This window comes from Urocitellus parryii, chromosome 1 (assembly GCF_045843805.1).
Source record: "Urocitellus parryii isolate mUroPar1 chromosome 1, mUroPar1.hap1, whole genome shotgun sequence".
Taxonomy (NCBI): domain Eukaryota; kingdom Metazoa; phylum Chordata; class Mammalia; order Rodentia; family Sciuridae; genus Urocitellus; species Urocitellus parryii.
The window spans coordinates 108,086,682-108,341,496 of NC_135531.1; the positions used below are offsets into that span (position 1 = coordinate 108,086,682).

Consider the following 254,815-nt stretch of genomic DNA (forward strand, 5'->3'; position numbering starts at 1 on the left):
TTATGGGTGTTGATTTTGTATCCTGCTACTTTGATGAATTCATTTACTAGTTCTAGAAGTTTTCTGGTGGAATATTTTGGGTCTTCTAGGTATAGAATCATATTGTTGGCAAATAGTGCTAATTTGAGTTTTTCTTTTCCTAAGTGTATCCCTTTAATTCCTTTCATTTGTCTAATTGTTCTGGCCAGTGTTTCAAGAACTATGTTAAGTAGAAGTGGTGAAAGAGGTCATCCCTGTTTTGTTCCAGTTTTTAGAGGAAACACTTTCAATTTGTCTCCATTTAGAATGATGTTGGCCTGGGGCTTAGCGTAGATAGCTTTTCCAATGTTGAGATATGTTCCTGTTATCCCTAGTTTTTCTATTGTTTTGAACATGAAGGGGTGCTATATTTTGATGATGCTTTTTCTGCATCTATTGAGATGATTATATGGTTCTTATCTTTAAGCCTATTGATGTGATGAATTACATTTCTTGATTTCCATATGTTGAACCAACTTTGTATCCCTGGGATGAACTACACTTGACTGTGGTGCACGATCTTTTGGATATATTTTTGTATTTGATTCGTCAGAAATTTATTGAGAATTTTTGCATTTATGTTCATTAGAGATATTGGTCTGAAGTTTTTTTTTTTCTTTGATGTGTCTTTGCCTGGTTTTGGAATGAGGGTGACACTGGCCTCATAGAATGAGTTTGGAAGTGCTCCCTCTTTTTCTATTTCCTGAAATAAATTAAAGAGTATTGGTATTATTTCTTTCTTAAAGGTCTTCTAGAACTTGGTTGTGCATTCATTTGGTCCTGGGCTTTTCTTGGTTGGTAGGTTTCTGATAGCATCTTCTATTTCATTGCTTGAAACTGATCTGTTAAATTGTGTATATCATTCTGATTCAATTTGAGCAAATCATATGACTCTAGAAATTTGTTCAATGCCTTCAATATTTTCTATTTTATTGGAGTACTAGTTTTCAAAATAATTTCTAATTATCTTCTGTACTTCTATAGTATCTGTTGTTGTAATATTTTCTTTTTCATCATGTATGTTAGTAATTTGAGTTTTTTTTCTTCTTCTCTTCATTAGCATGGTTAAGGGTTTTTCAATTTTATTTATTTTTCTAAAAAACCAACTTTTTGTTTTGTCAATTTTTTTTCAATTGTTTCTTTTGTTTCAATTTTATTGATTTCAGCTCTGATTTTAATTATTTCCTGTGTTCTACTGCTTTGGAGTTTTTTTTGTTGTTGTTGTTCCTTTTTTTTCTAGAGCTTTGAGATGTAATGTTAGTTCACTTATTTGTTGACTTTTTCTTATTTTATTTTCTTATTTATTTATTTTTTTAGTTCTACATGGGCATAATATCTTTATTTTGTTTATTTATTTTTATGTGGTGCTGAGGATCGAACCCAGGGTCTCACACTTGCGAGGCGAGCGCTCTACCACTGAGCCACAACCCCAGCCCCGACTTTTTCTTCTTTTAAAGAATGAATTCAAGCAATGAACTTTCCTCTTAGTACTGCCTTAATAGTGTCCCAGATTTTTGGATACATTATGTCAGTGTTCTCATTTACCTCTAAGAATCTTTAATCTCCTCCTTGATGTCTTTTCCAACTCACTATTATTTAGTCTCTAAGTGTTGGAGTAGTTTTCATTTTTTATTTTGTCATTGATTTTTCATTTCATTTCATTACGATATGATAAAATGCAGGGCAGTATCTCTACTTTTTTGTGTTTGCTAAGAGTTGCTCTGTGGCATAATATATGATCTATTTTAGAGAGGGATCCATTCGCTGCTGAGAAGGAAGTGTATTCACTCATTGATGGATGAAATAATCTATCTATGCCAGTTAAGTCTAACTTATTGATTGTATTATTTAGTTCTATAGTTTCTTTTTTCAGCATTTGTTTGGATGTTCTATCCAGTGGTGAAAGAGGTGTTTTAAGTCACCCAAAATTATTGTGTTGTGGTCAATTTGACTCTTGAACTTGAGAGGAATTTGATGAATACAGATGCTCCATTGTTTGGGGCATATGTATTTTTAATTGTTATGTCTTGTTGCTGTATGGTTCCCTCTAGCACTATGAAATATCCTTTTTTATCCCTTTTGATTAACTTTGGCTTGAAGTCTACTTCATTTGATATGAGAATGGAAACTCCTACTTGTTTCCTCAGTTCATGTGAGTGGTATGATTTTTCCCAACCTTCAGTTTGTGGATGTCTATGAGTCTCCTAGAGGCAGCATATTGTTGGGTCTTTTTAAAATTTTTTTTTAATTTTTTATCCAATCTGCTAGCCTATGTCTTTTGATTGGTGAGTTTAGGCCATTAACAGTCAAAGTTATTATTGAGACATGATTTGTATTCCCAGCCAGTTTTGTTTATTTTTTTGGTGCTTAACTGGATTGGGGTTTTTCTTTGATTAGTTTTTTCTTTAGTGTAATACTTTCCTCGGCAGACTTTCATTATTGTTTTTTAATTCCTCTTTTTGGAGTATTTTGCCAAGGATGTTCTGTAGTGCAGGCTTTCAAGTTGTAAAATCTTTTAACTTTTATCATGGAAGGTTTTTATTTCATCATCAAATCTAAAGCTTAATTTTTCAGGATATAAGATTCTTGGTTGGCATCATTTTCTTTCAGAGCTTGATATCTGTTGTTCTAGGATCTTCTAGCTTTCAGGGTCTGGTTTGAAAAATCTGCACATATTCTAATTGGTTTACCCCTACATGTAATCTGATTCCTTTTTCTCGTGGCTTTTAATATTCTCTTCTTATTCTATATGTTATGCATTTTCATTGTAATGTTCTTGGTGTGGCTCTGTTGTGATTTTGTGCATTTGGCATTTTGTAAGCCTCTTGAATTTGGTTTTCCAAATCATTCTTCATGCTTGGAAAATTTGTTGACATTATTTTATTGAATTGATTGTTCATTCCTTTGGTTTGGACCTCTGTGCCTTTCTCTATCTCAATAACTCTTAAATTTGGTCTTTTTATGCTATCCCATGTTTCTTGAATGCTCTGCTCATGGCTTTTTACCATTTTCTCTGTGTGGTCTACATTCTTTTCAAGATAATATATTTTGTCTTCATTGTCTGAGGTCTTGTCTTCCAAATGCTCTGATCTCTTGGTAATGCTTTCAATTGACCTTTTAATTTGGTTCATTGTTTTTTTTTTTATTTCAAGGATTTTCATTTGTATGTTTTTTTTAGAACCACTATCTTCCTATTGAAGTAATTTTTTGTTTCCTGTATTTGTTTGTGTAGCTCTTTGTCAAAATGATCTTTTGCTGCCTATATTTGCTCTCTTATATCATTCTTTAACTCATAGAACATTTTAATTATGTACATCCTGAACTTCTTCTCTCTAATTTATTCTGCTGTGCTGGCCATGGATTCTAATAATGTGGTATTTTGATTTGTTTGGGGTACTTTCCTCCTTTGTCTTTTCATGTTACCTGTGTGTCTTCCCTTCTAGCACTGTGGATCCAAGGCATTACTGTTTTTATCCTATAGGCTTATAGTGTCCCTGTAGGGTTCCAATACCTCTCCTTTGAGGTGAAGGACAATGTTACCAGATCCCAATATAAAAAAATATTATACAACCTTAAAAACAAGTAGTTGCTATTAAGATGTTTACAGTTTAGTCACAATGTACAGAAATGGTGAATTTGATTATTATCTACAATATAATAAATAGATTTGTAAAAGGGTTTACAGTTTTGACGGTAGACAAAGAACCGGGGGTGAGGTGTAGGAAGATATGCTGAGGAGGTAGGAGGTGAGGATATAGGTTTATTTTATTTTAGGAAGTGTGGAAGAGAAATCTAAAGAAGAAGGTTAGTAGCAGGAGAATAGAGAGGAAGTAATCTTAGGTAGACAAGTAAGTGGGAAGACTGTAGGGTACATAAAACACACACACACACACACACACACACACACACACATATATATATATATATATATATATATATATATATATAGAGAGAGAGAGAGAGAGAGAGAGAGAGAGTAAACATTGGAGTAAAAAATAGCAAAAAAAGAATAATATATAACACAACTGTAATATACTATTCAGACGTCCCAGTCCTCAAAATCCTACTTGGTTTCACATATGTGGGGGATGTGAGGGAGGGAGAATAGTATCTTTTCTGATTCCCTTCTCATCCAGTAGGTGGGGTCATCTGTTATTATTGGTATCTCTGCCCTCAGGATGGTGAAGGTAACCAGGGTGTCAGTATGCTGGGCTAGCAGCTGCTGGGGAAAAGGTGGAGTTAGAAACCAGGTACCTGGCCAGACGAAGTTCCAAACTGAGAGTTGTCCCCAGTTGGTGATGAAGATGACCTAAAATTGAGGTGCTTAATTTCAGCCATGAGGTGTTGAGTCGAATGGGAGGAGCCAGATGATAGTGTTGGACATTTAGAGAGAGCTCTGTGGCATGCAGTGTGTGGTTTTGGCTGTCTTCAGAGCCTATGTGAAGTTCCCAGGTGTAGGCAGGCTACTGTGCTTAGGGTACTATGTCTGCTGCTGCAGAGTCCCAAGATGGGGATGACCAGGGGAGCACCACATTGGTAGATAGGGGTCCACATGGGAGTGGCTGCTGGAGTTCCTTTATATAGGTAGCTGCTGGATGTCCTGTGTGGGAGTGTAATTGGTGATTTCTGCTTGTGTGGGTGGCCGAAAGATCTGTGAGGGTGTTGATGATCTTGCTGGGGCACGTGGCCCTGTGTGGGCGTGTAGTTGGGAGATCTACTCTGATGCTAAGGCCTGGAGCCCTGCATGGGCACGGTGGCCGTGATTCCTGCATGGGAGCAGCAATATCTCTTGCAGAGAAACAGAATTTCACTACCTGAGTACCAGGTCATGGGGCAACACAGAATGCTGCCTCCCTCTGGCCTGCCATCTTGGATCCACTTTCTTTTCTTTTGTATCTGTGTTTTTCTTTTTCTTCATGAAACATGCATGTGATTAAGTATTTTCAAAGAAAGTTTTGTGCCTTAAGGTCTCTATGTTAGTATTATCATTTAAGTCCAGTTGTATGCAGCATGGATGGCCAAAGGCCACCAGCCAAAGCCCTTCGGGTCATGGGAGGGATCGTGTCTCCGGAGCATTGCCAATGTGCACTCTTTGTGAGATGCTTCCCAGGAGTGCTGTGATCATCTCCAGTCCCAATGTACTAATTTCAATGGTTTGCCCTTTTTGCCAGGCTCTTTAAATCTTTAAATCTTTAAGCTATGGGCAAAGGCATACCAAGTTTCCCCAAGTCTCTAGAGATACAAGCTGAGGACAGCTACTGGGATATGTAGGTATCATGGCAGGAGAAGGGTTACATCATTGGTAGGGGTTGGGCCACTGTTAGTAAACAGATGCCAGGATACTCCATGGGAGCCAGGCCAAGATCTGTAGACCCTCTGTGCACATAGAGATAAGCACCACACTTTGTCTCTACTCAGAACCAGATAAGATGAATCACAACTGTAGCAGGAAGCCAGTGTGAGTCTGGCACAGAAATGGACACCTGTTGCAGGGGTGCCATCTGCTTATAGCCCATGATAGCTTATTAGCATTATCAACCTCAGGATAGAGAAGGAACAATTGCCCTGGGTTGAATTCCCAGCACTACCACCACAACCACCACCATACACACAAACACACACACACACACACACAAAAGAAGAAGAAGAAGAAGAAGAAGAAGAAGAAGAGGAGGAGGAGGAGGAGGAGGAGGAGGAGGAGGAGGAGGAGGAGGAGGAGGAGAGTAGTATTAAGAAAAAAAAAATCCTGAAAGCCCTGGAGTATATTGTTTATTTTTTCTGTTAAACTTTGTATTTCAGATAATTGTAGATTCACCTGCAGTTTTAAGAAAATAATGCAGACATATCTTGTATACTTTATTCGGTTTCACCCAAAGGTAACAGCTTGCAAAACTACAGAATACCAGGAGGGAGTTGGGGTTGTGGCTCAGTAGTAGAGCACTTGCCTGGCAGGTGCGAGGCACTGGGTTCGATTCTCAGTACCACATATAAATAAGTGAACAAAATAAAGGCCCACCCAACATCTAAAAAAAATAAAAAATAAAAAAAGAATAACAACCATGATAATGTCAAGGTTCAGAACATTTCCATCACCACAAGGAACTTCATGTTGTCCCTTCATAACCATGCCTTCTGTCTTCCCATCCCTTGTACCTGATAATCATAGATCTGTCCTTCATTTGCATGGTTTTGCTTTTCTGAGAAAGTCTTTATTTCTCACTCACCTTTGAAGAATAACGCTGATATAGATTCTATGTTGGTGCACCTTCATTTGTTTGTTTGACACAGGGTCTTGCTGTGTTGCACGAGGTACCCTCTAACTCCAAACCCTGCCCTACCCTCCTGAGTAGCTATGATTACAGACTTGGTTCCGTGAATTCAACACTTTAAATATTCCCCTTGCATTCTTTCTGGGAAGTCCAATGCAGTTCTTACCCTTGCTTTTCTATAGGTAAGATGTTTTTATCTTCTGGCTTCATTCAAGAATTTCACCTTGTGTCTGCTTTTTAAATTTTTTTTCATTTTGAGTATGATAAATGTAAGCATGTGAGGGTTTTTTTGAATCTTTACTTTTTATTCTTTTTAGTTATACATGAGAGTAGAATGCATTTATGCACTTTTTGATATGTCATACATCAATGGAGTATCATTTCTCATTTTTTTCTGGTTGTACAGGTTATTCACATATAAATAAGTGAACAAAATAAAGTCCCACCCAACATCTAAAAAAATAAAAAAAGAATAACAACCAGGATAATGTCAAAGTTCAGAACATTTCCATCACCACAAGGAACTTCATGTTGTCCCTTCATAACCATACCTTCTGTCATATGTGTACATAAGGTTTTATTCTACTCTTTTCAACCCCCTCCCCTCCATTCACTTCCTTCTACCTAAAGTAACTCTTTTCTTCCCTAGGTAACCCCACCCATCATTGTGAATTAGTTTTTTTTATGGATTCATTTTGGTATTATTCTACTTCATATACTTAGAATTTCCTGGATTTGGTGCTTAATTTTGGAAAGTTGTTATATATTATTAAGTTATTTCCAACTTATTTAGACATTCTAGTTATTTTTCCTTTTAATGTGCATTTTAGAATAATCTTTTCAATATGTTTATCAAAATTTTACTGTGATTTTATAGGAATAGTGTTGAACTTATATATTAACTTGGAAGAGTTGATACCTTTCGGTTGAATCCTCTGATCCATGAAAACAACAAGTTTCTCCATTTATTTCAATCTTCTTTGATTTCTTTTATTAGCATTTTGTAATTTTTTCAGCATACAAAGTCATGTAAATGTTTTGTTAGATTTATACCTAAGCATAATTTTTAAAAAAGTGATGATAATATAATGCATTTTTTAAACTTGATATTTGTAAAACAGACTCATTGCTACTTTACAGAAATATAATTAGCTTTTAAATTTCTATAGTGTCTCCTAAAAACTTGCTGAATTCAATTATTAGTTGTAGGGTATTTTTCTGGTACAGGCTTGGGAAATTCTACAAATTTTCAAATAAGGACAGTTTTATTTTTCTTTTCCAATCTCCACTCCTTTTATTTCCTTTTCTTGCCTTAGTGCACTGGCTTCAACTTCTAGGACTATATTGAATGAGAATAGTGAAACTGAACAACCTTGACTTGTTCTCAATCTTAGGGGAAGGTATCTGGTCTTTTGTCACTGAGTATAATGTTACCTGTAAGTTTTCTTTATGAGTATTAAGGGAATAAGTTTTTTTGTTTGTTTTGTAGTGCTAGGGACTTAACTGAGGACCTCATGAATGCTAGATAAATGCTCAGTAAGTGCTCTACTATTGAGCTCTATCCCCAATCTGAGAACAAGTTCTTCAGAAGAGTATAAGTTGATGAAGTTTCCCTTTATCACAAATTCTCTGAGAGTTTTTAATCATGAAAGGACATTGAATTAGGTCACATATTTATTCTGCATCAATTAATATGGCTATTTGATTTTTCTTCTTTGGCTTATTAATATGGTAGGTTACTTTGAATGAATTTTGACATTTCACTAGTCTTGCATCCCTAGAATAAACCTCAGTTGGCCATGATACATAACTAATCTTCATTATTGCTGAATAATAATGCTAATATTTTTGCTTAGGAATTTTTGAGTTCATGTGGCATATTTGCCTTAGTTTTGCCTGGTTCTGGTATTGGTATAATACTTGCTTCATAAAAGGAGTATTCTCTCCTTGTTATAGTTAATTTTGTATTAAGCCATGTCAACTTGACTAAGCCATGGAACCCAGAATCAAACATTGTAGATGCTTCTTTAAAAGTATTTTCTAGATGAGATTAACATACAAATCAGTAGATAATGAGTAAATCAAATTTAATAATCTGCTTCCATAATTGGGTGGACCTAAACTAATTCCCTTGGAAGAAGAAGAAAATTCTGTCAGCAGCCTTTTTTGAGATATGAACTGTAACTTCAGTTCTTCCCTGGGTATCTAGCCTGCTGTCCTACTTTGCGGATTTTGTACTTGCCAGTTCACATAAGCCAATTCCTTAAAATAAATTCCTCCACCCCTGTATGTAAAATATGCATTTTATATGTATAGTTGGATATGTGCCTGTATATATATATATATATATATATATATATTGTTGTTCTACTTCTCCATCTTCCCTTGTTGGGTGGAGTATTCTATGAATGTTGATTAAATGATCTATATATGTATATACATTTTTTTGTCCTAGTTTTTCTGAAGAACTCTAACATGCTCCTGTGTTTTAAATGATATATATATAGAAATGGTCTCAATTCTTTTTTAAATGTTTTGTAGAATTTGCTGTGAAACTATTGAGCCTGGAGTTTTATTTTTCTGAGATTTAAAATAATTAATTCAGGTTTTTTTAGAGTCATTCAAATGATTTGTTTTATTATTGACTGAGTTATGATAGTTTGTGGTTCTTGAAGAATTGGTCTAATTTCTCTCTAAATTATTAAGTTTAGTTTTATACAGTTGTTCCCAGTATTCTCTTATCATCACTTCATGTCTGCTGATATACCTGATTTGATTTTTAAAAATTTTTTAGATATACATGACAGTAGAGCATATTTTGACATATTTATACAAACAGGAAGTACATCTTTATTCTAATTATGATCCTAGTACATGATGTGGAGATTCACTGTGGTGAATTCATGTATGTCTGTCCATAGTAAAGTTGACTGATATTCCTAATTTATTCCTGATATACTATGATGCATCTTCTTTCATTTTTCCATGTCAGTGTTATGAAAGTTGTCAACCATGCCTTTATTTTTTTAAATTAACTTTTTGTTTTATTTCTCTATTGTTTTTCTGTTCTCAATTTCATTGGTTTAAAATTTTTTTCAATACTATGGATTGAACCCAAGGTTGTTTTACCACTGGGTTACATTTTATTTTGAGAAAGGGTCTCACTAAATTGCTTAAGGCCTCTCTAAATTGCAAACCTCCTGCTGAGGAGGACTGGGATTATAAGCAAGCACTACCACATCCAGCTTCAGCTTCATTGATTTTGTTCTTACCATTGTCATTTCATTCCTGCTTTCAGTTGATTTTGCTCCTCTTTTTCAAAGTTATTCAAATGGAAGTTTAATTATTGATTTAGGACTTTTCCTCTTTTATAATATACATGTTTGATGCTATAAATTTCTCTCTTGGCACTGCTTTAGCAAGGCTCTGCCAGTTTTGAGAGTTAAATTTTTATTTTCATTCAGTTCATTGTATTTGAAAAATTCTCTTGGGACTTTTTAATCCCTTTGCTTACTTAGAAGTGTGATTAATTTCCAAGTGGAGATTTTTCTATTACTATTGAATTTTTAGTTTGATTTCATTGTGCTCAGAGAACACTCTATATGATTTCATTTTTTTTTAAGTTTTTGATATTTGTTTTATGGCCCAGGATATGGTCTGTCTTGGCGTATGTTTCACAGGCACTTATGAAGACAGTGTGTTCTTCCCTTACTGGATGAATAGTTTTATAAGTGTTGATTAGATCTTATTGATAAATGAGTTCTATTGATGAGTTCTATGTCCTTGCTGATTTTCTTTCTAGCTATTCTATGAATGTTGAGAGAAGGTTGTTAAAATTCTTAACTATTTCTCCCTTCAATTATGTCAGGTTTTGCTTAGCATATTTTGCATTTCTATTGTTTGGTGTGTGTACATTCAACATTGCTATGTCTTTTGGTGAATTGATTATTTTATCATATATTATGTCCGTCTCCAGCTCTGGTGATTTCCCTTTGAAGTCTGCTTTATCTGATACTAATGGACATGCTTGCTTTCCTTTGATCAGTGTTTATAAAATGTATCTTTTTACCTTTTTAAATTTTCAACCTGCCTATTTTGTTATATTTGAAATGAATTTCTTTTAGGCAGTATATGTGGTAATAGTTTTAGATGTATTCTGTCTCTTGTATTTACATGTAATTACTGCGATGATAGGATTTAATTCTGCCATTTTATTTCTTATTTTGTTTGTCCTCTCTAGGTTTCCCTAACTTCTCTGTTTTCTTTTTCTTGCCTCTATTTGGGTCTAACATTTTTTAGAATTCAGTTTAGGTTTACCTGTATCACATTTAGTATATTTCTTTATGTGGCTCTTCTAGTGGTTACTGAAGGTATTATATCATATATCATGTATGTGAACGTGTGTGTGAGTGTGTGTGTGTGTGTGTGTGTGTGTATTATCAAAATCTACTGTTGGAAATGAGAAAGTATTGCACATTTTCAAATAGTGAAAGTTAGTGATAGTTCTCTTAATCAAGTATGAGTTACTTTCAAGGTGAAATGTATATTATTACCACTTTATTATCCAACCCACTGCAATTCCGTATAACTCTATTGAAGAAACAGAATGTAGAGCTTTGTAAAGTGCTCTCTGACAGGGAGGAAAATTAAGTTACTTATTTTATAAAGCTCCCATAATACTCCTTTTCTCCAACATGACTTCAATCATCAGAAAAGAAAGAAGAAGGGGTCTGAAAGTGTGGCTCAATGGTAGAGCACTTGCTTTGCCTAGCATGCACAAGGCCCTGGGTTCAGTCCCCATCACTGCTAAAAAGAAGGAGAAGGAGAAGGAGACAGGCAGCATCTATTCTATGAGCATCTGTTGTGCTTTCCTAAATTGCCTCATTTTAGGGAAAATTCTAATCAACCTCATCATTGTGGGGAAAATTCCACCAAACTCATATCAAACCAGTCATTAGTGCTGACTAGAAATAATACTGATGTTTAATTCTCTCTTTTCTTTAACTTAGGTGAAGGACACACACATAAGAGTTCAAATTGGCATTCCCTGCTTAATCTTTGTTATTGTTAATTGTGTCTACTTGACAAATCTGAAAAATACCATAATTTATTCAAACATAGAAGGCTGACTAGGGAAGTACCAAGGGGGAAAAATTTAAGAATTAAAAAAATTGTATCCTTGTTTCCCACATAGTAACATAATATTTCTCATTTCTTACAAAGACTTACTCCTATGGAGAGTTCACTAAAGCAATAGAATGTTTGCTGGAACTTTGATTTACCACATCTTTCCTTGGGTATGTGTGTGAGCGGGGGATCACAAATATTTCAGGCCTTTAGAGTTTAACACTAGTACTAATGAGAACAGATGTTTCTTGGGGTTCATTCTCTGAAAGAGATTTTCCATGTGTTTGATTTGTAATGCAAATATTTTATTTTCTGATTTTAATTACTAAAGAAAGGAAATTTAAGCATAGACACAGCTTTCTTTGTAAATCTAGTTCCTTTTTTTTTTTTTTTTTTTTTTTTTTTTTAGGAAGCATGGAATTCTCCAGTTGTTACTGAAATGGTGGCAGATGGGACTATGCTTTCTCAAATTATACATCACTCCAGAGGCCTATCTGGTTTCAGTGTTTGCATGGGACTAAGGGATTGACAGTGTGGTCTGATGCTTGAGTCAACTCCCTCCATTTCAGGTGCCCCTTGCACAGCCTTAGCCTGACTCATGCACATTCTGACTTTTCAGGAGATAGTGCTGTATATTAAAATTGTGAAGCAAATACCTAAAAGGAAGAAAAAAATTTTTTTTCTCTTCAGGATCTCAATTTATTAAAGGTTGCAATGATAAGTCATCTAGAGAACAACTTTATGAAATAGGTCCAAGTTTCTATGATAAAATAGTAGGATTGAAAAACTCCTAGGGAATAATCAGAATTATTTAAATTCCTTGCATCTTTGTTTATGCTGGGGGTGAGGTGGAGAATAATGGGAGCCACAGTCCCCTTTTCCATCCCTAGACCTTCCTCCAGTCATCTGAATCTCAGCTTCAGGTGGTACATGACCAAGGAAAGTCACCTCCTCCTCCGAATAGCATTAATCCTCTCGAGAATATCCATACCTTGGAGGGCTTAACAAAAATCCTGCAAGCCAATTCCAAATCTATTTATAAAAGGAAAACCTCTCTCTCTCTCTCCTGGTTCTTTTTGCCAGCCATTTTGTAAACCTACTACTTAACAAATGTAAAAATTATAATAGAGATGGAGATGTAGCTTAGCTCAGTGGCAGAATGCTTGCCTGGCATGCCAAGGCCCTGGATTGAGTCTGTAGCACTGGAAAATAATGAAGTTATAATAAACATCTCTGAGGAAATAATAAGAAACTCTATTATTATTATATAGAAATCTGGTCTCAATCTAGACATCTGACATTTTGGATAGAGCATATAATGTGTACAATCTCATATTAAGTACTCAGTAAATATGTGTGAAGTAAATGAGGGTACCATGACTCTGGCTATTAATCTATTTTTTTAAAAAATAGGAAATTTCACCCAAAATGATCCTGCAGCTGGATTTCTAAAGTTATCACTTTAATGCATCTCTGGAGAAATTTTACTTTTTGTAAATCACACAAAAAAATGATCATTTAATGATGGGAATGCAAATACCTACTTCTTAAGAATGAAGTCACCATATATCTGAACATACATGCACAGACTGGGATTAAGTCTGTAAAGCAGTGCATGTAGAGAATATTTGCTCCTAAATAGGGATATTTATAGGGTTGGTTGTTGGTATGCCACAGAAAATGTTATTTAAGACTGAATAACTCAGGTTCCAGGACATATGGTTAGAGTCCATGAGGTCAGACCACACCCTGTGGACAGGATGAAATTTTCTCCAGAAGGAGAATATTGTCACTATTAATCACCCTGGAATTCAACATCAACAGTTTTGGGATGGGGGAAGAGGAGACCTGCTTTGCTTTCTGGGGAAGGAATGTGGTATTTGTAGTGAAAAGCCAAGGGTAGTAGCTGAGCTGGTACTTGTCACATGGAAATCTGCTGAGAACAAAGCAAGAATTTGAAATTTTAAGTATAGATCTGTGAGTAACTTAAACGAACTGTGGGTTTTGTACCCTATCTTGATGATTCCCAAGCATTTAACAAAGTTTTATAAATACCATGGTTGGGGGTGGCTGTGCTTAGGAGAGTTAAAAGGGAGGCTTTTCTTGAGGCCTGAACCTACCAGAGTAGAAGGGTAGAGGTGTTGGGGGAGCAGGTGGGCAGTCACAACATGACAGGAGGTGACAGTCATTCTCTGAGCTGCAGTAGTTCAGGGTGAGAAGGGTGGGCTGGGGTGTTGGCTCACCAACATGGTGGATTTGTAAAATAAAATAAAAATACCTCATTGGATTTCTCTAAATTTGGGGAGGGGAAGAAAACAGGAATAGCATGGGATAAATACAGGGAGAAGACTGTATTAATAATTTGCAAAAGCATTCTGTCATAGAATAATAAAAGATCTCTAAACTTAGTTTTCTAGTCAAAATTTAGTGAGATTTGGGACCTCTGGGCATGTATATTTTCTTATAATTTCATGTCAAATATTAATCTGTATAAAAGGGTCTGTACTTAGATCACAAGGAATATCCAAGATAGAATAAGAATATCTGACTCAAACCTTCTTCTGAAACTTATTAGCTATATGACTTTCATTTCATTGCTATGGACCAGGGGTCAGCAAACTTTTTTTCTTTTTTTTTTTTTTTTTGGTAAAAAGCCAGATAACATTTATGTTTGACTTGTTGGGTGTAGGTTTCTGTCATAACTACTCAAATAACAATAAACAGCCCAGAGATAATACCTAAAAAATTGGTATGACTGTATTCCAGTAAGACTTAGTTTATAGACAATGAATTTTGAATTTCATATAATGTTTGTTTCATCATTACATTATAATTTCAAAGAAATTATTCTTTGAAAAAAAATTTTGTACAACCATTTAAAAACACAAAAAGCATTTTAAGCTCTTAGGCCATGCAGAGGTTAAGTATTAGCCAGATTTGGCCTATAGCTCAAGTTTGTTGAACTCTGTTCTGGTCTCTAATTCTAGAAGTCAGTTTTTCCTCTTGTAAATGGGAAGCACACAAGTCACAGAATTCTAGAATAAACTGTGATAGAATGTTTTACTTTGATTTTTAAATTTAAAACATGATTGATTAATGTACTAAATTAAGAAGACCCGATTGCCTACATTTTCATCTCAATTGATGACAAATTATCTGGAGCTAGAACCAACAATCTTTGTAAGTGCACTTAACTGATCATTTTTGCTTCTCTTCAAAGGGAGGTCTGCAGATAAGTGAGTAGTAGCATTTGATGAGGAAGATTCCTTCCTTCAGAAAATGCCAGATCTGGTAGTGATCACTTACGGCTCATTTGTACTTACAGTGTGGATAAAGTTACATTTTACTATTAGAAGCCTTTCTGCGTGCACTTATTAAAAAAGACTTAGCATCTCTCTTGGACTAACAAGAAAGATGTAGTGGACCCTTGATTAGTGACTTAGTGGGTCTGGGGATATGTGTTAACATTGAATGTGTTGTATATTTTAGCCTATGAATTGATAGCTAAAGACACTGCAATTTGTGGTGATACCTACAACATAGTGTACAATTGTATTTGAAACAGGGACTACAAAGCCATTTACCTATAGGGCAGGGCAAGTAAGATATATGTCTTAAGCAGCCAGAGATTAGGTAATAGAAAATGGAGGTGGCAGCTGTGCAAATTGTAGAGTGCATTTCTACCCTTCTTAAAAACATTTGCTTTAGAAACAAAACAAACTGAAACACAATGAGTAAACAAAAACAAAAATACTATATGACCAGGTTAAACAAGTTGATCAGTAGAATCTGGACAGGTTTTTTCTGACCCATATTGTGAATGGAATTTGAGAAAGAAGGTGCCAGGTATGGTAGTGTACACCTGTAATCCCAGTGGCTCAGGGGGCCAGGCTAAGGCAGGAGGATTACAAGTTCAAAGCCAGCCTCAGAAACTCAGTGAAGTCCTAAGGAATATATATATATATATATATATATATATATATATATATATATATATATAAAATAAAAAGGACTGTAGATGTGGCTCAGTGGTTAAGAAACTCTTGAGTTCAATCCCCAATACCAGAAAGAGAGAAGGGGGGGGGGAGAGAGAGAGAGAGAGAGAGAGAGAGAGAGAGAGAGAGAGAGAGAAGTACCTGTGGAAAACCATTTTCCTATAAATGGGATGGAGGCTGGTTTGAGAAAAGAGATACAGACAATGAAGATCTTTGTTGTACAGCTCACAGGGTGGTGAGTGATGAGCAGGGTACTTGCCTGGTAGCAATAGGCCCTAGTTCTGGTGTTTCCTGGTTAGAAATTTGGGATTTGTGGTATAGCTGAAACCTCTTTTATGAGGATTAAATAAAATGATCAACTTGTAATTGTTTTCATTAAATTTCTATGAAAATATGAGTTACATTTTTATATCCATAGCATATGCTTAGTAAATGCAGGACCCTAAGAAGACAATGGGCATCCCATATAGCTATTTCTTGTTTTCTTCACCATCACCAAACCCAATTCATTTCAATAGCAGTTAGGCAGTAAGACACCCCTTTTTATTCTTAGGCTGAGGATTATATTATAAGCCTCTATCTTTTAACTGTAACTCACTGTTATCAATAACTGTATCACACGTGACATGGGCTAGTTCTTTCCCATTCTGTGATATCAACATTCTATGAAAAAGGTGATAGCAGATAACAAACTGTAGGTGAAATTTATTGTGACATTTCAGGAAAATGGATTCAAGAGTTATTATAGCACATATTATGTGATTTTCCATCCAAGAATAGATGAATTACATACTATTGGAATTGAGCATTAAGGGTCATTATTTGATAGACAAAACAAAAAAAAAAGGAAATTGGTTATTATAGGGATCAAACCTTGCATATGCTAGTCTAGTATCCTGCCACTAAGCTGCATACCCTGCCCTGCAAATATAGCTCTCACAGATGGAAATGGCCAGACAATTGAAGTCATCCTACCACATGTTCATGCTGTTGAAAATGGAAATGACTTCTCTGGGAAGATGGGAATAGAACTGTTTTTATTTTGTTTTACCATAAAAATGCTAATTTCATTAGACGTGGGAAACTTTGTAGCCAACACTGAATTTTGTTATGAACTCTGTCCTTGTGTACTTATTTTTTTTTTCTTAAGGTTATTTCCTGCTAGAATTTGATTCTCTTTTATTATGAGGAATACTGTCCTGCATCAGGGAAATCTTAATTGTAAGACCAGGGAGAAATTATAATAATTATTACTTATTCTTTATAATTTTTCTTTTTTTTGTCTGTCTGTTTTTCTTCCCTCCCTCCCTCCCTCTCTCTCTTTCCCCCTCCCTCCCTTTCTATCTCCCTCTCCCTCCCTCCCTTTCTCTCTCCCCCTCCCTCCCTCCCTCTCTTTCTCTTTCCCCCTCCTTCCCTCTTTTTCTCCCTCTCCCTCTTCTTCTCCCTCTCCCTCTCCCTCTTGGTTCTGAGTATTGAACACAAGGTCTTACCCATGCCAAGCGTGGGTTCAACCACTGAGCTACACTCCCCAGCACTAATGTTTTAAAATTATTAGTGTCAGACTTTTTAAATTTCAAGCTTGTAGTTTTCCAAGTCCTTTTTTTTAAAAATGTCTTCTTATATTGGAATAGTTTTGTCTTTGCAGACCTTATATTTGATAATTGCCAAGTAAATATTATTTCAACTTAGGCCTGCAACATTTATCCACACTTCTCCATTTGTTTAGTTAAATCAAAATTTCTTTACTTCAGCATAGTATAGAAGAAAGTGTTTGGATTTTGGAGTGAGCACAGAGGAGCATAAAATTATAATTTGATAGGATTCATTATTTTGCAGAAATGCATTTAGACAGAGTGTATTATATATTGTTAGTTTTTCTACCTTTACTTAATTGAATCCTGAAGGACTTCATTCACTTTTATGGACCAGTTCCTCCAGTGACTTCATTTTCTGCTGATCTTTAAAGTCTACTGCTGGCCAGGCGAGGTGGTGCATGTCTGTAAAGTTTCAGGAGGCTGAGGCAGGAGAATTTCGAGTTCAAAGTCAGCTTCAGCAACTCAGCAAGACCCTAAGCACTCAGACAGACCCTGTCTCTAAATAAAATACAAAAAGAGCTGGAGATATGGCTCAGTGGTTAAACATACCTAGGTTCAATCCCTGGTACCAAAAAGTAAATAAAATAATAAATAAATAGATAGATAGATAAAGTAAGTCTATTGCTATAATTTTAGCTTGCTGCAAATATATTTGGAAGCATACAAACATATTAATCATTTAAGCATACAGTAATTAAATGATCATTAAATTCAACATTTACTTAAATTGGTGAGACATATCACATATATCTTAACTTTCTCTCTGAAAAAAGTTAATGATTGGTGAAAAAGTGGAATTAAAACTCTGCATATATTTCTATAAAAGTTTTCAGAAAATTAGAGAATGGCTTGAGTTACTCATTCAATATTTTTCCCCAGGATTTCTAGTTATTTTAAAATCAGATGTTTCCTGATGATTTGTTAAATTTTCATTAAGAACCCAGTACATCAGCATGTTAATTGCCTCATGATACTTATGCCAGATATTTTAAAGGTCAGTGGATTCCTTTGCGATTCTAACTTGCTCCTAAGAAAATGAACTTTCAGCTTACAGTGTGTACCATAATCTGATTTTTAGTTTGTTTGAACCAGGTGATTAGGACAATCTGCAGCTTACTACTCAATTTCCTGGAGGAATAGCAGAAAATGGAAATGAACTTTGGGAGCATGCATTAACAAAGATTCAATTGCAAATGTGAATTTTTCTCCTTAGAAATTGCTCAGAGGCCAGTATCTCCTTCTCTGAACACCTAAAGAATTTTTGTTACTGAAATATCACTAGTAGAGATTAGTCTATTTGCTGTTGGACCAAATCTCTTCCTAACTTTGAATTTGGAGATAACTTAGACCTGAATCAAGATCAATTTTTTGTAAAGATGGCTTGGCAGTGTAATGTGACTCTTGATGCCTTCTTCTTTGGTGGCTGGTCTGCCTACATGTACAGGTGACAGGCTTAATTAATTATTAATAGTAGATCTGCTTTGCCTGTTACTTTATCTCCACCATAAGGCAGCTTTCATGGTGAGGACTAGCCAGGGCATTGATCGGGGAAATTATCTAGAAGTTAGTTACCAGGGGCCTATCTGGGATGTGACGGGATTTTCTCTCTTCCTTCCTACCTTCCCTTTTTACCATCTCCAATGTCCTACAGGATTAAGACAGTATTTGATAAAGAAATGGAAACTTGGTTAGCCATAATAACACATCTGAATTGTGAGGAGGTGATAGTTGGCTTAGAAATGTTCCACTCTTAACAAAAGGGAATGATTAATGTTCCTCTCAGAAATACAATGTAAAGAAGTGTCAACCCTAAGCATCATTGTAGTGTCAGGAACTGTGGTCAGGACATGGACATTGAGCTAGGACATCAAGCTGGGGACAGAGAAGATAGTGAATTTTGACCAAGGAGATCATGGGGTTTAGAGAGGTGAGAAGAAAGGACCAGAGAGAAAAGTTTTCTGAAGTGGACTGAGGGGCTGAGGTCAACTCCATAGAAAGGGCATAGAAGTGTTTTGAACTGTTTTCTGGGGTAGGAGCATATTCATGATCAGTGAGGTGTAAGTTAGTTTCATTTCTGATATTGAACTGCATCTGTATGCATTTGCAGCTATTACATGTGAAACTAAGGTTATACACAAATATGGGAAGAGTGTAGCTTAGTATGAAAATAGAAACTACTGGTAACACCCATTTTTTGTTTTGTTTGTTGTACTGAACCTCATAGTCATTATATAGCTCAAATACTTCCTTTTTAAAAAATCAAGTTTGGACTCTGCCTTGCCTTGTAGGTAGGTAGCCAGGATCCACCATCAGATTATATACTAATTAAATGATATAAAAGACTCATCCTGGTTCACAAAGAGCAATTCTCCTTCTGAGCATTGTCCATTAGTCTGGAAGCAAAAGTGTAATAGCTCTGTGTGAGGCCAGCCCCAACCTATTATCTTAAAATGAAGTTCCTGGAACATGCTAACCAGAATACCACCTGTGTTTCTTAAAATACGTATTCCTGAACCATATTCCATAAGCCAGGAGTGTACTCTCTTACTGATCATGCTTGCTTGGTAAATATGAAAACCTCTACTAAAGCAATGCTTACTCACTTTTTAAAATTTCCCATTTCTTATTATAATCATCCTTACATTTAAGGAGACACCCGTGTCTATAAACTTCTGGCTAATAAAAGTTGGGATTCTTGTGTTCCCTCTATTTCTAACATGTATGACTGTTCCTGGAAGACAGAAGAGTTTAGACAAATATTTGTTTAATAGGTAAATTGAAGAAGCAACAGTTCAGTTCTACTTGTGAGAGAGCTATATTTGTTTGCTTGAGTAAGAATGGTAAGAATCAAGTACTAATATCTTTCTCAATGTTAGTGTCTAGCTGCTCCCCTTGGGTGGGAAATAGTTCATTTGAATGGAATGGATGGAAAAGGACTATGATATGATCCCTCTAATCTGTTAATCACAGAGTAGCTTTCCTTTGCCCATGCTCTATTTTTCTTGCTATTATTTTGTGCTGCTCACAACGACGTGGTACAATCATAATAGAAAACTGTATTTTGCTTTGGTCTTAGTCCTTTTTCCTAAGGGAAAAATCAGTGTTGTGTGTTTTTCCAGGGAGATGCTGTCCCAGAATGCTTTTCCCAAAGGACTATGGCTCTGATTCATCTATTTAAAAAAAAAAATGCTTTAGGTTTATTTCATTTGTACTATTTGCTAATGTTAGTAAAATGTATACCATAAAGAAATAAACTTCAGAGGACATAAAGCACACACCTGGGGGCTACCAACTCTGTTAGCAAAGGTTCTGTTCCTCAGCACTCAAACACCTCCAGCTGAAGTTGGCTCTCCATGACAACTTTCTGTTCACAACAGAGCTACACACCAGGACAGGATGGGTGCCACCCTTCCTTGCAGTGTGACAAATATTTGGTAAGAAGATAATGCTAAATTCTTTCACCATTTGTCTAGTTTTGTTACTAGGAATGTCTAAAAGCATAGTATTCTATAGCTCTGTGGATTATGTGACTACTCCTGTCTGCAGAGGAAATATTTAGTGTTTGTTTCTGAATAAACCTTTTTTGTTTTGCTTTTTTCTAATATGAACATTATAGGAACCATGAACTTGAACTTGAATTTGTCACTGAGGAGACTACTTGGGTTCTGGACTTTACCTTGAGGATACTTAATAAACTTTTATTGTTTTTCTTTATCCTAATCAGAGACCATAGGAGGGATGCTATGATTAAAGAAAATTGGGGTTTCTTCTAAACATTCTGAAGAGTTTTCCTCCTTTTGGGAAACATGGGGCTCCCATTTGTCTTCCAGCTGCTGAATTATCCTTTCCTTCTCCTCCAACTCTTCTTCCAACTCAGTGATCTTCTCTGTCTGAAAGGAAAGCTGGGTCGACAGTTCCATGATGAGGCTAATTTTCCTATCACTCTCTTCCATAGGAGGGAGACCACCACAGAACTCTTCTTCTGACAAGTTGTCTTCTAGAGGAAACAAGAAAAGGAAAGTCTGAGCAGTTTTAACTGGAGCTTCTAGAATTCAAAGACAGGAAACATGAAAAAAACTTCATTTCTCACGTTCTCAAAAGAGAACACAGATGTTGTGTCATCTGGCCAGAGAGTTTGAGGATGGAAGGGACCAATTTCGGGTGCTTGTGAAAAAACTTGGAAGCCTCTTGAGAGTAAGGAGGATCATACTTGCAAAGTATTTTTTTTTAATTCATATGCATTTATTTTCAATTAACCATGGGAATGATCCATCCTTGAAAATCCAGTCTCCAAATAATAGACATCCTAAGTTTCATGTTATCCTTTTCCCTAAAAACCTTTCACAAGAGCTACAATCAAGTAGAAATATGCTTCAAATTAAAGTTTTATTCAACTGAAAACAAAACAACTTGCCATTGTCCCTTCTGGGGAAAATGATAATGAGAAAAGACTAGTCTCTCAACCCAAGTCAGCTTCAGAGTTGGCAGGGGTGCAGTTTGAGGTAATCTAGGAAACTCTGTTTGCATGGTAAATCCCACAGATATTCAATTCTTTCATTTCTGAAGGTTTTATGGCATTTAAAATAGAAAATTCCCCTGGACATAAAATCTTACCTGTTATCAATTTCTATCAGCTAACCCCTCAAATAAAGATAAGATCTGATAATACTAAAGATCATAAAGATAAAGATAAAAATAAGAAGTTTAAGAGAGGCTCTAAGAAAGAGATAAAAGATTAGTGATTGTCCGCAGGGTGTTCTTCAAAACAAGTCGCAGTAGCCCTTCCAAAAAATTTGCTCCTTAAAATGAACCCCATCTCATTAGTCCTAAGCAGTACCATTCTCATTATCACTCTTCTTTTGAAATTTATACTATTAAATTCCTTTGGGAAAACATTCAAAGAATGTCAAGAGCTTGGATATCACTTTAGAAGCAATGGAACCCTAGCATATGAATAAACCTGACATAAGACCTTGACACTTGATTGCTATAATTGAAGGTCTAATATTACTCCCGGTCCAGTGAAAACAATTCCCAGAGCTACACTACTCTCAGTCCCAAATACAGATACCTGCTACTGTCATATACCCTTGCACCTGATAAAAATGGGGCATTTTTGCTGGGTGGTGCTTGCTTCCTCAGCAAATAAAACTAATGGGCTGTCATCACTTTCTCAGGGATTCACTAAAAGAAGCTTGAGCATTACATAACACAGTCTGCAGAGTCCTTTTGGTTGCCCAAAAATGATAAGAGGAGACATCAGGCCATTCTCTGCTCTTAGAAATTATTAACAATTTCTAAATTTAAGATGACTTGAGGGAAAATTTTGTTCTGATTATATGAAATTCTAATGCTATATTGAAGGAGATAGTGGATTGAGTAACTTTCTTAAAGAGAAATAAAAAAAAAATCTCAAATGTCAAAGGAGTGTTTACTTCATTGCCTTTGCAATAGGCATGTGCTTTCCAGGGTGGGAGAGGGAGTCTATATGGTGGGGGATTTTCCTTGTCTGCTGATATGCCAGGGCCTCCCTTACCTTTTCTTTCACCTGGCCAGAGCTGTGCTATCACTACAGTAGCCACATTAAGCTACTGAATGTGGCTAGTCTGAATAAAGATGTACTATAAATGTAAAATCCATATTTGATTTAGAAGATCTAGTTTGATAGAAAAGAACTGAGAAGTACCTTTTAAATTTTTTGTGTTGTTCATGTATTAAACTAACAATGTTTTAGATATATTGTGTTAAATGAGATAGATTAATGAAACATATTCACTCACATGTTCTAACTTTTAAAAAATGTGGCTATTAGAAACTTTAAAATATGTGGTTTGCATTTGTAGCACTCATTATATTCCTGTTTGATAGTCCTGGGATAGCATTTGCTTTTTTATTTGGTACCAGGAATTGAACCCAGGGGAGCTTAATCCCTGAGCCACATCCCCACCCCCTTTTAAAAATATATATTTTATTTACAGACAGGGTCTCTCCAAGTTGCAAATTTCCTTCTAGTCTGCTGAGGCTGGCTTTGAACTCATGATCCTCCTGCCTCAGCCTCTCTAGTTGCTGGGATTATAGGAGTGCATCACTGCACCTGGCTGGCATTTCCTTTTGAAAGAACACTCCCCTAACCCAGAGGGACATGTTACTTGTAGACACACAGATCTAGTTAACCTGGAAAGATGTTTATTGGGAGGGAGGGTTGCTGGTTCTCAACCACAGATTGTTTTTCTATGACCCAGAGGAAGGCATGTAAATCTAGGCTTGAGAATATGGGGTTTCATGGACTGAAATAAGATGCATCAGGAGTAGAAATAAAAAATGATAAATGCAGCAAGGTTATGATGGGGAGATGCTGTGGAGAGGAATGGCAGGAGGAGGAAGGCTGGATCTTGGAGCCGTTCAGCAATGGAGAGGGTGTATCAGGAGCCGCTCTCCTTGAATGTGCCTATTTGCCAGCTTTTGTCATTTCTTTGTACTTGCCTTCAAGTTTTTCTTTCTCTAGCTTTTTTTCTCCTTTCAGGACATTGTCATTAACTTATATGTGTAATGACATTTGGCCTTTTTTGCTTTTATTTTTCTTTTAGATAAGGCAAGATAGGTAGAATACTTGGTTCATCTTTTTAAAATTAATTAATTATAATTAAGTATATATAATAACATATATACCACCATCTTTCCTGTCCCCATGCCCCCTCCCCTCCTCCATTTTGCCCAAAGTTACTCCATTTTCCTATGCCCACCCCTCATTATGGATCAGCATCCACTTATCAGGGAGAACATTCAGCCTTTGTTTTTTTGGGATTGGCTTAATTCACTTAGCATGATATTCTCCAACTTCATCCATTTACCTGCAAATACTTTTATTCTCTTTTATTGCTGAGTAATTTCATTGTGTATATATACCACAGTTTCTTTATTCATTCATCTACTGAAAAGCATCTAGGTTGGTTCCACAGTTTAGCTATTGCGAATTGTGCTGCTGTAAACATTGATGTGGCTACATTACCATAATATGCTGTTTTTAAGTCCTTTGGGTATAGACCGAGGAGTAGGATAGCTGGGTCAAATAGTGATTCCATTCCAAGTTTTCTAAGGAATCTCCATACCGCTTTCCAGATTGGTTGAAGCAATTTGCAATCCCACCAGCAATGTATGAGTGTGCCTTTTCCCCACATCCTTGCCAATACTCATTGTTGTTTGTATTCTTGATAACCACAATTCTAACTGTGAGATGAAATCTTACAGTAGATTTGATATTCATCTTTTTTTTTAATGATAAAGGAGCAGAACACAGCAGGGAGATCTTAAGTTTAGACCTTAAGATTAGGTAATATAGGAAAAAAGATAGCTTCTTCAACAAATGGTGCTGGGAAAACTGGAAATCCATATGCAGCCAAATGAAATTAAACCCTTATCTCTCACCATGCACAAAACTCAACTCAAAGTGGATCAAGGATCTAGGAATTAGACCAGAGACCTGTGCCTAACAGAAGAAAAAGTAGGCCAAATCTTCATCATGTCGGATTAGGCCCCCACTTCCTCAATAAGACTCCTAAAGTGAAAGAAATAAAATCAAGAATCAATAAATGGGATGGATTCAAATGGGAAGCTAAAAGGCTTCCTCTCAGCAAAAGAAACAATCAATGAGGTAAAAAGAGAGCCTACATTTTGGGAGCAAATTTTTGTCACACTCACATTAGATAAAGCACTAATCTCCAGGATATATAAAGAACTCAAAAAGCTTCACACACACACAAAACAAAACAAAACAAAAAACACAAACCAACCCAATCAATAAATGGGCTAAGGAGCAGGACAGACCCTTCTCAGAAGAAGATATATGATTGATCAACAAATATATGAAAAATATTCAACATCTCTAGTAATTGGAGAAATGCAAATCAAACTAAGATTCCATCTCCTGTAAGAATGGCAGTTATCAAGAATACAAACAACGATGAGTGTTGGCAAGAATGTGGGGAAAAGACACACTCATATATTGCTGGTGGGATTGCAAATTGCTTCAACCAATCTGGAAAGCAGTATAGAGATTCTTTAGAAAACTTGAAATGGAATCACTATTTGACCCAGCTATCCTACTCCTCGGTCTATACCCAAAGGACTTAAAAACAGCATATTGTGGTAACGTAGCCACATCAATGTTTATAGCAGCACAATTCACAATAGCTAAACTGTGGAACCAACCTAGATGCTTTTCAGTAGATAAATGGATAAAGAAACTGTGGTATATATACACAATGAAATTACTCAGCAATAAAAGAGAATAAAAGTATTTGCAGGTAAATGGATGAAGTTGGAGAATATCATGCTAAGTGAATTAAGCCAAACCCCCAAAACCAAAGGTCGAATGTTCTCCCTGATAAGTGGATGCTGATCCATAATGGGGGGTGGGCATGCGAAAAATGGAATAACTGGGCAAAAGGGAGGGGAGGGGATGGGGCATGAGGTCAGGAAAGGTGGTGGAATGAGACAAACATCATTACCCCAGGTACCTGTATGACTGCACATATGGTGCAGTGCTACATAGTGTACAACCAGAGCAATGAAGAGTTGTGCTGCAATTGTGTACAATGAATCAAAATGCATTCTACTGTCATATATACCTAATTAGAGTAAATAAATAAATAAATTTAAAAATAAAAGATTAGGCAATGTAGACACTAGGTCCACATTCTCTGTTGAAGAGTGGCAGAGGCAGAAGGTAGCAAAAAATGAGAGGAAAGGCAAGGGATATTAATCAGCCTGGGATGCCATAAGAAAATATCACATACTGAGTGGCTCAGACAAGAGACATTTATTAACCACAGTTCTGGAGGCAGAAAGTCCCAGATCAGGCTGTAAGGATGGTTGGGTTCTGGTTCAAACTCTTTGGCTTGTAGACAGCTGCCTTCTCTCCATGTGTTCACATGGCAGAAAGACAAAGAAACTGAAAGCTCAATAGTGTCTTTTCTAGTAAGAACACTAATTACATCATGAAGGCCCTGCCCTCATGACCTTATAAGACCCTTTTGACCTTCCACAGGCCCCATCTCCAAATGCCATCACATATGCTTCAAAATATGCATTTGGGTAAGGCCATAATTCAGTCCATGGCACAGGGAGAAAACAATTGGAAAAGTTGGAAAAAGGAGAGATGGCATGAGGTTTTTGATTCCCACTGTATTAGTTTTCAAGTGTCCAATGAAAATTCTGACTAAGAGATAAGCTAAGGAGTATGTATGCCAGAAAGGAGATTTCTTACCCAAGAACATTTTACTCTAGATGATCTCTTTGCACACTTCTGTTCTATTTCTAATATATTACAAATAACCAAGTGTTTTAAACTCTTTAACGAAGTGGAACACTCCAAGTGTGTCCCATCCTATATGTGTTGGAAATTCTCTCACCCCTAATGAGTTTTTAGAACTCTATCATCAACCGTCACACTGTTCCTCCATCATTGGGTCTCTCTCCTTTGAAATAAGAAGGCACATATGTCCCTAAAGTTCTGACAGCTCACAAGGCCCAAAACTCAAAGGTCTACAGTCTTCCCTGGACTTTTCCTGGCAACTCAGATAGTGTTACCACGTGGTGGCTGCCTGAACATAGAGGTCCTACCATCTGACTAGGTACACTCAGATTTAACCCCATACCAGAGGCTTCAGAAGACCCAGACATAAGAAAGGCCCTTAGACCTGTGAGAGAAATGATTAGCCACAATCAGGATGTGAACTTGTTATACTTACAGAGATTTTTTTATATGCATACATGATTTTTCATTATTTCCCTTCTATCTGCCTGCACATAAACTAGATGTTAAAGCTGAGGATGTAGCTGAGTGGTAAAGCACTTGCCTAGCATGCACAAAGCCCTAGGTTCCCCTACAAGGAGAGAGAGAGAGAGAGAGAGAGAGAGAGAGAGAGAGAGAGAGAGACTGACTTAAAACAGTAGTGAGAATGAGGAGAATAAGAGTTTAGGGTCATAGCAAAGGGGATACAAGAAACAGGTACTAGAAATTGAGGAGGTTTAAAAAATTGAAGAGGACAGACAATAGGACTATTCAGCTTGCAGATATACCAGGCCATGCTCACTTTTCTATAACAGCCTTGAAAGACCAAAGGCCCAGAAGAAATTGCAACATTTGCCTTTGGCCATTTCTAGTTTCCCATTCCCTATAACCTCAAAACCTTTATGTTCGTAGCAAAGTGCCACATGAGAATTAGATAAAAAATTATTACTAACAACTAATAGCAGAGATCATTGTAATAGCAGAGGTAATTGTAGTTTGAGGAGTAGCTTAGCACCTGAGAGTTGGAATGCATTTGGGGACAATCAAGTCTTGCCTGCCATCCAGTACAGGAATTATTTCTACATCTCTATGATGCTTTTCTAATCAAGTTACTCTTAGTCATTGGGATCCCTTGTGCACTTTATATATTGGTTGTCAAGTTGTAGTCAATGGATAAAATCTGCATTTTTGTCATCATTGCAGGGGCCAGCTGTTATAGAGACAACTAACAGGTAGAAAGCTGATAGACAGATGTGAAGGAGAGTAGGGAGCAACCTGTTGCTAATAAGAACAAGAACACATGGTATCACATTTGGTCAAAAGGCCCAGAACACGTGAAAACATTACTTTGTGAGTTGAGGAAGTTAGTAGTTTTCTATAGGCAGCGATATAGTGTTGAAAGGTGACCCAGGGAATGGCAGGAAGGGAAATTTTTAGATTTTCTAAATACTTCTTTGTAAAGATCCCTGTACCACTGCCACCCAAAAGTGTGCACTGAGCAAAGAAATCCTGAAAGCCATTGGTCTAGCTTCTGAATCAAAAACCTCAAGGAATAGGAAAAACACTTGTGCCCTGGTAGTGAGTCTCCTCCGAAGACATCCTTTGGTTCATTCATTCATGCAGTAATTAATGATCAGGCCCCTGGACACAGAGAATAAGCTGCAACATTGGCCCCTGCAGTGGTAAGCTCCACCATGGGGCATGGGAGAGGCTGCCCTAAGTGAGGCCCTAAAGGACATTCACAATTAACCTACACAAACACCTCTGCTGGGTACTCACTCCTGAAAGTTTACTTTTCTTTCTGCCTTTCAAGCCGATGACCAAGGCTGCCAAGTGTTTACTCAATACTAAAGACTCTTACCGGTGAGGTGATTACATACCTCATTCCACCAGAGCCACCCAGGATTACTATTTGGCCTAAGACTCCGTCAGCCTCCTCTGTACAAATGTCCATCACTCTGACTCACTTCATGCTGCTTTTGAAAGCTGTGTATATTATCAACAACCACCAGGAAGTCCAGCTTCATCTCTTGTCACACTTGGGCTTGCAAGTTGGCACATCCTTATAAATACATCCCTCCCTGCTTGAATAACAAATAAAACAACACAAATCTTCCTGGTTTTCTGTCCTTCTCAATGGACCTTTTTTGGCTAAAGGTACTTCTCTGAATTAGATGATTCACTTATTTGTTTTGTATGCTTGTAGTACCCATAATTTGCCTCTTGAAACTCAAACTAGTATTATGTATTGAAGTTTTTATCCATCCTCCCTCTTCAATGTTTTTATTTGTACAATAAGACCAGTCTCTACAGTGCCAAGTGACTGACTTCAACTTCAATTTCCTTTCACTATTGTTGTGAATACTTAGAATACATGAAGTTGGCATGTGTTAATTGGTTTGGGAAAACAACAACAACAACAACAACATACAACACTACAAGAATGGATTTGGTTGATAAATAAGCTTTGTCACTTAAAAAATGTAGTGTGATGTTTGTTAGAAATTTTTGATATCATAGCATAATGACAATCAGTTTTATAACAGGATTATGTTTTAGAGGAATGATGTGAAATGCAGTTGCAAACTAGATAGAATTTATGTTTCTAGCTTTTAAAATATCAAACCTATGAGCTTAAAAATATCTGTCTGTTTTCATAAATATCTTGGAAGGGAACAAATACTTAGTCCATATCATAATAGAAAGGTTACAGCCCTGAGGACATGATGCTTAGAGCTCCTGAAAGCAGCAGATCAGAGAACCTCTAGAATACCCAAGGAAAAGAAAACGCTTAGGAAAAGTCAGGGCAAGAGAGATTGTGTAGGAAGCAGTATTGCTTAACATTCTTCGGGGTCTCAAGCAGATGTAGCATCCACGCGCCTCAGGCTGCTATAACAAAACACTGTAGACTGGGTAATTTATAAACAAAAGAAACTTATTCTCACCACAGAAACTTATTCTCACAGTTCCTGAGTCTGAGAAGTCCAAATAATGGTGCTAGCAGGCTCAGTGTCTGGTGGGGATCCACCCCTCATAGATGGCACCTTCTAGCTGTGCTTATCTGGTGGGAAGGCTAACAGGCTCCCTCAAACCTCTTTTAGAAGGACAATGATCCTATTCAGGAGAGGTCTGTCCTCATGACCTACTCACATCCTAAAGGCGGCACCTCTTAATAGCAACACGTTGTTGATTAGATTTCAGATAAATTTTAGAGGGACATGGGGCTGGGGATGTGGCTCAAGCGGTAGCGCGCTCACCTGGCATGTGTGCGGCCCAGGTTCGATCCTCAGCACCACATACAAACAAAGATGTTGTGTCCGCCAAGAACTAAAAAATAAATATTAAAAATTCTCTCTCTCTCTCTCTCTCTCTCCTCTCTCACTCTCTCTTTAAAAAAAAAATTAGAGGGACATAAACATTCAGAGCACAGCAGGATAATATAGTCTCCAGAACCAGAGTGAGAGGTCTCACTGATGTGTGGACACTTTGAGGACTTGGTTAGTGGTGAGGGACCATGTAGGATGAAAAGCACTCATCTATAACTGCAAGTACCATTTAAGTTCAAGTGGCAATTAGATGGCTTTCCCTGCAAGATGTGCGAGAGCTAAACAGACCAAGGGAACTGCAGAATATTATTATTATTTGGTACTGGGGATTGAACCAGGACACTTTACCACTAAATTAAAAACATCCCTATATATAACTCAGCTGTATCCCCCAGTCCTTATTTTTTGAAACAAGGTTTTGCTAAGTTGCTTAGAACCTCAGCCTCAGCTAAGTTTCGGAGGCTGGCCTTGAACTTGAGATCCTCCTCAACCTCCTGAGTCATACTGGGACTCCAGAGAATGCCCAGTGGGAACTACAGATTTATATCTTCCTTCTTATGCATATTCAGAGGCATGTAATCAACTCAATGTCCATGCTTATCATTTATTGAACACTAATTCCCCATATATAGAATTGAAGTTTTGCAATATCTTCATATCTGTTCATCTTTCCTCTGCTACTTTGGTCTGGTTTCAATTCTTATACAGACAGTTCCCATTATAATATAAGTTAAGCCTTGATACTTTTTCCTAATACCCTTCAATGACTTTTCATCTCAAACAGACTAAAACCCCAAATGCTTACAATGACCTTCAAGACTCTGTTTGGTCTGGTTTCCCCTTTACCTCCCTGACACGTCTCCTATTCCTCCTCTTTAGAGCAAATCTAGCATTTACTTTGCTACATTGCCACCATCTTTGTTACTATTCATAACAAAGCATGTTCCTGACCCAAAGCTTTACATTTGTTATTTTCTCTGCCTGGACAGTTAGTTATACTCCTGTTGCATATATGGTTAGGTGCCTCAATTCCTTCGGGTCATCACTTTCCAAAGCTACCTTCATACAATGAAATCTTCCCTGGCTATCCTACTTACAGTTTCAACCCATCCCCCATGGCTGAACACTTTAAATCCCTGTTTCCTGCTTTAAGTTTACTGAGATACTATATTTGACACCTTTTATATTTTATTTTTGTCTTGTTTGTACTTTTACCCCCATGAAGGCAAAACTACTTGAATGTTTTGTTTGGTACTATATACCCTGTGCCTAAAATAGCACATGGAGGATAATAGTACTGTTATAGTTTGGATGTGAGGTGTCTTCCAAAAGCTCACATGTGAGACAATGCAAGAAGGTTCAGAGGAGAAATGACTGGGTTGTGAGAGTTTTAACCCAATCAGTGAATTAATCCCCTGATAGGGATTAACTGAGTGGTAACTGAAGTGGTAGGATGTGGGTGGAGGAGGTGGGAATTGGGGCATGGCTTTGGGTATATATTTGTATCTGGCTAGTGGAGTCTCTTTCTGCTTTCTGATCACCATGTGAGCTGTTTCACTCTGCTACACTCTTCCACTATCATGTCCTGCATCACTTCAAGGAATGGAGCCAGCTGTCTATGGATCGAGACCTTTCAAACCATGAATTGCTGAATAAACCTTTCCTCCTCTACAGTTATTCTGGTCAGGTCTTTCAGTTGCAGCAGTGAAAGAGCTCACTAAAACAAGTACTTATTTGTCAAGTGAATAAACGTATGAAGATTAAGTGCAAATATAATACAAAATCACCATAGAAAGGGTCAATCAATTGATGTATCACTAGGATGATACCTAGGTTTCCCTCTGAGAATGTTTTTTTCTTCAAACAAAGCTTTTCATTACTGCATTAAAATAATAATAACAATAATAATAATAAACAACTATTGTGATTGTGTAACAATGCATGTAACATCTCTTGAGTTTATGTTTTTTGGATAAAAAATGCAAAAGTTAGAGTAGTTGATGCCCTAGACTTCTTCCAGATCTATGTTCTATAAGCTATAAACATGGTTCTTCAAACCTGGCACCTGGGAGGCTTTGACAATATGGGGAACCCAAGGCCTTGCCTCTGATAAATGTAGAAAAATGCCCAGGAATCCATATATTCATAAAAATTCCTAGATAATTCTTTTGTTGTTGTTGCAGTACTGGGGATTGAATCCAGGACCTCATACATGCTAGGAAAACATTTTATCATTGAACCACATCCCCACCCGATGCCCCCCCTTTTTTTAAACTTTATTTTGAGACAAAGTCCCCCTAACTCACTCAGAATGGCCTCAAACTTGCAACCCTCTGCCTCAGCCTCCTGAATGGCTAGAATTGTACAGGTGTGTGGGGGCATTACCTTACTGGACTTCCCCTAGTAATTCTGATAATCAGCCAACTTTGTACAATTGAATTTCTGCTGACTTACAAGAGGCATTATAAACCAACCTTTGGCTAAATCCTAAAGGGTAGGCCAGAAATCCAGGCACGCCTCTTCTTGACAAGGCTACAGTACCAAGCTGGAGGAGAGAGATCACATCTATTCTACTCTGCAAGCCTCTCTGGCTACTTGACAAGGCTCTGCCTGTAAATGTTAGTAGCTGACTAAACACACCCATGGTCCTCACAGCCACTCCCCTTGTTTAATTAGCTTATATCCCAGAAACATCTTGCCAGTTCTAACTTGGCTAAATTATCTCCAGAACATCCAGAGAAAATGAGTGTTTGAGAGTTTGTTGTTCTTGCTTCCGTTTCTGTTTTAGTGGAGGAATGGATCCATTTCCTTTTAAGCTGGTCTGCAGAGAAGTCTCCTTTTTTTCATGAGAAATGGATGGAAAGAGAGGGTGAATGGAGGGAGAGGACAGGAGCGTCACACCTCAGGTGGAGGCATGGGTACTCTCCAGCATCCACAAAGGTTGAAGAACTACCTCCACCACTTGGGGAATAAGTGAATCCCTTCTGAAGATCTGAAGCTTGGCCCTTCTGCTTAGGGTTTGCTGGATTCAGCTGATATGCTCATGCTCCAGAATACCAATAAAAACACATCAGAAACAAGCATGAATACCTTGGTGCCAGCATAAGGAAGAGTAGTGGGGGGTGCCTGTGTGGAATAGCAAGTGATAATGTCTCAAAATGAGGCCAAAAACTAGAATGGGCTGCTGTGGGACCCCAGAACATGCCCATCAGAAATACGTTTCTCTGGCATATTTCAAGATGGCTGTTCAGAGAAACAGGGTTAACTCAGAAAGGATGTCCTTTTGTAAAAATATTTACATCCATGAAGGAAATATATATTACTGAAGTAAACATCCATTAATGTAAACAGGCTTTTCTCTTTGTTATCCTCATTTCTGCTTAGAGAAGATCTTTCCAGAGGAAGAAGAGATTGGGAGTCGGACACTTGGCCTGGACAGAGACTCCCACAGGTAGCTTTTACCTGGAAGACTTCACCTGCCCTCCTCAGCCTTCATAGCCAGATGCCGCTTCTTTCCCCCCAAAGCCTAAGCCCATATGTATTTGTTTAACTCTATAAAAGCTCCAACACCCTAGCTCTCACTTGAGCCTCATGCTTTGTGTATGGCTCTCATGTTTCTGCACATTAATAAATTTGATATTTTTTTCTGTTAATCTGTTGTCAGTCTATTTCATAGGCTAAAAATGATCAAACCTTCAGAGGGAAAAGAGTAAATTAAAATCATCCCCGTGGGAGGTGGGGAGTGTTCATCAGCTATCTATTATTGGAACAAAATACCTGAGATAATCAAGTTATAACAAGAAAAGTTTTACAGAGCTAACATAATGGTACATGTTTGTAACCTCAGCTGCTTGGGAGGCTGAGGCAGGAGAATTGCTAGTTCAAGGGCAGCCTCAGCAATTTAGCAAGACCTTGTCTCAAAATTTAAATAAATAAATTTTAAAAGGGTCGGTGATGTAGTTCAGTGGTAAAGTTCTCCTTTGTTCAATACCCAATAAGGAAGGAAGGAAGGAAGCGGAAAAGGAAAGGAGAGGAAAGAAGAAGAAGGAAGAAAGAAGAAAGGTTGGGGTCAGAGTTCAGTGGTACAGCATGTACTTAGAATGTGTGAAGCACCAGGGTTTAATACCTACCATCAAAACACAAAAACAAACAACAAACAAAATAAAAACTCCTCAAAGGTTTATTATTTTAGCTCACGGTTTTAGAGGCTCTAGTCCATGATTGGTCAGCCTGCTTCTTCTAGGCCTCTGGTAGAGGGAGGGGGTAGCATGTGGCACAGCAAACTACTCACCTCAAGGCCAGAAAGCAAAAGAGAAAGAATAGGGTCCTGGGCCTCAAAATTCCCTTTGAGCCCCCCCGCCATTACCTAAGGACCTCCCAGTAGACCCCACCTCTTACAGTTTCCACCATTTCCCCATAGCACCAAGCTGGAGACCAAGTCTTTACTATGTGGATCTTGGAGGAACATCTAAGATCCAAACAAGAGCCTTCAGAGAGAAAAGAGTAAATCTAAAATGTCCCTCAGATGGTCCATAGTAGAAGGTTGGAGGACAACCTCATGACCAGACATCACTAGTGGGCAGAGATCAGTGCCGTATTCCATCTTCTATGTGCTCACCAGCAGGGCAAAGGGTTTCCCTAGGGTGAGTGAGGGTAGGACATCACAGGTAGATTGACTTCATCACACACATTTTGGAACAGAGTTCCTTTCCCGCCACTTCAGGATATTTTATAGAAGGGGTTCTTAACAAGATTCAGAGAAAACAAATGCTGTTAGTATAATAACATTCCTGAGTTATGCGAAGAAGTCTATCTAGGTAGAAGAAAAAGTTTCTGGAATCTCTCTTGTTTCTTCCAATGAGAAGGACCTGAAATACCCTCCGATAATATGGCTAGCTGGCTTGCTCAAAGAGAATAAAGGGTAAATTGTACTGACCAACAAGTTGGCCAGAAGTCAAGAGGTAAAAATGGACCCTGGCAGGAGGGTCAGGAAATTCAAGGGAGGGAGAGACCTAGGAGATTGTGTGAAAGGACAAAAGAGAGGAGACAATGGATGAAGGGCTGTTTCTATGCTTATTGAAAAGGCATCAGTAGGGACTCCACGTCAATTGAAGGAATAAAAGTCAAATGAATTTATGTCTTTTGGATTGCACATTGAATTAAAGGATCAAAAGTGAGTCTTTTCCCTGTTTTTCTTCCTGGTGCATGGGAGTTTTATGGGCTACATTATTATGAAATGAGAAGGACTATTTAATTAATGTGTTTGCATTTATTTTCAGAAGATATTATATTTCTGATGATATATAGCTTGGAGAAACAAAATGATGCCATAATAATAAGAGCACTGGTGATGAAGACAGTAGAAAGTAGTTCCCTCAACTCCCCTGAGAATGTTGGGATAAAAAGTATCTAATATATATATTTTTTAAAAATGAGGATTTTGGCCAAGTACTGTGGCTCACATCTATAATCCCAGCATCTCAAGAGGTGCTGAGATGGCATGTTCAAAGCCAGCCTCAGCAATTAGCAAGACCCTAAGCAACTTAGTGAGACCCTCACTCTAAATAAAATATAAAAAAGACTGGGGATGTGGCTCACTGGTTAAGTGCCTCTGGGTTCAATCCATAGTACCAAAAAAGGGGAAAAATCAGGATTTTGCTTCTCTAAACCATGCAGGGAGGAGAAAAGGATTAGGGGAAATACTGGGGAGTGAGGTTGATCAACTTATGATATATGCTTGTATCATAATATATGGAATAATGAATATTGCCATTAGGTATAATTATAATGTGCCAATAATTTTTTTAAAAAAATAAACAAACCGTGCAGGGGTATGGGGTTGTGTAGGAAGGTAAGTCATTTTGATTTAGCAGACTTGACTCCATCAGATGTTCCTGATAATAGGATGAAGCCATCTTTTCTTGCCTAAGTTTGAGTGATGTGTGCAGCTATCCCTAAGAGTATGTGGTTCTTCTCTTCCTTGAATCTCACCTCATCTCCCATGTCTCTTTGTTTGATTAGCCCTGGAAAGATAAGGATGTGCCACTGAACTTTACTAATCCCCTAGATATGGCATGGAATCTGGAGCTAGCACCTCTTGGCTAAGTTTAAAAAAATCTACATAAAACAGAATAAACTGTGAAAACTATTAGAACAGCAGAAGAATCACACAGAATTTATTTGGGTTGTTCACTTATTTTGCCCTGAACACTAAAAATGATGAAATTAACTGCTACTAGTATCAGCCAAGTGGGACCTTCACATAACTCTCAGAACAGATTCTCCAAGTGGTGAATACTCCATCACCCAAGAATGACATTAATGAAATTCATTACTGAGATTTTAATTTATACAAAACATTAAGTAGAGGAAGCTCTGAAGCTGAGAATCCATAATCCTCAGTAAGCTTTTCAGAGTACTTTGTAAGTAGGGAAATATGAATGGAAGAATAATGACCCCCTAAAATGTCAACAAAAATGTCCTAAATGACACCCCCAAAGATGCTCCCCAAACTTGAATATATGTAATCTCAAATGACAAATGCAGATGTAATTATATTAGGGAAGTTGGATTATCCAGAACTCAATGTAAGTAATCACAAGGGTGCTAAGAGGGACATGAGGGATCAGAGTCAGAGAAATGTCTGTAGATGCTTTGAAGATAGAGAAAGGAGCTGTGAGTCAAGAAATTTAAGTGGCTAATAATAGAAGCTGGAAAAAATGCAAGGAAACATTTCTTCCTAGAAATGTTTTAAGAAGTGTAGTGTTGTTGATGCCTTGACTTCAGCCCAGTGGTACTTGTTTTGGAATTTTGATTCCCAGAACTATACACTAATAAACCTGTGCTGTTTTAAGGTACTAAGCTTGCCACAGAGCAATAGGAAATCAATAAAGGGGAAACTAATCAACCCCCGAGTAATGAGAATGCTATCCATTATGGGAGACCCAGAGGGATCATTGAGGTGCAATGCCACTGGTAGACTTGGACTTTAACTAAGGGCAACTGAAGGTTTTTACAGGTCCAGAAGAGTCTGTATTCTAGACCTTCAGCCTCCTCTGGAATCTTAAGCCATTGTTAGTCTTTCTGCTTTGTAAACGTTAACCTTTCTAATGGCTCCAAGCAATTACATGCAAACAGACTCAACAGCTGCTATCTTTAAATAGATGTAGAACCCTTTCACTCTTTAATGCTTCTTCAACTCTATCACCCTTAACCCCTGAGCAGGAAAATCTCTTCTTTGAGTGGTCTATACTCTCTGGCCCCCTTTTCTCAAACTTTGCTCATGTTAACCCACTGCAGTCTAGATTTTGTTTTTAATTACTTCATTAAATTTAGCCTTGCCAGGTTATCAATGACACAAAATCCAAAGGACTTGCTTCAAGTTCATTTTACTTGACCTCTACACTTTTGTGCCTGTTAACAATCTCCTTCAGAACACTCTTCCCTTGACTTCTGCAACATAACTTTGCCCTCTGAATTTTCTGCTACTCCTTGGTCTTATTATGTAGACTTCTTAGAGCAATTACTACATGGACATCCTTACACTTCTGGTCTTTCTTTCTTCTTTCTGTAGGTAATTTCTCTCATGTTTGTGGCCTTGGTTGCAAACTGTTGGTATGAAAGATGCCCAGATTTGCAACTCTAGGTCAGACTTGAGTGCTGGACCCTGGTCCTCTCTATGTTTGGATATCTCATAAACACCTCAGGTACAGTATATCCCAAACTGTGCTTATTATTTAACCTCCACAATTGATCCCCTAGCAATATTCCCCAGCCAAGTAAAACAGCATTGTTATCATCTACTTGCTATAGTCATAAACCTAGGAGTTACTTTAGATTCCTTTTTATTTTTCGGGGAGAGTGTACCAGGATTGAACTCAGGGGCACTTGACCACTGAGCCACATCCCCAGCCCTATTTTGTATTTTATTCAGAGACAGGGTCACTGAGTTGCTTAGCACCTCAGTTTTGCTGAGGCTAGCTTTGAGCTCTCAATCCTCCTGCCCTAGCCTCCGGAACCAATGGGAGTACAGATGTGTGCTACTGTGTCCAGCTAGATTGCTTTTTAAACTTTGCACTTTTCTATGCATATTTATACAAACAAAACAAAACAAAACAAAAACAAAACAAATGTTCTGTGGTACTGGGGATCAAACCCAGGGCCTTGCACATGCTAAATATACATTCTACCCCTGAACTACACTCCCAAACCAATTTTCATTCATCTTATCACTAAGTTCTACTTTTAGAATTTTCTTAACTTTGCCTAAATGTCTCCATCCCAATTAGGTCATGCAATATTCTCCTGCAACTTCCCTCAAGTCCATGACATTATAATTCTTATTCAAAAATTATGTTCTCAGGGGTTGGAGGTAGGGCTCAGTGGTGGAATGCTTGCCTAGCATTTGTAAGATCCTGGTTTGATCACACAAAAAAATAAACAACAAAAAATTATGTTATTAATACTGTTTTATCAAGACATTTCCCAACCTCTATGCTTCCTCTTTTCACCATTTTGTGGAAATATATAGGTAGCATAAGGAACTAACAAGCTGGTGGGGGTCACTTTGATGAATCAAATGGGCTTCATAGTGGCACACCTGAGCACTTGGAGTTGATTCCAAGTGGAATCTACAGGGATCAATTTGGAGGAGATCAGAAGAAAAGTTGTTTTTAGGGAAGGAGTTGTGAAAGTGGTTGAAGCATGTGAGAATAGCAGAGCTGAAGTGGGTAAAGATGTCAGAGTGGAGGATCTTTGCACTCCTGAGAGGAACGACCCACAGAAACAGAAGCCTGCTTATCAATCTCACCAACATACAAGTGATTGTATCTAACATTATATTTATCAACTCTTTTTCCACTTTTATTTGGTGTAAATTGCTGTTAGTTTAAATTTCACCTGATAGGACAATAGTAAGAAAAAGAATCAGGGAGAAGGTGGGGGCCAAGGATGTCCATGCTTATTTAAACTGATAGCATTAAAAATCCCTGTTCTTGAAGATACCCCATCAAACGCAGCTCAAATTTCTCCTCCCTGTGGAATGCCACTCCAGTTTTATCAGATTTATTATATTTTATTTATTTATTTTTTGCAACTTCAGGATGTAATTTCATCTTGAAATTATAAAAGATATTTCCAAAATGATAGAGAAATTCCCCAAGAGGGAACTCAAACAAGTGTTTTTTTCTTTAGGCACATTTCTGGTATTCAGCACAGATGTTAATTTCGTAGATGTTTTTCCTATTAGTTACCTACTTTATCAGGTAAATATATTTCTTGAGAACATTAGCAGAGATAATGGTAAAGGGATTATTTTAAGATTGGGCTCAGCTCCAAGCTACTGTAGAGAAATACAAAATAATTGTGCAAGAAACTGATTAAATACTCAGCAAAATGCTTTGGTCCTGATACTGGAAAGTTTTATTGTATATTTTTTATATACATTGTACATAAATAATACCAGCAATTTATATATACATATATAAGTTATAGATATATCAAAGAATTTCCGTAACTGTGATCTCATTTTTTAAATATTTTTCTACAGCCCCTTTCCCCCACATACTTCTGAGACAGGAGAAAAAGAGAGGGAGAAAGGACAAGTGATGAAAAAGTTAAACATAAGAGCATTTATACTGTGTCATTTTACTAAGAATTTGTTTAAAAAAATCATGTCAAAGTAGAGTAAATATATACATTTTATTTCTACTATTATGATTGATACTCCCAGAATCCTTGTATTGGAGTAGGTCTGGAATATGCAGGCAACTTTACACATCCTCCCACCTCACCTCTACTGTCAGGAGTCCATGTAGGTCCATGTAAACTTTGCCCCATCAGCACCTTTGGCTGATGTGGGGTCACAACATACCATGGGAGTCATTTGCTGAGCACTTCTCAATTGCTTACGGAACATTCCTGACTTTAAAGAATGAAACAATAGGCCAGGTGGCTCACTCTTTTTGTTTCCATCTATTACTAATTTCTGATCTAGCAAATGTTAAGAATCTCAGGAATTGGCAGCAGGGTTACCTCTAAGACTTGCGGGCATTTGTTCTGGCTACTTCCCAAGATGACCCTCCCAATGTCTTCTGATTCTAACCACCTGGATAAACAAAGACTTAGCATACACATTCATTTTCAGCAGGCCAACTTCCCCTTTTGTCTTTGGCTTAAGATATAGGAATTACTTTTAATCTACATTATGAATAATCATTTTAATCAATTCTTGAAGCCACTTAAGCCTTCAGATGACAAAGTATGCCTCAAAATGGGAAAGCCTCTGTTGCTCTTTAGGATGCAGGTTGGCTTTAATCAATCAAGTAAGTTGATTTTTCACTTGGGATTAGCCTCAAAAAAATTGATATTGTTTGTGGATAAATCAGTCAAGGTGATTCAGCTCCACATAACAGGATGCAGGATTCTCAGAAACTTAGACAACGAGAAATTGCACAGAAGGTAAAGTCTGGGGAATTCCAGAGTTAGTTCATTTGTGGCTTCTCTTCTTGTTTCTCCCTCTGATTTGCAAGGTGACTGCATTCTTCATCAGGCATGCATTGTCTAAAAGTTGGAAGAGAAAAAGTCCTTTCTTATCTCCACTCTTCAAGAGTTAGGAAACCTTCCATAATGCTTGCAACAGAATTGACTCTGCATGGTGATATCATACTCCAGAAGCAGTCTTGAATAGGAAATAATAACCACCATGGTCAGTTAAGACTAATGAACATTAGTGTTCTCAGTGGGTGGGGAGGATCCCTGAAACACAATTATTTCCCAAATCATGAATAAAATTAGGATTGTGTTAAAAAGGAAGAAGAATGGTGTCTTTTGTGTAGGTGACTAATAGTGTCTGCCACAGTGAACAGAACTGTTTTTTTATAGCGAATGCCAATAAAAGTATATCATTCAGTGCTATTTTTGTTCAATCTCAAAGCCCAAGTCTAACTGGTTTAAGTAACAAAGAGAAGGCACTGACTCCAGGGATAGAGTTAGCTTCAAGCAATGACCTCAATAATGTAACTGAAGATCTGGCTTCTTTTGGTCTCTTGGTTTTTTTCTTTACCATGTCAACTTCTTCCAAAGCTTGGTATTGTTCTGGGAGCCAAATGGTTGCCACTGTCTTCTAAGGATAATCCTCCTCTTTCAGTCTATCAAAGAGAATCTCTACCTGCATTTACTACAGAAAATTAGACAGCTTATCTTTTCCATAAACTGCAACAAATGTCTCTCACATCTCATTTAGATCATAGGAACATATCTGAATCAATGAATGAACTATTGCAATTGCTGCTTAGGCTTACAACACTGTAATGTGTTGAAGGGATGCAATTCATATTAATAACTTTCTGATAAAAATGAAAGGAAATTGGGAAGACAAGTGGATGAATAAATGAATAAAGATCCTTCTCAATTATTGGGAATCTGATGTTGTAACCACTTTCCCAGTAAGAGTTTCAATGAATAATTTTTGTGAAGAAGATAGCTTAAAATAGGGCAAGTAATGGAAATCAAATTTATAGGAAACAACTAGTGAAAGCCACATCAGTATAAAAATTCTAGCAGAATAAGAGGCAATTTCAAGAAGATAAAGTTGGAACACATATGCAGGAAGAAGAGGTCACTATTTTTGAGACTATGGACAGTCAATGGACATGGCTACTTTTACAAAATCTAAGAATCCATCATAGATCATTGTATTCAAAGCTTGAAAGATTTAAACAATACAAATAAGAAATTTCAAATGTTTTAGTTTTTGAAAAAGATGAAGAAGTTATACATTGTGTCATGTTGATACTTGGAAAATTCAATTAATAATTTTTTGACCAAAGAACTGATACAGGATCCAATGAGTTGAGGTTCAAATTGGGCTTTGATATTCATAATTTGAAGAAATTTAAAAAAATAAAAACATATAAGTAGAAATGTGGTTAGTAACATGTAGTTTTTAGTGCACAATTATGTTTAATTCTAGAATGTCAGCATTTTTAGAATGGATACCATGAACATTATGGTATGAAAAAGTCTAAAGTATATCTTTGGTGTGGGTATGGTGGCACACATCTGTAATCCCAGTGACTCTGGAGGCGGAGGCAGGAAGATTACAAATTTGAGTTCAGCCTCAGCAACTTAGTGAGGACCTAAGCAATTTAGGTATTTAAAAATAAAAAATAAAAAAGGCTAGGGATATGGCTTCATGGTAAAGTGCCCCTGGGTTAAATCCCTGGTACTCCCCTAAAAAAGATATATATATATACACACATAAATACACACACACACAAACCTATACAACACACACACAACACACACATACCCCTTTGGACAAATTAATAGTGTGAAAAGTCAGGAGGGAAATTATATGAACCATCATGGTGATGGAAAAAAGCTAGGGGTGGAGTCATAGTCTACACTCACATGGATGGTCATTACAACAGTTTCCTAAAACTTTGAACAAATCAGACTCTCTGTGTGTCAGCCTCCTTATTTATAAAATAAAAATGTTGAGCTGGGAGTAGAGCACTTATCGAGCATGCATAATATCCTGGCTTTAATCCCCAGCACTTAAAAAAAATCACCAATTCTAGAGTTTCATGATTATTTCAGGAACTTTGAATTTCTGAGCCTATATTTTAAACTATTTGGCACTTAATGTATTGTGTTGATTCATATGTTGACATTTAAGCTCTTTTGTACACACAAATCTATATGTGTATCTATATGGCCCAATAGTGGATATGTGATATGCATGATTCTTGTTGAATATAGGCCAAAAGGATCAAAGGTGGGCAGGAATAATTAAGTTTATACCTTCTTTTAGCATTTTTGGTTTTCTGAAAATTGTGAACTTTATTGATGATAAATCACAAAATTGCATACTTACAAATAAACATGAATCTTTGTAATATTATAATATATACATATTTTATTTTTCTCTACATTCCCTAGCTAATAATTCTCTCTCATATATAGACTGGAGAAATTAGAGTTTCCTTTCTCCAGGCAGGTCACAGAAACTCTAAATCTGCCTAGGAGCCCTGGGGCATAAATAAACTCTTTGACTTCCCTTGTCTGACACTAGATGATAAGACCCCCATTTCAGAAGTGGTCCTACCCTATATCCACAAGGAAGAAATGATGAAGAATCTGACAGGCCTTGCTGGGTTTCCACTCAGATCATACCCTTTTGTCTAATCACATTTTGACACAAATTTCCATGCCTCAATCATGCCCATGTATTGAAGTCTCCATAAAAATTCAAAAGGACAAGGTTCAGAGAACTTTCAGATAGCTGACCCTGGGGAGGTTCCTGGAGGGTAGTGTATCTGGAGAAGGAAGGGAATTTCTGTGCTCCTTCCCCTTTACCTGGCTCTGTGTGTCTCTTCATCTGTCATATCCTTTATAATAAACTACAAATGTAAATGTTTCCCTAAGCTCTGTGAGTTTCTCAAGGAGATCAACTGCACCCGAGGAGGAGATTGTGAGAACCCTGCTTTATAACTTGTCAGTCTGAAGCACAGGTGCTTACCCCTGGCATCTGAAGGAGGGAGGGGCAGTTTTAGGAATTAAGCCTCCACCTATGGAATCTGAATTGAATAGAGTTGAATTAGAGGAAAATCAACTAGTATCTACTGCAGAATTAACTGATTTTTTTGCTTCCTGGTGGGAGGAAACCCCCACACCTTTTTTTAGGGTCCCAGAAATCTCTATTGATGGTTGCAGTGTGAGAGTCAAAGAAAGACACTGTTTTTCATATGCAATCTCTCAAAATCAGAAAACAAGAATATCAGCAAGTAAGAATTTCAATTAAAACTGAAAAAAAATTCTAAAATTGTTTCTGCATTAACAACTAGTGTAAGAAATGTATTAAAAGCAAACAGGACTTTTTTTCACATGTGAAGCAAGCATCAAGCTACATCCCCAGCCCTGTTTTTTTTTTTTTTTTTTTTTTTTTTTTTTTTTTTTTTTTTTTTAATTTGAGACAGTGTCTTGCTAAATTGCTCAGGCTGGCCTGGAGCTTGTGATCCTCTTGCCTGAGCCTCCCCATTGGCTGGGTTACAGGCTTGCAATACCACACTCTGCTGTAAGTAGGATGTCTTACTGTATTTCCTCTCACAATCTTCATACCCTGTTTTTTCAACCTAAAACTTGGTTTTAAACTTTCATTACAATTTTTGCAAGGTATAATTCTGTCCTCACTCTGCTTTAAAGATAAACAGAGCAGCACTGTATTCACCAGTGGCTTATGGATGCACATTTGTCTTCTCAAACTGGGAGCTATGAGCCTAGAATTCTCAGCACAGGCACATTGTCAGTATATTTCTGAAAGCCGATTTGTGTGATTTGTTTAGAGTACTGCAGAACTAGTATTGGCTGTGGACCCAATCAAGAGCTGCAGACACAAGGGGAGCCTGTGAGAAGGCAAAGCTGCCATGAATAAGTCACATGCTGAGACTTGCATTTTCCTGGTAGCTAAACTGTACAGTTCATCTGCCAGCAATACATTAAAGTGGGCAGCATTTCTTTCTGATTATGGGTAAATATACAAACTATTCTTCAAGCTGAAAATGATTATGTTCACTAACAGCCAAGGAAATGGAATTGTGGAAAGAATTTTGAGTTAGTGAAGTTTTTTATTTTTATTTTCTATTGTTTTAAGCTTCACATGATGCACTCCATTTTTTTTTGCAAAAAAAAGAGACATAATTATGTGGTGGAATACAGTATATCTTCAAGTGATCACCTCTCTGCCTTGATAGGAGTACAGATGTGTGTAAATCTCTGCATGTGGTACAAGATTTGTCCAGAGTAGAAGTGTGATAATGTGGACACAGAGGGTAAGTGGCTTCTAGTCAATGGGGGAGTCTTATTTGTATCACTCTGTCATAAATAGTCTGTCTTATCACTTAGTAAAGAACAGACAGAAGTACAGAGGAATAGAGAGAACATAGAGAGGAGAGAGGGAGAGTGAGATCTAATGAGCTGTATAGTAGAGGAAAAAGCCAGAGGAAATGAGCAACCATCTGGTAATTTTGCAGAGGATGCTTTGGGAAAGAGAGATACTCTAAAGTCCCAACACTGTCCTATAGAGCAGCAAAGTTGAATGAGTTATAGATGCTCTGTGAGAAAGACCTTGTGCTTGAGGGAGAAGTTTGAATAATTGCAAATTTGCTTTGAGTACAGAAACCCTGATACAAGAGAACCACCCAACCATCAAGAGAACCACCTAACCATCTTTAGTCTGACCCTGGGAAAGGATAAGATAAAATACAGAACCATGAATCCTGCAGAGCCTTGGCAGTGATGCAAAATATGCACAGGACCAGGGAGGAGTTTTTCCTTAGCCATTAATTACTTAATGAATAAATATAGGAAATTTACATTAGAACTACATAATTTGCTCCAGTTAACTTTTAGAAAGCTCTATCTAGTTTTTCCTGTAGTATGGTTTCAGGCATTATCAATCTTTTCATCTTTACAACATTCTGAGTCAAAGAACCCTTTAGATGTTGTTAGTGATAGGCATGAGAACCAAGTAGAGTCAGGTGCTTCCACCTGACTCTGGCAGTCAAATGTCTAGAGTGGTAAAACTGGATAAGCAGCATCATTTTCCAAGTGCTGCTAGAATAAGGCCTGATACAGTCTGGTTGTGTTACATATTAAATGTGCATAGGTACATTGTACATACATGTACATGGAAACATAACCTGGAGTCAGAAGAGTTCAGCTCAGGTAATACCTTTAATAATGCAAGCCTATGAACCTTCCCTCTCCCCAACAATACTATGGTTTTATGTAAAACCAAACCAACATAAACGTTTTGATTTCATAAATAATTCTAATGGATTAGCACTAAGCAAAAGAAAAATATAAGTACATAAATGAAATCATACAAGTTAGCATTTCCAAATGGGAGTCATTAATTCTGGAAGATTTTGGAGATTTAAACTTATTCATTCAGCCCATATAATGCACATAAGGCACAAACTTCTAAGGTAGGTCTTGGGAATAAAATAATGACTGAAAACCAGACCTTAGTCTCAAAGAAAAATTTAAATGATCAATATTTCCTATAGTGTTCAAAATAAGCTTTTTCTGTGACAATAATCTGTTAACTGGCTCTGTTTCATGATAAAGATTTACAGATATTCTCAGATACAAAAAGACAATCCATGATGAAAGCAAGAGTCCTGAGAAGTATTATAGTAGCTTTATGACATAAAATATATCCCTTAATTTCCTATTGTCAAGAGGACTGTGACTAGATTGATATAAAAGTGCCATTTTTCCTTGTATAGAAATAAAATACAATATTAATATTCAAGGGAGGAATCAATTTGTGTTTGATCTTGGGCCTTTCCAATTACTTGCTGTGTGAGCTTTATAGAGCTACTTAAATTTTCTGTGCTCTGGTTTCTTCATGTTCATAGGTCTATCAATACATTACTACAGTACCTCTTAATGTTGTAAGAGACTTAAAGAGACTAATTCATGTTAAAATCTTAGATAAGTGCCTGGCACATACTAGTTGCTCAAGAAATGTTCAGTATTATCTGTGTTCTACTATAAGCACATTCCCCAATTCATTCGGCAGCAAAGCCTGATCTGAATGATTGGGAGTCATTTATAGCATTTTTCCAACCCATTAAGTGTAAGGATGAATATATTTGACGATGTTGTTGTATGGTTCCAGATCCTGCTTTTTAAAATTTGAAAAATTTCTCATTCTGAGACACATTTGGTCCCTCATATTCAGACAAGAGATTTTTAGACCTATACTAGTCAAGGTAGATGGTGCAGAAATTTCCATCTCTGACTCAGAGGCCAGATATATTAAGCAAGGATGAGAGTCTCTTCAACTATAAACACTCTGAACCAATTGTAGCTCTACATCGAAACCATGTGAAACCTGTTTTCTCCACGACATTTATTATCACTAGATCAATCTTCCCCCTTACTTGTTCTCTCTGCTATAAATTTCCAAGGAACAGTTATTTTGGTTTTGGAACATTTGTCAAGTTGTAATAGTTCTACACCCCCGGCCTCCAGTTCTCTTAACCTCTATGCCTCCTCTCCCTACTCACATTCATACAAGCACACCATAAAGTACAGGTCAAAATGCTCCAATAGTTGGGCCTAGGTACTCTTCAGCCCTACTTTGGAAGCTTTTTCCACCTACCTCCACCTGGGATAAGTCCAGGAATCAATAAGTTTGAGTCTTGCCAAGCATCCTGACTCTATTCTGCCCTCCAGCACACATCTATTCTGTGCAAACTGCTGGTTGAAAGAGCTGTCTACTCTTCAGGCAGTTCATCTGGTTTTATTTCAGGAAGCGGACAGCAGATTCCAATCTAAAAGGCCTGTTCTTGTTAACGATGCTTCAGATCTCCAGAGATGTCTAGGAGAAAATTCTTCTAAGTCTCCTTCCTCTTTATCTTTAGGAAGTCTAAAATCTTTTCATGTGTTTAAAAATTCTCCAAATAGACCTAATCTTGACACCAGATTTAACCACGCTAACTACAGCTGGATTTATAAATCTGATCTTACTTCCATTTCTAATAGAAAGCAGCAGTCTAGGTAGAACTGAATCTGAAAATCTCTTTTCCAGGACACTCAGGGCATTTTCTTTCTCTGTTGTGGTCAGGGAGGCCTCAAGATGTAGAACTACTTAGTTCCCAAGGTGGAGAACAGTGAAGAGGAAAATCTTCTTTTATAACAGATATTAACATGAACGAGTGGAACATTCAAGACTCTGGAAGGTAAAGACCCAGTTTTTAGGGAAATATGATAAAGTGGCATCTGTGTTTGAATTCTCCCCAGACCTTTCACTCATTTGGGTATTCCAGAGCTTCTGTGGGCTTCAGTTTCTTGGTCGACAAAATAGGTATCATAATACCTGCAGAATGACGCCAGGTCACGGGTCAAAATTACTGAGACAGAATTCAGATTCATATGTGTCTGACTCCAAAACTACTGATCTTGTCCTTGAATCATGCTGTCTCTGGAAAATTCATATGTAAAACAGAACAGTCCTCTGCTGGTAAACAACATCAGTTAGCCATTAATATGAAGCTAATACAAGAATAATACAAAAGCATTTGGATAGTTTAACTTTTGATGATGGGACAAAAACAGACTGAATTTGCTGGTGAGGGTATGCTGAAATTAAGAGTGACTTGCTCATATTGAACATGGAGGCTGCAGGGCTGCAACCTCCCCAACCTGACAGGTGTCCAAGAAGCTGAGAGTAGAGACTGCTCCCTTTCCAGGCCCATGCGGCACAGTCTAACTCAATCTACATTATGTACATTTCCTGCCTTTTGTTTCAGTTGCCTGCCCCTTTTTAAAACGCTTTGTTTGCCTTCAGAGATTTTGAAGATGGAATTTTGAAACAATAAATTTCATTTGTCTTCCTTTAAAGCTGACTTTGAATGAAACCTATCTTCCTATTAATTTGACTTTGAATATGTCTGGAATAGGGATCCAAGAGATCATTGTGGCCTAGCCTCTTCTCCTTGGTGGTATTGGTCCCTTCAGATAACAGGACTGGGTGTAGCAGGGCTACACGTGGAATCCAGCTGCAGTGTTAATTCAAGGCAGCACTGTCCTAATTAACATGGTGGAGGGTGAGGCAATGGAGCTGGCTGTGTTTCTTTGATGGTTGGATGTACACCTGGTAATGTGGTCCACACAGCAAACCTTTGAAGTCTCATTAGAAGCATTGTGGGGGCTCATTAAGAGCTGAGCCAGAGAGGAAAAACTATAGCAGAAATATCCAGTTAGTTAAAAACGGAACAAACAAACAAACAAACCTCTAAACAGTGAAGACTTTCCTTTGGAACAATCCCGGATGTCCTGGACATGATAGTTTCCATACCTCCTAATTATCACTGAAAGCAATCCATTCAAGACATGGTTCCTTGTTGAGAGGCTTCCCACCATCAAAGGGCCCCACTGTTCTGTGATTTCTGCAAATGCAAAATGCTTGACTTCCTAGTAGCTACGTTCCAAATCCCTTTGGTATAGACTCTAAACACCACACTTGAAAAAAGAAAAAGTAAAGTACAACTACTTTTTTTTTTTTTTCTAAAGCCAGATCTTGTCCTCCATGGAGATAAGAGAAAAACATGTATTCAAAACATTGTTGTATGCTGTGAATAAGAACCCATAATTTATGTCTTTAAGGAAGACTATGAAAAGAACAGCCTGAAGATACTGTCTCAGCTCAGTGGCTTTCCTTGCTTGATATTGTGTCCTCACAACAATTTTTATTTTGAACAGAGGTGGAGGAGACAAGGAGGATAGGGTTTTAAATAAGTGGGTAAAGAACTCTAGAAAAAACATGGGTAAAAGGTTAAAAATAAGGGGAAAGAGCATTAACTCTTTAATAGTATTAACTCCCTCTCTGAGTTCTGTATGTTGTCATCCCTCTGTGAACTGAAAGGAAAAAATATACTCTATCTCTACATCTACCAATAAATACATAAAAAATATAATGTATTAGCTTGTAGGGCTGGCAGGAATATAACATGTGTTCTTTAAGCTTCCAGTGGTCAATTATTTTGGAGAGGATGTAGGGACAGTCCATTTGAATTACAGGCGAGTGGGAACTTTTGTCATAGGTTATACAGCAGCAACACCACCAGCAGATTTTCTCCCAGCTTCTCTTCAGCCATCAGAACACCCTGGATTATGTCAGTATTTGCTTGTCTTGGTCTTTGTCCCCTCCCGTGGTATGTAAACCCTTGGAGATAGAGACAGTGTGTTCCCTGGCTCCATATCTTTGGGACCTTGAACACTTCCATGGGCCACAGAGGGTGTTCCACCAATGTCTGCAGACATGCACTGATACTGTGGGACTTAACATATGCCTGGGAAATGGAAGAAAGCCATTTCTGTTGCAGGATTGGACTGATTGTGATGGGGGCACTTGGGGAACTATTTTAAAAGTGTTCATATTGGATGATGTTCTATATATAGCTTGAAGGTCATATCTTACATAAAGTAAATATCTTAGTTGACTAATGTAAGTGATTCAGAGCAAGTTTGTTTATATCTAATAAAATTACACAATACACAAAACTACAGGAAACTCGCATTCTGCCTATCTTCTTTTTTCCAGCTAAATTAGGTTCCAAGAGAGGAAATATGCTTCTCTCTCACAGCCAGCCACTTTTAAACAACCTCAAAGGCCTATTCCCTATGGGTTATACTTTGGCAGAACACTGCTGTTAGCCTGTGTACAGGGTCATGTGAAATGCTGTGATCTGAACAGTCAGTGGTCCACCACTTACTAATAGATGCCCCCTTTCTTACGGCTCCTGCATGGGAAAAGAAATTCCCATGGTTATTGCAGAGGGGAAACAATGGGAATATTTGGGGGAACTGTGCCACGTTTCAACTATTACAACTCCTGTATGTTTATTCAGTTCTGAACAATGCCTAGTTTGACACTAGGAGTTTACTGTTGTATGGATTTCCCAATTACACACCCAACCATTGACAAGCACAGCTGGAAGTTTCCTTTCATGTTGCATCACTCCACGTCAATCACTTGCTAAAGAGGGACACATTGACCAGTAAATCTGAGAAAGGCAGAGCATTGATTTCATCTGGGCACAAATTCTGCGTAATTTCCTTAGGAAGTCAGTTTCAAGAGCAACTGCTGGTCCTTGTGTGTAAGCTCTTGCATTTTCTATTAGCCAAGATTCCAAAATCTTCTTGTGATCCACTAAATAGTGATCCAGTTTAAAGGCAGATAAACACATTTAATATTTCACCTTGAAACCCTTAAAATCATATATCATTTTGCAGATGTATAAACAAGACCAGAAAGGTCTAACCTCAACCTTTAGGTTGAAGATGCAGATCTGAGACTCCTTTTAGAAGCTAAGAAAGATCGGTCTTCCTTTGCAACATATTTGATTCTTTCCATCTTCTTATAGACCCTCCCCTGTTTCGTCTGTTTAACATAAGCCTTTTATGTTGAACATAAAGACTTATGTTTAACATAAGTCTTTGGCAAGCACAGGGGAAGTGCCAAATTAAAATGAAATTAAAATGTTTAAATTAAAATGAACACATTTTGAAAATACTAAAATTTGATCCTGCTATTGATTATCTTTCATAGGAGAGGCAGTAAAAGTCAACTTAGAGATAAGTTGAAATTCTGATTTTCCCTAAAATGTAAAAAAATATACACATAAAGCAGTCTGTCAAGTCTATTTTTCTATCTTGACCAGAAACATAAAAAAGGAAGCATTTATCATTACTTCAGTAAACTTCAGTGCACTGTTGTCTTAGCACTTTATACCTAAAACTTTAAAAAATGAAGCAATAAATTCTCTTCATTAGAAGTGAAGACTCGATATCAGAAAATATGAGTGGTTTTCTTGTAGTCAAGGTAATCATGGACATATTATTTAACTTTACAGCTGTTATAGCTGTTGAGCTTGGGACCATCAAACATCCACAAAAGACCACAAACTTGAAAACAAATTTTAAAAGTTGCAAACATGTTAAAAATAGAAACAACTTGTTTTCTTCTTAAATGCAACCCATTTTGAAGATCATGGTTATCCACATCTAGTGTGGTGAACCTCAACCTTTAATTGATTTCTTCTTTTTATTGATTTATTCCCACTTGGTAGGAAACACACTCTTACCCATTCAGGGTAACTCCATGCTCGCAGTTTAGAGCTGTCACTTCTCAGTCTCCACAGGATTAGGTCAGCCAGTTCTGCATGCTCTCACTCACCTTTTCCTATCTTTTGCATGACAAAATCTATAAGAAGTTTATGTACCTTTCTGCAATGGTTTGACAGAAAGATGTCTGCTACTTGTGTGGCCCCTGCTCTGTCAGTCTCATCCAGTGCCCTCCAGTGTCCTTTGCTGGCTGGGTTTCCACAAAGCTATGGCTGATTTCACCTTCTTTTTAAGTGTTGTGTGGAAGGCCATGATTTCTGACATAACCCATTTTATCTTGGTTGCCATCTGTCTCCTTGCCCCATCCTAGGCTTCATTGGGTCTCAGCAATTTTGCCTCTTGCTCCCTACCCTGCTGGTGCTCATGAGAACAGCCATCTCTCCTTGACTATACACATGAGACTGGGGAAACCAGAAGCAGTCTGACTTCTAGCCAGTCGGGGTGCAGGGGATGGGGGGTCGTCTTAAGGGCTTGCTGACTCCTCAGGCTCTGTGTGGTAAAGCTGTGAATCCGCTCCAAACCTAACTGGGTTTTAACCACTGCCCACTGCCTTCTTCTAGGTGTTTGATCTTGTGTTTGATCTTGTGCCTGACTTCATAGACCTTTCTCTCTCTCCTCCCTTGGACTGCTCCTTTTAGCAACAGAAAGGTAAGAATTTTCTCTACATCACATCACATCCCATGACCTCCCTTTCTTCTCTATGGTATGATCCAGGGCCGACTTTCTAAGCTGGGGTTCTTGATATACATTATAAGTTCAACAATAACAGATTTCCACTTTCACAGGTCAAAGATGATCAGATATTAGAAGTTTTAAGACATCTAACCTATGAGATTATGGTTTTGAGAGTCTAAGAAAATTCTTTTTGCTCCTCAAAGCCTGTTTTTCAAAACTGTCACCTGTGGAGCCTAAAACATCTCAATTTGAATGTCAAAGTCACCCAGCTATTCTTTATGCTGCACAGCTTCTATTCTCCTTAACCTGAGAAATAAGCCTCAGCCTCAAGGTCTCGGCTTAATGACAAAAGGAAATTTGGGGTAGGGTGTCAGTGGGTAAAAAATAAAACTAAATGAAAAAGACTGGAAATTGTAGTGGAGGACATTTGAAAACTATTTTCTTTAAAAAATCACTATAAAAAACCCCCCAAAACAACAACAACAACAACAAATCACTATAAAAAATTCAAATCACAAACCAAAGTAATAGTTTTCCTTGAGGATGTGATAGCACTGCCATGACTATATTTTATCAGAAAGAAGTGATGTTAATTTTTTTCATTTCTGATCTAATTTATTTACGTTTTTATTCTGTTTTGGAAAAGTGAAAGGAAAGACAAGAATGACTTGTAATGTCATATTAAGTATAATAGTCCTTCAAGCTACTGGGTCTCAGAACACACCACCTCAAAGGCAACTGACTCTGGGAGGTCAGGACATGCCCCCCCGAAACACACTTTGGCCTATTTCGGGCTGGTTTTTCAGAGAGACTGCAAACACAGGAGTAGCCCTTCTTTTGTTCTTTGGTTAAACTGACATCTATAAAGGCAAGCACACTAGTAAAAGCATCAGGAAGAGTGCTGCTCAGAGACAACCTTTATTACCTGAGAAGTCTCTGTAAAACAAGACAACTTTTATTCACCTTACACTGCTCCACCTCCTCCTTCCCCTCCCACAACTCCCCTTTTCACCTCCCAGAAGCCAGAGCCTCTACTCCTTTCTGTGGCTCCAGAGGCTAGGTAAGCTTCTGTCACCTGACCTGCAAGTCTCACATTTTGTGGGGCTCTGTAATTTGTAAAATAGCTTTTGCCTACCAATTGGTCTTAAATCCATCTAATTTCTAACCAGCTAAAGAACCTAGAAGGAGAGAGGGAAGTCATTTTATTTTCTCCTCTACATACTTCTGTAAAAATTTAGGTTAAAAAAATTTCATGTGATGTTACTTAATTTAGTCCTGAGGAAAAACCTGCAGACCTTTAAGTTCTTAAGGCAGAAACTGATTTGCCTCAAATCAAAGAGCTGTTAATTTATACATCCAGAGGCAATAACCAGGTTTAAACTATGAATGTATTTTCCATCTTTCTCTCTTAAAAATAATCATCTGTGCTGAGAAAGAATCATAGAATTGGGAGTTCCAGGGTTGAACAGACTGTGAAATGGGAATCATCAGTGTGTGTACAAGGTAGGTAGCACATGAGGTGGCTTCTATACAGGTGAGCAGAAGGACTACATCCAACTACTCTGAATTGAAGCTATGTTTTAGAAAGCACCAGCCATGAGTAGACAATAATCTACATTCCTTCACCAAAACTCTCCCTGTTTATTATAACCTGATTACACTAGTTGCAGTTTACACATCATTCCTCTTCTGCCAATATAGGCAGAGTGTTCTGGGCTACTGAATCAAATAGCTGGATTATCAGTTCTAGGAATTCAACTGACTATGAAGTACTAAGATTTCTTACTGGATTTCTTTGTACCCTTTTAGAGATGAGTCCCCAGCAGGCTAAAGATTTTTCACCCAAAATTTTAAATTGGTGCATTATAATTGTAGAGGATTTTTTTAATAACTTAATTTTTGATAAATTTTAAATCTTTTGTGGGTCAAATTGCTTTGACTAGTTTTAGGTGCTGGTAATATACTTAATGAAAATATAAACCCTCTTGAAGTAAAATTGATCTGAAATTTTTGTATTTACTTGTAATAACTAAGATAAAACCACTTCAAAGTAAAAATTTGAAATAAATGCCAGACTTTAGTATCTATCTATATCAGTCTCTCTTTCAAGAAAAAATAATTAAAATATTTGTTGTGTCTAAAAATATTGTAATTGATCCTGATACTGACCTATAATAGCTAAAATGTTATAATATGCTGAAGAAATCTTCAATGTAAATTGCTTGAGAATAAATTTATAGCATAAATCTGAGGTTTTAAGTTGGGAGAGGAGTTCAATTTCTTCTAAAAGAGGAGCATTTGAAAATAAATTGCCCTTATGTAAATGAATTTTTCATTTATTGTGTTACTTTATTTATTTTTTTAAAGGCTACTGCTGTAATGACTGGTTCGATCTGAAGTTCTTTGGAATAAAGGTTGATAGGACAAAGATAAATCTGGAGACATAGACTAAGATTAAAAAAAGAATCAATGAAAAGAGGGCTGAAGAGACTGGCAGACACTTTCTGCCAGTAATGAAAGGCTTGGGTCACATGGATTATTTTTAACTCCTTTTTCTCTTGTATCCTTGGTCAATGATAATTTTTCTTTCTTATTTCTTCACACAGCTTAGCCATGTAAATCCACCACAGAGAGGTGACACAATAATATAGATGAACACAATTGATACAATGATAATGATGATTAATGAATAGCTTGATGTTCTTCATACATATAGCTCGTGAAAGATTTCTGCTGGTAGTTTTGAAAGTGACAGATGAATCCACGAGATTTTCTGTTTTATCTATCAATAATTCCGATCTTTCTCCACGCTGAGCTACTAGATCTATGTTTCTGACCATGATTCCCTTCAGTTCATCCACTAGACTTGAGTCTCCATCACTTTGTCTAGGCCCTTATTCTCAGAATGAAGCTTCAGTTGTGCAGCCAAGACACTTGAGAACTCACTCTTCATGGCATATGGATGTGCTGTCTGTGCCCTTGAGCCATAAGTTGTCTGAAACCTCTTCTTTACCTCATTCAAAAAATTGAAGGCTCGGGAACGTTCAAAGTCATCATCAGTGATACAAAGACATAGAATCCTGTCTTGGCAGATGTAATGAAACAAATAATTACCATGTGAGTGTATTAGTTTGTTATTTTCAGAAGGTATCTTAGCCAGAATCTGCTCTATCACCTCCAGGAAGTTTCTTCCACACCAAGCATGTTTGGCAAGTATAGTGGTTCCCCTGGCAACAATAGCAAAAAGAATGGCCATGGTGTCAATCTTGCAAGGGAGTTCGAGACCAAGAGGATGGGGCCAGGTCTGGGTTGCTGTTTGCCGGTACACCCTATTGTGTTACTTTAAAAGCATTAAAATGAATGTTAGCTTGTGGGTTCCTTGCACTTTGTTCATTGTCATGATTATCTTGTGTCAAGTCAGACATTTCCAGATTCAAGAGATGTGGCACATTAAGAAGAAAAGCAATGGAGGATGCAGTCTATACTAGCATGTATGCTTAGCGTGGCAAGGATCTGAATTCATTGTCCTGCACTAAAAAAGGCAATAATAGAACTTCTCAGCAGAAAAAAAGAGATGTGATTTTTTTTTAAATCAACTTCAGTGAGATAGCAATTCACACCCACAAAATGTAATAAAATACAAAAAGCAAAACCCTGGAAAATACTAAGTGTTGGTAACAATGTGGAGAAATTGGAATCCTTGTTCACTGCTAGTGAAGATGAAAATTACATCTTTCTGTGGAAAACAGTGCAGTGGTTCCTCAAAAAATTAAACAGAATTATCAGATGACCCCAAAATTCCTTTCTAGATGTATACCCCAAATCATTGAAACAGACTTGAACAGATATTTGTGGATTGATATTCATAGCACCACTATTGACAATAGCCAAAGATAGAAATAATCATCTGTTAATAGCCCATTAATGGATGAGGGGCTAAACAAAATGTAATAATATTCACAATGGAAAGTTATTCAGCTTTAAATATTATAATGCTGACATGTATTACAAATGGATAAACCTCTACAACATTAGGCAAACTGAAATAGACACAAAAGGACAAATGTATGATTCTGTTTATAGAATGGTCAAATTCACAGAGATAGAAAGTACAATAGTGGTTACTTACAGGTGGAGAGAGAGAGAGAAAGGAGCTAGTGTTTAACAGGTAGAAGAGAATTTGGGTTTCGATAGAGGAAAAGCAGTGATGATGGCTTCACACCCTTATACTTATTGCATCTGAAGTGACCCTTGAAAATGTGTAACATGGTAAATTATGCATATTTTACCACAACAAGAAAGTTTTTAGAATGTGTGACTTTTGCACATGTACATCTAGCATCCTCTTAACAAAATAATAGTTTCTTACCTGTACTTAGATTTACCCTTTGGAATTATCTTTCTTTCCCTATTGGCAGAAATTACTTCTCTAAATCTCAATTTATCTTCTGTCACATAAAGAAGTGGAATTGGGTAATTTTTGGCTTTTCTTGACCTGTTATTATCACCTTAGATGATTGAATGGAAAATATGAGGCCATTATTCTATTAAAAATAGAAAATTACTCTTTCTGCATTCCAATTGTCTTATGAAAGGGACATGAACTGTAAGTTTACTTTTCCTTGTCAATTGCACCTTTTGATAGTCATAAAATGCTATTTTGGTAAAGTTCATTAAGATCTTGGCAAATGTCTTAAATGTAAAATATTTTGAGAAAAAAAGCAATTTTTTATCATATAAATTGTGAACCTGACATGATAGCATAGTATCTACATTAGCATTACCAGTCAATGACAGAAAAACAAAAATACTTTCTTAAGAAAAGCAAAAACTTCCTTATGTCTTCTAAACTAAAATTCATTATTATATGATATAAATAGCCAAGATAAAGTATTGTACAATATTTAATATTTTTCTAAGTACTATTATATATCTCCCTATTATATGAAATTGAAGCCTGCAAGAAGCAACTTTGTAGGTTAATAAGACTAATATTTATTTATTTACTTATTTACTTATGTCATGATACTGGGGATCAAATCCCGTGTCTGTGCAGGCTAAGCAGATGTTCCACCACTGAGCTCCACCCCCAAAGCTCCACCCCATCCTCAAAAGTGATAGAAGTAGAAATTAGTTTCCATGTTATTTTGTTTTGTAATGAGGATTGAATCCAGAGCCTTCCATCACTGAGTTATATCCCAGCCTTTTAAAACTTTTTTGAGACAGGCTCTCTCTAATTTGCTGAAGCTGGCCTCAAACTTGTGACCCTCCTGTCTCAGCCTTTTGAATTACTGGGATGACAGGTGTGCACCATTGTGCACAGCAGTTTCCATGTTCTTGAGAGGTTGAATCCTTTGTCTCCTGGGATTGCTTTATTCTAAGAAAGGGTACTAGTTAGAATGGACTAGGTTAGTCTATAGAAACAAACCTGGAAACTTTAGTGACTTAAAACTGAATAACTTGTTTTTCACTCATGCAAAATCTCCTGCATGTACAGCAGTCCTCTAGACAGCTCGTTTTTAGCAGAGACTGGGAAGCTAGAATGTTTGCATCCTGTGGAAGCAAGCACCTCAACATGAATCTTCCAATTTGCCCAGGGAAAGAGAGAGCTGGTTTGCATTGGAGGCCTTTCATTTCCTCAGCCTGGGGCACGACATGTTACTGAAGCTTATAATTCATTGGCCAGAGAAAATCGTATGACCCTAGAGAGCTGCCCAGAGGCTGGGAAAGCTGTGTGCCATGTATATTCAGTGAGCATTTAGTCTTTGCCAAAATGAGCTTTAGTCTGAGCAGTTCCAAGTGGTCTGAACTGACCATATTCTTAAAGATTAGGCCATGGGAAATATTAAGGTTCCAGAAAAGGTACTGCATTATTTTTCAATTCTGCTCTAATTAGTTACTATAAATAGAAGCTTAAAGAACAAGCTCATTATATTACAGTTATCTACCATATATACATATAACACACATATTATATATACAAATATATGCCAACATATAATATAAATATATGTCATATTAATATATAAATATGTAATATAAATATATAATTTGTATATATGCACACACACATGTGTGTGTTTGTGTGTTTGTGTGTGTGTGGTATGCTGAGGATTTATCCTAGGTTCTCAAGCATGCTAGGCATGTGCTCTACTATTGAGCTACGTCTCCATACTCTTTTTAAAAATAATTTTATTTTGAGATAACATCTTGCTAGCTTTAAATTTGTGATCCTCTTGTCCCTTCTGAGTAGCTAGTACAGGCATGCACCACTGCACCTGGCTTATTTTACAGTTCACTAAGTCAGAAGTCTAACTTGGATCTCCCTGGGTTAAAATCAAGGTTCTGGCAAGGCTGCACTCATTTTGGAAGGTTACATCCCTGGCTTGTGGCCTCCCGCTCTAACTTCAGAGCCAGTAACATTGCATCTCTATGACCCTTGTTCATAATCACATCTCCCTCAGACCACAGCTAAGAAAGATTCTCTGCTTTTTAAGGACTAATGTGATTACATTGGGCCCCCCTGGATAATCCATTACAATCTCCCTATCTCAAGATTCTTAACCTTAGTCACATCTGCAAAGTCCCTTTGGCCATGTAAATAACATATTTGCAGATTTCAGGGTTTATGATGAGGAAAACTTGGTTTGGGGCTAGGAGAACAGGGTCCATAACAACTACTTTTTGTCATGATGAAATTTACTCTCTTTAAAATTTAATGTTAATAACTGCCAGCCCCAGAACAATACAGCAGGCAGCAATCCTGGTGGATACTTTCTTCAATTAGACTTTATAGTCGAACAAGTTATTGAATGCTTGGCTGAAGAAGAGTCTAACATGAGCTACATCACTGGACTTTCACTGCCAACTTAGATGTATGTCTCATGAATGCATACAGATGGGAGTGATGTTCAAGCAAGGAATGTTTTTGAAAGTAAATTGAAAAGCACTTGATAAACTGTTTGAATTAGGGCAGGAAGTTTTCTCTTTTTTAACAAGCATATTGTGAATGTCAAAACTCAGTCCAAGAATGGAAAAAAAAAAAAACCCACTAAATTGTTTTACAGCTTCCGGCTGTTACGTTCTCTCTAAATTATTTGGTTATTATTGTTAAAAGAAAGATTTGCATTCCTCAACAATTACTCTTTCTTACGTATACAACTTATTCATCATATTTGGGATCTCCACAAACTGAATTTAAAAGATCTTATTAAAATAGCAGCAAACATAGTATTTTGATTATAAAAGGGTGTGCATTTATAAATATGTTTATATGGAGAAAGTGCTAATATGCAAAAACCAACATATTTGTGGGATAATAAGATTAAGGGCAATTTTTTTCTTGTTTAAAATTTTGTTTAATATTGTTTATGAAATACTTGTTAAATACATTTTGGTAAAGATAAGAATAATCAGTTTATATGTAAGAATGTTTTCAAAATATGTTTTGATGATGCAAATATACATTTTTTTCTCTGACCTCTGTTTCCAGAAGGTCAGAATCAACATAGTCCTGAAAAACTGAAGAAACTCTGCCTCTTAGACTCCTTCATGGCTACAGATGAGGTGACATAGAGATATTTTGTATTGATCCGCTTGTTCCAGTCAGACAAAGATAAGGCTCTGGGAATCAGTCCTGCACATCTTGCTGACAGCTCTTTGGTGTACTTAGAAAGGCCATAAAATTTCCCAACTTCCATGAAACTAAAAATAGCTGTTTGCCACATTAGAGTTACTGCATTTCTAACTTAAGTTTTGTTCTAAGCTAAGGTAATTAAGTAGAAGAAGTTTCCAGAAATGTTTGTCAGCAAGTCTAATTTTTCAGAGACCTCTGGTCCGCCCTCACACAGTGTCCTGAAGGTTTTCAACAAGGATTGACAATGCACATTTCTGCACAGCATGAGCCAGTTAAAGGCTTTGTGAGGACCTTGGTTAACTCTGCTGAGCAGACCTTGTCTCAAGGAGACTGCCACGGCAACTCTGGTCTTTTGTCACCACACATGAGAACAGGTCTGCCTGGCTAGATCTTTTGATTTTTCAAAGAAACCAAAAATCAGAATTGCTAATTTTTTTTTCATAAACTTTGATGAACTCATTTCATTGAAACAACAGTCCAAAAACCTTAGCAGGATAGAATCAAACATTGAAATGTCCCAACTGTCTGAAACATTGGTTTTTATACTCCATTTATACACAGGAATCCATTGGAAGCTTGTGAATTCTTGGGGTCCACCTGAGATATTTCAATTCAGCTCCCTCATCCAAGGTGATTTTCATGATGGTCTTAAGATTATGCTTTGAAAAATACTGTCTTAAAAGATAAATTGGACATAAATTTTCTGATTTTCACTAATTTCCAGTATTCATCTGGTGAAGGAGTAAAATGTCAGCTCCTAGCTACCAGGCTTAAACTATTCCAGACTATTCTCTGTGGCATAGCACCTGGCCACCAGCTTCTTAAGCAAGAGTCATGTAGGCAGGGAGCTCAAGGAAGAGTGGTTGGAGAAGACTGGAAAACTGGGGAGTTGGCTTGACAATGTTTACAAATCAGACAATTAGAAAACGATACAAAATCATATGTCATCAAGGGCCCAAATAGGAAGCTCAGATGATCTGCACTATGGTTGGTCAGAAAGGGACCAAGTCAAATAGAACTGGAATGGTTGCAATTGCTTCAGGGTGTTGAGGTTTGAGATGAACCATCAAAAATGTGTTGGAATGGGAAGAGACAGATGAATGGTGAGAAGGCCCAGCTCAGCTGGAGCATGAAGGAAGCTTCTCAGATGCCGGGCTCTTCCCCTTGGCCTTCTCTGCTGCCAGTGCAGAAACAGCCTCCATCTCTTCTCTCACTCCTTCAGGAATTATTTAATCTTGGTTTTATTTTTAATTTAATTGTGTTTGCTTTTCACATCTAAATTAGTGACTCTCATTTTCTCTATTTTCAGGCTTATTTATATTTGTTTATTTTCTAAATCAAGAAATTTGTTTATTTTCTAAATCTAATTTAGAGCAAACTTGAAAATAGTTTTGCAAGGAGCCCATCACCTCACATGTACTTGTTTCATCAAAATTTTTACAAATATTCATAAAAATATGAGTGAGAGAGGAAAGAGAAATTTTCTAATAATCTCCTAAGCCTTCCTTCTTTGGCTACCACCTATCCCAAATAGCTCTTTTGATGATAATTTCTCCCTCTCTCCCTTCCTTTCTCCATTCTTTTTCTTTCCTTCCTTCCTTCCTTCCTTCCTTCCTTCCTTCCTTCCTTCCTTCCTTCCTTCCTTCCTTCCTTTCTTTCTTTCTTTCTTTGACAGAAAAGTGTGTTTCCAAGGCTAACCTAGAACTTGTGACCCTTCTGCCTCAGCCTCTCAGGTAGCAAGGATGATGATTATTCTTTAGGAATGACATTACTTACACCTACCAATGTCATGATTCAATAAAACAGTTTCAAGAAATATGTCAGTGAAGCATGGAATGAATTTTATTACAGGAGCTCCAAGAAAACAAAGAATTTGTCCTTTTTGCTTATCATAAATAGGTGCTCAAATTTATTACATGGAATGAAGTTGATTATAATTTGTCATGGCCTACTGTTTGGCTTAATTTATATTTCTGCTTAAAAATTGACTCATGTAGACTTTAACTTTTTTTAACCAAATTGTGTGGGTTTTTTTTTTTTTTGAGGGGGGGAGTTTTAATAGGAACTCGGCAGTGTTTTTTTCACAATAGTTTTTTTTTTCTTTTCAGAAGAGGGACTATTTAGTAATAAATGAGGCACAGAAAAATATCAACTTTTATATAAAACCTCTTTAATAAAGATGATTTTTAAGAAAACCTAATTATGACTGGGGTTATGGCTCAGTGGTAGAGCACTTGCCTAGCATGTGTGAAGCACTGGGTTTGATCTTCAGAACCACATAAAAATAAATAAAATAAAGGTATTGTGTCTATCTACAACTAAAAAAAAATTTAAAAAGAGAACCCAATACAAGACTTTGCTATATCCCCCTTATTTGTTAGCTAAGCCTATAGGGCACCAACCCATTCTGTCATGAAGAACATGATTGAGAAACTGTGACACTGTCTCTCAATTATAGGTGCATTTGTGATAGGGCTTTACAATGCTTAATGTACTTTCCTAGTTTGACTTTGTGAATACAACATCATTTGCACTAGTCCGTTCTAAGCATTCATCTGCCCAAGGAGAAATGGAATTTATTACAAAGAAAACACAGACAAGCTATACTCAGCTTTTGACCTTCAAAATTGGGTTATGTAGCAAACCATGTGTGGCAGATGGTATATTCCAAACATGGTCACAGCAACACGTCCCATCCCACATGTTCTTCCAAAACATGAGCTTGCCACACCCAATCACAAGATGAAATCTACTCCTTTCCCCTTGAATCTGCACTGGCCTTACTTAATGCTCTTGTGACTAATAGAATAAACACATCTCCATTTTATATATATATATATATATATATATATATATATATGGAATTAAAATTCTCAGCCCTACTTTATAGGTGTAGCATTGCTAAGAGGAGACACCTGTAGGAACACTTGTGGTGCTGGGAGTTTCCATATATTTTCCAATAAAATCTTATATTCCAATCCAAGAGCAATGTAGAAACTGAGGCACAGCCAAAATACTAGGATTAATGGGACTGGGATTCAGATCCTAGTTTTTCTGATTCTTTTCTGTACCTTTTCCCTTGAGAACTAAATATTCACAGTAATTGTTAGAACGACTTTGATAAATGATGGTTAAATCTGCACGTGATGCTTAACTCCTGTGAATGTGGATAAGTTTAGAAGCTGGTTGGGCAGTTTTCTCTGAGGCTCTGAAGCCACTACTTAAGCATCCATGGTATAATAAATTGCCAGTAACCACAGAGGGAACCTGAGGTCCCACACAGAATTTAGACCCTGTGTCTCTCTTTATGCCCATTATCATTCTTAAGAAACATCCACACATTCAGGGTATTGGGAAAATATTAAAAAATAAATGTACAGATTGTTTTAAGGAAAAAACTATATATTTATGTGCACACACACACACACACACACACACACTACAAATTGTGAGTCTGGTCCTTCAAGATCAAGCCTGGCTCTTTAAAATGAGTTTCTGGAAACCCATATGTGAGCTCTGAATCAGAAGATTCTCTGCTGGGCAATTGGGTTTGGATGGGCAGCTGTTTTTCTCATTGGGTCATTTTTATTTTATGATGCTCAGGATAACTTTTTACATTTATGGCTGGCAGTTGTAAGGTAGTGTTTATGTTCTTTAAGTTCAGGAGCAGGCCCTCTGGCTTGTTGACATTGTGGCTTTATAACTAAGTCAGTCTCCTGGTGTCCTAGAGACTATCCCAGCATTTCCTCTCCTGCAAACATTGCTTGCACTGTCTGTGCTGCTGGGAACTTGGTGTGCAGCCTTGGAGCAGGGCTTTTGTTTCTCTCTGGAGAAAGTGCCTTCACCTTTCCACCACTTTTCTTGAATGTGTTTCTTTCTTTAGGAAAATATTTATTTATGAAAGTATAAATTGATTGAACCCAGGAGCGCTTAATTACTGAGCCACATCCCTAGCCCTTTTTATTTTTTATTATGAGACAAGGTCTTGGTAAGTTACTTAGCACTTAGAAAAATAGCTAAAGCTGGTCTCGAACTTCAATCCTCCTGCACTCAGCCTTTCGAGTTGCTGGGATTACAGGCATGTACCCACCACTACACCCATCTGGCATATGTCTGTTTAGAATGATTCCTTTGGTGGTCCTCTTTGGTGACACACGTTGGGCAAAACAGAGAAATAAAGACATAATTCTAATTTTTACTCCAGGGGTTAAAATTAGGAGCATTCTAAAACATTTGAAACTAAATTTCCAAATGTGTGTGTGACTCCCTCAGTGTTCATAAAACTTTTTCTTCTGAACAGCTAGATGGTTCCAAGAAACTCACTCTCTAGCTGTTATAACTGCTTTGACATGCAGAAAAGGCTTCACAAACAAGGAAAAACTGAGGCCAGGGACCCCCATTCACCAAGACATCTGTCCTCAGTAGATATGGCCCATGCTCCTCAAAGTCACAAGGGCTATTTCGGAAAATATAAGTCCATCCTAAGTACAGAATTATTACAGATTTCTCTTGGAACCATTTTATTTAGAATGACCTCTTTCTGCTCATCCTGCCTAGACTCATCACTTTGGACAACCTAAGATTGGACTCCTGGGGTTTGAGTGGGTTCCAGCACTGTTGCTTCTCTATCTCAGTACTTCTTGGAGTCAGGCAACTTCTTGTAGCTGTGCTTTGTTCCTATCTAGCTCCTTCCTTTCTACTTCTCCCTTCCCCCCTCTCTTCTCCATACCTGCAAAACAGGACCACTTGCTGCTGATCAAAGTGGGTAAGATTTCAGCCCCTACTTTTCTTTAATGACTGTATCTCTAAACAAGATTTCTTTCATATAGGGAACTCTGAAACAAGTAACTAAACCAGCCTTTCTACTCTGTTAGCTAATATTTGGACTACATTAGGGTCTCTTTCAGGCCATTAAAGTATACTCTAGCAAGTTTTTAAGATATCCAGTTCCTCCATTTCTGTGTTAATCATAAAGTTGGATTGAACTCTTCGAAGCCTTTACTATTCTACTTCCCAGGACTTTAAGTCTCTCATTTAATACCAGGGAGAAACATTTATTGGATAGAACCTTTTCCATTAATTACTTCTGTAGCAATCAGCTCATATTCTAGTATTATTAAAGTTACTTTTGAAGTAAAATGTATTAGAAGTTGAAAGGTTCTTAAATCTTTTCACAGTTTCAATTTTTTTCAAAAGTAGAATATTTATTCTAATACAAACTTTTGAAATAAAAGAAAGAAATGAGGAAACTCTCCAAAGGTTAATTTCTAAGAGGAAAAATGAAAATACTATATATGCCCCTTTTCTAACACTATTATTCCATACTTTCATATGCCTATTTTCATTGAATAATATTAAAAACCCTCCCCGGCCTTCCCTCTTTTTATGACTAGCCAGCTTAGATATGCCAGCTTTCACATCAAGAATTGCTCTGTTATGAGCACTTTCACCAGCTAGCTTTAACTTTTGCATTCAAAAGGATACTACTGGGTCCAACGTGGTGCTTTGAGGAGACTTCTTTTTCTTTTCTTTCCTTTTCTTCTAATATGGCATTACTTTCTCAGAGTTTCAATATGGATTAATTGTGAACAGAGATTATATCCTTTTTTGGCAACCTCTTTCCTATAAGAAATTTTTTTCTTTTAAAAAAAACAGAATACATAATTTTTCTCTTTAAACTAGCTTTAAGTAGAATAAACTTGAATAGATTCTGATGTACTAGAGCACATGAGATCTAGTTCAACTAGACAGAGTCAAATATGGCCAAATGTGAGGCATCTACTATGTAACAACATTTAAGGTTATAGTAAAAGTCTGTTTTAAAAGCATGAAAGAGAACGTATAAAACTTTTAAGAATATAAGTTTTAGGGGAGAAACTCAAAAAACAAGTTGACCTGAAGTTTCAAGCTAAAGTTGTAAAAACTTCTGGTAGACTTGATTTGTAAGGGAAATAGTTTTCAATTTGAAGAAAAAACTTTTAGAGAAATGTGTGATGTCAATGGAGTAAGTAGGAGCTTCCTAGTCACCATGGTGAAAACATTCTGATTGGGCAATTATATCTAGGACTAATTCCTTGAACTGTACCAGCCATTATATATTTTATTATGTCTCTTTTGGGGTTTTACTTAATAAATCAAAAACACAAAACACAGAAAACAAAGGAAAAGAGTCAGGGACTATAAGTAGGAAACTTTTTGTTCTCTGAATGAAGGGAAACAGAGTACCAGGATTCGGGTCTAGAACTTGAAAACTGAAAAGAAAAAAAAAAAAGTGACTTTGTTCTGTAATGATTAAGTGTAAAGAGTCATCCTCATGAAAAATGCAGATTCCTTGGCTGGGGTTGTGGCTCAGTGGTAGTGCACTTGCCTCGAATGCATGAAGCACTGGGTACAAATAAATTAAATGAAGGTATTGTGTCCATCTACAACTAAAAAAGATTTTTTTTTTTTTTTTAAAAAGCAGTTTCCTGATGGGCATGGTGGCAAAGGCCTGTAATCCCAGGGATTTGGGAGGCTAAGGTAGGGGATTGTAAATTTGAGGTCAGCCTTGGGCAATTTAGTGAGATTCTGTCACAGAATAAAATAAAAAAAGGGCTGGTGATGTAGCTCAATGCAAGGCCCCATTATGAGGGCTGAGTGGCAAGGGGAGGAGGGTTTTTAAAAAATTATATAATACAGGGTTCGGGGTATAGTAGCTCAATGGTAGAGTGCTTGCCTATACCATACCTGTAGCCCTGGGTTCTCAGCTCTGCAAAAAAAGAAAAAGAAAAAAACATCCTATGACCAATCAGTGCTTCTTCAAGAGTATGTCAAGTTAAGTAGCCTCGAATAATCTAACATTTTGATTGAAGTGGCACTTTTGTTGTTGTTTATTTCTGTTACCAGGATTGAATACAGGGGCACTTTACCACTGAGCTACATCCACATTCCTTTTTTACTTTTTATTTTGAGACAGGGTCTCACTAAATTGCCAAGGCTAGCCTTGAACTTACAATCCTCCTGCCTCATCCTCCCAAGTCACTGGGATTACAGACATAAGCCACTCATTACCCCCAGCGGTGGCACTACTTTTTATCCATGTATTTAGTTTCTTATACATCTTGCTCTAGATTATATTTTTGTGCTTACTCATTTCAGGAAGTAAATAACCAATGAATATTCATTAAGGACTTTCTAAAATGGGAAGGCATGATTCAGAGATATCAGAGTTCTAGAGCTAGCCTTAGTCTTGTGATATCTGGGTTTTCTTTCTTCTGTAAAATGTGGTCTTGGACCTGTTCTGGAGCTGTACAGGTAAAGTCAGTGAACAGCTCTGGCTTGCGCACCATCAGGACTGATGAGAGATGGGGCAACCATGGAGAACTCATTTCATTTAAGGGGGTCACTGATCAGCTGTAACCAAAGGTTTCCAGGCAAGAATCTGAGCCTAGGATTGACAGATTGTCCAATTTTGCAAGGGAAACTGGGAATTCTGCTTGCAATGTGAAATTTCTTGATTGTTAAGCATTTGAAATTATTGTAAAATACCTAAAACTTTGTAGAACAGGCTGATACTTGATTTATTTTTTTTCAGGAATGGGGATTGAATCCAGAGGCTCTCTGCCACTGAGTTACATCTTCAGTTCTTTTTTTTTTTTTTTTTGATATTTATTTTTTAGTATTCGGCAGACACAACATCTTTGTTTGTACTTGGTGCTGAGGATCGAACCTGGGCCACACGCATGCCAGGTGAGCATGCTACCGCTTGAGCCACATCTCCAGCCCTCTTTTTTTTTTTTTTTTTTTAATTTTGAGACAATCTTTCACTAAATTGTCCAGACTGGTCTTGAACTTGTGATCCTCCTACCTCAGCCTCCCAAACAGCTGGAATTATAGGCATGTACCACAATACCCTGCTGGATTAATACATTGAAGAGCACTTAAAAGATTTTGGCTGGATGAATTTAACCCACAGACTAATTTTTGGCCTTGTAAAGATCCTTCTATGTCTAAAATCTTATATACCTCTTAACATTTCTCAGCCATTAAGATCCATGACCACACTGGCAACTCTAGTTGAATGAAGAGAAATAGAGTACCAGTACTAACTAGTAGTTACTACTACTCTTGGGAAGTAACCAGGAGATTCTAGTTATCACTGATAGACTTAGTTTTCAAAGGGACCATCCTAAGAAGGTATTCAGTGGAGCAGATGCCTGGTTGTAGAAACTTAAATTATCCATACTTATTTAATATGTCATGGCCAATGACTGCGCTTATATGAGTGAATTAGAATTAGACAGGTCTAAAAGTTTTGAGCAATAAGATTGCCTCTGATTCATAAAATGTATCTTGTTAGTGGTAAGGCCTGTATTTCCATGTCATGCACACACACAATGGAGGTATCTAATTAGGACAAACAAATATTTCAGCTTTGCTTCTCTTTTATAAACCACAACTGCTTAAATAATCCTTACATCTGTGCTGTTATTCATTTGATCTTTGAAGGTTTGAATTTTTTTTAGTCTTAAATGTTTGACAAGTCTAATGCAGTCATGCTGAATTTAAAAAGATAATCCATGGTATAATTTATAAAATCTAATTTCACATACACATATGCAACATTGACACCCTATTCTTCACACGTATTTAAGTTTGAAAGATTCAGTTCAGAAGATTCCTTCAGCTGTATTTGGAAGTGTTTTCTCCAAGTGATTAGATTTCTGCCCCTTATATTGAATGATCTTTTGCTATGTCAATGTTCTGGAAAAATTAGTATGCTTCCTTTGACATTTTATACAATACTGACTCATTTGATATTTCCAGGTTATTAAAGGTCTAAGTATTTATAGAAGAGTATAATAACCCACACCCCCCTTTTTGGAAGTGATTCACTAGCTGGGGATTTCTAAAGATACATTGAGAACAACCTTGGATCGAAGTGTGTGTCCTTGTTCTGTCACTGACCCCAGGACTTTGGACAATCAGACTTAGCATTGGTTGATTTTCTATGTGCCAGATATTTTATATACATTACTCCTGATCTCTCAACTGGCCCACAAGTAGCTATTTTGATCCCTATATTACAGGTGAGGAAATTGAGGCTCAGAGATTGGGTGACTGAGTGGGATCCAAAGCTAATTCTGTACAGTCGCATAGTCCATATTCTGTTCATTACTTCCTGGTGCTTCCCAATGCAGCAGAGTGGAGAGAGAGTTTTCTGGGCCCCAGTTTTCTCATCTGTAAAACATGGGAGTGGGACAAGGTGAACATGAAGTTCTATTTAACTTCTAACATTCTCTACTGGTATAGTATGTCTTTCTGCTACAAAGAATGTGACTCATTCTTAGGAGAAACCCTCTTTGGATGTTTTCAGATACCTCTGATCCTGGCTGATATTTTCAAACAGGATGTTGACAGATATACTTAATATTAATCTTGTCTCCTGTGGTATTTGGATTTCTGCCAATTCTTTGTTACTTGAAACAATGGGCAGCATTATTTTCTCTGTTCTTTGATTTTCACATAACCTACTGTGCTGTTTCTCTTCGTAACCTTGAGTTTTGAGTTTATGTTTAACCAGACTCTTACTTTTTAAAAATACATGAAAACTTTATTTGCACATTTGACCAACTATATTATATATTTTGAGTACTTCATGTTCTTAATTATCTATTTTCTCTTTAGAACCTCATGTAAAATGATGCCATGTCTACATAAAATTGGACGACAAGATCATGATGTCAGAGGACCACTGTCAGTTGCCAATGGAGCTTTTAGAGCTAGTGAAGATAATATTCAAAATTCTCTTTATATCATCTATATATCTAAAATTCATACAATACTTGCAAGCACTTTTATTTTTGGGGCTGGGGATTGAATCCACTGCCTTCTGCATGCTAAAAATAAGCTGTACTGCTGAGCTATACCCTTCAGCCTTACTACTTCTGACTATAATGGGAATACATTCTAAGTCCACGTAGATTGTTTTAAGGCATTTAGATATCTCGTCTACATCTGAACTAATGTCAGCATTTTAGATACTAAATTAATTTTTATATAAATTTAGCAATGATCTCATCTGTATTTTTCTGTCCTGCTAGATCCATTCAAGAATTCATCTTTCTGATATAATAAGAATTACCTGGTAACAAAACAACAAACAACAGCCTTGTAGTTATCACAGGGTTGTCTATTTAGAGACAATATATTTCTATGATGTTCATATCTAATTTGGGGTCTTTCTCTTGCTGCTCCAAAAATGTAATGCCATCATATAATTGTGCAACTTAATTTTTATATAAAGAACTTGAACTTAATATCTTTAATAATTGCTGTGATCAACATTCTTTATAGCCTCTTGACTTGTTCAGCCTTAGTGATTTGCACATCTTTAATTCCTACTCCTGATAAGAATGCTCTGTTGAAAACCCAACATTTGTTGATAGTCTTCTTTATGCAAGGCAATATAGTTCTGGGTACTGTGGGAGGATACACATATGCTAAAGATATAATTCACACCCTGAAAGAGTTTATGGTCCAACATGGACAAAGTGGAAAAAGACAATGAGTGGTAAGATAAATTCAAAGATGATAAATGACATTACAAGAGCATGCATAAGAGCCTCAGGGGATCTGAACAGCTGGCATTTCACCTGGACTTGAATATCAGAGAAATTTTAAACAGGGACACAGGGAATTTGGGGAGAATATTCTAGACAAAAGGAACAAAGCAAAGTTTGACATGACTAGGTCCATTCTTTTTTAATTTTCCTCTGTGTCTAGCTTCTTCCTATACCTATATCTCAATGTGTTTAGCTCATATTCATCATTTAAGAATTATTTAAGAGTTGGGTGCAATGACTCATGCCTGTAATCTGATCACTCAGGAGACTGAGGCAGGAGGATCAAAAATCTGAGGCTTGCATCAACAACTTAGCAAGACCTTGTCTCAAAATAAGAAAATTTAAAAAAAAAATGAACAAGGGTTGGGGATGGATGTACTCAGTAGTAGAGCACTTATCTAGCATGGCTGTGGTTCAATCCCCAGTATTGAAGGAAAAAAAAGTTATTTAGGGGCGACATCTTTCAGAAATTCTCCTCCATTCAGTATGTAATGACATCTACTCCAGTTTGAGATTGTTGATTGGAATTGTTACTTATTTTTACAAGTTAGAAGCTTAAGAATCATCCTGGTTACTTTCATCTCTGTATCCCCACATGTAATACATGACTAAATCTTTCAATATTTTCTGAAATAAAGATGAAATCCATTTAGGTAAGCAAAATATGGTTTGGGAGTGAAAAATTGTTCAGTCATAAAAATGAAATCCTAACACACACACTACAACCTGAAAGGACCTTGAGCAGCTTTTTCATATTATATACACAGGCCTTTTACAAAGGGCCAGGAAATCTTCCCAAAGGGTGGCGGCATTTCCAACTGGGTAGATGCGGCTTGTGACTCTACCGTTTCTCTCTTTGGTAGAACGAACACCAACCGCCCGGGCCGCTAACCGTTCCACCCGTCGCCGTCTTCCGGGGCTTCGCTCACCTTCCAGGACGGTTCCGGTCTTTGTTGGCCGAGACAAGGTGCGGTCTCCAGGAGCCGGCACTGAGCGCTCACGGGGAGTCCTGGTCTGTGCGGCTCAGCTGTCCAATGCGTGGTCGAGCTTTCAGACGTCCATCCTCCTTCTTGGGATCTTTAAGCCCCTGCCGGCCTCCGCGGCGTTCGGGCGGCCGCCATTCTTCTCGCCACATGCCACGCCCGCCGCCACCCAAAGGCGCCACGTCCCGGGTGGCGGCTTCAGCTGGGACGGGCACGATTGAGCCAGGAGACCCGGTAGCCCTCGGGGTCCGGGGCCCGACAGGTCGCTGCCGCCATCAGGTCATCCATCTGGGTGGCAGGCTCACCGGTCCTTCACAGCCAGGGCCAGCCAGTGGGCACTCGCAGCAGGAGCTCCGGGGATCTGCAGGAGAGGCCGCGTCCTGTCCTCGGGCCCCCCAGCGCACCAGCCGGCCTGGGGCCGGGGGCCCCAAAGGGCCCGGGGGAGCAGGCCGCACTCCCCTTTCTCACCACGCTCTCTGCCGGAACTTTTCCTCTCTCTTTTTAAAAACCATTCCTAAGGGATGGACAGAAGGAAAGGAACACTATTTCCTGATAATGGTATAATTCCAAAATTAGTCTTACAAACAAAGGAGGGAGGGGACCTTGACATCACTGAATTCCCACAGCTGCCGGCTGGAAAATACTGGACCCCAACCAAAAATTGCAAAATGGATCTTCTTACCTTTTGTTAATCAGAAAATAAATAGATTTCCAGATCTTTTGTAAAGAAAGGGCCTAGATAGGCAGTATGATAAAACAGTGAATGGGTTTCTACACTTTAATGAGGTTTAAAGAAAGCAGATCACAGGAGACAGGGAGAAGTATAGAAAGCTTTTCCATCTTCTTTTATCTGATCATATGTCCTGACCCTTGACCTCTGGCACGTGGCCCAACTGTGGTCCATGATAAACCCCCCTGCCTTGACCATAGTAATTGATCCAAGGGTAAGAATATGATACAAATAGTGTCAATCAAATTCCTTCTCTGAGATTTGAATATGAAGTATGAAAAAAAAGTTCTGTTCCCCAGGGTTGGGTATGAATTAAAGCTCTTTGTTTGCAAATATTATAAACCCATGCTGACCACATTAAGAGAAAAAAAAAGAATTTATATAAGCTAGCTCTTAGTATTGAAGGAAAATATTAATTAAAGAAGCTTTAGCGATACAGGTGTCCCAGACCAACAGTTTCTTCCAGGGGCCAAACTCCAGGACAAATCAGTCCTAGTCTTTTTTTGCCCTTCTTCGCTCAACTCAGTTCAAGGTTCAAGTTTCTGGCAAAGGACAGATGTGATTGGCTCAGCTAGTCTTAAGCATTCCCCTGAGCTAAGGGGAGGGGGGGGACCAGGCCTTGATTGACAGTCCCAAAAGACTGCAGAAAATGGGAGAGGAGTCTTTTTCCAAAGGAAAATCATGATTCTGTTTTTAATAGAAGACTGAAGTGATTCTGTACAGGCAGAAACAACATATGGTCACTATAGATTGAGAGCCAGGGCACCGTGGGGACACTGTCCTGATCTGTGCCTGTAGTAGACCAGATGGGGCCAAGAGGCAAAGAAGAGCCAAGTCTGGAAACCCCCTGGGGCTCAGCCTCCTTGCCAGCCTTAACTTTATTGCCAGCCTCAGTCACAAATAAATCCCTTCCTATCAAAACTAGTTTCATTTTGATTTCTGTCACTTGCAACCAACAAAGTCCTGATCATTGCCTACCTTTTAGAATGATGCTTTTCAGGCCTAGACTTCTCTGAAATATCTTTTTGAAAAGTAGAACCAGATTAAATTTGTGCACAGGCTACAGTCTCCAGCTGGAAGGAGCAACGGTTTCCTGGGATCTTCTGTGCAACAAATCTCTAAATTTTGCAGGGACTCCTGGAAGAGTTCCTCAGCCTCGAGGGGACTTCTGAAATCAGTGAGAAGACTTTGGTTTGGGATATGCTGGCTCTGTCTCAGGAAAAGACAGTCAGTGGGCAAAGGAAGAGACAACCTGATAGGCAATCTCTGAATGCAACCCAAAGATTAAAATGTTAATTTAGAAAGCACACCTTGAAGTTATCACACCCATGCTCTCATTTTCCCTTGTTGTTAATTGGTAGGGTTTATTGGTCTAAACGTAAATTATTTCACTCTGGAGTAGCTTCTGCATCTGAAGACTCTGTGGTAGTATCAGCTTTTTTTTTTTTTTTTTTTTTAAGTATTTTCTGTAACTGGCAGGATAATGATTCCTCTGGAGAGAGAAATCTTCATCTTTAATTTTCCCAGTCTTATTATTTTTCTGTCAAGGCAATGTCATTTTTGGTAATGGGGAGCACAATTTGCCAGTTTGTGATTTTGATTACACATCATACTGAGTCCTGTGCAATCTGATGACATGGGCAAGTGAACATACTTTTGAGAGGTCCCAGCAATTTAAACAGTGAGTTCCTCAAACTGGTATTGTTACCTTCTTAGAAAACATTAGGTAGACTGGTAAAAGAAGTATCCGTGTTCAGTGGTAAAAGAAGGTTGCATTAGAACTATGGGTCAAGTAATTATTTCCTATTCTGGGGAATAAGAACCTTTTCTGGAACCATGCTGAAAAGACAGGGTGGTATTGTTAAAAACAACAACAACAACAACACAAAAATGGACCACTATTCAAAGCTGCCTTATTCCAATAAATGTAAAAATGAGCCCCTTCTATATGCTTGGAATTCTACCAAGTCAATATTTTATTTAAGCCCAATGTACTTTCTTTAAAATACACTTGACAGAGCTGGGTGTAGTGGCACATGCCTGTAAAACCCAGCAGCTCAGGAGGCTGAGACAGGAGGATCACAAGTTCAAAGCCAGCCTCAGCAACTTAGTGAAGCGCTAAGGAACTTAGTGAGAACCTGTCTCTAAATAAAAAATAAAAGGGCTGGGAATGTGGCTCAGTGGTTGAATGGCTTTGTGTTCAATCCCTGGTACAAAAAAAAAAAAAGCCATTACTTAAAAATAATACACTTCTTAGACATTAAAATATACAAGTGACAGGGTGGTTAGTCATTACATCTTAGAATTTGTTTTAATCACTGTTGGTTTGTTTATAATTGAGATTAAAATTCACATCTCAGAGTTCACAATTTTAATTGTTTAAAAGTGGTTTTCTGTATTAACAATGTTGGGCAACCATTACCATATCTAGTTCCAGGATATTTTCATCACCCCCAAATCTCCATTTCCTTAACACCTAGTTGCAACAGAAGCTTTGGTCTGGAAGAAGTTTGGAGGAGGAGAGGTAGATAGGATACTCAAGGGAGAGAAGGCTTGGGCCAAGTGCCTAAGAGTGAGCATCATGGTAAAAAAATACCCTTTAAAATATTGTTTAGAGTTAGCTCTGGCGTGATGGCAAAAAGATATCACCTGACTTTCTAAAGTATCTAGGAAAGTAATAGATTCTTAAAATTAATGGGGTAAGTTGTCTAGTGTTTAAAAGCACTCTTATGTCACTGAAGATCACTGAAGATCACTATTACAAGCTGCCCCTCTCCCCCAACCCAGAGCATGGTTGGCACTATTTGGACATTGAGTCGTAGGTGCATTTGCCCTGGGACATAACAGGGCTACCTGGGCCGTGTTGCCTTAATGGGAGTAAAACCAAGAGATGACTGAAGAGTTGACATGACTTTTATTAGGACAATGGAAACAGGCAAGTGGGGGCTAGATACTTTATTTGGTATATTAAAATATTATTTGGTCCATATTAAAAGAATTAAAAAATTAAAAGAGAACAAAATCCTGAGGGGTGTATTTCCTTAAATAGTAACTTGAAATCTATATTCTGATCAAAGATAGGAAGGAGATCGCACCAGAACAAGACTACTCATGCATCAACAGCAGGACTAGTAAAGCCTTTTTCTAAGTGACTTTGTTCTGCTAAACAAAAAGAAGCAGAATTAGTCCTGAAACTTAACATTAGTTTCCTGTGTACTGATATATATCAAAAGGTAGACTCCGACTTTAAAAAGAAGTGCAAGCTGGGTGTAGTGGCACATGCCTGTAATCCCAGCAGCTAGGGAGGCTGAGCCAGAAGGATTGCAAGTTCAAAGCCAGTCTCAGCAACTCAAGGAGGCTCTAAGCAACTAGTGAGAACCTGTTGCAAAAAAAAAAAAGCTGTGTGGGTGGGAATGTGGCTCAGTAGTTAAGCGCCCCTGGGTTCAATCCCTGTTAACCCTCTGCAACCCTCCAAAAAGGAGTGCAATAGGTATTTCATTGATTTCTGCTAGTAAATAAAGCTGTAAACACTTCAGGTGCAGACTTTGGAAATGACAGGAGGAATCTCCCTTGAGTTGTGATTATTCACACAAAGTAAAATCAACAAACAACACTCAGGCTGTAAGTTTCCTGTTGCCTTAGTTTTATAATAAAGGTGTTTTTCTTCTCAGCTGAATTTTCCATGGATTTAAATAATTTATTTTCTTGGAAGTAATTTAAGCACATAACTAATTTACTGTGTTTATGTTTTTTAAAAACTGGCTAGCTGGCTCCTTTATCAATTTGAACATGAATATGCTTAAAAATATTCCTGATATTCTGAGACATTCCTCTGATTAGAAGAGCTGAACGGCAACCTATAAACTGTTTAGTAAATGAATCAAATATGGAAAAATTGCACATTTGGGTAAAAGAGGATTCTAATTTATTTGGAAATATTTCATGAATTTGGTTGTTAGAATTGCAAACATCAGATCATAACTATAATAGAGAAGTAACTGTTAATTCAGATTAACATGACATATGAGTTATAATCAATGTTTTTTTTTTTTTTTTCGCCTTCTTGCAATTTGTTATAATAAGCCAGGCCTTCAAAATAGTTGACCATGATATCACTTGAGGGAGGCCAAAAGGGGTCTCTCTTTCCCAAATGGCTCACAGTCTTCTATTTTGGGGTCTAAAATTATACCACTAGAGATTTATTTCTTGGATGCTGAAGGCCTTTTGTTCATTGACAAGAAAACATTAGGTAGACTGGTAAAAGAAGTATCCGTGTTCAGTGGTAAAAGAAGGTTGCATTAGAACTATGGGTCAAGTAATTATTTCCTATTCTGGGGAATAAGAACCTTTTCTGGAACCATGCTGAAAAGACAGGGTGGTATTGTTAAAAACAACAACAACAACAACACAAAAATGGACCACTATTCAAAGCTGCCTTATTCCAATAAATGTAAAAATGAGCCCCTTCTATATGCTTGGAATTCTACCAAGTCAATATTTTATTTAAGCCCAATGTACTTTCTTTAAAATACACTTGACAGAGCTGGGTGTAGTGGCACATGCCTGTAAAACCCAGCAGCTCAGGAGGCTGAGACAGGAGGATCACAAGTTCAAAGCCAGCCTCAGCAACTTAGTGAAGCGCTAAGGAACTTAGTGAGAACCTGTCTCTAAATAAAAAATAAAAGGGCTGGGAATGTGGCTCAGTGGTTGAATGGCTTTGTGTTCAATCCCTGGTACAAAAAAAAAAAAAGCCATTACTTAAAAATAATACACTTCTTAGACATTAAAATATACAAGTGACAGGGTGGTTAGTCATTACATCTTAGAATTTGTTTTAATCACTGTTGGTTTGTTTATAATTGAGATTAAAATTCACATCTCAGAGTTCACAATTTTAATTGTTTAAAAGTGGTTTTCTGTATTAACAATGTTGGGCAACCATTACCATATCTAGTTCCAGGATATTTTCATCACCCCCAAATCTCCATTTCCTTAACACCTAGTTGCAACAGAAGCTTTGGTCTGGAAGAAGTTTGGAGGAGGAGAGGTAGATAGGATACTCAAGGGAGAGAAGGCTTGGGCCAAGTGCCTAAGAGTGAGCATCATGGTAAAAAAATACCCTTTAAAATATTGTTTAGAGTTAGCTCTGGCGTGATGGCAAAAAGATATCACCTGACTTTCTAAAGTATCTAGGAAAGTAATAGATTCTTAAAATTAATGGGGTAAGTTGTCTAGTGTTTAAAAGCACTCTTATGTCACTGAAGATCACTGAAGATCACTATTACAAGCTGCCCCTCTCCCCCAACCCAGAGCATGGTTGGCACTATTTGGACATTGAGTCGTAGGTGCATTTGCCCTGGGACATAACAGGGCTACCTGGGCCGTGTTGCCTTAATGGGAGTAAAACCAAGAGATGACTGAAGAGTTGACATGACTTTTATTAGGACAATGGAAACAGGCAAGTGGGGGCTAGATACTTTATTTGGTATATTAAAATATTATTTGGTCCATATTAAAAGAATTAAAAAATTAAAAGAGAACAAAATCCTGAGGGGTGTATTTCCTTAAATAGTAACTTGAAATCTATATTCTGATCAAAGATAGGAAGGAGATCGCACCAGAACAAGACTACTCATGCATCAACAGCAGGACTAGTAAAGCCTTTTTCTAAGTGACTTTGTTCTGCTAAACAAAAAGAAGCAGAATTAGTCCTGAAACTTAACATTAGTTTCCTGTGTACTGATATATATCAAAAGGTAGACTCCGACTTTAAAAAGAAGTGCAAGCTGGGTGTAGTGGCACATGCCTGTAATCCCAGCAGCTAGGGAGGCTGAGCCAGAAGGATTGCAAGTTCAAAGCCAGTCTCAGCAACTCAAGGAGGCTCTAAGCAACTAGTGAGAACCTGTTGCAAAAAAAAAAAAGCTGTGTGGGTGGGAATGTGGCTCAGTAGTTAAGCGCCCCTGGGTTCAATCCCTGTTAACCCTCTGCAACCCTCCAAAAAGGAGTGCAATAGGTATTTCATTGATTTCTGCTAGTAAATAAAGCTGTAAACACTTCAGGTGCAGACTTTGGAAATGACAGGAGGAATCTCCCTTGAGTTGTGATTATTCACACAAAGTAAAATCAACAAACAACACTCAGGCTGTAAGTTTCCTGTTGCCTTAGTTTTATAATAAAGGTGTTTTTCTTCTCAGCTGAATTTTCCATGGATTTAAATAATTTATTTTCTTGGAAGTAATTTAAGCACATAACTAATTTACTGTGTTTATGTTTTTTAAAAACTGGCTAGCTGGCTCCTTTATCAATTTGAACATGAATATGCTTAAAAATATTCCTGATATTCTGAGACATTCCTCTGATTAGAAGAGCTGAACGGCAACCTATAAACTGTTTAGTAAATGAATCAAATATGGAAAAATTGCACATTTGGGTAAAAGAGGATTCTAATTTATTTGGAAATATTTCATGAATTTGGTTGTTAGAATTGCAAACATCAGATCATAACTATAATAGAGAAGTAACTGTTAATTCAGATTAACATGACATATGAGTTATAATCAATGTTTTTTTTTTTTTTCGCCTTCTTGCAATTTGTTATAATAAGCCAGGCCTTCAAAATAGTTGACCATGATATCACTTGAGGGAGGCCAAAAGGGGTCTCTCTTTCCCAAATGGCTCACAGTCTTCTATTTTGGGGTCTAAAATTATACCACTAGAGATTTATTTCTTGGATGCTGAAGGCCTTTTGTTCATTGACAAGAAAACATTAGGTAGACTGGTAAAAGAAGTATCCGTGTTCAGTGGTAAAAGAAGGTTGCATTAGAACTATGGGTCAAGTAATTATTTCCTATTCTGGGGAATAAGAACCTTTTCTGGAACCATGCTGAAAAGACAGGGTGGTATTGTTAAAAACAACAACAACAACAACACAAAAATGGACCACTATTCAAAGCTGCCTTATTCCAATAAATGTAAAAATGAGCCCCTTCTATATGCTTGGAATTCTACCAAGTCAATATTTTATTTAAGCCCAATGTACTTTCTTTAAAATACACTTGACAGAGCTGGGTGTAGTGGCACATGCCTGTAAAACCCAGCAGCTCAGGAGGCTGAGACAGGAGGATCACAAGTTCAAAGCCAGCCTCAGCAACTTAGTGAAGCGCTAAGGAACTTAGTGAGAACCTGTCTCTAAATAAAAAATAAAAGGGCTGGGAATGTGGCTCAGTGGTTGAATGGCTTTGTGTTCAATCCCTGGTACAAAAAAAAAAAAAGCCATTACTTAAAAATAATACACTTCTTAGACATTAAAATATACAAGTGACAGGGTGGTTAGTCATTACATCTTAGAATTTGTTTTAATCACTGTTGGTTTGTTTATAATTGAGATTAAAATTCACATCTCAGAGTTCACAATTTTAATTGTTTAAAAGTGGTTTTCTGTATTAACAATGTTGGGCAACCATTACCATATCTAGTTCCAGGATATTTTCATCACCCCCAAATCTCCATTTCCTTAACACCTAGTTGCAACAGAAGCTTTGGTCTGGAAGAAGTTTGGAGGAGGAGAGGTAGATAGGATACTCAAGGGAGAGAAGGCTTGGGCCAAGTGCCTAAGAGTGAGCATCATGGTAAAAAAATACCCTTTAAAATATTGTTTAGAGTTAGCTCTGGCGTGATGGCAAAAAGATATCACCTGACTTTCTAAAGTATCTAGGAAAGTAATAGATTCTTAAAATTAATGGGGTAAGTTGTCTAGTGTTTAAAAGCACTCTTATGTCACTGAAGATCACTGAAGATCACTATTACAAGCTGCCCCTCTCCCCCAACCCAGAGCATGGTTGGCACTATTTGGACATTGAGTCGTAGGTGCATTTGCCCTGGGACATAACAGGGCTACCTGGGCCGTGTTGCCTTAATGGGAGTAAAACCAAGAGATGACTGAAGAGTTGACATGACTTTTATTAGGACAATGGAAACAGGCAAGTGGGGGCTAGATACTTTATTTGGTATATTAAAATATTATTTGGTCCATATTAAAAGAATTAAAAAATTAAAAGAGAACAAAATCCTGAGGGGTGTATTTCCTTAAATAGTAACTTGAAATCTATATTCTGATCAAAGATAGGAAGGAGATCGCACCAGAACAAGACTACTCATGCATCAACAGCAGGACTAGTAAAGCCTTTTTCTAAGTGACTTTGTTCTGCTAAACAAAAAGAAGCAGAATTAGTCCTGAAACTTAACATTAGTTTCCTGTGTACTGATATATATCAAAAGGTAGACTCCGACTTTAAAAAGAAGTGCAAGCTGGGTGTAGTGGCACATGCCTGTAATCCCAGCAGCTAGGGAGGCTGAGCCAGAAGGATTGCAAGTTCAAAGCCAGTCTCAGCAACTCAAGGAGGCTCTAAGCAACTAGTGAGAACCTGTTGCAAAAAAAAAAAAAGCTGTGTGGGTGGGAATGTGGCTCAGTAGTTAAGCGCCCCTGGGTTCAATCCCTGTTAACCCTCTGCAACCCTCCAAAAAGGAGTGCAATAGGTATTTCATTGATTTCTGCTAGTAAATAAAGCTGTAAACACTTCAGGTGCAGACTTTGGAAATGACAGGAGGAATCTCCCTTGAGTTGTGATTATTCACACAAAGTAAAATCAACAAACAACACTCAGGCTGTAAGTTTCCTGTTGCCTTAGTTTTATAATAAAGGTGTTTTTCTTCTCAGCTGAATTTTCCATGGATTTAAATAATTTATTTTCTTGGAAGTAATTTAAGCACATAACTAATTTACTGTGTTTATGTTTTTTAAAAACTGGCTAGCTGGCTCCTTTATCAATTTGAACATGAATATGCTTAAAAATATTCCTGATATTCTGAGACATTCCTCTGATTAGAAGAGCTGAACGGCAACCTATAAACTGTTTAGTAAATGAATCAAATATGGAAAAATTGCACATTTGGGTAAAAGAGGATTCTAATTTATTTGGAAATATTTCATGAATTTGGTTGTTAGAATTGCAAACATCAGATCATAACTATAATAGAGAAGTAACTGTTAATTCAGATTAACATGACATATGAGTTATAATCAATGTTTTTTTTTTTTTTTCGCCTTCTTGCAATTTGTTATAATAAGCCAGGCCTTCAAAATAGTTGACCATGATATCACTTGAGGGAGGCCAAAAGGGGTCTCTCTTTCCCAAATGGCTCACAGTCTTCTATTTTGGGGTCTAAAATTATACCACTAGAGATTTATTTCTTGGATGCTGAAGGCCTTTTGTTCATTGACAAGAAATTTACTTTTAAAGTGCTAGTTCCCTTGTGATGGGTGATTCATTACTATTACTTTTAGTTTTAACTTGTTGGTTAGCTGACCATGCATTGGAAACATGGCTTTCGTTTTTCTTCTTCTTGGTTATGGGATTTTTCTTCCTTTAAGGAAGTGGTTTTCTGCCATCCAGTTCTGTGCTTCTGGTGTGAGGGGCCACTCAGAACATTCTCTTTCCCACCCTTCTTTTTCTCTACCCTGCCACCCAGTGCGGGATGCATGACCAAAGCTTGTCCAACAATGTTCCCCATCCCTGATCACAAAATTTGGTTTCTATCCCAGGATGAATACCCAACCCTAGCCAAACAGAGTTCTTTCTTGTACTTTTCTAACTAGAGCTGGTGGGAAAATGTTTTCTTTCTTCTCTGGAAAAGAGGTGATAAGAAAGAAGTGCAGCCCATAGCTTTTTATAGTCATCTTTCTAGTCTCTTCCAACATCTAGCTTAACAGAATTAAGTCTCAGTGTAGAGACATGCAGAGATGAGTGACACACCATGTCCTGATGGTATCTGACACCCTGAATCTGCAGGACTCTGAAGCTAATAGCATGCCCTTTCTTGGTTTGCTTACTTGTGCCTATAAATCATCCTTTCTCCTTAAGCTATTATGACTGGGGCACCTGGCCTTTGCAAACAGAGTCTGAGAACCCAGAACAAACATTTTATAAAAGGACACAAAATAACTAAGGGAGAGATGGTGTTTTAGTTCCAGAAATATTTGTGTGTGGGTGAGCTGGCCTGTATTGTTCTAGGGTAAATAAGGGTTATTTACCTTAAGTGTTAGAGGCTTTATTTTGAAGTGAATTGAGAGGAAGGGCAAGGTGACCAAGGTGTCTGAGATGTCCAATTAATATCACTCTAGGGCCATAATGACCTTGATAATCTCTTGGACTATTGAATTCAAGGTGAGGTTGCACAGGGCTGACAGGAGAGTAAAAATGTGAAAAATATTTGATTTAAGATATTAGTACTCCTTGTCAGTGCAATGACTCAGTTTATCCATCAGTAAGAGAAGCAGCAATAGCTCCAAAAGGAAGGGCACCATTTTGATCCAATGGACCTTAGAATAACTGTTTAGATTTAATTTTATTTATGTCCATTTATAAGTATGTCATAACTACCCCCTTACTAGTAGTTTTGTTTTTAAATAAAAATACGGAGAAAAAAGTGATCTAAGAGATATGGGATTTATTATTTTCTGCCTCCCCCAAACCATTTACATGTTAGTATCATTTAAATTTTGACTTATTCAAATACCTGAGAGACCAAATGGCACTAGACAACGAATGATATTTTTGCCTAAATAAGTGTAATTAGAATTAGATGCCCTGCAATAATATTTTTTGCACCAAGTTTAACATGGAGTTGAGAAGTCAAAAGCTTCTCTCAAATAAGCTGGAGAACTACCTCCAATGTGTTCCATGATTGTCATCAGCTTCTCCCCAAGCAACCAATGGAAAATCTAGCCTGTGGATTCCTTAGATCTTTAAATGGGTAACATTTTCTAGTGGGTTTTTATTTGTTTAGGTTTCATGGTTGTAAAGGCAACATTATAAACTGCTTTTATATTGTTAAAAGAAAAAATTGAAAAGGAAAGAAAGAAAAAAAATTGACCTTTGGCAGGTGTTTCAAGGTGACAGTATTACATGCCATTTGAACCCTGGGAAAGTGCTATTGAAAATTGAAAATACAACAAGTTTGCATGTGAAGTTTCACCATGTGGTCAGGATTCTGGGAGTGTCCCCTTTCTGAAGCCACCACATCGCCTACTTCTTCCTCCTCCACTTGTTTCCAAGTTGCTCCTCTTTTTCCAGAATTATTTATGAGTAATAAAGGAAGCCAGAGTAAGAACAATGACATGTTCCTGGCTTTGCAAGAGTGGCACACTTCAAAGGAAGACATTTATTTTAGGGAACCAAGTCTTTGCAGGAGATCAACAGGCCGAAGCTAAGTTTGTTATTGCTGCTACATAGCAGACAAAACGTCTTCAGCCTATCAAAGCTGGAAACCTCCCCTGGTGTAGGAAAAGTCACTGCTTTGGTGCTGACTACTCAAGTATTGCCTGTCTGGGTCTAACCTGGGCAAGTTAATGAATATATCTGAGCCCCGACTTATTCTGGTGGAATCCATGAGTACACTTACCTCAGAAATTATTCTGAGAATTAAATAGATATTTATAATCTTGCTTAGCAAAATGCCTGGCACATAGTGTGAAATGTTAACTCCTATTATCAGTAATGACAACCTGAGTTTTTTCCCCTAATGTGTATTTATAGCCTCTTAGTAGAAGTAGTATTTTTTTAAAATTGAAACTAATGTTGCTATTCAAAAAAAAAAAAATTTAAACTATCCAGATTTCACCCTAACCAGCCTTCCCTGCTGGTTTTCTGCTTCATTTGTCTGCTGTTAAAAAAGACTCTCCCCCCTTCCTTGTGCTGTCTTAGTGTGCCAGCCTGTGCGCTCAGACAGGCTCCTGGCCCTACTCCAGAGCCCTGTTCCTCAAGGTGTCAGGTCTTCCTTCTTAGGCACTGCCCTTTCCTCACAGTCACCCAGCTCATCCAATGACACTTCACAGATCTATTTCAGGCCAGTTGTTCATTTTCAGAGACTTCCTCTTAATGAGCAGCTTTTTCATTCTCTGCCTCTCTAAAGTGAAAGCAAACCCAGCCCAGAGTTAGTAGCTCACGTGCCATCTCTGTTCATTCCTAACAGAGGTCAGGCCAGGCCAGTATGCTGCTGAGCCAGGACGCTGCCAGGCACAGTGGCCTTGCTTTTTGCTTGGTTGCCAATGAAACCATAGGCATCACCCAAGATGAGGGGCCAGGGTGCAATTGTCACGTGGTAATACTGACCTCTAGGGGCTGGCTTTCCTTCACAGAGCATCTTTATCTTCTCATTGAGTTCCATGATTGTGAAGGCAGCCTCTTGCTTAGCTGTTGCCAAATCAGTTTTTAGTTTTTTCATTTTCTTTTTGTGCTTTAGTTTCTTTAAAAAAAAAAAAAAGAGTTTCCATCACTAGAGACAGATGCATCAAAGGAATCAAAGAAACTAATGGTGTATGAACAAACATTGCCTTTGAAGCCCTGCTTAGATGAAATGCTCCCTGTTTATGTAGATTGAGTACTGCTTGAGGTCTGTGACACAAGGCACATATGCTACTGTCAGAATCTTTGAGTTCCCAGCAATAAAAGTCTACTCTCTACATTATGGGACCTTTCACCCTCTGGAAAGAGTTTTAATCTGGATCTGAGGATAGGTTGCTTATAATAGAGGCAATTAGAGAAGAACTTAAAGTTGCCAGTTAACATTTACCACTGAGGTGCTAATACCTAAAAGTATCAGGTTCCCCCTGCACCCAATCTGTCACAGACTCTTGTGAAATAACCAGAGCCTTGTTCTGAGTCATGTTTTCTGCAACAGTTGAATGTTATTTTTAAATAAACTCTAAAGCATATGGTGCTACTATGCAGTGATGGCGTTTCCTACGTTATCTGTACATGGAACATGGTTAAGGGTAAGAATTGTTTTTAAGCAGTAGAGGATAGGAAAGCCTTGCTCTAAAACTGATTTTTAAGTCCAAACCTTTGGGAGAACTACATTAAGAAGTGGTTATATAACCAAAGGATTCACCTTGAAATTTTATGACTAGAGAGCTCCTTTCATGGATTTCAAAGTAGGTTTAATTTGTCAAAGTTAGATTGATCTGCAACATTGGAGAAGCTGTCTGTTGTGACAAGTGTTGCATTTGTACATTTGTGTTGCTTTTGGGCAGCTGCCTTTTCACTGGGGACCTCACCTTGCCAAGTCTTTGTGGGCTGTTAATTAGCAAGTCCAGAGAATGAACAACGAACATTGCTTGTCAGACATAAATCTTGAGATAGAGAAAATAATGTTTTTCTCACTATAGAAGAGCGCTTCTTTCCTGGCCTCTGAACACAGAGTGCTCAGAAGGCAGATAATCACTCTTATATTAGAGAATAAAGCCAGTAAAATTGATTTGCAAAGGTGGAATTAGATAGACACAGACTTCACATTTTAAGGACAGGTTGTCGAGCTGGGGATGTAGCTGAGTGTCTGGCCTGTGTGAGGCCCTGGGTTCATCTTCAGCACCACACAAACAAGCACACACACAAACCGAAAAACCAAACCAAAACAAAAAGACAGGTTTTCCTCCAGACCCAACACAGGATGGTCAGGACTTCACTAAGTCTTAACTAATGCCATAAACAGGGTTAAAAGAGAATGTGTTCCTCAAAGGAATGGGGCTCAACTGAGGTTTTTGAAGGAAGTTGGAAGGGTAGAAGTTGACAGGGTTCACCCATATAGTCCAGGTTAGAAGTGCACTCACTAGCCATGACCCCAGTGGCAGGTCTTCCCAGAAGTTCTACAGTGATAGTTAGTGTCCCCATCCTCATTTCATCATGAAGCCAGCTGTTGAAACATCAGCTGATGAGGTCTCTTCTTCCAGACCACCAGGACCTTTGGGTTCCCCTCCTCTGAGTCTCTGGTTACTAAAAGCCTTCATAATTGGCCTTCCATGGCCATTAGTTCAAAGAGAGAGTAGGTTGATGAGGAAATATGCCTGGGCATTAATAGCTGTGCTTCGGATAGTAAATTATTAAATTCTCATGCTAATCCCTCTCTGATTAGCCTGTTCCTGAGGTCCTCATCCATCCCATGCCTGCAACTCTAAAAGCTATGAGACTCTGGCTGGTCATCAGTGATCTTCCCCGATGCAATTCTAAGAATATCAGACAATCAAGAATTTTACATCTTTCTTTTGTCTCTTAGATCTTGGGGACAGAAAGTGGGAAGAAGAACACAAAAATGAAAATTGAGGAAAGGGAGGGAATAAAATAAAGTATGGTAAAGGGGATTCAGAAGGGAACATGAACCAAACGTTTCAAAAAAGAATTGATAACAACGTGCATGTTGGTGTGTGAGGATAAAGTATTCTGCTGCAAACAAGTGATATTGAAATGTATAAAAATGTAGGGTGGGTTGATGGACAGACAGAGAAAGGTACAAATTTGAGAGATATTGAAGATAGTGCAATGTTCATTGTAGACTCTACTTGTTGAATATATGGGTGTTTGCTATAAAATCAACATATCTGCCTGCTTAAAGTTTTTCATAATAAGATATGGGATGGAGAGAAGAATTAAATTTACATCATCCCTTCTTTAATTCTTAATAGACGATATTCGTTTTCAAATCTTGTCATAAGTATTTATATGCAGGTAAAGTAGGCATTAATAGTAATTTTTTTTTAAAATGCAACTTTGGTGAGAATTGGTGGGATGTTACCAGGAACTGGCATGATGTCTATAACTAAGAAAAAGTCTTTGTTTCCATTTTGACAGGATGACTTGACAGAATTCAGGAACCCAGAGTACAGATACATTGCTTTACAATACCCATTGAGAATTTCAACTCTTTTTGTTTTATTGTTTTTGTTTTTTGGTGCTAGTGAATGAACTCATAGCCTCATGTATGCAAAACAAGCGTTCTACCACTCAGCTATACCTCCAGTCCTTCAACTTTTTATTTTAGAATTTTAACTTAAAAAAATATCAAATTTTCATGCTAGGCACGGTGGTGCACGCCTGTAATCCTAATTAGGGCTCCTGAGGCTGAGACAGGAGGATCTTGAGTTCAAAGCCAGCCTCAGCAATGGCAAAGCACTAAGCAACTCAGTGAGACCCTGTCACTAAATTAAAAAAAAAATACAAATTAAGATTGGGGATATGGCTCAGTAGTCGAGTACCCCTGAGTTCAATCCAAGGTATCTGCACCCCCCCACCAAAAAAAAAATCAAATTTTCAGACTACCTTTTTGACTTTTTAAAATGATACTTATGTGTTCTGTCTCCTCAAATTATATTTGTATGCTTGCCTTATGATCTAATAGGGAAACAACTTTTGGAGAAAACAGTACACCAGGCAGTCATGACAGTTGACTTCAGTTATCTAAGGGACTATTTAGGAGGAAAGGAAGTTGAGTCAAGCAGTGTTGTTCTAGAGATACCACAGAGAACAATAGGTAGAAAACAGGGGGAGAGAGGATTTTGGCACAACATGAGAACACAGTCTCCAAGAATCAGAGCCACAGCCATAACAAGACAGGATGGATCCTGGCAGAGACCTGCTGCTCTGGAATGGTCAAGCAGAGGACACTAATGTACATCTCAGGCAAGCCCAGAGTAACCTCTGGACCTGGAGTGAAGAGGTGGTTGGAAGTTGGCTCAACCCCAATTCTTCTACTTCTGTCTTCCACGAGGCCCTCAAGGGGCACAGCACACATGTGAATGGAAACTTCTGCCTTCAAAGCCTTGACGGTTGGTACAGTTGTCAGGGATACTTTAAAGATAATTCCGGTATTTATGAGAAATTGGATAAGAAGGCCTGTGGGTCTCTTACTATTCAAGAATAATGTGACTCAGAATACACAGAATTTATTATTTAGCTATAGGAAAAGGAGGGGTCAGAAAATTAAATTTAAATAAAAAATTTAATAAGAGGACCTAGATGTGGTTGCCTAATGTTTGTTTCTGTGAGGACCTTTTGATTGTTCAGATATTTTTTTAAGAAATGGTTTAATATTTTGCTTTTTAAAAAAAATTTCTTTTTCTTCTCTAGACAGAATGCTGTGTGCTATTAATTCATAGTCTTTACCAAGCCCTTTGGGCAGTTCAAAAAATTCAATTTGCCAACATGTTTTTTATTAGTCATAGACATCAAATGATTTCAGCAATGATAATATTTTCCTTTGCTATTTTGGCGTTCACTAGCCAGGCAACCCAAGTGTACTGGAACCTAATGGATTCTGTTATGGTCTCCTTAGTAACTAGGGACTCTCTTCAGTGATTACCAAGAGGATAGGAAGGCATTGTAGCTTGGAGGCAAATTCCTATTATCTTGTTTTTTTTTCCTACTTCTCCTACAGGGTAGAAAGAGGGAGGAAATCATGTATTTATGTAATGTTTTGAAAAGGAAATATTTATCAGTATCATATTGCTGAATGGCTTACATTATACTAAGTCAATGAGAATCAGAAATAATCAGGGAGCTATTTATAGAAGAGTTTCAATGCAGAATTGCCAGCACTGTCTAACATTTCTGGGTATTTCCACACACTTTGACTCATGGCTTTGGATTATGAAGTTGAGCTTTGTCACTTACTGGCCATGAGAAATTGGGTCAGGCTGACATCTCCAGCTTTAGAGTCCATTTCATAGGGTATTTGGGGGCTCAAATGATACAACATATAAATGATAACACCCAGTGCTACGCTTAACGATATAATAAAGTCTTTCTATTTTTGTCATCATTCCTTGAATCACAAAAAAGGAGAACTTCAACCCTTCATCAAAACATGTATATTTCCTGAAGGTGTTTTTATCACACTTTACAGAAAATAGAATTTGTACTTATTGAAAGAAAAACTTTGGTCTTCTTTTTTTTTTTTTTTTTCCAAGATAAGTTTTCTGCATGATTGCGTTGACTGCCTTCCCATTTTGTATGGGAAGACAAAACTTAATGTCCTGAAAACAGACATGCAAATAGCCTTGATCCAATCTTCTGCCAGAGGTGGCCTGATGCCTAGGTGAAGTAGGTGGCTGGCTACAGGGAGAGATGGAGCACTTCAAGGCTCAAGCTCTGTTCCCCATGGCAGCTTTCTTGTGTCTACAAGGTCAGAGTTGTTTTCACACTTTTATGATTTCAAGCCAGAATGTCCCCCCAAAGGTTCATGTGTTCAAAGTATGGTCTCAAAATGCAGCAAGCTTCAATGTGTGAATTTGGTGTTAATATACCTTATATATAATCAGAGATATGATAAATTATTGTATAATGGTGTATTAAGAATTGCAATGCAAAAAACTAATTAATTCATTAATTTAAAAAAATAAAAATTAAAAATAAAACCTAAAAAAATGCAGCGAGCTTCAGAAGTGGGGCTTTTAAGGCATTGGATAATAAAGAATCTGACCTCATCAGTGGATTAACCCATTAATAGCTGAATGAACTACTGGGAGGTGGTACTTAAGTGAAGGAAGTAGGTAGCATGCCCTGGAAGGTTTCATCTTCTCTTACCCTCCAGTCTCTCTGCCTCCTGGCTGCATGAGCTGAGCAGCTTTCCTCTCCCATGATGTTTCTGCCCTGGAAATAGCTGACCATGGGCTGAAATTCTGAAACTATGAGTCGGAATCAATTTTTCTTCTTATAAGTTGGTCTTGTCAGGTATTCTGGTCCCAGTGATGAAAATATATTTAATACAACCACATTATCTGAAATATCACCAGTCTATCCCACTTTCTTTGCTTTGCATATATGATAAAGATAAAAGTTTTCACTCCAGAGGACCACTGATAAAATGTTCCCAACCAGGATGTATGAGAGAATTTGATTTGAATACAGAAGATAAAGTTAGGTTTCTCTTTTCATTCTTCTTCTAACAGTCATCATAATGAAGTTAACAAAGGTACACCATTTGGCTTAAAAATCAATTTCACATCTCCTACTTTTGTCTTTCTTTCTTTCTTTCTTTCTTTCTTTCTTTCTTTCTTTCTTTCTTTCTTTCTTTCTTTCTTTCTTTCTTTCTTTCCTTTCTCCTTCTTCTTCTTCTTCTTCTTTCTTCTTTCTTCTTCTTCCTCATAGTGCCCTCACAGAATGTTTTAAGAGTCCAGGGATGTCAAATATATGCCATTTATGTTCCTTTCCAGTCCCTGCCAGCCTTTGATTTAGGGACTCTTCCACATGGGTATTGCACACCTGGCTTTATAGTCCTTAAACTACATTTCCAGTGGGCACTGCTTGTTGATAAAATCCAACTGTAATTAAAATTGTATTTTTCTATACAGATGAAACAGTTGAGCCACCAAGAGATCTATTGGACCCAATCCTGGTCATGCAGTGTTACTCAAATGGACTTGACCCAAGGTCTTCGCTTACTTTTCTTTTCAACACTCACATGAAGCCTCACTAACCAACAGCACCATTAATTTTCTAAGTTACTGAAAAGTAACCTAGAGAGGCAATAGAGCAGCCTTGGCTATAAAGGTGTAGCTTTGAAGTGCAATTGTGTCACATTTATAGCATGGGTTGCTCTAAAGAGCCTAGGAAATAAAGGAAGACTTGATACACCCAGATAAGAGCAATCTGGGCTAGGTGTTGTTCATTTCCTCAGAAAATCTTAAGTTGATTCTGGCAATTGTTAGCTTCTTTTGAGTCATCTGACATGACAAAGAATGGATCAAATGAGACTTTTCTACAGAATGCCTTGAATGAAAAATGATCACAACTGCAAAATGTAGCTTAAGATTTATCTCATCTGGTACAGTCTTAGGGAACTAGGTTGATGCAAAAAACTCTCAGGGCTCATCAAAACCTTGACTGAGTGCCGGTTCCATATGATCACTGGTAGACAGATGATGATTAATGGATAAGATAATCAGACCTTGGAAATAAAAGCTGAAGTTTTTCAGTTCTTTAGTAGTCTTCCCATGTGAGTATCAACTCACATTAATTTGTGTTAAAAATGCTATAGAAATGCATTTTAATCATATCCCACACTCAAGAGTTTTCTGTTAAGAAGAAAATAAAAGCCCAGTAATTAAACAAACAACTCACTACAAGAAAGAATTTGCCTATAGTCAGAACCAAATCTCAGTTTCTTTCCTCTGTTGTATAAATTATTATTAGAGACAGAAGTGAAATTTCCCAGTCAGTATTCTGGTTTCTAGAATGCTAGTCTAAGTGTTTATTTAAGAAAAAATTACAAATTAACTCAAAATAATGAGATAACATAATATTTGGAGTGAATTTCAATGATAAACAGTTCTAATAATACACTTGTCTTAAAAATAGGATGTTCTGCCCTAAAGACATTAAACTCCACTTCCCTTAATGTGGCATAGAGCCCATTATTGGGAGAGAATAACTCCAGAGAGAAGTTAATATCTATTGACCATTTAAGTCTATGAACTTTATGTGTGTTAGTTCGTTTCAGTTTCATAGCAAACCAATGAATTAGGACCCTTATAATCCCATTTTTAGATGCAAATACTGAGACACAGAAGGATTTGAGTAACTTTTCTAGAGCAAAATGGTGAACCATAGTTCAAATGCATGCAACTTGTCTCCTGATGGTGATGTCCATCACTGTGGATAGATGCCTCAGAATCATACCCAGTGTTCACATTGCAGAAGTTGCATTAAAGGACATTTCAGACTCTACAAAGCCATTTCTAATGCAAGTGCAGTGATGAATAACTTATGACTGTGAAATCTTGAAGCCAAGGACTTGACTGCTCAGAAAGAATTGTTAAATCAGTTGGAATCATCAAATCTTAGATGATACAGAATTGGATGCACTCTTAGAGTCCAAATTGTCCAGACCTGGTATCTTAGAACTGCAGAAGGAAAAGCAGAGAAAAATGATTTGTCACAGCTAATAAAGCTGCAGGAAGCAGGACTCAGAGCCAGGTTTTCTGACTCCTCGTCTCAATGAGAAAAGGGACTGAGAGGTGATTTGATCACTGTGATGGTAAAATGAGGCAAATTATTCATAGTGCTTTCCCCTTGACCCTCTCCAGTTTGATTGGCTTTATCTCCAGGATGAGAGAAATGGAAGAACATCCTCATATTATGTTTCTCTGTGGCCATAACAGCTGAAGGTGAGTAGATGTGATCATTTGTGCATGATATTTTGCATGCACAAATATGCCACGATGAAACCCATTATTCTGTATAATTAAAATACAAAAGAGGTAAAAAAAACTAATGGAATGGTTCTATGACTAAAACCCAGACTACTGTCTAAGATCCCTCAAATCTAAGGCCCCAGGATTAGAATGCAGGACTTTAGGCAGGTAGGCTTCCCTGAAAGCCATCTTTACAGACTAGTAGGATAGGACTCTGTCACTCTCTATAATACATACTAGGGTTACACATGATAAAAGAAAAGTCTTGCTAGCTTGAAAGAAATACACTGGGGACTGGGGATATAACTCATGGTAGAGCACGTGCCTAACATGGGGAAGGATCTGGGTTTGATCCCCAGAACTGGGGGATAAAAGAAAAAAGAAGGAAGAAAAAAAAAAAGAAAATAAGCTGGATCATTGAGCAGCTTTCATAAAACATTATGGTACACACTATATTCTAATGTCAAAACAACCTCAGTTCTGAGATTAAGGAGACTCCCTTTGTATGTTCCTTCCTTTGTGTAACATGCATCTTTCTCACCCAGTAGGCTGACAATTGGGATTTTTGAGAAAGAAAGAAGTTATAGTGCAATAAATATGTTTTTATATTACTGAGTCCAGCAAAGAACAAAACCTAGCGCTCAAGGAGATCATGTGCATACACAACGTAGGCAGTGCCTGCTCAAGCCAAGTCCACTTCTTGGTTTTCCATCTCAAATCACACCCTGAGAACAGAGTTAAGTGTGTTTTCACACCTAACAGAGTCTGATAAAAAGCTGTTTTCCAGTCCAATTCTCCCTGGGGACAGAGAGTGCCCAAAGGGCCAAAGCTGTATAAGAAGCAATTTTAGTTTCTCAGCCCCACCTCTACAGGTGCTGGTATCATTAGCAAACAGCCATAAGAAGGGATGTGGGCGGAAAAGAACAGAAAGGAGAGAGGACAGAATCGACAAGTGGTGAAAAGATTTCCATATCTGCCTTGTGAAAGGGATGCTAAACCCTTGTGATACGATTACAAAAACAATGAAGAACTTTTCTCAGCAGATACTGTTTGGGCAGATATTGTTTTTGCTTGTGCCCAGTGCTCTCTTTGAATTTGAACAAGGCTGCCTTCAAGATGATAATCAGCAACTATCGGCCATCTGTGACTTATCTTGAATCATAAAGCAAAGGCGTGTGTTCAAGACTGGAAAATAGAGATTCTAAGCACCAAGGTGTGCTTAAAATACCTTTAGGCATTTTTTGGTGTAGTAAATACAACCTAATTAAATTAATCTTTCCGAAAAATATTCTTCTCCTTTAGAGACTCTGTTCTGCCTTGAGAATGGTGAAATAACAGGGGGTTTGGGCTCAGTGAATACAAGAGCAGACCTTAAAACTAGTCAGGATGACAAAGAAACCCAAGTAGATAAAGAAAAATTATCATAAAAGGAGAAATGATGCTCATGAAGCATGAAATAGCTTTGTATGTTGTATAAGAGAAATTACAGGAAGCAGCAAAGTGGCAAGTTTTCTGCGATGTGTATTATTTTCCCATGAAATGCAAAGTTTAAAAAAATTGCTTTTTTAAACTGCAGAGTTGAAGCAATTTTAAAGAAGAACTTTTAGGTTTAAAGTAAAATGGACCAGAGCTCATGTGAAAATGAATTTCCTATGTTAAAGATAAGAGTATGTTTGAGTGTTTTAAAAATGGCAGAGTGGCATGATATTAGTAGTGGCATGATAATAGTGGCTATTATTTTAGAATTTAGATTCTTTGTAAGTAGTGCTTTGAGATATTAATTTATTCTTGGCAATGGATAATCTGAGCATCGATATTATTTTATACTAATATCTGTAAGTTGAGTACTATATAGCTGCAATTACATGAGTAGTTAGTTCATCAGTCATTTAATTTTTCAATTGCTTAATCTGGTATATGTCTCAAAACAAAAGTAGTTTCACAGCAGGTAAGAATCTCAAATTAATTAAAAATTAAAGATCTCCCATCAGTTTCATCACAAGCAATGTTTGACATTTAATTTGACTAAGGACATTTTAATGCATATGGAGAAATTATCAGAGATTAAAGCATAAAACTTGGCTCCTAGCTCAAGCTACAGTTTTTCTTTTTGAGTCTTTTAGTTGAAAGGGAGTATTCACTTGAATGGTAAACTAACCAAGTGGTTAGAATAAGTTGGTAAAGCAGGTGTTTTTTCCCTTGGTTAAGTCACAACCATGAAGCATTACTGAGGAGCATAGTCTGCATGTGCTGAGACCAATGGCTTTTATCAAGAAGAACCTCAGATGGTATTCAACAACTTGGTTATGATTGCTACCCTGAGGGTACTCATTTCTTTTCTTTTTTTTTAGAGAGAGAGAGAGAGAGAGAGAGAGAGAGAGAGAGAGAGAGAGAGAGAGAGAATTTTAATATTTAATATTTATTTTTTAGTTTTTGGCGGACACAACATCTTTGTTTGTATGTGGTGCTGAGGATCGAACCTGGGCCTCACGCATACCAGGCGAGCGCACTACCGCTTGAGCCACATCCCCAGCCCTCTCATTTCTTGATTTTACTTTTCTTGGTTCCATTTCACTTGTCCACTGTAAAAAAGGGGACACCAAACTATAAAGAAGACTCAGAGGGAAGAGCAAGTGCCACTAAAGCTCTGTCTTGTCCTTTAGTTAGAGAAACCAAAATTTTCAGAGTGCTGTAGGTACAAAGCAAAGAAAGGAGTTTATTTTCAAATGAATTACACACATATAATGTTGGCAAATACAGATTTAGCCCAATGTTTAAAGCGGACCCACCTTAAAATTCATTTCCCCAAGAGATGCAAGACAAAGTTCCTTTGGGAGTCTCCTCACAAAACATTCCCCCTCCTTAGTTTTACTGATAGTCGTGCTATTTTATGAATGTGTATTGAATGTGAATTATGTGATAAATGACATTTTATCTATTATTGGTGACAGTGTCATCTGTGCTTAGTCAATAAGAAAACCCCCAATGCTGAAACAAAATCACCCCTCGCTTCTGTTAGCTAAAACCTTATAATTGGACAATTATTTACTTAATTTTTACATCCAGTTTTTCTGAGGCTCTTTTCTTGACCACTGGTGCTATCTAGATCCTAAACTTTTAAACGTGATGGAAAAGCTAGTGCAGTGGGCATACTGTCCTCGCTATTCAGAAGACTGAGTAAAGTAGTAGAATTGCTCGAGTCCAGGGGTTCAGGGCCAACTGGGGCAACCTAGTGAGACCCATTCTCTTAAAAAATGAAAAAAGATCTTAAAAAGGTGATGGAAGAAATAGTAGTGGTTTGTCACACCTGAAAACATCTTTTACTGAAATGTTTCTGTCCTGCTTTGTGGACATAGGTTAGCACTGGGAAAAAGGTCTAAACATTAAGCAATATTGGCAACCTAAATTTGTATTCCTCTTATTCAACATTACAGCTGTGACTTTAGTTACATTTGTATTTTTGGCTTTTATCTTTTTCCACTATTCTGAGAAGTTCATTTGTTCATGCCATGAAGCCAAATTTCACAGGTGGAGAGATGAGAATATTGGGATTTATATTTGGCTATGTTTTAATAGTGCTTAGAGCAGAAGTTACTTTCAGCCTCTGATGTTGAATGTGAATGGGTTATATGAATGCCAGGTGGGTTGCAAAGCATAACCCAATAAAAGAAGTATTTGGCACTTGTAAATAGCATGCCGAGAATCAGAGGGGGAGGGAAAGGTGTGGTGGTGGTGTGAACTTTTGCTTTGGAGGTATTAGCAAGTTTCAGGTTGCATATTTTAACAAGTCTTAACAAATATCCTTGTCAGAAAACAAGTCATCAAATACAGATTATTCTTGGATTTGTTGAATTTCAGGGGTCTGCCTCTTCTCTCCCTATGTAAGTGCCTTCTCTAATTATATTACAGATGCAGCACTGAAAAGATAGTACAGGAATCTGAACTACAAACAGGGATCTTCAAGGAGATCTTGAAGTCCTGCCTGGTAGACATCTGTGCCTGTTTACAGCAACACACCCTCTTTTCAGATATGCAAGGATTACAGGGAGGGAGTGGAACATGTGGCCTTGGCTAAAGAACACTTGCCTCATGTCTCACTAGTGACTTGTGTCACAATTTCCCAGACTCTTGAGATTGTAAGATTTAGGGATAAACATATGAGTTGAATTAATAAGAGGCTGAGAATTTCCCAACTTAGACCAATGATGAGCTCCTTATTTTGCTCCTGACCCAGAAAACCCATAGGAGCCATATTTGATCAGTTCTAATTTGGACTTGAACTTCCAGGTCATCCTTTGTAATAGTAGGAGCAACACTAGCCTGACAGAAAACCATCTAGATATGGAAAAGTCCAGTTGCCAAAAATACATCTTGGGACACCCAGGACTAAATCTGATCTTTTCTAGATAAGAGCAAGACTGACCCAGGGCTAACCAAGCTTCTAGGAAGCTAAAGCTCAGCAGATACACAATAAATAAATATTTTGATTTTGTAAGAGAATGCACAAGTTTCCCAGCAACTTAGGAGGCTTAGGCAGGAGGATTGTGAGTTTGAGGTCAGTCTTGGCAATTTAGTGAGACCCTGTCTCAAAGTTAAAAAAAAAAAAAAAAAGGGATGGGGCATAGTTCAATGGTATTGTATTTGCCTAGTATGCTCAAGGCCCTTGATGTCCCCAGTATTGCTAAACAAACAAACAAATACATACATACATACATACATAGATGAAAATATGCCCCCTAATTTTGCTCAAATATTATGTGAGTTCTACTTCTAATTGAATCCTATAGTGCCTTATCTAAACTGGCAATGTCAATTATTCTGAGTCACAAGGTATTTAGTTTTTCAACCTGAAGGCATAACAAAAAATTTACAGTCTTAATTATTTCTAAGTGTATAATTTAGTGGTGCTAAATATAGGTACTTTTGCCATTAATTTCTATAATTCTTTCATCTTGGAAAACGGAGACACTATACCCATGAGATAACAACTTTCCTTTCTTCCCTCCTTTTAGATCCTGGCAACAATTCTACTTTGTGTTTCTATGACGGATTTGACTATTGTAGGTACCTCATGTAAGTGGAATCATATAGTATTTGTCTTTTTGATTGACTTACTTCACTCCGCATAATGAGCTCATCTGTGTTTCAGCATGTGTTAGAATTTCCCTGCCTTTTTAATGATAAATAACATCGTATGATGGGTACAGACTGCATTTTGCTCACACACTTATCCACTATTGGGCATTTGGGTTGTTTCCATTTCTTGACTATTGTGTGGAAGATATTTCTGGTTTGGGTGGTGCTGGGGATTGAACCAATGTCTCATGCACGCTAGGCAAACGCTCACCACTGAGATACACCCGGAATCCCAAAGCTATTTCTTGAAATGGTGATCATGGTAGTACACTAATTACAATATTTTCCCTTTCTAGGGGAAGTGAAACTTTTCATCTTTCAGTTATATATTTTACCCTCATTCCCCCCAAAATTTATTTATTTTTTGTTGTCAACCAGCACAGTGGTCCCAAAATGAGAAGTATTTAGAAGGTATCTCATATCTGATTACATGATTCTGGTAAAATATTTTTGCATTGATATACAACAATTTTACATATCTGTGGAATATGGTATGAAGACTTGATATATGCATAAGGATCAAATCTGGTAATTTGCATTTCCGTATCCTTACTATCACTTCTTGTGTTAGGAACTTTTTTCCCCTGATTTTATCAAATATTCTTTAATTTCATCAACAATATGAAGTATGGTAAAAGAGGCACATAATAGTTTTTTGCAGTACTGTGTTAGGAACTTTTAAATTTCTCTCTTCTAATTCTTTATTAATAACATAATAAGTTGCTGTGAACTAGAGTTAACCTACCATGCTGTAGAACATTAGAAACTATTTCTCCTTCAGTAGTTGGTTACCCATTACCCAGCGTCCCTCTGTCCTCCCTCCCCTTCCTAACCACTAGTGACTTCTGAAATCAATATTTTTAGCTTCCACATAACACTGAGAACATTAGTATTTGTCTTTGTGCCTGGTTTATTTCACTTAATGTCCTCCGGGTTTATGCATGTTGCCACAAATGGCAGGATTCATTCTTTTTAATAGCTGAATAATATTTCATTGTATGTATTTATCACATTTTTTTCACCCTTTCTCCTGTTTGTAGACACTTTGGTTGATTGCATATTTTGGCTATTGTGAATAATCCTGCAATAATCTTGAAAGTACAGATATTACTGATATGATGATTTCATTTCTTTTGGATGTTACCCAACATGTAATTGCTATACCATGGAGTAATTCTATTTCTAGTTTTTTTTTTTTGGGGGGGGAGTGGCCCTCCATACTATTTTCCATAGTGGCTATACTAACTTACATTCCCACCAACGGTATACAAGAGTTCCCTTCCTCTGTTTCCTCACCAGCATTTGTTATATTATTTATCATAGCTATTCTAATTCAGGTGAGATGATATCTTATTGTGATTTTTGATTTGCATTTCCCTGATGATTAGTGACATTGAACATTTTTTATATGCTTTTGGCCATTTGTTTATCTTCTTTGGGAAACATATATTCAGATCATTTGCCTGTTTTTTCAAATAGGATTATTTGTTCTTTTCCTTTGTTTTGTTTTTGCTGTTGAGTTTTGAGTTCTTTGTATGTTCTGACAATCTGACTCAACCAGAATTTAGGGATTTGGTGCATAGGACTTTAATCTGTTTTTAAGCTTTCTGGTTGGACTGTAGAGGTGAGCTAGAGGAGTACCTAGAGACAAGAAGATCCTGGCTACAAAGGCTGAATGAATATTCTTGTGGAAGTGAATGGGTTGTACAGATGATGGCACTTAGGAAGCATGAGGGTATGCTTGGGAAGTAGGGACAACTCCAGAGAGTTGTATGGGGAGGTTTCCATGTGGACTTGGTCCATGTGACATGTCTGCCACTTTTCTGCAGGTGGCCACTTTTCAGCTGTAGAGAGAAAGGGATCATTTGAAACAAATTAATTTCAAATTTTGGAAATCATGAACATAGCAGTGCAGTGAAGAGATTTATGGTGTATATCACCTTCTTAGTGTAAAGATGAAGAGATAACAATTGAACTACCAAACTGCACCCAATCACTCAAAGCTCCAGCATTGCTCAGTCCTTCCTATTCTTATTTCCCACCCACAATTCCCTTGAACACTCCTTGCATGTCAAAACAGCTAAGGAAAATTCCCATGCCTGTTTTCATACTCAATGCATTGTTCAAAGTTAGTTCGATGACTTTTACAAGCTTCAAAGAAATCTAGCAGGAAAATTCTTAGTCTTTTTACTAACTCCATCAAAACAGAGTAATTTGAGGTGAGTGTCTTCACATTTGCTTTTCTTCAGATGCCAAATGAAATTTTTAAAAGTGCCTTAGAGCTGAATGTGGTGGTGCATGCCTGTAATCCCAGGGACTCAGAAAGCTGAGGCAGGAGGATTGCAAATTTGAGACGAGCCTCTATTATTTTTCTCAATAACACTTTACTTTTTATTGCTATTTTCTGATAGACTAAATGAGGAAAAGCCTATAAATTATATAAGGAAAATTCTACTACAAGAGTTATTTAACATGGGAGATCTAACTGGACATTTAACAATAGTTAAAACCTTTCCAAAGAACTGATTCCCTTTTCCAAGCACATAATCTAGTGAAAAACTTTTTAGCCTAAGATTTGCATATTTTTCTCACCCAGTTAAGCTTTCTAAAGCAGATAAAATTTCAAGATAGAATATAGCTCATTGGAAAGAGCTAGATTTCTTGAGATTCTTAATAATTTATTTCGGTTCAACAAATATTTATTGAGTATGTACTATGTGCCAAACTCTAAGTCAGATACTGAGTTTAAAGGAAAAAAAAACTTCCTTTGGAAACTTTTGTCTTATGAGACATAATGTTTTATGACAGGGTCTGTATATGGTATTTGGGGAGGAGAGAGGTGAGGCACTTTGCCCTGCCCGTAGTTCAAGGAAGAACTCCACTTCACTTTGAACACTTAAGGTTCAAAGAATTTTAAAAGCATGAATTAATTCATCCACATGTAAATCCTAATGTGGTTTAAAAAATACCATTTGGCATCTGGAGAAAAGCAAACATGAAGGTACTTACCTCAGATTACTGCTTTGATAGAATAGGAAAAAGACTTAGAATTTCCTTACCAGATTTCTTTGAAGCTTATTAAAGTCATTGAACTAACTTTGAACAATTCGTTGAATGTGAAAACAGGTATGGGACTTTTCCTTAGTTGTTTTGACCTGAAAGGAGTTTCAAGAAATTTGTGGGTGGGACATAAGAAACTCAGAAGGACTGAGGTGTTTTTCTCTAATGTCTCTTAGAGGAGATGTTTCACAAACTGAGTTTGAAACATGAATAAACTCTCAGGTTAGGAAGAATGGGATATGAGGAGAAAGTCATTCTAATATGAGTGAGTTTGTTAAATAGCACTTTGTAAGAAACCACCTGAGGTACAGGCATAGAGATAAAAAGCAAGGGTAAGATGTAAGCTAGGTAATCAATGGTCATGATATAGAGTTCTAAGAAGTCTGAGATTTACCTTGTAGGGAATGGAAAAATGTTGGGCTTAGATAGATGCATGCCATAAATAGATCAATCTTGTGGTATAAGGTGGGTAGAATTTTAAGGGAGAAGGTCTAAGTGCAGGAATTTCATTCAAGAAAACCCTTTAATGATCTAAGTATATTAGATATAGTGGGGGGACTAAAATGTTTAAGAAGGAAAATTCAAATAAAGTAATTGCTTTGCCTAGATAGAGTGATGGATGAGTGTGTGTGTGCGTGGTGGGGGGGTGACTCAAAAATGTAAGTATTGGGGTTGGGGTTGTGGCTCAGTGGTAGAGCTCTTGCCTTGCATGTGTGAGGCACTGGGTTCAAGTCTCAGCACCACATAAAAATAAATGAATAAAATAAGCTCCATCAATAACTAAAATGAATATTTTTTAAAAATATAATTATTAGAATCCATAATTCATATGTGGTTTCCAAACTTTTGTGCACATAAGAATTACCTTGTGCATTTGTTAACAATGTCAATCTAGACTATTGGTTAAGATTCCAGATTGGATTGATTTGGGGAAATACCCTTTTCATTAGCAATCATGTGGGAAAGCAGCAAAATACATTATAAACCTAAAACACACACACAAAAAGCATACTCCAAAGCACAAATATGAAATATCTGGGTAATAAGAATGCAATAGGAACTCAAAGCATGTAGTCTTGAATAAGGTTGGTAAACCAGCATCCTGATGGTCCTTATAACTAGTCATAGACCTTAAGGGTGAAGCTATAATGAGCAGTCAGGAATTGGAGGCAAACCATGTAGACACTGTTCATGGGGAACATGAACATGAAGGGATGGGATAGTAGCTAATACTTATTCAGTGCTTTTCCTGCATATAAACTGGACCTTGGAAGAAGAGCTAATACTCAGTCTATCAATTCAGAGACATTGAAAGAAAGTAAGAAATAGGTGGTATTGTGGATGTGTAACCGACGTGATTCTGCAATCTGCATTTGGGGTAAAATTGGGAGTTCATAACCCACTTCAATCTAATGTATGAAATATGATATGTCAAGAGCTTTGTAATGTTGTGAACAACCAATAAAAAAATAAAAATAAATAAAATTTAAAAAAAAGAAATAGGTGGTAAAGGAGATATCCTGGAGAAATCTGAATGCCAAGTCTATGCTATTTTTTTTGTGTGTGTTTCTGATTCTCATTGATATTGCAATACAGAGCCCATGTATCTCTAAATAAGCATTGATACAGAAAGCAATGGGACATGAAGGGTTCCAGGAGAGGCAAACTTGGAACTGAGTACTGGGAATTCTCATGGAAAATACTTGCTGCTAGAGATAAACTCACAATCTGAAATTACAAAGCACTGAAGTTAACTCACTGCTGGGAGGGGGGGCGATAGAATAGAATAGAATAAATAAACAAATAGAATTCATATTAAAAACCTATGTAATAGAGGAAATTGAAAGGATTTGTTCAAATATATTTCCAAAAGGCATTATGGAAAAAAGAACCAAGTAAAATGTGAAAGTGAAAAACTATGATAATGGAAAAATATACATGTAAAACCACAACCTCTAGCTTTCTTTCACTAGGCCCTACATCCTAAAGGTTCCACCCTCTCCCAACAGCACCACAACCTGGCAACCAATCCTATGGTTAAAATGGGCCTTTGAAGGACATTTAAGATTTAAGATCCAAACCATTACAAAGTAATTGAAATGATTCATGCAAGTGATTAATGTGACCAGATTTGTAATTTAGTACTACTAATGATAACAGATAACATTTATTCCGTGCATACTATATGCTTTAGTTTTGATGCCAGTATTTTATACTTATTAACTCATTTACATGCACAAATGCCTCATGAGATAGATACTCTTTGATATTCTTATATGTAAAAGAAAACAAGCTTAGAACTGTCACCCTGATGGTTAAGTTTAACAGGTCAACTTGGCTGGGCCATGGTGCCTCGTGTTTTGGTAAAACACTGATCTGGATGTTGATGTGAAGGTATTTGTGGGTATGATTAACATTTACTTTTTCTTTTTTTATTATTAGTTGTTCAAAACATTACAAAGCTCTTGACATATCATATTTTCCTCTTGAATCAAATGTATGAAACATGATTAACATTTACAATCACTGACTTTAAGTAAAGTAGATTACCCTCCATAATGTGGGTGGGCCCCAAGCAATCATTTGAAGGCCGTAAGAGCAAACACTGAAGTTTCCTGAAGAGGAAGCAATTCTGCCCTAAGATCACAATACAGAAACCCTGCATGAGTGTTCAGCCTGATGGCCTATCCTGCACATTTAGAAAAACTACAAAAACTACAGCATTAGCTTTTACCTGAATTTCAAGCCTTGATAGCCAGCTTTGCAGATCTACACATTTCAAACTTATTAGCTTCTGCAATCATATGAGCCAACTCTCTTCTCTTTCTCTCTCTCTCTCTCTCGCTCTCGCTCTCGCTCTCTCTTGTGTGTATGCATAGACTTACAACATTGGTTCTGTTTCTCTGGAAATACTGACTAATATGCTCTGGTTTCAGTGACTAGATTCTGGTAAGCCACAAAGGACTCTCATATACCAGGTACCAGGTAGGGAATGAATTCAGTAACTTAGGTATGTTATGATGGAAACAGAATAATGAAGGCAGTAGGTGAAAGAAGAGAATGGATTCTAAAGATATTTAGGAGTTACTATTTATAGGATTTGGTGATAATTTGAATAGGGGAAGTAGAGGTGAAGGAGGTATGAAGGATAAGTCCTAGTTTTTAGCTTAGGTGACTAGGAGGAGTACAGTGATATTCACATGAGTAACACTCTAAGGAGATCAATGATGTAGACTGGGTGAATGTTGTGCTGGGGTAGTGGTGGTGGAGTTAGGGAGATGTAGCTCTAATTTGAAGAGTATTAAATTTATATTTGATGCCTTTGAGATTTCCGTGAGAATATGAGGATAGGAATGTGGCTTTGTGGAAGTTCTCAGTCAAGAATGTCCAGGCTAGATGTATAAATTAGGAAGTGATCTACAGATAGAGGTAAATGATGGCCTTTTGATGAAGAGATTGCCAGTGGATATATCATAGAGTGAAAAGAGGCAACTGAGTAGTATTGAGCTTTGAGGATATCAAGGTTTAATGAAGGACTCAAGGAGGATGAACCTTCTGTGAGAGAATGAATGGAAAGGTGAGAGCATTAGGGGGAGGGAATCCAGAGAGGGTTACAACATAGAATCCAAAGAAGAGAGTGTTTCTAGCTGTATGGGAGCTATGACACTGCATGTTGTGGACTGATGCAATGTAGGCTAAAGTACTTATAGGGTTTAGTACTTATGTGATGTCTTTGGGGAACTGGGGATGAATCAAAAAGGGTTGATTGAAAAGTGGGCATAAGTACATCAGCAGACACTTCTGGAAGTGCACACACCTGGGAATGCTTATGTCTGAGAATGACTGGAAAACTCAGAAAGAAAGTTGGAAGATAGAATTGTCCATATGCTTAAAAAAAAACTTTTATGTTGTAGTTGGTCACGATATATTATTTTATTTATTTCTTTTATGTGGTGCTGAGGATCAAACCCAGTGTGCTTCAGGCATGAGAGGCAGGTGCTCAATCACTGTAAACAATTGACTGAGAATTTAGCAAATGAAGACAGGAAGCATAGACAACTCTTTAAGAATGGTTGATAAAGGCGTATTTGAGAAAGGGAAGAATGTTAACATTTTTCCCATCATTGCATATATGGAAAATAGTCTTTTTTGTGAGATGCTGGGGATTGAATCCAGGGCTTTGTGCATGCTAGGCAAATACTGTACCACTGAACTCCATTCCAACCTTGAAAATTTTATATATAAATATAAATAATATATATATAAATATATATAAAAAATATATATATATAAATACTTGGTATTAGGCATTGAATTCAGGGGTGCTTAGCCACTCAGCCAGTCTTTTGTTATTATTTTTTTTATTTTGAGACAGAGTCTCATGAAGTTGCTTAGGGCCTCCCTAAATTGCTGAGGCTGGCTTTGAACTTGCAATCCTCCTGCCTCAGCCTTCAAAGCTGATGGGATTACAGGTGTGTGCCACTGCACCCAGCAGAAAATAATATTTTTAAGGGATACTGAGGATGCCATTCTATCAGGAGGTGGAACATATATAGTCTGTGGGATTAGGTGGGAGTCTAATTGCTGAAACTTTCCCTGGTGACCAGCAGAATATTCCAGTGGAAGGTCAACACCCACAAAGACGACGGAATCAGTTTGTTGTGGTGAAGACTACAGAAAAATGATGGGAAACTGATGTGGGTAACCAACAATTAAGAGCTAAATGTGAGGACCACCAGCCATCTTTAGTAGTTTACAAAGTGTCTCTCTCTCTCCCCCACAATGTTAGAACAGCCACATCGGGGACCAAAATCAGAATTTCACAATTAGGGTTGCTGAGCATTAAAAACAACTGAAAATTTAGCTGAGGCAGTCACATCTCTGTTGGGACAACCTGAGACCCTAAAACATGGGATGGAGACATCAGGGTGGGTGCCAGAGAAGACTGCGGCTCTGGAGATACTTTGACCCCTGAGAGTGTACAAAAGTGACTGGTCTTCCCTGTTTTACCTGGCATGTGAGAAAAATACCTCAGAGGCTTCTCTTCCACATGGCTGAACAAGTGTCCCTCTTAAGAGCTACTCCCACCTTGTCTCCTATCTGTCATGATAGAAACCAAGGAAATAATCAAACATATTCTACATGTGCAAAGGGAAAAATTGCAAAAAAAAAAATAGAGTAGGTTAAATCAAGTGCAAAAGCAAGTACTATTTTATATGCATCTGCAAGAGGAAGATAAATAAACCTTGATCAAATGAGACCAACTGAAATAATTGGAGGGGAAAAATAAAGGGGAGGAGGCACTCATGTTTGCACTTTGGGGTTGGGTGTTATGCCACATAATTTGAGCACAAAATAATAATTATTGACTTCAGAACTTGGAGCAAGAACTATAAAACCAGTGTTCAAATATAATTTCAACTGTTCAGTCTTGAATGGTTGTAAAACTGGTTTAATTTTTTATTGCCATAAATATTTACAATCCTCAAAATATCACAGCACATCTAGAACCCATTCTTGGAACACCCAGTACACTGGCACACCAGTTGGTAAGCCCTGGGGTAGGACAACAGCTAGACAGATATGTGGGCTCAAGGAAAATAATTTTCCTTAACTGGATGTAATCATGTTGAAATATTGATAGAAATGATCTGGATGAAAGGGAAGTTTAAACACATAAAAAAGTAATGGAGAGTTGATAATCTAAGATTTCTGAAAGGGTGGGAGAGGACTAGATCCTGAGCCAGGTGAATGTTAGCCCAGAACAGGCTAACAGCCCAGACAGTATACCTGTCTTTATGGTGGGAGGGGGATGCATAGTCCTGTCTGATAATATTTCTAGCAAAATGTTCTAAGGGGTCTTAATTGTAAATCACAAAGCCGATTTAACAAAAAGAATTTCCTGCTAAAGAAAGAGATTGAGATTAGAACACAGGGCCTAAGGGTTTACAACCGGTTGTAAACCCTTTGACAGAATTAGTCTTGAATCTCAGCAGCCTGGCTTGTGAAGCCTTCATAGCAGCACCAGGAATGGATGATTCTTCCTGCAGCTCTGCTACCCCTGCCTCTGCTCCTTTGAAGAGTTTAATATGTTGATGCCCCCAAAGAATTCTCCGGGCTCTTTTCTGTGCATTTCAAACTTCCAACTCAGTCTAAGAAATGTGCATCTGACTGGTGTTTTTCTTTTTGCCTTGGCATCAAGGGAAGCTGGCAAGTTATCTGGCCGGCTTGGCTTATAAGGTGGGCTCTGCTTCCACTGAAGACCTACCTAAAAGAGGATTTCCTCATCATAGCTAAGGGGTTCAGAATTCTGAGCAGCTTAAAACATCCATCAAGATTGCTATTGCATCCCATGGACCAATGTTGTGGGAATTGGTAAGAGATGCTTCTTTGACGCATCCTTGTCCATTAACCATGGGAGAATATCTGAGATGTTTAAAAGGCATCTTTTTCCAGTCTAGGGAGATCCTTTCCCAAGTCAAGGTGCTCAGTTAGGCAAGCAGATTGTAGCTGGATGTTAGTCCCCACTTGCCCTTCAGCTGGGTGTCCTTGTCCAACTCAATACAACATTCCTTATAACTCTACACCTGCCAGAAATAAAAGGATTAAATGTGATCATGAAACCACACGTGAAGAAATGGCAGATTCAGGCGGCAGCTCTGATCCCAAACTCTACAGTCCCAAAGGCCTTTATTTTACAACCAGCCTTAAAGCCATAAACTATTGCTTTACAGTCAATTGACAGATGTTATCAGCAAAGGCAGCAAAACCCTCTTTACTCTTTTGTTGGTGTCATTCTCTAGATAAGAATCCAAGTAAGTGAAATCTGGCAAGTGTGATCCATGCAGGTGATACTCTTTTCACTCAAGACTTGAAAAGTCTGTGGGGTTTTTGAGTATTATCTTGAGAGATTCTTCCTCAGGAAGAGTTTTTCTTAGCTGGAAAGTCCCGAGCTATTAGTCTTGAGTCAGCCTAGGACACAGAGCTGGCTTTAGGAAGGGGCCCCTGAGAGTTGCCCATTTGTTTCCACACTTCAATTTATCTCCCCCCCCCCACCTCTTCCTGGACTTCTAACCTCAGTCACATACAACTTACTGAGTTGGCAACATTTTTATTTTGATAAGCTGGAGGGACCTAAGGCCAAGAGAATAAATCTAATTATGGTATTTAGGTACTTGTAGGCAGCTCAGGAAATTTCTCTCTGGGTGAATAAAATCATTCTCATCCTAGGAGAATCAACTCTTTCTATATGCTGTAATTCCTAAGGCTCTCTTCCAGAAAACCTCTTGAACAGAAGTGAGCCATTCTGGCCAGTCCTCTTGAGACCATCTTAGATGAGAGTGGTCAGATGCAGTCAGCATGTACCCCTGGGAGCCATGGATTGAAGTTGCAGCTAAGAAGTGCTGTAGGGATGGAATAGGTGGGAATCCTGGCTATAGAACTGGGGCAGAATAAACAATCTACATTTAACTCATTTCAACTAAACTCAAGGTAAGTCGTAGATGATAATTTTTAATATTTACATTAAAGATTTTATCTCAGAATAGGAAGTGAACCATGTAAAATTTACAGAACTACAGTTATTCTAATGTACTTCCCTTTCTTTGAAGAACTAACTGCTCATTTCTGAAATAATTAGAACTTTCTGTATGCAGATATTGTTCTCAGCACTTTACACACATGAATTCATGAAGAAATCATAACTTCTGGGTAACAGAGATTCTTATCAATATCCTTATTTTGTAGTTGAGGAATCCAGTGCACAGAAGATTGGCCCTGAGGGTTTCAGAGTTTAGGTAAGAGGTCATTACTTAGAAAGGGGTAGAGATGGATATTGAACCCCAGAAGGCTGGCTCCAGGTCTGATGCTGTGCTGGACTGGCTTCAGAGAGAAAAGCAAACCAGGGTCTCCAGGCAGAAATGATGAAAGCTAGAAGTGAGGTCCGGAGTTGGATAGCAAAAGGATGTGAGGTAAATGTAGATGAAGTCAAGGCAAGTACAGAAGTGGAAACAGACCCAGGGAAGTAGGCAGTTCAGAGTTCATTCTCGAGTTGAGCAATGGCTAAACTCCTATGTATTCCATCTGTTGTGAAGTAATTTTTATGACCCTCAGGAAAAAAAAAAAAAAAACAATTGAGAATGTGTGACCAAGTTAAAGGTTTACTACAGTTCCAACTCTGGGAGGATGTGGAAATGTTTCCTAGACTGAAAACACAGAAAGAACCAGGATTATACTTAGGAGCAGCAAATAAAAGAAAATGGTAGCAGCTCAACAGTTTGCCCATCAACATAAAGAAAAAGATCAGCTTAAAATGGAAAACAGTAAAAGAAATTTGTTCCTTGATGGTGCAGTTATTAAAGGAAAGTCAGTTATACTAGATATTTATATTCCTTCTAAGAAAAAATTGGCAGTTATAAATGAAACACAACCAAATGGGTCAGACCTTTCTTTTTGCTATTGCCTATGATTTGATCCCTGGGTGATGCTGTTAGAATGTCAAGTTCAGGGCTTAATGAGCATTAGTAATGGCTCCAGAATTTCCAGACAAGAGACTTTTGGAGTGCAAATGGTCCAGATGGAAGAGTGCAGCAGGGCATGAGTCCAGGGCTGTGTTTGCATAGGAAGTACACTGTTTGAATTAAGTTAGATGGTGTTTTTATTGGAGGTAGTTTTGGGGATGAGGGAATTTCACTCTCCAAGGTACCCTTTGGTGCTACCACTGATTAACATACTGCAAAAGGAATGCCTTCAGCTTCCCAACCACTTCCTCCAAATCTCAAAGATGGGTAGCACATATGTATCAGGGCATATTTCCTAAAGACAACACATGCTGGCCACATTCCCTCAAATTCTCTGGCTGTGCATAATTTGTTCACTTCAACCCTTAATGGGTCTTTTTTTTTTTTTTTTTCAGGAACACAAGCCACATTGTCCAGAAGAAACAAATTCATGGCCCACAACCAAAGTGGACAAGATTTATTTGCTGAAGCACATATCCATTCCCATTTGGATCCCACTCCTGTCTGAATCTCAATTTCTAATAAGACAGAAGAAGGCGGGGTGGGGGGCCGAGGAGTCAGAAACAAACAGGCCCACAGAAGAAACAATTTTATAATCACTAATTATGCATCTAAAAGTTTGATGGATGTTAATTAATTTCCTCTTAACAAATGGCATAGCAACTTAAATTCTACTGAGCAGATATTTACAAGTGCTTATATCCTAGCCTGTTTTTTTTTTTTTTAATAGTACTATTTATTGAACTCAGAGCCCTCTTCATGCCAGGCAAGAGTTCTACCACTGAGCTACATCCCCAGCCCACCTATCCTGTTCTTTAAGTAAAATTCTTATATTTTAATGTTGTATAACAGAATGTAAATCAGTCATTGATGACACATTTTATGGTTTGCTTCATTTTCATAAATGAATTAACTCCTCTATATGATAAATCAAAAGCTTGATATTTTTTTCCAATTCTGTTTCATGAAGAAAGTATTTGGCTCATCTGAATTAACAATATGCTCTTATTTTCTAAATAATATATATTACTTGGAATTAGACAAGTAAAGAAAATAATCTAAAAAGATTTTGTTTTTTGTTAATCAGAAATCTGCAAAAATAATTTTTACAGTTATTTTTTATTTAATTTAATTATGAGGGAGTCAAACATCTGTTTCTATTTTATATCCATCAGTGTATGGTATTTGAATATTAATTTAAATATGCTGTTTTATTTCGACCTTATATCACAAATATTATTCCATATCTTTTGGAAATAATATATAATGTTTTATTTTATTTTATTTTATTTTATTTTATTTTATTTTTATTGTTGGTCATTCAAAACATTACATAGTTCTTAATACATCATATTTCACAGTTTGATTCAAGTGGGTTATGAACTCCCAATTTTACCCCGTATACAGATTGCTGTATCACATCAGTTACCCTTCCATTGATTGACATATTGCCTTTCTAGTGTCTGATGTATTCTGCTGTCTGTCCTATTCTCTACTATCCCCCCTCCCCTCCCCTCCCCTCCCCTTTTCTCCCTCTACCCCTTCTACTGTAAATCATTTCTTCCATTTGTATTATCTTGTCTTACCCCTCCTTCCTTCTTATATGTCATTTTGTATAACCCTGAGGATCGCCTTCCATTACCATGCGATTTCCCTTCTCACTTCCTTTCCCTCCCACCTCTCAACCCTGTTAATGTAAATCTTCGTCTCAAGCTCTTCGTCCCTACCCTGTCCTTGTTTCCTCCCCTTATATCAAAGGAGTCATTTGGTATTTGTTTTTTAAAGATTGACTAGCTTCACTTAGCATAATCTGCTCTAATGCCATCCATTTCCCTCCAAATTCTATGATTTTGTCATTTTTTAATGCAGAGTAATACTCCATTGTGTATAAATGCCACATTTTTTTTATCCATTCGTCTATTGAAGGGCATCTAGGTTGGTTCCACAGTCTTGCTATTGTGAATTGTGCTGCTATGAACATTGATGTAGCAGTGTCCCTGTAGCATGCTCTTTTTAGGTCTTTAGGGAATAGACCGAGAAGGGGAATAGGTGGGTCAAATGGTGGTTCCATTCCCAGCTTTCATAGGAAGGATTTAGATTCTACAAACTGCTAAAAGGAACCTGCACTGAGGATATTTATTCTATAGAGAATGATGGGTCATATTTTCAGGCAGTGGTGGATGCTTGGGAATAACACTGGATCAATGAAGAAAGGGAAGCTAAATATGGGCCTAATCCAATAATCTAGTTGGAGAAGTGAGGAAGGTCTGCAAGGAGTGGGAGGTGGGGCAGGGAAACTATTGACCCACTTTTTCCAAGATGGAGTTGAGAAGATATGGGACCAACTAGTTCTAGAAATGGGGATAAAGGAGGAATCATTAACATTTCCCTATTTTTCCATTATATTGACCAGTTGGATGAAAACATTTTTTAACTGAAATAAATAATACAAGGAAAGACAAGATTCTTTTGGGTAGGTGCAAAATAAGTTCAGTTTTAACTCATAGGTACCTGTAAGAGGCCAAGGGGAAGTTTCATGTATTCATTTTTTTCAACAAATACTTTCATATTATTGAATGCCCTGTTATTATATTATTATATTATTTAGGCCCTGTTCTAGGTTCATGGGTATACTGTTGTAGGGAAGACAATATCCTGGTCTTTATAGCCCTTAAATTCTACTGAAAGAAGCTAAAATATTATTTTCAGGACAAAATTCATGAAGTACGAGTATGAGTTTATTCTCTGGGTACACTGAGGCATGTGGAAATCTTTTACACAGTTGACATGCATAGCTCATATATGTGCCTCTTGACTCAGCATAATTTTGTAAATAAGCTTCAAAGCTTTATTTCCTTTTCTTGTATACTGTTGTTTCTGTCTATGATCCAGGGCCTTGTTCAACCATGAAATCTCCACTTATTACAAAGTTTACGTGGGAAACTAGCAAACATGTTATAGTGACATGCTGGGTGACATACTCATCAGAAAACAACAGTGGTTAAATGTAAACTCACCGAACCTTTGTTTCCTCATTTGTTAACAGAGGGGGCTGTAGAACTGATCTCAGATGCCACCTTCCCAAGCTCTGTTAAGTCTACCCATCATGATTTCCTTGTCCTATCACTTCAACCCTCTTAGTATCATCCAAAATTTTCCTCCATCATCCCTCTATTGTCCCTCACCCCAATCTACCTCCCCTGTTCCTTGCCTCACCCCAGGACCACCATCAGTGCTGCTGAGTTCTGTGATAGAAAAACCTCACAATCATGCATTATTGAATGATGCTACACAGTCTTGGTCTCAAATCTCCAGATGGCCTTATCTCCAGATGAGGGTCTCTTATTGCTTTCTCTCATTTCTTACAGTGGCCATAAGTCCAACCTTCACTACTGTTCACAAATCCCCCAGACTAATGAATCTTCCTGCACTCTTCACACAGAACCTTATCACCTACCACACAGAGAAAGTGTTCACTCCAGTAAACAGCTCAGACAAGAGCTCTCTCAAAGTTGCAGCCCTAAGTCCACAGAGAATCACTTGCTTTGGGGTCTATTCTTCCCTCTTTGTTGTCCCTATGGAAGAGACACTCCCTATAATCCTGGACTCACTCCTTCCTTTGTCCTTCTCTGCCTTGGGTTCCATCTTTTCCCACCTTCATACAGACTTTTCCTTCTCATCATCCTTGCTTATATCTACAGACTGCCCCTCTTTGGCCTTATTATTAACAACAATGAATATGCTTAAGAATGCCCTTTCCTAAAAACAAGCACCAAAGAAACCACTTTCATCCCCCATCTCTCTCTGGCTATTGCTATTTTGTTCAGTCAGACTCCTTTGTAAGAGAAGAGTGGCCACTCTCACTATTTCCATTTGCCATCTCCCACTCACTGCTCAACCCTCTTCAGAACAGCTCCTGACTCTCCAATTGACCTGAAGGATTCAAATGAAAATACTTTTAACTGATTGAATGAAATTAAATATTCTAGGTCGCTTTCAGATTTTAAATACTTTGTAATATTCTAAGTTAATAAAGGTTTTCCATGTGACATGTGTAAGGGCAATATAGTTTCTTAAGGACAGTTTTTAATGAACGAGTTATTTTTGCTGTAAAACATTTCTTCTCTCGGATCTGATTGCTTACTGAAAGTTAGTAAAAAAAAAAAAAAAGGTACTACCTTTTGATATGCCAGGTTTTTCCTGAAAGATGACTCCATTCCACAGACCCAATATTTTGAAGTAAATGTGGAGATGATCACTCTACCACTGAGCCACAACTCAGCCCTGTTTTTTAAAAATTTTTTATACATATTATTTTTATTTATATATTTTATCTTTTAAATATATTTTATTTTAATTTTTTTTGTGTGTGTGTATGTGTGTGGTGCTCGGTGAGTAAAATTGCTTTAAACCTGAAGCCATTACCACCCCAGCAGAAGTCATCCATTATCTCAGATATGCCTGCAAAGCACTCCTGTTTTGGACCACAGTACAACCAGACTGAAGCATGGATAAATACTAAGAATTTGCTGGTTGTGTGAACAATGATTCAGGTCTGCTTAATGTGGCTGGATCCAGAATGCATCTTTCTTATTATCTGCATGTGAATATCATGTGTCCTTGAGGAAGAACACATTGGATATAAACCAAAAATTCTTACACATTTTGTATGGTTTGTTTGGAAGGGTTTTTATTTATTTATTTAATTTTTATTTTGAGACAAGAGTCTGCCTAAATTGCTAAGGGCCTTGCTTAATTGCTGGGACTGGCTTTGAACTTTTTTTTTTTTAATATCTTTATTTCATTTTTATGTGGTGCTGAGGATGGAACCCAGTGCTTCATGCATGCTGGGTGAGTACTCTACCATGGAGCCACAACCCCAGCCCCATTTTTTAAAAAATATATTTTATTTTTATCTTTTTGTGGTGCTGGGGATTGAACCCAGGGCCTCAAGCATGCCAGGCAAGCACTCTACCACTGAGCCATATGCCCAGCCTGGAAAGTCAATTTTTGATATGAAAACTTTGTCTTCCTTGCTTTGCTTGGACAGTGGTATTGACTTGTTTTATTCCAAATGTGGCCTTTTCAAGTTGGTCCAGCTCCCTCTTATTATCTCAGGGTTATGCATTCCCTCACACATGACCCTTCTTAAGAACAGAGAATAGCAGTGGAATCTTGCTGTCTTCAAAGAACCACCAAGAGAAGGGCGGCACCCTTTGGTTTAAAAAATAATAAACAAAAAACAAAAGCCAATGTCCTGTGAAATGGTAGCACAAGGCCCTAGGTGGCCACAAACATTATTTCCTCCTCCTGTCTTCCCAGGGTTGCTTGGTATTTTTAGGAGCACCTGCTGATGGTGTCAGCTGCCAGAATATCACTGGCACCAAATGGTATGAAACAATAAAAGAGCAAACACAGGGCACTGATGGCCAGGCCACCCGGCAAGCTGCCACCATGAATGCACAAAGAGCAGCCACACCATCCACATCCTGCTGTGTCCCCAAAACATCTTGTTGATCTGCCACACAGTCCTTCCTCCTCAACATTTGTCCTCATTCTAGTACTGGACTTGATCCACTGGATAGCACAGTTACCTGAGTGGGTACAGACCCCCTCACAAGTCAGAGGTAAGCATTCCAAAGTAAAACTGTTTAAATTAAATTAAAACCTTTAAACTGGCTGTAACTAGGGCTCTATTCTGTCTAAGAAACAAGCTGGTTGTTTTTGTCACTTCCCTTTTTCTCTGTCAAATCTATTCCTAAAAACACCCGTCTTCCCTATTATAATTTTTCAACTAAATCATCTTTAAATCCTATTGCCCCACTGAAGAGTTTAATCTACTTGAAAATGAAACTTTGAGGCACACAGGGATGAAATGATTAAACTAGTGGCTTCAGATGTGGAATTTCACTATTAGGAATATGTCCATTCCCTCACCCAGGAATAGTCAAAGCATATGTTCAATTGCTATTTGCTCACCAGAGTTCTCTCAGTTCACAGAATGCCATGAAAAGGGACAAAGAGAAAGGTGCAGAAATACAGGCATAAAGGCAGAGAATGACAAACAGGGGAACTCTTGAAAAGAGATCATATTGTTTGTTTTAGACTTTTCTATATAACAAAGTCCATAAAAATAGACAGTCCTTATAATGTCTGGTGATCCAGGAATGGACACTGTTACAATATGCTAATAACAAAGGGCATTCAGATAGTCATACTGGAATATAATTGTACATTTGTTTATGCTATTTTTCTTCCTCTTATTTCACGTGGAGTGTTTTTAAAGTTGGTGGCATGAAGTAAGGGAGGAAAAGAAATAAAGTCCTCACACAAAAGCCTTTAGCCCTCAAGTAGGATCTTCTGCAGTAGACCTAGCCCTACAACCCACTAAGCCTTGGCTAAGTCAGAAGATATTACGTGGATAATTACCGTGTAAATGATAATAAGATCAACAGCAGCTTAAATTCCCTGGGAACAAAACATGTCAGCAAAAGATAAAAGACACTTTCTTGGCTAAAACACAGCCCAAGAAATTGAAGTAATGAAGCAGAAAGTGCACACTATCACAGATGCCATAAAACTCAGATTCCTCGCATTTGTTGCTGTGAGCATCATGTCTGGGAAAACCTGCTCCCAACAGGCCCCATATATTGGGAGTCATAAATGACAACCTCTATTTCTGTTCTCATTTCTTTTGACTGTTTCTTCACCTAGAGCATAAGGGGATCGATCAGGTTGCATCTAAGAGATTAAGTTCTAAGTTTCTAGAATTATCACCACTCTTGATTCTTGACTCTTGGTCACTCTTTGATCAGTTAATCTACAGATGTAAAGCATTCACTGTTAAAAAATTTAATTAACCTATACCAGTATTTAAAAATTGGAATATTTTTTTCCAAAAAATATGGATGTACAGCTGCTCTAAGAAACAGGGTGGATTCCATCATTATGGGCATTCGGTAGAAAATAAAAAGCCCACCCATCCTTTGTTCAAAAATTATTAGGAATTTTAAGACAGTGAGAACAGGGCATAAAGTCAAACATGAAGCCTCTAAGTGCAGAACCTGTGCTGCTGTGTTGCTTGCATGCCCAGGAAGCCAGCCTTGCCCGAAAGTTTAGAGGAACTGACAATTAGGCCCATGCTCCTCGGACAAAAATTGGTGGTAACTGGGTGGCAGCTGCCCCTTTAAAACAAGCCTGACTGCCTTTATTCCCTTTTCTCTCCTCATTAAGGCCAAATGTCAGTCAACATTCATCACTGCACTTGCTCAATTGATTTTTCACCCCAGCTTTGCTGAGTTCATTTACACAACCTGCCTGGCCTGTGTAGATATTAGAGCTGTGCCCTCTGTTGCAAAGGTTACAACTGCCCAGAGGAGGCATGCTTATTGATCATCCTCTGGGGATGGTGACCAGGCTACCAGTCTTTATTGCCAATTGAAAGTGGAGGTCACCCGCACACAGACCAGACAACTCCTTTTATTCTAAGACAGTATAATCCAGAGTGGGCACATATTAGGAAGTAGCACAGATGACCCACAGAGGACTCCCTTCTCCATGACCTCAAGATATCTTTCCTCCTCCAGGGGATAATAAGGAATAACATAAGACCAGAAGATGGTTGAAGACCCTTTCACTCTAGGATTCAAAAAAAATTCCATAATTTTATGAAAATCTGAAAGAGTCTATTCTAAAAACCAAAACAAATTTTTAAAATTGGCAAGCACTCATCAAAAAAAAAAATTCACTCTATGCACATTAGCTCCATATAAAGTGCTAAATATCTGTCCGTCTCTGTGACCTTATTGTATGCACTTTGTTGAATCTTTGTCCTGAGAGAAAGAAACCGTGCTCTTTGGGGTATATCTAGGAGATTTCTGAAGGGCCCAGATCATTCTGAATATAGTATAGTCTAAAATGATGTGCTATATTCTGTAGTGCCTCAAAATTCACTGTAACCTTAAAGTTTATTCCAGACCCTACTGTGGCTATTGCCCTACACTCTAAAAACAGATTTGCCCACTAAAAGAACATAAAAACAGAAGGAATATCTTTCTAGCACCAGTTCCTTTTCCCCTTTGTTTGATTTGATGTGGTTCCTGGCATCACAGAACACTTCATTTTTCTGGACCATTTCCAGGCCAGGTCTTGTTTCTGCACAAAGCCTGAGAAGGTTCAATAATCAGGGTTCTGGTCAATTCATTCTGCCAGACTTCTCCCACTTGGTCAACATTCTTTGCCTGATCTCCTAGCTATAGCCTTTGGCAGGACTTTTGCATTTATTTTACTTAAGGACATATATGGTAAATATTTGGTAGATATTTAATACTTTTGTAAATAAAAAACATAATATATTTATCCCTTAATTGAACAATATGATGAAATATTTTGCTTTTTAACACCTTAACCCTTTTTCTTTCACCTTTTACTATTCTTGTGCCAAGATCATTGTGAGTACAGTTACAATAATAGTCTTCTAAAAAGTGCTTAAAAGAACATCATTAACTTCCTATAGCCTTGTTATAGTTCAGGAAATGGGAAATAATTTAATACAAATACTTTTAGGCATGGCTGTGTTTTTGCATTTATTTTTATTCTGTTTTATTGAAATTTATGCACATTATTAGAGGCCTGTAAATCACACCTGTTCCTACATGTATGTCTTTATTTGTTCATTAAAAGAAATCACAGTTTTCTTTTTCTTTGCAGTTCCAACTCCACTTCCTTAGACTGAAGGACTCTCTGTGTCTTGTAGTTACTCAATAGATAATAGGGAAAAATGAGATCATGTGATGACTATAATACATAAGCCACTCCCTTCCAACTTCCTTCCTCTTTTTCTGTTTTAACCATTTTACACATTGAAATTCTTACCAAAGTATTTGAGGATTTGTAGTGTAAGGACCCTATGCAATATTACTTTCTGAATCTTTGCTGTGTTTTCTATTTGTGGTTCCATATATAGTTGGCAAGGGTAGGCTCTCTGGTGTTAAGTCTTCATGGCTATCGCTACTCTTTCTTAGCATTCACCCACTTTTACCCATATAACCCTGTCAATCTCTGTGTCCTCCTCAGACTTCCCAAACTGAAATCCCCACCTTAACCCTCAGGGTTTTTCTTGAGACTGTAGTAATGATACACATTTGTTAAGCATTTATTTTTATATACTCTTCTAAAATTTTTTACATAGGTTATTTTTATTTAATACTATAAGACCTTATAAAAAGGCATAAATATTACTACATTTTATTAAGTCTCTGACATTTTTTCACATCTCTGAAATAGGAATGTGCTCTAAAATAGAGTATTGGTAGCATTTTTTAAACTTGTATTTGCACAGTAAATAACATGGTGGTGACTATATTTTATCTCATTAGAACCTTAGTTTGATGAGATATAGTAACACCATTCGATAGTCAAGGTAACAGAGCTCAGAAAGTTTAGCCCAAAGTTAAGAAGCCACACAGTCTAATTTCAGAGCCCATCTCCTGATGACCACCCTGCAGTATGGTGTAGCAAACCTTGCAATTTCTCCTCTCCATAATTTTCTTTTCATGATACATTTCCTTTTTGAGATATTATTTTAAAAACTAATGATCATTTTCTTTTTTGTGATTTGAAAGCTCATAGATTGTTTCTAAGAATTTTGAAGACAGTAAATTTAAGGAAAAATAAAATCACCTTAACTTCTACTAAGATACCACTATTGACATCATGTGACATATTTTCTTCCTTTTTCCCCTTATGTATATGAAGACCACAATGCTTAAGTCAGTCAACCTCAAATTTTATTCCTCTTCCTCTCTGTCTCTCTCAACCCCATATATTCAACTTCTTACCCAATTATTTGAATATTTCACAGATAAGGACCCCATGTGATAGTCCATGTTCTGGAATGTTACACACATTCTGATACCTTTCTACCACTGTGCCTGTCACATGCTGCAGATTGGCTCTGCTTCCCTCTCCTTTGATTCAGCGCTGTGTGATGAGCATTTCCCACACGAGTGTATGTTCTGTGAGAACATGACTTTGAACCCTCATCTGCACTGTGGAACTGTGCTATATAACACTCAGATTGTTCTCAGGTTTTCAAGTACATATGATGAACAGCCTTATTAATATCTTAGGACTCCTCTTTTTAAGTTATCAGGCTCAGCTCACCAGTAGAATTAGGAGTAAGTGCTCCCCAGAGAGTAGAACTGTAAATCTGGAATGCCCCCCAAATCCAGGGTTCATACAGGAAACACAGAAGAGAACAGCAGCTTCCTGGGAAGCTGCTCCTTGGCATTATTCAGCCTCTTTGGGAGGGAATTTATCCTCATTAGCAAAGGCCCAGGCTGTCCCTGTGTTTGAGGTTGAGTCACTTTAGCAAGAGGGCCTGATCACCTCACTGAGGCAGAGGCTGCAAATGGTCCTGCCTTCACAGTGTTGGGGTACAGAACACAGGATAATCAGAAATGGTGGCCATAGGGATGGGAGACCAGAGGATCTGAGGTAAACATTTTTGGGGCTCTTGATCTTGGCCTCATTTCTTTTTTGCCTCTTCCCAGTACTGTTAGCAGGTAAGGAAAATCAACATGTAGCCAAACATAGCAGAACTCAGTCATAAAAAAGGCCATAGCGGACTGAAGAAAAGGAAGGTTAAGGAGCCCATAGGTAGGTTATGCACATTCCTGATAGCCCATCCACTAATCTCCAGAAAGATATTTTGTACATAGTCCACCTTCCAAAGAGAGCCACTGTCAACTGTGGCTTTTATTTCCTGGGTACATTCATTGTTTACTATTATGATGAAAATATGTCTTGAAAATTGACGTCTCAAAGACAAAAGGGTATTTTCTCCATATAGCCAATGAAAAGTCTCCACAACATCTTTTAGTTTTCAACTGAACAAGAACTTTCCAAGTAACCATAACCACAACTTTCTTTAGGTGAAACAAGCACTCCAACTTCTCAACTGTCCTTGTCAATATTTGCTACTAGCCAACTGCCTATGTGATGCTATGCTGGCCTCTGTAGGGACTACCAGATGTGCAGAAGACCAGGCCTGCTGCTTTCCCAGAGGCTAGTCACTGGGGTGAAGTTTGAGGGATTGTAGGGGACAAGGAGATGAAACAGAAGAATGAATAAAGGTGCTTACGTATGCAACAGTGGGAGTTGGATAGATAATATAGATTTGTATGACCAATACTTTCTAATGAATGCACATGTCAGAAACTTCAGTACAGAACCTGGCCTATTCAGTATGAAACAAGGAATATTTGTTTTGTGAATAATAGTTGCCATTTTCCAGGCTGGCTCTCATGCATCACTAAAGCATAATCCCTGTGCACAAAGCATTTAAATTCTAATAAAAGATGAGGGATTTCTCCGCAATCACCAGAACCCACCAAGTCATTTGAGAAGGATCAGAAGTGAGATCCAGTAACCAAGGGAAGAAAAAACTCTGATCAGTCTCAGGGGAGACTTCACTGTAAATGTTGATTAGGAATTCAGCCCTAAGAATTGGGCAAAAGGAAAATGCTGAGAAAAGACTCCAGAGGAGGAAATGGAGTGAATTTGGGAAACTCTGCAGTCCTGGTTAACTGCTGAACCATATGGAATATTTCCTAATGCATAAGCCAGACTAACTTTCTCCTTAACATTTCCATTTCAACAAATATACAGCCTACTTGAGAATCCCTCTGACTTTTTTTTTTTTGAAAGAGATGCAGTGTCTGCATATTTAATGCACACCATAGGACCAAACGGAAAGAACAAAACAAATCATTTTTTTTTAATCAGGACTGCTAATGACTATTAGCTTAAATAGGATTTTAGGGCATGATCATCCTTTATTTTATTTTATCTTTTTAATAAACAACAAACATGTATGTCTCATAGTTCTATAGCCTGGGAGATGCAAGATTAAGGCACTAACTGATGCAGTGTTTAGCAAAGGCTAGCCTACTCCTTCAAAGATGGCGCCTTGCTGCTCTATCTGCAAGAGACTATTTTAAAGGGAGTCAGAAGGGGCAGAAGGGCAAGGCTCATCCCTTCAACCTCTTTTTAAAATTTTTCCTTAGTTTTGGGGCATTATAATTGTACATAATGGTGTGTTTCATTATTACATATTCATACATGCACACAATATAACAATATTATTTAACCAATATAATTCCTGAGTAGTTCCTCTTTCTTTCCTCTCCTCTCTTCCCCTAGTCCCTTTCCTGTACTCTACTGATCTTCCTTCCATATTCATGAGAGACATGATCACTATTTTTCTCTCAAGCTGCAGATGCTTTCTGAAACACTTAGTAGACTTTGCCTGAAGAGAAAAAATATGTATTTTTTTGAAACTTAGTTTCAACTTTTTAATAATCAAATTTACCAATAATTTAAAATACGTTTTTCTCTGCTTTTTGAAAGAAGTATATCCATTGACCTCTTATGTTCCTGCTGCTCTTAATAATACAATTGTCCCTTTCTTATTATTCATGCAATTACATTTTCTTCACTCATTAGATGATAATGTTTTTACAGGACTAAGATGTTCACAGCTGTTTTTCCTTCTTTGGAGAGTGGAGCAATTAGCAGCTGACCCTCAGGGATAATGTTGTCTGGCTGTGCCCAGGAGACTACTTGTTTGCACACAACACTTACTCCCTTTAAAAGAGTCTCCTGGTGAGAATTTTGGATTTTTTTTTTAATTTGAAATCCTTGCCTGCAAAGCTACTATGATGACAACATGTAGTATTAAAAAAATGGTTTGCTTTGTAATGTTTGTTTAAGTACTATAATAATTGATATTAAAGTTTTGCTTTTTGTGGTAGGGGAGGAAATTTTTTTCATTTTCTTTCTAGTCAGCTTAGTTTCATTGGCCATGGCCCTGTAAATTAGACTGACAAAAAACAGATCAACTCAAGAAAAACAGAAGTTTATTAACATGTGCTTTGTATATGCATGTGGGAGTACTTTGTGAAGGGAAACTCAAAGAGATGGTTAGAACTTGAGCTTATGTAATTTCTTAACAAAAGAACAATGCATTTTTTCAAGAAGTGACAAGACAAAGGAAAAGAACTTGTTTCTAGGGCAGCCAATTGTGGGAAAGTCGATACAGTCATCTCTCTGGATCTGTGGGTTTTGTCTGGATGGATTCAGCCAACCTCAGATCAAAATCGTGAAAAAAATCATGTGTATGCTGCCTACAGACAATTTTTCCCCTTGTCACTATTCCCTGAACAATACAGACAAGTATTTACATAGCATTTACCTTATTAGGTATTAGAAGTAATCTAGAAGTAATCAAAGTATATGGGAAAATGTGCACATGTTGTGTGTGAATACTTAACCATTCTAAAGAGGGACTTGAATGCACGTGGAGTTTGGTATCCATTGAAGGTACTGGATGCTAACTTCCAAAGATACTGAGGGACAACTGTATATAGGGGAACTAATGGAAGTTAAAGACCAGTGAGTAGAGTTTGCAGGTTTTTCTGGTGCTCTCTCTAGATTGACAGGGTACTAGAGTCATCTCCAGGGATTAACTCCCATTTTTTCTGGTAGAGGTGGGAGGAAGGTCATCTCTACAAATTTATATATTGCTTTTAGGAAAAATGGGGGAAGGGCAAAGAGTTTTTTTGTTTGTTTGTTTATTTTTGGTATCTGCTTTTTCTCAATTGCCTTCAGCTCAATATAATGCATATGTCAGAGTACCATATTTGGGGAGGCAGATTCTGTTTCCCTATTATGCTTTCCATTTTCTTAGCCTTATATCTAATTAATTGTCTCTTAAATTGTGGGCACATAGTAAAAATGGTGTACAGTTTTCGTGTGTGATAGAATTTTTCAGGTTTTCTCTTTTTGGTTGGTAATTGAGAAATTTCCTAAGAGACAGAATTCAACTTTGTTTTTATACAGCTTATCACTATTGTTGTTAACTGCAGTGATTTATTCTTATACAGATAGAAGGTTAGCTTTATAATTGATAGGTTTATTAGTTCAAGAAGCACAAACAATAGGGCAACTGCATAAAATACTGGTTTCAATCATTGGATCTCCAAAATATTATAGTTTTGGTAAAGGGAAAAAATAAACAATAAATACCATTTTACCTAAACAATCATTCAAACAGAAACTTATGTATACATGGTAGCTTGTAGTATAAAGAAAGTATACAGAAGACAATGCTCTTGCCCTTAGGAAGTCTGTAAGTTCATGTTTATAATATAATAGAGAGAAACTAGAGGAATAATTCAAAGTATTTCAAATCAGAATGTTATACACTGAGAACTTCATATGATTAGATACTATGACAGTGAATTAGAAGCCTCAATAATTTTGACAGTGATGAACACATAAAATAATTCTAATGAAACAAAATTTTAATAGAATCATTCAAATAATAAAAGTGCTAGAGTAGAGATATAAATTATATGCTAAGGCAGGATTAATTACCTGATAATCTGCTATGAATATATCAATGATAGAGAACAAGGCAGGACTGTGACTTGAGAAGGAAAAAAAGGGGCTTTGAGAATGCTTGAGTTTTGCTTCACACTGCATTTTCTGAATAAGAGCTCACATAAGGAAGCCAAAGAATAAGATGCTCTATGAAGAAGAAGGTGAGAGCTAAACCTTTTATGTGACCATGGTATAATTCTTTTCCTCAAATTCTAACAGTCTGAAGAATAACTCCTTTTTCTTGGCTTAGTTGAGAATAGATGTTTGAAGAGGTTAGCTATTTCAACAATTAGGAATATCAAGCTCCTAGATGGCCCACAATCAGGGCTGAAATGGGGACTGCTGACAAGTCAAAGGTGCTCAGGCTCCAAGGTATTTTTTTGTTTTGTTTTGTTCATTTTGGTTTTTAGCTAGATATGAACAAGATATAAATATAGAATTTCGGATTCAGCAATTTGATTCAAAGGTTGTATAAATTAACATACATATTAATATATATATAAATATATATATGCATTCATGTGCATATATCATATATATTTACTAATAAATTGAAATCTTTCTTATTTCAATTTCTAGGTTCATTTTTTAAATTTATTTTTTCCCTAGAGGCAGCTACTGTTTTGAATTCTTTTGCAGTTTTTTCACAATTTTTTTATTTTTTATTTTTTATTTTTTTTCACAATTTTTTAAAAAACATTTTTATTCTATTCTAATATTGATTCTCTCTCTCTCTTTTTTTTTTTTGGCTGTAGACATTTGTTGTGCCTTTACTGCTTCATGCACCTTCTAAAAATTTCACATTAATCTTATTGTACTGTCTCCATCATTCTTGAGGGATTCTCTTGTGTAGAAATTTCTTTGTCTCCCTTATCTGAGATTTTACTTTCCTTCATTTCTGTTACCCGGAATTACCTGTGGTCAACCACTGTCAATGGGATATTCCAGAAATAAACAATTTGTAAGTTTTAAATTGAGCCTCATTCTGAGTAGTATGAAAAAATCTTTCATTGCCCTCCTCCACCCTGCTTTGAATGTGAATCATCCCTCTGACCAGTGTATCCATGCTGTTTATGCCACCTGACCGTTGGTAACCTAGTAACTGTCTTGGTTATCAGATGGATTATCATGGTGTCATAGTGCTCCTGTTCAGATAACCTTTACTTAATTATGGCCCTAAAGTGTAAGAGTAGTGATGCTGGCAATTTTATTGGAGTATATTATTATAATGGTTCTATTTTACTATCAGTTATTGTTGTTAATCTCTTCCTGTACTTAATTTACTAGTTAAACTTTATCTTAGATATATGTGCATCAGAAAAGACAGCAGACTCAGGGTTTGGTTTCAAGCATCTATGGGGTGTCTTGGAATGTATCTCCTGAAGATAAGAAGGGCTACTGTACCTAGAGGCAGAATGGTAAGGACATGTGTGTTTTCACCCATGATGGGTTTTTCCTGCTAGCTCTGGAGTGACTATTGTAGTATAAACTCTGAACAGCATTTTGTAGGATTTCCTATTTTTCACATAATCCCCAACGTTTGTACCTTTTCTAATTTATTTAGCCAGACATGTGTGAAATTGTACCTCATGATGTTAATTTTGGTCTTCTTGATTACTAGTGAGATTAAAGACATTTTCATATTTTTATTGGCCATTCATTTTTACTTGTAAAATTTCCTATTTTATATATTTGATTATTTTGCTATTGACTTGTTTTTTCTTTTTTAAACTGTAGAAGCAGTTCAGTTTTTAATCTTTTATGTCATTTATTTATTTGAATTTATTATGTTATTTTGTATGTAGCATTTTAAAATTAGCAATTTAGCTGGAAGTGGTGGCATCCACCTGTAATCCCAGTGACTCAGGAGTCTAAGAATGGAGGATCTCAAATTCGAGGCCAACCTCCATAGTTTTTTAAAAAGAGCAGGGGATGCAGCTTAGTAGTAAAAGGTCCCTGGTTTCAATCCCCAGTATTGAAAAATTAATTAATTAAAGTACAATTTATTTCCAGTTTAAAAAATATAGTTAAGGTTAAAATTTTCATTCTAAATATCAGTTTAAGTTTCATTTCATGAGATTTTTTAATGTAATATGAAAAATTCTTTTTTTTTCTTTCTGTTTCAGAGCTGGAGATTATACCTAGTTGCATGCTAGGCAAACACTCTACCCCTAAGCTAGATCCAAACCAGCCCATAATATAGTATTATTATCTACTTCTTCTAAGTGCTTCATAATGTGAATTATGATTTTTAACTCATGTTAATCAGAAGTGTTTGTATTTTGTTTTCAAATGTATTTAAACTATTTTTTATTAATAATTCCATTTTGCCAAGAGATTGCCATTTTTATAATGCTGAATTATCAAGCCTTTCTTTGAAGTTGAGCAATAGCCAGTTTTTGACAATGTCTTAATTTATGCTTGAAAAGAATGCATTTTTGCTAATTTATGGATGAAGGATTCTACATATTAAAAAAAGTTCTCAATTGTGTTTTTAAATATTCTTTTCTTAGGCTGGGACTGTAGCTCAGCGGTAGAGTGACTGCCTCACACGTGTGAGGCACTGGGTTTGATCCTCAGCATTACATAAAAAATAAATAAAGATATTAAAAAAATAAATAAAATAAATATTCTATTCTTTTCCTAACACATTTTTTGTTGGTTTATTATCTATTGGTTTTTAAAGGGGTGACTTGAAATATTCAGCTGTAATAATGCATTTATCTCTTTCTCCTTGTAATTTTATTAGGATACACCTCTCTCAACACATTTTCGGTCGTAGAAAAATAGTATTTATGAATATTAAATCTTCTTGGTAGATTATATATCTTTTACACAGTGTTTCTTTATATCACTTTTTTTTTTTTTGGTTGGTTGGGGTATGGGGAATTGAACTCAGGTATACTTCACCTTGAGCCACATCCTCAGCCCTTTAAAATTTTTTTTCTTAATCAGTATCTTATTAAGTTACATAGGGCCTTGCTAAACTGCTGAGGCTGTCCTTGAGCTTGAGATCCTCCTGTCTCAGCTTCCTTAGCTGCTAGGATTACAGGCATATGCCACCATGCCTGACTCTTCATTTCACTATTAAAATGCTTTGCCTTAAGTTCTATTTTGCTTCATATTCTTTCGTTAAATCTGGTCTTTTACTTTATTTTATTCATTCTAAGCTATTTTGCTGTAGCATATATCAGATAGGCAGTACAGAGCAAGATTTTAGATTTCTTCATTCAGTACTGGGGATTGGACCCAGGACCTCTTGCATAGTAGGCAAGTGCTCTACCATTGAGCTACATCTCTAGTTCTGGGTTTTAGATTTTTAATCCAATCTGATTTTCTCTGACTTTTAATGGTGAGGTTAATATGTTTAAATTTATTGTGAATCATATTTGACATTATTACTATCATCCTATTTTATATTTTTCATTATTTTATCTTTGTTTCTCTTTGTTTCCTTTTTATTCCCTATGCTGGATTAATCAAGCTTATTTCTCTATTTTTCTCTCTCTCTCAGGATTCTCCTTTTTTTCTCTCATTACTAATTTGGAGGTTATATACTCTATTTCCTGTATTTTTACGTTAAATCTTACATTTTTAAACATGTGAATGAAGTCTAAAATTAATCAGTGTCTTTACATCCTAAACCAAATGTTTCAAGGACATTAGAATTCCTTAACTCAAGTCTACCTCCAGTGTCCACAACCGTTCACATTCAGATTGTCTAAACTGATAATTCTATCTTGGTTTAATCTATAACCAACTTTTTATTTTGATAAATTTTGAAAAAACAGCACCACAAACACCTGTGTATCCTTTGCTGAGATTCAGCAATTGTTAACATTTTGCGACGTTGGCTTTTAGTCTCTTAGGTATGTGCCAGACATCACAGCATCCTAGGCCTGAGCATCTCAGGAAACACCTTCAAAGAATAACGACCTTCCATATAGCCTCAATGTCATCAGCATATCTGAGGCATGTGTATCAATCAATACAAGAACATTATCCAACATCCAGTCCACAGTCTAATTTATTCAATGCCTCTGAAAATTGTCCTTACACAACTTTCTTTTTTTGAATCATCATGTCTCAAAGATGGTGCTCTATATTTCATTGTCATATTTCTTTAGTTTCCTTTCATCCAGAGCAGACTTAGCCCTTTATTTTCTTTCACAACCTTGACATTTTGAAAAGTTCAAACAGTTGTCTTGTAGAACTGCAGAAACTCTTCTTTTAGGAGTTTCCTCCTATTACTGTTGGCATTTTTTTTTTTTTTTTTTTTTTTTTTGTTAATTCCTCAGCTTGGAACTCAGATCTTATATCCTTAAGCAGAGCGGGTCTAGATTTTCAATTTCTTGTAGTTATCTTTCAACAGATGCTAACAACTTCCTTCCAATTATCCCAAATATTTATAGTTCCCATTTCATTTGAGGCCCAGTTTCTCCTGAGCTGCAGCTTGTGCATGAAGCTCAGTTCTGGATCCCAGGGTCCTGAGGTCTAGTTTTTTTCCTCTATGTAGTCCAAGCCTCCAGCTGTTAATCAATAACTTGTTCCTAATTTTCTTTGAGCTTCTTGGCATCAACTCTGACTCCACATGTTCATTCTGAGTTGCTCCTCATGCCTGGAGTCTGAGAATGTCCATTTTCTGGTTTCAATCTGAACTATGTGTTTTTTTAATAGGGTAAGAGAGTTGCTACTTATATCCAAAATTTTAATGTCTATATAGCAGCTCAGGAGATTTCCTGTATGGAACAGTCTTCTAAAAATTCTGGAAGCTCTAGGTCATTACTGTTTCCATGCTGCTTCTTTACCTTGGGATAGGCTAAGGGAATTACTTTTAAGATGGAAGAATCCATTTCTACATATTTCATAATATGCCCATTTGAATAATTGAGTATTGTTTTCTTTTTTGGTGCTGGGGCTTAACACAAGGGTGCTTTACCTCTGAGCTACATCCCCAGCCTTTTTACTTTTTTTTTCTTTCATCATTTTTTTTTTATATTTTTTATTGGTTGTTCAAAACATTACAAAGCTCATGATACATCATCTTTCATACATTTGACTCAATTGGGTTATGAACTCCTATTTTTACCCCAAATACAAATTGCAGAATCACATCGGTTACACACTCACATTTTTACATAATGCCATATTAGTGACTGTTGTATTCTGCTACCTTTCCTATCCCCTACTATCCCCCCTCCCCTCCCCTCCCATCATCCCTCTCTACCTCATCTGCTGTTGTTCAATTCTCTCCCTTGTTTACCCCCCTCCTTTCCTCTCACATCCTCTTCTATGTAATTTTGTGTAACATTGAGGGTCTCCTACCATTTCCATATGATTTCCCTTCTCTCTCCCTTTCTCTCCCCCCACTCGTCTCTGTTTAATCTTTTCCTCATGCTCTTCCTCCCTGTTCTGTTCTTAGTTGCTCTCTTTATATCAAAGAAGAGCCTTTTTACTTTTTGAGACAGGTTCTTGCTAAGTTGCTGAGGGTCTGGTTAAGTTGTTGAGTTGGCCTCAAACAGATGATCCTGGCTTAGCCTCCCAATTCACTGAGATTACATGTGTGTGATGCCCAAGGATAATTGAGTATCCTTTTGGAGTGAAAATAAATCTACAGAAAAATAGGAAATTTAAAACGTGACAAGTGTTACTGCTTAGGAAGAATGCCAAAAACATGGTTTCTACCATTATATTATCATAATTAGAATTCTACTAATAGGAATTATTTGTATGTGTTTATTTTCTTCATTTCCAAGATTCTTAAACAGAAGTATGTAATAATCAGTAAATAATGCCTAAGTAAATAATTTCCTTTTTTGTATTATCTGATTGTTTTCTAATAACAAGTAGCTAGAAAAAAATTGTGTTGAATTTTGATGGGAAAAAAGTTAAATGAGAAAGTTCAGACTAAAAAATGTCTAATATGCAAGACAGCATGCTAAATTGATGATTAGACACACACAATAGTTTGAATATTTTAAAGCATAATTATGCCTAATGATAATTTCAGATTTGATTTTAAATTTATTAAATATTTTACAATTAGTGCTAAAATGTATGAACTTTAAAAATACAATATTTTTAAAAATGCTTCTCTCTTTTTTTTTTTTTTTTTTGGTATTGGGGATTTAACCCAGGGGGTGCTCTACTGCTGAGCTATGTCTCCAATTCTTTTTTTTTTTTTTTTAATTTTGAGACAGGGTCTTGCTAAGTTGCTGAGATTGGCCTCAAACTTGTGATCCTCCTGCCTCAGCCTCCCAAATTGCTAGAATTACAGGCATGCATCACAGTGCTTGGTGAAGCATTCTTAAATTTTTGACAGCATAAGGAAGACAAGATTGTAGGAAAAAAGAAATAATTGACCTTTTGAGGAAAGAAATTTTATTATTCTTTTAGTGCTTGTTTTCCAAAGTATCAATTAGATTTAGAAAGCTCCTACCACTTATTTTCAAAAAACATGAGCTATAGCTTGTATAAATATAGAAGTGGCATCCCTCAGAATTAACTGTAAACAGCTCACTAGGTCTGGAGGTTTTGTCTCTTTGCCAAACTTGGAAGGTGAGGCTGATGAAAATAGTGCATTAACAGATGCTCAGTTATGATTTCTATGGGTTGCCAAAATATGTCCTTAAGCTAGTGTTGATCATTCTGTATTTACATAAGTTTAAATTCCTGCTCTTCTATGAAGAAGTATAAGTGGTTGTTGTGTTAGTTCATTTGTCAATTATAAAGTCATGGGGGTTGGAAGAAAGAGTTCCCATTTCTTTTTGCTTCCAAAACCTCTAGAGTTGTTCTTAGTCCTGAACTGCCTGCTAATTGAAGGAAAATAGGGTGATAGGAGCCATATTGTGTCCCTCTAAATGTATTTGATGATATCCCAACAGTCTGTACCCTCGAATGTAACCATATTTGGACATAAAGACTTTAAAGAGGTAATTCAGTTAGAATGAGTGAAACCTAACCCAATCTGACTGTGTCCTTATAAGAAGACAAAATTCAGATACCAGGCATGCATTCGAGTGGAGGGAATACCACGTGGGCACACAGCAAGTCTGCAAGCCAAGGAGAGGGGCCTCAGGAGAAACCAAACCTGCTGAACCTTGTTCTTGGACTTCAAGCCTTCATTACTGTGAGAAAATGAATTTGTTTATGCCACTCAGTGTGATATTTTCTTATCGAAGCCCTTGTATACTAACATGGAGGGAAATCACTACTCCTCTTTGAAGTCTGTGGGGATAAAGGGAAACCACTGGCAGAGTTCATTTTCTTTACTGACCTTAGAGGCCTGGTTAGGACAAGAATGCCCACTAAAGTCTTGATTAAAAATTAACAAGAAAGAAACCTTAAATCACAGTTTTTTTCTGGAAAATGCAAGGGGCATCTGTTTATTTTTTATATGTGAGCCTTGCCCTATTTTTTTCCCCTTGACTGTGTAGGATGTATTATGACTATGTAAGAACAGCTTTAAGACTTAAAAATAAATTTGGAATGAATGTAACGTAGATAAGAAACAGGAGTTTGCATTTTATTTTTCATTCCATTTTATCATGCAAATTTTCAGGAAAGTGAATAATTTACCAAAATTATTAGTCAGGCCAGCAGCATAATATTTTCACTTGTCAAAATCCTTGTCTTGTGTCTGTTGTTAGTAGGCCAGCTGTGGGGTTATAGCTGCCATGCCATTGCCTCTGCATAGACCAACAACAAAACAGAAGCACTGATTGTGGAAATAACTAACCTATAAAAAGCTGAAAAGTAGAAACCCAATAAAACATTGTGCCTCTTCTTGCATCTAATTTTTATTGCAAATATTTTATGACATTGGAAGTATTTCATGTATTAAAAATACATTTCACGGGGTGGCTGTTCTTCACCTGACTCCTTCTATAGCAATTTCTTTTGTTCTCTGCTGTCTTTTCCCTTTGGTTACCCGCAAGGATGTTAAAAATAAACACAAAAACTCATTAGAAATTATAGTGCTGTCACAGCTATTTGAAAGACAAAGGTGGGAGATTGTGTTTTCTCCTTAGCAGATTCCAAAAGAAGTTTGTAAAGTTAATTATCACAAAACAATTCTGAAAAAAAAATGTAAAGAGCTTCTCAATTTCCCCTTTGTTACCTGACTTGTTAAAAACCCTTGTCAACTCTGTTCTCACTTTTCAGCTTCAGATCTGCATTTTCAATTTACTCTGATTGTGGTCATTTTAAATGTCCTACAAGCAAATCAAAGGCATTGTGCTCAAAATCATAACAATCCTGATACTTTACCAGCTGCTCATCATTTTCCTTTCTTTAGCCAGTGGCACCACCTTCCACGCCCTGCCTGTGCTGTTGCAGTATCCAGGGTCATCTAGAGCCTGACCCCTACACCTCCTGTCCTCATGGTCCCATCTCTGCCTCTTCCTTTCTCCAGCCCCGCTGGCTTTTGTCCAAGGGAAGCCACTATCACCTTCCACCCAAGTTGTTGCTGTATATATCCTTGGTCCATCTTTTCCAGGCCACTCTCCATGGACCACAGCTTGACATTTCTAAAATACAAATCTGGCTGGGCATAGTGGCACATGTTTGTAATCCCAGTGTCTTGGGAGGCTGAGGCTGGAGGACAGAGAGTTGAAGGCTAGCTTGGGCAACTTGGCTAGACTTTGTCTCAAAATAAAAAGTAAAGAGGGCTGGGAATGTAACTCAGTGGTAGAGAGCATCCTGGGCTTCAATCCCCAGCCTCCCAAGACACTGGGATTACAAACATGTGCCACTGTGCCCAGCTAGATTTGTATTTTAGAAAGGTCAAGATGTGGGCCATGGAGAGTGGCCTGGAAAAGATGGACTAAGGATATGTACAGCAACAACTTGGGTGGAAGGTGATGGTGGCTTCCCTTGGACAAAAGCATATATATATATATAATTTTATATATATATATATATATATATATATATATATATATATATATATATATATATTAAATTCAGCAGCTACAAGCTGCTCTTGGTTATTCCTACCTCTAAAACACCATTTCTAGATGTTTTCCTGTTCCAGGAAATGCCCATGCTCTTTTTTGAGAAACTTAAATGAGAGCTTTCTGATTGACACTCTCTCTCACTAGTACTCCTATATGTATTTCATGTTTCAACTTATCTGTGATTTCCTCTGAAAAACCATCGCACCAGCTCTCCTTCTCAGGAGCTATTTCCAGATGTTGTCATAAAGATATGTATTGACCCTGTTTTAGCACTTCTAGGACTGGACTGCAAAAGTCTATTAACTTGATCAGATTCTTCACCAGTCTGAAGGTGCAGGAAGGCAGAGACAATCTCTGTATTGTTCGCTGTTTTAAGAGTGCAAATCCTGGCTCATAATAGATGATCACTATGTATTAAATAGACGATAGTAATCAGAAAAGAAAGCCCATGTTATTTTTGATCTCTTCTCTTGTCTTTTTAAAAATATTCTCTTAATTTGGTTCAAATGTGCTTGAAAAATTCTAAAGTTCCCTTAGGTGGACCTTTATTTTATTCCTCATAGAACTTTCAAGGGCATTTTGCTGGCAGGAGGGAAAGCGGTACTGATCCCAAATAGTGACTCATTAGGCCATTCCTGTTAACTTAATAATAAAGCAAATACATAAGTGGCATGACTCACTGCCCTTCTCAAGTGTAAAGGCTTTCCTTAACTCTCCAAGAGAAGTCTAGTTTTTACTCCAGATTACATGTATAGAAAGTGGAACATGCTTTACTTAACTTGAAAACAAAAATCATAAATTAAAAAAAATGAATTGATGAGCCATGCCTGTAAATTCTTAGCAAATAAATGGATGTGAAATTACCAATATTGGTCAAGGATTTTACATAGGGAGAGTCCAGGTATACGCCTCTCACTTTTCTGTCCAGGAACTGTTGGGACTACTCCAAATGAGTAGGAAGTTACTACCTGACAGCAAGTCACATTAGAGGAGAGAGTTCCTTTATTGTTTTGACATTTATACCTTAGTGCAGTATTCCAGGGCAGCCCTTGCACGCTGAGCAGCTGTTGTCTGGGTAGGGAGACCGTTAATGGCAATCAGAGGCACAAGGAGTCCTGCAGACCGCGCCTAAGTTTTTTTTTTTTTTTAACACTGATTAAATATTTAAGAACAGCAAGGTTCTGTATTTAAAGACACTGTACACTGTAAACATGCCAAACTAGATCAAAAGGTCTTTAAAATGTCAGCCATCGCTAAGACTTTAGTCTAATTATTCACCATAAGGATGATAGAAATAAGCTGATCTTCTCAACTGAAATCAATTCTTTTTCTTTCAGAGCTTTATTTCCAGAGGATATAGTGGATGACATGTGATGGCCCCCCAAATCAGGTGCTATAAGACACACTATAAACTGCTCTTTGAAGGCTGCTGCTAGGATCTACCCTCTCAAGAGGTCAAATGGGTATTTGGTGCTAGCAGAGAAACCTATAGACCTTCTATTCTTACTAGAAGAAATGAAGGACAAGTAGGCTTGTCTGAAAAAGGTCATTCCTTTATGGACTTTCCTATTTTGTAGAGCTTACTCAGCTCTGCTGGCCCACATCTTGGAACCCAGGCTCTAGAGAGACCTAACTTTAATTAATCCACAACATCAATCATAATTTATTCAGCATTTCCATATTGTCTTGATCTGTCATATTTAAAAATGAGTATGCATGTTTTAATATTTTATTTCAAATGATCTGTAGAAAAGCACATACTTTTGAAACGTGGCTCTTTTTTAAAAAAGTATTTATAGATGCCACATTTTTTTATCCATTCATCTATTGAAGGGCATCTAGGTTGGTACCACAGTCTAGCTATTGTGAATTGTGCGGCTATGATCATTGATGTGGCAGTAACCCTATAGTACGCTCTTTTAAGATCCTCAGGGAATAGTCCGAGAAGGGCGATAGCTGTGTCAAATGGTGGATCCATTCCCAGCTTTCCCAGGAATCTCCATACTGCTTTCCAAATTGGCCGCACCAATTTGCAGTCCCACCAGCAGTGTACAAGTGTACCCTTTTCCCCACATCCTCGCCAACACTTATTGATGTTTGACTTCCTAATGGCTGCCAATCTTACTGGAGTGAGATGGTATCTTAGGGTGGTTTTGATTTGCATTTCTCTGACTGCTAGAGATGGTGAGCATTTTTTCATGTACTTGTTGATTGATTGTATGTCCTCCTCTGAGAAGTGTCTGTTCAGGTCCTTGGCCCATTTGTTGATTGGGTTATTTGTTATCTTATTGTTTAATTTTTTGAGTTCTTTGTATATTCTGGATATTAGGGCTCTATCTGAAGTGTGAGGGTAAAAATTTGTTCCCAGGATGTAGGTTCTCTATTTACCTCTCTTATTGTTTCTCTTGCTGAGAAAACACTTTTTAGTTTAAGTAAGTCCCTGCTGCAATGTAAAAAAAAAAGTATTTAATTAAAATTATCACCAGGGCATTGTCAGGACATTGGAGGTAGAGAAACTTGAGAGACAGTCTTTGTTTTGTTCTCCAATATAAGGAACTTATTTCTTTTATTTACCTTTTATTGGCACATTGTAATTATACATAAAAATGAGATTCATTATGTCATATCCATACATGCACATTATATAATTTGATCAATCTCACTTCCCAGTATATCCCCTTTCCACCCCTCCCAATCCCTCATTCAATTGCTTTACTCTAATCACCTCCCTTCCATAATTATTATTGTTATTATTTTAATTATTGATTATATACAAGTAGGATTCATTGCAGTATACTGGCTCATAGATATCACATAATTTTGTAGGTTTCATTCCCTAGTAATTCCCATGCCTTCTCCTCTCTTCCTCTGTCTACTTCCTCTACTCTATTGGTCAAAGAGACTTATTTCTAAGGTCACTACAAAATTGAATTCAAGGTTACTTTGAGTCTAACCTCAGCCAGGAGAAGAACAATTGAGTTTAAATATCAGAATAGCTAAAGATATTCATTTGTTTAAAAAAATTCAGATTTACTTGAAATCAAATCCTTACTAAAATCTTGACATTTTTATAAAATAAATGGCCAGCACATTTTATCTGTGGTTCACAAAATGCAGGGTTTCTTATCTACCAGCCAAAAGTAGATAAGAAGTTCTTGCCTCAGGGAGGCCTGAGAAGGAAGGAGACCAGGTAAAGGCAGGGAGGAGGGAAGGAGAGGGAAGCTATGCAATTGACCAAATTATAGTTATATGGTGTGCCTATGTGAATATGTAACAACAAATCTCACTATTATGTAAAATTATAATGAACCAATAAGAATTGTAGAAAAAGAAGTTTTTTACTCATTTAGTTCCCCTTTTGCTAAAATGGTTTCTTTGGCAGTCCTTCTATTTCCTCTGGTAGAGCTTAGGTGTACACCTCTCTAACTTTAACACACTGTAGAGCATGCTGTGTTTTAAAGAATGGTTCTTTTTTCTTTCTCTCTTTGTATTGTAGTTCACTTCAATGATGCGAAATAGAGGGAAAATAAAGGTTCTAATCCATCTACTCAATTCATTCCTTTTTCTCAATTGAAAAATAATTTAGTAACAATAAAGAAGAAGGAAGAGGAGGAGAGAAAGAAAGAAAGAAACAACTCGGAGTTTGAGCTTATAAACATATTGTCCTATAAAATAATGTCCTATGAACAAAAATTAATACCTTAATTTTATCACATTTCTATTGACAGTATGTTGGCACTTCATCTGTACAGACTGAGTTAGTACACTTCACCAATGAGGATTCATGCTGTTAGCCCTTTGGTGTGTGTGTGGGGAGGGTTGCATAGATGTATACAACTCTTAGTGACATAGATGATGACCATTAGTGACATGAATGATTCCTATTTAAATCTGAATATATGCATATCTTAATAATTAGCTACTTGAAAGAAATAAGCACAAAATATGATAATTTAATATTTGTCAACCAAATATACAAATAGTTGTTAACTTACCAACCCTCAATAACTAACTGATTTAATTGAAAAGAAGTATGAACTAACAAATGCTTGCAAAGGAAAACAGGTGACAATTGAAACCCCAAATTAACTCATGAGATTGGTGAGGTCCTTAGAACAAATCATTTTGGTTTTACATTCATAGTAAAAGCTCCCCAGTATTTCCAAGCATTGCATTAGACTGAGTACATATATGATATATTGTATATAATTTTTAGCAATTCTAATAATGTGCTTAGCTTATAAATATTAAATATTAATAATCCATGGTAGCTCATTTTCTATTTGGCTGGTAAAAACTCTGCAGTCCTCCTTAAAAGTGAATGTATATGAAAAAGTACATTATTGATTACAAATGAAGAAAGATCATGTACTTTTGGGTCAGCTGGAACACCTGTGGGTTTGACTATTCCTCAGGAAACCCAAGAGTCACATCCAAAGGGCAACTGCAGCCTCTTGATCTCTTAATGAAGGGAACAATAAACATTCCTGACAGAGCACAGGAATGTCATCCTTCAAGTATTGGAAAATTGCTGAGAGGTTCCATTTTCTTCCTGAACTTTGAACCAGAAGGCCTCTAAGGCTCCTCTTGACCTTGAGAGTCACTGTTTTACCTGGTGATATTATTACAGATGTTTTTGCTCAGTTCCTGTACATTTTGTGTCAATAGTTATACTCTTGATGTTCCAGAAACAATACCACTAACATGACTTATTAGCTTCTGGACTATGTCCCTGAATTGTTAATCTGTTGCTATTTTGGGTGATTTGTTTTTATATTAATTGTAAACTTGGAATGGATTTCAATGGATAAAAATATAAGCAAATATTATTGATGCCTTTCTGAGTGACTATCTATTCTTAGACAATTCTCTGCAAGAGTCTTCAAGGAAAGACTTAATGAAGGTACTTTGATTTTAGTTTTCTAAGGCTACCAAATTCAAAGAGGTTGACGCTCTGCTGTGGTATTGACATCAAGTTATCCAGACAACCTTTAAGATCAGCTCATGGGCTTGAACTTGTCTTCTCCCATATTGAAAACATTTAATAAAAAAACTTTTATTGTTTCTCTAGAGAAAAGTTTATTTGGGTTCTCAAAGATTCAGCACAATACAACTTCATTTACCTTAACATAGATGGTAAAAAATGGCCTCCTTCATAAGGAGCTCTGTAACTTCCTGAGAGAGAGTGATCTGAACTGGGGGTGGGGATAGGGGTGGGGGGATGTAGTTGTAACATGGTGGCCCTGAATCATAGAGAGGCTACAGAGTTCCTATAAGCTTTGAATTCATCCGTTCTACTATGCAGTGTCTAAATTATATAACATCCAAAATCTGTGCAGCTGTATACACTTTGTTCTTGCGTCTGTGGAATTCCATGAGTGAAGTGCTCAGAACGAACTCCATTAAGTGAAAGATTTGAGCAGTTTTGGAAATATTCAAACAAAACGTGTTTAATTTATAAGAACCCCTGTGAGGAGAGTATTAAGAATGTGTGTTCTGAAATAAAAATTTTCCACGTTATTTCAGAGGTTCTGTTTCCTCACTGAATGTTGCTTGTTGCTTTTATAAATAATATTTCCTCCAGCTGGCACACTTCAATAGGATCCATTCAAATGGATTTCATGGGACATTGAGCAATTCCGGTACCTTTCTTAATCAAAACTAAAGGTTATATTATTCCTTCTATCATTTCTCTTTTCTTTCTAGTGGCTAGGAAGGAGGTTGTTGATATTATGTTAACGTTTCAAGGGAAAGCACAGCTGCTAATTTTTTTCTGAAGTGAATCACATCTTTGAACTTTGGTCATGTCCTTGAAGATAGGTTCTTGTAGGTTAACAACCATTTCCCAAAGGGCAAGGGGTGGGAATGAAAGTCTTTTTTGGTCTTCCCTTAGTTTATGCTCATTTTTTCCCCTGGGTGTGCTTCCTGGTTAGGAATCTTGCTGCCAATAGCAACCTGGTAGACCTGTCATGCGGGTGGCACGAGGACTGAGCATTATTTCTATTAGCAGAGAAAAAATTGGTCCGTTGGCCAAAAAAGAAACTGATAATGACTCTTTTGTGTGCAGGCACAGTTAGAACAGAACACCTTTCACCAATTTTAATAAAACTTCTGAAACATGATTGTAAAGAGGCACTGGGGAAAGTAGTGTGACCTCTCTGGAACACATGGAGACTTTCAAGGTGACCCTAGAGGTCAAAGAGGGAATGGAGGTTTGGGGATTGCTCTTTCCAATTAGAACAGTCCTACAAGTTCTGATGGCTTCTTGAAGTCAGGCAGAGACCCCAACAAGGCTTGAGAGTAGATGGTTATTGATTAGCACTGGAATATGTTGGTCTAGTACAATTTATCAGCATTTAGTGCATATGGTGGAGAAAGGGTAGTTCACTAGTAAAATAAACTTCAGTATGGGGAATTGAATTAGTAAAATCAGTGAAGAGAGGAGAAGTATATGCAAGGACGAAACAAAATGTGATGACCAAAAATGTGACATAATGGAGAATTCTGGACTATCCCAAGGGCAAACGGATCAACCTGACACTCAGCAGTCTAAAGTGGAGGGACACTTTCTGACCAAAGACAGATGGCAGAGGAAAGAGTCATGACTGCAAACAGCCCCAGGCTCTGTCAATATCAGCTGTGCCCACAGACTTGAAAAGATGGGCTCTACCCATACAGGGTGTGGAAAAGACACCTGTACAATGGGATTACTGTCACTACATTGCTGTCAGTAAGTGCTCAGACAAGCAAAATCAATAAGACATTGTGGGAGATACCTTTAGGAGAGAGCCAGGTTGGCCTGGATTGCCCTCTTGCAATGGTGACCTGAGAGGCAGGGTTTTTACAGAGTGCTAGGATAGTTACTGGGCTTGGGAAATTTCTTGAGGAGCCTTCAGGGGGCACTATTTTCTTCTCTCTTTCAACATCTTGAACCATGGCACCGTGGGAAGGGATCCAACAGGCAGTGCAGATACAGCCTAACCCTGAAACTAGGCGTGACATGCTGTGCCTCAGGGGTGGCCACTGCTCCTGACCATGCAGCAACACAACCTCATGCTTGAGCACCTTTATTATATCTGCTCTGCTTTAGAACTCCATATGCAGAGATCCGTACTCTGAAACCAATCACGTGACCTCTGTCCTTCTTGAAGCCTAGGATAGAATGTCCTTCTGTGAAGGTTCCTGATCATTTCTGCCGATAGCCTTCCACCCTCTCCTAACATCCCTAGTCCCTCTCATACTCTGTTTTTATTTTAAGCCCTTTTCACCATCTGATATTTTATTGACTTTCCTACTCAACCAGAATGTAAGTTCCTCACAAGGGCAGAGATTTTTGTCTATTTTATTTACTGTTATATCCTACCATACATTTGCATCCCATAAATGTCAGGAAGATACAATCAATATTTAAGAAATAAATGAATGAACAAAGTTTCACTTTCTAGTCTTTCTCACCTTCCTGAGACCCACAAGCAGTTTGGACTCTAATGGGAATGACACACTAGTTTTAGTGTGCTCAAGAGGATGCAAAAGCCCCTTTGCTCTGAGAAGAGGGGCAATTTCTATTTCTAAGGTAGGGATCTTCCATGTCTAGAATGTTGTCCCTGAAGTCACAATTTCCTGATGCTCAGGAGAAAACAAGCAGGACAATTTATTTAAAAATGGCCCAGAATGGAAGGGTAACTGATGTAATTCAGCAATCTGTATACGGGGTAAAATTGGGAGTTCATAACCCACTTGAACCAAACTGTGTAATACGATGTATTAAGAACTATGTAATATTTTGAAAGACCAATAATAAAAAATAAAAAAAAAGAAAGTACTACTATGGAAAAAAAATAAAATAAAATAAAAATGGCCCAGGAAAATCTCAGAGTTCAATAGTTATTCACTTGTCTCTAGATTCTAATTTCTTTCAATCTTTCCTTCACTGTTCCTTGCTTTAACTTTTGGAAACCAAGGTAGCCAGTTGAGTTTGTGAGATATTTGACATTCACATCATAATTAAATTGAATGAAACAATTCTAATTGACTGAGTTTTGTGTTAGCTCTTCTGGCCCATAATCCCTGGGCACCATATTGAATCTCAGGGTTTTTGTGGTGGCTATGGTCAAGCTGCCATGGTTTCTCAATCTCAGATTGGGATCCATATCGAAGATCATTAGGGTACTTAAAAGGAATTCACAGCATCCTTAGAAAGATGAGTTCTCCAATCGCTTGCAAATTTGGATCAAGGCAGTGGGCTGAGGTGACTTTTTTGATTTACTGAAAAAGAGGCAGTCCCTAAGGTGAGTTCTCCAACAAACCCAGGATACCCGATAGAGGTCATAGTATCTTCTACTGTTGGCAACATAGACTTAGCCCCTGAAGTGGTAACCTGGTGCTAGTTCATACAGAATTATAAGGCCACTTGTTAAAATGTCAGGAAAATTGGAAGCCAAATGATCTATACCGGTGTATGGTGGGAGGGGGTACTTAAACCATGAAAATGGGCAAACACTATAAGGGCTCTCCCTTCCCTATGAGCTGGTTTTCAAGTATTTACCAGAACTTCACTGACCTTTAGATGTCACTCAACATTACTGTGAGCTCTTTGACTGCTTAAGCTTCTGGTATCTGTATGTGTGTGTGTGCATGTGTGTACGTACTCAGTGTGTGTATGTTATGGGGATGGGAGGCAAAACAGGATGTTTGAAAAAATATTAGCTGGATGGGGATGGGAAAATGGGAAGTGAGATCTAAAAATTGAGACATTTTTACCTTAAAAATATATTTAAACTAAAACAATTCTTAGTATAAAATTTACTAGTTTAGGGGTATATCATTTAAAATAATATATTATAAACATGTCTATATTATTGATAAGGGGGGGTGGATGATACATATATTTAAAAAGTGATGCATATAGGAGATCATATTTTTGTAAAATGAAATTTTAAAATCTCAACCTAAAAGTAAAAAAAAAACAAGTATGCATGTATGTGTGTGTGTGTTCTCCATTATAGATTAGAAATTTCATAAGGGGTGAAAAATAGGAAACAGGAGAAAGATATTTTAAAAATCATATACCTTTATATTATAGACCATTTTAACAGATATTCCTTGGTTATGTTTTGGTGTTGCAGAGCAAAAACAGAGCAAAATGCTTTTAAAGAATGACTTAATTTGAAATGTAGCATGAATGAAATGTTGTAGGTGTACATGAAAAGTTTTGAGAGAAATTGTCTTCAGTCCTACATACGGAATTCACAGCATTATTGATTCCAAATCGGAACATTTAAAAATAACACGCTTCAGTAAGGATAGAAGAAGTGCTAAGTTTAAAATGTTAGAGGGGTGCATGCGTGTGTGTGTGTGTGTGTGTGTGTGCCTTAAAATACTGCACTTTGTGAAAACAAAGAAGGATGAAGTTACACCAAAAATTGAGACCAAGGTGGTCTACCCAGACACAAGTACCTTATAGACAATGGACTATTCATTAGTCCAGAGAGCAATAACCTAAATATCTTTCTGCCTATTCCAAGTATGACAGTAATGGCACTTCAACCTTGAAATAGCCATTGAATCTGCCTATGAATTATTTTATAGGAATTGTGATGGGGAAACAAGGAAAGCATACACTTTATTGTGAATGATTTTGGAAGCTATAATGCAATAGATACAATGTTCAGCAGTTCCTCTTGTCCACAAGGGATATGTTCTAAGACCCCCAGGGGAAGACTGAAATGAGTTACCAAACCCTTGGCCTCCCATGTTTTTTCCAATATATACATATTATGATAAAGTTTAATTGATAAATTGAACATAGTAAGAAATTAACAATAACTAATAATAAAATAGAATGATTTAAAAACTATAATGCAAGTTAAGTGAATAATCTCTCTTTCCCTCTCTCTCAAAATATTCTCCTGAATTGTACTTACCCTTCTTGTGAAGATGTGAGATGATACAAGTCCTGTGTGATGTGATGAGGTGAGCTCAGTGACATAAGTGTGCGACATAGCATCTGCCTACCATGTAAGGGTACTTGAGTGCAAGCACTGTGACACTGTGACAGTCCCTCTGATAACTGAGATGGCTATAGAGCCACCACAAGCAGGGGAATACACAATGTGAATGTGCTGAATGAGGGATGATTCACATTCCAGGCAGGATGGAGTGAGATGGTGTGAGAGTTTTTCACACTGCTTAGAGCAGCATGCAATTTAAGATGTATGAATTTCTGGAATTTTCCATTTAATATTTTCAGACCATACTTGATCTCAGGCAACTAAAACCTTAGAAAGGGAAACCACAAATGACAGTACACATATTATAAAAGACCATTAGAAGATCTGGCCCCCATGCTAACTTTCATTGTGGTATTAAATGCCGGCCAAGATGTACATTTCTGTTATTTAAATTCATATTATTGAAGTGACAATTCAGATTCAATAAAAGAGAACATTTGTTATCATATCATTGACTCCACTGGCAATCTCCCTACAACCTCAAATATTTCTGTGGAAATAGCACGGGGACTGTTTACCCTAGCTGAGAACCACCTGTATTTGTGTGTCAAGCAGACTGTAAAGATAGTAAGAGTACAGGGCTTGGAACCTAAAGCAGGGTCTGTTGACATAATTAGGTGGTGACTCTCCATTCCCCAGAGTTCTTCTAAGGATAGAAGAGAGTCATCATTAGTTTGCTTCCTAGCACTTGCCTAGTTCATGCTGTCCCTGCTTTCAAGGGTTACTTAGCTTAAGGACAACAGAGGATCTTTACCAGGGACCAAGGACTCAGACTGATACAAGAAGAAAAGTTTGAAACAGTTTAAAAACAAATAATGAACTAGGATTCATTTCAACAGCTGATAAGCTCATGGGGAAACCAGCACTGCTGTGAGTCCATAATAAAGGGCATTAGGTTACTGTCACCCCTCAAGAAAGCAAGAAGATGCCATGACATCAGAGTCCCAGCATTGTCAATTCAAGCTAGTTTCAGAGGAAATTCAATACCATGTGTGCTGGGCTTTTGTTTTGCAGTTCTTTCCTCTTGCTAGTGTTCAGATCCTGTGCAGGCTGCTTTACCTGCCAGGATCACTCCCACTTACCCCCCACCTCAGTTGGACAATTCCTTCCTATGATTTAATAGTGAGCTGCATCCACAAAGGTTTCCCTGGGCAGCCTCCATCTCCAGCATGGGCTAGTGAGGCTTCCTTCACATTTCCATGGTAATGACGGCTACCCTGATACCACTTGGCAGAAAGTGCTACAGCACTTCTGTATGGCTCATCTCTTCCTTATAACAATAGCTCCAAACTTCTGTTTAGTGAAGTTCTTTTTAGAAGTAAAAATAAAATAAAGATCTCTGGAGGTTAGGATTCAGTATTTCTCAAAGATTTTCAGTTGATTTCAGTGTAGCCAAGGTCAAGAACCATTGCCTTAGATGGCAAAGTATCAGAGTTAGAGGCTGGATCTTCAGTATATTCTCTCAATGCACAAATCTGATGTCAAGATGTTGCTAAATTAATGAATGGATACAATTCAAATTAGAATATTTTAGACTCTTATGAAATAACACTAAGAAGTGGTAATTTGTCTATTCTAGACTGCAAGCAGTTTAGGTCTTAAAAAAAAGTTTAAATATTATATTGATTAAAAAATCATTAAGTTCACTGATTTTACAGCAACAATTTGGGAGGAAGCCATTGTGCATTTTTTCATATATCATATTCTGAAGACTCTTCTTAGTAGTATTTAATACTATTTTTATGATTATTTTCTAAGACAGGATGATGAACGTTGAAGAATTTTGGTGGATGAATACTTCTGCTTAGGGGATTTATCCATGGAAGGACCAGATGCAGTGTTTCTCAAAGTGTGGTTCACAGACCAGCTGCATCCAAATAAAAATACATGTTTCCAAACCTATCTCAGATTTGCATTTAGACTTGTTGAGGGAAAAATTTGCATTCTTCTCTTTAATATTAAGATATAATTTTCACACTTTAAAAGTAAGTGTACAATTCAGCAATTTTTAGTAGGCTCACAAGGTTGTGCAATTATCACTGTTATGTAATTCCAGAACATCTTTACCAATTAAAAAGAAACCATTACCCATTAGCCGGCACTGCCTATCTGTTATACCCCTACAGGCCAATGGCAACAAGTAATCTACTTTCTATCTTTATGGATTTACCTATAATCTGAACATTTATAACAATGGAATCATATAATATGTGGATTTTTGTTTTGAGCTTCTTCTCCTTAACAAAATCATTCTAATGTTCATCCATGTTATACCAGGAACCAGAATTTTTTTTTTTTTTAAACTGAGACCATTTTACTATGTTGCCGAGGCTGATCTCAAACTCCCCGTGTCATCCTCTGTCTCAGTATCTCAAGTAGCTGAAAGTATAGGTGTGACCATCATGACTGACTTAAGAGCCAGGGTTCCTTTTTATGGCTGAATAATATTCCATGATTGGATACCCTACATTTTGTTTATCTATTCTCAGTTGATGTACATTTGAGTTGTTACTGAGTTTGGGCTATTGTAAATAATGCTACTATGAACATGTTTGTAAAGGTTTCTGTGTAGATGTGTATCAATTCTTTGGGGTATATATCTAGAAATAGAATTGCTGGGTCACATTTAACTCTTCTACATATATTTTAAACAACTTTTATAGGTGATTCTAAGACTCACTAAAGTTGAAACCGCTTTCCTGGGGAGTCACTATGTCCTCCCAGGCACTGTACTAGCAAGCTAACAACTGCCCACAGGTATGACACTGTGCTTGGTAATGAGTGAGAGAGAAAGATTACCATAGTACCCAATCAATTCTAATTCAATTTTTTTAAAAAGGTAACTACCAAGTTCACATTACATAATAATGTTGCATTATCACCTTTGCTTGACAATGTTAAATCTAGATATATCACAGAAAAAAACAAATATCTTAGATCAAGCAGATCATTAAGAGGTCTGATATTTTTTCCAGACTACAGTTGAAATTGCTGTGATTTTCTTTGAGAGCCAGTATCTTATTGGTTTAGGCTACCCCTAGGAACCAGAATTTGGGTTTGATTTGTGATAACTATTCTTTTTGCCAAGCTTCTCTGAACACTTTCCCTAAGCTTAGGAGTTTCCCCCACCTCATGAGACTGCACCTTCTCAAAGTAGAAGTCTAAATTTCACTTGCCGCCCCCCTTACATTCTCAGTGCAGGCATCTTGAGCCTGCACCAAACCTCCCACCAGTCAGAAGCACTCATGCCAGAATTCAGATCAGAATAGTTGCTGGGTACACTCTGCTCGCACTAGAAACACCCTGTTTTGGAAGCAGAGGATCTAGTGGAGGTTCCAAGCCCAGATCAGAGGGATCAGCTAGAATTAGGACCCAGTGGGAGGCTCCACAGTGCTGTGATTTGACAGTCTTTCCCAACTGCAATTTCCAGGTCTGGTCTTCTGCCCTCCTGAAGAGTCTGGGAATTACCTATGACCTTTAATCAATGCCTGTTCTGCTTAAGTTGCAAGAATATATTCCCATTAAACACAAATGTGACTGATACTACAAAACTCTACCTTAGAAGCCCACTGATGCTGATCTTTAGGTATAAGCTTGTCCCAAATTTGCTATTAATTAGTTTAATAAGAGTCCTGAAAAATTGCTGCCTGCTTTTTTTTTCCTTTTCTTTCAGAAAAATCCCCCTTTTCAGGGCTCAATTTGGCAAATTCTCTCACTTTGAGTATAAAAAGTTTCATTAATGCACTTTGAACTCTTTGTGATATTTAACACTGATAATAAAAATATTTATCCACACAACAGTGTGCTGATTTCTAAGGTACTCTCTCCAGAACACTAACCTGAATTACCATTTCTTTGCTATGTCCATCAGGTTTTAAGTTTAGATGGTCCTATCTCTTAGCTGCCCTGTCCACTCTACTAATTTTCTCTAACACATATGCATATACCACAGCAGCTTTAAAACACACTATCTTATAGCTTTATCTCAGCATCAATGATGGATGGAAAGTTTCAGAGACGAAAGAATGGTTCTGTGATGTTTGTACTTTGTATATATATAAGATGTATATTTAATGACATCTAATCAAGGATGTATTCAATCATTGATTTTTGATTTATTGTTTCTTATATTTTCCTATTTTAAAAAACTCCCTAAGAATATCATGCTAAGTGAAATAAGTCAATCCCACAAAATCAAAGGCCGAATTTCTCTGATAAGCAGATGCTAATTCACAATAAGTTGAGGGGCTAAGAAAGAATAGAGATACTTTGGATTATGCAGAAGGAAGTGAAGAGAGGTGGGCTCTGGGAGTGGAAAGGACAGTGGAATGAACTGGACATTATTAGCCTATGTGCATATATGATTACATAATTGGCGTTTTTCTACATTATGTACAACCAGAAGAATGAGAAGTTGTACTCCATTTATGTATAATGTGTCAGAATTCATTCTATTGTCATGTATAATTAATTAGAACAAATAAAAATAAAAAAAGGAAACTCCTTTGACTCTATGGGCAATCTGGAAGCTCCTAAGAGGAAATTATTCTCTGATCCATGTAAGAACATATGAATTAATAGATGTCATGTTAAATCTGATTTATGCCCCACACCAACCTATCCACTCACAACAGGCCACAGCACAGACCCTGACTCAAGACACCAGGCTTGGAATCTCTTTAACCACTTGCTCCTAAGTGAAATCCAGCAGGAAAGAGGAAGAGTTTCTCGTGATATGCTCCCATTTCACCTTTATCTACCTCACATTTGGTTAACTCTGATATGTGCGAGTCACAGAAAATAGCATAAATATCAAGTGATTCTCTCTAAAGCATGCTAAAATTGATGCATAAAATAGCTTCCAAAGCACACAGCATGTACATATACCATTTGACCTGAGAAAACACATTGGGACCTACAGATTTATACTGAGAAATGAAACCTGGAGTTTTACTACTGTGCATTTTAGAGGTTACACATGGTTATTGCTAAAAAACAGAATTCCTGCTGTCATAATATCTATTCATGAGCAGTGCAGAGAAATATATTTTGAGGCTAGAAATTTCGCCCAAATTATATAATCTTGAAAATAAAAATAAAACAAAAACCCATCCATGAAAACTTAGGAAAACAAATTGTTATACTTAAAGAAAGATTCTAAAAACAACTATTTACCCTTAACAATGTTTAAACCAGCACAGGTACATAAGCCATGCACAGGAGAGTAGCAGGAGTCAAGGAGCATCGTAGTTTTATTGGCATGAATCCCCAAAGGTCTCTGATATGAGATCCAGCAGTAAAGGATAATTTGGGGGGTACAAATTCTGAAGTCTAAATTCTTATACTAGAATTCATGACTGAAAGGCAAAATGAACTGACCAGTTTTCAACAAGTCATAGAACGATCCTCCAAAACTTTACTGAATCTCTTTGCAACTGAACTTTGAACTACCCCAGAGCACTCAAGTCTACCCAGCATGAGCATGGAACGGCTCCTCGTTTGGGCTGAAATCCAACAAACTTCTAGGTGTCCATCCACTAAAACTTTTATTCACAACAATGGCTTTAATGGAACACTGCATCCCTTCAAGGGTTACTGTGGTAGAGCTCTTTAATTACGTTGGTTACCTTCTGAGCCCTCTCTCTGGGGATGGGTGTGTTCCCTGTGTGTTGAGGGGGAAACACTCCCATGAGTTCCAACTGGACATAACTTGTTTTTAATGCTTAACGTAAACATCTAGCTGTGTGCTCATTAGTAATTCCACAAAGCAGAAAAATGCCTCCTATTCTCATTTCTGCCTATTCCCTCCTCTGAACTTCCACCATGACTGTTCGCATTGTTCCTGCTCCCACTCCCACCCTTGTGTGCTCTGCATTCGCCCCACGCCTGCAGCAGCCTCCCTGTTTGATCCTGCAAGCCTCCTCCACTTAATCCTTCCTCTTAACCGGTTCTTCCATGAGGACAGACAATAACAATTCGAAACCAAAGCTCCCCGGACCCATTAAGCCCGAAGGGTAAGAGACTGGCTTGTTAGGATCAGCAAAAATTGTTGAAGAATGAACAATTAATAGCCCTTTCTTTTGATTTTACATTCCTTTGCCTCTTCCTGGAATTTTGGGACTTACTTGCACCTCTTCCACGAGAAGCTCAAGTCCTCCTTAGCTCTTACAACACGATTGCCATGTTTTTAATAAAAAAAAAAAAAAACCATTAAAAGGTGTGGAGTTATTTTAGTTTTACTTTATTTTTAAGATGACTCATACATGAACCATTTGTTGACTCTCTGACCTGGTTATCCTCTTTTGAGAAATCACATTCGTTTAAACAAGCCTGTCTAAATCATTTATTTATACGGTTGCTGATTTTTGTTACAGATTCCAAGGCTATGGTAAGCTCTTTTCATTTATCAAGGCTCGAGAGAACTCCTTTTGCCTCCCTAAGGTCTCCTGGTGAAGTTTATATCAGCCCGTGACAAATGACACTTAAAAGGGAAAAGATAGGGCCAAAGATAGGATTATTTATATTTGAAACACTAAAAATGATAAACATCTGCACATAAGCAGTTACTTAAATTAACATTTAAAATTAGAAGCAACTTCCCTTTTCTATTTGGCAAGAAAGATCAACATCCTCCATGATTTCTAGGAAATAAGTATTAAAATGTACTTGTTTAAAAAGTAAATTCTCAACAATTCTAAATTTTCTCATTCAATTTGATTAAAAAATGCTTCCAATCTAAGGCAATTCCTGACAGAGAATTTGAAAGTGGAAAGAATAAAACAGAAAAAGAACTGAAAATAAAACAGGGACAATTTAGATCCTAGATTGGGCCCTGGAATTAGGCAGGTGAAGAGTAACATCAAAAGGTCTCATGACCCCTTTGTGTCATGGGCCTCCACCACCCTGCACTGGCTTCCACGTGAAAGGGACACAGATGTCTCCAGAAATGGGCTTCCAGAAATGCATGTCAAAGGAACTTTGGCAAAGTCAGCCACAATGGTTTAGCATTAAGCACGAGGAATATACGTCATAAAAGTTCCCAGTTGGGACATTTGTTTATGGAGTGCAGCAAGAATTGGAGAGGAACAGGTAAGACGACATTCTCCAGGGGCCTGAGAAGGAAAAGGTTAGGAAGCAAAGCTAAAGGACAGGAGTGTGGTCAGAATCACCTCGAGGCATCAAAGATGATCTTTCCAGTTGCAAAACTCCTCAGCAGTAGCTTTGCATTCCCCAGAGCATTGACACAGTCACCATGTTCTTACTCAAGGGAAAATGAGCAAAATGCCCAGGCTCACTCCTCTATGCCTACTGTGGCAGACAAAGAATGGCCTTCTTCTGATACCCTCATGTGCAGAAAGCATGAGCTATCAATTCTTTGGGCTCAACAAGGACGGGAATTTGTTCTGGAGACAGTGAAGTAATTAAGAGTTAAATTCCATACAATGGAATCTGGTAATAGGCTTTTAAATTGCTATCTAGCATTTATCTATTATCTTTAGCACTTACCAAATGCTAAAGCATATTTTGCAAACAATGATTAGGACAAGGCACAATAGTAGTGATAGCATCAATATTAATAATTATCAATATTAATGACTAACCAATATTGGCTATGTCTTACTACTTTAAGCCTTACCTGCATCATCTCATTTAATCCTCACAATGACTCGACTGAAGTAGGTTCTGTGATTATTCCATTCCACAGATATTCATAATAATGAGCACTCAGAGCATTCTCTCACAAAGAATCCTATGAAAGCTTGCCACTGATACAACCATGAAAGTTTGTTTACTGGGTTTTGATGTTGTTTTATTTTATTCTTTACTGTTTAGCAAACATTGTATAAGCTTTACACATGTGTCAGTGATATTGATCAAAGAATTTCATAAATATTAAGTCATTTAATCATCACAACTCTGTGAACAAGATGCATTTAGTATCCTCACTTTGCAATGTGCAAGGAAATTAAGCCTCTAAGAGATGAAGAAACCTACTCCAAGACACAGAGCTAGTAAATGGTAGAGCTGGGCTTAAACCTCAACAGTCTGTTTTGAGTGTTCTGAAGGGAAAATGTTTTATACATGCAGTTGTTGCTCAAGGATTTAGAAAATATTTAGTTTACTCATCCAATGTACTGGAGCAAGAAAAATTGTGTATGGAACATGGGCAGTGTGAGGAGAGGCTGAGAAGGGGGCACAGGCATTTATGTGCCTCTCTTTTTTCTTTATCTCAAACTTTGCATGATTAACATTTCCTATTATGGATACTAGGGAACCTAGTAATGATGACAAAATGATTATTGACCATCAACAGATCATCTAATATGTGTCTAATATGTGAAAGAATAGTCCAAGTGAACTTTAGTGCTAGCAGCTAAAGCTGACAGCTCAGATTTCATTTTTCTTAATATCTGTCTTTCTTCATATTTAGCAATGAAATAAACCACAAAACAGCTGCGTGTAGTGGTTCATGACTGTAATCCCAACAACTCAGGAGACGACAGAAGGAGGATTGCAAGTTCAAGACCAATCTCAGCAATTTAACAAGGCCCTCAGGACTTAGTAAGATCCTGACTCAAAATAAAATATTTTAAAAAGGGGCTAGGGATGTGACTCAGTGGCTAAGTGACTCTGGATTCAATTCCTAGTACCAAACCAAACCAAACCAAACCAAACCAACCCCAAATAAAAAAACAAAAGCACCACAAAACAAATTTCTACTCTACTTTCTAGGTGTACATTTCTGTTTAAGCCTTTCTATCCTCAAAGTATATGATTTTTGAGAACTCCCTTAAGTTTCTAAAAAGCCCAATCTGAAAACATCTTCTGAACAAGGAATTGTAGCTACCCTAACACTGATACCACCCCCAACTCCTGTGCAAAGAGAGGAAGTTAACCTTTACTAATGGAGTTGAGCATCTGGAAATCCTTTGGTTGTGAGCCTGGACTGGCTAATAAAAGAACCTGAAAATGTCCTCAGTAGGGAAGATATGGGAACTGTACTCTGAGGAGGAAAAGAAAGTAGGAAAACCTAAGGGAAGAAAGTCCATTCATCCATAACAGAGAAGATCAAGTTTTGGGGGTTCTTGTGATACCAGGAACCACGTTACCAAGTCCTTTTGGTAATAAGACCCATATCTAGAAGACTGAATACACTGCTTGGCTGTGTGTACACCAGGAGCTTCGATAAGTCCTCTGCTAAATCTTGGCTCTGGACAAAAGAGACCACAAGTCTTTAAATGGGCCCATGATCTCGGAATGGCCATGGAACAGAGGACATGGTAACAGACACATAGATTAGAAGCTAGTAGCCCTCAAAGTTTGGATAATAAAATTTCCAGGGATGACAGAGAACCACCCTTCCTACCAAATTAACCAAGACTAAATTTTCTGCTAGCAGTGTCACATTGAGTCTTTAGTCTGACTTGATTTTGTCTTAAAAAATAAAATAAAGAATGAGACATTTTTATCCCTCAAATATCATGGAACAAGATAGAGAGGTATATTGCATTCTCTTTCCCAGTTTTTGAACATATGGTATTTACTAAATGAATTTAAATCTTAAGTTTTACTTAAAAATAAAACAATTTCTAATCTACTTCACTCTGGAGTCAAACTACGAAACCTATAAATCCAACATCTGATAAATGACATAAACACTGGTGTGGCAGAATGTGACAGATACTTATCAAAATCCATGCTCTCTTCTTCTGTGCACAGCTAGACCCTTTCCCAGCATTTCTTGCAATGGACATGGCCTCATGACTGAGTTCTAACCATTGGGATGTGAACAAAGGTGAGGCGTACCACTTCCCAGGATGGCTCATTAGAAACTTCCAGCACACCCCTTGTGATCTCCTCCCTTCTGGACTACTGGGATAGAAATGGTCCCAAGGTGACCGTCTGTTCTACGTGTTGAAAATGTCAAGTCTCCTTCAATTTCCGTCTCTGAATAATACTGATTAACAGTGTCTGTCCATGGACAAGAACGCTCCCAATAGACTATTTCTTGAAGGAACAGGAGATAGATTTCTGTTGTGTTCAGCTGCTGAAATTCTGGGATCACTTTGTTACAACAACTAGCATTAACCTAACTAACTCAAAGTGGCTGAAGCAACCACCACAAAACAAATCAAATCCCCACTTACCTACAATTACCACGTATTTCTGTACTTTCTAAAGAACACCTTTCAAATTGTAGAACAGATGTAAGTGACCTGAATTTAAAATCCAGGGTAAACCTTTTAGTTAGGTTTCATTTGTTCAGCAAAAATTCCATTGTATTTAATTAGTTGCCAACATTTATAAAGTACAGATATCTGTACTTTCATCTTCCAAAAAAACCCCCAAAAAACTGGACAATCTGGCCACCTGGAACTTTATTCTCCTCTTTCTGTGAGTCAGGATCTGTCCAGACCAATATGACTTATTCTGGCCTTCTTCCCTCTTCAACATTATTTACTTGGCTTTTATCTGCAGTTATACTTGCCTGCTGGATTATCATCAATAGCTGGGGATTTAAAAAAATATGCACTACCAGCTAGACTATAATTGCAATGAGTAAATTTGTTTTTAACTATTTACATGTTATGGCCTTGGTTTCTTTTGTTGGAAACTATAGAAACAGTCATCTAAAAATCCATTACTACATTTTCTGCTCTGAGGTTGTTGATGGTTCCTCCTCCCAATTTGTCTCTCAATATTCCCTATATGAAATAAAAGATAAAATTTCATATCAGAATTAACTCACTAGCAAGTAAGAGAGCATCCTCTTCTCCCCAATACAATAAAAGTTATTCATCAAATCATTTTCCCTATTTCAACTCTGGCTATTAGGAAGACCAAAGCTCTATTTCTGTTTCAACTGTATCAAATGGGAAGTTATGACTCACACAGGCATATCCTAATTCTTCCCCAATATTGCCATTTTATTTCAATATATATGTTCTCAATTAGTGTTATTTATGTACTTATAAAAAATTAACTATTTTGTACATGCATATCTTATAAGCCATCTCAAATCCTTTGTGAAATTAGAATATAAATAACTAAATATGGTTAAATTAAACATTATAGTTAATATTTAATAACAATATAAATTACATCAAGAGAACAGCTAAAATTTAATATTCATAAAGTATGAGGCTGTATACATCTGAAATACAAATTTTTATTTGATTTTGTTTTTTCCCTTTTGAAAATAGGATAAAACTATATATAAACAATCACTTAGATTCTTTTCTGAATTATTTGATATAAATGAGAGATACATGTTTAATTGTTGCTGTTTCCTTGACTTTCAAAATTAGCATTAAATGTCAGCTGTGGTATTTACACATTTTCCTATTTATTTGTCCATTCATTCAGTAAGTCATCTATTGAACATCTTCTTTGTGAAAGAAATAGGTGTGAATAAAGCCAAGTCCAGAATTTGGGCAACTTTATTGGAGTACAATAAAGACTAAAAAAGAGATCCATAGGATCTGCACTAGAGGGAGAGTTAGCTTCTCCCTAAGGGTCAAGAGAGGTTTGTCACCTGGGGAAGATGAACACCAGGTATTTAAATGTGAGTTGTGTGTGTGTGTGTGGGGGGGGGGAGAATGGCCCCCTCTAAACCCTGAGGCATCCTTAGTGAATTTGAAGTCTTCAAGTCTGTACCATCACTGGGAACCAATTATGAATAGAGGGCGGGGAAGAGTGTTAGGAAATGATGATGTGGCCAAAGAGCAATAAGACACTAACATAACTGAATGTATAGTCCATGAAAACAATTCTGGAAAAACTATGTAAGGCCATATATGAACTTAGTCTGATTCCTTCCCTTATGAAACATTGATTTAATTTTGTATTACATATTTCACAAAAGATTTTAGTGTAGCTTGAATAGGGAAATATGAGGATCCATTAAAATAAGAACCTGAAAGATGTGATAAGGAGAATTTAAGAGCAGAGAAGTAAGATGGAGCAAGTGGGAAGATTTATTCACACAAATTGTGCCTCAACATAACATAATCAGGTATTAGAAGTAAGGTGCAAACTCGCCATAACCTTTCTGGCAGTCAAAATACAATTTATGAAACCAAAAATGGTATCTACAAAGTAAAATCAAATCCAGTGCACCATGGGATCATCAATGTTGCTGGTACAGAAAGACCTACCATCTGATAAAACAATAAGTGACCTCAATAATATTCTGATGGTAAACACAGTACCAAGCTTCTTAGGACATAGACATCCTAATGCACTAAGTCATTAGCATGGTCCCCTACCATTCAATAAAAACAATCTTAGGATACCTTGATGGAGTTTAGGAATGTAGATCTCACTTAATTCAGGAAGGATTTTAGGCTGTCTGAAAGAAAACGGCCTACATTGGATTGTCCTCCATCCTATGCTTCCTCTTATCTAAGCTTTGAAAAGCTAAATAGTGCCCAAATGTTATCTCCTGGTCAGCTGCTGGAGTGAAGTGAAGCACAGAACTCTCTGGCACAAATGGCTAGTTGGGTTGGGGCTAGAACTGACATGGTCCTTTGGAACTGTGGGGCCTGAACTGATATTCTTGAATTGAAAGATGCCCTACATTCATCAATCTATTCACCTGATGATTTACTGACTGACCAATTCATTAACTGGTTCAATAAATACTTCCCCAAAAATCTGCTACTGGGGAGATACAGTGAACTAGACCCCAGCTGCACCCCAAAGAAGCTCAAAATCTAAGGAGTGACAAATACAAAGGAGCAAACAATTAAATCACAAAAATACAGTTTTGTGCAAGGCGAAAAAAGGGATTAATCAGCTGGGCACAGCAGTGCACATTTGTAATCCCAGTGACCTAGGAGCCTGAGGCAGGAGGATCACAAGTTCAAGGCCAGCCTGAGTAACTTCTGTGAGACTTTGTCTCAAAACAACAACAACAACAACAACAACAAAAATAGAAAGAGCCAAAGATGTAGCTCAATGGTAAAGTGTCTCTGGGTTTCAATCCCCAGTGCCCCTCCCCCAAAAGTATTAATTAGGGAAAGAAATGAGCAAAAGAAGTTTTGATAGGATATGACAAAATTTCCCTTGAGTCTTTGATTAATAAACAAAGAAAGGGCAAAGCACAATAAACTGCTCTGGGAGCCTTTAATCTGAGTTGTTGGATGTACTACTGAGAACAGGTTGAAGACTAGGGAAGAAAATAGACTCAAACCTGGTCAGAAAAGGGAAACTGAGCCTCTTTGGTGCCTAGCAAAATCCAGGCTTGAGTGATGTAAATGACTCACCTCCTTCTTTTCTTCCCTGGTCTTCAGCCTTCTCTCGGTAGCTTTGCCCTTTCTTTGATTTTGGAGGAGGCAGGGGAGATAATATGATCCTGGTGGGGCGCCATGGTTTTATTTTGAATATTGCCTCATCAAGGTGCTATCAATTAGTTATTGATTGGGACAGGAACCGTTTTATGGATCATGTTCAGAAAATAATTGGTTCTAGGTCATGAGTGACCTGCTGACATAAAGTGACAGCTCAGACCCTACACCCTTTCAGTCTCACAGAAAAATTAGGCAGCAATAATCGCCAGGAGGATTTGAAAATCTCTGTTATTTTTCTATAATTTTTAAGATCTCCAGATCATGCATAAGATCAAAAGATCATACAAATTAATTTACTGTCACACATATATGTGTGTCAAAAGTTCTGAATGGTAAGTGAAATCAAACCCAGAAATCGGGGCTCTAGTGTCAGGATAAGTGTATTGAAGACTTTTGCTAGTGTTTTAGTCAAGTGTTTTGCTGTGAGGAGGGATCCTAGTGTCTTTAACTCTCACTTCCTCATCTGATAGAAGAGATAAATACTTACCTCACAGATTGTTGTGAAAAGTAAATGACATAATGTGGGTGAGAGCATGTAGGAAACTGTATTGTTAGGTGATGCCAAGGTGTTAATTACTGTCACGTTAGAGTAGACTTAGTCATGACAAGCTTCAGGAATGAAGTGATGTTTCTAGAGCACACAAAAGTGTGGGATTTAGAGAGGAAGGGCAGGAAGATCATTTTGTTTTTAGTTTATCAGTTGAACAAACGTGTACCTTGTGTTGAGATGTGCTATGACCTCTGCTCTGTGTTAAGAATCAGTCCTGAGGTGTTTCCCAGGAGCAGAAGCAAGAGGTTCCAAAGGCAGGCCCCATCAGTAGGATGCTGGTCAGGGACAATGTTCTGGTCAGAATTCAGGGTCCAGGCTGAAAGCAGTAGGGGCTTTATTGGACAGTGCAGGGCTTTTCAGGTGTTACCCAACATCAGAACCACCTGGAGGACTTTTAAAATCACACATTGAGAGAACCCTGCCCCCAGGGTTTCTGATACAGGGCATATGGAATAGAGGCCTAAAATCTTCAGTTCAAACAAGTCCCAAGAGACACTAATGATTGTGGCCCAGGGACCACACTTTGAAAACCACCTGAAGAATATAAGAATTATAGCTTCTCAGATATAAACAATTGAATCTGGTTTTGACCAGCTTCAAGAAAAAGAAATTTGGGGAGGGTTGTTGGGTGACTCCACAAAGCAACGGGAACCTGATTCAGAAATGGATCCAGGACAGTTCTGGTCTAGTAGAATAAACTCCTTTGCCATGGTACCTGGGCATCACGGGCAGAATGAATCAACTCCAACTGTTACTCCTCTCTTGTATCACCTAAATTAATTGCAGTTTCCCTGCAGAAAGGGTCTAATTGGTTTAGGGCATATGCCAGCTAGTAGCTGACAGGGTCCTTTGAATTACAGATCCCTGTTTTAGTCAACTTTTCATCACTGTGATCAAAAGACCTGCCAAGAACAATGTGGAAGGGGAGATGTTTGGTGCCTCATGGTTTCAGAGGTTCAGTCCATGGTTGGCCAACTTATAGCTCTGAGCCTGAGGTGAGGTGGGGGAAAGGCATGCCAAAGGAATGCTGCTCAGGACAGAAACCAGGAAACAGAGAAAGTGCTCCCAACAGGGACAAAATATAAACCCCAAAGACACACCCCTAGTGACCTTTTCCTCAAGCCACACCAAACATGTCTATAGTTAAGCCCAATTAATCCACATCAGTGGGTTAATTCACCGATTAGACTACATTTCTCATAATCTAATCTTCTCACCTCTGACAGTTTGTGCATTGCCTCAACATGAGCTTCCTGGGGACACTTCATATCTAAACCCTAACATCCTCCATGGCTACACACAATGAGAAAGAAACAATTGAGAAGGAAATCTGGATATTATTGCTAAGGTATGTTAATGGATACTTAGATAGCAAAATAAAATAAAACCCAATAAAATAGCCCATGCAGGAAAAGATCAATTAGTAGAGGGTTTGGAATTTTAGGATGGGGAGAATCTCCTCATCCTCTATTCTGAGTAAATTCCTAATTTAGAAAGTTAAATAGCAGTTTATAGCTTCTTTAGAGAAGCGTCAGAGGACATTTTTGAAACCAACTCTTTGGGAAAACTCTCATGGGGATCAATGCTGATCCCTCCCATGTCCTGTGTTCCTCACCTTGAGCTTTTAAGTCTAAGAGTATTCCCTGGAACTGTGGCTCAGGACCTTCTGGTTTGAAAGACACATCCATCTATCCTGCAGAATGAAGCATGCTATGCAACTCATTTGAAGGAATCCTTCATACAGATTTACTTAACTTTATTTAAGCTCATTTTAAAATACTTCAAACATATAGGACAGTATAAAGAATAACAACCCTTGAGTACCTACTACTCAATTATGCAGATTTTCGTTTCTGAAATAATACCATTGAATATTACTGAACTCTTGGTCCTGGTCAGGTCTTGTGGGTAGCTAGATACCCAGAGATGTCTAGTTGAGATGGATGAGTATTGGGAAGATAGACCTGTGGACTATTGCAGATAATCAGATCCTTAATACAAAGTAGAGACACAAAGAACTATTACTAAAAACAAGCAAGGTATGGATTCAGCCATTTGGAAGACATTAATTTTAAAATGATTTTCTCCTTAAGGTAACCTAGTCTTTACTCAAATTACCTTAAACACAATTATCTTCAAGTGATTATAAACATTTTCTCGAAATATTTGCTTTATCCTATGTAAGTCTCTTAAGTAGATAAGTAATCATGTAGGAGGGAGTGGCAAATGCCTGGGGCAGCTTAGCCCCGTGTGTGGTTCAGTCTGGGTACTCCTGTGTGCACTGGGAGGGGCTACTCAAATATTTCAAAAAGTATAAGCTGTGACTAGGTGCATTAAAGTTAATGGGATGATATTTTAATCTTCAAAATATTAGCAAATGAAAACTGAAATGTTAAGGCTTGCATCTTCTCTCCATTTCATAGGTATCAAGTTAATTATACAATAACATGATTCAGCTATTGGGTTCTAGATGACTGAACTGAATAAGAGCAAGACTAGACATTGGGCTATTCATTTTCATGTTAAGACCATGTTTCCTTTAGACACTTTCTTACTTCACCTACAGCAGGGGTTTCCCAGAAGTGTGTTTACTTTCTCTCTCCTCTTTTTTTCCTTGTATTTCTACTCCAAGAAATTATCTTGTGTCCTTTTGGTGTTATACCTTGTCAGTATTGCCTAGGATTAAAGTGATGCCTTATGTAACTGGCATCTTTAAGGAATACAATTCTTTCCACAAACTTTTCTAGATATATGAAGTATGCTTCTACAAATGTCACTGCAGTTTTATTTTTAATTGGGCCATTTTAACAATTCTTTCTTTCTTTTTTGGTACAGGGATTAAACCAGGAGCGCTTAACCGCTGAGCCAAATCCCCAGCCCTTTTAAAATTTTGAGACAGGGTCTTGTTAAATTGCTTAGGGCCTCGCTAAGTTGCTGAGACTGGCGTTGAATTTATAGTCCTCCTGCTTCAGCCTCCTGAGTCATTGGGATTATAGGTGTGTGCCACTGCTCCCAGCTCAACAATTCATTTCAATGAAATCTGTACGAACATTGAATAGATACTATGAGAGGCAAAAGGTAAACTTCCTCTCTCCTCTCCAGGAACTCAGTCTTGAAGAAGAGACAGATCACACCATATTATTCTGTTGTGGGGCACAGTGCAACAAGTAACTGAAAAGAGGTGCAGAGATGGGCTGGAGATGTGGCTCAGCGGTAGCGCGCTGGCCTGGCATGCGTGCGGCCCGGGTTCGATCCTCAGCACCACATACCAACAAAGATGTTGTGTCTGCCGAGAACTAAAAAATAAATATTAAAAATTCTCTCTCTCTCTCTCTCTCTCTCTCTCTCTCTCCCCTCTCTCACTCTCTCTTTAAAAAATAAATAAATAAATAAAGATATTGTGTCCATCTACAACTAAATATATATATATTTAAAAAAAAAGAGGTGCAGAGATATGTCATGAAAATATCGAGGAAGTAGAGATAACTTCTAGGTTGATGGTTCTAGAAGGAATGATATTAATCAAGAATGGGAAAAATGTGGCAAACTCAGTGGCAGGGACAGGCATTCCAAGTGGAAAGAAATTACTCAAAGCTCCCAGGGACAAGGATGCTTGACTCCCTTGGGGGCTACAGATATATAATGGAAATGAGGTGGGAAAAGGGATCAGACTAAGGCTATATTTAGCCTGAGCAATTTTTAAAGAATTTTTTGGGGAGGTATATGCATTCAGTTATTTTAGTGTCCTATTGCTATTTGGACACAGCATCGTCTCCTGATACTCTCCCTCTGCCCTTTACTGACAGTTGGTACCCAGTGATGGTGCTGACGTGAAATTCACTAAGGACACCTCCAAGTTCAGAGGGGGCCACTCACGTTTCAACTCCTGATGCTCATCTTCCCCAGGTGACAAGCGTCTCTGACCCCTGGGGAATAGCTGACTCTTTCTCTAGTGCAGATCCTATAGATCTCTTTTTTTAGCCTTTATTGTATTCCATCAACTCAGTTGTCCAAGTTCTGGACTTAGCTTTATTCATACCTACTCCTGTTGCAAAGAAGATGTTGAATAGATTGTTTGTTGAATGAATGGACAGATGAGAATGTATAAATGCCACAACTACCATTGAGTGGCTACAATGAACCCGACACTGTAGTTGGTGTAGTGGATACACAAACACACATTCTTGGTACTGCCCTCAATGACCTTCAAGTCTAGTGAGGTTAGATGTATGAACAGATATTGTCAACAAAATGGAGATATTGAGCTTTATTAAACAAGCAATAGGCCACCCTTTGGGTTTCTCTGCAACAAACTGCAACCTGACTTAGTATGTCAACAAAATGAAACCTAACTTGGGAGTATATTTATTTTTAGTAGTACATTTTAATTACACAGGACGATGAGCTTCATTGTGGCATATTCATAACATGGAAATAACGTGCATATTATTTATCCTATCCCCCCACCCCCTTGCTTTCTCTGACCCTCTTCTTTTACCAGTTACCACCGATCCCCTTTCTCTTCCTTAGGACCATTTTTTTTTTCCCAGAAAATAGCTGGGTTACAGCCAATCACAAGTGTGAAAATGACCACACCATGCCCAGATAAGGCAAATGCTCATCATTCCAAGCTCAAATAACATAAAAGTCTAGCTGCCATTAATCAGGTGATTTTTCTACGTTGCTTCTATGTTCAGCCTATAAAACCTTGCTGCTCATGTTGCCGCTGGTTGGAGCCCTCTGGACCTCTTCTGGTTTTGAGTGTTGCCCAAAATTTGACTTGTTCTGTGTTCAATTTAATTTGTCTAAAGACTTCTTTAATAGCTATTATACCCCAGAGTGTATAGGAACCCAGAGAAAGTAATCTGGGGAGTCAAGTTGACCCAGCATGGTGTTCTTGCAAGGAGAGTTAATTGGATTTGGTCAAGGAGGAGAGGGGAAGATATTTTGATCAAAAGAATACTGCAAGCAATGTCACAGGGCATCACATGATACTGTATGTATAAAGAAGGACAGAAACTCTCTTTTACTAGAGTGGAGAAAGGGGAGGGAAGGAGAAGAGAAGATGAGAGGTAGAGGCTGTGTTTGGATACTTCATCCAGAGTGAAGGCAGGGAAACCAGAATGGTCAAGTCCTACAGGTGTTACATTTAAGAAAGTGCATTCAAACAGGAATTCCAAACCTTAACACGACACTCAAACACTTAAGGAAGTTCAGGTACATACTGCCAGTCAACTCTTATTAATCCTTCTTATTATTTCCTAGTCTTTGGCACCTCCAGAATTTCCAAGGGCCTTTTAATCTGACCCTGCCTACAATGTTCCATTCTAACCACCTTGGTTTCTTAATGCTTTTTGTCTTTTTGGCCATTCCAGTAGGTCACATTCTGCCTGTGAATGTCATCCCTTGGTTCTGTCTGGTTTTCTGTACCCACTTCAATTATTTTTGGTGCTATGGATGAACTTCATGGTCTCATGCATGTCAAGTAAGTGCTTTGCCACTGAGCTACACCCCAAACCCTCACTTCAAATCTTTACACAAGGATTTTTATCCTTTATCTTCTTAGCAAACAGGACCTGGTACTGTCAGAACAAGCGGGCCACTTGTTCCTGGGGGGGCAACCAATAAGAAGCTATGACTTCACATACATTAATTATTTGGGGCCAGTCAAAATAAGATGATCAGAAAGAACCAGGAAAGTAGCAGTATAATGGAATAAAAGACATAGAAGTAAGAGGACTTGCAGAAATATACTGAAGGATTAATAACTAACTGTAGTTAACAACTACATGTAGGATGGAGGCACAGAGAGATGGGATTTCACAGCTGTTTTGTAGGTGAAACATAGAATAGATAATAGTAATGTGATAGTGATCTCCATGGCTGGGATATATAAGCAAAGGGACATATCCTGGAGTTGGGAATAGACAATCATAAAGTTGTCTTAGTGTATGCTGAACTGGGGTGTCAGCAAGATACTTCAGTCATGTTTAAGAAGCACAGTGCTTCAATTTAATACACTTTGTTAGCGGTCTCCAAGTTTGTGTATTGTAAAACATCTTTCAGGATCGAAAAAAAACACCTTTGGGGATTGGTTATACATGGATAAATCCTGTAGGAAATAAACCCATTTGCCTTAACTATGTTTCCAGCCCCGCTCCCCTGTTTTAGAATACCAATTAATATCCTGTGGAATGTTTTCTCTAGGGACAATGTTCTAAGAAATGCTCATTAAAACACTTAGGAAGTGATAATCAGGAGATGATTAAGGTAGAAAGAACTTGGTGGGGGTGGGGGTGGTTGTTTGTTTACGTGGAAGTGAGAGCTGAAGAATTATGAATTGATGAATCATCAAGAGTGAATAGAAAGTGAAAAGAAGTTTGGAGATAGAACTTTTAGAAACTCTGTTTGACACCAAAAATGGCATGTAGAGAATATTACTTGAAGAGTTGTGATCACAAAATCATGGGTTTCATAGTGTGACAAGCAATCTAATATTTCTTTCTTTCTTTTCTTTTTTGGGTACTGGGGACTGAAACTAGAGGCACTAAACCACTGAGCAACATCCACAGTCCTTTTTTTTTTATATTTTATCTTGAGTCAGGGTCTCGATAAATTGTTTGGGGCCTTGCTAAATTGCTGAGGCTGGCTTTGAACTTGCCATCCTCCTTCCTCAGCCTCTTGAGCCACTGGGATTACAGGTGTGCACCACTGTGTCTGGCTTAATCTAACACTTTTAAGATCCATTTTTTTTTTTTATCTGATGAATAATGCTCACCTTGTTGAGTTGTAGTGAGATTTTAAAATAGATAATATAGGAAACATTTCCATAATAGAGGAAAATACTGTCTACTTTTAATAGATACTATTAATATGGTTTTCATTTAAATTTTTCTTGATGAATTTAAGCAAAACCTTAGTGAATACACTGCTATATTGAAGCCTGGAAGTTGGACAGTTATATATGCAAAATCTCAATACACCATGCAAGGAAGCAATCCCAGTTCAGACAAGCCTTGGACAGCAGCTGCATGACAGAGAAAGAGAATCCATAGAAACCAGGTGATTAGAGGAAGATACCACAGGAATTCCCCTAAGGCACCAGTGACAACATTTTTTTTTTCCTGTTTTTCATGGTTGCTGGAAGATAATATCAGAACCTTACTGAATATATCTGCTCCTTTAAAATTTTTGAGCTCAAACCTCCATGCCTATGGCTATAGGTAACATTCTGTCAGCTGGGGATTTCCTCTGACAATAGTCATTACCAGGCACCCTCAGGGGTGGGCCAAGGGAGAGGCATTTGCAACAGAATTTGGGGCTAATGAGGCATACTTCTGTTCACCATGCCACAGATGCAGGCATGAGTCATTTTTAGTATTGGGCCACAGATGATTCTGAATTTAGAGTTAAATTTCTTCTAACTGCCACGGCAAATCAGCTTTTCTTTTCTCCAGTACAAAAATGGGAAAATTATTGAGATTTTACCCAGGTCAGTTCATTCTTATAGGATGGCCACCAGAATTTGTTAATTTGCAGAGTTTTCTGCATGTTTTCTGGATTGCAGCCTCTTAGGTGTTAGGTGCGAATAACTTAGTGGTTTTAAGATTGCCCATTTAACATGGCTGACCATTGTCTTTAATCAAAAGGTTACCCACAGTGGCCAAGATAGTTGGAGGATATGAATAATAGGATGACAAGCAAGTCTTTGAAGACATTCTTAAGACACTAGGTTGGGTGACTGGCCTGTGAGCATGAGAACACAGGAGATGTTCACTAGTTGTCCTCTTAGCAAATATAAGCTAAAGTATAAATAAAATTTGCCCTAGAAATTCATGAGGTCTCACTCAGGAGAGCATTTGCAGGAGAAAAAGGACAATTCTGTACTCTGATTGGTTTATGGAGTCATTTGCCTCAAACTCACAAGTCTGGCACAGAAGGAGTATTATGGATGACATGTTGCTCAAAGTGTAATCCAAAGACTGGAAGCATCAGCGTCCCTTGAATCTAGAATCATGTACATGTGCAAATCCTCATGCCCCACCCTGGGTATCCAGGAAACAGAATCTGTGGACAACTTGCTGTAAGAATGTTTCTGGGTAAATTTTACATACATGAAAGCTTCAAAAACATTGCTCTAGACTTATTTATAATGTGTCAATAATTGCCATAATATCTCCTTTCATCTGCTCACTAACCTAGACTGGGCATCCATTTTTACCATTAGTTTCCAGTTCTCTTATTCCTCAGAGGCCATCAGGATAGACTTGATTAAACCATCTGACTACATCCAAGAGCTCAGTTTGTCATTATTATCATCGACAAAAATGAGAACTTTATTTATGGAGGGCAGCTCTGTAGAGGCAGTATAAGTACTCATTTTTAGTCTTATAATTGGTTTGCAGTGGGCAAACCTTATTTATAGCTTCTGGCAAATTTCTGTCATTTTCAGGATGACAGTAATATAAGTAAAGGGATGGAAAAAGGAGAAAAACACTTACATAGGCTATGAGTTGCTCCTCGGAAGCTTTTAATTCAGCTTTCAGGTTCTCAATGCACTGAAAGGGAGAAAAGGTTAGAAACCAATATAAATATTCAAAGTATTCCAGATATAAATATGCACCAGTTCTCAAGTCTTGTGAGTAATAGTGGTGGCACTATTATCTTAGCTAGATGTTTTAGATCATCCCTCCCACCTCTGCACCTGTTCTGTTCATTCTATAGAAGAGCCTGATGTCAAAACACACAAAAATGTTAAGAACTAGAAAAAGGTTGGGAAAAATATTAGCTTAATGTGCTAATGTTAATGCCAATACTTATCTTATAACACACACATATACACCTTTACATTAAAAAGTCCATATCTTTCAAAAGCAGACACAAACCCTTTGGGTTAAACAGGATGCAAATGATATAATGATAAATATATAAAGGTCCAGAGATTAGTCATTTCTTATAGTATAACTGATTAAAAACATATGCCAAATTTTATGATGCACTTGTTTTGGTACACAGAAACTATTTCTTGCTTAGGTTCAACATCAAAAAACAACAACAACAACAAAAAAAAACCTAAGAAACAATTATACAGCTAATACCATTTACAAAATAAATATAATTCAGCTAACATCTTCAAAGAATACAAACCAAACAAACTTTAAAATGGAGCTAACTAAATTAATTTTTATGCCAGTATTCACCAGGGAATAAAATTACTTTTATCAAATACAGAAGTTGTTATTTATCATCATGATTTTAAATATGAACTGTCAACTGCCAGAAATGCTTTTCAGAATTGCACAAGATTAGGTAACTTTTGAAATAAAGATGATTTTTCGTCCACAACATACCTGGTCTTTCAAAAGAAGCATCTTCTCATGCTGTCCCCAAATGGCTTCCTTATGGTCCAGAGCCTTTAGTTTTTCCTCCAGCCAAGTAATTTGTTCGAGCAGTTTTGATTTTGTTCCTTCAGAGTCTGCAAGCTGAAGATATTTTCTTATAAGAGTATGTAAGCACAATGATATCTTAAAAACTCTCTTTAGATATAAACTTATCAATGAACTGCCTTTCATCGATAACTATTACATATGAAAACACCTTCTAGAACATTCCTCATAGATTACAAATGATTTGAGAATGAAGGAAAATAATGTTTTAATTTATTTCTAATGAGTAAGATCTTTTTAGGTAAAAGATGAGACCACATTGTTAGGATGGGCAGAGAAATTTCCAGTGCAGGGATCTCAACACTCACCATTGTGTCTTGAGGTTGTACTTATTCAGCTGAATCTGAAACCTGTATTGTGGTTTACATGTGGTTCTAGAAACTTAACTCTTGGAGGAGAACAGCCTTCTAGAAGGCATGGGAGGTCTCATTCCCTTGAACATTCACCATAGAGGCAGCAGGGTGGTTGGAGCTAAAGGGAAATGCTAGAATTTCAACTTAAAGTCTGATCAAAAGCAGATCTATGCAAATCAAACCCAAAAAATTCCTACTTATGTCTTTGTCTTTGTTTTACTGTTTGTAGATTCCTCCTGAAGAAAGGATAGTTTGATGGTCCCTCCTCCTTCAATTTCCCTGGAAAGCCCCCTTATTAGATTTTTCCTTTTTTTCCAAATAGCTGATTGTGCTTTCCTCTACCTTTGGCAATTCTTCTGAAAGTCCCTGGAAAGGGACACACAATTTTGTAATCACTGCAACCCACCATGCATCCTCTGCACACAGAGGATCTCTCCGTGTCTCTTTCGCAATCCTCTGAATGCCATTACAAACCAGGATTTTTTATCTTGAAAGCCTAGCGAGTTTTTAAAAGACAGTTTACCAAATGAAGAGGTCAGTTTGTCATGAAAATAGGTGAGCACATCATACATATTGTAATCTGTGGCTCCAGCTGCACAATCATTCATTTAACAAGTGTTTCTTCAGTTGGCACTCTCTACCACCATTGTTATGTGCTGGGAATTATGAAAGGACAATCTGAGGTCCAGAAGAAACTCATGTGCTGTAAACTCCTGTTGTGCCTTTTGGCTGTCAGTGATCTGGGAGACCTGCTGTGGTCCTCATAGTTACTGGCATGGTTGGCTCTGGGGTGCATGGTGGTTCAGGCATGTAGTCTGGCTTCTCTGAGCACCCTTCTATTTTATTAGAGATGCAGAGTAGTGTAATGTTTAAACATACAGACTCTTGAGTCAGATTCTTTGAATATAAATCTCAGTTTTGCTAATAGCTATGGCATATGGGCAAGTTGCCAAGACTCTCTGGGCTTGATTTTCTTATGTAAAAATGCATTGGGGATGAAAAGAATATTTCTTAACCCATGAGTTGTTTTTGAGGATTAAATGAGTTTATAAAAGAAGAAACATTCAGGACAATGCCTGGGACATATTGAGTACTTAGTGATTATTTTAATTATTCTTCTATCTCCTCAAATCACAGTCAGCATTCATCTGAGTTTTATTTAAATATTACTTATCAAATTGCATCATAGCCTCCAGAAGTAAACTAGGTGCCCTCAACTCAAACTGCATCTGGTTTGCGTACTTGCTACCACCTCTAGTCTTCAGAGAACACCTCCTTGTCTAGAAATACTTTTTCTCAAATATATTCTCTCTCATTCAGGCCCCTTTCTTCCCCCTGTCCCATCTGACTTGTACTCTATCCAGTCTCTACCATGTTGTCTTTCTTTTAAATCTACTGTCTCTTGTTTTCAAGTCTTTATTAATTCACTCGAGATATATTCATTCATTTGTTAAAGAAGTAATTTGGACATTTATAATAAGTAAGAATTTGAAGATTAAAAAAATGAAAATATTCATATCTTAAAAAAATTTAGGTAGAAGGCAAGACACTTTAAAAGCAGCTATTATAGGGCTGGGGATGTGGCTCAAGCGGTAGCGCGCTCGCCTAGCATGCATGGGGCCCGGGTTCGATCCTCAGCACCACATACAAACGAAGATGTTGTGTCTGCCGAGAACTAAGAAAAAATAAATAAATGTTGAAATTCTCTCTCTCTCTCTCTCTCTCTCTCTCTCTCTCTCTCTCTCTCTCTCTCCCACTCTCTCTTAAAGAAAAAAAAAGTAGCTATTATACAATATGAAACTGTATGGATAAAGAACAATATTAATGACTACTAACATTTGCTGAGTATGTACTATGTACCAGACCCTCTGTGAGCCTTTCTCGTCCTCTTTGCTGGTGATTGGCTCAAAAATCAGGCCTGAGCTAATCTGAGTCTGGCTTTCCTCTGGCAACAATAATTCTATAAGGAGAGTGACCTAATTTGGATTACTCACACTGGACAGGAGGAATTTTGATGAATTGGAGAGACATTCTTTTTTACCCACCAGATGTGAATGCTATTGTAGCCATCCCATAAACACTGGGGAAAACAGGCATTTAATGAAGTCACACTCAGACAGGAAGAGTGAACTGGAGAAACCCTGGGTTCCTGAGAGCATTCTTGAAGTGCTTTATCCACTGACCTTCAAGTACACCCTGCCTTGTGACTAGCATATATGAGCCAAGTTTCCTACTACTTGTTGCTGTAAGGATTCTACTGATTCATTGTTTGATTCCAAAATTCTATGCGCTTGACCACAAGTGAGGAAAGTGCGTGAAAAACAACTGCAACTCACCTATTTGGTAGCTATGCCATATCAGGCATCCTGCTAGGTGATATCTACAAATGTTACCTTATTTCATTGCTCAAAACTCTGTATGTAGACTTGTTTATATTTTTGTTATTGCAATTTTAAAGATTGAAGGTGGATTTTAAAGATTCAGGGGTAAATTAATTAGCGTAAGACCCTGTAGCTAGTCATGGGTTTGATTTGGATCTACATTGGTCTGCCTCCGATTGCTGGGTTCCATATCATATTCACACCCTAACTCTGAGGCTATCTGTCAAAATGAGGCCTGTGATGTTTTGGGCCTTTTTTAAGTGGACTTCAGCATGTTGACTTATCCACTTGAAGGAATTTCTTTCTTTTCTAAGACTGAGAGCTCTCTGTCCTGCCATCTTGCTTCCTATTTTTGTTGTTGTTGTTGTTGGTGGTGGTGGTGGTGGTGGTGGTAGTGGGGGTGGGTACCAGGGATTGAACTCAGGGACACTTACCACTGAGCCATATCCCCAGCCATTTTTTTAATTTCTTGAAACAGAATCTCACTGAGTTGCTTAGAGCCTTGCTAAGTTGCTGAGACTGGCTTTGAACCCGTGATCCTCCTGCCTCAAGCCTCCTGATCTTCTGGGATCATAGGGGTGCACCACCATGTCTGGCCTTGCTTCCTTTTTTATATAGACACCAACTTCATCTCTTTCCTTTCTTCTTAGAACAGTTTCTAACTGAATGTCCCTTTGACTCAGAAAAGTTAAACTCAGATTCAAATTAACTATAAGACAACTTGACTAGGAGTCAGGAGATCTATATTTTAGTTTTAACCCTATGATTCACTGACTCTATACCCTTGGTACCCATTTTGGACTTTACTGTGCTACCTTGATATATTGTTATAGGGTAATACTCTAGTTACACACATGCAAACTAGATTGTAAATTCCCAAGAAGAATGAATAGAGAATTCTGTCACAAATTACAATAACACAATCAATTGTCCAGGAGCAATCTTTGCTATGATTTTTTCATTTATTAACTTTTTGAACTCTGATTCTTTATTCTCATATGTATCATCACTTCACAAAAGCAAGATAAAGGGATTTGATTGTTCCTTTGTCATGTAGACATGTTGTGGCAAGGACTGGTGATTTACTGTTGGATTCCACTATACAATTGTAAAACTGTTTATTAGCACAGGACAATTAGTATATCCCAGACCCTTTGCAAATGACCAATTCAAAAGAAAAAATGGCCAGATAGTCCAAAAAGAAGAAAGAGAAAGAAATGAGTTAAAGTAAAAGTAAGATTATAAATAAAATTATACATCTGAGATTTTTTTTTAATTTAAGCACTACATAAAAGATTATGCTCTACTGTTAAATTATAAGATGTTAGCTGCCATCTTGAATTCACTATAGTATCTTGATGGGTCTTTTAGAGCCCTTCGAAATCTAATTCTCAATTCAGGAAACATTTAGGAATTCTGCCTAAATTCACATTCAATTATGGGATAGGATGCAAGGCATCAAAGTAAGAGGAAATCCAAATTAATAGCTGGAAGATATGACAGTTGAATTTTTAAAATTTGTTCTAATTGGTTATACATGGCAGTGGGATGCATTTCCACTCATTTTACATAAATGGAACACAGCTTTTAATTTCTCTGGTTGTACAGGATGTGGTACACACCATTTATGCAATCATAAACATACATAAGGTAATAATGTTCTCATTCCACCATCTTTCCCACTCCCATACCTTCTCCCCTCCCCTCACTCCCCTCTGCCCAATCCAAAGTTCTTCCATTCTTTCCTTGTCTTACCTCCCCCCATTATGAATCAGCATCCACTTATCAGAGAAAACATTGGGCCTTTGTCTTTTGGGGATTGGCTTATTTCACTTAGCATGAGGAAGATTTGGGCTTACTTTTTCTTCTTTTAGATGCAGGGTCTCTGGTCCTTGATCCACTTTGGGTTGAGTTTTATGCAGGAAAGAAAGGGATTTAATTTCATTTTACTGCATATGGATTTCCAGTTTTCCCAGCACCATTTGTTGAATAGGCTATCTTTTTTCCAATATATGTTTTTGGTGCCTTTATCTAGTATGAGATAACTGTATTTATGTGGGTTTGTCTCTTTGTCCTCTATTCTGTACCATTCATCTACATGTCTGTTTTGGTGTCAATACCATGACATTTTTGTTACTATTGTTCTGTAGTATAATTTAATGTCTGGTATTGTGATGCCTCCATAACATGATTCTATACTTGGAGGAACCAAAAATTTCCACCAGAAAACTTCTAGAACTAATAAATGAATTCAGCAAAGTAGCAGGATATTAAATCAACACCCATAAATCAAATGCATTGCTGTACATCAGTGATGAATACTCCGAAAGAGAAATTAGGAAAACTACCCCAATCGTAATAGCCTCAAAAACAAACAAACAAAACAACTTGAGAATCAACCTAACAAAAGAGGTAAAAACCTCTATAATGAAAACTACAGAACACTAAAGAAAGAAATTAAAGAATATCTTAGAAGATGAAAGATCTCCCTTGTTCTAGGATAGGCAGAATTAATATTGTCAAAATGGCCATACTACCAAACATGTTATACAGACTTAATCCAATTCCTATTAAAATCCCAATGACATTCTTCATAGAACTATAAAAAGCAATCATGAAATTAATTTGGAAAAGTAAGAGACCCAGAATGGCCAAAGCAATCCATAGCAAGAAAAGTGAAACAGGAGGTATCACAATCACAGCTGAATTTTTAAACTCTGGGGATGTTGAACATTTCTTTTTTCTTTTTCTTCTCCTTTTTTTTTTTTTTTTGGTAGGAAATGCTTAGTTTACATTGTGTCTGTATTGAAGGAAAGCTCATTTTAACTTAGCATCAGGTATCTATTTCAAAAAAAAAAGAGTAGAAATGCATCATCTATTCTTTATCCTAATTAGTCACTTTTGGTGGTACACATTGGTTCCCATGATGTTGGGAGTCTAATGTTCTAACTCTGACTCTTTTTTAACATAAGACCTCTGTTTGCTCTCTCATAGTCCTAACAGTTCGGAAGGAGATTATTAAAAAAGCATTAACAACATTCATCTTAAGAATTATGCGAAGCAAAGTAAAATCTTCTAAATTATACCTTTGAGGCTGTATAAATCCACTTAGAGAATTTAGTTTTCAGTATTAATGACACTATTCAACAAATGATCATTTAAAAATATTATACCATATTAGAAGTTAAACAAAGGTAAACTATATTCATTATACCATATTAATTTAGTCAATAAAGGATATAGCCATATTTTAGAACCATATTTAAGTAATGGTTAATATAAAATGAATTTGACATCACAGAAAATGACAGAGCAGGGAATGTTAAGAATTGATCCTAATGCAAAAATAATTATTGAGATGGCAAGAACTATCAGAATAAACATGTTAGAATTTTAGAGTCTAGCAGAAGAATTCCCTTTCCAGAGAAGTTTCTTGATAAAGAATGAGACTGGTATTCAGGGAAGTCTCTGTCAGGCCCCTGGTTCACTACAAAAATTATGAAACTAAGACTTCAGTGACCATACCTAACAAGGAAAGTAGAATTGCAAAAGTAGTTATAAAAAGTCATTAAACAAATGAGATACAGCAATATTGGACCACAATAATTCAGCAACAATAATTCTTGGGGAAAGAGAGTTAGAATCTGACTTCCAGAGTTCCAGAGCTCAAATAAGAAATCAAAGCCTTCAACGTAAAGTAGGGCATATTCGCCAAAAACAAAACAATACAAAACAAAACACAGAAATCATGTCTGAGGAAGTCTAGAAAGTGAATTACACACTTACTAGATAAAGATTTAACTATTGTTTTAAATTAACTGTCTTAAATATGTTCAGAGGTGAAAAAAACCTTGGCAAAGAAGACAAAGAAATCAGAATGATGTATAAGTAAGAAGAAAATGTCAATAAAGACAGATTACAAAAGGAGTCAAGAAGACATTCTGGAATTGAAAAGCATAATGGCTAACATGAAAATTTTCTGAATCATATATGAGTGAAACTCAAAGTATAGTTTACCTTGATGCAAAACACCTCTCCAGCTAAGAATCTGTGAAATCAAACACGTTATATGATTCCCACTATTGTTAGTTGGACAAGCAAAAGATAGACATTCCTATTCCAAAAGGAAGAGATTGGAAAGGAAAGGTAGGTTCTAAGTAAGCACAGAACTTAGCATGAAAAATTTCATTAGACTTTAAGGCTTGAGAATGATCCTCAAACCTCCATAGTTTGGCTATGTGGGAGTCCCTACCTCTAGAGCTCTGCCTGGTGAGGCTGTACCTTGGGTGCTCTACTACATGGGAGCCTTTGTCCCAATGATTTTGTCAGGCAGGGCTGTCCCCCCACCCCATGGCTTCAGTTAGAATCTGTTTATCCCATTAAAACTGGGGTGGTGGCCCTGATGATTTCTGAATTGCCTTTGGGACTGTTTTTCCCTTGAAGAATAAGTACAAATTTATACCTGGATAGGTTTATCATCTGTCCTGTAAAATCTAAGAAATCTGAGAACCTTCCTTTATTCCATCCCATCTCCATCGATTTGGTTCAAGTTGGCAGTGTTCCTGGTGAGGGTGCTGATTAGCTCTGTGGTTCACAGTCCTACCAATCTCCTTAACAAATAGTGGTTGAGACACATTGTTGATGTTCTCTGCAATATGGATAGACTGAGAAGTTTCTAAATCTTTAAGTTCACTTAGCTTAAACAGCACTTTTAAATTTCTCTCTTCTAATATTTTTACTATAACCCATCAGAAGGAGCCAGGGTTTTCCTTCAATGCTTTATTTAGAAATTTCTTAAGCTAAATATCCAATTTCTTTACCAACAAGTTTTACCTTCCACAAAACATCAGAAGACAGACACATTTCAGCCAAATTTTTGCCACCTAATAATGAGAATTGCCTTTCCTTCAGTTTCCAATAACACGTTCGTTTTTCCATATTAGACTTTATCAGAATAGTCTTTACCCTTCATGTTTCTACCAATATTCTTATCACGATTATGTATTTTCTTTAAGACAAAGGCTTTCTTTCCAGTTCTTCTCTTTTCTTTCTCAGCCTTCATCAGATCACCCTTCGCAGTCCCTTCACGCAATGTCTACTTTTCAAGTACCCTAAAACTCTTCTAGCCTCTACCCATCACCCAGTTCCAAAGCTGCTTCTACATTTTTAGACATTTATTATGATAACACCCAAATTCTTGGTACCAGGTTTGGTCTTCATCAGTTTGGACTATACAGCCGATATTATAGACTAAGTTGCTTACACAACTCAGTCTATAATATTGATTTCTCATCATTCTGAAAGCTAAAAAGTTTGAGATCAAGGTTCTAGTTAGTTTCATGATGAAGGTCCTCTTCCTCTTTTGCAGATAGCCACCTTTTTGTTATATCTTCACATAGTCAAGAAAAGGACCTCTTATTTCCTTCTCTTCCTATAAGGGTAACAATCCTATCCTGGGGCCTCCCCCTCATGACTTCATCTAAACTTAATTATTTTACAAAGACCATACCTCCAAATACCGTCACATTGGAGATTAGGGATTCAACATTTGGCATAAACAGTCCATAAAAATTGCAATAGGGCAAACAGAATCAGCAGGTCTGAGAAACAGAAAGAAAAAATGATGAAGAGAAATGAACAGAGCCTAAAAGACCTATGGGCACTATCAAGTGTGTTAATAAACATGGTAGGAGAAAATAACTATAAAAGCCACATAAAAATAAGAGGAAATCAAAATGATACACCAGAAAAATATAATCAAATGCAAAAGATATGTAGATAACAAATAGCAAAGGCACAGTAGCACATCTTTCATTATTAGTAAATACTTTATTTATTTATTTATTTATTTATTTATTTATTGGTGGTTCTGGGGATCAAACTCAGGACCTTATACATGATAACATTATTAGTAATACTTCAAATGTAAATGGATTACACCCATCAATTAAAAGACAGAGGCTAAAGGATAAAAAAAAATCAAACTATATGCTGAGTACAACAGACTCACTTGATACTCAAAGAAATAAATATGTTGAAAGTAAAAGAAACACAATTAATAACCTAGACTTAATTGACATATATAGAATATACCACCCAACATCAAGCAGTTACACTTTTTTCTCAGCAGCACATGGATCCTTCTCAAAATTAGATCATATATTATGTCACAGGGCAACTCTTAGACAATATAAAGGAGTAGAGATAATACCATGCATCTTATCCGATCATAATGGAATGAAACTGAAAATCAATGATAAAAGAAGTAAGGAAAAATCATGCATCACTTGGAGAATGAACAATAGGTTACTGAATGATCAATGGGTTATAGAAGACATCAAGGAGGAAATTAAAAAATTCTTAGAGATAAATGAAAACACAGACACAACATATCGGAATCTATGGGACACATTGAAAGCAGTTCTAAGAGGAAAATTCATTGCTTGGAGTTCATTCCTTAAAAAAAGAAAAAACCAACAAATAAATGATCTCATACTTCATCTCAAAATCCTAGAAAAAGAAGAGCAAAACAACAGCAAAAGAAGTAGAAGGCAAGAAATAATTAAAATCAGAGCTGAAATTAATGAAATCGAAACAAAAGAAACAATTGAAAAAATTGACAAAACTAAAAGTTGGTTCTTTGAAAAAATAAATAAAATCGACAGACCCTTAGCCATGCTAACGAAGAGAAGAAGATAGAGAACTCAAATTACTAGCATACGGGATGAAAAAGGCAATATCAAAACAGACACTTCAGAAATACAGAAGATAATCAGAAATTATTTTGAATCCTTACGCTCCAATAAAATAGAAGATAGTGAAGGCATCGATAAATTTCTTAAGTCATATGATCTGCCCAGATTGAGTCAGGAGGATATAGACAACCTAAACAGACCAATATCAATTGAGGAAATAGAAGAAACCATCAAAAGACTACCAACTAAGAAAAGCCCAGGACCGGATGGGTATACAGCAGAGTTTTACAAAACCTTTAAAGAGGAAATAATACCAATACTTTTCAAGCTATTTCAGGAAATAGAAAAAGAGGGAGAACTTCCAAATTCATTCTACGAGGCCAACATCACCCTGATTCCGAAACCAGACAAAGACACTTCAAAGAAAGAAAACTACAGACCAATATCTCTAATGAACCTAGATGCAAAAATCCTCAGTAAAATTCTGGTGAATCGGATACAAAAGCATGTCAAAAAAATTGTGCACCATGATCAAGTAGGATTCATCCCTGGGATTCAAGGCTGGTTCAATATACGGAAATCAATAAATGTTATTCACCACATCAATAGACTTAAAAATAAGAACCATATGATCATCCCGATAGATGCAGAAAAAGCGTTGGACAAAGTACAGCATCCCTTTATGTTCAAAACTCTAGAAAAACTAGGGATAACAGGAACATACCTCAATATTGTAAAAGCAATCTATGCTAAGCCTCAGGCTAACATCATCTTGAATGGAGAAAAATTGAAGGCATTCCCTCTAAAATCTGGAACAAGACAGGGATGCCCTCTCTCACCACTTCTGTTCATCATTGTTCTTGAAACACTGGCCAGAGCAATTAGATAGATGAAAGAAATTAAAGGCATAAAAATAGGAAAAGAAGAACTCAAATTATCACTATTTGCAGATGATATGATTCTATACCTAGCAGACCCAAAAGGGTCTACAAAGAAACTATTAGAGCTAATAAATGAATTCAGCAAAGTGGCAGGATATAAAATCAACATGCATAAATCAAAGGCATTCCTGTATATCAGCGACAAATCCTCTGAAATGGAAATGAGGACAACCACTCCATTCACAATATCCTCAAAAAAAATAAAATACTTGGGAATCAACCTAACAAAAGAGGTGAAAGACTTATACAATGAAAACTACAGAACCCTAAAGAGAGAAATAGAAGATCTTAGAAGATGGAAAAATATACCCTGTTCATGGATAGGCAGAACTAACATCATCAAAATGGCGATATTATCAAAAGTTCTCTATAGGTTTAATGCAATGCCAATCAAAATCCCAACGCCATTTCTTGTAGAAATAGAGAAAGCAATCATGAAATTCATATGGAAAAATAAAAGACCCAGAATAGCAAAAACAATGCTAAGCAGGAAGTGTGAATTAGGCGGTATAGCAATACTAGACTTCAAACTATACTACAGAGCAATAGTAACAAAAACAGCATGGTACCAAAACAGGCAGGTGGACCAATGGTACAGAATAGAGGACACAGAAACTAATCCACAAAACTACAACTATCTTATATTTGATAAAGGGGCTAAAAGCATGCAATGGAGGAAGGATAGCATCTTCAACAAATGGTGCTGGGAAAACTGGAAATCCATATGCAACAAAAAGAAACTGAATCCCTTTCTCTTGCCATGCACAAAAGTTAACTCAAAATGGATCAAGGAGCTTGATATCAAATCAGAGACACGGCGTCTGATAGAAGAAAAAGTTGGCTACGAACTACATACTGTGGGGTCGGGCTCCAAATTCCTCAATAGGACACCCATAGCACAAGAGTTAATAACTAGAATCAACAAATGGGACTTACTCAAACTAAAAAGTTTTTTCTCAGCAAAAGAAACAATAAGAGAGGTAAATAGGGAGCCTACATCCTCGGAACAAATCTTTACTCCTCACACTTCAGATAGAGCCCTAATATCCAGAGTATACAAAGAACTCAAAAAATTAGACAATAACAAATAACCCAATCAACAAATGGGCCAAGGACCTGAACAGACACTTCTCAGAGGAGGACATACAATCAATCAACAAGTACATGAAAAAATGCTCACCATCTCTAGCAGTCAGAGAAATGCAAATCAAAACCACCCTAAGATACCATCTCACTCCAGTAAGATTGGCAGCCATTAGGAAATCAAACAACAACAAGTGTTGGCGAGGATGTGGGGAAAAGGGTACACTTGTACATTGTTGGTGGGACTGCAAATTGGTGCAGCCAATTTGGAAAGCAGTATGGAGATTTCTTGGAAAGCTGGGAATGGAACCACCATTTGACCCTGCTATTCCCCTTCTTGGTCTATTCCCTAAAGACCTAAAAAGAGCATACTACAGGGACACTGCTACATCGATGTTCATAGCAGCACAATTCACAATAGCTAGACTGTGGAACCAACCTAGATGCCCTTCAATAGACAAATGGATAAAAAAAAATGTGGCATTTATACACAATGGAGTATTACTCTGCATTAAAAAATGACAAAATCTTAGAATTTGGAGGGAAATGGATGGCATTAGAGCAGATTATGCTAAGTGAAGCTAGCCAATCCCTAAAAAAACAAATGCCAAATGTCTTCTTTGATATAAGGAGAGTAACTAAGAACAGAGTAGGGATGAAGAGCATGAGAAGAAGATTAACATTAAACAGGGATGAGAGGTGGGAGGGAAAGTGAGAGAAAACGGAAATTGCATGGAAATGGAAGGAGACCCTCAGTGTTATACAAAATTACATACAAGATTAAGTGAGGGGAAAGGGAAAAATAATAGAAGGGGGAGAAATGAATTACAGTAGAGGGGGTAGAGAGAGAAGAGGGGAGGGGAGGGGAGGGGAGGGGGGATAGTAGAGGATAGGAAAGGCAGCAGAATACAACAGACACTAGTACGGCAATATGTAAATCACTGGTTGTGTAACCGATGTGATTCTGCAATCTGTATACGGGGTAAAAATGGGAGTTCATAACTCACTTGAATCAAAGTGTGAAATATGATATATCAAGAACTATGTAATGTTTTGAACAACCAACAGTAAAATTTTTAAAAAAAGTAAAAGAAAAAAGATGCTATAGGCAAATACCAGCAAAGAGAAATTCGTGTCTATACCGATATCAGACAAAATGAATGTTGTATGAAAACTTTTTATCAAAGAATATTGTATATGGATAAAAATGTCATCACATTAAGAAGATAAGAAATTATAAAGGAATCAAGCAACAGGATCTTAAAATATATGAAGCAACCATTGACAAAATTTAAGGGAAAAATAGTTCAACAAGAGTAGTTAGATACTTTAATACTTCCTTTTAATAATGAATACAACATCTGAACAGAAAATTAACGAGGAAATGTACTTGAACCACACTATAAACCAATTAGCCCTAACAGACATAATATAAAGAATGACTCCCCGCCCCAGAACTGCAGGATATACATTCTGCTAAAGAATGCCTGAAACATTCTCCAAGATAGACCATGTATTAGTTCACAAAGTAATTCTCATTAAATTTAGTTTGCATATAAAAGGCATTCTTCCAGGCAAGTCTTTTGCTATCTCTGGAAATTGACTAGCTCTAAAAGGGGTAGTATATTCAAGGTCAGCAAGGTTGGAGGTGTCAAAGAATCAGAAATGCAGGGATAAAAAAGGGCTGATGGACAGGAACAACAATAAGCAATCCAAAAAGGAAAAAATAATTAAAAATCCATTCACAATAGCATCACAAGGGCCAAAAAAAAGCATACAAAAAAGATGTCCACCATCATTGGTCATTAAAGAAATGCTAATCGAACCTTAATGATCTTCCACTTTATATATATTATGATGGCTATAATTTTAAAAAATAGAAATTAAAAAGTGTTGGTGAGGCTACAAATAGAAACCCTTATATACTGCTGATAGGAATGTACAATGGTCCAGTCATTGTGGAAAAAAATTGGTGGCTCACTAAAAAGTTAAATTTGGAGTTATCATATGATGTAGGCATTCCAGTCTTAGGCATATACCAAAGAGAAATAAAATCACATACCCAGAGAAACCTGTATACAAATATCAATAGCAGGGTTATTCATAATAGCTAAAAGGCAAAAAGGGAATTTCCATTGACAGAAGAATGGATAAACAAATTGCATTATATTTGATAGAATATTATTCAAACATAAAAAGGAAATGAATAACTGATACTTGTTATAATTTAAGTGAACCTCAAAAATATATTAAGTGAAAAAAGTCACATAAAAGGACATATGTTATATGATTTCTTTTGCATGAAATATCCACAATAGGAAAATCTGCAGAAGAAGGGAGAAGACTGGAGGTTAATCTGAGAATTTAAGGAAAGGGACATGGGAATGATTACTTAATAGGTATAAAGTATTTGGGATTGATGAAAAATGTTGAAACTTGAGAGTGTTTGGTAGTTACACAAAACTGGGAATTCATGTCACTGGACTATATATTTTTTAAATGGCTAATTGAATTACTGTGACTTTTATCTCCATTAAAAAATAAAGATTAAATAAAATAAATCAGCTTTCAGGTACAGAAAATTATTAGCAGTGTATCCACTCAGTGAGTGCTATTAGGGGGAAAAATCACAAAAATGGATTGACTGGTTTCATCTTAAATTCATGTACTTAATTTTGCCCTGAAATCTAAACACCATTGCCTTTTTCTCCTAGTACATTGACTTTTCTCTTCTCTGAGATGACTATTTCTCTTGACTCCTCCTCAATATATCTTCACATTTTCTTCCTCTTCAATATTCTATCTCCATCCCTTATGCCAAAGGGATAATTCACTAAAGGATAATACACTAGAGAAATGTATACAACCCTTGCTACAGCAGGTACCTGTTTCCAGTAGTTGTTTTTCTGTTTATTCTTTGCTAACAGAAACCCAACTTGCATTTGCTAACAGCCATGTGCTGAAAGGAGCCTGGCCTAGTCCAGCCCTAGGGCTTGAATCATGATCGAACTGACATGCCATGTTTGTCTCATTCCCAGGCTTAAGAGATTGCTTTAGGAATGGGCATACAGTGAAGTAGAGACTCCTGAGGCTCAAGAAGGATTTTACCAGATTTTTGAAAAGACATAAAGGGGGAAGCACATGTCTTTTCATCAGGATGGTATCTTCACTGCATAAAATGCTTGAAATTGTTGCAAATCTTACAAATATGACCCAGCTGACATATTGAGAATGGTAGAGCAAAGGATGGATCACATTTCATCAATCCCAAATGGTGACATTGTTGAACCACTGAATTAACTAACTCTGAAACTTCCCTCCTCGAAGTTTATTGTTTTGTGAGATGACAGCTGACCCTATTACATTAATTTAATTGATTTTCTGTTGCTTGAAGAGGAAAGTATCCCTGTTGAACAAATGGAAAAGATATTCTTCCGATTATCAATGGCCAGTCCTTTCCCTAGGCTTTAAATCCCTTCCATCACCTCTTCCTCCAACAAAACTTTTTCTTCTGTAACTTCTGCACTCTACCATCCAATCCACTTGTTCTATGGTCACTCTTTCTGGCCAGGAATACTGTGATGCGTGGCCACAGAGTTATTACAAGATTAGAGTCAGACAGGAGGTGTTCTCCAGATAAGGTAGACACAAAAATGAGCCAATTGCAGCATATCTTATGGATATTCAGAAAAATTACATCCTTATGCATATGCATGTGTGTGTATGTGTGTGTGTGTGCGCGCGTGTGTGTGTGTGTGTGTGTGTGTGTGTGTGTGTGTAAAGAGAAAGGATAGATAGATAGATATCCCTATCCCTATGGGATATATATAAATATATACACACACGCACACACACACATACACATGGTATGGTATATAAATATCAGATATATATATATATATATCCTATATATCTCTCTATAGGATATACATATATATATACAGCCTATATCTTTTATATGTATAGAACTGTGTAGGATATTTACATATGTTGTTTTATCTAACAACCTACTTAATATTGTCATTTGAATGCATACCACACTCTCAGAATTAATGTGTTCCAAATTAACTCCCCATAACTTATTCCTTTCCCAGATTTCCTTTTCTCAAATGGCACTACCTATCCAAATGTTTAAGCCACAGTGATACTTAAAACTTTTCTTTCCATGGTCATTCAGACTACAATTATGAACCACCCCATTATGTAATGTGTTTTTCCACACTTGTCTCCTCTCATTATCTGTCCTTTTAGATTTTCTGCTCTACAACCTACACACATATATATGCAGCAAGTAATACTGCTGCATATATATGTGTGTAGAATAAATTTCCAGTGTCACTAAAAAAACACATACACACACACACACACACACACACACACACAGAAATAGTCTTGCCAAACCATGCAGAGCTCATCCTACAGAAAAAAGAAGAACTTACTTCAAAAAAGAAAGGCTTCCCTTGTGCTAAATGCTTTGCAAGCTGATTTGAACTAGCACCACAAATTATAAAACTCCCTGGCAATAAATAACAGAGGCAAACATTTTTAAAATTACTTATGTTACCTGCAGAATGGACAGGAACCTCTAGGTCTGAAGGTGCAGTTAGCTCACAAAACTTGTTTGGTTTCATTTCAATTTTACAGTTAAAACAAACAAAAAATTCCTCATCCTACCCCCATCTATACAAAACAGACTTTGACATTTATTAATATTTCTGCTTTTAACAGTTTATTTCCATCCACTCTGTGTTCATGTACATCTTAAAATAGACCTCCAAAGGCCCATAATTGAGAAGCATCCTTACCCTGAAATAGGCTGTTACAGCTTCTATAAAAGACTACCACACACTGGGTGGTGTAAACAACAAGAATCCATGTCTCACAGGTTTGGAGGCTACAAGTGAGGTCAAGGTGTCAGCAGCTCTGGTTCCTCCTGAGGGTTGTGAGGAAATGGTAATCAGGGATTTTCCTCTAGCTTCAGGTGGTTTGTGCTAGTCTTTGGCGTTCCTTGGCTTGTTAAGGCAACCCTTGGTCTCTGCCTTCATCTTCACATGGGGTTTTCTCTGTGTCCAAATTCCCACTCTTTATAAGGCAACAGTTATCTTGGATTAGGAGCCCACTCTACTCTGGTATGGCCTCATCTTAACTAATATGTATAAAATGACCCTATTTCCAAAGTCATGCTCTCAGCTACTGGAAGTTAGAACATCAACATAAAAATTCTACCAGGATACAAGTCAACCCATAACACCTCCAAATTATTTGGGGGGCAAACCCTGAATAATAAAGGAACTCTAAGCTCTGAGTGAAAATAGAAATATTTACCCAAAGGTCAATCAATAACTGAAATATGAAATAAGAGGTCAAGGCCTAGAGATTCCTAAGATTCCTTTAATCTCCAAAAAAAGTTCCCTCAGCCTTATGAATAGATAAAAGTACTGAGACGTGGGAAAAGGTGAAGCAATTAATCACTGACTTGGAGGGAAAGGTCAATGCTGGGATATAAAAGTCGAAAAGCGATCATGTCAGGTTTTGAAAAATTAAAGTCAGCTTGATATTGGATGTAAAGTAATTAAAAAGAAGCAGAACTACTGTTGCCATGTACAATGGGGATTGCTCTCAATATGGAAATTTGAGTGTGCAAGAAATACCACATTTAACATTTTCTGTAAATCCTATTTATTTCAACTCAAAGCCCCCATCACGAGGCAATCATTCTTGAGGATACCCCATCCTCATGTCATTCATCCATCTGGAAGACTTGCATATCCTCAGGGCCCTGGGGGAGGCTCTTGGTTCTTACCTGGTCATCCCTCAGAAACCCATTTTCCCCAGGCATAGATCCTGCAGGTGTGCTCACTGTGTGGTTTCACTGCTAGGGCCTAGGACCCATTCCTAGAATGTAGCCAGTCTCTCTGGGCTTGGAGAGCAATTTCATGGGACAGGGCACCAGGCTTCCCTTGCTGGTGAGATTCACAGAGTTGGCACCTCACTTTTCAGCCTGGGAGACATGCTTTCAGTTGTCTATGAGTTTCTCTCATTCATCTTCCTTTTTCTGCAAAGCCCTTTAAACCTATTTGATGGGTTTAGGTTTTTGACATCAAGTATTAGGAAACTTCTGAAAAACAATCCCCTGAAATTAGAAAACACGGAGTTCCCTGCAACCTTCTCATGAGGAAGGCAACTATTTTCAGATGGATTTTTTTTGGGCGGGGGGTAGGTTCAGGGGATTGCACTCAGGGACACTCAACCACTGAGCCACATCCCCAGCCTCTTTTGCATTTTGTTTAGAGACGACAGGCTTTCACTGAGTGGCTTAGCACCTCACTTTGGCTGAGGCTGGTTTTGAACTCTTGATCCTCCTACCTCAGTCTCCCAAGCCTTTCCAAATGGATTTTAACAGGTAGTAGTTGTTCCCATCAGAACAGTATTAAAATTCCATGTATTGGTTCTTTTAGAGTGTGTTCATGGCAGTGGGGTTCCAAAGAAAACACAGAACATTCAAGATAAGCATGGAGGAATCAAATATGAAAAGGTGGGTGGGGAGGACCCCACACACTCCAAAGCTCAGGATGATGCAGCTCATTGTGTTTCCAAGGGAAGCCATTTGGAGGAACTTTTTAAGGGTAGCCAAAGAGGTGAAATTTTAGAGTCTGTGCATATATATATATATATATATATATATATATATATATATATATATATATCTCAAAAGCACAAACACAGATAGTGAGGGATCAAGAAGCAGACATCCCAACTAGTGAAGTAGGACAAGGACAGCACGGAATCCACAGAAGTCCCAGGATCTGAAGTCAAAATCCAGACTAGATCCATACTCTCCATTGGTCAGACAAGTAAGTTTTTTGTTGTTGTTGCTATTATTACTATTGACCAAGTTTTTAGAGAGGAAGAAATAAAGATTGGTTTATAAATTACTGCAAATTCTCTCTGGAGTTTTTATCATGTGCATCTGCATATTGCACTCTGAGTAATCAGGTGTTTTCAACAAATGCCTCTCTAGTGTTTACCAGGTTAAGGAACACTCCCCAGAGGTATTTTTCCTTGCCTAAGTAGATAGAAACCGGTCCACTGAAACCAAGACTGGCAGCCATAGCAGGCACAGCCAGAGGTCAGCCTCTGTTTTCACTTCCCTTTTGCACTTCTGAGAGAGGCGTAACTCTGCCCAATGTGCTGTGAATTTAGAATATCATGCTAAGTGAAGTAAGCCAAACTGAGAAACTCAAATGGTAAATGTTTTCTCTCATAGGAGGAAGCTAGAATAAAATAGAGGAAAGGAGGAGGGAAGGAGAGGATAACATAAAGAACCCATCAAATGTAAATTAATAGGCCAGTGAAAGGAAGCCAAATAGAGTAGAGGAAGGAGAATGGGGGAGAGGGGAGGGGGCTGAGAGGGTAGAGGGGGAAGGAAAAGGGGATCATGAACTGAAATCGATTTCCATGAGTGATTGAGTTTGTTAAGATGGACCCAACTACTATGCATCACTATAAAGCAAATTGCATGGAACTGGAAGGAGACCCTCATTGTTATACAAAATTACATATAAGAGGAAGTGAGGGGAAAGGGAAAAAAAACAAGGGAGAGAAATGAATTACAGTAGATGGGGTAGAGAGAGAAGATGGGAGGGGAGGAGAGGGGAGGGGGGATAGTAGAGGATAGGAAAGGCAGCAGAATACAACAGACAATAGTATGCCAATATGTAAAAAACGTGGATGTGTAACCGATGTGATTCTGAAATATGTATACGGGGTAAAAATGGGAGTTCATAACCCACTTGAATCAAATGTATGAAATATGATATTTCAAGAACTATGTAATGTTTTGAACAACTAATAATAAAAAAATAAAAAATTAAAAAATTAAAAAAATTAAAATCCCCCTTTAAAAAAAAAACAATACCATCAGAATCAGGAAAAGCAGTGTCAACACAGGGCATATGTGAATGGGCTGGGGTTGTGACAGGATGTAGGGAGGAAAGTTCAATGACAAGGAAGGACAAAACAGCCTCTGGCAACAGGTACTAGGGGGAGGAGACCAGGATGACAGGAGAGTCTGCCAATTCAGTGTGGGCAATTCTCTTTCATGTGGATAGGAATTAGGAACATTGTCATTTTATTAATTATCCCTCACTCACTGAGGGATGTTTTCTGCTCAATGATACAGTGACCAACTGTCCAGGTATCCCAGCAACTGTGGGGGTTCCTCACGGGTTCCTTAAGGGTCCTGTTTAGCACTTGTTATTTGGTTTTATTAATCAAACATTTTAAATTACTGCTCATTTTATGTGATGATGGTTTCCGTCATGGTTCATGTTTCCAAAGAGCTTTGTCCTTAAATCACATGTACAGTCACTGGATCAATAGCTTGTAGACTTTTCATTCTCAGGACATTTTTATATTCTTAATTGTTGAGGACTCCAAGAGTTTTCATTTATGTTGGCTATATCTAGTGTCATTTACTATATTAGAAATCAAAACTTAGAAATTTAAAAAGTACTTCTATTAATCCACTTAAAAACAATAAACTCATATATGTTAACATAAAAGCACATTTTAATAAAAAACACTCCCTTCTAAAACAAAACAAAAAAAAAATCAGAAAAGTGCTCTTGATTTACATTTTGCAAAATGCATCCTCTGACTCAATAGAGGGGAGCTGGATTCTCATATCTGCTTCTGTATTCCAAGTGTCATATAGAATCTGAAAAGCATCAGTCTTTTCTCGAGATTAGAATGAGATTTCAAAGTGTCAGTAACCACTCTACTGTCATGTATATCTAAAAATAACAAATAATGAAAAAATGTCAATAACTTGTGGATACTACTATTTAGAGTTTTTACTTTAAAGCTCACAGCCTCCAGGGATCCCAAGATCTGTTTTGCAAACATTTGTTTGTCACTAAGCATCCACTTTAGTAGCCTGGAGAGAAATGCATTTGTCTAACTCCAAATTTAAACATTAAACTGTTTCTGGGGCTAATAAATAAGATCTTATTCACAAAACACAGGGTCATCCAAATCTTTCTCCCTGAAGTTCCCAGGACTGAAAAATGGCTAGAAGAAAAACCTATTTGAAAAATGGGTTTAAGGATCTGTGGAGAGCAGACTGTGTGCTGGAGAGTTAGTCCATGAACAGCAGTTTTCAGGCTGTGCCTAAACCTGAGTTACTTCATTTTGTAAAGCAGGTGTTTGCCATGAGCTATTTCATTTAAGTGCTGAGGTGGAATGATTCCACACCTTGTTTGTACAAATAAACAACTACCATCTGCCTGGTGCAACCTTAAGGAATAAACTAATACATTAATTGTGCTCATAAGAAAAACCACCCAAGAACTTATCAGATTAATCAGAATCACATGGATGCATGGGTGTATCAAACTCATGTGGGAAAAACCAGCCTCGTGAGCTTATTGAACATATCAACCACCCAGTGATGGAATTCCCTCCCTGGAGGCTCACAAGAGGAGGAGCACTCTGAGACTGGACAAAGTAGCACCCTGACCCCAACACCAAGTCACTTATCAGAAGCCTTGCCCAGGAAGATTGCCACAGAGATGAACCTCTAAATCTCTATTCTTGGCTTTAGCAGAGTGCAGTTTCTCCTGCCCATGACAACCACGCAAGTCAATCCAAGATGACATCTCATGCTGACACTCCAAACTGACACCCTGAAACTGCCACCATCAGGACCTTGGCCTAGAATAAGCTCCTGAGCTTTAAGGGCTCTGCCCCTCAGTGAGGTTTTTGGCTGCTTCCTAATCTTATCACCTACAGTGACTCTTTATTCTGCCTTTGCTCTCAGTTCAGCCTCCTGAACCCCTGTGGCTGCCTTAACCCTTTCCTAGCCTTTCTGTCATCTGCATATACATGTAAACATGTTTGTGTAAAGTGTGATAAGTGTTACAAATATTAGAAATTAAGATTGGAATAAAAGAACCTATGATTGCCTGGCTTATGACTACCAGGTGACCCAAAAGTATTCAGTGAATGGCCAGTGAAGAAAATGATGTAGTCTATGAATTTATTGTTATTCAATAAATTCTAACATTGTGGAAAGATACAAATGTTTGGTCTATGTTAATGATACAGCACTCTCACAACAGGATCTGAGTAATAGCCCCGGACTACAGGATTCAGAAGACCTAAATAAAGAAATCCAAATGATAAAACTTGCATGGAGACTCCATAACTAAGTGGTAGATTGAGCCTACATGGAGTCTCCCTTAGGAAATTAATCATCTTTAAAATCCAATGACTCAAATATTAGATAGTTGGGATGATCATAGATCACGTAGTCCCCTGAAACTTAGGATCAATCTCGAATTCTACTTTCCCCTCAGCCCTTACACTTAATCACCAAATCCAACTCTTAAGTATTTCTTATCTCTTCTTCTAACATTGATTTAGGCCCTTCCCATTTCTGAACCAGATTTTTGCAAGAGCCCACACATTTAAATGCCTGGCTTTGATCTCTCAAACATGTTCTTCTCAGTATCCTCAGAGTTTTCTCTCTTGCACACAAATCTGCATCAGTTGGTTTCCTTCAAACCTTCCCATAGCTCCTCATTGCCAACAGGTCGACTCCAAGTGCAACAATGGAAAGGACATAGGTTTTGACATCAGAGAAAAGTGGATGAACTCTAACTTGATTTGGGACCTCAGGGGTATTGGTATCTGAGTTTCCTCCATGAGGTGCATGGTATACTAAGAGATGCACACAATTTTAATTGGTGGAGAATGGGAAGTGGGATAAAGTTACTGAGGGCACCTAGGAAGGACATGTAAGCCTAATTGAAGGAGGAATAAAAGCATTTGGGGGACAGTGTTATCTAACTGAAGATCTGAAAAGGAGGAGTTTCTTGTTGTTTTTTTTTTTTTTTTAATAACGAGAACGTGGGTGAGAGGAGATGGTAGGAGCAGAGCAGAGATTCTGGGCAGAAGCAGAGGGAAAAATATACTACTTAAAATTCAACTCCAAGGAACAATGCCTTTGTTTATTTTTTAATAAAAGTAGCATATTCAAGGACTGAAAATGTGTGAGACAGGGTGAGGTGTGAGACAGAGATAGAGATATAAACAGGTGGTCAATAAAAATGGCATAAGATCTGTTAAGGAGCACAGGTTTGACCTTGACAGTAAATGGGGGCTAAGTTAGAATTTTAAGCTGTGAAGAAACATGGAGTATGTACTATAAAATCCTCACCCGGGCTTAACTGCTGAGAAGTCCTAATGAGGGTCAAGTGAGAAGTAGCTTCTGGAAATGGTGGCCTGAATAAGGGTGATGATGATGAAGACAGAAAAGAAAACCAACAAAAGAATCCACGAATTTGAGAACTTTCTGGGAGGCATCCTTCATCGTAGTACTCAGCAGCTGGTTGGATGTGGGGAGAGGAAGGGCAAAGAATCAAAGCAGCATGGGTTTCTGATTTTAGCCATAAGGTAACTCATGACCTCTTACTGGTCTAGGGGATATGAGAGAAGAGAGAGGTTTGGGGCAGGAAGTTGACGAGTTGAATTCTGGAGGACAGCTTGAGTTGACTGGAAGAACCAAGGTGGGACTGCTCAGGGGGCAGTTATATCATCAGGTCCAGGGGCAGCAGGAAGACCTGGACTAACAAGGAAGACTTGGTCATCCTCAGCAGATTGTGTGCTCTAAAGCCAGGGTGCAGAAAAGGAGCAGACAAGAGGACTGCAAGTCCACAGGGGAACTTTCGTCATTTGCAAAATGGCAAACACAGTTTTCCAGAACTGGAGAATTACATGAGTTAAATACAGGGGAGTAGCAGAATGCCTCGCTCAAAATACAGGTTCAATAAATATTTACAGAAAGAATAAATGAATAATTGAATATGAGCATATACCTAACTGCTGCTGTTTGTTTGTGTGCTGGAAGTTTGATCCCCAGTGTCACGGTGTTGAGGTGGGAAAACTTTGAGGGGTGGAGCCTAACAGAATGTACTTAGGACTGTCCTCACCCCTCTCTCAGGAATGGAGTAATATTGCATTGCAGGAGTGGGTCAGGTTGTGTAGGAGTGGGTAGTTCTCTTTGAAATGGCTTGCTATAAATGAGTTGAGAACCTTCCCAGAATACCTGTTCTGCACATGCCACTTGTTACTCTCCTATACACTCTTGTCTTTGTGGTCCCACCTACCATGAGGCTCTCACCAAGGTCAAGCAGATGCTGTTACCATGCTCTTGAACCTCCCAAACTGTGAGCTAAAGAAACTACTTTTTAAAAAAATATATTTTTAGATGTAGATGGACACAATACTTTATTGTTTATTTTTTTATGTGGTGCTGAGGATCGAACCCAGTGCCTCACACGTGCCAGGCAAGCACTTTACCACTAAGCCACAACCCCAGCCCCAAGAAACCACTTTTCTTTATGAAGTCCTTACCCTCAAGTATTTTGTTACAGCAACTCAAAATGGGCAAAGATACCAACTTTCTATTTTACTTTTAAACACTATGAAAAGTCAAAGTGAGTTCACCATCTCAGAGAAAACCTTATGAAGAAAATGCATACAAAGACAACTGCTTATATCAGCAGAGCCATGACTCTTAGGGGACAAGGCCTTTTGATTTTTCTTATATTGGAAAATCACATTAATTAGCACCGGGTCAGCTATTTAAACTGACCTCTGTTTGATCTTGACATTTACAAGCAAAAGGAAGCCTTTAGTTATGTAACAGGCCAGCAGTCCACACATCCAGCCTGTGACAACAGTAACAACAGAAGCTGATTTGTCACTGTGCCTAACTCTGAATCAACACATCATTTCAGCAGCTTGTATTTTTTCCCTTTAATTCTCCAATTTAAGCCCAACAACCCCAGTAATGGGGGTGGGGTGGAATTAACATCTGCTAAGATAGGAAGTTGTTGGTTTTTTAATTAAAGAGGGAACTCCTGCTTTAAAATCAATTAGAACTCTAACAAAATTCTTTAATGAAGTTCCTGATAACTAAGTTTCATGGTGACAAGGAATTCCATTCCAGGTCAAACAGTATGCTTGTGATTTTATGGCATTAAAGTAGAGTTCAGACTAGATGAGAAAACAAAAACTCATTCACAAAACCTCATGATTTCAGATTGGCATATCAAGCATAATTTCAGAGCGTCTGCAGAAATGAATACTCCTACCAAGGGCACATTACTTACTTCAAACAAACTGACATCAAGGGAGCCACTGTTGCGTTTGAACAATAAAGAGGAACCAGAACATTTTTGGGGCAATCTCAGAATGCATCTAATCATTTTTTTTTTGCCACTCAGTACACATTTCTCCTATTCTTAAAATTAAAGAAAAAATACAGCCAACACTAAAATGTCCTCAAAGGAAAATATTGAGACTTTATCCTCATTATTTGAAATGATTAATAATTTCTTGGTTATCAGAATCAATATATAGTTTTTTGTTTGTTTGTTTTGGGGGGCATGGGGGAGCCTTTTGTTTGTTTCTGGCTCAGGCATTATAACTTTATTTTATTTATAACTCCCAGGAGAAAGTAAGCTGTCAGAAACCTCCCTTTTCCATTACTGTGATCTGTTTCCTTCCATCCTACCAGCTGCTACTTGGGCTTTATTTCTTTGCTTATAGCATTCTCTTGTTACATTAGGTCCAAAGCAATTCTAAGGAGAAAAGCCTCAACTTCTTTAAAAACCTCATATTGAAGACAAAACCTTGTCCCAAGAACCTGGAGCTAACTTGGGGCAATAGCTTGGCCTTGGCTTTCCTTGCTTAATTTGAAAAACCATAGGAATAACACACACACACACACACACACACACACACCTCCAATCACCATTTTCTAAAAGCCAAACTCAATGGTTATTCTCCATAACTAGTCTTCTCAGTGGAATTTAAGATTCAGCATTGTCCTTAATGAATTCTTGTTAAAGGAATGAGCACTATCCAAAATAGACCAACAAAACTAACAAAAACCCCTAGCTAAATGTGGCTTGGTCTTGACTATGAACAGCCACTGGGTTCATGCAATAAGCCAGAATGAGTCTGTAGGGGAGCTGCATGTGGAGGAACCAGTCAGAGTGTGTGTGTGTGTGTGTGTGTGTGTGTGTGTATATATATATATATATATATATATATATATATATATATATAGACACTAGAACTGTATGTGTGTGTGTGTGTGTGTGTGTATCATACTTCCTACATCTTTTCTATATTCAAAGGGCATCCAGTTTCTAATGGATCTTTACAGGGCATTGTCATTGTTTCAGGGACTGGAGAACTGAGAAACCAAATGAAGAAGACCTCATTTCATTTGCCTCAGTTTGAGATGCTAAAACAAATACACCCCATATTTTTCTCTTTTGTATGTAGTGTCCAAGCCTCTTCTTAGGCACCAACCTGATGACTGAGGCTACCAATCAACAGTACCTGCCAACATCACAGTAAGACCAGTGGAATGGAATTAAGAGTTCAGGGATAAATCAATGCATCTATGACAAACTTATTTATTTATCTATCTATTTATTTATTCATTCATTCATTCTGTCAACAGTGTCAGGATCATGAAAGAATTCTTTCATCAACAAGTGATTCTGAGAAAACTGGATATCTACATCCAAAACATCAAGTTTACCAGGACAAAGCACTATGTACAATAGCATGGTCACAGGGTGGGATAAGAAAGGCAACCCTCTCTTATATAAGGATAAGGGATTCTTATTTACAAATAAAAGGGTTCAGTAGTATATAAGAATCAAGGTTTCCAGAAAACCTTTTGAAAAGGGCTGCAGTTGCCCCTCTGGGTCTTTCTTGCCTTACCTCTTCTTCCCCATGCTGCCTGAAATGTAAATAAGAAGCCTATAGCTGCAGACTCATCTGGACCTTGAGGATGGATGGAAGCCCTGTTTGTGAACACAAAAGAAGCAGAGCCCTGGCCTTCGAGGGTTGAGAAATCACCACTCCTATTCTGTTAGTTTTGTTGGTTTATTTTGGATAATGCTCATTCCTTTAACAGTCTGTGTCCAGACTGACTTTATAAGAGTGGAAATTCAACACCTACCTCTTTAGGTCAATTTTATTTGAGTTGTCTGTTTTATGACCCTAAACCTAATGCTCACTTATTATATCACTCCTTTGAGCTATGAAGCACAAAACAAAGGTGACAAGGATCCTCTGCCCAAAGCGTTAGCTCTGGTGCTTAAATTAAATGGGATCTTGTTAGAAATACAAATTCTTCATCTGTACCCCAGATCCTCTGTATCAGGAAATCTGGGAATGTGTGTGTGGGGGGGATCTGGGGGTACACAAACTGCCTAACAAGGCCTCCACATTCCAGTCTGGAAACCAAGGGAAATTCTTCCTGTCCAGTGTTACAGTGTAGGAAACTTCTTGCGTCTCTATGGCCTATGACCACATACTCTTAATAATTGGGGCTTTGAATTTTAAAAATACTCGGGTACCTATATCAGGTTCACCATACTAACTATGTGACCTAATAGAACCTTCCATAGGGTTATTGTGTGGATCAAATGAAACACAGTGCCTGGAACACTGTAGATGCTTAATAAATGTTAATTCCTCCCCTCACTATCCACCATTTCTAATGTGTTATAGGGCTCCATTTCTAGGGATGCATTCCTGTATGATGTGAGTTAGACACTCCCCTCACTCCATTCTCTGTTGTGTCTGTTGTTATTTAAGACAGGGGAGAACCTGAGGCAGGAAAAGAGAAAGGGAGAGTAATTTTCTTTGCATATCACCTAACTGGTCTTATAAGCCACTGAGTGAAGACATAGGAATACCCTGTCACTAGTTTTATTTGGGGGTTTAGCTTTGACTAGCTCAGATTATAAATCTTAATTCCAAAATGTTCTGATCTCATATTTTTTTTATTTTGACAATAATGACATGACTGCAGAGAAATAAAGAATAATTAACTAGAGTAAAGCCCAACAAAGTAACTGAAGGCTGGCAGGGTGTGGATGGAAGATGTGGATATTGAGGGCTTGGCTTTGGGGGTATATATTTGTATCTGGTAAGTGGAGACCTCTCTTTCTGTTTTCTGACTATCATATGAGCTGCTTCCTTCTGCCATGCCACTCTTTCACCATGATGTCCTTACCTCGAGCCCTGAGGAATGAATGGAGCCTGCTGTCTATGGATTGAGACCTCTAAAACCATGAACACTTAAACAAACTTTTCATCCTCTACAATTTGTTCTGGTCGGATCTTTTAGTCACAGCAGTGAAAACTCACTAAAACATGAGCCAAGAGAGACCTTGCAAACTGAGGCCCAGGACTGATTGATGTTTAATGTGGACAACACCCAGGTGTCTCTACCTTCTATTCTGAGTTAATTCTAATTCTTCTCTGAGAGGCAAAGCCAGGAGGTAGAGATTGGCCATTAATGAAATTTACTCTTTCCTCAAAGGCAAGATCCACTGGCTGATAATACTGCGAGCTACCACTCCTTTGTTCCCACATAAACCTTTGTTCTTGTTATTTATTCTGCTCTTCAAAAATCCCTTCCAGCCCACCAAGCCAGCCCATCTGCCCAGCACTCAGTCTCATGGACTAACAGTGAAAGCCAGCTAGCAGTCCCAACATCCTTATAACAAATCTTAAATACGTGACACTTAAAAGAGCCTTAACATATAAAGTAGGTGAAATTATTCCTTCAAACACACACACACACACACACACACACACACACACACACGGTAATCTTTGTCTTTAATGGTAAAGATAATCTCTCTTTGTGCAATTGCTGAGTCGCACAGCCTAGTAGGAACACAGTGGCACCCAGTGGACAAAATGTTTGATTGAGACAGATGCCCATTCTGTTCCATTCTGAAATATCCTGAAGAACATCCTTGAGAAAGGTCAGTTGCACCCCTGTCCCTGTCCCTATCCTTCTCTCACCTAATTAAAAAAAAAATAAGTTTTAAAATCGGGCACATGGGGGCTGCTATTAGTTTTTATCTTTTCAAGGATAAGACAAGTCTAAAATACTGCAGAGAGCAAAAAATTCTCAGGATTAAATCCTTGGAGAACAGTGTCTGATTTAATTGACCTGTTTTGAAATAGCCAAATCTAATAAAATGTTCAACTTAATTAAAAATGTAATATTGAAAATGCTGTAATGTACCGTTTCACATCATACTCTCCTTTTTCTCAAACCATTGCCAAATTTCAATTAAATTTACTTGGCTATGCAAATCTGACAACTTCAAGAACCATGCTTTAGGACATTAACATACATGGACCCCACAACTTAATGCTATTGCACAGTTCATCTTGGAGTCATAAAAGCAGCTCATGTTACTCTCCATCTCCTCCAATCATTCTGTTGTCTGTGAGCTACTTGGATAGAGAAGCTTTGGCTTTTGTCTTTCTTCCTCAAACACCTAACCAACTCCTCACTTATGGTAGAAACAAAGAAGCTGAGTGAAATCCAGTTTTATATATTTAATCTGCTAAACACTGAAAAAAATGAATATATCTAATTATTTGTTGTTACATAAAGAGATCATCCAGTGAAGAATCTTAACTATTAGGGGCTATTTTTAGTTAATAAAAATATTTTTAATGAACAAAGTACAAGTGTTCTTTTATAAGTAAATTGAGTTTTACTTATTTAAATGACAAATCAAATATAAAATCAACATATACCTTAGGGCAGGAATAATCTCTTTTAGTAAGCTAAAATTCTTCCTGATTTGCAGGCTCTGAAATTCTTAGGTTTTTTTGTTTTGTTTTGTTTTTGGAGGGGAAGTGCTTTGAAATGGTACCTCATGATTCATCATTATTTTCTTTATAATTCATAATTTTGCCACAGTTTGAGGTTTGCTTTTATTTGTTTTAGAGGAAACCCCAAGTCCCCTGGTGAGCCACTTGCACAGTAAATATTAAACAAAAGCCAAAGTAAGGGATATAACTTTTTTGTAAGTTGGAAAAAAATGGAGAAAATTTGTGTATTGACACATAATTACTATATTACATATTAATTATACATTTTTTTCTCATAAGTGCCTCTTTCCCCAAATTTCTGGAAAAAAACATTTTTATGAAATTCTGATACAGTAAGATTTTAGTGTACAAATATAATACCTTTGTTTCTTAAAAAAAACATAATTTTTTTTTCAAATTTCTAAAATAGTCTCACCCAAATGTATCAATTCACGAGAAATTAATATGTATTTCTAACATTTCAAGGTCTCTTCTGTCCTTGATCTTCCACTGACTGGAACTGAGAATGAGCATTGGCCCCCATGCCCACAGGAGTGACCCAGTTTCAGGGAGATTTGCTCCCAGGGGCCAAGACCCTATTGTGGGGAAAAGCCATCAACAACAGTAGTACATGTTGCTCTGTACTGCTTGCAAAGTGTAATCTTATTGGGAAACAGTCCGGTCCCTGGTGGGAGCTCTTTTGATACCAAATCTGAAATCAAGGACCTGTCACACATGAAAGCACCCACCTACAGAGTGTCCACGTCACCTGCACAGGCCAGGCTCCACTTATGACCTGTATTGCGTCTGTGGATTTCAAAAACTCTAGAGGAAAGTCAATATTTGAAAAGCTCTTTTCCAAGTAAGCTTTCTTTACATAATTCAAGAAAATTATTCTGTGTGGCTTCCATAGGTTTTATTTCATTTTGGGACTCAATCTGTTTATAATGCAAATAGGCCTTGCTTATTCAAGAAAACCACATGCTTAAGGAAGTCCTGATCAACTCATGGCCTGTAATGAATAAAAATCAAATAAGATATAAGTGTGAAAAAGTGTTAAAGGCTGAAAAGTAAAAGGTCAAAATAAGTACTGAATGAAACTCTGTGCATGTGCTTGTGTGTGTGCGTGAGAGGGGGTCAATGGGACAGCAGTTAAAATGTGTTCAATTTACACTGCTATACTGCACACTGAGGAACATATATTTCCAGTTCCCCCAACAGGTATTACCTGTTCCGATAAGGTTTTAGTCTTTTCTTCTGCTTCCTTTAGGCGAAGTTCCAAGGTCTCAAGTTGGGCCAAAGTCAACGCCATCTGTCCAGTGTCCAGCGACTCTCTCTTTAAAACAATAATTGAATATTACTTTTGACAGGAGTAGTTCCTGAGCACACCTTGAACTGTTTTATGGACTAAGGATAGGCTTAATAAACTCACACAGATCTTCCCCTTAACAAAGTGCTAAAACGGCAAAACCTTATAAAAACAATAGTCTTGTACATCAATTTACAGACTGAAGGCAGAATAAAAATTACATAATAATTTTTATTCTAACTTGCTAAAACTAACAGTTTTAGCAAGTTAGAATAAGATGACTCATGTTGGAATTTAACTAATCCACAACTTTTGTTCTAACTTCAAGAGATTGGGGTCAAATTTTCATATTCCTAATGGGAGATGTCACCAAAATACCTGTGTGTTTCATTTTCACCTGTCAGAGGTAAAGAATCATTGAAACTCAGAGAAGCCCTTGTTCCCTCTGATCTTCACCTTCTTATCACAATTTATTAAAGCAAAGACGCCACATTTTAGAATCTTATCATTCTTCCTCAGAGCATGATTAATACAACTCAAATCAGCAGATGTGTACACCTTGCCTCTCAAAATTATTCCAAAGTTACTTTTACTAAGCTGCAGGCCAAGTATGTAAAATTGGTATGGAAGTAGTAACAAGCTCCATTGATATGAGAGCACTTCTAAGTACTCTCTGGCTAATGTGACAATTAATATTTACAGAGCAATATGAAAACTTAGAAAGGAAAACCTCATACGCCTTAGCATTATGACCTTCCCATAGCCTCCTGGGTGTGTTCTCCTTCCTGGTGAATGCTCCTGCTGGCACAGCTGCCTCTGATTAACCCCATAAAGAATGAATAGTACTCCTATTTTAAAGATCTCCCAGTTGCTTTGTTTTTCCCTTTGGTTTATGACACTACCGATTTTACACATGTGTGCATTTCCTGGTGATACAATAGAGCCATCTGGTGGTACATGGACCAGCTATAAAAATAAAGCATTCATACAGTTCCTATAGTTGTTCACGTTGTATGCTGAATCTTGTGTCTCTGACACTGCCCTCTGAAATAAATGGAACTCCATGGGATGAGGGGCATAGACAGTTGCTGAGACCAACAATGGACCCCTAAGTCAAGCTCTGTCATATACAGCTGCATAATTACCCCCAAAGGTTTGTCTTTATGGGATGAGCATTTTGGGCTGGAATGGTGACACTAAGAATTAAGTGAACCAATGATCTTCTTTATTCCAGGATGATTCAAGTAATTTAAGACAGGGTCTAAAAATTCCTCTGAAACAAGTCTTAAAATGAAGTGTGGTTTATTATCTACTTGGAGATAAGTATATGCCATAAAACATTTTATGCAGAAAGGGAAAATTGTCAAAAGTTTAAGTCATTTCAAAAGATTGGGAATTACTGATCTGGACTGCTATTTCCAGGGAGAATCTATTTGTCTGATGTTTGAACTCAAGAGGAAATTTTAAAAATCAGTATGAACAAAATCCAGCAAGAAACTTCTAGGCCTATTTCTCCAAACACCCCAAATTTCCCCAGCCAAGAAAGACAACCATTTCCAGTAAGACAAAAACATTGTAAATGCAAAGCCAAATGAAACAGGTTTAACTGAATAGACTGTTGTTAAATAACATAGGACTCTTTTTTTATTCCAATTTGTTATACATGACAGCAGAATGCATTTCAATTTATACTACACATATAGAGCACAATTTTTCATGTCTCCAGTTATATACAAAGTAGAGTCATACCATTTGTGTCTTCATAGATGTACTTAGGGTAATGATATCCATCTCATTCCACCATCTTTCCTACCTCCATGTTCCCTCCCTTCCCCTTCATTCCTTTTGCCCTATCTAAAGTTCCTCCATTCCTCCCATGCTCCCTGCCCTCCACATTATGGATCAGCATCCTCATATCAGAGAAAATATTCAGCATTTTTTTTTTGGGATTGGCTTACTTCACTTAGCATAATATGCTCCAATTCCATCCATTTACTTGCAAATCCCATGATTTTATTCTCTTTTAATGCTAAGTAATATTCCATTGTGTATATATATACAGTTTCTTTATTCATTCATCTACTGAAGGTTGGTTCCACAATTTTAACATAGGACTTCTTATATAGGTAAATTTAGGAGATTGTCATGTGTTAGAGACCTAAGCAAACTCTTAATACAGCCTGTCTTCTGCACCTTCACCCCAGATGCAAGCTCTCCCTGCCAGCTCTAAGGCTATCCCTCCTCCCTTCTTTTTAGGACTATCCAGTGTTGCTCCCCCACTTTCTTAAGAGAAAGTTCTTATATAAGGATAAGTACTTTTCAATAGGAGGAAACCCCAATAAGCCAAGATATCAAAATTAAATCAAGAAGAACTTTAGAAATAAGTAAAACATGGAGTTAGATGTGTGGTTTCAAAGACCCCCAAAAAAGTTAGGTCCCATTTTGGAGGCTACAAGTGGCAGAAGAATAGACAGATAGGATTTCTACCATTAATATAATGCTACTTCCAGGTATATGTAGATGCAATTTGTCTTAATGATAAAAATAAACATTCTCTTAGTGGTAAAGCAATGTATGAGTGAATTATATTAATTAATAGTCCTCCATGACATAAAAATGCTGAAAATACAGGAGACATCAGAGTTTGGGGATTGAGCAACTTAACAATTCCCAGTTTGAATTCCTATTTTCCCCACCTTTTTTTTTATTGATGCATTATGGTTGTACATATTGATGGGATCTGTTGTTACCTACTTGTAACATGTACACAATGGAGCAAATACTTAATTACTATTTTTTGTCTTAAAATTTTCTATGTGTCAGTGCAATAATATAAATACATGTAACTAACAGGATGAAATTAACTCTAAATAATATTAAAAATTTAACAAACTAAAGACTCTAGACACTGTAATGAATGTGTGTTTGCGTTTATAGCTTACTAGCTGAACAAATCTTATATGAAATTATAAGAGTGGTCTTCCTTTTGACTAAAAAAGGTTTCCCACTTGAGAAGTTAGAGGAAAATTTACATTTTCTCAAACCTATCCTAGTACTTCTCATTATTCCCTTCCTTGCTTTTAAGCCTTTATTTCTTTGTCCTCAAGTGACTTCCTTCTTCTTCCTCCTATCCTGGTGAACCAGTTCAAGGTCTCCATGATCTAACTGCATTTTCCACACCTAGAATAGCTCCTGTGTGCAGAGGCCAGATGGGTCCTTGCAGAACATTTTATAGGAGCCCAATAAATAATTGTTGATTGATTGAAGGGTCAAAAGTCAAGGCAGGGTGGTTGCATCAGAAGGAACCATCCTTCATGCTGAGAAGCTGAAACAGTGACTTCATTGTGCAAAACTTTCCATGTGTCCAGCCTGGGACACTGACAGGGATCAGAGCTCCAGGGAAGTCCTGCTTGCCAGGGACAGGGGCCAGGCAGCACAGCAGAGGGTGAGGAGATGGCCACAAGCTTGGGAGATAATAGGGTTGTTCTAACAACTGAATGTTAATCAATCAAGTAAAGTGGGAAAATACTTCAACAGATGAAGTGTTCAATAGATGTTAATAATTCCATTATGCCAATTCCTTTAAAGAGAATTAGATATTTAAACTTTCTAGCTTATTGTAAAACAGAATATCCACAGGGACACCGAGTGTGTGACATCAAGTGACCAAAAAACATTGGGAAATTCAGTCAAGTATGTGATTAAGAGAAAAGTAAATGTAGTAAATATGTGCGTGTGCAATTATTTAAGAACAAGATTGTGAAATAAAAGTATGATTACAACAAAGTCCACCTTTGTAGAGGAACATTTCAAAAGAGGTCAGTTTTAGAGAACTAAATGTCTCAAACAATCTGAGGCCCCTAATATGCCAGGGTCTCAGAAGCAGTCCCTCCTCAGAGGTGCAGTAACTGCCTGCTAGATAAAATGTGCTTTCAACACAATTTTCCTGTTTGATATCTCATCTGCTCATTATTGCTATGCACTTCTCATTCCCCCTGCTTGACAGACACCCATGTGCCTAGACTTCCTTACCCTTCTGCAACCCGCTTATATTTCTCGTGAAGATTCAAGTCTTTCCCCAGTTGATCATCATCTGCTCTACCTGCCCCCCATGCCTCAGCCCCTTATGCTGGGCAGATTTATGTCATCTCTCCCCTTTCATCTTTCATGATCAGAATTCACTGCATGGGGGAAATTTCATCACTCTCATATGCTTTCATGCTTAGCTTTTGAAATAGTTTCCTAGTCTCTTTCTATGTAGGCAAAAACTTAAAAACTTAATTTTCCTAGTTAAAAAAAAAAGCACTCCTCTGTGTTTGGGGTTACCTTAATAGCCACCCAATAGAGTGTTCAAGTTAAAATACAAAACAAACTATCACTAGAGGTTGTAGAGAATGTCCATCAGTGTGCCTGGGCAGGAGGTGGCCATGGGAGGATGCCGGTGAGCACTAAGGAGCACCCTGCTTGTTGTGTGGAGGGCCATGTTCTGGATCTGACTTGATTCTAAGTAACCATGTGACTTTGGGTCAGCTACTTTATTTGTCTGGGTCTCAGCGTTTTCACCTCTCAACAAAGAATGTATTTTCTAGTGATGAATCAGATGGCTATGCTAATTGAGTAAGTGAGGAATTAAATGAGGTGTGGGTATTGTTAAGGGCATCAACAAAGGATGGTGGGCACCTTCTGGAACTGCAGGTGCCCTTTGCCTTACTTTGAACTGAAGAAGCTGGGGAAGAGGGAAGGTGGGGGAATGGGAGCATCACTGATGGACCTAGAGGGAGAGCTGGAAGAGGAGACTACAGCCACTGCCAGTTGTGCCCAAGCAGTGGAACAAATAGCCCCACCTTCTCTCTTCTTACCCTCCATTCTCCTGCCTGTGTGCCTTTGGCTGAACCCAGTGAGAAGCCAAAGGGCAAAAGAACCTGAATAAAAGGTGCAGAGAGACTAGCTTTTCCTGAGAAGAGCAGAGAGGAGGAAGGGTGGAGAGTGGGTAGGAGATGGGGGGAAAAAGAAACCTCAGACCAACTTGGGTTAATTTTACTGGTGGTTCCCAAATGCCAGCCCAGAGAGCAGTGTTGGTTTGTGATAACATTTTCAATGGTCAGGACAAAAATAAGATTTGAAAGAAAATATTGTGAATTCTTCACAAAGCAAAACCTATTCCATTTATAAGACAGTTCTTTATTCTGAGATTATGATCGGACTACTTTTTTTTTCTTTTTTGGTGTTAAGAGGATTTTTCTTTAATAAATGATGATGGTAGTATATGGAAACCCCTGTGTTTTGTTGGTTTTTGAGAGAAGGGAAATGAAAAGTTGGCAGTCCTATGAGACCTAACCCTGATAATTTTGGAGTGAAAAGTTTTACTGGTTTACAAAATCTAAAGAATCTCTATTAATTATAAAATGATTATCAGGTGTCATTTCCTGAACTGTGGCCCTTGAATTTCTGTGAACCTAGTCCAAGGTGGTCCTATACTGTCAATCAAGTTGTCTGCCTTAGCAAGAGTCCAGGATACTATTTTTCTAGGGGAAAAAAAAAGTACATTGTTAAGGGGCAGCCTTTATTTAATTCTGCAAAAAAACTTGACTATTTTTTTCATTCTGTTGCATCACCCATAGATGAAAGAAGTTTTGGAAAGGAATTATTGACTCAGGTTTTAATTTATAAAAACTTTGTTGTCATAGAAGTTGACATGACTGTGTGACATTCGATCGCTTCAGAAATGCCTTTAAGTAATTATTCCCCAAACTCTTAATATGCCAGTTCTTATTTTAATTCAGTTTAAATCAATTTAATTCACTTAAGTTCAAAAAATATTTATTGAGAGCTCACTATTGGTCAAGTGCTATGCTAAACAGATGGAGAAAACAGGCCCGATTAATACTCTCACCAGAATTGTCAGCTTAGAAGTTCTATCAAAAACAAAAATCCTGGGATTTGGTTTTATGTAAAAATCAGAAGAATGTCAAATTTTAGTGGTTAATTGAACACTTTTATGCTGACTCATAATATATTGCTTTGTGCTTTGGGGCCTTGTTCTTTTTTCTTTGATGAGGATTCTGGTGGATGTTAGAAAGTAGCAAGAGACTGTGCTAACTTGCTTTCAACTATTCCAGTTCTCTCAAATCATATCACTTTATAGGTCCTCAGAAACTTTGTACAAACAGAATCTGAAGGGACCTTCTAAACCATATGTATCTTCCATAGTTTCGTTAAAGTTAACAGGTTCTGATCACAAAGAGACCTGAAATTGAGTTCACATTATGTTACATCTGTTATAGGATTTGTTTTGTGACCTAAAATAGCCTTACTCTTGTGATTTATGAGCATCACAGACTCCTTTCAGTACTTGATGAAATCTGTGAATTCTCTTACCCACAGATACACACACTAGGCACATATGTGCACAGAGTTACATATGCTTTCAGGATGTGAAGCACTCTTTTTGGTCCTGTCCATGTAGCCCAAATAAAGAATTCCTTGTTCAGAAGGAATATTATATTTCAGTTGCTTCTAATTTTTTATTCTAAAACAAAATATGAAATCTTGACGAATAAGACCATTGATATGCTCTTACTGCCTCTTTTATAAATAATGCAGATGAAAAAAATGAATAATATTTTCTTCTTTAGAAAATATACAGAACCCAAAAGACGAAAACTGCTTTCTCTCTGTGAACAATAGAGCAAGTGCAGGCCCTTCCCAGGGCCTCATCAGGGGGACTGAAACTTCACAGCAAATTGTATTAACCCATCTTGTTCATGAAATGAAGATATTTCTAATGAGAACATGTTTTCTTCATAAGAAAAAAAAAGGAAAAAAGACAAAGCAAGGGAATCTTGCCATTAGAAAACATTTTTATTTCTTTTTAAAATAAAGGAGAGGGAGAAATGGAGATTTATTTGATGAGTATAGAGTCTCAATTCTGCAAAAATTCAGCATACAACCATGAGGGCATACTTAGCCCTGTGAAACAAAATAACTTAAAAATAATTGAAATGGTAAAATTTATATACATTCATATAAATTCAAGATATACAAAGTAAAAACTTATTATAACACAAATATATAAATCAGATACATTCTGAAGTGAGAAAATTAGTCTACATTAAAACAAATTTAACTTTTTTTAAACCTACTTAAAGGGACTTTTGTGATAACAAAAAAGAAAAAAAATTGAACATAATAAAAACTGTTAAATAAAGACAGGAAAAAGCCACAAGGTAATCTTGCTGAAAGAAAGGAATTTTATCTGCTTATACCCCAAAAGTATCATTTGTTTTTAAATAAAAATTCCAGTTAAGCAAGACATAAAATACTGCAAATGCTTTTCCCATTTGTAAAGATAATGCTTTGAATAGTTAAGATTTTTTGTGACAGGATTACTTATTTTCTCTCAGATTTTACACATTTAAATTTTGAGTACTTGGGCATACTGACCAGCAATGTTTTCATTCTCACTATGAATCCCAATGTTTTAGGAAATACACAGGAAGGAGGATTTTCAAGTTAGCTCATGAATAAGGTGATGGAATTTTATTGTCCAAAATGACTGTGGTTTTTCAGTTAGTTTTGTTAAATAAATTATTGCTACACTATGAATAATCAACAGTGAATGTTTTATTAATGACAATATTCGAATGATGGCAATTTTTTTGCCAGTGATCTTTAGATTCTAAATTGATAATCTTAAAAAAATCCAAGATATTTAATTGCAGTGGTAAGAATGTCCATTTTCCAATGATGTTCCCAAAACTTAGCAAGAAAATTCTTAGTTGGACTTGATGTACCATGAGAACTCGCCCCCGCTACCTGGCTTTTGTCCAGACTCTCCTTTTTACCAAGATCTAAAGGAGATCCTTTTATATCAGATAAAAGTTCAGCCATAATTTCCATAGTACATTCCAGAATGATAAGGCAAGCAGAGGACAGATGGGAGAACTCACTTTTGCTGTAAATTTCCACTTCTTTTAAAGGTTTTCCCAGCAAATGTTTTTAAGAGGCATGGCCAGAATATCAGAGAAGAAGGTATAGCACATCCAACAGAAGCTACTCAGTGAACCTCAGTTTTTCATCTGTGAAATGAAATCATTACACCTAATCCATCTTGAGCTCTGGGGTAGCTGTTTGTCATGCTGGGTTTTTTTAAATTGATTTTTAAAAAATAAATGACAGCAGAATGCATTACAATTCTTATTACATGTATACAGCACAATTTTTCATATCTCTGGTTGTATATAAAGTATGTTGACACCAATTCGTGTCTTCATACATCTACTTTGGATAATGATGTCTATCACATTCCACCATTCTTGCTAATCCCCTGCCCCTTCCCTTTCCCTCCCACCCCTCTTCCATATCTAGAACTCATCGAATCCTCCCATGCTCCCCCCTCCCTACCCCACTATGAGTCAGCCTCCTTATATCAGAGAAAACATTCATCATTTGTCTTTTGGGGATTGGCTAAACGTCACTTAGCATTATCTTTTCCAACGCCATCCATTTACCTGAAAATGTCATGATTTTGCTGTTTTGACTACCCAGTATCTTTCCTTATTTGGAGAATTTCCCATTTCATGAATGTTAACCCCAAATTGGCAACCAGGAACTCCCTCTCAAATATCTTTTGCAGCTAAAGCGTAGGCAGGTGACTTAGGCTTCACCAGTTAGACATATCAGCATGAGACTCCAGGAGGGATTAGAAGGATATGAAAAAGATGTCAAATGGAATGTATTCTATCCAGGTGGACAGGGTCATCTGGTGTCCAAATGTTGAGAGCCACAGCCGTGTGGCTGTGTGGTTCTAAAAATAAAGTTCGTTTCTTTTGACAAGTGGCTCCTGAATTGTGCCCAGCCAGACTGCGGCATCCAAAGGTGCAATAATGTAAGATTTGCAAGTATATCTCATGCTCAGGGAAAATGGCAAGTGATGTGGGGTCTGCTCAGTAGCATCAGTCCTAGGCTCTTCAATGGAATTTGCAGGGAATTACAGTCTCCAACCAGATTCCCTGGCTGTTCTAAGGAATCCCTGAAATACCTCACATCCTTTCAGCATTTATTTGCCCTTCATATTAACTAGAATGGATTTCCTTGATCTCAATCATGAATCCAACTGATTCGAGAGTCCTTGAAGTAATTATTACTTATTGGTTGTGTGACTTTAAACAAGTAATTTAATTATGCTGAGCCTCCATTTCCTCATCCTTAAAAATGGAGGAAATAACTTAAGGGACTGCTGTGATGCTTTTAAATGTAATAATGCAGAAAAATGTTTAAGATAATGCCTTATCTGTAGTACTAAGTAAAATAATAATATTTTTAAGCTTTACATCTCTGTGATGTAACTTCTGAGAGCTCTCAATCTAGAGAGGTCGTGGAAGCTGATTACAAGGGTCAGAAACTCTTTTGATTTTGACATTGTGCAACTATACCTAGCCTGGTTATTCTTTATTGCAATATTCCTCATTGCAAAAAAACAGTATGCATAATTTACCAGCAAAAATTTAAAAATGCAATCAGGGAGGGCACAAGCCTATATCCACCTCTGCCAGATAATGAAGATTTTTACTTGATCTGCTTCATTTCTTCCCTTCCATTTCCTAGACATGTTCATTGGGCTACTGAGATAAGAGGGGAGATTGAAGACAAACAAGAGAGCAGTGAAACAGAACCAAAAGGAAAAGGTTTTCAAGAATTTTTTTTTTTTTTTGCAGAGAAAACTTGGTAAAACTTACCATGTGAGATGGAACCATATGGGAAAGGAAATTAAGATTTTAAAATGTGTGTCTTTGAAAATTTCCCCCACCTAGTGTTATTGTGTTTTAACCCTTCATACACTATCTTAGTTCATGGAATCCAATTATAGCTTCCATTCTTTTTAAAGCAATTCCATTTGTAAAAATTGATATTTTATAACTTTTGTCTTTTCTTGGCACTCTTACAAATAACAAAGATTGTGTGTATTTATTGTCAAAAAATATAATAAAATTAATTCTATCTTGAAATTATCATGCAGGTCGATTGTTGCCTTTTATAAATCTAAGATAAGAATCTTAGTGGTCTTATTTGGTCATTCTAGGAATTATTTTATATCATTAATCAAGCATGGCTTTAATAAAGATTTAAAATAAAACCAAAAAATAGTGGGAAAGCCTATAAAGGAAATACAATAATGATATTATTAGTCATGATTGAATTTTTTATTGTTGTCCAAGTATTACAGCTTCTTTCAAGAGGAGAAACCATTTTTAAAGTCTGCTTTTAGTTTTCATTGAGCACAGTTGAGAATTCTTAGCTTTTGCTTTTTCATGCATAATGCCCAAAGAGAAGAAAATTGAAAGAGAAAGATAATTCACAATTCTTACATCAGAAGATGAATGAAAAAAGCAGGAACAGGTACCCCAGACCAGTTATACAATACAACTGAGTTGCTTTTGAATACTTGATATGTGCTTAGTTTGAATTGGGATGTGTTGTAAGTATAAAGTACATACCAGATTTTGATAACTTAGTACAATAAATGAGAATGTAAGATATCTCATTGGCACACTTTTATATTGATGACAGTGTTCAGGTTATACTGAACTAAATAAAATATGTCATTAAAATTTAATTTCACCCCTTTATTTAAAACATTTCAAGGTGATTACAAAATTTAAAGTTATTTACATGAGTTACAGCATATATTGAACAGCACTATTTTATATCCTAATGCTGACAGTGAATTAATCATGTAAGTGAAAGAGACTGATTCTTCAGATCACAATTTCCTATAGACTTAGATAAATGTCCTCAAACTCATGAATCAATGAGTGAATAACTTGTCTCTAAGGACAAAAAAGACAACAGGCTATTCTCATTCTCATCCGGGACATACTATATCATGCAGTATTTTGTGATAAGAATTTAGACCTTCTGCTCTGCTAAGAGGATGTGTAACTATATTCTTCCATTTTTTATAAGGTTGTGTGTCAAATTTTTCACTTAATTCAAAGAAATTTGCTATGTTTAAATTTTATTAAAGTATATAATGAGGGTTTTTTGGTTTTGCTATGCCTTTATTCCTCTGTAAATTATCTGAAAAAGTGAAAAAAAATACATAAGGGTTTATTTGATTCATACTGGAAACAATGATGACTATTTTCCCAGCATAGTAAGGATTAAGAATTAAGGCTGCAGATATAACTCAGTGTTAGAATGCTTGTCTAGTATACATGAGGCTCTGAACTTGATCCCTAGTATGGAAAAAGAAGAGATAGAGATAGTTAGATATGACCTTATGCTTACTTATGGTACTCTGTAATTTGATACAAATAAAATCTTGTCATATAGGGAGAGAGAGAGAGAGAGAGAGAGAGAGAGAGAGAGAGAGAGGTTCAAAAGTTACCCTGTGAGTGCTAGACTGTCTTTTTAATTTTTTTGAATCACCAACTAGTTATGACCATTTTAATTTCAGAATTACATGATGGATTGTCACAAAGAAGATTATCATGGGAGACTTTCCTAGGTTTCAATAACATGATTACCTGAAAAGAATATAAGAACATACTTGAGGCAAGAACTCCTGCTGCTGCTCTATGTAGAAAAGGAAATAGTAATAGGATTCAAAATATATTCTCCAGGGACATAGTTACTTCTATTGTAAGGAAGATTCCAAGTAGTAATAACCCCTAAGGAAAGCAGGTTGTTCTAGAATTTATAGCATATTCCTATGGCATTTGAAAAAAAACAAAGCAGGACTTAGATCTTTCCAAACAATATTTTCTAGCCATGTTTAAGCTTTAAAAATCCTACAATTTAATTATCCTTTGCATTAAGTGTATAATTCAAGAAATTTACTTCCCAAACTAAAAACCACAATAGTGTCTAACTATTTATTAAGAAATGCATAAGAACCATTCATATATTTGTCAAACACCTTTTATATGTAAGGCTCAGAGCTAAGCTATGGAGAAGAAAAATGAATTGGATTCCCCACCTTTTGTGAGCTCACAATATAATGAAAGTTGAGAAAGGGAGTAGATATTGAGAAAGTAGACTTTGATAATCTAAGGATGAGAGAAACAAATAAAAAACATGTGTTGAGCATCGTCTCTGTGTCATAGATATTCTGCATTTTTATATCACAGAATTTCAGGAAATAAAAATGTAAAAATGGAAATGAAAATAATCTAAAATCCTGCCAACTACAAATTACTACTTTTGGTGTATATTACTTTCTAGACTTGCACATGTACCTACAAGATGCATAACATATAAAATGTGGATTCCTAGTATATGAGTTAATTATGATCATTTTCAATTAGCAATATTATAAGCATAATGTATATTTGAATATTAGACATACTTTTTTATAATTTTTAATTTAAAAAAATCACCATAATTTTTATGGTCACAGTAAATTCTTCTACATGCCTGTGCAATTTTCTCTACTGTTGGACAACCCTATAGTATATGTTGTAATATATGCTTTGAAAAGGTACATACATATATGTGTGTGTATCTTTGTGAATGTCTCATTATTTTCTTAAGGTAAACTGGAAAATATGGTTAATTTTAAAGAGAATATACTTAGTACATATTAAAGATTATATCTCTAAATTAAATATGCCCACCAACAACACTAGATGAGAATCCTGTTTTTCTTACACCTTTGCTAGTAAAGACATTCTTAATACTTTTACTCTCTGTTGAACTTATAGGTAAACATGATACATAGGTTATTTTTTTAAAAAAAAATTTGTCTTCTACTGCGTTTGGACATTTTAATTGACACTTGCAAATTTGAACATCTTATTGGCTATTTGTGTATCTTCTTATGTAGGTTGTGGTTTGTGCCCTTTATCCAATTTATTGCTAGTCTTTATCTCATTATATATGTAAGAACTTAATGTATTAGAATATTTATTGTAATAGATGTCAAATATTTATCTTTTACTTATTTGGAACATTTCTGACTGTTCCTTAAATGGGTTGAAATAGAGTGGTAAGTCTTCTCGTAAGATACAGAATTTGGGGTTGAGGTTGTAGCTCAGTGGTAGAGAGCTTGCCTTGCATGCGTGAGGCACTGGGTTCAATCCTCAGCACCACATAAAAATAAATAAATAAAGATAGTGTGTCCATCTACAATTAAAAAAAAAAGATAGAGAATTTTCAGAGACTAAGTTGTCATGTCATCTTTGTGCATCATGCATAACTTTGTTCGAGGAAAAAAAATTTAACTTTTTGAAGAAACAAATTAATCAAATCTTGGAGAAACTCTTAATTTCTATGAACCTCACTAAGTACAGAAAACACATACATTAATTGACATTATCAGATATATTTCAAAATAACCAATTGACTTTGATACCTGATCTAAGATAAATAGTTTAATTATTGGCAAGACAACCTGAGGCTATCATTCCCAGCAGCTAGTTTTAGTTTAACAAAACTATCAAAATAAATTAAGCGATCCAATTGGCCTTCTGAGACCAAGGGCAGCCAGAGGCTGTGCCTTACCCCTGAGAGTCTGTGAGTTCTTTCTCCCAGACTTTCACTAAGCATCCAGAGAGTGCTTACAAAGGGGCTCTTACACTTGGAAAAAGGCTGAACTGGAAAACAGTCCTAAATCTTAGAAGGATATACTCTCTCAAGGAAATTCAATGGTTTGGAATTTTCTTCAGATCATAGAAATAGAAGTGTGCTCTTAAAATCAGGCTGATTGACTGGATGGTTCCCCAAACACACTTGCCCCTTGCCCAATTTCGCTCTTCTAATCTAAACATTCAGGTTTCGGAAGATGAGCAAACTGCACATGAAACTTGATTTTTATCCAAAATATTAATAAAGAATAACCCTCCATCTCTAAGGACACATAACTTCTGTCTCCTTTTTATATCTCACAATTTCCTCCTTTCTATACCCACAGCCTTCTCAACATTCCCACCCTCGCAGAAAATAAAACATTTCAGCACTTCACAGCACAAATTAGCATGCTTTCCCCAAATAATGCCAGGTATTTGGAACTTTTTGCCATTTGAAGGAACCAAGTAGAAAAAAAAAATGTCACAGGCACCTAACAAAACAATTCTGCAGACACTCAAATGTTTTAGTTCATAAAGGTCCTTTGAGCCACTGATGCCTCTTGGGGGAATTCTGAGAAACATTCTATCTGTAAACAATCTGTTCCAGTGCCACATGTTTTCTAAATTTCTTGCCTGTTGACATTTTTTAAAAAATTAAAAGAACACATTTGCATGAAGGCAGGACCTTTTGTTTCTTATACGTTCAGTTGAGTCTATCATAGACTTTAAAATGAAATGGGTCATCTTGTTTTCATTGCCTGTGAAGTGTCATTTTCTAAGGGACACGCCTCAGTTCTTTGACCGACACCAATTTAAACTGTGCAGTCTTATTTTATGGGCTGTATTCTCAAGTTAAATAGGGATGTTATGGTTTGGATCTGAGGTGTCCCCCAAAAGCACATTTGTTAAGTAATGCAGGACTATTCAGAGATGAAGTGATTAGATTACAAGGGCTGTCACCTCATCAATGGATTGATCTATTGGATGGATTAATATTTTGAATGGACTATTAGGTGATTAACTAGGCAGGCGGGATATGGTTGGAAGAGGTTTGTCAATGGGGGTGTGGCCTGGACTATATCTTGTCACTCTCCCTTCCTCCTAACTGCCATGAACCGAGCTTTCCTCCACCACACCCTTCTGCCATGATGTTCTGTGTCATGTTAGACCCAGAGCAATGGAGTTGGCTTACATTGGACTGAAACCTTTGAAAACATGAGCCCAAAATAAATTTTTCCTCTTCTAAGTTGTTCTTGTCAGGTGTTTTGGTCACAGTAATGGAAAAACTGACTAACACAAGGACTTATTATGAAAATGAGAATTTCTGGAGCGTATAGTTTCCTTTATTTTTCATCTCTCTGTGGTATTTCTTAGGTTTAATTCTTTCTTTGAAATCTAGCTTTATATTGCTATATGTTTCTGTCTATCAAAATACTTCTGAAATTTCTTCCAGGCACATGATATAATCTCATTTTCCCACCCCTTAAAGTTATTTTGGGCCATGTGATTTCTTTGGTCGATAAAGTGTGATTTTGAGGAGTAGTACTTGCTGGACACAACTCGTCCCCCAGTTGTAGAAGTACATGCCCAGGGAAGCATCCATCCAGAAGGTTGCTTAGAGCCTCTCTACCTTAGGTGGGTTTTGTGATGGAGAAATAAATTATTCAAATAAATAAAATATTAACTGATAGGTAACTGATAACTTCTGAAATTTAAAAATAATCATACTAATTTGAAATCAATTGAAGTTTTTATCATTCTTGATATTAGCCAAAGGGAGAAAATATTTATTACCAATCACAATGATAGCTTCACTGTTACTTTTCCATAAACTGCTTCACCTTCAATCTCTGTAGCAGCAGTTTGTTCTACATTGAATTTAGGTTCTATGATTTAAAATGGGTAAGATTGAGATGGCCAAATAGGGGCAGGGGTAGGAATGAAGGCAGGAGGTATGATATGGATCAGCCACTCGTGTATTGAAAAATCTCAACATAAAAGTAGCTACATAGGAAGTTGAGCAATGGATAGAAATTCCAACTGATGTTCCATTCTGAGATCAGGGGGAACACATTATTCCTCTTTTGCAGGTGTCCCTAGAAGTAAAGATTCAATTTATATATTATTCGTTTTTTTTCTATGGGAAAAATAAAAATTTTAGATTGAATATCTGGACTTACTTGTTAAGTGGAATATTTTACTTCCCTAATTTTGACAGATATTCACTAAAACACAAAGAAGTATTTCTCTGTAAGGCAGTCAAAATGATCTTAGTGCCAACACAATGGCTGTTTAGCTTTTCTTATGAATTTCTGTTTGTTAATCCTCATTCATTAGATTATGTCTCATTCTGATTTTGTGATTGCATTAGGTTAGGGTCTCAGTCTTGGAAGGAGAGATTTGGCTGCAGAGGGCTTATTGGAGATGATACCTAGAGGAAAAATGAACAGAAATTCAAAGGGCCTCAGCTCCTCAGGCTCTGGGCTAGTGCCACAGAATGATCTCCAATTACAGCCTGGGGCTAGGTGTTATGGCCCTGCACCAACCCATCAACCAGTGCAAGCTAATCTCATGAAGGGGGCAGATAATTTGTGAGCAATGGATTTCCTTCAGCTAAAGGAATTCCTAGAAAGAGTCTTAGCTGTGAGTCAAGATAACTCAAAATGGATCTTTGACCTAAATATGAAAATGTTGGGAGGAAATATTTGTGACTCAGGCAAAGACTTCTTAAATAAGATACTAAAATTATAAGCCATGAAAGTATAAAGGATACATTAGATTTCATCAAAATTAAAACCTCTGTTTGGAAAAAACACATAAAATGTATCTGAAAAGTTACTTATATCCAAAATACAATTACTTTAATTAATTTTTATTGGTGCATTATAATTATACATAATAGTGAAATTCAATGTGGCATATTCACACATGCACACAATATCACTTGATCAATTTCATTCTCTAGTGTCTCTCATTCCCTCCATTCCTCACTCCCCCGGCTCCCCTTCCTCTACTCAATTGGTCTGTCTTCTAATTTATGTTTTCTCTTGTTTCCTCTTAGGAGAGAAAAATACAACCCTTGACTTTCTGAATCTGGCTTTTTTCAATTAACATGATTGAAAATTCCAGGCATTTTCCTTCAAACAACATAATTTTGTTCTTCTTTATTACTGAATAAAACTATATAATTTTTTTTTTCATTCATCTGTTGATGGACACCTAGGCTGGCTCCACAACTTGGCCATTGTGATTGTGCAGTTATAACTATAGCTATACATGTGTCACTTTAATATGTCAACTTTAATTTCTTTGTAAAAATACCGAGGCGTGCTATAACTGGGGTCATGTGGTGGTCCATTCCTAGTCTTTTGAAGAACTTCCATACTACTCTCCTAGCTGGTTGTACTATTTATAATCCCACCAACAGTGTATAATTGTTTCTCTCCCCGCATACCCTTGACAGCATTTATTATTTGTATTCTTGATGAATGCTATTCTGGTTGGAGTGAGATACAATTCCTGACTGCTAAAGATGTGGAATTTTTTTTCCTAGTTTGTTATCCATTTGTATTTCTTCTTTTAAGAAGTGTCTGTTTAGTTCATTTGCCCATTTATTGCCTGAGGTATTTATTTTTCTGGTGTTAAGTTTTTGAGTTCTTTGCATATTCCAAATTTTAGTCCTCTGTTGGAAGAGTATCTGGTAAAGATTTTCTCCTATTCTGTAGGTTCTCTCTTCAGACTCTTACACATTTCCTTTTGCTGTGCAGAAGCTTTTTAATTTAAAACCCTCCCACTTAATGATTTTTGGTTTTATTTCTTGAGCTTTAATGGTCCTGTTAAGGAAGTTTGCGCCAGCAGCAATATGATGGAGTGTTGACCCTATGCTTCTTCTAGCAGTTACAGTGCTTCTGATATAATTCCTAGGTCTTTGATTCATTTTGAGTTGACTTTGTGTGTGAAGGGTGAGAGAAAGCAATTTAGTTTTATTCTTCAAAATATGAATATTCAGTTTTCCCAGCACCATTTATTTAAAAGGTTGCCTTTTCTCCAATGTATGTTTTCAGCCCCTCTGTCAAGAATTAGATGACTATATCTGTGTAGGTTCATGTCTATGGGCTTTCTATTCTATTTCATTGGTTTATATATCTATTTTAATGCCAGTACTATGCTGGGGTTTTGTTTGTTTGTTTTATTATAGCTGTATAGTGTAATTAGAATTGGGAATTATGATGCCTCTAGTATCACTCTTTTTGCTTAGAATTGCTTTGACAATTCTGGGTCTTTTATTCTTCCATACAAACTTTAATACGTTTTTTAAGTTCTGAGAAGAATGTCATTACTATTCTTATGGAAAATGCATTGAATTTGTAGATTGCTTTTTTGTAGTATAGTCACTTAATATTATTCTGCCTATACATGAACATGGAGGTTTTTCCATCTTCTAGAATCTTTTTTATTTTCTTTCTTCAGTGTTTTATAGCTTTCTCTTTTTTAAAAAAAGTTTTTAAAACATTTTTATTAGCTATTGACGCATCTTTATTCATTTATTTGTTTATATATGGTGCTGAGAATCGAACCCAGTGCCTCACACATGTTAGGCAAGTTTGCTACCAATAAGCCACAGCCCCAGCCCTTTAAAAAAATTTTAAAAAAATTTTTTGTAGATGTCAATGGACCTTTATTTTTATTTTATTTATTTATGTAATGCTGAGAATAAAACCCAGTGCCTCACAATGCTAGGCAAGTGCTCTACCATTCACTGTCTAGCTTTCTTACCTCTTTGGTTAGATTTATTTGTAGGTACTTCCCCTTTATAGTTCATACATTAAAAAAAAATCAATACCAAATACTAAGACACAAACAACACAACTTACAAGTGGACAAAATCAAATAGCTATTTTTCCAAATAAGGTAGAAAGATGGTAAATAAGCACAGGAGAAGATGTTCTACATTGTTATTTAAGGAAATGCAAATTAAGGCTAAAATGAGATACAATTGTACCTATCAGAAAGGCTAAAATTAAAAAGGCTGGGTTGGAAGGAATATGCATAAATGGAACTTTCATTTATTGCTGGTGAGAAAGTAAAAATGATATAATGATTTTTAAAAAAATTTTTTTAGTTGATGATGGACCTCTATTTTTTATTTATTTATATGTGGTTCTGAGAATCAAACCCAGTGCCTCACACATGCTAGGCAGGCGCTCTACCATTGAGCTACAACCCCAGCTCTGATATAACCATTTGGAAAAATAGTTTTAAATTTTTTTTTGTTAAAGTTAAAAGAACATTTACCATAGGACTCAACTATTCCACCCCTATGTATTTACCCAAAACAAAAGAAAGCATATGCCCATACAAAGACTTCACAAATGTCCACAGGAGTCCAGAACTGGAAGTGACCTAAATGTCAGTCATCAGGCAAAGGGAAAAACAAATTGGTCCATCTAATACAGTGAAATACCCCTCCACAGTAAAAACAAATGGCTGACATGTATCACAACATGAGTGAATCTCAAAATAACTGTTGAGTACGAGAAGCCAGAAAAAACTGTATGGCTCCATGTATTTCAAGGAAGCTTGAGTGAGGGTAGGTGGGCAAGATTCCCGATTGGTCTGAGGAATTAGGACTGATGAATAAGTTCACTATCCTGATTGTGATGACAGCTTCATGTGAGTAAATGCATGTCCAGACTTAATTCGTATATTTTAAATTTGTGGATTATGACTCAGTAAAGGTAGATGAAGAATAGGAAGAGGCAGGCAAAATGGAATGTCCTAAAGTTCTCCATTCTTCCATCCTTCCCTTCCTTCCTTATTCATCCAATCTTTGTTTGCTTATTTGTTTCTTGTTATAGTTCGGATGTGAGGTGTCCCCCAAAAGCTCATATGTGAGATAATGCAAGAAGGCTTGGATGCGAAACAATTGAGTTATGCCAGCCTTAACCCATTAGTGAATTAATCCCTTAATGGGGATTAGCTGAGTTGTAACTAAAGGCAGGGAGGGTGTGGCTAGAAGAAATATGTCCTTGGGGACATGCCTTTGGGGTATATATTTTATTTCTGATGAAATGGAAGTGCTCTCTCTCTCTCTCTCTCTCTCTCTCTCTCTCTCTCTCTCTCCCTCTCTCTCCTTCCCTCCTTCCTGATCATCTGGGAGCTGCATCCGTCCACCATGCACTTCCACCATGATGTTCTGCCTCGTCTGGAGCCCTGAAGAATGGAGCCAGCTGTCTATGGAATGACTCTAAAAGTGTGAACCTCAAATAAACTTTTCCTCCTTAAAATTGTTCTTGTCAGGTATTTTTGTAACAGCAGCAAGAAATCTGACTAAAACATTAATTTACTTCCAACTCCTGGAGTTACTGTTTCTTATTTATTAAAATGGTAAAATAAAAAATCTATTTTCTACAACAGCAACAAATCTTTACATTTAAATATACATGTGTCACTCTCATTTTAAGAAAGAATAGGAATTTACTTAAAGTACTTGAAATATTCATTTAAAGCACAATGATATTGATAGCCTTGATTCAGAAAGGATGTAAAACTTTTCTCATTAAAGAGAAGAATCTTCTAAAAGACATCTTAAAATATTAAAATTTAGGGACATCAGAAATATGACCAAATAAGTGTTTCCTGCAAAACTAATAAATAGTGTGTTATGCTGAGTGCTAAAGAAAGAGCAGAATTTATGATTTCACACAAGGCATAGTTTACCTTCCTGATTTATACAATCTTTTTATAAAGTCTTTTTAGCTACTTTAAAAGTCATTTAGTAAGGCTGCATTTCTATATAGTATGCTATGAATATGACCTTGCAAATTTTAAACCAAAAAGTGCTTTTGTATCTTTAGCACTTAAAATAATGATTCTTTAATGAAGTTATTACCAGACAACAACTTGAAAGCTAAATGGTTTATGAGGTTTTATTATAGGCCCCCCCCTTTTTTTTTGCACAACAAGAGACCTACTTCATACATATTCTAGCTGACAGATTCATACCCACATTCCTTGTTGTGGGATGTGCCACTAGACATAACCAATGTCATCACGTGCTTTACATGGCTCATTTCTATGTGCCAGAATTCTCAGGTGCAGTTCAGGAAGAACAATCCTAATCCTGTTCAGGCCAAGCTTCCTTGCAATAGAATTTTTATTTCCTAAACAGTTTCAAATGAGATGATTTATATGCACTAGCTGTTTTCTGTCAGAAGATGTTACAATGGAGCAAAGGTAACAGTTTACATAGCCCAAAGGAATAAGGTTGAAATACATGGGAACCGCATGGCACTTGAGAAGTGTTTACTCACTGGGTTATCCTATTAGGTTCTTACGTGTGGAGTGAACATATATACTCTTTGATCTCAACATCTGAAAGCTCCTTGAGCCTCCTTCAGTCTCAACTTCTTAATTTCTAAATTGATAATAGTAATAATAAAGAAGAAAAGTCTCCATTGATAGTGATGTCTCTGGACCCCACCCTCCCATGCTGCTATAAGGATCCAGGGGCAGATCTCAATCACTTGGCAGTGAGAAAATAAAGATCCATCCTAGCAGTTTAGTGGTGATTCAGAGATAGAATGTGTTTAAATCCACATGGTGGTCAAGAAGTCACCATATAACCAAAAGGATTTTGTCCTTCATCTCAATCTTCACTATCAAAACTCAAATAATTATTTAAAAGAGGCAATCACGACCCTCCTGTAGTTGGGTGCCTCATGGTACCAGCAGAATCTGTTCCTTTGAGCTCTATTTCTACAAGTTCCAGACTTTAAAGGGCCTGTGTGGTGGAAGGAGGCTGCAGTCACTGTGGATGGGCTCTGGCCTTGAGGTCTCTAATCCTCATTCTCTCCAGCTCAATGTATTCTTTTAGAAATGTAAAAAGATTGAAAGTAAAGCAGAACCAGCCCCAGGGCTCTCAATCACGCCAATTGTAAATTGGAAAGGGATGGGTTCTGAACTCCAGGAAGCTAACTGGGAGCCCTAGGCAGAAATCCTGAATGTGGTAATTGGCACCTTGACCTTTTCATGCTGGCCCTGAGAAGGCTACCTCTAGGATGCTCACTTATAAACACCATGATAGTGTTCATATGATATAGGTGAGGGTCACTCTTTCTTTGGGCAACAAAATCATAAATAGCTGTACTAAATAAAATAAAAAATTCATTGTTAGATTTTCCTTTTCTAGCAAAAAAAGCAATATAAGATTAAATTATCACTAGAATTAGAATACAAAATTTTAATTGAAACCATTTACCAATCTAATTTGGTTTCCCTGGACTTATATTCCTCCAACAAAAGCTCCCTTTCTGAAAATTATTATGTATTTGGGAGCCATGTCCAGTTTGTCTGGGCCCACAACAATTGAAATAACACTGAAGAAGAGAGATGTTCATGTTTTATGAACTATAATAACTGTGCAAATATGAGGTTCTGGGTGTGCATGAGAAAATTGATTGCTTTGAGATGGTGATGCTGGGACATAATAGAGGGAGTAATAGATAAGAACCACCAAATCCCAAAGAAACAGAAATTAGAAGAGCCAAGTCCCCTGGCCCAGAGAGGAGCCCATTTGAATGCTGTCAATTCTTTTTTTTTTTTTTTTTTTTTTTTTTTAGTTACACATGACAATACAATGATCTTGACATATCATACATTTGAATCAAATGGGGTATAATACTGTCAATTCTAAATAGCTTATAGTTTTATATATGTCTAGGTACTTGATCAATTTCACCTTCTAAATATCTTTTTTTGAGGTAGGTTATTTAAGTTGCATTATCCTTATTCTATAGATGAAAAATGAGGCTCAGAAAGTTTAAAGAATTTGGCCATTGTTACTGGCTTGCAGGTAGCAACTTTGGGTCTTTTGAGTATGACTCCAAGTCTTTTGAATCCTAGTCCTGTGACTTTTTTTTTTTTTTTAACCGCATCCCCTCTACCCTAGAACTGAAAGGATTGTTCCAGAAATGTCCCTGGGTGGAGTTTTGAGGATTCTCAATTGAATCAAGAAAGCCCAAGGAAAATATAGATAACCGTTTTTTTTGTGTGTGTGTGTTTTTTTTTAAAGGAAATTCCCAAACATATAACAGTAGAATGAACCTCTGTGTACCTGTCACCCAGCCTGGACACTTCTTAACAATCCCCTCAATGTCAACAAAGTCAGGGGAGGGACACGGTGATGCTTAGGTAGGAAGGATCCAGCTTTCCCAGGGAATCACAGAGCTCATGGAGGAAGAAGAAAGGCCTCAAGGGTCAAAGCTGGGCTTGCTGTCAGCTGGCTCGAAAGACAAAGAAACCGGATATTTCTGGAAGAGTCTGTGATTTAAACCCCAGTCTAGCTAAACCAAAGAATGATGTGCAGGATCTGTATTATGCCTGCATTCCAGGATGACCTAATACATAAACAAATACTTCAGAATATCCCAGGATGCCTACCATATCACAGGGCCACAGAGAGCAGTGTGGCATTTATTTCATGTTAAAATGAGAAGAAAGGCCACAGCACATCCACCTAACTTTCCTAGGGCCCCAAGGGCATCCCTGAGCTGCTACTCTTCCCCATTTTACTTGATTTCTACTTGGGAAATAACATGCCATGTTTTATGTAAAAAAAAAAAAAAATGTTTTACTAGTAAAATGTGAACTATAGCCACAAAACCTCACTAGTAATCAAATTACACTTTCATTAGCCATAACGGCCTTTTTATTTAAGAAAACATAATAATACAAAAATTATTTCTTACCGTTAATTTTTTTGATTGTGTCTCTGACAATGAACTTCCAGATATCATGCTGAAATAAAGAATTTAGAATTACAAAATTATATTTCAGGCACACACACACACACACACACACACACACCTCACACCGAATAGATCTTTAAACTCTAACATGTGAGATAAAATTTTTAAATGTTTCCTCCAAATGTCAATTTCTGGACATTTCAAGAGGAAATAAAAATAATGGAATGTAAACTTTACTTGCAGAAGATAAAATAGCCTTTAAAGGCTCTCTTGAGAATAAGCAGTCTGAACAGAACAATCTGTTCTGAAAACCTGCAGAATCTCTTATTTCAACTTAAAAAAAAAAAGTGGAGGGAGAAAACCTTATCCTTCTATCAAACAGCAGATTTAGGGAGTTCTTTTTCTCTCTGTCTCTGTCTCTACCTCTCTCCTTCTCTCTCCCTCTCCTTTCTTTCCCATCTCATCCTCCTGAATCATTTGCATACAAACATAATATGTATTGAAACTTGAATTCTCTTGCTCCTTTAGTTTCTCTTGATTACTCTGATCCCTTTCTGACAAAACCACATTTTCACTAGTTCCAAGTCCTTTCCTTCTGTGTTTTTGCTAAAGCCACCCAATCAGATGCTCATTTGTACCACTCCACAGAAACTGCACTTAGCAAATTCACCAAAGAGCTCTTCTGCTCTATCATATCCACTGGACTTTTGTCACAATTCAATTTACTTAACAGCTTTTGAGAGGATTCATCTGTCCTCTTTGAAATACTGTTTTCACTTGGCTTCCAGAGCATCCTGAGGTCCTAGGAATACTTTCTTCACATTTATCCAGTTCAATTATTCCTACTTCCTTTCTTTCTCTGCTCAGAAATCACCTTTGTGGGACCTACCATATGCATCATATTTAAAATCAAACCCTTTACCTCATCATCTTACTTGATTTTTCTCTGCCTGTTACTGCTTTCTAACATACTACAGAGGTTGCTTATTTATTGTACTTATTATGTCTCCTCCCAACTGAAAAGGTAAACCTCCTTGAACACAGTGTATTTTTTCCTCTGATTTTTGTCACTCTATCCTCAGCATCTTGAAGAAGGATGGGATGGCCAATAAATATTTGTTGAATCATTTAATAAAGCTCATAGATTTTAGTAAGTTACACTCTGTTGTTACCAACCAATAAGCCTTTAACATTCCTAGGTATTTCTATACCACAGTTTCTCTAATCAATATATTGCTCTATTTCCATATTTCTGTGCATGTGTCTCGCTTTACCCACTTTTTAAAACATTTAGAGCCACTGACAATGTTCACAAGATAATCAATGGCTACTGAGCAAAATTAATTAATTTCTCACTTATGAAAGGAAACACTTGGTTCTGAGAGACATAATAGCTTTTCTTACATCATATCAAAATCAGCTTTGACAGTACCTCTCTATCACAAAATGGAAAACAATTTTTGGGTCATCACAATTGCTTTGAATATAAACAACAGCTTTTGAAAGACCTTGATAAACCAGGCCCCCTTACCTTTGAACTAATTTTGTCTTCTATCAGTGCACCTCACAAAACTGACATTTCCACAAAGCTGTGCTAACTCATGGTTCCAGAGTACATGTTTGTCCTTTTCTGAAGTCATTTCCTCTGAATAGAATGTGCATGCCCTCTTCTATGCTTGTTGAAATATTCCCATTTTTTCACATCATAACTCAATGTTCCCTCTTCCTGAAGCTTCTTTGACCCTGCTGGTCAGAAGTGCTACTTGCCTCTGTATTGCACAAATTTTTTTTGGACATCTTCTCTTCTTGCCCTTTTTAATGTTTTGTGATATACAGAATAATAATTTGTCTACCATGTTTTTGCATTTCTCAGTGACTCTCTTATACAGAATGAGGACTATGCTTTGTTTATTTTTTTACCCATCCAATGACATTCCAAGCAAGACATGAGTATTCAGTCACTAAATGAAGCCAAACAAAACAAAACATTGTGAGTATAACACTCTTAGGTGCATTTCACCGAGGCCATAAGTGCACCCAGAAAGTGCTATTTGAAACTATCCTCTATTAATAATGCCTGAAACAAAACTACTGATTTAAAAACCCAAGGAGCTTTGGCCTCCTGACAGCAATATTTAAAGGTCATGAGTCCTGGCCTCAGAGTAACCATAGTAACTCAGCATACACAGAGAAATCATGTTGAACAATAATTAAGAAAAGCTTCAGAAAGCCTATTAGCCCTGAGATAATACAAATTAGAATTAGCCAATATATTTATGAAGCTTGCTTTTATTGCATCTTGTTTCTTATTTCCAGGTTCATGGAGAAAACTGGAAAAAGTTTGTTAAACCTCTTTTGACAGGTACTAACAATATGACATATTTGTTGTTGTTGTTATTTTCTTTCTTTCTCAGTGCTTTAAAAGATCATAAAAATTTCTTTCCTTTTAATGAAATACTGTTATCTGATTTCTGACCTTTTAACTCCATGCTTTCTGTGTCAAATTGGAGTAGTAGTCGCTAATGAGTCAATGTGAACAGATGATTTTATTAAGATGGTTTTGGAAATACTGCTACTGAGCACCCAGTTCTTAACAGCAGATGTCCTGGGAAAATGCTTTTTGTTCCCTAGGTTAATTGCATCTGGGCCTAACCCTCCCTTACTTAGACAATTTAGGAGCAAGTTCCCATTCAGTTTATGTAAACTGTGGAGAAGGTCTGTGTCAAGGGCATGAGAAGAGAAGAGGAAGCAGAAGGAGAAGGTCAGGCAAAGTTATACGAGATCAGTCTGTTCCTGCTCAGAAAGGAAGGAGCTAAATTGAACCCACCTAAGGATCAAGAGGGTAACTTGGTGTTCCCCTGTCTTGGGCCTCAAAAGCCCAGCCTCTGCCTGCACAGAGCACAAGCTCCATGTGCCAGGAGAACAAAGACACTAACGGTAATTTACAGTGAGAGTACTGTCCTGATTTCACTTGGCTTCTGTGGTGACCACACACTGGGCTAGTCATTTTAAAGTGTCAGGGCTCCCCAAGCCCCCGATGTTTGGTAAAGTTACATTTGCCTTTCCAACTGTCTGCATATTCGCTTACGTGTTTGAGGGGAAATAAGAAGAAAATGAGTGTTTCTAAATTTCATTTGCTTTAACAAACAAAAGTACTTTCTCCCTCCCAGAAACATCTTTTGAGGGTCATGGACTCTTTTACATATGGTAACCAACAAGTTTACATAAAATCATTGGAAACTTATGAATTTCTCACATCATGCATGAACCACAGACCCAAGGTTAAAAGTGAGGCTCCCACATTGACATAAATAAAATATGTTTTAAAACGGAGCAAGCAGAAGCGTGGTTACATGTGAACACCCCACCCAGGATACTACCCTCCAGGAGACATCTCCTTCTACAGAGTAAGCATGGTTGTCTCTCATCGAAGGTTTGGATGAAAATTCTAAATAGAAGTTATTTCCACAAATAAGGGGAAACAGGTATAGAGCCAACATGAAAGTTTTCTAGTGATTGACTGAAAATCACTTATAGGGGTGAAGCATACTTTCATATTTGAGCCAGGGTTGGTTTGTGTTTTATTTGGGGAACTGGGAGAGAAAGAATGATCAGCATTTTGGGTATGTGTATGTCCTGGCGGGACAGTGTGTCAGGGACATTTCATTTCAGTAGTTTGGAAAGAAGATTGGCTCAGCATCTTTGCCCGTCCCACACGGGTAAAAGGGCTCGGGTGGGTGAGTGTAATTTTGAGAGGTGCACATGAGGGGACATTTTATTTATTTAACAAATATTTATTGAAACCTATGGTGTGTCAGACCCTGCCCCATGATCTGGAAAGACAGCAATATCCAGGGGAAAAATAATAATAATAATAATAATAATAATAACAACCAGTCACTCTCCAGGAAAGGAAAAAAAGTCTGTTTGATATTTTCCCACAGACTTTAAAGGAAGGTTATGTTTAAGTGAAGGCTGCTGTATCCACATAGTCAAATGAATTTTTTTGAGGCAGGAGGAACAGAGAACTCACCTGTATGTCTCAAGGGATTCAGAGCCTGGGGCTACAGTTGTCTTGCTGTAACATTCTCCCATCTCAAGCCAGGCCTACAGGGATACCCTATCCATGGGACAGACATCAACTATCCCCATCCCTTAGAGTTTTGGAATCCCTGCCACTGCTCTGCTGTCCCTTGTTGCTAGGCAACCACAATGGCCATGGTAAGGACAGTTAATTTTCCAAAGCAAAAAATCAGTTACAAAGCCACAGTAAGGCCTTGAAACATCTCACAAATCAGATCCAGGCATGAGGACAGATGAAGAATCATCACACAGTCATCATTTCTGGAAAACCCACTCAAAGTGGAATAGAGACAGTGGGTTTTGTGCTCAAACCAGGACATGTTTACATCCAGAACCAGTGCTAAGGATATGGTCACACCACTGTCTGAAAGGAGTGCACACCCAGAAATGGGTTGGCGTGCAAGCAAGCACTGGGTTCCCTACTGGCCTCTTATTGTGAAGACTTTTCCCGGGGATGCTTAGACTCCAGACAGAAGACCCCACCCAGCCATCCTCCTGTTCAAGCTTCTTTTCTAACAGGATTTACAGAGGTGATCCATTGTGCTGGTCAGATGGTATTCTGCTCATGGTCATCATTCATCTGTAGCCACTGCCCCTTCTTCCCTGTTTTAGGTCACTTTCTCCTAGATAGTTGTTTTACCTCTCCCTGGAGGCCTTGGTGGCCCCAAGTAAGCCTGTGTCCACTCCGCTTCCTGCCTCTGGCAGGAAGTACCCATAGGAGCTTTCACCGTCTATAGATCAGAACCACTCCTGTGTCCTGAGTTCACCCAACTGACTCACACAGCCTATATCAAAATAAATTGGGTGGGTATGACAGCAATGTCTAATCATAGAAATTTTTTCCCTAGGATTGGAGCATATAGATCAAAGAACTACCACAGCAGTAGGAATTAATAACTGAAATGTCTCCATTAAAGAGTGTAATTAGCATTTGCTCCTTCAATATAACTGCAAGTCATGTAGCCTCTTGGTAAAACAACATGAGTAAATTTTACATGAGTAAAATTAAGAACATTTAGTAGTTGGTGTTCTGAATGATAAAGTCGACACTTTGGTGTGGGAAAAAAAAAAGATTGGGCTACTGGCCTTTCATCTAGAAAGCAGCCTATAGTGGATAAGAAAATCATCTCTCTATATTTTAGTCTTTTTATTTTTAAAAATATATTTATTTTATTTGCTTATTTTTATGTAATGCCGAGACTTGAACCCAGGGCCTCACATGTATGAGGCAAGCGTGCTACCCCTGAGCCACAACCCCAGCCCCTAGTCTTCTTATTTTTAAAAGAATTACTTGAACTGTTCCTTACATCCAGATTTAAAATTTGGTTCTGTTTCCTTAACCCATTTTATTAAAAATCCAGAGTGGGTTATACTTTCCTGCATTTTAGAGTAATGTTGGTCTAAAATATTTTATGAAAAGAAGGTCATCAGAGGCTGGTGAAAGGCACTGTAGGCACTGATTATTTATAATGATTATTAATCTTATCATACATCTCACTGATGAAAAAGAGAGGAAAAGAGATATAGCTGGTACAAACAGACTTTTAAAAGTCCTTGAAAAAATGAACTGACTTTTCCATTCTCACTTCTTCATGAAGAAATACTGCATGGGAAGGTTTTCTGGAGATGGTTAAGAAATTATCAGGTTTGTTGAAAATATATTGGTCTACAGGACCCTAGAACAAACAGGCTAACTAATGAAATGAATGGTATTGCTCTTTTATGATATTAAAGAAATGTACTTATAAATGAAAATCATTCAAATAATCTTATTTTTAAAAGTTAAGCTGAAATTTAAGAAAACTATTCTTAAAATACTCTAAAGGGGAAAAAAAGGATTTATAACAAAACTTCAAGGGATATATGTCAATCATTGGAACTGCCATCACTGATATTATTTGAAACTGGAAAAACACTGTAAGTTTATGGTGGTTCTTATAAACAAGTAAAAATCTTACTTGGTAGCCTGTCAAATATGTAGGTTTTCTTAGGATCAGAAATCACATATGTACAGCCGTGTGCTCATCTGTAATTCCAGCAACTCAGGAGACTCAGGCAGGAGGATCACAAGTTCAAGGCCAGCTTCAGCAACTTAGTGAGACCCTAAGCAATTTAGTGAGACCCTGTCTCAAAATAAAAATAAATAAATAAAAAGAACTGGGTATGTGACTCAGTGGCTAAGTGCCCCTGGGTTCAATCCACCATTAATAATAATAATAATAAAAGGAATAACATATGTACATGTAACAAGGAGGGGCTTATGGGTTTAAGGAGTATACATGTTTTGTATGCTCTACTGCTAATGTTTATCAGGACATCTTTTCAAACTCAGATAAGTCAGTATTAATAGGATCATAAAGAATAATAGGAGAAAAACAACGTAGCAATGAGAAAAGAGCAAAACAGAACAGAATAAATTTTCCACAAAGTGGTGTCACCATCTGAAGCCATTGTACATGAGGGAGGAGAGAAAGCTGCAGTGGAGGTTTCTGGAGTTTCTGCTTGATTCATCTGTCCACTCACCTTCTGTTTTGTTTATTTGTTATTTTATTCTCCCAAACACAAAGTGAAATACCAGTTTGTGCTGGTCATAGTAGTAGCGCACCACTACTGTCCCAACCCCCATGGAGCTGTTCTACCAAGGTTATCATTCTAGAAGCCATAATGGTCGTGTTGGAAAAATAAATAAATAAAGCAGGTCTTGGATTTACAAAAGTCTCTTCTAACTTAGCAGATTCTAAGCATTGAAAAATAAAAAAAATAAAGCAAACAGAGCCACCTCTGTGGAGGTAGGGTCCCCATGGAGGACAGGGCTGCTGGCCTACAGCTGTTCACTACACTCCCATTGTGATGAATGAGAGTCTGGGGAAGTATGTTTGTGTGAGGGGAAGACAGGAGGAGAGGGGAAAGATGATAGGGAATCCAGAGTAACCAACGTGGCACAGACAAGCACAGGGGGGTCCATGAAGCACAATCACCAAAACATCTTCCAACTGATTGCAAATGCTGCCCTTCTGCATCCCTTAGGAATGTTCTGGCCCCTTGTCATTATCTTTTTTGTTTCTTCCCTGTGTTGCTGACTGCTGGACACAGTGGGTCTAATTATCTCCAGGCTTCCAGCCTGTTTTAATGGAGAGGGATGTGATTTAGTCAGCTTTTTTACTGCTGTGACTAAAGGATCTGACCAGAAGAGTTTTAGGGGAGGAAAAGTTTATTTGAGGGCTCAGAGTTTCAGAGGTTTTAGTCCATAGAAGGCCAGCTCTATTCCCTTGGGGCTTGAGGTGAGGCAGGACATCATGGCAGAAGAGTGTGACAGAGGGAAGCAGCTCACATGGTGATCAGAAAACAGTGTATCTATATACACTTGCCAGATACAAATATATACCACAAAGCCACACACCCAACTCCTACCTCCTCCAGCCACACCCTGCCACTTCAATTACCCCTCAGTTAATCCCTATTAATTCACTGATTGGGTTAAGATTCTCACAACTGAATCATTTCTCCTCTGAACCTTCTTGCATTATCTCATATGTGAGCTTTTGGGGGACACCTTTCATCCAAATCATAATGGGATGTTTATCTATGTGAGCAGAGAGACTTATCAACCTTGGTCCTAAAGTCTTTGTTGGGATGAAACTAAACGAGAAGGAATGTAAACTCTTCATTTATGGCTTGTTTATGGTAAGAAATGAACATTTCTTCTCCATCCTTACTGTCCTTTCTTGCCATGAACATTTGTCAGTGGGGATCCCTAGCAGTATTTGATTTCCCTGTTTGGAAGTCTTCTCTCCCCTCTATGTAGCTTTGGAGGGACAGTAAATTTAGGTACCTAACCCTATCACATAACCTAAGGGGGAACAGAGCCTGTCCAGATAAAGGACTAAATGGCATCAGAACTTGGTTGTTCAGCAAACTGGATCTTGGGACATTGAATCTCAATCCATGGAAACAGCTGAAGTTCTAGGCATCCCTGTGTTTATTTATTTATCCCACAAATACTGAGGTCCTGCAATGTGATGGGAACTTTTCTGGAGAGACAAGCAAGACAGAGACAAGCAAGACAAAGCTGCTGCTCTCATGAGTCCCATACTTCAGTTGGAAGACAAATACAGAGGGTCATTAGATACAGGAACAAGCACTGTACAAAAATAAAACAACATAATGAGACTAGGGCCAGTAGGTGACAGTGCTGGAGCATGAAGGATGGGAAGGATCCAGCCGTGGGACACTTGCAGCCAGTGACTCAGTCCCATTATTATAAAAACATGCCATCCAAAAGACAGACAAACCTCCCTTGACCGTGTGTCTTCCTGGGCTCCCCTAACAGAAATTTTTTCAAAAGAGTGGCTTCTTTTTTTCCCAATTTTTCTTCAATCTCCTCCAATCAAATGTTCATAGACTCCACCGGAATATAGATATTATTATCCATAGACCTTTATTCAGATTGCCACCAGCCTCCGTCTCATCACTTCCCTTGAACAGCTGCTTTCCCACCCAACTTTTCCTATTTCAGTTCCTGCTTCTTAGTCTCCAGAGTAGTTCTGGTTTGGGCACATTCTTAACCCTAACTTAGCTTTCTGATGATTCCATAGGCTGCCAACCAGTTCCTCTCTCTCTCTCTCTCTCTCTCTCTCTCTCTCTCTCTCTCTCTCTCTCTGGTTTGTGATTGATTTCAATCAATAGGAGTCTAAAAAAAAACACACTTAAGTATTAAATATTATTGTTGATCTTCAACCAGGTAACAATTTTCAATTCATAGCAAAATCTTCATTCATTCTTTTGCTTACATTGATTGTTTTTCTTTATGAGTACTGTATTGGTGAGTACATATTTATGATTGATTAACATGTAGTTTTCACTTCTTGAGAATAAATCACACATTTGTTTGGGAACATTTACGATTATCTATATTCCTCTCACAGTGCAAGATATTACATATAAGCACAATTTAAATTAAGATCAATCTTAGACAAAACTATGAAGTTGATAAACAATAATTCATGAAAGGTTAATACATAACTTGTTTTTAGAATCTAATTATTATGTTATAGGACTTTGTGATCATTTATCTTTTTCATAAAACTGCTAGTCACCCTGAGGTTATAGTTTAGGAATTATTTTGAAATGTTTATGTCTATTGACATATTTATTTATTTCACTCTGAAAGGACATCCTTGTTAATCTCTCTCTCTCCAAAAATGCTGAATCTTCATCTCACTTTGATAAAAACAACAAGACAAAGCATCTTGATCCAGCTCCAAAAGTCACGGAAGTCTTCCTTCATATATCAATGTAGTTCCTTTCATTGGTTATTCCTTTATTTATATCTTCATCCTTTTATTCACATTTCATTAATTCTTACTGTGTGCTAGAAACTCTACTAAGCATTAGATATGTGTGTGTATGTGTGTGGTGCTTGCACAAGAAAGGTTTCTATAACCTTTCCTGAAGCACATTGAACAAAGAGAGATGCTTGAAGATTTGTAGTTGAGAAAAAAACAAGAGAGATCAGGAATGTGATAAAGGTACACGTTTTATTTCTCTTACATAAGTGCTAACAGCAGGCCACTCAGTAGCAGGGAAAGAGTTCTCAACTCTGAGCACGAGAGTCTGAACATGAACCACAAGTCATGTCTTTGGCCTGGAGAGGTCACATTCCCATTATTATCCTCCTCCAAGATAACAGCACTTCAGGACTCAATGTGCAGTGAGTTAAAAGGAAATGACAATAGAAAGACAATCAGCACCACCTGAAGAACTTGATAGTTGGACTGTTTCACTATTCTAGAAGTATAAATCATCAAAAGTTAACTGTGAACTTAACCCTATATGTGTTAGTTTTTCATTGATGTGACCAAACAGGAACAACTTAGAGAAGGAAAATTTTATTTTGGCTCATGATTTCAGAGGTTCTGTCCATGGTTGGCCAACTCCATCATTCTAGGTCCAAAGTGTGACAGAATATCATGGCTGAAGGGCATGGTGGAGGAAAGCTGCTGAGCTTATGGCAGCTGAGTCCTTCTGGGACATGCCCCCAGTGATCCACCTCTTCTAACCTGACTTACTTGCATTCAGTTACCACTCAGTCCATTCAAACTAGGAAGGACTGATCAGGTCATAGCTCTCATACATAATCTAATCATTTCATCTCTGAGTATTCCTGCATTAGATAGAGGAGCATTAGGCAGACATCTCATATCCAAACCATGACACCATGCAATGTGAAGAAACAATTCCTCTATGAACCTGCTCATTTCAGCACCTGGCAGGGTTTGCCTCATAAACATATGGAAAGTATTTAAAAATAATACCATCTTAAACAACTTCAAAACTGTTGAGAAATGTTGTCTTTGTAGTTTTAATTTGGAGAAGGAAATGAATTAGTAATTGCAATTTAATGGAAAGAAAGGAAATTTGATTTTGGAGAATTTAATGTGAAACAGGTTAAAAGACCAAAAAATTTCAAAACAAATTAACTCCAAAAAGGCAGCTTCATCAGAGTTCTTAGTGTTAATGAAGAACATCCAACCTACATCACATGGAGAAGTAATGCTCACTACCTACCTGACACATCTCAACCTGTGAACCATTGCTTGTCCTTAGAAGGTGTTGATGATTTTTTCATTTTTGCATGAGAAGGTTTGTGAGATGCTTGCTGAATCCAAAAGCAACTGCGTTAGCATTAAGTCCCAGAAAGTGGTAAGACAGAACTACCCACTTATTTTCTATGTATCATACTTGGCATTTATCATATACAAAGAAATAGTTTGGTCATCCTGATTCACATTAGCAAAAGAAGTCAGGTGAACAGCAATCCCAAGATTGAGAAGAAATTATAGGCAAAGGAGGAAAAACATGTCAAGAGAATGAAAGAGAAAATGCATGATAAAATACCCTAACAAATATCATTATTAATTTTTTATCACAATTAATATACCATTTCTAGATGTTTTGGTAAAAACACAATAGCATTAGAATTTCACTTTTAAATTCTAGTTGCTAAATCATTTTTGGTGAACTATACTATTAGTATAAAGATTACAAATTTTAAACTGTACAGATATAGTGGTAATATTGCCAAGTCTCCTTCAGAAGCTATTGTCTATATAAGTGTCATATGAATTATTATAAGGAATTACAATTTGCAATTTGTGGGATGACTGTGCCCAGCCTTCCAGGAACCATTTTCCAATCTGCACTGCTGGGTAGACAATAGACAAATATTTAGCAATAAAATATACTCCTTGTAATAAGAAAAATATTGACAATAGTAAGGGACAATTTTATCAAGAGCAAAGCATTCTCTATTGAACAAACATCAGCTGTCCCTTTAATCAAGAGAGTTCACTAAAAGGCAGGCTTTCTGAGGCTATTCCAAGAACAAACACATCCTCATGATGGAATGGCTCCTAAAATAAGCTGTCATGTTTCGCTTATTTCTGTGGGTATATTGAATTTCCTGAATGATCCTGCTGTCCCTTTACACGTGGCAGATGCACCAGATCAGCAACCAAACAAAACTGCCAGCGAAGGCTGTTTCTCCTTACCACTCTGTGAACAGCTTTCTTTTGCCTCTTGATTTACCTAGTGACATTGAAAGCAATAGCAGACATAAATCTCACATTGAGGTGTCATGGAAAATGGATTATTAAAATCCCATAGATCAAGAAAAAATGCAAACAATCAGGTTCCATTAGTTGAATTTTGGAGACTCAAAAGAGATAAAAAAAAAATTGGAAGTAAGACAGTGGCTTGGTTTCTTCTAGGTTGGCAGCTTCTCCTTGAAGCAAGTTATTTTCCTGTTTAGTTTACACTTTAGAAATTAAATTTCAAAGTTGTCTAAACTGAACTACACTTCCCAAGACTTTTCAAATCTTTTGAAATTGAGTTTTAAGCATATATTTAGAAGGTTTCATGATTTATTTTTTATTAGCAGAAATATCAGCTTTTGCAGGCAGGGAAGTCTTTAGTGTATTAACCATTTGTTAATTTTTAAATACATCTACTACAATACATTAACTTTAATACAATATTGAGTACAAAGTGAAACTCAGTGTTTAATGGTAAACATAACACCTTACTGCTTCATTTTAAGATTCAAATGTCCTTATATTTTTTATTAGGTCTTGATATGCTGATAAAATAATTTATATAAATTTTTAGAAGAAGCTTATTGAAAATATAGAGGTTAAAAAGAAGTGTTCCAGAAAAAAAATCCTCATGTATGCTTGTTCTTTGGTTCAGGAAAAGTACATGAGAAAATTAATCAGACTGAGTAATTTGATATTACCACTTTGACACTAATATTAATGGTATTTCAGTACCATTAATAATATATTTAGTCACTGGAAACAAAACTGCTAGGTTCAGCATAGTTAATAAGCCTTGGTTAAAAATAATTTTACTAGCAAACATTGTGGCATATGAATACATTTCAGATGGCATTAAACACACAATTCTATATAAGATACTTCATTAAAAGTCATTATGTAAAAGTCATCATTTTGTCAGGAAAACACCTGTTTTACAAAAAAAAATGTGTAAGTAAAAGGATGCTGTGAAATAAGAAATATCTGTGAGTATATTGAGTGTGAGGATGAAAGGGCTCAGAACCTTAGGAATATCATATAGTACTTCATCTGCATTTTTATGCATAATTTAAGAGTACATGGAAGCCAGCAGTATGAGCAGAGCTATCATTTATTGAGCCATAACGTGGCTCAGGACTTAGTGTTCTATTTATTTCATTTAACTCTTACAACTCTGATGACAATTGTTGTGATGATAGCCTCCTTCTATGAAGAACTTACAGAAATTAAATAATTTCCTCCAAGATCACAAAGCTAGTAATTAGAGGCACTGAGGTTCAAATCCATGAACTTTTAAAATTAAAATCTATCTCCTTACGACTCTATCCATTTCCTATATCACACCTCCATTCAAAATGGCATCTTGGCTATTACAGATCATAATGTGGAGTACTCAAGTTCTTCCACTGAATGTCTTACCAGAAGCCTGATGATCACAATATATTCTTCTAGAAACTGGAGAAGCAGCTATGATGCTGCTTCTATGAAATAAATAGAACATCTATTCATTGTATCACCTCAAACTTCACTTTTATTTATTTGTTTATTTTGCATTCACTTTCTACTGGAAACTCATAGCAACTGAATTTGATAGTAACAATTAATGTTTGGTTTCTCTTAAAACTCACGTTATTAAAAAAGAGTTGTCATTTATGTATCAATACTGGCTAGATGTGTGTGTGTAAAGGGTACAATTAAATAAAATGTATTTTTTAAAAATATCACTTTATTTTATTTCTTTTGATTTTTAAAATTTACATAACAACCAACAATAAAAAAAATAAAAAAAAATAAAAAAGCAAAAAAAAAATTAAAAAAAATAAAATTTACATAACAATCCTCAGAATCTCTAAAATTTTTTTCTTGTCAATTGAAAAACACTCTCTAGGGGCTCACTGTACAGGTACACCTTGGATGTACGCTAAAGAAATGGAATGAAGATTCAAAGCCTTCCTGCGGCTTATCAGTGGCAGAGTTACATTTCTGTCACAGCATCTGTGTTTGGACAAGTATGCCATGCTGCTTCTCTTGGAATGTTCTGGGATTTACACACACATGAAGCGATAAAAATCACAAGTGTGATGTGTGGAACAACATATATTTCACACACTCTCTCAGTGGATTTCAAAACAACCTGGTGAGATTGTTACTAATGAGGAAACTGAGATTTAAAGAGATTTAATGCCTTTCTCATATAGGTGGCAGTTCTGGGTAGAATCCAGGTGTTCTGATTCCAAATGATGCCTCTGTCCTCATCATACTGCACAGTGTATCTGTTTATTCTGCAAGACCCCCAAATGGAGGAGGTAGAGGTGAAACCCACAGTTATCTGTCCTTAGGTATCAATCACTTTTCAGGGGAAATCCTGGAAGGCAGTTCTCTCAGGTTAACCACTCTACCCATGTGATTAGAGTATGTGCTCTACCCACATGGTCTTTGAATAAAGACTGGAGCCATCTAATAGGTTAGGCTCCACAGCTTACTAGGATGAGGATTCTGTTAGTTTGCTCTGGAGACAGTTTTTTCCTTGATACTCTTAGAAGTAGACTAAGCTCTGAGTTAGTCTAAAAGTAGACCAATTCTCTCATCTCCTTTCTGAGAGGCATCATATCTTTAAATCCATTTGCATTTTCCAGGCTGGACATGTTCTTGGCACAGAGTTTTGGATTTCTCTTAACTAGTCCAAATATGATGGCAAAAGTGTGTAATAGGAAGAGGAATCACAACTTGGGCACAAGAAGAAACAACTACTCTTGTTTAGAACAGCATCCATAGTCATCACTCAAACAGGCTTGACCAGAGTGCAGGTTTTTTTTGTTTGCTGCTGGAAAAAAAGCTTTATTTTCATTTGGTTCAAGGCTTGAGAGGGTATCCACAGTGGAGAGTCTGTAGCCTCGGGGTTGGAGGGAGAGGCTCAGGCCAAAGCCCCATTGCCAGGAGATGCAAAGGAGCCTCATCAAAGGCCACTGTGCTCCAGGGCCTCCTAGTCATGCTTGAGGGTGAGTCTTTCAAAGAGATACTCACTTGCCTAGGCCAGCCTGGGGCCTGCCAGATGGTGGAGGTTAATCAAGTGGTCCTCCATCTTCTTGATGAGCTTTACCTCCTCAACAAGAAAGTGGTTCTCGAGAAAGTCAGAGATGTGGGTCTGTACAGGTAGAACCCAAGACATGAAAATCCAAAATGCCTTCGTTCTTCAGAGCCAATGCAGTTTCCATGGTGTCCAGGGTGTCACCCCACTCATCTTGAGAAGGTTTCTGCATGTCCTGGAAGAAGGCACAGCTGCTGTTCTGGTTCTGTACCTTCAGGAGAAGCTCCAAGGCTTTGTGCTTCACCTCTGCCAACTTTCAGAAGAAGTGGCCTATACCCTCCAAAGCCACATCATCATGGTCAAAATAGTAGCCCAGAGAAAGGTAGGTGTAAGAATGGCACAGATACAAAAGGACCAGGTGGTTGATGGCAGCCTCCACCTCGGTGGAATAATTGTGATGAATCTGGGAAGTCATGGTTGGCTATCGTTAAAGAGCTCACCCCGGGCTGGGGATGTGGCTCAAGCGGTAGCGCGCTCGCCTGGCATGCGTGCGACCCGGGTTCGATCCTCAGCACCACATACCAACAAAGATGTTGTGTCTGCCGAGAACTAAAAAATAAATTAAAAAAAAAAAAAATAAAGAGCTCACCCCCCCCAAAAAAAAGGGTTAGCTGGTCCTGGAAGCAGGAGATGGGTGAGAAGATAGTTCAGGAGATAGCAAATGGAGCTCAGATGGGAAGACTGTTGAAAGCAGGAAGAAAAGGGAGTCCCTGGGTCTGTTTGGTCCAAACATTGTTAAAGCAAGAGACAGATCTGTGGGACCTCTAGGCACAGTGGTGGTCCAGAGTACAGTTTTGAATGAGGTGATCCATTTCCTCTTCTCCACCCATCTAACTCCTGGGCATTTCTCTAAATGACTTCTGTCTTCAGTTCTCATTTTCAACTTCCTGGATGGTCACCCTACTTTACAAGAGAAGAAAATGACTTAGTAGGTAAATCCGTGGATCAACCTTGTTCACCACTGAATTCATCATTTTGTGAAAACATGGTATGAATAAAATCCCGATAAGGTTTTATTAAATTTTACCTCTAATTCCCAGAATAAAAATATTCATCTAAATGAGTAGAAGAAAATAATGTTACCCTCCCCTTCCTAAGGAATCAATTTTTATTTATTTTTTAAAAAATTTTTTAGAGAGAGAGAGAGAGAGAGAGAGAATTTTTATTTATTTTTTATTTTTTGGCGGACACAACATCTTTGTTTGTATGTGGTGCTGAGGATCGAACCCGGGTCGCACACATGCCAGGCGAGCGCGCTACCGCTTGAGCCACATCCCCAGCCCAAGGAATCAATTTTTAAACTTAAGAGACATTTTTTGATTAATACGTGTTAATTGTACATATTAATGGAGTTCTGGGGCGATATTTCAAAACATGCACACAACATGCACTGATTAAATCCAATCTCTCTTTATCCACCTTCCTCCTTTCCCAACCTCTAATAATCACTATTCTGCATTCAGGTTATCTTAAAAAAAAAACTTCTGCACATGAAATAGAACATCTGGGTATATATGTTTCTGTATGTGGCTTGTTTCTCTTAAAGTAATGTGCTCCATTTCCATCCATTTTGCTGCAAATGGCAGGATTTCATTCTCCTTTATACAATAATATTCCATTTTGTATATATACTTCACTTTTCTCTTGAGGAGATATTTAATGTGTGGGGGGTAGAGTCCAGTAGTGAAGGAGGGGTAGGGAATGTGGGCTTCCTCTTTCCTCCCTGAATCATAATTTCTAGATCCTGGAATTCATAAACAGAGGACTGAATCAGACAATCATTGATGAATTCCTTATGTTAATAATTGGCTTAAATCCTTACTTCCACACACATTAACACAGAAATCCTGAGACAAATATTGTCATTCCTGGGGAAGAAACAGAGTTGTCCTCAAATCATCTCCAGGAAGAATGGGATGCCAGTCCTCTTCAAGAAACGTATCCCAGGGAATTATGCACAGCAGAATCAAGGAGTAAGACATTTATCTTTTATTTTTAACAGAATCAAGATGAATAAGAACAAACAGCAAGCAAATTCTCAAATCCATGTAAATGAAGACATGCAAATTTTTAAAACATTTCCAATTTTTATTACTAAATCAGAAAAAAGGAGAGTGCTTAATAATCCTACTGTTCATTGGAGTGTAAAATATTGAGTGGGTAGCTAATAAATTCTTTAACAAAAACAAGGCACAGATATATCAAGCAATTGTAAAGAAAAACTCTTTTATCACAGAGGATGCTAAATATCATATTTCATTCTTGTCCAAAAATCACCTGCCAAACTAAAAACTATCAGCTCATCACCAAGAACTTCTATCACCTTTCTTCATCAAAGGTTAACAAATATGGGACCAAATTTCCTTTTTGATCACCACTGAAATTTCCAAATTGCCATACACAATAACTTGTTACATGTAATTTCAAAATGCATACTTGATTCCTATACTGTAAGATATAATATGTTAAATTCACATTTATATGTATTGGAAACTTTACATTGTAACTTTGGACATGGAATGTGCCACAGAGGGCGTCATTATGAGACATATGCACAAAGGAGTGGATCTGGCTATGGCTGTAATCAGGGTGTTAGTCAGGCCTAGGGTCTCACCTGAAGACCAGACTCATGTGATTGTTGATAGGAATCATTTCCTCATGGTTTGTTGGACTGCAGGTCTCAGGCTGTATTCACTTCTTGCTAGGTGAGTCTCTCCAACATACATTTTGCTTCATCAAAGCATGCAAACTGAGAAGGCATAGAGAATCTGCTGAATAGGAGAAAGTCATGAGATTTTATAAACCAATTAATGAAGTAACATCCCATCCCCTTTCTCACACTCTATTGGCCATATGAAAAGGGGGGAGATTACAGACTTTGAAAACCATGGAACTAGTTTGAGTACTGTCTTAGAGGCTGCTTATCAGACTAATGCATTTTAAAAAGGATTTAGAAAGTGATAAATATTTAAATGGCCAATTTTATTTGCAATAAAATAATAAACAATAATGTCTAAGAACCATTTTAATAACCTTACCTTAAAATATTCTTAAAATTCAAAAGATAACTAAAGAAGTATATTACTGTATAAAAGAAATGTAAGTTAAAACAAATATTATTTTTATGTGTAAGATTGGAAAATATTAAAAATTTAATTGATAACACCCCTGGGTGGCAAGAGTAAACAGGTACTTTATAATCTACTTGTGGAATTAAACATCTTTGAGAGCAGTCTGGCAATATTGAGATTTGTATATCCTTTGACATAAGTAGTATTTTTAGGTGTTTATTTTACAGAAATAACTAATAAAAAGTTAAAGATTTATGTACCAGGACATTCAATGAAGCAATGTGTATGCTCCTAAAAAAATAAAAATAGAAACTATTTAGTAGTTCATCAGGAAAAATGGTTAAATAGAAACTATTATAACTATAAAATGTAATATCTTATAGCTCTTAAAATAATTACTTATTTAATGATGTTTAATTATCATAAAATGTGTCTATGTTATTTTTTAAATAAAAAGGAAAACTATAAAGCCTATATGGTATTATTTATATAGGAATGCATGTGTATACTGTGTGTTGTTCAAGGCTGTGAGGGAAATACCTAAAACGTTACCTTTCTAAATATTAATAGTGAGTACCTTTGAGTTGTGGGGTCATTGGATGATCTTTATTCTTTACATTCTTCTGCATTTTCAATGTTTTACCTTGAGCATATTCCCATTTTACAATATTAAAAAGCAATAAAACTATTTCCAAAATAATCTTTAAAATGATTTCCTCCTACACTCATATTGGAATGTTTTAAGCGCTCATCATATCTGTTAATTGAAACAATATAACATTATAAAATCCTCTCACGCTAAATGTATTAGTTGCTTCTATCGATAAATGGAAAAGTTCCAAATTGGCAAATTATACTTACTTTGAAAAACAAAACAAACCCTCCAGATTCTCTAAACACACAAATATCATCAATCAAAAGAGAACTGGAAATTAACTGTCAGGTTTCTCCTTAGCCTGGCTTATTCTGGAAAAATAACTCACAGAGGAACGAGCACTGAAGATTTTGGTTATTTAAGTAAGAAGATAAATCTTTGGTTGTCATATATAATCGTTTGCACATTATTTTTTTTTCATGCCTTCGTATTTGAGCCTCATCCACAAAGTGCCAGGCACTGAGCTAAGTGCTGTAAATGCAACAGTAAGTCAGAAACACACTGTGTCTTCTCCTATGGCCTCATAAAGACAAATCACTGCTGGAGATGCCTCAAAGAGTGTAGTCCAGAATTCTCCAACCCCCAATTCATGACTCAGAGAAGCAAAGTTTTTACCTTTCCTTTTTACCTTTCCTCTGTAATGTCTAACAGAGAAGTTGGATTCATTTCTCTACTCTGCCTCCTGGTATGCAGAATTCTTAGAAGACCCGTATAATGTTTGCTCCAGGGTTTGACTTCTATGATTATGTAATGTTTTATGGTAAGTGGGAGTACAGATAGAGGTAAGGCTACTAATAACTTGACCTTAAGAAAGGGGCATTTTATGGGTGGTCTAACTGAATCCTATGAGCCCTCTAAAAGCAGGGAGTTTTCTGCAGATGTTAGCAGAGAGATTCAAAACCCAAGATGGTTCTCCATGCCTAAACTGGAGGTGCCATGGGCAAGGACCTGAGGGATTCTCTAGAAGTTGAGAGCAGTCCCTAGATGATAGCCAGCAATAAAGTTGAGCTTCAGTCCCACAACCACAAGTAACTGAATTCTGCCTGTAAATAGGAATAAGCTTGGAAGAGGACCTTGAACACCAGAAAAGAATGCAGTGAGTCTACACCATGGTTTCAGCCCTCAGCAGAAAACATAGTCATGCCACCTTGAACTTCTTTCTGGTATATTGATGATTAAGTGTTACTATTTCAAACTAACAAGTTTTATAATTGGTTATGCAGCAATAGAAAAGTAACACATATCCTTTTTCATTTGTATATTACTCCTAAGGGGAATTATCACACTGCAATATAACTAGAGCTGAAAGCTTGGATTACAATCATCCTACTTATTATCCAGAGGGGAAAATTGAGATCCAAGGTTTCTATCCATAATGGCCTTTTTTTTCTTTTTAAAATGAGTTGATTCGTTTTTATTTTGAAATAATCTGAAACTTGTTGAAAACATGAGAGCATAGCACAAAGAACTTTATTGCCTTCTGAGTCATTTGAGTGCATACATTACTGACATACTAAGAGGATTACCCAAAAATACTTCAGTGAATTTCTCATAAACAAGGGCATTTCCCTGCATATGTATAATACAGCTATCAAATTCAGGAACTTAACGTCAGTTCTTCCCAGATCTCATTCATTTTCTATAAAGTCTCCAAAATGATTTCTTTTCTCATCAACGATCCAGTTTGTAGTCCTGTGTTGTACTTAGTCTTAATGTCTGTTTAGTCTCCTTTGCTGAAACCATTTCTCCTTCTCTCCTTGACTATTATGACCTCAAAACTTGAATATTATAGGCTAATCATTCTGGACAATGTACCTTCATTTGGATGCTTCTTCATGACAGTTGTGTGTACTTTGGTAGGAATAGTAAAATCATTGTGTTTTTCTTACTGATTGCTATAAATTAGCATACTATTTCAATTTGTACCAGTGCTAATGATGTTAATGGCAATCACTTCAGGCGATATTGGTCAGAGTTCTCCATGGCAAATTATTCTTTTTTGCTTTTTAGTTAATAACTATATTGAAGGAAGATAATTTGAGTCTACATGAAAAATCCTGTTTGTCACCAAGCTTTGAATTTGTTCATGTATAGAAACTATACCACTATAGACACATGGTTTCCTGTTTTATTCACTGCTTTATAATCTGTTATTAGAATTTCTTTTGATACTCAAATTTTCAGAAATTCTGCCAAAAGGAGAACCTCCAAGATGGATTTGCTTTGGTGTTATTTTGACAAGTTCCAAGTTCATGTGTTCCTTCAGCACCATCTCACTTTCTGGTAAAACAAAATCTCCTGGTGGATTTTGCCTTTTGTCTAGGAAGTCCTGTTTCTTTTTAGTGAAAAATGATATTTAGAAACTTAGATCTGGACCCTGGGTTTACTTATTGCCTTTACAGTGTTGCTGTTCACAAGCCCAGTGACTTTTTTATTTTTTAAATGTCTCCAAAGTACTGCTCTCTGCTGCCTCATGACTTTCATGTATACTGTTACCTCCACCTAGCATGTTCCCCTCCTCTTCACACTGTAAACTTTCCTGTGCATTCTTCAGATTGCTGCTTAAATCTGGTTCTTTAAGGAAACTGACCATAGGTGAGAGGTTGAGTACCTCCTCTTATAGGACCATGTTCCCTAGAAGAACTTATGGTATAAGAATTGTTTGGGAACTTAGACTTCTCCTCACCAGATTAATAAACTTTGGAAGACAAAGTCTGTCCTGTTCTTATCAACACTGTGTCAGTAGTGCCTAGCACAGACCCTAACACATAGAAATTTCCAGCAAATACTTGTGAAGTAAGTGAATGAGTGAAGCCAGAATGAGAACCCAGTGTTTTCCCAGCTTTCCACAGAAGATGTTTAGAGGCAATGGATTCATTGAAACAGTATTCACTAAATCCTTCGACATAATGGCATGATTTGATTCTCTCTGAGAAAACCTGAATTTTCCACACTGGATGAAATAATTTCCCATTTGATTTTTGAAGTTAGTTCATCTTGAAATGGATCAGTCAAAAAATGGAAAACCAGGTGCCCTCTGAAAAGGTCACAGAGTTTGCCACTGTTGATTTAATCACTTGGGTTTATTCTCCATTAGATTTATTTCTGAGTAACTTTGCTAAGTTGTTAAGAAAACAAAAAGCTGCAGAAGAATATTTAATTTGATTGCATAACACTAAATCTTTGCCACCTCCTGGGTCCCTAATTAAATCTTGTTGTTACCCAGCGTCTTGTCCTTGACTGTGGGCTGCTCTGAAAGTTTCAGGAAGGGAATTGATGATAGAGGAAACTTGCTTTAAGACAACATGGAAGTCTAATAGTCCTTCCAGTGTCTCTCCAGGCAGGCTCAACCTGCAATTATCTTCTTAGCTTGATTCCTCTATGGTTTTCCTCTGCTGTTGAGTCAGTCCTAGACATAACAAAGACCCACCTGTGGTATCTGCCAGTCCCCAGTGTCACTATGACAACCGTGTCTGGACTTTATGTCTCTTGGCAACATTTAAACCAATTGATTATTGAACTCCATTGACGTGCTAAAAGACAAATAGGGTCAGAACGGTAGGTCTAAACTATATGTTATAAGTTATTATCCTTTTGGTCTTCAGAGACCAATAAGTAGAGTTCTTAAAAGGCTTTTCCTCATCTTCGTTCCTGAGGTGATCTTCTAACACTCTTGGTGACTTCTCTCCCACTTATGGTATATTAAGTAGTTTTTTTTAAAAATTTTAATTTCTTATATATGACAGCAGAATGCATTACAATTCATATTACAAATATAAAGCACAATTTTTCATATTTCCAGTGGTACACAGAGTCACACCATTTGTATCTTTATACATGTACTTAGGGTAATGATGTCCATCTCATTCCACCATCTTTCCTACCCCAAGCCCCCTCCCTTCCCCTCCCTCTACTTTGCCCTACCTAGAGTTCATCTAATCCTCCTATGCACATGCCCCACCCCAACCACATTATGAATCAGCATCCTTAAATCAGATAAAACATTTGGCATTTGGTTTGGGGGAATTGTCTAACTTCACTTAGCATTCTATTCCCAACTCCATATGGAACGCAATATGCAGAATCCTTGGAAAACTGGGAATGGAACCACCATCTGACCCAGCTATCCCAATCCTCTGTCTATACCCAAGGACATTTACCTGAAAATTCCATGATGTTATTCTCTTTTATTGCTCAGTGATATTTCATTGTGTATATATACCATACTTTCTTTATCCATTTATCTACTGAAGGGCATATAGGTTGGGGTTCCACAGTTTAGCTATTGTGAATTGTGCTGCTATAAACATTGATGTGGCTATAGTATACAGTTTTTAAGTCCTTGGGTATAGACAGAGGATTGGGATAGCTGGGTCAGATGGTGGTTCCATTCCCAGTTTTCCAAGGATTCTCCATATTGCTTTCCATATTGGCTGCACCAATTTGCAGTCCTACCAGCAATGTAAAAGTGTGCCTTTCCCCCCACATCCTTGCCAACACTTATTGTTGCTTATATTCTTAATAGCTGTCATTCTGACAGGAGTGAGATAAAATCTTAGAGTAGTTTTAATGTGCATTTCTCTAATTGCTAGAGATATTGAACATCTTTTCATATATTTGTTGATTGATCGTATATCTTCTTCTGGGAAGTGTCTGTTCAGTTGGCCCATTTATTGATTGGGTTAAATGTTTTGTTTTGGTTTTTTTTTTGGTGTTAAGATTTTTGAGTTCTTTATATATCCTAGAGATTAGTGTTCTATCTGATGTGTGTATGTTAAAAATTTGTTCTCAAAATGTAGGCTCTCTATTCACCTCACTGATAAGTTGTGTTTTTTTATGGAAGCAGAGAATTTTGTGGCAACTTACAATGGGAAATGACTATTCAAAGGTTTCTCCTTTTCCCTAGCTAGCATTGTGATTTTCTTCTATTCTAAGATACCTGGCAAAATGGAAGACCTGATTGGAAAAAAATCACCAGTGGTTCCATTCTGTCAGGAGTGAGATATGAGGAATGTAGAGTGAATCCCATGTGAATTAGGAATTCCTTCTTTGTTCTTGTGGGGCTGCAAAAAAAAGAAAAATTCTTAGGATTCTTTGACATACCAAGGCTTCTGTTGCTTGATATTTTACACTTTTCACTAAACCACCTAGGGAGTAATTATAAATTTAAGAAAATCTTTCTATTTTTCAGCCTCCTGGTGGTGTTATATAGTCCTCATTCATTTAGTTATGTTTCAGATGGTTTAGCATTCATTGACTAAGAACACATCTAATGTGATTTTTAAAGAAGCATTTGTTATATCAGTTCTCAAAAATAATTGAAGTAGTTTCAATTCCTGAATGTGATTTAATTAACTGGCAGTTTTTATCTACACTTAAAAAATGATTATATGGGCTTTACCAAACAAATTAAGCTCTCCTGACCAAGACCCAACCTAGTATTCAAAGAATCAAAGGCAAAGACAGAATCAAAGCAACCTTACAAAAATCTCCTTTAATGAGGATGCTTTTGAAAATACATTGTCCAGCTTTGAAGTGAAAAAATGCTGAGCTACGAGGCTCTCCCACTTTCTAAACAGGGATGCATTTTAATTGTTGGATCGCATTTGAACTTTGGAAGTAAAAATTGGCAATTTATGTGCCACTTCTTGCAAAGGGAATAGAGGTATTTGGGTTTCTGTACACCATGGCTTCGGGAACTGCCTGGAAGATGGAACCACAAAAGGCCCATTCTTTCCTCTAGGACTATATTTCATTTGTCAGAATGAAGGTAGAATATCAAGTTATTCCTAACACTCAGTAATATTGTCCCAGTTCAGCAAAGCAACACTCTGTACCTGACATTAGCAGAGCTGACAAGAACAGAGTTGCTGGTAATATCTTAGCCTAGTCAAATGACAGTCTCTGACCACAAAGAACATTGGGTGGGGCTCTGTTAAACTATCCAAGGAAGATTTTTTATCTGTACAGAGACCCTCTTTTTGAAGTAAAGAATATCCTGCAATTGGCTTATTCCTGGGAGGAATCTAAAATATCTGTTTATCTACTGGGTTGGCTGAGTAGGGGTGATGTTATTATGGCAAGTGCGTACATTTCTGGCATAAATATTTACTTGCCTCTACTTGTCAACAGCTGAGTAGTTTCTCTGTCCTCCCACTTGCAGTCATATGATACTCAGTGAGGATCACCTCCGTTGGAGGCTTTGAGTGTTTATCTTTCAAGTGCTAATATTAAAATGCAGTTCTTGACTCAGGCACCAGCAAGCCAGGGGGGTTTTGAGCATCGTCTCTCCTCTTGTGGAGTCTTCTATGGAGCAGTTACCTTCAGAAAGCATAAAACATCAAGTGACTTCTGGCACAAATCACAAATACCTTCTCTGCTAGAAGTGAAAAGGCAAATACATATTTAAAATCCAAATCAAGAATATGTCTTTATTCAGAAAATTCTGTATTCCCCTTTTAACTTTTTAAAAAATTTTTAGAGAGAGAGAGAGAGAGAGAGAGAATTTTTTTAATATTTATTTTTCAGTTTTTGGTGGACACAACATCTTTATTTTATTTTTTTTATGTGGTGCTGAGGATCGAACCCAGCGCCCTACGCATGCCAAGTGCGTTACCACTTGAGCCACATCCCCAGCACTGCCTTTAACTTTTAAACATATTCATAAAAATTATTTTGAAACAGTTTATAAAAATGGAGTTCTACAAGACACCTGAAAAAAAATTCTTACTTTAATTAAGGTACATACTTACACAGAAAACTGTATCATCCAGTAGAATTAGAAATTAAAATATGCAAGTTCTTTGATGATGGGAGCCATTGTAACCTCAATATCTAGAAAGTAGGAAGTGGTTAATAATTGTTGAATAAATTAATAGATGGATAGAATACTGACAAAAATCAAGGGCTTGTTGGTTGGATAAAAATAATTGTGCTCTGTGGAAAAGATCCAAAAGAATAAATAAATTTTATATCTCTCTTTAAGTGCTGGAGTAGATTTGTCTTCAACGAAAAGAAAGACATTCTGGGAAATTGGCTACTATGGTTGGTATATTATTTAAATATACAATTATGTTCCTCTAATCTCTGTGTCCAATACAGTCATCTCTGTGAAAAGAACTTTAAATGGTGAGGACAACTGATTCTGAAAACAGCAAAACATGCTGGGAAGCAATAATGGCAAATGTACAGGAGCAAAACAGACTGTTTACTTGGCACTTTTGATAATCTGTCATGTCTATGATCATCATTTCATTGTAAATCATACAGAAAAATTTGGAAAATCAAGTTTATTCATTTTTTTGTGTCTCAGAATCCTTTTATGTCTCTAGCATAGTAAAATTAAACTGTTCTTGCAAGTTAGAAAATAATTTACAACAGTGCTGGGACTTTTATATTCTCTTTACACTAATGTAGAAAACCAGTGAGCCAATATTCAATATCTGTTATGTTCCAGCATTATGCTAGACACTTGACAGGACATAAAGAGTGTGCATGTCATGAATACATTCAAATGACAAATTTCTTATAGGGGAAAATACAACACAACAATCATGAAGCATTTACTAAATAACTCAAAACAGAAATGTTTGGGAACAAATATGCTTTGGGAGGATGTCTTGAGAAGATGGAAAGTGACTTTGTGCTCTGTGGAAAAGATCCAAAAGAATAAAGAAAAGGAGCAGACGTGGGCAGCCCAGTGAGGCAGCAAAGGGAGATGCATATGGCAGGAATTAGTTAGAATTCTGCCCTGTTGAGAACTTGGGGTGGTTCATGAGAGCAGTACATGGTGCCCTAGCATTCTTTTTAGTGCACCCACAAGCTACCATTAGTAGAGTATGAGTGAAAGTCATGTTAGACTTGACTTGTCAGGGGGATGATTTGAGGTATCAATTTGCTCTTTCCTTATTCCTGTGTCCATTCCCTGGTGCATCACAAGGTATGGGACTGCAATTCACCCAGCACCAGTTCTCTGATGGGGTTGGAGAACAATGACTCAAAATTCTTGGCTTCTACGTTGAAAACCATTGGTACATTCTATAATGTACCAATCAGAAAGATCCAAGAGGACAAGCAATCTGGTGAAGCACATCCACTGTCTACCCCTGACCCTGAACCAGAAAAACCTTCTGAGCTTGAAGGAAAAGGGAGCAGATTTGGAAGAAAATTAGTACATACAGACTCTTTTTTTCTCTTTGTGTGCTCACCCTGACACTCCCCCTACTCATCTCACACCTGAAGATGAGGAAGGATCCAATGGAATTCTTATTTCAATTTTGTTTTATGATAAAAAAAAAGGAATATGCTGCTTGCATCCTGGGCAAATCAGTAAGTGAGCAATCTGCATAGAGAAGTCCATGACACCATCATAATAATAGACAGTAGGGTACTGTGGACGAGTAACTCACTGGTCCAGTCTGAACTGGAGGAGTTGGCAACTGAGCCAATGTTTTTCCAGAGAAGAAAGTTGTGGGTTAATAGAGCAGAGATGGCAAAGAAAAGGTGGATAGGGACATAGTGAGAGTTTCTCAGAATCATTCAATCCTAAATTTCAGGATGGTATAGAAGAGCTTAGAAAAGAGAAAGTAATACCAGGGTGACAACCAGAGGGTATGACAACATCCAAGCTAATAAATGAATAAACCCTGGATGGAGATTGATTCTAACGTCTATGAGATTATGCATTTTAGCAGGTGGTAAAATGTAAGATGTGCCTGGAAAAAAAAAAAAAAAGCTAGATCAGCTAAAGCTCAAAGACCATCAGATGAGATCAAATCACATCAAAACCGAGAGGCAAATGGCTTCTGAGTAAATTTCCTTATCTGTTTATCCCGTTCCTCCAATTTGGACTAAACTCAGGAAAAAGGAAAGGAATAAAAGCCAAAAGAAGTTTTATCCAGAATGTGTTTGGAATATAAACTAGGATTGTCTGAGAAATTACCATATTTTTACCAAGTTTACCTAGAATAAATTATGATTATGTTTATGTACATGAACAAATGGAGGATCAAAGCCAAGAAATGTGTTCTGATTATAGAAAATAATGTTATGTTTTTGAAATTCAGTCCATGTCCTTGAAATATGAGCCAGAAACATTTATCTTCTGGTTCCCCCAATCACCAGTGAATTAATCCTCCCATGTGATTTCCTTCACCCACTCACCTTAAGGGGGACCATGGTTTGGAATGATCTGACCCCAAATGCCAATAGTGCTGCTATTGATAAACTCTGCTGTAGCAAAATTATCTTCATTTATTGAACTATAAAAATAAACATATTACTTACATTTCTCCTCATAGGTACAAAGACCAGAATTAATTTTTCTGGATTCATCCAAGAATCTGCAGTGTCTGAATGGAATCCTGAAACTTCCAAGGCCTATCAAGCTATACAGCTTTTCCTTTAATCCTTGGAATATTGACAAACTGTCACAACTGTTTTTTCAACATTTAAAAATTCTTTTTTATAGCAGATTTGGGGAGTAACTCTGTACAAAACACCATTCCACCTAGATATGTCCCAAACATCACCACCATGATCATGATGTAAACAAAGTCTGCCACTTATTAAATCATGATCTTGACCTACATTTTCTCATTTAATCATCATAAAAACCCTATGAGGGAGGCTTTGCTATGCTGAAAACAAAGATCAGAATTAATCATTAACATTCCATAGTAGGTAAGGAGCAGAGCCACAATCTATCCGATGACAAAGACTCTCTTGTTAATCGACTATTTGCCATGGTTTGTATGTGGTTTGTCCCCTAGAGTTCATGCTGGAGGTTTGGTCCTCAGTGGGGTGGTTTTGAAGTAGTGGGACCTTAAAGAGGCGGAGCCTACTACAAGGTAATTATGTCACTGAAGGAACTGCCCTGGGAAGGAATTCAATGCTGGTCTTGAAGAATGAGTTAGTTTTCTTCCAGTGAATTGTTCAAAAGCAAGTCACCCTTTTAGTTGGTCTCGTCTTCACACAATTATTTCCCTTTTAGATTTCTCCACCACGTTGTGACTCAGTCAAGAGGGTCTTCACCAGAAGCTGAATAGAAGGGGCCATCTGATCTTGGAATTGTAGCCCCCCAGACTGTAAGCCAAATATGCTGCTTTTCTTTTAAAAGATATTTTTGTTATAACGTGAAATGGACTGTTATTCTGTATTCCACTACCTCTGCCTACCCTTTTCATTAATTATTCACCAATAATGAACATGGTCACCCATTGGCTAAAGATCCTTACCAAACTGAATGGGACTACATTGCTCTAAATCATATTATTCTAATTTTGAATCTGGACCATAGACATGCCTTGATTTTTGTAGAATCACTAGATTGGAACAAAATTGTACCCTTGGATATCAACACAAACCTAAACTACACCTCTATTTAGACATTTCTTTAACATTTTAATTTGAAGAGTTCCATCTTTCCCTCTTGTCCCCCATTTACACTTTGCACCAAGACTCCTTTCTTTACCCACAGCCCTGGCCTGAGCCTGGATTTGTGGTCCTTGTAACAGTTCTGCCCATTCTTTGTTTTACTGTATTTCATTTCATATAAGACTATGGTATCAACATATAAGTTTTCCAAAGTTCAAACATACAAAGACTTCTGATATACCATCACTTCTTATTTGGGTATGTAATATTATATACTTATCAGCCTAGTATTTAATAACTATGAAAATAAGTGGGCTACAAATGACTAATTTATACCCGATTTTATATATATTGAATTGGTATCCAATTGATAGGATGGGAAAGAGATTTTGATGTTTATTTCTCTGTTTCTATTTATAAATCTGTATCTATATAAAATGAGCAAATTCAACATAGCTATGTAATGCTCAACAATAGTACAAGTTTTCATGACCACAGGTAGTATAATTTAGAGGCCTGAAAGTTGGAATGGTTGGGACTGGCTATGATATGTTCCACCCATTAGCTTGTTCTTCAGACAATTCCTCTTTTCTAGTCTACTTACTGACCTGCATTCTTAAAATTACATATTCTTATTATAAATGCTATTTGATGAATCATTTAAAGCCTTAATATTTAAAAATTTTTTGGAATATCATGCATACAAAAAAGTTATAAAAATACTACTGTACTATGTCTGTATTCCTTTCACTAAGCTTCCCCAAATTACTATACTACTAAATAAATTACATATCTTGGTCCAATTTTGTCAGTTTTCCCCAGTGCTCAGTTTCTTGTCCAGAATACAACCCACAACCCCACACCGCATTCAGTCACCATGTCTCCCTTGTCTCCTACAACCTGAGATGGTTCTTCAGACTTTATCTTTTATAACCTTGACTCTTTTGAAGAGTATTGGCTAGTTGTTTTGTAGAATGTCTCTCACATTGAGTTTTTCTGATGTTTCCACATGATTAAATTCAGCTATACATTTTTTTTCGTTATAGATAAGATACTACGCCCTTGTCAGCACAGAATATAGGAGGTACATGGTGCCAATATGTGGTGTTACAGGTGATTCCAACCTTAAACATGTGTAAGACAGCATCTTCTCCACCATAGAGCTTCTAGTCTCCCTTTGTAATTAAAAGGAATTTTGCGGGGAGATATTTGGGACTATACAAATATCCTATTTCTTATCAAACTGTCCTTCACTCTTTTAAATATCCACTGATGATTCTTGCCCAAATCAAGTATTACTGTGTTGTTCCCAAATGTTGATTATTATTTTATTCCCCTCATTCCTTCTCTATTTATTAATTGGAATTTATTGTTAAGTTACAGCTATTATTCATTCATTTACTTATTTATAAAGGAGACTCATGAATATTTAGGATATTCTGTAGGTTATAATTCATTGTTTTTCATATTGTTGTTCAAACTATTCCATATTTGGGCAGCAGAAATGTTTTCAATCTGGCTTCTGAGTCCTTATAACATGTTACCATCAGTTTTTTTAACACGTCCTCATTTTTTGGCCCTATGAGATGTTCTTCAGTTTCCTCTTGTACTTTCTTTTCCCCACCCCAGGAATCAGCTATTTCTCCAAAGACTCTTGGTTTCTTTCTTTATTAACATTTATTTTTTAGGTATAGATGGACACAACATAATGCCTTTATTTTTTTATGTGGTGCTGAGAATCGAACCCGGGTCCCGCCAGTGCTAGGCGAGTGCTCTACCGCTGAGCCACAATCCTAGCCCTCTTGGTTTCTTTCATTGAAAAATTGCATTTAGAAAGCAAGATGCAGGTACCATGTGTGTTCATTGCTATTAAAGTGCTATTGCATCTGTACTCTCAGAAAATAAAGTTTAAAAAAAATGTATGTATGCATATACATACATACAAACATGTCTCTCTCTGTGTACACTTGTCTCATGCATTACACCTACATCTCTGACTTCAGTACTGCAGTGTTTGGTGTTCATTCCATCCTTCCTACTTTCTTCATTTATAACTCTTTTCCCCAAGAAGCCTGCATCACATTATTCAAAATATATTTACTTATTTGCTTAAACATAGAATACAATTGAAGGTAGATTTGGAATTGTGATTGCATATTTCTTTCCAAAGCAAATTTATTAACTCTCATGTGATGTTTGTGCAGAGTTCATTTTGCCTTTAGACTTGTCTTACAGCACTTAGTCAAAGCACTATTTTTTCAGTTACATAGGTTGGTCCTTATTTCTACCAGTTATTCATTTGTAATATAGTTAAGTTCCTTGGTTATCATTTATATTCCATTTTGAGTCCCCTTGCATACATTCTGCTGGATTTTCATTGTTTATTTATTTTGTTGGCATATGAAATATTGCCATTGTTTTAAAAGTTGGACCTACATTTACAAAGGAAAAAAGAAAGGGTATGTTCAAAGAAATGTCATTGCTGCTCCTCCCTGCTACCCCTTGGTAGAAAGCCAATCTCATTCGTCCCCAGGTTATCCTTCCTGTATCTCTTTTGCACAAATCTATACCTGTATGTATTTTCCTATGTCCTTTTCTTTGTTACATCAAAGATATCAGATGATAGACATTCTTTTGCACTTTTCTTTTTCTCACTTAACGATATATCCTAAAAATTATGCCATATCAATTGCATTTAGAGCATTTTGCCCAAGCAAGTTTTTTAATGCCCAAACCCTTCCCAGGGGAGCATTCTAACTACAGAATTTACAACTCAAGTTTCCAGATCCTGCTTCTTTATTCCAAATTAGAAGTAATAATTTGGACATCCCCCCTCTATTTAGTCATCCAAAACAAGATCTGATGCAGATATTTTGTGCCAGGTTCTGCAACAAGGTGGAATCCTTGTGTGCCTATCCCCTTGCTACCCTTTGCTCACTCCAGTTCTTTCTAAAGGAGGTCGATAGTGTCCCGATGTCAGTTTTCCATCTCATTCAGATGAGACCTATATTTATTTCTTAGTCTGCAGTTACATTCCAAGGATTCTACTATTTGCTTCTTCAACAGAAGTTATCTTCTGCTGAGATCTTTATTTATCTTATTTTTTTTCTTTTATTCTCATTGAGGCGGCTTTGTTATGTTTCAGCTTATCCAGGATGAACTCCGAGTCCCAGAGTTACCTTTCCTGAACTACCTGAACTACCTTTCCTTATGACATGTTATCATCAGTTTTTTTGAACACGTTCTCATTTTCTGGCCCTATGAGATGTTCTCCTACAGTGATACCTCTGGTTGGGGTGGATCTGAGAAACATGTCAGCTTGTCATTTTGTGGCTCGCACATTATTGCTGATCTGTGGGTTCGGCAGATAGGTGTGAGGTGGTGGTGGGGCTGGCACCCACCGTGCAATTGTGGAAACTAGTTAGTGGGTCTCTATAAGGCTATTGCACATGCCCTACCTTCTGGTTCCACTTTCAGCTTTGCCAGCTCCTGGGTTACATCCATGTGTGCCTGGCCTCTGGGTAACATCCATGGCACTCCTGCCACCAAGGTCAGAGGTAACAAGAATTCATACAGTTTTCATTTATGCTGGTGGTTTCCAGCACTTTTTGTCCCCTCCTCTGCCCCAATCTTATACATATTAAATGAAGGTATTGATTAAATTATTAGACATAATAGCCTTATATACATTAGTGGCCTTACATACAGAGATTGGTTAACCATTTTCTACAATTAATTTTGTGTGCGTACATATGTATACCCTACTATTTTTCTGTCTGATTCAGAATGTTTGTACACAGAAGTGGATGCTGCGCTCTAATAAATACCTACAAATGTGGGAATGTCTTTGGAACGAGGTTGTGGGTGGAAGATGGAAGGATTTTGAGGGCATGTTAGAAAATCCCTAAATTTCTGTAAACAAACTATTAGGATAAATCTGGACTTTGAAGATGCCACTGGCAAGGGGTCCGAAGAAAATAAAGAATATGTTATGGAAACTGCAGAGAGAGATCTTTATTTTGCAGGGGCAGGAAACTTAGCATATACCCAGTAGCTTGGAAAGTAGAAAATGTGCACAGTGAACTGGGTGATCTACCAGGAAATTTTTAAGCAGTGTTGAAAGTGCCACTGGTTTCTTCTTGCTGCTGAGATAAAATGCAAAGGAAGAGAGATAAATAATTGATGGAAAGATGGTTAAGCAAAACAAACAAACAAAAAAACCCTAGAACTTGATAGTTCAAAACGGCAAACAATGCCAGGAAATGGCTTCCAAGCAAAAACTGAATTCCAAACACTGCCAAGAAAACGTGGCCTAGAGATGAAGCTGAAGTTGTGATGGCAAAATCCTTTCTTAAAACCTTAGAGGGCTGGGGATGTGGCTCAAGCGGTAACATGGTAGCCTGGCATGCGCGCAGCGCTGGATTTGATCCTCAGCACCACATAAAAATAAAATAAAGATGTTGTGTCCTCTATGATATGTCAAGATCATTGTAATGTTTTGAGCAACTAATAAAAAATTTTAAAAAAAGATGTTGTGTCCACCGAAAACTGAAAAATAAACATTAAAAAATTCTCTATCTCTCTCTCCTCTTTCTCTTAAAAAAAAAAAAACAAAACCTTAGAAAGATCAAAGGTGGTGCCTCAGAGAATGTTATTGTCTGAATTTAATCAATAAACGTTATAGGTTATAGACTATAGAAATAATAGGTTAATGAAATACTAATTAGTAAAATAATAGAATTATAAGCATTACCAAATTAGTAATGTTAAGTTACTCCAGTCTGCCATAGTTATAAGATAAAAAGTGACAATACGACAATATAATCACTGTAAGACATAGGATTTGAGTTGCTAACAGTGAGATACAGATAAGGTAAGGTGATACATGTAAACTCATAGGTCTAATATAGTTACAGATAAATATAGAGATGAATATAGGTTACCAGAACAGTAGTTAAGTGTAAAAAATAATTATAGACAAGCATAAGTAAGTATAGCATTGGGACTCCATCTTCTTGGTTCCCGTTAGAAACTTGTTACGTAGGCAGTTCTCAAGATGTTATTTTTAAATTGTTTTTGTGTAGACCCATTCAAATGAGAATGTAAACCTATACAAATGAGGATACAGACCCCCATAAATGAGGATGTGATTTTCTGGTTTTGCTCTGCTAACTGCATTTTCAGCCCCGGTATTCTGTTTGCTTGCAATTTGCAAAATTCCATAGGGAAGTCCCCAGGGTATGATCTTCTTCCCTATTTTTTTTTCTTTAAATATTTTGGTCACAAAACAACTCGGCGCTGTTCTTCTTTCAGAGAGAGAGCCACCTGGTCTCTGACCAAAGCAGTCCCTGGCCAGGTAAAATTGGCAAAATAAAATTCTTTGATTCCTTTCAAATTTGGACTTAGTGTGTTTTCTGAGCGGCCTCCCCATAACAAGAACTATTCAGTCATTCAAAAAGCCCTTTGAGATTAAAGGTATGCCAATGCCACCCTGGGTTCTAAAGGACAGAAAGTACAAAAGCACAGAGAGGAAGCTGGATCCCCAAAATGTCAGAAAATAGGCTGATAAAACTACTCACCTGCAAAGATGTGATCTCTTTCTTGAAAAGGGAGGATATTTCAGCAAGAAGAACCAAGAGCCTCCTTATGGACTGAATGTGTCCCTCTGAATTCATATGTTGAAATCCCAACTTTTTTTTTAAGGTAGTTGTAAATGGACAGAATGCCTTTATTTTATTTGTTTATTTTTAAATGTGGTGCTGAGGATCAAACCCAGTCCCTCACGCATGCTAGGCATGCACTATGCCACTGAGCTACAGCCCCAGACCTGGGATCCTAACCTTTAATCTAATTATATTTAGAAATAAGACCTGTAAAGAGTTAATTAAGGTTAAGTGAGGTCATAAGGTTAAATGAGCCCTAATTGGATAGGACTTCCACCTTTAAAGATAGGAAGAGACACTAGATATCTCTCCCTCTCAGCTCCCCTGCTCTGTGCACATGTGGAGGCTCGGCCATGTGAGCATGGAGAGAGAAGCCATCTGCAAGCCAAAGAGGCCTCCCTGCTGATTCCTTGATCTTGGGCTTCTGGCCTTCAGAATTATAAGAAAAAAAAAATTCTGTTTTGTAAGCCATCCATTCTGTGGTATATTGTTACAGCAACCTAAAAAACTAATACCAGGCCAGAAGGCAGAGCCAAAAGCCATGGAGAACTATTGCAAGGCCTTGAGACCTAATCAAGGAATTTCCAATATATGCTCAGCTAGATTTCAGAAATGCTATGAACCAAAGACATCTTTATGTCCCCCCACCCCCATTTTACTTCCCCATTTTTCTAAACAGAAATGTTTGCACTGCTTATGCTATGTCTGTTCCACGATTATATGTTGATGTGTGAAAAGCAGGTAACTTGGGTCTTGAATTTCACATGTTGGGAGAAACTACATTCAAAGATCTGAACTGCACCTGAGAAGAACTGGTACCTGATGTAAATGATGAGATTCTGGACTTTGAGCTGATACTGTAACAGGATGAGACTTTGGGGAGCTTGGGAAGCAGTAAGTACATTTTGAATGTGATAAGGATGTGAATTATTGGGGCCCAGAGTGCAGTCTGTAGTAGGCATCCTCTAATTTGGCCCCAATGATTCCTTCCTCCTGGGAGTCAGTTTATATAATCCTTTCCTTTGTAGGCTGGACTCACAGATAAAAT

The 254,815-nt window shown here is 37.2% G+C and overlaps 1 protein-coding gene and 1 pseudogene across 1 annotated transcript; both read right to left on the bottom strand.

The window, feature by feature from the left end:
- Nucleotides 1-20,434: 20,434 nt before the first annotated feature.
- On the bottom strand, nucleotides 20,435-203,814 carry LOC144254166 (coiled-coil domain-containing protein 192-like). Its single transcript, XM_077797159.1, has 6 exons — nucleotides 203,740-203,814; nucleotides 195,844-195,951; nucleotides 165,349-165,480; nucleotides 164,500-164,556; nucleotides 84,120-84,252; nucleotides 20,435-21,001 (listed from the first exon to the last, which is right to left on the bottom strand). The coding sequence occupies exons 1-6, from the start codon at nucleotides 203,812-203,814 to the stop codon at nucleotides 20,721-20,723; spliced, it is 786 nt and encodes a 261-aa protein (XP_077653285.1). The 3' UTR covers nucleotides 20,435-20,720.
- Nucleotides 54,587-55,252, bottom strand: LOC144254013 (vesicle-associated membrane protein 7-like; annotated as a pseudogene).
- Nucleotides 203,815-254,815: the final 51,001 nt, after the last annotated feature.

Excerpts from the sequence above, each read along its gene's own strand:
- LOC144254166 (XM_077797159.1), bottom strand. The coding sequence starts at position 203,814 with ATGGCTGAACTTTTATCTGATATAAAAGGATCTCCTTTAGATCTTGGT. Across the intron at positions 195,952-203,739 it reads AGAGTCTGGACAAAAGCCAG|AGAGAGTCGCTGGACACTGG; the intron begins GTAGCGGGGGCG and ends ATTGTTTTAAAG. Across the intron at positions 84,253-164,499 it reads AGGAGCAACTCATAGCCTAT|AAACTAAAGCACAAAAAGAA; the intron begins GTAAGTGTTTTT and ends TTTTTTTTAAAG.